Source organism: Anticarsia gemmatalis, chromosome 3 (assembly GCF_050436995.1).
Source record: "Anticarsia gemmatalis isolate Benzon Research Colony breed Stoneville strain chromosome 3, ilAntGemm2 primary, whole genome shotgun sequence".
Lineage (NCBI taxonomy): Eukaryota > Metazoa > Arthropoda > Insecta > Lepidoptera > Erebidae > Anticarsia > Anticarsia gemmatalis.
This window is the reverse complement of record NC_134747.1, coordinates 3,055,528-3,343,885: the sequence shown is the minus strand read 5'-3', so window position 1 is coordinate 3,343,885 and position 288,358 is coordinate 3,055,528. Positions and strand designations below refer to the sequence as shown.

General features: G+C 33.8%; 5 protein-coding genes and 8 non-coding genes across 13 annotated transcripts; 6 read left to right on the top strand and 7 right to left on the bottom strand.

The window, feature by feature from the left end:
- Window positions 1-103,421: 103,421 nt before the first annotated feature.
- LOC142986688 (uncharacterized) lies at window positions 103,422-106,021 on the top strand. Its single transcript, XM_076135275.1, has one exon. It carries the CDS (start codon window positions 103,567-103,569, stop codon window positions 105,583-105,585), a length of 2,019 nt encoding a protein of 672 aa, XP_075991390.1. The 5' UTR covers window positions 103,422-103,566; the 3' UTR covers window positions 105,586-106,021.
- Window positions 106,022-119,329: 13,308 nt separating this feature from the next.
- l(2)k09022 (HEAT repeat containing 1 homolog l(2)k09022) lies at window positions 119,330-126,831 on the bottom strand. Its single transcript, XM_076135834.1, has 5 exons — window positions 126,695-126,831; window positions 125,443-126,618; window positions 120,617-125,149; window positions 119,912-120,331; window positions 119,330-119,594 (listed from the first exon to the last, which is right to left on the bottom strand). The coding sequence occupies exons 2-5, from the start codon at window positions 126,603-126,605 to the stop codon at window positions 119,402-119,404; spliced, it is 6,309 nt and encodes a 2,102-aa protein (XP_075991949.1). The 5' UTR covers window positions 126,606-126,618; window positions 126,695-126,831; the 3' UTR covers window positions 119,330-119,401.
- A 411-nt stretch (window positions 126,832-127,242) lies between these two features.
- Window positions 127,243-136,292, top strand: Ppt2 (palmitoyl-protein thioesterase 2). The gene is made up of 6 exons (XM_076135833.1): window positions 127,243-127,625; window positions 129,552-129,693; window positions 130,267-130,374; window positions 130,634-130,805; window positions 132,095-132,196; window positions 132,595-136,292. Exons 1-6 carry the CDS (start codon window positions 127,491-127,493, stop codon window positions 132,791-132,793), a joined length of 858 nt encoding a protein of 285 aa, XP_075991948.1. The 5' UTR covers window positions 127,243-127,490; the 3' UTR covers window positions 132,794-136,292.
- Window positions 131,132-131,203, top strand: TRNAQ-CUG (transfer RNA glutamine (anticodon CUG)). Its single transcript has one exon. It is a non-coding gene; the product is annotated as a tRNA-Gln (tRNA).
- A 21,467-nt stretch (window positions 136,293-157,759) lies between the features above and the next one.
- pirk (poor Imd response upon knock-in) lies at window positions 157,760-158,392 on the top strand. Its single transcript, XM_076135832.1, has one exon. The coding sequence runs from the start codon at window positions 157,892-157,894 to the stop codon at window positions 158,261-158,263; it is 372 nt and encodes a 123-aa protein (XP_075991947.1). The 5' UTR covers window positions 157,760-157,891; the 3' UTR covers window positions 158,264-158,392.
- A 17,104-nt stretch (window positions 158,393-175,496) lies between these two features.
- Window positions 175,497-175,568, bottom strand: TRNAQ-CUG (transfer RNA glutamine (anticodon CUG)). Its single transcript has one exon. It is a non-coding gene; the product is annotated as a tRNA-Gln (tRNA).
- A 2,331-nt stretch (window positions 175,569-177,899) lies between these two features.
- TRNAQ-UUG (transfer RNA glutamine (anticodon UUG)) lies at window positions 177,900-177,971 on the top strand. Its single transcript has one exon. It is a non-coding gene; the product is annotated as a tRNA-Gln (tRNA).
- A 2,836-nt stretch (window positions 177,972-180,807) lies between these two features.
- TRNAQ-CUG (transfer RNA glutamine (anticodon CUG)) lies at window positions 180,808-180,879 on the bottom strand. Its single transcript has one exon. It is a non-coding gene; the product is annotated as a tRNA-Gln (tRNA).
- Window positions 180,880-181,465: 586 nt separating this feature from the next.
- Window positions 181,466-181,537, bottom strand: TRNAQ-CUG (transfer RNA glutamine (anticodon CUG)). Its single transcript has one exon. It is a non-coding gene; the product is annotated as a tRNA-Gln (tRNA).
- A 24,061-nt stretch (window positions 181,538-205,598) lies between these two features.
- Window positions 205,599-205,670, bottom strand: TRNAQ-UUG (transfer RNA glutamine (anticodon UUG)). The gene has a single exon. It is a non-coding gene; the product is annotated as a tRNA-Gln (tRNA).
- A 1,283-nt stretch (window positions 205,671-206,953) lies between these two features.
- Window positions 206,954-207,025, bottom strand: TRNAQ-UUG (transfer RNA glutamine (anticodon UUG)). Its single transcript has one exon. It is a non-coding gene; the product is annotated as a tRNA-Gln (tRNA).
- A 3,426-nt stretch (window positions 207,026-210,451) lies between these two features.
- On the top strand, window positions 210,452-210,523 carry TRNAQ-UUG (transfer RNA glutamine (anticodon UUG)). The gene has a single exon. It is a non-coding gene; the product is annotated as a tRNA-Gln (tRNA).
- Window positions 210,524-211,363: 840 nt separating this feature from the next.
- On the bottom strand, window positions 211,364-277,412 carry sens-2 (zinc finger transcription factor senseless-2). Its single transcript, XM_076135831.1, has 6 exons — window positions 277,085-277,412; window positions 253,839-253,961; window positions 239,869-240,511; window positions 239,342-239,523; window positions 213,701-213,964; window positions 211,364-213,344 (listed from the first exon to the last, which is right to left on the bottom strand). Exons 1-6 carry the CDS (start codon window positions 277,218-277,220, stop codon window positions 213,250-213,252), a joined length of 1,443 nt encoding a protein of 480 aa, XP_075991946.1. The 5' UTR covers window positions 277,221-277,412; the 3' UTR covers window positions 211,364-213,249.
- Window positions 277,413-288,358: the final 10,946 nt, after the last annotated feature.

Below are 288,358 nucleotides of genomic sequence, written 5' to 3'. Positions count from 1 at the left end.
CTGTTCCTATTACATGTACAGTTAACTAATAAAGCCTTGAGATTAATAATCATCTTTGTAGTTATATTGAACAAAAGATAAATTATTTTAACTCACAGCCACGAAAATTTAAAAGGTACTTATTTATTACTCGACATTTTGGCCAAGTCATACTTATTTTTGGATAATTGTAAATACACTGACTTCCAGACAATAAAATTGGGTTTCAATATAATTTTACGTGACGTGTGATGGTATATGAAAAAATATGATTATGAAACGACTTTAAATGCTTTTTTCAGTTGAAGCCTATCCTATACGAGTTATTATTATTGTTCAGTTGCCGCGCCGCTGTGTAGTAAAAAATCTGACTGAATTTAATTTAATTCTAAAAATATTAAAATAATTTATTATGTACGTGCATACAGCAGCCCAGATTTATATAAAATGTTTATATAGCATAATTAGAAGCATCGCAACGGGTCATTCAAACTCTACTAAAACAACGTAGCTTCGGACCGCGTCTACAAATCGACCAGCATTACTTGACCTCTCGTCAAACAAACTATATACCGACAATTGTACGGTCTTATTTAAATACAAACCTCGGGGCAGGTCAATTGATGTTTGCTGACGGAAAAGGTTGGAAAATATTTATTTTGTTCAGCCTGTTAGTATGTAGGTTACGAAGCTATGTTAGAGTGGATTGCTGGTTTTTAAATTCGATTATTATTATTGAGCTTTTTTTAAATAATTTACAAAAATAAATGGCTATTTTTTTACAACCTTTTGATACATGTATGTTACTATAGTGTCATACTATATTATTTTTTACATCACTTAACGTGTCAGTGTAGTTTTTAATTGTTGATTTTTTTATATGTTTATATTATTCAATTTTAACGTTCATTAAAATTTAATTTTGTAAGAAAAGCATTTGTTTACGAAATCTCTAATTATTGATACTTTTAAGTATCATATAACATTTTTCAAATTAAGTACCCAGCAAAATATATTTCGTAACTCCACGACGTCCTTCAGATCCAATATTTACATTGGCTCTACACATGTACTATTATTGTACCGAAACGAATTCATTCCGATTGATTGGTACCTGAAATTGACCCTCACACGAATGTCAAGCCTCTGTAAAGAGGAGGCCTTGATGTAAGTCCTCTCAGTACATTGAGGTAACGGGTATTTTACAAGGAAAATTGAAAAGTTATTCAGCATTTTTCTTTATACTAATATTTTGAAGAGTTTTGTTTGTAGAGGCCTATTTCAATATATGAAAGCTGTACGACTTTTTTGGGTATTAAAATAACCACGTTTTTTTTAGAAAACGATGCTTACAATGGCGTGACGTCATGAGTAGCACGTGTCTCACAATAAAATGTGTTATGTCGATATTATTTGAGCGTTATTACTAAACACACTGGCTATTTTAAGGGGGATTTTCTACCATCGGTAATATTGAATAACGACTGATTGACATTCAAAACGTTATGCAAAAATAGTTCCTACGACTTTCGCAAGAGGCGCTGATCAAATTTTTATACAATTTTTTTCAACTGCTAGCCAATAGTCGACATTCTTATAGAGTCGCGTCACTGGTTGGTCGATTCAGATATAGAAATTATACAGATGAAATCTAGGACGTTAAAACGACACAACATTTTCAGTTCCAATAATACATTTGGTTCTTACAATTCAAGACCCAAAACAGGGGCACCATGAGATTGGACTGACATTTGAGCATTCGACCCCAAAAGTTCCTTTTCAACAAAGCAAGCCCATTATAACTAAACCTACACACTTGCAAATAATTCCATACTTATCAGAAAGTATCGCACTACACCGGCCATCAAAGGCTTCGATTAACCGCTGGATAATAGCCACGTGTAACTGACAGAACCGGCCATTAATCACCAAGTTCGACGACAGCCTTTGTGCGTGTGCCTCAGAAAATATTAGTTGATACTTATCTCTTATTGTAACTTTCCTACTTCCGTGCAAGTGTGGTTTTGGGAAAGTTGTGAGTGCTGTCTAATGTGACTATATTACATATACTATACGAGTGTATATTATATAAATACATTTGGAGTTTAATGGGGCATGTTAAGTTAATGTTAATTTATATTCACGACGGCATTCGTGGCTCAGTGGTTAAGGTGATCGCCACGGTACTATCAGTGCGTCGAAAGGTCGCGAGTTCAATTTTCACATGACACTAGGTGTCGCAGTGTTGTAGTTTGACTTATTTGCTGATGAAAAAAATTTAAATTACACAATGTTAGGGTATCTTAGACTAGATTGTTCTTTCTTATATAGATGGATTATGACATTGATAGTGTAGATTGTACAGAACAAATTCGTGCTAAGCTGTACTGTACTGTAAGTAAGCTGTGTGTGTATCTGCACGACACGAATAATCCATATTTTAATTAGTATGATAACATAAAACAAGCCTTGAGCCCGAAAGATTCTATCCAACGTTTTCATAAGTCCTAAAACATTCTACCGTCCAAATAAAAAAGAATAATACAAAAAGGCGCTTCGCAAAATCATTTTAATCATCAAATTTTAAGGACACTTCACTGGCTTAAGTAAATTCTACTCCTAAGGGACCTGAGGTAAAATATATTCAATATTTTTCCTTTATTGCCGAGATCAACATGGAAATTCTCACAATGAGGCTCCTAAAACAACATTAGAAAATCCAAATAATTTCTTTAAGCGAAAAGGAAATATTAATTTTATCGGAAGCAAAGGAATATCGGGAAAAGAGGCTTATGAATGAAAAAATGTCGGGACTCTTCATCGCAAATGGCGAAGTTGAAAGTTCGATAGTACAATTTAATTATGGATGAAATTCTTTTTAGTCGATGGATAAGAAAAAGTGTCAGATATAGAATTTTGTTGGTGAACTTTTCAGCAGTTTCGTTAATATCGTTACGGACTTTAACGTTCGAGGCTCTAGAGATGTATATTTTTAGTAAAGTGATTAATCGTTAGCACATTTAATTCCAGTGTGGCCGATATCAACCTGTATCGACCGGGTCCCTGCGATTCTCCTCAAGTCATCTGTCTGTCTTGATATCTATGGGGGAGGCCTATGTTCAGCAGTGGACGTCCCATGGCTGATATGATGATGATGATGATGACATTTAATTTGTGATTTATATATATTTATTGTTGGCGGTGTTGACGGCCATTGCAGCGCAGTGGTTAAGGTGGTGTCGCCACGCCACACGTCTGGCTGTCGTTTGTTCGATTCGCACATGGGGCAATTATTTGTTGTTGCTAACCACAGATAGTTGTTTCGGGTCGGTGTACTTGGTTGTTTGTATGTTTGTAAAACTTCCGGCGACATAAGGGCAAATCTTAGTGCGGGGGTTAATCTTTTTCAAATGAATAAATACAATGTTTTAATTCTATACACAACATCAGTTTAGTCATTCTTAAACTAAATAATCTGTTATTTTTATCACAAAACCAACAAAGCACGAAACAAATATAAATATCATCAAATTATATTCGATTCGAATACAAACATTTATATTAAATACATTCTTATTTGCTAACCAAAAACATCCTTATTATACTAAATTATACGAAAACGAGCAACAGAAATACTCACACGGAATGTATGCAAAGCTCTCCCAATTACATCTGTTCATATATTCACAAAGAACCAAAGATACATTATATATAACACATATCGTATTTCTTAAGCAAATAAACGAATTATCGTTTGCTTACATTTTATTTTACATTACTTCCGCTGTGGAAGACGGGATAGACATCAAAAGAATGCGCTAAAATATGATTGCCCACCCTTCACTAGATGTAACCAACTTGTGGTGGGTTTGTTGGACATTTCTTAGAGTTGCCTCTATGACGTCAGTAGTGTATCCGAATGTACATATGTATGGGGTCTCGGTTTGGATTCCTGAGTCATGAAAGCACTATTGGTCTTTTTAGGGCGCTATACCCAAAGGGTAAAAACAGGAGCTTGTTTCTGAAAGTTTGCTATCTGTTTGTCACCTGTGTATCTCACAGACCGTGGTAGTGAGACAGTTGTTTTTTTCACAGATGACGTTCTTCGCTGGCCGCTAACGTAACGATAACAAGAAATAGAAAGGAAACAATAAAATAATAAATATTTACCAAAGCCAATACTGCAAACTGATTGATGGTATGGATACATATGGAAATACATATCGTTTAGCTACAAAAAAACGTTTGCAAACTGACTTCTAAAGCAAACTCTTCGGCCGCAACGATCTCATGTGTCCACAACTGAACAGCAAAGTAGGTGACCATCCTTCACGCTGATTAAACTAGCAATCCTTCATAATATTTTCCTTATAATTTCCTCGTATCCCTACAATCATGGGCGTATTACTCTCACCGCTTTGGCGACGCGATTATGTTCGGAAGAAGAATTTCCTTTGATGCTAACTCAAATCTTTTTATAAATGACAGAAGTCCCTCCATTCGAGTTTTTGGGCGCGTAAAAATTGGTCTTCTAGCGATAACGGGTCTGTGAGTGAATGCCCTGATTTTGGCTTCTTGAGTTTGCTAAGTAGATTGTATTGTAATGAGTGATAGCATTTGAATATTCTTCGTCGAGAATAATGAGGTGTATCTAAGTAGGTACTAGAGTTAGGCGACCCAAAAAGGTTTTAGAGTAGGACTAAGTGAAAAGGGTTTGGAAAGAATTTACTGTTTGATGACAATCAATTAATGTTTCTATAAGGTTAGTTTGACGGACTAAAGTTTTTGATACTTTCTAGGTTGAGGTGAAGACATTTTATGTGTGTGTGTGCTAATTAATTTAATAACTGATTGATTCCACCACAATCAACCGGTAATATTATATGTGATATTAAAATTTTCCGTATTTTTGGTAAATGGTAATTTTTAAATCTCATCTGACTTTTACGTCAAACCAAACGAATTGATTGTAAAAACATCACATTTATTATCCCTGTAAAGCTTCATAGAATTTTGCTTTACAGATACGAAATTCTTAGAATTTAAGATGATACCGTAAAGCTATTTCATGTAAGATATGACGTGCTGAGGGAATAGAAACATCTCAAAAATATGAGAATATAACGCGAGCTTCGATACATCTTTGAATGGGAGTAACTTTGACAGCTGTGTTGATAGATCATATTTTAGAATGAAAATTGAAATAAATATGTTCTCAAAAGTTCTTGGAAATAACTGTGACGAGATACCTGAGATGAGACAACGAGATTTTTTTTGTTTTTGTTTTTTTTATTTGTAAATTTAACTCCAAATCTCAGCCTCGGTAGTATGTAGATTAGTTATTGGACGAATCTTATGACATAAGTATAGGACTTCCTAGAACCTTTTATGACACGGCCTTGACATAATATTATTATTTGAAATTGTGTGCGACAAGTTATGTTCCTTAAGTCAAGTTACATAAAAGTGCATAACTTCAAATACATATACAACGTGTCCCAAAACTCAACGTCAAAACGAAAACCTGAGCTAGGCCGAGTTGTTGTAGCTCTCAAAATATAATTTAAAAAAATCTATCTCGTATAGTTTAAAAATGACAACCATTTTTGTAAAATTGCCACCCTCTGATGAGTTTAGTCTACTGTGGCAACAAATGACTTCTTTTCTAGTTCTTTTTTTATGTGGAGTATTCTTAAGTAACGCTCCTACAAAATTCAATTCATTATTTGCACACAACTTCATTGGAATATCAGAAAATATCCCTTTTATGGCGAATTATGCCTTGAAAATAATTCATCACTTAACTTTGACAGTCTGTCCTGAAAAATAATTGTACTACGCATTTTCGGCATGTACCTTCAAAAGTTGGCGCATTTAATAGGCTTTCGAAAATGGTATAACACTTACTAAATTATTTCATAGACGATGAGAAAATAAAAGAAATCTTAAGATAGTCGGTATTTAACGTATTATTAGTTCGTCATAAAACTTTCTCAAAATTATTCTAATGTCATCTAAGCGTTCTGTGAGGTGTAATTAAAGAGAAGTAATGTTTAATTATTGACGATTAAGAAAAGGTTAATTTAAGTAATCATTAATTTTTTAATAATAATTGATCTTTATTTAAACAATCCCAAATACAATAAATGTCACTAACACCATGAATGTAGAGTCACTATCCGTCCCACTCTTAAATTTCTTCGTCGCTTTATGCGACTGCCGCCCAAGAGGTATCGGGTTCGAATCCTGGGTCGAGCCAAAAAGTAATTTTAGAGATTTTCTGTTAAAAAAATTCTCAGAGATTGCCCGCAGGTAGGAAGTTGAGGTAAGGGACCTCCGTGCCTCGGAGAGCACGTAAAGCCGTCGGTCCTACGCCTGACCTCTCTCTGGTCGTGACGGTTTAGCCGATCCACCAGACTATGAGAGTGTACCTGTGTATTGTGCACACACTTGGCCACTATAAACAAATACCTGCACAGTTGGCTGGTTTCAATGAAACTGACCGCCGTATCCGAAATCTACCAGGACAACATCATCACAGAACGCTTAGATGACATTAGAATAATTTTGAGAAAGTTTTATGACGAACTAATAATACGTTAAATACCGACTATCTTAAGATTTCTTTTATTTTCTCATCGTCTATGAAATAATTTAGTAAGTGTTATACCATTTTCGAAAGCCTATTAAATGCGCCAACTTTTGAAGGTACATGCCGAAAATGCGTAGTACAATTATTTTTCAGGACAGACTGTCAAAGTTAAGTGATGAATTATTTTCACGGCATAATCCGCCATAAAAGGGATATTTTCTGATATTCCAATGAAGTTGTGTGCAAATTATGAATTGAATTTTGTAGGAGCGTTACTTAAGAATACTCCACATAAAAAAAGAACTAGAAAAGAAGTCATTTGTTGCCACAGTAGACTAAACTCATCAGAGGGTGGCAATTTTACAAAAATGGTTGTCATTTTTAAACTACACGAGATAGATTCGTGTAGTTTAGCTACAACAACTCGGCCTAGCTCAGGTTTTCGTTTTGACGTTGAGTTTTGGGACACGTTGTATATTCCTAAAGTAGCAACATAAAAGTATCAAAAAAATACGTTGAAATACATAAATTAAAATACACGACAAAACTTAAAACTTCGTCATATATCATCTGTCCTTAATTTCTTCACAATGAATTATTTTCATTGCACAATTTTTATTGAACATACATTATCAAAGAAATCCTTCAGCAAACAAACAAAATACATCCATTATATACAAGTGTAAATGCACAGTCACATTGAATTCTTCACATTCAATATGTTCATATTGACTGACAATACAAATAATATTCACGCCGGCGACTCCATTATATTTGCTCTGAACGAGTGAATGTATTGAATGTATTCCAATGTGTTCGTTCATTTGAATGTCAGGTGTTATATTTTAAAGGAATTGAAATGAGAATTGGATTTATGAAATGTTGTAATCCAATTTAAGTTGTATGGAACACTAGCTCTTGTATGCGACTACTTCTGCGTGAACTATACATATTATTATGTCTATTCACTGTGTGTTCTTTTAATGCATAAGGTACAACACTGCTAAGTTTCACCAAAATGTGATTGAGTAACAAAAATCCAAATATTAAAGTTTTTGCCCTTATCATATCAGGGGATTAAAAGACAGACACGTACAGACTAACTGTTAGATTAAGTAATGGGAAAATATATTGAAATCTCCTCTCATTTTGTTTTCACCGAAGTGCCACCTTGCTATCTCGTGCGTAGGCATTTCATAATTAATTACAGACAAATACTTTCAATTTATTTACTTTCAAATTCTAGAAAATTTCCAAAAAGTAGGTAAGTTTCTTAATTTCTTGTAACAGTATTTTTATTTATCATAAAATAATATTAAAATACTTTAATACGCCCCAAGGGGTTATTAACCTTATTCTTAAATCGCACCCTTAACGATGTGCTCCTATTCCGTTCACAAAACACCTACGCTTGAAATCCTACGTCTATTTTTATTTAGACACGATTAAATTACATATAAACAGGCTCTTCTAGGAATCAATTGATTATTATTATCGTGAAGATAATGTTCTGCTCCGTAAGGCTTCTACTTACAGCTGTTGATTACAAATAATCGTGTCTCAGTTACCAACTGGGTACTATGGCGCGAATCTCTACAATCTTTACTATCGAGTATCTAAAATTTGGCATTGAACATGTACTGCCAAAATAGTTCCTACGACGCCCGCTAGAGGCGCTGATCAGATTTTCACACAAAATTTCTCGAGAGTTAGCCGGTTCTCGGTAGTCGATAGTGGCAGAAAATCGACCTACTGTAGCGCCATTCTATACCATTATCAACTATCAACAATCTCCTGAGAAATGTTGTTTGTAAATCTGATTAGCGCAATTAGTGGACGCCATAGGTAATATTTTATAGTACGTTAGCTGTTTGTCGGAAGTCTATGGTGCATGGTGGTAGAAAATTGCAGTCGTCCGAAATTATTGACAAATAAATCAATGTGGCTAAGTACTAAGTACTATAATTTTATTTGTAACTAGCTGACCCGCGCAACTTCGCTTGCGTCACATAAGAGAGAATGGGTCAAAATTTTCCCCGTTTTTGTAACATTTTTTTATTGCTACTCTGCTCCTATTAGTCGCAGCGTGATGATATATAGCCTATAGCCTTCCTCGATAAATGGACTATCTAACACTGAAAGAATTTTTCAAATCGGACCAGTAGTTCCTGAGATTAGCGCGTTCAAACAAACAAACAATACTTGTAGGTGTAAAAAAGGAAAAGTAAATAGTGCCTTTGACAATCCGCCTTTATACAAAGTAAAGTTTCTAAATCAATAAATAAGTTTCATACTTGTCATATAAAACTTAAATATAATTAAATACTCTTCTATCACACGTTTCCCATAACATGTGCTATACATTTATATTTTAAGCCGGTTCCGAGAAGCGTCTCGTAGGTTTCGTTCACGAAATCTCGTCTCGCCGTCTTGAGTGTTGCTACGTGCTCTTATTGCAGGATGTTTATCGTTGCAACACAATTTACTAGGATTTTTAACAAGCTTGCTCTTTTCTGTAGTTTTATATGTTTTTATTTTATTTAATTCAATATATAAAGAAAAAAATGTATTTTTATTTGTTGAGAGTTTACGAAACCTCAACCTTGTCGTTTTTAATGATATTAAAATATGCATTGCACAGTCACAAGCATATTTAATGAGATATTCTATTTATTTTACGAGATTTTTATTTACGACTAACTGCCATTTATCTATTATTTTTTTATTATCACGGAATACATTATCATACATACTCATCGTCGTATCAAATACTACGTCAATAAAACGTGTCATGTGGTGAAATTTCCTTACTTGCTACTGCCAACTTTGCAATTAATAAATGACAATACTTGTCAAAATTAATTCCCACAATGTTCACTAGAGGCGCTGATCGTATTTATTTTTGCTATTGTGTAGCTGGTTTGATAGCGGTAGAAGATAGCCGTTTTGCATTCCAATTCACAGCGGGTTTTCATTCCAAACAGTTTATCTACACCACAGCTGGTGTGGTAAAAACAAAGTTGCACCCGTATTCCTATTTGTTGACTATCGGCTGTAGGTGCAAAAAGCCTTCGGGCTTGTCAGTTTGTTTGCGTTGGACGGGCGTTTCCGACGTTTTGGTGGCGTGCCGGATATTTAACCAAATAGCCCGTCGTGTGAAATAGTATTGAGCTGTTTTCGCTGTACAGGTATGTTTTGTTTAGGGAAATGAGACTGAGTAATGTTGAAATTACCGGATATTGTGTAGATTAGTTTCGTAGTCTAGCTTGAGCATTTAAAATTTGAAAGCTCCCTTGTAAGTCAAACAAAATGGAAAATATTGAAACATGCACATGAAGTACGTTTTGAATATAACTATCAATATTAAACTAATCGTTCAATAATCAAAGATTAGAATTTTTAACCTTCCTTCCTAATAAAATACCATAGAAGTTAAAACTCATTAAAAACTCCATTATTTCAAACGGTTGCGGTTACAATAAGATGTATATACAATAAAAATGTTTGTGAAAATACTTAATTGAATACTTTTAAATAATCTCTAACTTCCCCAGAGATATTAAAATAAATAGCTAAAACGTATTCTTAAAAACGTCCTTCCCAGCGTTATCCTCATCCATTTAAATAAAGCTTTGCTCAAAATAAACAAAGTGCAGGAAAAATACATATAATTTATAGTGAGCACTTCACTTAATGAACTAACGTTTACCCGCCGTTGCGTCTGCATTTACATATCTTTGCATAACTAATATTATTTGTATTGCAAATACAGGAAAATGAGGGAGGAATCACACTATGTTTATTCAAAATTATCCGATAGATATACGTACCAGTTACCGTGAGTGTGTATTTAAATTATAAGTTTACATTTTAAATGAGCCTTGATTTGAAAGAAAATATACTATAGACCTCAGAAAAATCTGGGAGAGACATGTAGAGTAATGTAAGGTGTTGTATTTGGTAGATACAAATGACGGGATGGCGATGTGCCTACCTTTCAAGTTATGACAATTTACGTACTTTGGTTAACTTCAGCTGTGTGCTAAGTTATTTCTTCTATCATTTATGTATTACGATTTCTGTACGAATACGAGCGATTGCGTGTCAGTTTTATTTTTTACTTTTCTTATATCGTCGTATTAGTAATTTTTTGGCAGTTTTGAAATTTGGATGTCACTGGCTAGAGAATCGAAAGACGAAGTTGAAGTGTCTCCTGTAGCTCAATTCTCTATTACTATCGACTACCGACAACCGACCTGTCATCGAGAAATTTTATATGAAAATCTGGTCAGCGCCTCTAACGGGCGTTGTAGAATTTTTTTTGGCAGTACATTCGAAACGTCAAAATTCGATAGCTAGCCGGTTGTCGGTAGTCGCCAGTGGTAGAGAATTGAGGTACTGAAAAGTTGCTAAAAATGACTTACGTGATGATAAAACTTAAACGACGATATCTATAATATTTACGACAAAATTTGGTATAACATTTTTTTGCAAAACTTGAACATAAGAATGCCGTATTTTTACGTAATAAAATATTTACAAAAACCTACATTATACAATAAATATCTAACTAATCTACTCATATAAAGTAACTAACAACCCAATCGTGAGTGGAAATAATTAAGACAACACGGTGTAATAAACGTGCAATAACGTTCCGTTCCACGTCCCGTCGGTAACATTAGCGCTGAGAAAAAATATATTATAATGACATTACTCGCTCCACATCTTTATATTACGTCGAGCGAAAAATTAAGGGGCTTACAATGAAACGATGTTATTTTATATTTAATATAATGGGTGTATTTTAGGCAGAATTTATTCAAGAAGATATTTTTGTATTGGTAATTAAATAATGTACAGGCTCGAGTTTATATATGTTTATGCTCTTACAGCTTTAATGCCCGATTTCTGAGGCATATTTAGCGGTAGTTTATCTATTCAAGCTGTAATTTTAATATAAGCTTAAATGCAATTGAAAAGATAAACTACCGCTAAATGTGGTAAACCGTGGTTCAATCAATTTGGAACAAAGTAACAAGAGTTTAAAAATGGTGGTACATGTATTGTAAGGTACTTGTAAAATGGCACATGCTTTAAAGTTTAATGCAAAACGAACTTTATTTTTTAAAATGAAACAACATATTTTTAAAATGGGGTCCCGTAGCCTTATAAAATAATATTGTTATATAATATCCTTAATCAAATATAAGGTCAATGACCTTCCGATTTATAAATCACTTGAACCCTCAGCCCTTCTGAAGAGCTCTTAATAATGAAGTTGATGATGATTCAATATGAAACAATTCTGATGGTATTAGAAATAACAGCCAAATACCTTTTGATCATATTATATTTTATCGTAATACGTCAAATACTTAAACTAATAATTGAATTGAATTAAAATCTCCCTTCTATCTGTGGAAATGATTTTCTTTGACTTAGTGTAATGACCTAAAGCCTAATTGCCACTGGAAAAAATCAAGGGCTCATCTGATACAAAATATCTATTATTAGGGCCAGTTTTACGGTTTAGAAATAAGTGTAAGATAGCCTGCTAGATATAGTGACAGCTAATGTATGAAAAAATTGTCAAAATTTCATCTGTCAAACTATTTGATAGCTATTCAAAAGTTGTGGAAGGTCTTACTGTTACGCACACGCTACTACTGTTACATTGTCCAACAACTTAGAAGAGATACTTGTATGTAAGGGTAGTGGCTAGCGAAAGTAAGACAAGCTGATACAACTGACGGTGGCCTGATTGTTATCATCTAGATAACTTTAAATCTTAAATCTGTATTAAAAAGTCGCTTAGTAATACTAAGTATTGAGGCGCTCATAGCCAGTTGCGCTCACCAGTTGGTAAACGATCTGTGGGTTAAACAACTGTTGGCGCGGTCATTCTATAGATGGGTGACCGCATAGTGGTATTTGAGCTGGGCGTCTCCGTACTTCGGAGGGTACGTAAAAAGTCGGTCCCGGTTGTTATCTAATAAGATAACAGTGGTTAAGCTATGTCAAAGGCCTTCGGGGGCTTGAACAACTTCGACACTAGGTTAACCACTAACCATACGACAAACAAACACTAAGTAGTGGGACCAAAGCGCCCCTTTTAACATTTTTTGTTTGCGGAACCCTAAAAAGCAGAAAGGAACTGTCCGGTTAGAGTTTTGTGTGAACGTCAAGCTTCTGACTTATGGCTCTTTAAAACAGCTTTATTTCAAATTCACGACTGACTTTATAAAATATTACTTTTAGAATAAAAAAACGTTAGTACGGTGTTGCCAGGGGACTTGTGTCGGGAATGTTGACAGATTAAAAATATATTTTTGCTTTTTAAAATGCACACTCGCGATTTGCTAGCGTTTATTTGTGTGGAGTTTAACGTTTAGTTTCAAGGCTTTAAGAGATAAAAATATTAATTTCGTGACTCTCTGCTTCTCATATCATATTTTGTTTTGTTAAACAACGTTATCTAAATTTTACTTAGCTTATCTATACTATATTAATATTATAAAGCTGAAGAGTTTGTTTGTATGTTTGTTTGTTGGTTTGAACGCGCTAATCTCGGGAACTACTGGTCCGATTTGAAAAATTCTTTCAGTGTTAGATAGCCCATTTATCGAGGAAGGCTATAGGCTATATATCATCACGCTACGACTAATAGGAGCAGAGTAACAGTGAAAAATGTTACAAAAACAGGGAAAATTATGATTATCTTAAGTGACGCAAGCGAAGTTGCGCGGGTCAGCTAGTAAAATAATATTTTTATCATGTCTGTTTTTGAAGAAAATTATATTACATCCTATCCTAATTCCTTCTACTATAATTAATGCGAAAATGTGTAAGTATGAATATATGTATGTTTCTTACTCTTTCACGAAAAACTACTGGACGGATTTTAATGAATTTTGGTAAATCGATAGCTTATATCCTGCATTAACACATATGCTACGTTTTACTCCGGAAAATCTTCCACGCGGACGAAGTCGCAGGCAGAAGTTAGTTATCCATATTATTATTCAAGTTATAAACGTTACACGTGTGGGAGTACCCGCTAATACCTGTCAAAACTACGGCGACACTGGTTATAAACGTGGGTGAAGCTTAGAACTTTTGACACTTGAGATTGAAAATAAATACCACCTATATTTGTTCCGAGTTCTATGTACGAAAACTTTGGATGAAATTAGTTTTGTGATTCCCTACTGAAAAATAAATGCTTTTATTAATCGTTTTCTTAAACGTCAATTCTACATTAACTTGTAATCAACGCTTTCGCAGCAATAATTTATTTATTTCCTATAAACAAGTGAATTGTATAATCGAATGATAAAATTAATAAAATACACTAAAGCCGATGAGATAATAAAGAGAAAAATATTAAATACTGCTTTCGAACTTCAATTTTGAGTTTATCGCAAACAGACAGACAAACGCGGCAAAGGGACTTTAATTTATAATAAGTTGTGATAACACCATGCCTCATTCCCTTCATAAACTTTTCTGGCCTTTAAATATCAACACTCTTTGCTTGTATAGGTTCCATTCCCAGAAGACAGGATTTCTTACTTTTATACCTAAATAACGAGATAAAAACTCACTTACACATCCGACCTTTATAATATAGCCCACGCTTAAAATAACTCGACCCGAATCCTAAATGCACAAGTTTTAATAAAACAGGCCATAAAATATGGGAGCGGATGACAACTCGAGTCAGACGTGTGCTGGAAATAACTGAGATTTTGAACCGAGATGTCGATCCGTTGTCAATCAAAGTCAAGCAGGTTCTGTATGGAAGCTTGTACAATTTAATAGCACTAAATACGTAAATGATCAGTGTTTAGGTTAGAATTGTATGTGTGTGCAAGTCCTCGACTAGTCCGTTGTACTATACAAAGACCTGCACATATGGGTAGGACCTGCCATCTATTAGCTGTACAAAATTATAATCAAATGAAAAATCTTCTATGATTAGATCAGCGCCCCTAGCGTATGCAAGAACTTTTTTCCTTTAAATAACTTTTAATGTCAAACGCTTAATAATGCATAGTCGTATAAGAAACCGCAAAGGTTTTGTGCACTACTACTACCTAGGAGTTTTTTTTTTAAATATGAATCCTATATTTCATATATTTTATCTTTATCCAATGTTTCTTGTATAATAATTTCCCGCAAATGTTACCTGCGTATAAAATTAAAGCACACAATCTAAACCACCTCTAAGACGGCAATTCTACTCGTATATTTATTTTATTCTTGAAGGAAACCTGCAAATAAGTGTCATACATATTAATTTGCTTGAAATGTTAATCTGAATCTTACTTAATGTAAGAAAACCAGGCGAGGCACGAGGCACCTCATAATTATTCCACTAGCTGTGCTTATTCATTGTCAAACCGTTTTATTTACGTGCCTTAGAAATAATAAAGCTTTGCGTGTGAATATATAAATCTCTGTTAAGACGTCTGTAGCAAAGAAATACTTTGTTATAGAAATCACTTTAAAATTTCTTGTGAATTTTGCAATGTGTTGCAACTTGTGGACTCGAATTGACAACTTTTCAATCTCAGATGGGGTAATATCCTAACTATTACCTTAAGGATTAATTTATTCAATTACTGCAGCGAGCAAAGCCAAATTGGCTTTTTACAAGCTGAGCCAGTAGTTTTGTGGTAATTGGTTGTGTTGTAGCAGTGTCGTAGCGTCGTTTAGTACCGTAGCAGTGTCGTAGCAGAGTCGTAGCGTCGTGTAGTGTCGTAGAAGTGTCGTAGCGTCGTGTAGAGTCGTAGAAGTGTCGTAGCGTCGTGTAGTGTCGTAGAAGTGTCGTAGCGTCGTGTAGTGTCGTAGAAGTGTCGAAGCGTCGTGTAGTGTCGTAGAAGTGTCGTAGCGTCGTGTAGTGTCGTAACGTCGTGAAGTCGTAGCTTCGCGTTTGACCACTTTCCCACATGGCTCTCAAAGACAAAAAGTTTGCTTCAAATACAAAATATTCCAAACAAAAAATATTTGCGGGTTCAAACAAAATGAAAACACTTGAGCCTTATTATATCAGTACGATCAAACACAGTAATGAAAGCGGTAACCCATTTTCACTGAAACCAATAACAGGTCTACGTATTTAGTACAAACATCCACTCCACCACAAAACACGTTCGTCTCATTTATGATGATTACAATCAACCCAATAACGACCGCAAATTAATAGCACAGCAACAGGCTTAAATTGCATTGGCGTTAATGAGACATACCGGGACATACATACATACAAACAAGATAATTGCCCTGTCATTTAAACGTTCAGTGTAGGCACAGCTAGAGCAACCGTTCATTAGTACCCGATTGTTTAAATAAACACCATTTGAATACATATCATGTTGCAGTTGTGAAAGAAATTCGGAGATTTCGAAGCCTTTCCAGAAACATTACAATGGTATTTTATTTTCGTCATAGTGATTCGTTTTTTGTTTAGTTCAACGGCGTTCTTGGCTTTTAGCTGTATTCCGCAAATAACACAGCATTCATTCATGTATTTTTACGTCGGAGTAATTCGAATGCTAAGCATTATTTTAAAGCAGAATCAACTGGTTTCTACACAACAGACGACATAACGTCCAAATCGCGAGAAGTCTTATGCAATTTTTCACTACTGGCTCAATTATAATCGCAACAATAATTCAATACTTTAACATCACGTGTCATAAAAAGCAAACCATACGCAGAACTCAGAATATTGCAAGTTCGTTTGAATTGAATTCTAAAATACTGTTTCAATATCGGAATTTGAGCTCAAAATGTTAAGTCAACAATACGTTCAATTTCAGAAAAAAACTCGTATGCTTTAAACTGAATCTATTGTACAAATCTAAATGAATTCCTAGGATTCCTAGTCCATTTCCTGTAATCAAAGAGTGTATTGAACGTTTGATCTTTGTTCGAATTCTGTACGTGACTTCAAAGCCGGCACGTGACACTTCAGAAAAAAATATACAGGTTTTTATTTTCTTTACCTTTTCCCGTTAACTGCTATTGAAAAGTGTCGAGTTAATAGAGTTCTTGTAAAACCAATAACTGCGTAAAAGAATGAAATGCTGCTTCTTGCTTTATAAACTAAATTTAATTAAGAATAACATTTATAAACTGAGCCACGTTATTTTAATTCTGTTAGTTGAAGTACCAAATACTAGTTTTTTGCGAAGATAAAAATTCAAAACTTTGTTACATGACTGGTCGCGAATTGAAAGGGATAATCAAATAATTTAATAATATTACTCTCATATCTTTCAATAAAAAACTTATTTTATTTTAATTTTGTACATTTTAGGAAACTCCCGAAAACGCTCTTCCGGAAAATGTCCAAAAATGCTGACATATTTCTAGACATTCTTATAAAACGCTGATAGAACTAATACTACTACAACATGTAATCTGTATGTATACCTAAACAGAGCACACAAAGCGAACTCCGTATTATTGTTGCTTCAATTTGTAAATCTGCCGTATGGTAATGAGATCGCTATAGTATCCATATTTCTGTACCAAAACGCAGGGCTTATCTGAATCCCTACGTTTAGATGAAACCATATTTTGGCTTTCAGTGCGAAAACAAAATTCGGCCTGGGTTTTATCCTTTTTATGGTGCGTTACATTTTGTACCTATCGAGATTTTGTTTGCTTTTTTTAATAACTATATTTTAGGTATTTTGTGGTTGGGGATTAAAAAAATGTTGGGGAGATAAAGTTAGTCAAATTTTTATCGGTGTTCAAGTTTCAAGGACTTTCTTTCTTCTACAATGAGTAGTGAGATTTGACGTAAGTAAAATGTATACAGTAGCTCGATTCTTTGCTAATATCGACTATCGACAACCGGCTAGCTATTGAGAAATTTCGTATGAGAATCTGATCAGCGCCTCTGGTGGGCGTCGAAGGAACTATTTTGGCGGTACATTTTAAATGTCAAACTTTTGATACTCGACGTTTTGACAGTACCGACTGTAGATAATCGTGTTACAGGTATAGAATGTAACAATTAAACAAAATAAAAAATTACTGAACAACAAATTACAATCGAGTTTCGAGCAAAAGCCTATATATCTTAGTAAAGCTTAACAAACCGCCTAGCCTAATTAATCTAGATAAAAATAGACTAACCTCGGGAGTCCTTCCTATTTAAAAGTTAGTCCCATAAGACAAACATAAATTGCAAAGAGCTAATGTTTCTGTTATTAAACCCTAGTTTCAAGTGAGTGAGTGGTTTAAATATTTAAGGGTTGTTTCTCATGTAAAAGGCCGGAATCATCCCTTACAGTGACCGGTGGGATATAATTACATATGCATGTAATCAGGATTAGTAGTCCTGAATTTTAGTTTCAGGCCTATTTTTAGATAGGGTTTGTGAGGTTTTGTATAAATATATAAAGGATTGCTATTAATATATTAGATATGAATGAATTAAAAATAAGTTATGAGTGTCAGGTTAATGCTGCGTTTATCTCTCAGTATAAATTAGATAAAGTAATCAAATGCATAGTTACTTAGGTAATTACTATTAATATGATATCTAAATGGTAAAGTTTATGGTTGATGATCAATTATAAACTTTCCCATTTTGTATCTTCCAAAAAAAAAACTTCTTTACTGATTTTATGAAATTTGGTACCTACACTGATAGCTTATAACATGGATTTACACATAAAATACCTATACTTTGGGATTTTTCTTCGTCAAAGTTGTGGGCAGAAGCTAGTATTCAACTCTCGTCTCTACATAAAGTCATAGTTCTTTTGTCAAAATAATTCATAGTAGTGAAATGTTTCGAATAAATCAAGTGACGGTGGTCTTGTGTTTTATTTGTACATAGAGGTGTGGATAATGTGAAGTGTCACGGCATTTCTGCTGAAATATCGCTTGCAGTGAAACTGTGAATCACTGGCAATAGACTGCTTTTTAGAATTAAGCTTATCGGGTGTTTAACAATAACAAAAAGGTAGGCTTAATTATTTTTGGAACCATACATGCGATTCTAATAGCGAAATGGATTTAACTCGGTTTGAAGAAAAATAAACTAATCCTTCATTGGAAAATTGTATAACAATGAGACTTTTGATATTACCGTATTGATAACCAATAGTGTTAAGATACTTACTAACTACTTTGTTTTTGCAGTGCAGAGACGCTATACTATTATCGTTACAAATGTCAGTTTTAGGTTTGTTGTTATTTTTACTACCTTGATAAATGGCTCGGTTTTCTGTCATATAATATTCATTAATACTATCTACACTTAAAATGATAATGGTATGAAAATTTCAACTTAAAAACAATATTGAACTTGCACTAAACAATTCTCTTGCATTCAAAACCCCAAAACAAATGATATTCGTAGTCACACACCACGAAACACTTTGTTTACCTCACAGAATAATCTAGTTTCAAAAATACTTCAGTCTAGGTTTAAAATAGTTTACATTGCATGTCTAGACTTTTCGTGATGTTTGGATGTTTTGTTCAAACGATGTGTCATGCGAACGTGCCATTTAATCTTGCAGAGAAAATAGAAACAGTACACGTAAATAAAGAAATGGAAGAAATAATGTTTATTTAGGGTTACTTTTAAAGCTGTATTTGCAATCAAAAATATTCAATACGATAGGATTGAAATTCGATATTTCAGTGCAGGTTTGGGTACTTGTCTATAGCTTTGATTTTAAACCTGCTCAGTATTTGAACGTACTATATATAAAGTTTAAATAGTTTTAAGAACACCTTTTTTTCTTCGCTATTCGACTTGTGGTGATCTAGTTCGAGTTCCTTATGCTTTGTTGCCATTTAACTCCATCTGTAACGTCATTTTTGAATATCACAGATACGATAAGATGTCTTCTTGAACTAAAGAACATACGAAGGCCTGCCTTTTTAGGCAAAAACAAACAATATTTTTTCACGTAGGTAGTTAAAACAATTAGTGAATTTAACGCCCACCCGGAAGAACAGATGAATAAAAATAGCTAGTAAGTAACTCTTACACTGAAAACTACTGGAAACTAATAGAAAATACTATAAAATCCTGAAGCTTCCGAATACACAAACAATACAAAATTCAAATAACTTTTTCACAACACAAATATTTTTATTGTTGCAGCGGACGCGGAAGTATGGAAACAATTGTGTGGAGTACAAAGGCTCGCCAGACGATATCGTTGCCTGTCAGGACCTGAAACAGGTCGTGTGTGAAACTACTTTCATTGGATTTTAAAGTCTGTTAATTGATAAGTAAATATTGTATGAATACACTTATTATTTATATTATCACTGTTTTTACTTTTGAAATTGATTGTTATTGGTTTATGGACAACTCCCGCGCTAAGAATTGCTCTTGGGGCAGGAAATTGCAAACATACAAAGCAACGGCCACAAATTACAACCAGACCCGAAACATTTATTTGTGGATCGCACAATTGTTCGACGTGGGAACTGAACTCACGTCCTCCTGAACCAATAGTAGCGGCGTGACGACCTTAATCATTGCGCTGCGGAGGCAGTCATAATGTGTCTGTTGTTGTGCAGTCGATCGAAAAGACGTTTTTTTATTTCTATTTTAAACAGCTCTATTGTAGTAAAAGCTTAGGAAGTGCAGCCATTAGAATTGTAATGCAATACTTCAGATAGATATAATAGTCACCGTAACTTGAGTCTCAGTTAAAGGACAACAAAAGTAACTCCGCATTTCTCTGAATGTATTCTTCCCATATTTTTACAGGGATTCTGTTTTTCAAACAGAACTATTGGCAGTAATAGCTCCCTGTTAACTACATTTATTCAATGCATTTAATACATTTCCTTATCAATATTATTCTATCGGTGATATACGTCCATTTCCAAACTAAACTGTTACTGCACCAGAAAAACCGAATAACAAATGGCTTTAGTTCGAACAAGTTTCAAAAGCTATCTTGATTATAATACTCGTAATTAAATTAAAATACTTTGCAGCGGGTATCCGTTACGTTTATTGGTACGTTAATGAACCTGATGTTAAGGCTTAATGATGGGGAGATCGATTCTGAAGATGGTGTTCGTTTAATGGTGTTTATAGGGAATTTGAGAGGAAAATCTTCAGGGGAAAGTTAGCCGTCGAATATATTTTGCTATTTAAGATGAGTGGGATCAAATGTTCCATTGAGAGTGAATTAAATTGGAATATGACGTGTCGTTTTACGTACTTCATAATTAAACATAGTGTCTGGAAATAACAGACAAATATTTTTTTTTGCTATTTTAGATGAGCGGGTTTAATTAATGTTCCTTTGAGAGTGAATAACTGCAGTTTAATGTGAGTCGTTTTAATGTACTTTATGATCAAACATAGCGTCACAAAAAAAAACACTTTATAAACAAATTTTTGTACCTAAATCAAATATTTGTAAGTAAATAACGATATATCAGAACAGCATAAACTAGAATAAAAGTTAAGTAATTTAAAAAAGTATTTACCATACTCTCTTCTCGCGCTAATAATAGGGACTTTATATATGTCTCAGAATAGCTATTAAGAACTCTCAGGATAAATAAAAACCCAGACATTTACAGTCTCTATTTAAACTTCAGACAAATTTAGTCTAAGACTTTAAAGCCTGGATTCAATGTCAATAATTCTTAATGATTCAGACGCTTAATATTTTAAAACGTATTTTTAATGAGACCTAAAAAGGCTATTAATCTTACATCGAAAGATAATTTATATGAGACTTGACGGTTCTATTTTCATATTTTAAGATCACTTTTATATTATTGTGAAAGATTAATGAAGAAGCTTTGAAAGCTATCCAAGATTAGATTTTTTAAATAAAAATGAAATACTTCTTATTCAAACCGTATCTTCGTTCTTAGTGAAAGTGTAATATAAAGGTACCGTGTATTATTAATCTTCTTCCCAATCTTTAATTATAAGTTATAAATAAATTATTCCAAACCTATTAAGTAACTTGTTCACGATTTATAAATTTGTTTAATACAATATTTGACCCTATACTGGCCTTCTGCTGGGCCTCAATTTTTTTCTTTCCCGGAAAGAAGGAAAAAAATAATTATTATATTTACTTCAAAATGGTATTTATTTTTAAAGTCAAATCAAAGTAGCCATATAAAAACTTTCCCACATTTTTCTATTCATCTTCATTATAATACACTACTTCCAAGGTTAAAGTCAAAATAAAGTAACAATAACAATATATTTTCATAAGTTCCTCAATTATGTTGAAATCGACCAATCTGTAATAATAACAGTGTAATCAGAATCCCTTAATCTTCAATTAAACGCGAATTAGAATGAATTGCCAAGTGAAATTAGAAAACGGAGCTTATAATTAATTCATATTGTTTCGTTACGGGCGGTCGACTGACTAATCTACCGGCACTTCGGAATCTACTAAGAGTTGCTTTTAAACGACGTTATTTGTATTGATTTTCTTTAATTTCATCTTTGTTCTTGTCAGTAATCCATTGCTAGACTTTATTAATTATGTTATACTTAGTGTTACTGTCAACCGTTTCTGGGCATGGGTTTTCTATCGTGATGCGAAGGAGCTAGGGCTTGAGTACTCCACGCTAGCCAATAGTTGGCTGAACACTTCGAAATCCGGAGGTTAAAAACCGTTTTTTTCTTTCATCGTTAGATAATTTATTATAATACACCCAAATTTTAATATATTTTCTTGATTAGGACACTTGCGTTAGTGGCGAATGCTTCGACCACATTTTATAAAGATGACAATATTCACTTGTTTTTTTTAATTTTACCAAACTTTTATTACTCTTATTTCAATCTCACTATCGTAATATTACATGAACACCAGCAAAAGTAAACAGTAATATACCGATACCCCTATAATGAAACCACATGAAACCTGCCTGTGGTAGAAATGTGGTGATTTCGTTGCGTACATAACACGTCATTTATACACACCTAGCATATTGTTAGCATGATTTTCTTTGAGCTAACTCATTGCCATATTTGATTGTAGACAAATGTAGTGCTAGAAGATACATAGGTGGAGTAGATTTCTGTGGACGAAACTTGGTGTCTGAAACCGACGAAGGTCTTTAATTAGTTAGAACAGTAATGATTTTTCGTAAACTTGGAAGAAGGCTAAAGTAATGGGTTTCAAAAAGCTATGCACGATGACGATGATGTTCAAAATAAACTCTAACAACATAAGCTAACGCAGGAATATATTATTATTCTTTTAGCTTGAACTTAGTTTGACACACTATTGCGTCGCTAGATAATCTCTAGAAAATTAAACAAATTTAAGTATTTCAAAAAACGCATCACACCTTACCCTCCTAACTACCTACTTAAGAACGCAAAATCTACTATCGATAAATGCACTGATAAAAGAACCTTAAGAAATGCAAAGTCACTAAAGGGGAAAGCCACCTCTCCTCATCATGACACGCACTTAAGTCGTTCATTCTCATAATAGCCGGTTCATATATATGCAAAGTACAAGATAAACCTCCTACACAATGTTGACCTAATATTTAGGGAATCAAATAAGTTTCCGGTAGTACCTCCGTCCATTGAACCGGTGACGAGGGTCAAAGTTACACTTTTTAATGTGGAGTCGCACTCCCAAATATGTGGGGATTTTGGGCTTTAAGAAGGTACGAGCGATGGCGAATAGCGTTTCGATAATAGCTTTGTAAGGCTGTTCAATAGTTCAATGTTTATTAATAAATAAAAATAAATAATAAAAAATAAGCTATTTGAATGAATTACGGGAAGTTTGTACGAATCGTAAAATGTGGTGGTCCCTGGTCTCTACCTATGGGAAAAATAGGCGTGATTTTATCTCCGTATAATATATATGTTTTTTAATTAATGGTTGTTCACTTATAACGATCATTATTGCCGCAAATATGCTTTCTCGATCTGTACTAAGCGAAAAGACGTAAATTGAATTAAATAAACTCAGCGTATTCTAGTTTCTTATTATTTAAGTCCAAAAATATAGAGTGAGAACTTCATTATCATCGTAAACACAAGCTTTTTCATTACAAGCGCTGTATTTAGAAAAATCTTTTGTCTCTCTCGACTCTCGTGTTTTATATTTGCACGAACAATGTCGTGTGCAATCCTTTTTGTTTGCAGAGTGATAGGCTGCGGTCTGTATGACGGTTTTAATGTATGAAGCGATGTGTGGAAAGTCATGTACGAGAGATGTTGGAATAAAGGTGAACTAGAGGAAATATTACAATAGGATTCTGGAGTTTAGTTTCTGGAGATTTATTGTTATTGCTAGATTTTTTTAACTGGTAGTAAGTATGCATGAAGAATTAAATTTTTATAACTTACAACTTTAAAAAGGCGTACTAAAACTATCGTTGCTGAATACACTAAATACGCTGAGCAATTTTTTCATACAAACATTCTCGATAGCTGCAGCAAACAGTGACAGTTGTTTATGAATAGTAATAAATTCGTATTCTAGCAACCGTCACGATTTATTAATAACTGAATCACGGCACAGAACGAGTATTTCGATAACCACAGATTATAATTTCAGGAATGTTGTTAATACTTTATACTTGTTTTAGTTAATGCATAACATGGTCTTCTACCGCGTTCATAAGAGCATAAGTAACTTCTTTTATCGAACAAAATCTATTTCTTTATATTGAATCCCCACGAAAACAACAGGAAGAAGAACGAGACGATTTTTACAATACCTCCGAGATTAAGACCAGATACAGCGGTTAAAAAACAATGACCGAAATAACAGTGACACGGATAGATCGAATTGTAACGTGTTTGATGCTCGATACCACGCCAGGGAATACACGACAGTAGTGTTTCTAACTTTTTGTGTTGTCTGCTGTTGAGGTTAGATTGAAATAACATGGCAACTTTGTGGTAAAGATAAAATAATGATAGATAATATAATTCTTAAAACAGGGTAACAGGTTTAACCCATTTTAGAGGGAAATGAGTTGGTTAAAATTTGGAAAATAAACTTAATTAGGACCGTCGGTTCTATTAATCATCGTGAAATTAAAATAAACAGTCAGTTTTTATTGTCTATTGATAAGTTTGGGTAATTTTGATGGTAAATTATCAGTAAATGTATGAAACCAAATGGCTTAATTCCATCTGATAATTTATCTAATACTTATCCAGTAGTAATAGAAATACGGTAAAGACCTTGAAGAAATTAATTATCAGCTAGCGAATAATACATACCTAGTTAAATCTTAGCTTTAATGAGGTAAATATTTGTAGTGCTTAATTATTTCGAGCCTTCGTTTACGCAGAATCGGCGTCGACTTTCATTAAATCTTAAAAGGTTATATTTTTACACAGGATTTGTTAAACAGTGAAGTAAAAAATACTGTGATTTGTCTTTATTAAGAGAACGAATTTACATTTATATTATAATATCATTCATGGCTGTATGATTTTGTAATGGATGACTTGTTGATAAGTAATGACAAATTTAGAGGCGTAGTTCAGGATTAGTGCTTTTCCAACCTACAATAATAATTGAAATGTATTTTTAGATATTTTTTTCTATATTCATTTACGGCTAAACTTCATCAAAAATAGTCAGAATGGTCCAGGAGAATAGCTTACTTCTAATTTTTTTTAAAACTTACTATTGCTTAAAAGCCGTGTCAGATTTTTGAGAATTACCTATAAATGAAAAACTAAAATAAACTTACAACTTACAAGCTATTATCGTCCATTTTATACTGCCAAATGAAGTAACAAACGGAAAAAAAACATACAGTCGAATTGAGAACCTCCTCCTTTTTTAAGTTAAAAATTACCAATACTAATACAAATATATCGCTAAATTCTCATCCCTTAAACGCAAGATCGTTAGAGTTAGCTTTTTAGAGGGTCTATGTAAAGATTTATACCCGGGTTTCAGATAGACGGTCGTCAGTTCCCTCCGATTATGTTTATTTAATCGACTCTCTATCTGCTGGGCCTATACCGACAAACACGTTCAACGGATAAAATGTACTGGGATTTATCTAAAGCGTTTGCTGTGAAGAATTTTGGTAGATTTTTAGGTGAATGTAATTTTGTACGTAGTTTATACGGGAGTATTCGTATGTTTGAGGTCAATGTTCAATTTATATTAGTCCCTAAGTTTATTTAATGTATAGATGATTGATTGATATTGATGTAACCTTATAAGAAGACTACAATAGTAGTGCGATTGTTACAGTCAATTGTATCGAGTATCGTAATTTTGAACTTAAAGAGGTACTTCAAAAAAATAGTTCCACGACCGCCTTCTACAGCCACTAATAAAATGTTCACACAAAATTGGCGACAGCTAGCCGGCTGTCGATAGTAGTAGGAAATCGCTCCTCTGTACGCTGTTTGTACTTTGTAGGACTCTTTATTTTCGTAAAAACTGTAGTCTGGGCTTCTAGCAATGGTGTTCAGATAAAACATTTACATTGCCGTTAGGTCAATCACAGTGGTTATATATGAATCATAATTGTAAATACAGCTTTATAAAACGCGAAATGCAAGTTCTCTAAGCTCATTCTATTGTATAAACTGTGTAGCCACACGATAAATTGAATAAAAAACAAAATACACGTTTATATCAAAAGTTGTATTAAGTTAAACGTCCGCAGTTATCCGTTTGTTTGGAAATGTTTCACATTTTTTCAACGTACCATTAAAGTTTGGATGAAACGCGAACGAAAACGGCGTGCATAATTAAAAGCGAGTACGTCATTTAAATTGCAGTAGATGATGTACAAACATAAATACTGGGTTGTCTCGTGTTAAATGAATACTGATGAATGCTAAAGAATAGTAGAGAAATGTTCGTTTTTAGTAATAGTAAAAGACTGGTAGGTATGTTGTTTTAATTAGAAACGGGTTGCATGATTTTAAGTGATGCTTGTTTATACAAGCATCACTTAAAATTAAGTTAAAAACTATTAAAGGTTTTTGTATTCTATGCTATTTTCAACTGTTCTAGCACTGAAAAGCGTATTATTAAATTATTTTAATTCGTGAGCATAGCAGATTCAATTAAAATTATCCCAAATGCCTGATACATTATGATGCTGTGATCAGCTTCCGAGTTATGACATCATTAAGATCCTGTGTAACTATATTTTTTAGAATATAAAATATTGTTGATCTAGAATGCTGTGTTTACCTGTCACATGTTGATTAGGACAGTTTTTATGAAAACAGTAGGCTTCTTTTAAAATAATATAAATTGTGTCTAGTTTTGGTGATCTAATGAATAAATAAATAGAAAATTCTAATATTCCGCATGAAATACTGTCCTAGATTATTTTATATAAGGTTTTAACTTCAATTGTAGACATTCTTATAGTGTGCGTGTAACAGTAGCAAAGGTATACAGCGACAAAATAGTGTTGAGCGATGGCTTTACATATCGTCGTAGTATTTCACTCAGAGCGCAAATGGCGTGAGTCGGCACGTATATCATTTATTGTGGGGTTGTGACGTGCGGGTCAATGACCCGTTTGTAGTGGTGGGAATATTAACTTGGTCTCTTGGCTGCATTATTACGTATTAGCGTTAATGAAGTGAGATATTGTATTCTAATATTAACAAGTGTCAAGTGTCAAGTAAAATCAACCAATAAATTGTGTATTTTAGAAGAAAAATCAAATAAAGCAATATTTACAATATTTCTTTTTTTTTTCCTGTATCAAACATGCATGCTTCTGTATGAAACAAGGGAAGTTTGTAAGGATCGTTACAAGTGTCTTTTTCTAGTATTTCCCTACCTGTCATAGTGACAAAAAGGCGTGATTTTATGTAGGTAAGTACGTATGTTTGTAAAATTTTCTTACCCAAATTGCATCTTCAAACATTTTTCTAAACCCCATACAACTCCAACTACAACAAACAAAAAAACAACAATCTGAAAGAGTGTTATAAATCAAATCAACCACAAAATAAATACACAATGTCACGTAAAATTATAAAAGTAATTCAATTCCAAAGTCATAATAATATTTCAGTCACAAAGAATTAGACACAATTCACTCACGAAAGTTATAAAAAAAGTAAATATTGAAAATCCAATAACAGTAACTACGAAGCGAATAAAATTCATTTTTCAACGACAAATCATAGTTATGAGAGGCGACTATTTCATTATAGATATTGGCAGCTTTTTTTATTTTACTTTCGCTGGGTATGACGTCACAGTCTGGTTTTTATAGACGTGTACCTATTTTTTTATAACAACTGCTATATTTGTAGGTTGGCAGAAATGTTTAGAATACACTTTTTCCCTATTCAGGGATGTTTCTCATTAGAGATTGCCAAACTTGAGGCCGCTATAAAAAGCTATATCCTGATTTTGAACTAATAATACCAAAAGTTGTAGTACTGTAGTTGTTAGTACTAATACATCGTCAAAATTCATAAACGTTCCCGCAGGCTAGATGTATTTATAGTTATAAATAACGCTTGTACGCAATTTCAGTCCCATCAATGTCAGCGTCAGATATTATTGACTAAGCAATCTAATATAACGCTAGATTTCAGCTGTTCACAATATTGCTTGTTCAATGTATTTATTTGAAGGACTAAGCGAGCCGCGTGGCTTTGCTCGTATGTCTGGGTAACAATAAAATAAAAAGTTTTTTCTATGGGTCATTCTGGTCACCAAACGAAAATACTGTTAAGTCTTATTTCAAACAATACAATATTTATTGCGAGAAAGATTAACAAACATCGCCGAAAACCTTAACATTTAGCATTAGCAGAAATTGTTAGAAGTGGGAGCAGTAGTATTTTTACTAGCTGACTCGCGTGGTTTCGCTCGCCTACAGAACTCCATCCCTTGTTCTAGCTACGGAATTTTTGGACAACCAAGTATATTGTTCTGGGACTATCCTTATACAAAATGTTATCTAAATTGTTTAAACAGTTTAAACTTGGAAGTATAACTTACTTAGCATACAAACAAACATTCTAATTGATGATAACAGTACAGTACATACAATATTTTGCTCTCAATCATTTTAATACAATCATATTAATAAAAAATCTTCGAAGTTATAATGTTCTAAAATCATGAATTCCTGCCTGATGTCTCTAAGCATCATAATCCTTCCCCTCCGTCGACTTTATAACAACCGTGGGAGCTCACAGCTGTACGAATCACAAATATAACTGTTTCGTAATTGATATTACGATTTATTTTATGTTATTGTCATTTGTGTAACGTAAAACATAATAAAAGACAAATAGCCTGCATGAAAGCGTAACAATAGTATTGACTTAATAACTTAAGAAAATAATGTACTCCTGGCCGATATTCTAGTTGACCAGTTTCACTGAAACCAGCCCACTGTGCAAGACTTTCGCCTTGATATTGTCCAAGTGTGTGCACAATACACAGATACACTATCGATATCCTTACTCTCACAGCCAGTCGGGATAGATTAACCGACACGACCAGTTAGAAGGCAGACGCAGGACCGACCGGTTTTTCGTGCATTGCGAGGCACGGAGGTCTACAACTTCAAATTCCAACTCCGGGCAATCTCTGAAAAATTCTTAATGTAATGTTCATGTGATGTCTGATTGTAACGAGCCTTCTGCCTAGTGACAGCAAATGAACAGGCGTGATATTATATAATTTAATAGTCATTTTCATATTTATTAGTCAAACAAAATATTACTACGATTTTGATGTTCCAGTTATCACGACACATCGCGTGATAGGGGGTAAGCATAACCCTTGCTTTACCGACTTAACTTTAATAAAATGATTGTCATATGTTTTGGATGTTTTTATTTCTATAGTCGATACTGTTAGAGAATCTCGATTCTGATTCGCTTATGTTTAAGACAAAAAAGAAAGTAAATGTTCAACTCATCATTGTATCATATCATATTATTACTTATTTTGTGCATAAAAAGGAAACAATCAATTTTTGTGCATAAAAAAGAAACAATATTTTTTTGTGTGCTGCTTCAATTGGCGTCTGAATTAATATTATTAATGAACCCTTAATTATAAAAAATCTACGCTCTATGAAACATAAAACTTAGTTTCGCTAACTCTAGTCTCCAAATACGATAACACGATCCGAGAGACAATAAAAAAAGAATACTTCAAAATACAAGTCTTAGACAAGTATTTCAATGAAAAACACATTTTCTAGTAAAAAGCCGTTGTCCACGATTGTGTAATTGGGGTAATATTTTTACCCATAGTGAAAGGGACACCATAACGCTGAAAGGCGGAGACAAAATTTAATTTCGCGGAGACTGACATTCCGGGTCGACGACTCTCGTTACTTCTTAGATATATTATAAACTAGCTGACCCGTGCAACTTCGCTTGCGTCGCATAAGAGAGAATGGGTCATAATTTTCCCCGTTTTTGTAACATTTTTCGTTGCTACTCCGCTCCTATTGGTCGTAGCGTGATGAAATATAGCCTATAGCCTTCCTCAATAAATGGACTATCTAACACTGAAAGATTTTTTCAAATCGGACCAGTAGTTCCAGAGATTAGCGCGTTCAAACAAACAAACAAACAAACAAACAAACAAACAAACAAACAAACAAACTCTTCAGCTTTATAATATTAGTATAGATAGGAAAGTTTGTGACGATATTTGTTACTCTTTCCCCTAACAATTTAATGGATTTGAAAGAAATTTAAAGCAAATAAATTGTTTATAATCTTAATATGGGGTGGTTCTTAAAACTGGAAGTTTTCTACGCGGATGAGGACACCGCCAGAAACTAGTTTGAAATAGGACAGAACATACCTGCGCTTAGATTTAAAAACATGCAAATCGCGGACTTAGTGATATATGACAAAATGACTGTATATCAAAAAAAAAGATCATGAATTCAGATGGGAAGAGTGACTTCCACTCATTACTATTATTATGGCCGCGTTGCGTCACCTTCAGGAAAGTCCAAGGTAACAAAAATTTTCAACATCATTACCTTTCAGGTACATTGTACCTCGATATCCGTATCTTAACCGATCGATACACGTGGCGATTCTGATAATGCAATAACACCTCCGGCATATTGATCCAGAAAAGTTTTTAAGTATACAAAATTTTGAATAAAATCCACGAAAATCGTATTAAAGCTTGATTTTCGTGTTTTTCTTTTATACCGTCGTAGAGCCTTTTGGTAGAGGCTTCCCACATCCGGCCATTCCATTTATCTTTATGTTCCAAAGTCTAAAAATACTTACTAGCTTCCGCCCGCGGTTTCGCCCGTAAAAAGTAACGTTATTAAATGTAATGAGAATGTTTAGCAGATTGTATCGTTTTTGCCTTTATTATTATTGTGTTTTCGTTGGTTTTTAACAGCTTATTACAAAATATAATAAGATTTTGAACAATTTATACATCCGAGGCACATTTTAAAACTTTCTAGAAATATTTTTAACTATCGTTTATTAGCAAACGTGGTTTCCTACAAACTAGAAATCGCTTCGATATTTCCTTTGTCGTTTTAATTCTACGTGACCTACCCCCGATTTCTGAGGTACCTATAGCTTTTTTTATATGAGCTTAAACGCTATTGCATAGATAAACTACCGTTAAATGTACTTACAAACCGGGCATTACCATTTATGAAAGCCAATTGTTTTGAGAAATTTTAGTATTTTTGTTCTTGTGGCCATCTATATTATGTTGGTTACGCACCTTTCTATATTATCTAAAATTCGTTTGAATTTATATTCAATGACGCAAATACTATCGTGTTAAGGATTACAACAGTTAAGTCTATCTACAGTTCTAAAACGTCTCATCTACCGCTATGACACTGTTCATAAAGTTGTTCGTGTATTATCGAACATCGTAACACGACTGCCATCAATCACGTTGTTTGATCGATGGTATTCTCCTCGCGGGGAAGGGTTGACATTGTATGGTCTAGCTTGATGTGTTACTTTAGCACTGAATACTTGTGAAATTATGTGTAAATCAATTTTATTTACTATCTTGACATTATACCGGTCATACCTGGAGTTTTAGGCAGAGGATTTTTTCTAGTACGAGAATACTTTTGCATCCAAAATATTGAGTTTATTTAAATTATCTTATGATGATCATGTCAAATGAATTCCTCAAGGTAATGAGATTTTCAGATCCGTGAATTGCATCCAAGACAACGTAATGATTTCTAGCAAGCCGTAAAGTAAAATTTGACATTATCAAGAATCAGTGTTTTGATTTTTAATGATTAACATAATAAAAGTAATTCTGATTCATGATCAACGTTAATTTATTATCACCGGCTAAGTGGGAAGCTCTATTTAAACGTTATTTATAAGGTATTGTAAAGGTAGGTACGGTATTTTTATAACAGAAAACTTTAGTCCTATCCGTATCCTGAAAAAGTTTAGTAATTTTAAAGCCACATTTTCGTTAACTGTGGCCGAGCAACGACAGCAATAAATCCCAAAAAAACCTAAAATAAAAAACTCAATTTCAACTTCAACAATCTAAGACAAACTCGGATTACTGCAAGCATGGTCGCCGCAAACATCAGCTCTTTGATGTAAAACTCTAGATTTAGCGTTAATTTAACTTTTGATAAACAACCCAGTAACTTTCACCGGTCTCCAAAAACTGAATTATGAATTTCATTTACAATGTTAAGGCTTTTTTTTTGGGAAGGACAAAGGAACTCGTGTAACTGGTTTGGTTTAAAGTTACACTGTAGTGTTGTTGACGTCGAGAAATGAGATCCGTGGCGGAATTTATTTATTGTCGTTGCTTTATGTTGAGATGTTTATGTAGACTTAGTCACCAGCTGTGTGCAGTTTTGTCAGCTATGTTGTAAAACTTTAATGAGAAATTACTACTTTTATGAGTATTTAGATGGTTGATTAGATAATTATAATGGCGGGCTAATAATAGTGGTCGTGCATTTGGTATTATAGTACATTCCTATCACTAGGCAGAACATATTAAGTAAGTAAAAAAAAACAAAAAGTCAATGATTTAGTTGAATAAATTAGGTAGAGAAATTTACTTAAAAGGACTGGTTTCTGTTAACAAAAACTAAATAACTCGCAATAAAGTTTTAACGAAAAAAAATGCATTTGGTACGCATGTTTTGTAAAGTAAAACTAATGAAACTAAAGTTACTCGTGTTTATCAAATTATAGTTTAAAATGCAAATTTATAGGTTTACGAAAAGAGATTTATATAGCATAGAAACAAAACAATACGAATACACCGAAATAGTCGATCCTAACAAAATATTAGAACAGTTCAACAAACTCTTTACGAACACATCAACTTGTATTAATTAATATAGAATTCCGGTAAGTTACAAAGTTCCTTTGATTCGAGCCTATTTGTTCCTCAGCCCTTTGCTTGAGGGTCATCTCTGGGAGGCTATTGTGAACCGCTTGTATCTACGTTATATTGTCGCTTTAGGATCAATTTTGTTGCTGAATATAATCAAGTTCTTGAATCTGTATGTGAAAAAAGATTCTGGTCTTTGAAAAATCTATATCTAATATATAAAATTCTCGCGTCACAGTTTTCGTTACCGTACTCCTTCGAAACGGCTTGACCGATTCTCATGAAATTTTGTCAGCATATTGAGTAGGTCTGAGAATCGACCAACATCTATTTTTCATGCCCCTAAGTGACGCTATTTTTTTTTATATGGCAAAACAACGTTTGCCGGGTCAGCTAGTAATGATACATATTTATACAAAACTAAGCTTATTATCGTTAAAATATAATTTTATTATACTAGAAACAACGCAAACAAGCATTTTACCTGTTATTGATTCTTGGGCGCAGCTTACATTAGCCTTGGTCGCAATATAATTAGTTGTAATATATTATTATTTGTAAATTTTAAAATATATATAAGTATAAACGGACACCTATTTTAAATTGATTATAATCTAGCAGACCTTTTGTAAGACTGACGAAATTGCACCAAAAATACCTATTTTTTATTTACAGCCATAACCAACTTATAAACAACCTTTTGCAGACATATTATGTAAGTTCTTCTACAAAAATCTACAATTCCAAGTAACTATATAAATACTTTCTATTCCATACAAAACTTTATTTTCAAAGGAACTAACTCCCACATATCTCTACATTTAATGTTCATACATATATCATTCATTCCTTATTTACTTGTACCATCATAACTTTGAGAACAGCTTGTGCGAAGATCGATTGACGGTAGAAAAACAAAATTTGTTACTACCTTCCATTCAATTTTCTACCTTAAAGTTTGGCACATAAGGTGTATTTTTAGCTGAAGTGGCTGTCGTGTCATACCTGTGTAACTGAATTCTCCAAGAAATTTGCAAACCAGATAAGTTTAAGAGGTCGGTAAACATCGACTACGAAGGTTATATTGCCAATTAATGCTAAGTTTTTGGTTTAAAAATGTTGTTTTTTTTTTGCTTGAAAACAAGACAAGTAAACAATTTTGATTTTAAAATGTAAACTTGGGAAAAGAGAATGCTATTGAGAAAATAACTTTTCTTGAAACAATAATTAGCATTCACCGGCCGTGTCACTCGCGATTGTCTCCTTTCTTGTAATATGGAAAATACTATAACTAAATACATGTCATAACTATATAATAAGTTAAGATAATGACATCTATGCAAATGTACCATTCTGCCACAATATCATCTAAATCAGTTAAGCGATTTATCAATGAAACTGTATCAAACAATCAGATAAAAGTTACTTTACTTCATAGATAATAAAAAAGATTCAACATAAATTCAACGAAAAAAAGTATACACCTATTAATCATATTTGTATTTTCCGCCACAAAATATAACACAGTTATCAAGATCAACCACAAAATATAGGTTATCTAGTCGCCATTTTTCACAAAATGACCTGAGGCCCCTGAAATATATAGTTTCGTGTTAATAGCCTCCATTTTCACAATTCAGCTATAACTTTCAGGCAGTTCCTTCATAAAATGGTTTATTGGGTCCGACCCTTGGATACATCCCTCTGTAGTTCTAAACTAATTTTCACCGCTTTGTGTCTATAAAAGAGACGAACTCCAAAACTACTGGACCGATTTTAATGTAGTTTTTGACAGCGGAAGTTCGGTAAGTAGTGCTGTTATGAAATTGTTTCGGACTGTATAGTGTATTGTTACAGGTAAATGACCTTTATGCCTTTTATTTATTCGTATTAATTCTGGTTAAATTGCGTAATAATATTAACTTAATTGTTTTTATGTTTCTTTGTAAATAAAGAAGAATGAAACTAAGTAGATAATTACAACGTACACAAATTAAAGGATCACATGTGAAAAAATAGACCACCATAATGTGACTTTTATGTAAAAAAGACGGTTAAAATATGCCATTAAAACGGACACTATTAGTAGTCTAGTAATAAATATTAATTGGATGTAAATTACGTAGTTTCACTTTGATCTTTTCCCTACTGCATATTCAATAACCTATGATGTCCCTTTGTTGTATGGGTTTCCACTTGTAAAGTGATGTCACTGACTAACATGTTTTAAGTGAAGATTTGTTCTAAATACGGCTTTATTTGAAGTGGGAACTTTGCCAAATATTTGTGTAACCAACAAATAGTAGTTTTGGTTCTGGCCATACTCTTTATTCTTTGACTATATGTTTGTAACTCCTGCGACGATAGACCAATTCCTAGTTCGAGAGATTTAATAATAAAAAACAATAAAACTTAATTTACTCTACTCAAACTGATCATGAAGTCAGAAAGTTTATAAAAGAGTATGTCTAGCAGGTAATAATGGTAATACACGTCTGACAAAAATATCGCAAATAGTAAAATGAGGCCTCCTTTTGCCCTTCTAAAGGAGTCAATAACTACAGCCATTAAGGCTATTATGGCCGCTTCATATCTATTTAAAAATAACTAACAGAATATTTTTCCAACAATATCACGTTCCTTCGTTAATAAAACATAAAACGCTTTATAAATTATGCTTTCGTTCCGCGGGGGTTCTGCCGGAAGTGACGTCACGTAATACAAATATTAATATTTCACGGTTAATGAGTTAGTCACCGTGGTTAACTGGGTGATATTGTGATTGAGTCGTGTGTGAGAAACGATACGCAAATGATTTTGTTAAGCATTTTTATTTAAAAAAATATCATTGTTTATTACTATGATAAAATAATAGTAGTATATATCAGTAAACTGCACAAAATTGACTATTTAAATCTACATATGTCAAGATGGCAAAATGAGATTTCAATCTTTAGTATAATCCACTTACGGGTAACTGTTTTCATTTCCAATGATTCAGAGTTAAAACATGCAAAAGACCGACACATCGACGCATCGACTGCGACCTATGAGTCACGATCTAAGGGTAGTTATAAAAGGGGTAGAAACTGTGACTCATGAGAAATATAAAGCCGAAGGGTGAGCTTATACTCGACAGACGGTAAAGAATGCAGATTGTGAGTCATTGTATTGCAAGCTCTTGCACTTTTATGTTTTCATTCTGAAGAGAAGACGTCGATAAAAATGAGTATAACTTCCCTTTAAAGCATTTTTTGGATTGACATACTTCCCGATTTTCAAAAATACCACTTACAACACTAAATAATGGTTACCTTCTTTGTAAAAAAAACCTCTTATTCATAAAAATATATGAAGTTATGAAAGGCTTATAAAGTGTTTTGTTTCTTTCATTCCTTAGCGAAATGAAAAAGAAAAAACACATTATAGTAGCTTTATAACTAAAATAGGTTTATAGTGTATTTATGAATAAGAGGGTAAGTTATTATACCAGTTGGGTATCGCATGAGCGATATTTTTCCCTTTTCACTACCGAGTGAAATCGTCCAAAAACCGTCTTATATTCACAACAAACAATAACAAAATCGTTGTACCGCACAAAATCTCAAGTACCTCAAATATCAGAACCACGTACTCTGTCCTTTATCAACGAACCGTATAATGTCAACATTACCCCCTCCCCCCACTTCATCCCTTCGACATTTCCACAAAAATCGATTAATTTTAACACAAAAAATTTATGAATAGTACTTTTCTCTACAGAATTAAACTTAAGCTTTTTAATCTTGGATAAAAGAAGAATATTTTAGTCGGGATTATTTTTGTTATTCTCGTGTTGTTTTTTGTCGTGTAAATGCCAAAAAAATTGGCTTGTTTTTAATTTTTTCGAAGGGTGGAAAATTGTATCGTTTTACCTCAGCGTAGGAGGGAATCAAGTGGATTCTTTTTTATGGTTTACCAGGAATCCAAAGCTTTACTGTATCTTACATCTTAAGGTATATACAGATTGTTAGACTGACGATCCATAAGAAACGAGTACCTGTAGCTCGATTCTCTATTGCTACCGACAACCGACCTGTCATCGATAAATTTTGTATGAAAATCTGATCAGCGCCTCTGACGGGTGTCGTAGGAAATATTTTGGCAGTACATTCTAAATGTCAAAATGTCGATAGCTAGCCGGTTGTCGGTAGTCGATAGTAGTAGAGAATCGAGGTACAGGCCTAGACTGCTGCCGCCACGTTTGCACCGATTATTATCATCAGATATTCATATTATTCTCTAGGTAAGTACAATTTCAATATAAAACAACATTTTATTTATATGCTCACCTCTCTATTGTAATTTCTTTAAATATCAGTCCAAATTAAAATGTATTTATGTTCAATAAATTTTGCTTTTTTCCTTTGTCGAAAGAGACATCATTGATTTTATAGTAAAAAAATTAAAATTTTTGTTCACCTAGAAACCTTTTTCCAGATAAAGATATTCTATAAACTCCGAAAATGAAACTCATTATTATATTATTTTTATTATTTATAGTAAAATTCATTGGCATTCACGTTATAACGTGAATACCTATTTGCCTTTCTAGAATTCTACAACGTAGACCGAGTACTAAATAAATACTGTTCTCAAACCTTTTGAATAGTAATAAAAACTTAAGTTCTTCGTTAGGTTACACAATGTCTGATCAAAATCTTATTTTATTTTCACGTTCAGTCACCCATAGTGTTATGATTAAGGTGGGCTCCTTAACGTATTTATTTGTATAATGTGTGTATCATTTTAAGCAGTGCGCCATAGACATACTACCCGTCACATAAAACCCTCTAAATAGTGAACTTTTATACCTAAATTGAGTACTTTTAACTTCTCAATATTTGATAACAATCTAGTATAATTTACTACAAACCGTAATAACTAAACCACGGTTTAATAAACCCGAGGTTTACTCCAACCGGGTGTTATAAACCTCTGACCTATATAGCCTAGTGCACAATTACCTGTGCGGCTAATTTCATTACCCGATAGCTACGAGTGGCTACGACCTACGACGCAATATGCTACGGTCTATGTACGCGTAGCCATTTGCTACGGCGTAGTATATCGTTAGGCTGGATGCGGCCGTGTATATTGGATTTTTCGCCCTCAATTTTTTAATATATGCGTCAGCTGCTGAATTTTTAGTTTCGAAGGGTATTTCAATCTAGATGATTGTATGGAATTCGTAGAAATCGAACAGGAAAAAAATATGTATAAAGTATTAAAGAGTAAAAAATGTTTATTTTATATTTACAAATTAATAATTTTCCTGGTCGTTAGGGCATTTGACAAATTAGAAATAATTCCGAGAAAACGTTTTTTATTTAAATGAAAGTTATTAATCCGTTAGTAACCGTATGATTGCCTTGTTCAATTGAGATCAAAAGAGTGTGGACTTGAAACATTTTCGTGGACGGACAAGCTTTAAGAAAAATAAACCTCCTAAGTCTTTAGTTACATACTTAACACAGAAAGTCAAGCCTCGGGTAATAAGTCTATTAGTAGGCCTCAACAAACCTTATAAATAAATTAATTTAACCTATTAACGTCCCACTGCTGGGCAAGGGTCGCCTCCCATAACGAGGGAGGGGTTAGGCCTTGAGTCCACCACGCTGACCAACTGCAGGTTGGAGACTTACTAACCCGTATGTATAAATAGAAAAACCAGAAATATCCCTTATATTTAAAACCAGCCAGCAAATATCAGTCAGTGTGTAAACAGCTTTACTCGTTTAGCTAATTAGAGAAATAAATTGAACTACACAAATGAACGTGTACAATAAATTATTTGTCAATTGATAAATGATAATTATCATTAAATTTCCAATGAATTCAATTTATATGAACGGGAGTGCTTTTAGATATAATTTAATTTACGATAATGTTTTCAATATTTCGTGGTACAGACGTTCAATTAATTGGCTTAGTTAGAGCTCTTTGTTATAGTATCGTGCAATAAAATGAGATTTGGATGCGAGTTTAATTTGAAATAACTATACAAATTATTTAAGACGCATTATTATGCTTTAAACTGTGTTATCAAATCTAAAACTAAGAATCTGAATTAAGTATACATTATTCGTTTTCCGTTTCAATGGTCGAAGACGAATTCAAAACCTAGAAAGCAAAGCACCAATGCATGGCGTTTTTAGAAAAACATAATGACGAAACTATTCACTTTTTTAAAAAAATATAAAAAACCGTGATAAAAATGTTTTGTAAATAACACACATATTTTCTGTAATATGCCAAAACAAAATATCTCCATATTCAAGTCATCCTCGTTTCATTTTACTTATGAACTAATATCACACGATTCAAACTTATTTATTTATCTACTAACAGTTGCACCCCTATATCCTCAAATAGGGTGCAATAAACGCCATATGCCTACCCTTTTTCCAAAAAACCTTATAAAAACAGTTTTGTATTATAAGGATAAGATCGCGGTACCGTTTTAAGTAAAGCGATTTACACACTGTACCGTAGTACGCTGCGTATCACGGAAATACGCGTTGCCTGAATGTATATCACTTTCGCATAAAAAAACCGCGTAGTGCAACATATAGATGGATTCACGAACAGTATTGCAGATCACGCAGAGAAAGAAGATTTGCGTTACGTCGTGTTCTAGGCCACCGGCGACGTACGATGTAGCGGTAGTACCTACGTCGGCTAGTCAGTTGCAAGTGCACCAAAGAAAGCTAATGGGATTTATGACCACTACATTTTCTCTAACTTTAACTTCCAAATGATTCATGGAACAATGTAATATTGTAATTGAATACCTTATTTTTATTCCCCTTATATATCTAACTGGAACGTTATAATTGTAGGACATTTTTACGTGTAATGAAATGTTCATGAGAGCAACGGCAAATCTGTACTATCGTAACTACGCGCATATATTCATAAGTACGCTTACGTATTCCGCAGCGTATAGCAGGACAGTGTAAAAATCTCCTTAAGTTGTTCAATAAATTATTCGTTGAGTGTAAGTAGAAAGCGTAATGTGTGGTGCGTAGGTTCATAGTAAGCTTTAAAAGCGAGATAGGGTTAGATAAATGGAAGTTGCGTTTAATATTGTGTTGTACTTTTTTGCTGTTCGTGTAAGATTTTGTTAAGATGTTATGGAAAATTGACCCGTTTTTTGGAAGTGTCTTAATGATTAGAAGTTAAGGAAACGATGAATTTCAAGAAACAATATCAAAAAGACGAAAACTTTAATATGGATAATTTTCACTCCTTTATATTCTTTCTGTATCACAAATTAGGAATTGCTGAGTAGCAATTTGAAATTTAAAAACAATATGTTCGGGTTTAAATATTGCCCTAAAATATAAAAAGCGATACATAAAAATCTAAACAAAAATTTAAAACGATGCCGAAATCTTAGTACAGCAGCCAAATAATATAACCTGATGCCAGCATAAATTCAAGTGTTTTCACTATCCAAGATAACGATGCTTCAACGTAAATAATAAACGCGTCTACGCTTCCACACTAACGAGAAAGGATTGCACTAATCTAATAAAATGTACACATTTATTTATCCAAACAAATTCTGTACTAGTATTAATATTAACACTTTATAAGCATTACTTGAAAAGGTGATGTTTGTGGACTGATTGATATAATTTTATTTATACCTAGTTTTTACGACTTCAAGAAAAGGAGGAGGTTCTCAATTCGACTGTATTTTTTTTTATTACTTCAAAATACGTTAATAAGGTTAAGTTATTAAGGTAATCATTTGTGCGATCCACAAATAATTGTTTCCGGTCAGGTTGTGCTTTGTGTCCGCTGTTTGTATGTTTGTAAAAGTCCCAAAGACACAAGAGTAATTCTTAGTGCGGGAGTTGTCTTTATAAAAGTAAACTAGAAGTATAGTAGATTAGCAATAGAATAATTTGAAAGTCAAACCGTAAATCAAAAGTATATAAAGACTGTCCACTTATAAAAGAAGCTCTGCGATGTCATAATGCCCAAAAAACTTGTAAGTACCGCCAAAAATTTTCACAAAACACAATATTTTATCACAGCCAGTGTAAAAAGCGCTGCTAATCTTGTTACGTGGCGTAATTTTTTTGAAATATTGCTACCATCTTGTCACGGGAGCATTCATTTTGTTGACTTACGGCGGCCATTTTGTGTTCACCACACAACAGAATATCAACCCTATAATTATCGACATAGAGTTGGTTTTTCTTTGGTGGATGTTTTGGTAGAATAGAGCTCTTATGTGCACGAAGTGACGGTCGTTACATGAAGTGCAATTGTGTTTAAATAAGTGAGAATTTCATCTGAGTAAAATAATAACATGTGCTTAGAGTGAGGGTGACGGATGTGGAAGGCTGCGTGTTAATTCTTATGAGAAGACTGTGGTGTTGAAATATAATACTTTGTACAAGGAAATGTTAGAGTTTAAGATTTTTAACTTAACATTGTTAAACTAAACTTTACAGTGTCCGTTTTATTATCAACTATTGTAACTTCAGGTTTAAAGTAGTAGTAGTGTTTTTGAGACTAGTAATTCGATTTATAACTTGGACAGTGTGTCTACGAAATTGTTAGCATAGGTGCTATTTCCAACTAAGCATTTCAATTTCTCTTGCATTTTTGACTGCGAATTAAAATGTTGCAAACACAAAAATACTTGGCTAATAGTTATGTTTTTAATAAATTAACTGTTACGTGCAATATTTGTAGTTTAGTTAGATAAAAAGATTTACCAAAACTTTCCCGGCATGGCGTATCACGGATCTTTGATGAGTGTGACCAATTAAATTTAGGTAATATTTGACCCCCATAACTGCTAAATTTAATACCTATATTTAATAGTTACATACAGTCATCCTTACATAGGGTAAGTGCTACTTGTACGATCATTACTCATAAACGACTAGACCTAATATGCCGTATGTAATCGTGTAATGTCTAATTTACTGCGTCATAATTCATGTTAAGTATTACCATGTTATGTCTTGATGTTACACAGTACATTGCAGTAGGCAATTACTTAGTCTCAAGTATATGATAGCGTGATCATGTGATACATAACTTTAGGGAGAGTAATATTTCCTTATAAATGTTAATACGAGAATATGAATGTATGAAGCTTAAGAAGTTTGTAGGGATCGTAGCAAGCGACACTATTTCGTATCTGCTGTACTCCACAGTAAGGGGAGGGGAAAGCGTGATTTTATATTAATATGACGTGATATTTAGGAATTGATAGCAATTATGCATCTGCATGCGTATTATGTATCTCTGTTGACAGTTAGACTCAATTTGATAGCCGCTTTAAAGAACTTTGTATTTTTGACATAACATCATTATTTTAGAAAAAAAAACAGAGCACGATTCTGTACACTCGGTACTTTTGAGTATCGAGAAATAGCTTTAGAAGTTTTAAACGTACTGCAACAATAGTTTCTACAACGCCCGCTAGAACCGATTGTCATACAATATTTTTCGATAGCTGGCCGGTTGCTGGTAGTCGATAGTGTTGGAGACCTGAAGTACCGAAGATAGGCTATCAAACGGTTGAAAACTGACAAACACAGTAGCTCCTCTGGTAGATTAACTGCCAAGCTTTTGTCCACAAATTTGATTGTGTAAATAAATCCCTTAATAGTTATATTTGTACAACAGATAACAAACATCCATATAATAAAAGTAGGAAGTAAGATGTACGATGCAACTCTTCATTGGGCAATGGGAATAAGTTTAGTTACGATACGAAACTTTACGTACCATATTTTAAGGGATTACATTCATAACAGTCGCTAAACAAAAACATCTTAGAGAAAACAAATGCCAACACATAATAATCCGAACAACAATCCAACAATATGTTCCTTGTATTTATTGCTAAAGGTGAAAACACATTAGACTAAAACATTCACACATAATAAAAGCATGGGCCGATGGACCGTAACGTGTGCTCTTGATCCAAACTTTTTTTTTTAACCTTTAACTATCCCACTGTTGGGCAAGAGTGACCTCCCAAACAAACATGAACTAAATTTATCCATAAATAGTGAAATACTGCCGTGAGACCATTTTTCGAAAAGAGTTATTAAAGAGATGTACGTCCAATAAATGGCACGACATCTCGTCAGTTGCAAAACAATATACAGTTTCGGGAATAACCACCATTGATATTTGTCTTTACCGCGCTTTTCAAAAATATGCTCAAATCTATACCGACCTTAAAACATCATCTATTTCACTCACTCCAAGTATTTGATCCATTGCCAACTGAGACGGAAATATTCTAAGCACGAGAACGACGCTAAAAGCTCCTTGCTAGCTCCATTTTTATGCGAGCATCTGTAAAATGCAAGTGCCTTGTAAACACGTGGTATTTCGAACTGAAAAATGTCTACGCTTTCCGTTGAAAAATCATACTGAATAGTGAAAATATTGAATATTTTTACTGAGAAAATGGACTCTGGAGCACAATGTTGTTTAACCTTATGTAAAGCGTGTAGAAGTCGGAAGCTAAGACAAGCTATTTTTATTATTTACTCCTTTTTAAATCCTTGTTTTAAAGCATTTCAATTCGAAATATTTGTTATTAAGAAACGAAACATCTTTAGGAACCTCAGTCTGCACGCTTATTTGAATTTCATGGGGCAAAAATTTATTTATAAACATTTTAAAATAAACCTGTGATTTGAATGAAGTATTTTAATGAATGATTGTCACAGAAAAGAAAATTACACCATAAGTCCGATGTTTTAAATTTATTTCCACTCAAAATATATATAATACGAAAAATCTATATGAATTCGAGCATAAAAACGTTTACAGGTACAAGGTCCATTATATTTGATTACTAAACAAATTGTATTTATTACTAGTTCGCAAGTAAACATCTTAGGAAAATAGCAACCTAAAAATATAGGCCTCTGAGGAGGTCAGACGTCAGTTTCTTGTCAGAATCGGATATTTTGACGTTATTCGGTCACTAGAACCTAACCTCGATAAAACTAAAAATAATAATATATTTTGCTTCAAGAAAAATAGACAAGGCCATAGCTCAATCTATGTCTAGGTTTATTTATAATTGTATCGAAAATAAGTAAAAATACTTTTAAACTCTCGCGTTGCATGTTTAATGTATAATAGAATACGGGAATTAACGCGAACACGCATTTTACCTTAAAATGCCTAACGTTTCGGCGCAGGTTGCACTCGCCTCTGGGACCACGGCGAGTGCAACCTGCGCCGAAACGTTAGGCATTTTAAGGTAAAATGCGTGTTCGCGTTAATTCCCGTATTCTATTATACATTAAGTAAAAATACAATGTAACTACCTAAAATATACTTGACACGCAATTTTAACTAAACCGTGTACAGATTTTTTTAAACTGGAACAGTCTATGTAATTCAATTAATTGCTTAGCACTCTTACGCACTAGCAGTTAACTGCGGGAACGGCTAGCCGCGCGGCTTATGTTTTTACAGTTTTATTTGTAACCGTCTGTGATTGTGCGCCAGTTGACCGCCATTAACTTTCAGGCGATTGCACATTCAACTTTAATCGCTAGTGTGTAAGGAGGTTGACGGCCCCAACTATGTCTTTGAAAATTAGGCAAAAAGGGATTAGCAATTTAGTCGTAAAAACTACCTACCACACAAAATCTAAAAACAAAGATGTTTTCCGATTTTAAATTTTTTTTAACTTTATTTCCTACCAAACAAATATTGTATCAAGAAAACACTGAACATATAACCGATAAACATGTACTAAAAGCTTATTGCTTTCATTTTTTACGTCAGAAATCTATTACGCGGCCTTACCACGGAAACACGAATGATTTTCACTCGAACGAGTTTCACGATTCAGTGAGTACGGAACGAAATTGCGGCGACATCTCGTATGAGTGTTGTTTTGTTATTAATTTATTGTTTTTGTATTAGTTCGGGATTTATTCCAAGTAATGCGGGTGTATTTCGATGTATTTACATTCGAATTGTACAATCGCATGAATGTAATTTGTATTTTAAGTAGCACGTGACATTTTTTGATCCGTAATCATCGCAAATTTTATTGATTTACATATTATTTCGTGATCATTCTATTTAAAGTTCTTATATCACGTTTCAAACTTTTAAAATCAGCAATATTATAATGCATTTTTATCACTGAATATAATTAAAACGATACTTAACAAGTACTTGCCTTAAGATTGAACGTTCTCAAAGGATATGCCATAAGCAAGGCACTTTCTTTGAGCTGCCGTATCCTGGCAGGTTGCTAATTAGTTGCAATAAAGTAATAAAAGTCTGGTAAAGAGTTGTGCCTTTAACATTTTAAAACCTACCATAATTAGTGATGAATTATGAAATCGTTTTAACCCCCTTTTCAATACATTTATTTAAAAAAGTTTGTTGTCAAAATATGTGGTAAATACTCAAACTAATAGTTTTAAGGACAGTATTTGTCAGGTTCAACAAAATATATGAGTCAGATAAAATTCTAAAAAAGTAAACAAGTCGAAATTAAATCACACCTAATTTTTCTATCCGATAGGTGACCATAGTAGGGGTGAACAATATTTACCAAATAAAGTTTGGTGCTAACTCAATCTTTTTCGTTCAGCCGCGAGTTAGGAAAAGGTGAAAACAAAATTAGTTTTGAATTCACCTGTCGGCAGTTCTAACGTTAGATAATTTTGTTTACTAACTTTGAAAATAGGTCTTAGGTATTTGTTAGAAATAGAATAATTTATAAGTCGGCTTGAATTCTAAGAAATCTCGAGTACTATAAAAGCGGCTTATTATATTTTCTCTACTAGTTTTTGGCGTCTACTATGTTCATGTGAAAATATTTCCCGTGGTAAAAAAAATTCTATGGATCAATCTAGGTAACTATCTACGAACCAAATTTCACCCAAACTGTTCGGTAGCTTTTCCGTAAAAGTTTAATAATCATCAAAACTTTTACATTTTAAATATAATTATACTTTTTTTTCTAATGTATGTTTTGTTTAATTGTAAATATTTTCTTTTTTGGTAATTAGTCATAGTTTAGTATAATACCTTATTAATGTAAAATTATGTACAGTGCTTTAAATAACTACTTATATATTTTTCTTTGTGAGACCAAGGCGTAGTAGCAACATGAGTTTGTAATCTAGGTTAATGTAATGTTATTAAGTTCTAAAAATAAAATACAATTACCTTCTCTTAAGTTGGACAAAATTATTAATATGACAAAGTTATTCCGGATGAAAAACATTATGCTTCGCTCATCAAAACATAATTGTCAAAAGTATTTATAGTCGTCAATTAATATATTTAGCTCTATACAAAAAATCACTAGGGTGCCTATTAATATTCAACGAAAACGAAACTTTGCAATCCATTTTGGTTGATTCTTATCATGATTTAATTCATTTTTGAGACTACTATTACAATTACCAAACCTACTCTAATTTTCCAAAATACAAACGTTATCGAACATTGTAAAGAGACTTCAGATTCACGAAACATAGTATCTACATTTATAATTAAATATCCCACGACATACAAATATCATACACAGTAACGTGTTATTACATATTATTAAATGCAAAGGAAACTCTACAACAAACAACTAATAAAATAACAGCGTAATGAACTCAACAATCTCACTATCTTCTCATCAAATATTCATACAGGCAACTTAATAATTACGCGATACACACATAAACCGCTAAAACTTCGCCTCCCTATACAACCACGTTATGTTATGTACTATACAACTTTGTATATAGTTTGATAATTAAGAGTGCGGCGACGCCGTGAATAAGGATTATAGTTTTAATAATGTTTTACAACTATGTGCTACGACGTTTCGTAGACTTGCTACGGCAAAGACGTAGTGAAGTAAAGTGCTACGCGTCTAAGATCAGTGCTTTGAGGTTGTGTCATTTGATAAAATTAGGAATAAGCGATACTAATTATAAAAATAAATACAGCCTTGAACGACTCTGTTCTTGTTTTGTCGATCGTATAAATAATGTAACGTAATATAAACGTATGTATTATATATGTAAAGAACCTGACGATATCATCGACACAAAATGTCTATTCACTAGTATCATCAAAACTTATGACAACTTGTTGCATTCATTTTTATTCAAAAATTTTCCATACATTCTCCTTATAATATGATATTATTAAAAACAAAGCACCACTAATACTTTTTCATGCTACGAATCTACAAAGCTATGCTACGCGTCCAAGTAGCTGTGCTACGATGCTACGCGTCTATGTAAAAATGTTACGTATTTAAGAATTTCAAATGGTATTGCTACTATTCTTGTGTTCATTATTACTTGAACAAGCACTTGTTTTACTAATCTCTTTGCTTTAATAAATGAAATATTTCAATTAATATTCCTGCTAGCTTTCTCCAGACAAGAGCAAATACAGACGGAATGCTAGTAACTTTGCCTTTAATATTTTAGTAAGAAATGCTTTTATTAACATTATATGAACAAAAGATTTCAGCATAATTTATTACTTTGTACATATATATGTACAAAGTAATAAGTTATGCTGAAATCTTAATGCTAAGTATATACTTAGAAATAGCTATTTCAAAAATCATAAAGCACTCTTAATATAAATGTAGTAAAAGCATATTTTGTAATAACACAAAATTAGGCACATGTAAGCAATACTTTATCATATTTTTTATATTGAAAAGTATTTTCTAACATTTGTATAGAAAACCCCTTTTAGCCAAACTTGAATTTCTCAAACGGAATCATTTGAGAAATTCAAGTTCAAGACACAACTCATCTAATACCACCAAATTTCATTTTAAAATTGGCACATACCCAAACCGATAAACCGATCTGTGAATAAAGGAAAACACGAAAACCGATAAAACCGCATGTTATCCCACAAAAAATTAATTACACCCGAGAATCCGGATTACCGGATCTTAGTTTGCGGATGTGCTACGGATGCACTCAGCCTTTAATCTCCTTTATTGAACACGAGCCTTAGGGTGAGGCTACACGAGACAAACATATTGTCGCTCAGTGTGTACAACGACTTAGTAGTAATGATTATTGGAAAACGGAGTACGCGTTTGGCGAAACGTTTGCTCTCTAATTTAGGTAGTTAGGCTTACAGTTTGCTTGTTGTAATTAAATGACCAATTAATGAAAATGTAGCGTGTTTGTGGAACGATTTGGTGAATCGAATTAGTAGGTTAGTAGAGTTTATAGACTTTACCAAGATAGCAGCTTTTAGCTAAAGTAAACAACGGATTTTATGTCGGCAGTGCAATAGTCTAATTTGAACTTAAGAATTCGTAGTCATGAATATAATGAGGCTTATCATCTTTGAGCACTTTACAAAATAAGCTAAAATATTCATGTAGAAGCAAATGTATAAGATTTAGCTCATGAGCTATGTTACACAAAAACATAATCTTTGGAGTCGTTTTACAATCAAAAAGCAGTTTTGTGGAATTTATCACATACTACTTTAATTAAACATTCTTAAATACCATCATCATTATTTGACAATGTAGAAATTCCCACCTTCTCGCTCTTTACAGTCTTCGAATATAGTTTCAAAACAAATTCACAGCTATATAAAGACCACCCTTATTCCTTATTTATTAAAAGCTCAACGATATTGGAGCTCTTAACTTTATCGCTTTATTAGTATTTAATGTTGATGTTTTGTAATCGTTCAAATGGACGAAAACTTTTGTTTCACTTCCAAGTCATTAACCTAAGCGTTCTATTGGAAACAATTATGCTGATACAAAGTTGATTGGTAAATAGTTCGGACAATAATCTGTTCAAGGAATTTCCTGATTTATTTTTAACTTATTTCACCCGTCGACTTTGTCTACGTAAAATAATATGCCATCAAAAACATTCTGTAAACCACCCCAAGTCTCGCTGCTCATTCTCTCTACCGTAAAAAGTTGTGAGATCTATGTAATACTGTAAGACTTGCGGGGCCACTGTCGTGCCCCCAGACTTATTGATTTTTGCTTATAATTAGATTATTCTTTTTCCTACTTAACTTTAAGGTATAGTATTAAATACGAGGTTATAATTTGATTTTTGATCGAGGTGATCAAAAGTTTTAATATTTTTTTAATAATTACGTGTTTAGATGTTTTGCGTGATTGAGTAACAAAAATTTAAACAGTGAAAGTACACATCACAACACAACTGTTTATTTATGTTAAGAATGAAAATATTTATAGAATTTAACTTTATCTCAGTAGCCTAATCGAGAGACCCATATTCGACTCTCATTTCTAACACTACTATTGCTAACTAAACATTCACAAAACCAGGGTTATTATTAAGACCTAAATATTTACTGCTATACTAAAACAAAGCTATTTGTATCTATCAAACACAGTAAAACTAAAATAAAGGTTTTCTAGAAGTTTCGTTACCTAACCAACTAGAATTAGCCATTCAGAACTAACACTATTCTAATAATTCTTCTTCCAATTTCCTATATGTTTTCATTCAATTTTCCACAAAACGTGTGATCATTGAACTAGTGTTAGATAACTGTTTGATGTACACACTATTTGTGTAGGTACGAACAATTTTAGCCGCTTGTTTATGTTTAATTATCGTTTCTTAGTTACCGTTCGACACCCCTACTACGTTTTGTTAATAAGCTATTGTAGTTATAGTTTAATAAATGATTTTTTTATATATTCGAATATTTTATACATGTAATGTATCGGATTAGACTAAATTTTAAAAAGGTAAGGCTTTTATATATACATATACATATGTATATTGTATAAGGGTATTTAAGGGAGTTACTATTGGGATCTCCCGTTTCTGCTGGAACAATCTTAATGGTAGCCCAAAATATCAATACAGTCACGGGATACTCAAGTGTCAGATTCCTGCTCTATCGCTTTTCAAAGTTACTGAAATTTAAAATACTTAGTCAGCTGTGGTCACAAATCGCGACCCATATTATGTCAAAGACATAGTCATGTTAGTTTCCGGCAAAATATTTGAATCGGTTACCTTCGTCATTTGAGCTAGAAGATACTAACTACAGTAAGAAGTACAGAAGTGACTCGTAGTAGGGGTACAAGAGTTAATACTGCGTAAACACACGATAACGGCTGTTTGTGTTTGTAAGACGTGTTTATTTATAATTTAATATCATTACCATCACTTACAATAGGATTGAGGCAACACTCTGCTTTGAGTGATACGAAAATAACAAGTAAGCAACGTCTGAAGTCTAGCGTCTCTAATTCAAAACTAGATGATTATGTTATTTATGTTTTATTCTCAGTTTTGGGCGTTTAAACCGTAGTACAAGAATATGTATACTTTAAGATTGCTAGAACAAAAGTTTTGATAATTGATTAAATCTAGTACACAAATATCGTATATCCTGGATTAAAACATAGGATAGGAACAGAAGGAAATCGCAGACAGAAAGTAATATCGTAAACTTATGATTTGAGTTCTTCAAGATTTTATTAGCATCGTTATAAATAGTAACGTTATAAAAAGCATTTTGAATATGCAAAAAATTATAATGTTTTTCCTAAAAATACTTCTAAGTACCAAACAACCCCTCCCCTTTAAATAAAACACGCGCTCTCAAAATTGACGTTGAATTTATGAATGTTGACGTGCATTGATGAAAAGTGGCTATAAGGCTATGTGGCTGTAGCTAGGGTGTGCCATGGTTTATGATGATTAAAGTACTCACGGGGAATGTAATTTAAACGATGAATTTGAGATGATGGAGTGTTTTTATACCTGTTTTATTTTAAAATACGAGTCATTATGATTGAAGACCAGCTTTTATATTTACAAAGTCTTTTAATTGGTATTTTTTATTTGAAGGTACTTAAGTAGCTAGCTGGCTGCCTACCGCAAACTGCGGACCTCTGGTAGTAGACCGCAAACTACAGATTGTAAGCTGCAGATCTCAAATACAGCTACAAAGCACGAACTGCAGTCATGTTATTAGTTTTAAGAATCAGTCATTTTTATGAATTTATGTGCATTTGCAGTTTGCAGTTTGCACGTGACATGTGCAGTTTGCAGTTGAACGTTGCTCTAAAGTTCTGCACACTTAAACAGTGTTATTAAGGCTTATGATAAGAGCCTTATACTAGTCTAGACTTTATAGTTATATAAACTCGACCACCTATTGGCACCATGTTTAAGGCATTATAAACACTATGCTTTCACTAACTCTTTACGAGTACTCTAAATATTGAATGCAAAAACAAAAGCCCCAACAAATAATCCATTTTGTATTAACATCGGTCGGGAAATCTAATTAAAATACAAAATAACGTTTCTATTCGTTTCAATGGAACGAGGCAATTTGTGAGGGCTGACAATAGACTGTAATCTAATTACATTGTCCACGAGCTAGCGACGCGCAACTACGAGCCTGGATTATATTCTATAGTGTTTTAAACTAGGTCGATTGTTTTAACCACTTGGGGTACTGTTTAGCTACGATTTTTGGAGCTTGATAATCCCTTTTAAGTTAACGTCTGAGAGGTATGTAATACTTCCGCGTTCATAACAAGATGTTTTCAAAATGTTACAAAAACGATATATATTTTGGATGCGAGTTTGTTTATCTGTTACGCTGTGACTGTTAAGCCGACGAGCTGATTTTGAAGAAATTCAACGTGGAATTTGTTAGTGAGACGGAGTCAAAAAGTAGCATTACTTTAAAAAAACAAATATGTCCTCAGTGTCTCTTCTACTTTCCCCAAAACAAGCTTTCCTACTAATGTTGTAAATGCATGTGTGTATGTTACTTTTCACACAAAATTACTAATCAATCATATTTTAATAATATTTTTTGCCTGGAGAATTTTTTTCACGCAGATGAAGAAGCAGGCAGAAACTAGGTGTGAATATAATTAGTTACGAGAAGCCTAGATTTTATCCTTAATTTGTAACAGTAATTAACACAGTGTAAACTATTGAACATTTACTGACCTTACATTAAAATATTCATGTCTGTTAATATTCAGTTTGTACGTCAAAGGCTTATTAATTAGGAGTGCTTCAAGGAGCTTTCAGTTAAACGTTCGTTACAGACCCGGTTAAGGTTTACTGTTTGATGAAACTGTGGTTTTCTTGCTGATGGAAGTTATTTGTTGCACTAGAAATTAGTTTACAAACATACATTTAAATATAACAAGGAAACAGTAGGGAACCTTATAAACCGAGTCAATTTTAAATCACAATAATATCTATTTATTTACAAACGTAAAAATTAAAGACGCAAAGGTTTTTGTAGCGAAATTCACACACTGCTTTTGTATGGTCTGCTTGCAAAATCAATCTTAAAAAGACCTGTATCTAACCATTATGAAAAATTCAATAAATTATAATGAATCTTTCCTTTCCAAAGCTCGGTGTGTGCTTAAACTAAAATATTTTTGAAAAAGCTTGATATATTTTTACACAAATATATTTATAGTTATATCGATATACATATATACGAGCTGTTCCCAATAAATGACTATCATGGTTTTATTTAAATTTTTCTTCTTAGTAAACTTTTCACTTTCAAATCACACAGTTTAAAGGCGACAATGAATCGAGAACTCATAGTGTTAAGGACAATCAGTCACGTCGTCACTTGCGTACGTGCGAAGACCGCTGTTTGCCGGCCGTCTTTCTAATACAATCACATACGCTACGTATTGTATCGTGCTACTCCCAATTATAGCCTAGTGCGCTTTCATTGATTTACGTGTGAAGTAGTTTCGAGTGGGCTTTAGATTTAGGATCGAGATTTTACTCGATTTGATCGAGGTTTAACGCCTTTGTGTGCTTGTGAATGTAATTTGGTCTAATCGTAGTAATTATCGAGACTGCATCGCGTCTCTAACAAGAATTCTGCAACTATTTTAGGAAAGTTGCAAATCCGTTCTTGTAGAAAAAAACCTTCTGTTATTTATTGAAAATCTTCGGCCTGGATTCTGTATACTAAAAAAATAGATGTTTCTATCAGGTCTTTATTAAAAGTCTCTACGTTTATTAAGTTATCAAAAATTCTTATGAAAACGTATCCTATCCTTCTAATAAAATAAATGCAATTTTTTGTGAGAACGGATGTACCTACATATGTCTGCTTTCTCTTCATGCAAAACCTACAAAATGTATTTTAATATATTTTGCAAATACAAAGATACCTAGACTAAATCATGGAGTAGGATACTTATAAGCCAAGGAAAAAGGCGGGCACTAACTAGTCTCAAAATGAAACAACTATTTCCGAAATCCACAAGTTTAAACTTATAGTTAGCTATAACTTCACTTACAATAATATGAGTATATAAACACATAGTTATATAAATAGACGTGATATCTTCATGCGTCATGAATTGTGACGTAATCAATATCAGACAGATTGGTGCTGAATATCAATAGCTATTCCGTGAGCCTTACTATTGTCACACGTCGTAGAACACGTCTCATTATTGCTGCCTTTCTACAGCCCGCTTCGTCCGCATGAAAAGATACCGCATGGTACAAAAAAATCCTTTAACTAAAGCCCCTTTCACCTTAAAATCTAGCTGATCGTTATTATTAAATGCAAAGATAATTTAAAAACCTTAGTAAACAATACTATGTTCAGTCGAAGTAAAATTGGTAATTTTGAGCTATCATATGTTTTCCTTCTCATAAAACTCCTGAGTGACAAGATATATAAGGATGTGAATGAATCAAAATAAATTTGTTAGGGTCGTACCGAGTGGTGTTATCTGCCTACCTCTATGCGAAAAAGGTGTGATTTTATATATCATAAAACTTAAATAAATATTTAAAAATAACTTGACACCACACGAGTTATTTCCGAAAACGATTTATCGATAATTTAGTTTTCGTTAACGAGTACGAAGAGAGAACGAATGGTAATACAAAATTTAATAACACTCGACGCTTCGCTCGCTGACTGTGCAATTCAAATCCAATATAATTTTGTCATGTGGAAATTAGTTCTGTTCACAAACCTAATATTAAACATCGCATGTTAAATTAGACGATATTCGATAATTCTACTTGTTCACCAGTTTATTATTATCAGCGTTGTTTGGTTATAAATAGACTTGTTAATTTAGAAGTAAATTCGTGTTTTGTTAATTTGATAAAATTTGTTCGAGTTAATTTTTTATTGTTATCAATTTATTTTTAATTTATATTGTTAAACATTTACGAATCTGTGTTTACTTTGCGATTTTTTATTAAAATGTTCTAAATTTTTTTAACATTAAACGAAAAAAAACGCAATCGCACCATGCTTGCATGACAGTTCTTTAAAGCAGTTCTCGAAGAAATGCAAAAAATTCAAGCCTGTCATGCCTCTCACTCATTCAAGGAGGAGACCTTTGCCCAGTGTCAATTTGTATTTTTTTAAAACCTAGCCTTTCTACCAAAAATGCTGGAGTCGGCCTCTAGTCTCTATGTCCGAATGCAGTTGGATACCAGTATTTTACATAGAGCGACTGTCTACCAGGCGTGGGTTATAACACGCTGCCCATCGAAAAAACTAGCTGTCAGACTTTCAATCTTCTGACTACTGTTAACGACCAACAAAGATCTTAGAAAATGTCAGCCGAGACCCACATATTATAAGATGGTCACCCATCTGCAGAACGACCTAAACAAACGTAACTTAACCTCAGAAATCGATCCGCGCAGCTGTTACCAGGGAAATTCCAAATTAAGGTAGAAAACTAGGAACTATTTCTCCCACTTACACACACACACACACACACACAAGCGAAATACGGCTGCAAGCATCTCTTTCGTCAATAAAAAAGATGCATTTTAAAACATACTACAGGTCAGAGATACATAAAATGTTTTCGTCGAATGTATTCAAAGCTACAACTTTAGGATGCCTCTTTTTCATCCGTATCATATTTTTGTACGTATTTTTAACATGGACATTTTGTAAACTTGAATTAGTTGCGGCATGTTGATGTTCTGAACTGGTGTTATGCGGTGTTATGTGAAAAGTTAAAGTATGGATACGAGTGTTTGTAAATGAGATGCTTACAGAATATTTTTGTGTGAGTACATTTTATGATGTAAAATTTTATGTAAATGATATTTCAGATGTAATATTTCTTACTTAATAACCCGCACTTGGCCAGCGTGGTGGACTCAAGGCCTAGCCCCTCCCTCATTACGGGAGGAGACCCTTGCCCAGCAGTGGGACAGTAATTGGTTAAATTTATTTATTTATTTATAATATTTCTTCCCTAAAATGAGTGCTCTAGCTCAATTCTCTATTACTAACGACTACCGACAACCGACCTGTCATCCAGAAATTTTGTATGAAAATCTGATCAGCGCCTCTGACGGGTGTCGCAGAATTTTTTTTGGCAGTACATGCTAAATGTCAAAATTTCGATAGCTAGCCGGTTGTCGGTAGTCGATAGTGGTAGAGAATCGAGGTACTATTCAAAGCTTGTTCAAATATGATATACTTAATCACAAAACTACAGTCTATAAGATTTAATTGATTTCTAACCTACTTACTCATACAATATCTTTGTATTGTATAAGAACTAGTTTTGAGCAATAAATTGAAAGTAGATGACAAAAGCATATTCAAGGCATATGATCACAGACACTTGATACATTAATGATGAAAACACCTACATACATACTTAAAATCACTTTGATCGCGGGTATTTTTCACTACGTTTCTTTCTGAAAAACTACGCATACAAACAATTTTAAAGATGATGATTATTGACAATAACTAGTATTAATTTTTAAGCTATTAAATTACAGATTTGTGATAACGAAAACCATATATTTGAAATCCAATGCCGAATAGATTGCAATACGTAAACAAGGGGCCAAAACACGCACCATTTGCCAAAATCCACACAAACATCTGAACACATTTAGGTAGAACACAGATCGTTTCGCCAGTATTTACTAGTATTTAGTAATCGTTGCACTGAACCATGTCGCTCCTTGAATACAAAAGGGCCACAAATCGAAATCTATAAATTTTACAGGAGAGCCAAAACAAATTTTTGAAACTGTTTTTTTATAATATTTCATATATTTATTTATTAAACATAAGATGTTAATATATCATTGGATGCGTATTTTTTAGCTCTATCTTTCTACAAAATAAACTTTGTAATAGCTGTTACCTATTAAGAGAAAAAAGCATATAAGTCCCTTTTGCATTCAAAATTTGAACCAATATTGTGAGAAATATGTCAAAAATTAAACACACTTTTACAAATAAAAATGGTTAATTGTACTTTTTTGGTAAAAAAACCGTATCAAAAAGTTTAATAATAATTACTAAGTAAAACCATAACTGAATAGACCAGGAAAACATTGTATTAAACAATCTAAATTAAAAAATCTGAACTTTTTATTAAGTAAGTAAAATTATTGAGATCAACTTTGTGCGTAACTTTCATTATTTAGTAAAACTAAACATCAATCATCATCATCAATCAATGGGTAACGTGACGAGTAGACTGAGTGCAGCAGGTGTATTAAAGAAATAAGATAATAGAAAAGGTTTTTGAGTTTTATAAGCCTTTATATTTAGCATTCGTGGATTATTCCAAAGCTCTTGACAGCATTACTCATTCCGCCATAGAATCATCACTCCATCCAAGTCCTACTTAAAGATACTATGTAGAATCGAACCTTCTTACATCAAACTCATCAAAGCAATAGACAACAATATCATTCCAAGCGTGAAACAGGGAGACCCGCTATCTCCCAAGTTATTTACCAGCACCCTCAGAGAAATTTTCAGGAGCCTGGCGGTGTTATGGCAATCAAAAGCATAGTTGTAAGTGGTAAACAGTTAACAAACCATTGTTTTGTAGATGACATAGTCCTCTTCTCTTTTTCGGCATCGGAACTCGAATCAATGCTCAAAGATCTGAGCACGGCAAACCTTCAGATTGGACTGAGTAAGAACCGTACAAAAACCCAGGTTATGACCAACAACACAAAACGTAGGGTCGAGGTAGACGGGCACGTCATAGACTATGTCGACGAGTACACTTGCTAGGGCCAGATAACCTCTTTTAACAACCGACGGGACAAAGAGTTGGACAAACGTGTCACAAGTGCCTGAAAGAGATCCTGGTCCAGGAAAGAGCTAATGAAGGGTAACCTTCCTCTGTCACTGAAGTGAAAGCTCGTCGACATGTTTATACCTACTACCCGTCCTTACCTACGCTGCCCAAACATGGTCCCTTACGGAAAACCAGAAAGAGCCAGAGAGCGATGGAGCATAGTATATTATGCATCAAAAGAACAGATCACGTCCGAAATTCTATACTGCGCTCCCAAACTCGCATAGCCGATGTAAGGGAGAAGACCGCTTGGCTGAAATGGAACTGAGCCGGCCACATTATCCATATGCATTCGGAAAGGTGGACCCGCATATCTACCAACTGGATGCCAGAAGATGGTCATAGCAGACGCGGGAGACTTAAATGGAGATGGCAGGATGACCTAGACGCATTTGAAAAGGACTGGTCGGATCTTGCCCCTGAAAGAGGAATTTGAAAGGAAAGGGTGCCTCTTTACTTTGCCTGCATCAAAATGTATTATTTTATTTTTAAAATTGTAACGAAAACTAAAATTATTATCATACCAAACGGTCATATTTCTGGCCTTCCCATTCTAGCACGCTAAAAATGATTATTTATTCCACAATAATTTAATGCAAAAGGGACGTATTTCAAAATATACCTACTGCTATATTACAAAATATAATAACAAATACTAGTGTTTGAATGCAAAACGGTCGTTTTCAGAAATATGGCACTTTTGTATTACAAAATATGGTAACAAATACTATAGTTAGAATGCAAAAAGGACGTTTTCCAAAATATGGCAGTTTTGTATTGTAAAATATAATCACATTAACTTGAAATTTTGCACCCAACACAGACATATTTTGGATTGTGGCACTTTTTCATGCAACTGACGAGCATTTGCGTTGAATCTCCGGGCGCAACTCGCAAAGTGGCTGTTTTGCACTGACATTACCTGTCAAAGTGAGCTAATGCAAAAAGGGCAGTAAGTCAGTGCAGCCATAATATGAGCAAAAATGATGGGGGGTTTTTTTTTACTATAAAATATAGTCGGTTCAGGTGTCATTTTTGCAATAAAACGATTTTCAATTTTTTTTGAGTTGTGGCCCTTTTGCATTGAAGGAGCGATGTCTCGACTCTCATTGTGAATTGTTCATACCTATTCGTAAATAGCGATGTAATTCTGTTACTGCAGGGCTGGCGAAAACTGTTTGTTTATATTATTCGGAGCAGAATGTGGATATGACATAATTTTCGATTTGAAAAGTTGTATGTAAATCACATTTGATTTTAATGAAATATTATCAGAGTACTTGAAACAAAAGTTTTTAACTATTTTGTACTTGTAGGTATTATTATAGTTAGACTCATTTTACGTCAAAAAAAGTTATTGAAGATATAATTTAGCCTTAATTTCTTAAAATACTTTTTCATTAGTGCAATAGTATTAGTTTTCGTATTACGATTCTAGTTAGGTTTATTTACTTCTAGTCTTTTAAAATTACTAACCAAAAGGTTTAAATCATTCCCTAAAAATTGCTTGTTAACCTTGATCAGAACCTTGAATTGGCTTGCTCGAATCCTCCCTAAAATGCAACATCGCAACGTCGCAACACATTTTGACGAATGTCAGGGTTCTTGTAAACAATGTTATCTTTCGTCCCATCTCCCCCCTTTTTTCCTGATTACAATCACAGCCATCTTTGTTACAAGGCTTTGCGTAAATCCTTTGGTTATGATAAATGTACTTCGTCACAACTTTTTCCCTACTTCACATTTATTGCCAGTGGATTCTCGGCAGAATACAGCCCTGGTAGGAGTTCTCGTGATTTTTTTGTAACGCAATATTTCTAAGTCCGACTCTGTTTTTTAAATGGCTGCAGGTTATTTCGCGTGAAAATTAAGCTTGTTATTTTGACTCGTTTTTCTTTGTTTTGAACCTACGACTTGACTGTAATAAGACCGTATTCACCATCGCTTTCCTTAAACTACCACCTTAGTCTAATTTTATCTAACCAGCTTCAACACTTTTCATTGCAGTGTCATCCCTAACCACGTGTAACAGATGGCTCTCGTCCACAAAGCTGCGCTCTCTCTTACAATGGACCCACGGCACACAGATCATGTTTTTCATAACATTATCCTGGTTAATGGAGGATGCTCTGTAAGATAACTCAACACATGAAGATAGAAGATTAGGAAATATATCTTTCCTACATGCGGTACTATGGAGTAACGGATGTTTCGCGATAAGAACTGAAGAATATAGTTCTTGCGGAATTCGCTAGGGGCGCTGATTAGTTTGTCATACAAAATTTAAACTGTGATAGAATATATATTGCCTCCCTGGATTTTTTTATGATAATATAGCTTACACTTTTAGTCTTTTAGCCTAAATCTTGAAAATATACTCATTTTTACCTGTAATGTAATTGTTGGTTTCCTTGTTTATACTTACGAAAAACAAACTTTTGACCAAAATTTAGCAGGATGTTAAAATAGGTCCTAGGAAATAAAGGTTAGTATCACATTAGTAACTAAGAAAAAACGAAACAATAAATCATTTTTGAATCCGGGATCTTATAAAAGACGGGCACGCAAAATTTGGTTTCAGAGCATCTTTATACAAAAAAATAAATTATAATGACCAATTCAACCCTTTAAATGCACACGTCCGCTTATAATATTATAGCTTTCTCTACAAGCAATCCCTGCGCTTATAGCAGTGACTCTCATTTTATGCAATGAGTCGACGCTTGCGTACGTACAATGGGAACTTTTGCTCGAAACGCTTTTTAGTTTTGATTTCTAAGCCTTCTTTTGTTGGTGAATATAATAGAATGTTCTCGAGTGTTATCCCACACTGTTTATTGGGAGAATGGTTCCATAAGTGGTTTTCCTTGATATTAAAGGATGTAGGGATCATTTGATTGTTCGTGGTTTCTTTATTGAATTGTTTGTTATTATTTTTAGATGTAATAAGTAGCTATAGATATTATTCTTGTACGTATTTTGAACGGGTATCAAGCAAGTATTATTTATAAAATACAATCTGTATGAACAAAGAATTTATTGGGCAACAGTAGCACACGATAGAATGTAAACCTCAAAAACCTTTTTATTTTATAAATGTTTTTAGGGTTCAAAAATGACTTTTAATCACCAGAGCTTTTATAAAACATTATATTTCTGTGGATTGTTATTAAAATAATAGGAAAATATTTTATAGGGCGTTGATTTTTTAACAAATATCATAACTAATTTAAAACTCGCGAATATAATATTTTGCATGTTTTATCCGAAGTTTAAAATCGTGTTATAAAATGCAATCTCCATATCCAATTTAACCCGTTCGCTGCTGTGAACTTTTTAATTATTTGAGCGAAAAATCTATCGCTTTTTTTACTAAAATATAAACTATTGTTCTCAATTTTTATGAATTTGCTTTCAATAAAACTATAATGGTAATAAAAGCTTTGTTATTTTACGGTGAATAGAGGCAACGTTACCAAAATTCAACATCATATTAGTGTAAAAAAATATCGAGAACGTTTTTTAAAGTTTTTATATTGTAACTGATGTCATGAATGACCAAATTAACAAAAAGTAATCTTATGTTGAAAGAATATTGCTCACACAGAAAACGTGTATTAATACTTAAGTTATTAATTAAATTAATTGGTTTTTGAAAAAACGCTTCACAAAATATCTGCTTCTACAAACAACAGACTTCATTAATTAAGTAAAACTTGATTTTGTTGCATTAAAATACGTTGCGGACGTCAAAATTTTGCTGTAAACATTGATTGAACTATGTAAAAAGACAGTAAGGTCCGTATTAAAAGTGACTGACTGCTTCCGTTGCAGTGGTTTAAGTCGCCACGCCACCATTGCGTCGGGAGGTCATGGGTTCGATTCCCACACGGGGCAATTATTTGTGCAATCCACATATAATTGTTTCGGGTCTGGTTGTACTTTGTGTCCGTTGTTTGTATGTTTGTAAAAGTCCCCGCGGTACAAGGGCAATTATTAGTGCGGGAGATTTCTTTAAAAAAAAAAACAAAAAAGAAGGTTAGTCAGTCATCAACTAAGCACGATTAATGTCAAATGGGTTCTCAAAGCCGTGCTTCTAAATTCATTCCAGTCTATAAATACAGAATAGGAGACCTACATCTGTACCAATAACCTATAGTATGCGAGTTCTGATTTGATTGTCATGTTTAAGCATGCACCTTAGATGATTAAACGGCCACAACATGGCCACAACAGCTCACTTAACATGATTGTAGCATATATTGTGAATTATGACCACAGGTATACTATGATACGTTAAAGCGATATAAGTTCTATTGTGGGAAAAGGATGGCATTAGAGAAGTATGGCGTTATCTCTTTCTAGAAGCTGGTCTTTAATCGCTTCAGTACCTTAATTTTATACACTCAGTACTACCGGATTCCTATTGGATACCAGTTGACTGCGTAGTTTGTGGCCTAACCTCTCTGGCCTTCTGGTCTGATTTGAAATAACAGAGAATTTAAAAAGTAGCCTATGTTCATCTTCAGTTTTAAAATTAAATATTTCTATGTTAAATTTCACAAAAACCGATACAACGGTTTAGCCGTGAAAGCGTAAGAGACGAAAAGGCAGTCCTTGGGATTTATAAAAACACGACTTCTTTTAAAATACTCTAAGACAGCTTTGATTATTATTATACTTTGGATTATATTTATATAAAATTTCTCTATATCTTCCCGAGAACCAGCTATCGAGTGCTCAATATCGCATTACAGCATACAGAATACGGTGGTAGTAAATTAATTAATTTACGTGTGCACCTGTGATCTACAGGTCACTTTGGCAACATGACTGTCGGTTTACCACCAGTAACATAATTCCCTTTATATGTACATACATAGAAGCTTAGTTTACTAACCGCACTAAGAGACCACTCTCAATAATAAGACTATATAATATAACATTATTAGTACAAGACCAATGAAATTTAATTTTAAAGCAAGAATTGGTCATTTTTTATGGACGTGATAATCAATCTCAATAGTTCGTCAATTGTGTTAAGTTCAGTAATCGAAAATAGTTAACTTGGTAGAGATATAATTGGCCATAGTTAAACGGAAACGATCCAACCCACACAGACGTAGTTTCGAGATATTTAACTTAATATAAGTTCAGATCGTATTCCGTCATTGATTCTCCACTTCAACGTTGGGGACTAACTCAGGACTATAACTTCATGGTGGGTTTGAATTAAAATTTTAACTTCAAGGAGTGTTTTGGTATACATAACTCATTTTACCCATAGTGTGGGTTGGATCCTTTCCGTTTAACTATGGCCAATTGCTTTCGGAAACTTAGAGACCTACGTCAAAAATTTTTAAAAGTTTCTACGTAAAGTTACGTAGTACAAAGTTATTAAGTACTTATTTTTTTCACTTTCATGAATCACACGTAACAAATGAGTCACACCAGCACATCAAAATATGACTATTAAACATACTGCATTTAATTTGTGTACTTATGCTGATAATAATAGTTTTTGTTTTATCAAAATCGGATCAAAATTACCGAAGTTACAGCGTTATAAAGTTTCACTGCTTTTTTAAATTTGCGTTGCTTCGCGCGCTATGCGCTGACGTCACGACGCTACAGACACGCTTGTTCGACTGCGGGTGATGCGGAGTTTTGATTTGAAAAGTGATTTGCATTTAATATTTAAAGAGTCTGAGTATGTGTATGTGTTATAAATTTAATCATCGTGTTTTTTGTAAAATAAGATATCCTCGATCTCGATCGCCACGCACACAATCATCAACTAGACCCAGGTAAAGAAAGTTGAACTCGTATACTAGTAATAATATTTTTGTGTGTAGTTAACAATAAAATTGAAAGTTTGTTAGAACTGGCATTACAAATAATGAGTGTTACGTACCTACCAAGTGTAAATTTGGAAAACATAGTTTTAAAATAATATTATAAAAAAAAAGTTGTCACCCCTGCCTCTGACTTTAGTCAGGTTGATGGCTATCATATGAACGCATGAATCTACTCTGTAGGTAGGTAGTCTTATAACTCTTATATGATTGGGTGTGTAATGAGAACTTTTAAACTAACATTTTAATTTTGATATTATTAGATTTAATAAACATGGGTTCTTTTTTCAAAACAAAAAACCAACGCCAACTCAACCGCCGCGCTCGGCTCGCCGCCGCCTATGAGGTCATTGAACTGCTTATTAAATAGTATCAACTGTTAGGTAGAAGTTCATTGCTAGGTATGTATGAACATGATATGGCATCTTCATCTTGAGGAAGTGTTCAAAAGGCAATAAACTTCTATTTAACATTTGCGCTTGACAGTATCAGAACCGGGCTTTAAGTTTTAGATTAGGTGTCTTTTGCAAAAATATAAAACAGTTTACATGGTACAGAAAAAAACAATTTTTAGGGTGTTTTTTCACTGGAGTTAGTACACATAGGAACAATACAATATTTTCTAACCATTTTGTTTGTCCCCTATAAGCAAAACAAATTATTTAAAGCAAAACCGCGAGAGCACAACGAGCCTATGTAGGTATCGGCAAGTACTGACGAAATAGCAGTGTCGTGAGATGACGTCACACGTCCGTGCGGCCGCTTCGCCGGAGTTTGGCGCGAAGGCCATACTTTGACGTTTAATATCTCGGTCATTTTTGAAGATACGAAAAAAATAAAAACAGATTTTTTATCCTTGAAGTACCTAGTTTTTAAATATACTCATAACAAAAATCATTGGTGTGACTCATTGTTAGACCCATTGCTTTGGTTGCCAATTGTTTTTATCTTTATAAAAGCACCAGGATTACAAAAAAAAGCACTTCTTTGTAAAAACATATGAATTAAATAAGAAAATATGATTGTATTTGCAACTGTTTTCAAATATATATGTCGTTATTATCTATGTTCTTGAAATGACACTAGTACCAAACGTTCTCACATCCGTTCGTCGAGAAGTACCCTCATTTGCGAGGCGTATAAAATAAGGAAGTGCTCACTACCTCCGGCCATAACGATGTGTTCAATGAGGATGCGATGGACCATAAACTGCGTAGTTAGCTTGAAATTGCGGAATTCGTTTGTTTACTAATATGGATGTAGATTTTTGTAACACTTACTTTCATGCTAGTTAAAGTAAAAATTGACATAATGTAATACGTATTATATGACATAAAATATTAGTCTAGCTCGATTCTCTACTACTATCGACTACCGACAACTGGCTAGCTATCGAAAAAAATGTATAAAAATCTAATCAGCGCCTCTAGCGGACATTGTAGAAACTATTTTAATAGATCATTTTAAATGTCAAACTCTCGATACTCGATAGTTCTAGTTGTCGTGAATCGCGTTACAGATGATCCTGTAGTTGTCGAAAGATATTTATCTTATGTCTTCCTTTTCCTTATTCTATTAACTTATTACCCAAGAAACTGCGTCGATATCCACTATACGGTGGAACTACAAATCGATGCTGGTAGCGTGACAAACGACTTGCGTGACGTGCGGCCGAGATACACCGCGGGACAAATCGTTCACGTCGCGGTATAGTGTTAACTGTCTAAACGCTTAGTGGTAATATATCCTGCTAATTTGTTATAGCCTTTTAATTAATTACTTGAAAATTTATTCGTAAGTGTTTGGTATACTAGCTTAGCTTCATAACAAATCACTAAAAACGTAGTAAAGTTCAGTTTTTTACTATATATTTTAATATAACTTGAAACCTATTTCGTTAGCGTGTTTGGAATGAGCCTTCAGCTGAAACTTACGATTGTAATAATCTACCAAGCTACTATGTCTACAAAGTAGGTTGCAGACATCAGTTAATGACCAAAGAATAAATGATAAACATCTCCGAATGTAACTTAGCAAGGAAAATTTAACCCAATTTTCTTTAAAAACATTAAAAGCAAACAAGAACTAATATTTAAAATTTCTGAACTAAAACATTTTTATATAAACAACAAAGAATTTCACCGTCAAAGGTAAGTTTACTGAAAAGAATTCTTGTTCTTTATTTTAACACTGCACTGCTGGCGGGGGTAAAAGAGACCTCAGTGAAAAATTATTATTAATTATTAAAACTGTAATTGGTACAACTCCGTCTGCGTTTCTAACCCTTTGACCGCCCACCGTATGCACATTAAGCCTTCAAACCAGGTGTAATATTTACCCCTAATTAGGGAATTCGTTAATTTATTTGCAACTTAATTATCGCGAGCGGGTTATTACATTTTGTGACGAATGTGGCAAAATATATTTGGGGTTTTCATTTCACGTGGGATAATTCATTGACTTCAATTTCTAACTACATACAAATGTAAAATTACGACTGTTATTTCAGAAGGTGTGGGCAGACTTGCAATATTCTCACGTTCCACAACGTTTTGTAATATTGAGCGACCTTAGAGCCATTTACCGGGTACATTATCCAACTCCAGATTACTTTGTAGTAATAATACTTTGCCCAACTCGGGAATAGAACCCAAGACCTTATAAACAGCAATTGGATACAGTACCAATCGTAGTACCTACAGAGGCACAAAAATAACTTTGAAATAAAATTAACTTTCTTTAATATCTTTATTTCAGCCTTGAAAATATTCTGCTTTAAGACGTACGTCTCTAATTTCTCGCTCAATTACTTTTAGACACAAGATAATAATATATTTTATAGGCAAAAATATAGTCTATCATTTTATAAAATATACACGTTTCTAATTAAAAATGGCTGACAACTAATTAAAATTAATTAATAATTTACCTTTTAAACGGTAACCTAACGCTTCTTAAACGTTAGAAACAGGTGTACTAGATTGAGACCTAGAGTGGAAAAATTGTGAAACAATATTTTCTTATATCTTAGAAATTAATTGAAATTCGTAATTTACACTCGCCTTAACGGAGAATAAAATAATTAGAAAATATATCTTTCGATAAGTTTAAAATTTAGTTTTTAATGTGTGTTTGCAATTGGTTTAACTGACCACGGGAATGAAAGTAAAAAATCAAAATCCTCCGTTTTGAAGCTTGGTCAAATGCCCCAAGGTCTTTGACAAGACTCAACCACTATTTATTTGGCTGAATGACTATAAAAACATAATCACATCGCCCCTAATTTTCCCACTGCTGGATAAGGCTCTCTACCAGAACACAGTAGAGATTAGGCATTGAGTCCACCACGCTGGCCAAGTTAGGAGCTTCACTCAAGAAATGTAACTAGCTATAATTTACATATTTCAAGCATACATACATGATGTAAACACAATGTCGTCATAGTCATTATGTTAACGTTTCCGTGTCCTATGATTACATCAAACGGTACGCCACGTACTACGTCCTGTCGAAATTAATGTCGTTCGCCATCATATTTGACAGGCTGCCGTATGGCATGAGCGATCGCGGGGTTAATATAATTTATTAGTTGATTTAATTATCTCTGACACTGCGAGAGGTGGATTGAAGTGTGTGCGGCAATAGTCATACAAATATAATCGTGACTATATATTTCGATACGTGTTTTTTGCATCTGATCGTATTTCACGATCGTAATTTGTGTATAGTATTTCGAATTATAGATGCGTCGTCCATACTTAGTTGAATGTTTGGTTATAAGCTAGCTGTATCTGGCATGCAATGAAACTAATTTATGAATGTTTGACTACGGGATTATAAAAAATATTAAATTATAGTAAAATTTTCGTATCAATTCAGTAAAAAAATATAATGTTCGCGACTTAACAAATGTTTTTTTCTGACATTATTTTCAATTATAATTTGGTATCAAGGATTTTACTTCGCATTATAAATTACGAATCATACAAACCGCTAGAGTTTTAACCCTTGTACTGCCACAAAAACAATCGAGCGGAACAAACAAACGAGTACTGACCCCAATTAAACCGCGATGACGGGCCAAAAACACGTGCGTCGCGGCACGTGCTACCCCTCACTCGCGTTTGAGGGTTAAGTCGTACAATTTAACATTATTGCGGATTTAAATTAAATACGCCCTCAATTATAACGTCGTGTGGCGGATTTGAAGGTTTTGTGCGACAAACGATTTAATTTTTTGGGTTCTCGTATTTTTAATGTAACAATGAGATTTTTTATTTTTTTTATTTGTCAGTAAGATAGAAACATTATTATTTTTTATATAATAATCTTTCTATAATATTTCAACATAATATTTTTTACAGAGTTCTCGTAAAAGACCAGCAATAGTCGAAGAGAAATAAGATCAAGTAATAATGCTCTGAGGCCTGAAACTATGAATCGTTTTTTTTTCAATTAGTCTGCGTGAATAAATAACATAAACCTGATGCAATTTTATATGTAAGTTCAGTTTCAACACTAAAGACATTTTCAAACTGTTGAAGTCTATGACTTGTAACCGTTCACTGTAGATGGTATGTAATGTACATTGCCCTCTATTACCTTACTACCTAGAAGTGTAACAATACAACGAAACACAGAGTTAATTAGAATTACTATTTACATCCGTAAATTATCGTAGGCATTTTAATTTGAACTAGTAAAAAGAAAAAGTTAATAAGTTACGTTAGTAGTTCAAAGTGTATAAGTCCAGTTTCATAAGCAAAAATAACTCGGCACAATCTTTGTTAAGTACAACCTATTACAAGGTATTCTTTAAGGCATTGGTGTGCTTGAACCAAAATCAATTTAAATCTCATAATTACTACATAGATTTTGAGCAGTAACAAACATTATCGAAGTAAACCCGTAAAACCAAATTCTGTAAGTTAACTGAAGGTTAACATTTCGAAATGTCCCAAATTGCTCAACACTTATTTGACAAATTGAGATTGAATTTGGACGATGTTCAAACATCCTTGATTAGCATAAAACGTCTCCCATCTGACCTTTCTGAATCAAACATGCAGTACTCTGTTTCATCATTTAACTTGTGAACCAATTTCGGTCGAATTTGCAAGAGATGTCAAAAGGGGTTGGGATATTGTTTTCTTATGTGTGCTATGTTTGAAACGTAACAATTCCAATTGCCAATTGAATAACATTAAATAAATTGCATATTGGAAGACCCAGTTCATTAGTTAAAAGGAAAAAAAACAATCAATTCGCCTTCTCAATATTGCAATATTAAAATAGTGATAATAATAAAATATCTTCTAAGTTATTAATGAATATCATCAAGAACTTACCCCATGTCGAGAAGATGCGGTAGAACATGTTCTCTTCGTCCATTCTAATAAACAAAACAAAAAACACAGTAAGTGTAATTGCAAAGTGATTTTTTTAATTATTAAGTTTTGATTATTACTATGCAATCAAAAAACTAGCTAATACCATAATATGCCGCCTAACTAGCGCCACCTACGTTACCCAAAGAGATTTAACAATAAAAAATAATATTGCGCCGTGATTTTTTTAACTATAAAGATTTGAATATTACTATGCTATTAAAGCCATCTAGCTTACACCATTTACCTGTCGTCTAACTAGCGCCACCTACATTACCTGAAGAGTACTAAAAATAAAAAATAAAAGTTGTATTTAAACAAAAATGTTTACAAAGGCATCGTGAGCCTGTATTGTCGTGCATTATTCAGTAATACTCTGAATTATACATGAAAGTGAAATTAGCCGGTATACGCACAACGCAAATGAGTTTCGTTTTACATTTTTATTGCGCTGACACTTTTCTTTTACATGAGATTAAGCAGCATTAGGTTTGTTTTGAGGTGTGAACACTCAAAAGAATTATTTTTATAACGTTGCTGAAAAGTAATCATACGAAAATGTGTTTTTTTGGAGTTCAACGCCTCGTTGATCCTCTTTTTATGTTAATTTTAACCAAATATAAATCTAAAATAGTACATAATGGTTCCAAATGTCGAATTGTTTTGTTTTAGAGCTGATCTTAACACGAACATGGTACCTAGTTGTATATTGAATTGACTTGAAAATGACTAAAGTAATATGGTTAATTTTTATATGGTTAATGTTAACAGATAAGTTACCGATTAGGTACAGAGTTTGGTTTAGTATCTAAAAATAAGTCGTCCACGCTTTGGCTAACAGAAGGGGGTACATATGCATATATTATGATGAGTTAAAGCTTGGTCAGAAATATCCGACAACTTCTGCCGCGTGGTTTAGGTGGTCACCACGCTGTTCTCTCGCTTGTTGTACTTTGTGTTCATTGTTTGTATGTTTGTATAAGTCCAGTCACAAAAAATTATAATACAAAGGTATTTTTTTGTACATATTTATATGAAAATTTGACTGCGGAGTTAATTTATCTTAAAGAAAATTGTTGGGGTGAATATTTGTTACTCATTCACGTCAAAATTACTGAACGCCAATCAAATTTGGAGTACGGATAGTTTATAACTTTGACCTCCCTTTTACCGTTTACCCCCGAAAAAAATCACGCAGTCATTCATATTAGTAAAGTATGCATTTTCTTATCTTACTTTTATTACTTATCTCAAACATATTCTATCATTATTTCACACCAAATAGCAAAAGATCAAAGAAGAGTAATAAAAAGTAGAAGAATCATTAAGTACTATTACCGGCACTTACGCGCGTAACAACCCTACTTTATTCTATGAGCTATAATCTCCTCCCATGATCGCGATAACACCTCCTTTTACCGTTATTAGGGCTGATACTTTTACTCTTTGTTTTTAAAGTACTATAACGTTTGATCTACGCCGCCATTGGATAGTAGATCGTAGCAGTTTTATTAACTTTCCTGTGGGAAATTTTGGGTGAAATGTTTGTACGTCTATGAGACTGTCCGATTTTGTGCTAATAGTATCAATTAAGTGAAAAACATCGAAAAATTACTAGCGAGTTCTCTAAACAGAAATGTAAAGTCTGAAAATTGAAATTACAAAGTGCAATCTGCACTAGGTAAGAGTAATGGACCGAAGGTCTGATCTAAAGTGATTACGTCGAGATTGTTTAGTGATTATGGACTCTATGGCTTCGGCAGTCCCTTGTCCAACAGATAAAGATTAGTAATGAAATGATTACTGATAATATCATACGATTCCTCATTGTCTAAAGTTTGTCAATAACAGAATACAGCTACTTAGCCAAGTTTTTTTTTGCTGCATGCTGGGACATGCGAAGTCCCCAACCTCTCCTTCGCTAGAAGGAAATCCTAGCCCAGCAGTGAGACAGACGTGGGTTAAAAAAGCCTATTGCGTTCTTGACCAAAACTATCCAGTTGCTTAGATACAAAACTAGACATTTGTATGATCCTCCCTTATAAAATATAGTAAGATCATAACGTCAAATTATCTCAAACTCAAATAAACATCATTCACGTACCAAGTATCAGAAACACGCACAATTTCCTTATTGTCTTACAGAAGAGCTTGCTATTTTCTCTCGCCGCAAACAAAAACACGTTACCGTAACGTTCCCTAATAATCTCGTATGTTTTGTCGCGCGACGTCGCGTCATGTATCGCATTATCGGAACATGAACAAACGTGAATCAATTTTTCATCTTATTGCTTAAGCGTGACATGTTCCAACGAATGGCGGGAACATGAGGCTATAAAAACAGCGAGAAACTGTCTTACAGAAGAATGCTACAGTGTCTCCTAATTTTACGTTTTGCTCGAAATGGTTTAATAGCTGGTTCAAGCGTTTAATAGAGTGTCACCAAAAATTAATCAAAAACGGTGTGAACGTCAGAGTTTCCCAAGTTATTCAAAGTTTAAAAAATCATTAAAGATACCAACCCAAAAATACTCGTGTCCATATTCGAACACAGATCGTTGGAAGTGGCGACTGATCCCTAGCGTTTATCCCTCATTGAAACTCTGTAAGGTATTTATTGGCTATAACAATTACTTAAAATAGTAGTTTTTATTTCTATAATAACAAGCTGACTGAAACCCGGGTTTCGGTCACGGAGCCCAGCCTAGCGCCTAAGTCTGGCAGATGGAACTAATTAAAAATACATAACACAATTACCAACCCGGTAATGAAAACCAGGAGTCCGTATGCGGTTGCATATTTACAAAATCAACCCTTACAAAAACTGTCTACAGAACTAATTTATCCCACGACCAATATTAGTTTAACATACATTTAGTACGCCTGTTATAACCAAAGGCTTAGATAGAAGTCTGAAATATACCCACGTCTTTGAATGGTCAACAGCTGGTTACACTACCGACCGCGCCACAGAGTAACCCTCTTATTGATAAAAATATATGAAGCAATGAAAGGCTTATAAAGAGTTTCGTTTCTTTCTCTCCTAAGCGAAATGAAAAAGAGAAAACATATTATAGTAGTTGTTTAACTAAAATAGGTTTATAGTGTGTTTATGAATAAGAGGGTTATAAATCATTTAAAAACCAAACCGCGTTCTTCGTTACCACTAAAAGTCACTCATGTTATATGCATAGCACCGTCTCCACACGGCGGCGAAGATCATACGTTTTGACACTTACACTATACTTTATTCGGTAACATACAATTCAATTTGTATGGAGCCTACTGAAGCATAACACCTAAAGCTTTGCGTGAAATTCAGTTGGAGTGCTTCTTAGAAGTGAGAATGAAATTTCATTGTTGGGATAGAAATTTGTAAAAGTCTCTTGTCACATCTGGAAAAGCGAATATAAGTTTATTTTATTTATCATTCTTGTTGCTACTGTGTCTGTGTGACTACTAAAGTATCAAGGTCGTTTATTCTTTCTAAATAAGTTTTGGTATACTTAGCACGGTGACACTATCGCATTAAAGTTTGGAAAGAGAATAAGAATGTTGATACTTTGCGATATGCTTGTTTCTACGATATTTTTACCAACTTTACGTTTAGAGTATATCCAAAAGATGTACTAGCTATGAGTAGAACTCACATTATGAACATACTGTAGGGTAATTCATTATGATTTTTACAAAGAACTGCAATCCTGAAATAAGAGGAACTTAACAGATAGACATTTGAAAGCATCGCATCAAAATCCAAAAATCAAATCTAAACTCATTTTTTTCAACTTCATCTTATCGTATGGTTAGTGGTCAACCTAGTGTCAAAGTTGTTCTAACCGCCCTTTGTTCAAGCAGAACTCCTATACTCTTACATGAAATCTACACAATTATAAGTACTGTTAAAACGATCACTGTTAAAAAAAAAACAGGACACAAACACAGTCCTAACATATAAAATTAAATACAAACAGGAAATACTTCAACAAATCCGATTAATCTTTCACCCGCGTCCCAATCTCGATGTACCTCGATTTACATCAACATAACAGAAATAACATAACACTAGCTGGACTACGCGACTTCGTCCGTTTGAAATATAATTTTGTTTTCGCCCACTATATCTTTTATTAAATTCTTTCAAGGATGTGGCTTTCTATATTGATGAAAAATATCACTATATCATCTGACTGGTTTTCCATGATCAATACATGCTTTTATAAAAAATACGCAAGCAAATCCGTCTGTTATGTAATAGCTACTAACTCAGCATTTCTCTCTGAATTTTTAAAGTGCGATACCTACTTTGGAAGAATTATAAGAGCTAATTAAAATACATGCAAACGGTCGAATCAGTACTACCGACTATCGAAAGATTGACATTTAAAATGTATCGCAAAAATAGTTCCCGTTGCGCCCGCTAAAAGCGCTGATCAGATTTTAGAGCCAGCTGGTAGTCGCTAGCCAACAATATAATGAAAGTGAAACATGCTACCGACCTGCGATTGCTAAAATATCGTTAACACATAAATAAATGTAGCTTTTTTAACTTAGCTGACCAATTTTTGAGATTATCCCCGTACAAACAAACATTTCCTCTTTATAATATTAGTAAACATAAATAACAATACAAAACTATTTCTAGAATGTTCTCCATCAAATTAGTTCGCAAGTGTTCTGACCGCGTGTAATGAACTTTGCTTAGTTACAGTTTATATACAAAGATGTTTCGTTCTGACCGTTTTGGGAAGAATTTTGTGTAGGCAGGTATGCGACAAAATTGTTTAAAGGACTTCAGGAATAGTTGACGTAGATGACATTTTAAATAAGTTACTATTATACATATGTATGCTTTGACGAAATATTGTTAGTAAAATGTTTATTCTTACAAGCTAATCCGCGCACTTTCTCTCACTTATAAGATTCAGAACCCTTTTGGCTTCAAAAGTTTATTTTTTTAAATTAATGTAGCAATCATTTAACCCGAAACTTCAAGACGCATGCCGCGTGCCATCAAAACCGAAATAATATGAAGCAAGGAAGAATGGATTCTAAACAATACCAATTTTTCTAAATATTCCATTACCAAACACTATAAACTCTAGTCAGTAATCGATTAACTTCTTATTTAAATAAACCAGTCGAGAGAGACGTTTCCTTTTCTCTATTGACTATCGAAAACCACTATTGACTATCGACAACCGACACATTTTGTATAAAAAAACTGTTCAACGCCCCTAGCGTATTTTCCAAGACCTATTTTCTTCAAGCAATATTAAATATCAAACACTTGCCTGTATTTGCAGACTGTAAGGCAATCGCGCTACAGAATTCAATTCTCTAGTCAATATTCCAGACTAATATCGTGTCTAACCAACGCGGGAATTACCGACCGCTGTGCGTGACCTAGGCAAACAGGCGTTTCATTAGACCTACGCATACAGACTTAATGCAGGGTTGATTACAAAATATGTTACAGAAGAAATTGTGTGTTTATTGGAACTGGGGTTGGGTCTGTTCATTTTAAGAAATATTTATAGTTGATTTTTCGGTTGTCAGAATACACAATGCTGTTATAAGTTTTCAAAAAACTAAGCTCATGAGCTGAATCGCATAGCCCCACTAGCAGGTCCTCTGAGGGAAAATATTTTGAAAAATACAACTATTCTCTATTTTCACCTCAACCGTTTAAATAATCTTCTTACTAAGTTAAATCAAAATGCTGTTCGGTTGCGTAGCATTAAAACCTCGGTACTTTGTTCAAACTCTGTATTTCTTGCCAATAAACTTAATAAACGGAAAGTTTAAGAGTAGTAGGTATACTCTTTCACGCAAAAAGTTATAAATATACAAAAAAATAAGCACCGGTTGTTTGTATACTGGTCTTATATAAAATTTTATACTCTATAGTAGGGCCGCTGAGTAATTACCGATTGACAGATTATTCTTTAAATTAATCGATATAACCTTGCACGAGCGTCACATTTGCGGAATGATTTAGAATACCTCTTTAATATAAAACTTTATGTCAAAATATCAGAATTAAGTAATTTTCCAATAAACACTGTTTCAAAACTTAAAATAGTTTGTAAATAATATGAAAACATTTATTTTTTGTTCTTTAGCGCGCTTGTATAAAGTTACATGGTGCGGATTCGTGCGTCTTGTTTTCATAGTGATGTGCTTAATAGTATTCGGTCCGAATTCATTGGAATAGGTATGATTTTTATTTCAAAGAATCTTGATGGAATATAGGAATAAGGGATACGGATATTTATTTTATTTAATCAAGGATACTCCACCTAATGAAGAACTTGTGTCTTTAACTATTATTGGTTTTGATTTTATTTAATTAATCTCTGTACTAGAATATTCAAAAACAAACTGTTCCAAAATGATATTAGAGTTACCTGTTCAGTCACTTCACTAGTATTGTCAATTTGTCATGTGTCAAATCGGTAATAATTCAGCGGCCCTACTATAAAAATCTTTCCACGCATGCAAAGTCACGGACAGAAGGTCGTATTAAATACCTTAATCAACCACGCCTAATAGGGGTCGCCCCGGTCGCTAGTACTACAGAACATTTATTTTGTGAGCTATAAATTGTGAAGTACTTTATTTAGGCTTCGGTATAATTTTGTCGAGATAAATGTGTGTTCAAGTTGGTATTAGTTGGTGTAAAGAGACCCGTGGCGGCCATTTTTTAAATAGAGCTATTACGTACCTTCAAATAAATTACGAGGTAATGTAGACAATATGGGTAAGGCGTGCGTTTTAATAGAGTATCTCGAATAAAAAGTACGTAGATAAAAAGTATGACGCTAGAGTATTAATTTTTAAAATTGTTTCTAATAGAAATCAATTAGAGTCGTCTTTGTATTTTTCTATGCCAATATGTATTGATTTCATAGAAGTGGTACTACTAGTATTTACTATGTACCCAATGTTTGACTAGTTAGGTTTAATGAAAATGTAACTGTCACCTGTAAATAAAATGTTCTATTGTGAAGCTGACAAATACCTCGATTCAGGAAGAGACCTACCGCGTATTTTACAATTTTATCGTCAAAATTAAGATGGATAAAGCAATAATGTAATTAAATGTACGCATTTTTGTCAACAACTGTATTTTGAATCAAAACATTCAATCAATGAACACGATATACAACATTGTACATAACATTAAGCTCCCTGATCAGTGCTCATGTTCAGTGCTTAGTGCTTAGTTAATAAGCTGTGAACGTTCCAACGTATCGATGTATCTGCAATACTGCTAATGCGATGAGTAGGGCAACTATCAATTTGTAGTCCCAAGATTATTTTACTGTTAGTTTTTTTATATACTATATCTTTTTTAGGATAGATACGGGTAATATTTTATTAGATCAGTCTGGCTGAAAGCAGGATAAGTCAAGAAAAACCTTTTCAATTCTAAAAATCTGATGACTCAGTAGTCTAAGCATTTGGCACCAATACGCAAGTGGTCGAGAGTTCGATCTTAAGGACTACACCCACTAGAATTAATTAAAAAAGACTAGCTTTTATTCTAGCAGTACAAAAACATGTTGATTGGAACCTTGCCTCCCTCAGAGTTCTTTAAAAAGCCACTCTTGCATGCTGAACCATAAAGCCGCCCCTTTGATATTCGATATTCAGTAAGGAGACCCTTGCTCAGCTATACGACAGTAGCAAAATGTGTCCGTGGCGCAGTGGTTTAGGTCACCACAACGCTACCATTGCGTCGGGAGGTCGTGGGTTCGATTCCCACACGGGACAATTTATTTGTGCGCTCCACAAATATTTGTTTCGGGTCTGGTTGTACTTTGTGTCCGTTATTTGTATGTTTGTAAAAGTCCCCGCGACACAAGAGCAATTCCTAGTGCGGGAGTTGTCTTTTTAAAAAAAAATAATAAAAAAAAAGTTTATCCTCAAAATCTCACAAAGATGGTCACTTCACAATCAACGAGTATCGCAGTACAAAAAGTCAAGTTGAAACACACAATATCGCTGACTGTTGACCGCTACCATCAGTACAATACGAGCGCATCAACTGCACTCTAAATGACTGCGACTACCGGTGGATAAACACTATTGTGTTGCTAGATACTGAAGATAGACGATAGATAAACTGTAGTTATATATACGCCGGCTTGGTTTATTTATTGGAAACGTCATTGTGATAAGTTTCTGTAATTTTTAAATTTCCTGTATAAGAACCTTTGGAGGTTATTCTTTCCAATTCCATTATTGACTAATCAGCTTTCAAAATTGCCACCAAAAAGGGAAATTCCCTACAACTCAAGCACAATCTATAACCAAGTAACTATTAAAGAAATATTCTCCTAATGAAAACTGAATTAGCGCCCCTAGTGTATTCAGTAAGAATCATTTTCTGGAAGTAGTTTTAAATGTTAAACGCTCGCTATGCGATGGTATCAAGTAAGTATAGAAACTGTAATTTTTAAATTGGCTTAGTACCTACTCAGGAAAGAAGCAGTTTTTATCCCTAATACTCCACAAAGACGGTCACTGCACAATCAATGAGTATCGCAGTACAAACAGTCAAGTTGAAACACACAATATCGCTGACTGTTGACCGCTACCATCAGTACAATACGAGCGCATCAACTGCACTCTAAATGACTGCAACTACCGGTGGATAAACACTATTGTGTCGGTAGATACTGTAGATAGAAGATAGATAAACTGTAGTAAGCGATATTTAAACTGAGACTGGCGTATGTGTATTCAAGGGTAGTCTTTTACTTTAAATTTAACACCCTCTTCAATTGCATATTATTATAATTTTGTTAGATAAGTAGTTATTATTAGTTAGATATTAATTTTGATTGACCTAATTTGTTTGATTTCAGACAAAACGAACTTTAAATTTAACTTGGAAAACGTAAAAGTATAATACTTTTTAATGTCAGTTTTGTTGCATTACTATTACGCTTTTGACGTAGAAAACAAAAATTCCATCCGAATTATATTACAAGGTATTTTCAAACCAAACATACGTAAGACTTGAGTGCGAAGAACCGAAAACCTTTTCGTAATTTTCAAGACTGTTAAAAGTGTAATAACTGTCTCCGTTTCTCTATAATTCTTTTAAAAAAATGGAGAAAAAAGATATTATACGATCCAATAGTCAATTATACTACTCTTACAGCTTCCTCCTAAACTCTTATAATAATGAAACCTAAGCCTTACCGTAGGCTGTAGTACTTTCTAACCACGGTAGAGTACGGTTGACTGTATTGTCTATCACAGTACGTAGGATGTAAAGAGAAAACTTTTGTTCGTACTTATTTATATTACAACTAGTGGACGCTGCGCCTGACAGCTTTTGTTTGATGTAAGCGGAACAAACGCATGTGTTATGTAAAAGTTTCGCGTGCAAATATTTTATTATGATATTGCTTTAGATTTCGACTGAAAGAGAGTTGGAAGGATAACAAAATTCGCAGAATAAACTGAAGTGATTGCTGGACTTTTTGATGAATGGTGATCGGTTAAAGTTTTAACCATTTTAATAGATAGTTTTAATTTCGATCGAATACTGGCCAGTGTATGGTAAATGTGCTAATGCGCCCGTTTAGTTTTATAGGGGTCCATTCTCGGGCCCGTCTCTTACATCACCTATTTTCATGTTTTACCATCGTGCAACGGTTTGTTGCTATGTTAAGACACACAAAGTTAATCGGCGCGTTCTATGAATCAAGACCGCGATTATCTCTTCAGCTCGGTTGCCTTTATTAAAGAGAAGATACACATACGTCTACCCAAAGCTGTTTCATCATTATTTCTCAGTGATTATTGTTAAAATTTCCCCTCCAGTTCTCTACTATATGCTCGTAAAGCGCTTTTACGCTCGATATAAAGCGCGTTTTGTACGACAAAGTCACAAACATTTCGTTTTAACAGGCCCGTATCATAACGAGGGGTGCGATAATAGACAGGCGTTAGATGTGTGGAAATAAGGTAGTCATTTTGATAAGACGTATGTTTTATACGTATGAGGAAGTATAAATAAAGATACTTGGTATGTACGCGCTATTTGGATTTGTGTGTCTGAATATAGCAGCAAGTCGCTGCAGGGAAGGTAAAAAGTAAAAACTAAACTTGGAGAGAGCAAGAATATAATGATGCCGTTCATGTTCCATTAGATCTTTAAATGCTTACGCTTCGAACCTATAAATATTTTGATTTATAGATATAAGAGAACACAATCAATCAATTCCTTATAGTTTATTTCAAATTTTTTGTCACATTGTGCGAGGCAATTATTTAAACAATACCTTCAAAAACCACGTCATATTATTATGCCTTCTCAACATCTTTATGTATGTATCTCCGGCGTCTCTCTCACCCATCATAATACAAAGACAAATTCAACTCAAAATCTATACTAATAAATTAAATAATTAAATAATAAATAATAAATAAATAAATAAATAAATAAATAAATAAATAAATAAATAAATCTATACTAATATTATAAAGCTGAAGAGTTTGTTTGATTGTTTGTTTGTTTGTTTGTTTGAACGCGCTAATCTCAGGAACTACTCACCCGATTTGAAAAATTCTTTCAGTGTTAGATAGCCCATTTATCGAGGAAGGCTATGGCTATATATCGTCACGCTACGACTAATAGGAGCAGAGTACGAGTAAAAAATGTTACAAAAACGGGGAAAATTTTCATTCATTCTCTCTTATGTGACGCAAGCGAAGTTGCGCGAGTCAGCTAGTATATAATAAAGCTGAAGAGTTTGTTTGTTTGTTTGAACGCGCTAATCTCAGGAACTACTGGTCCGATTTGAAAAATTCTTTCAGTGTTAGATAGCCCATTTATCGAGGAAGGCTATAGGCTATATAACATCACGCTACGGTCATTAGGAGCGGAGTAGCAACGAAAAATGTTACAAAAACGGGGAAAATTTTGACCCATTCTCTTGTGTGACGCAAGCGAAGTTGCGCGGGTCAGCTAGTCAGCAATAAAACCCCAACTCCACTGATAACACTCACAACTCAAATAAATTGTTTAATCGCACCCATAATTTTAGTACAACATTGCACCCGTCATGTCCCCAGTCCGGCCCTGTACTGTATCACGTAAACAGGTTTATTGCTCATCTATTCTCACAGATCTGTTGTAAAACGTTTTACTTCTGTGACGTCATATCCCGTTTAGCATTGGACTGTTAAAAATTCGTACTAAAATCATTTTAATGGATTTCCCGCTTTGATTTTGTTGATGGCAGGAATTTGAGAAAAAAAAAGTATTTAGCTCGTTTATGGGTTTTATACATTGTTAATGTATCTTTTGTACACTCCAAATAGATGAATAGATACGTCAAACCGCGCTTCTAATAGGAGCTTTCGTTGATCCTTCAAAGACAATTTATAGTTCAGGTAGGTCAAAAACTGTAACTAAAAATACTAAGTACAAATCTTAGGAACCAGATATCTATGGGAAAGAATGAATGATAGAGAAAGCAGAAAATGTTTAGAACAAAATGATTGAGACATTCAAATAATGATTTGCATAAGAAACCCCATTCTGTGTGTACCTCTGCCATACTGTGATACTACGAATTCCCCACTTTCATCAATAACCTACAATAACTTGAAGTAAGAACAGTAACACAGGGCTACCCTACTACAGGCTCCAAGTCTCTCAAAGGTTTATTTTCTATTGTGTATATTCATTGTAACACTAAAAAAAAAAGTAAAAGTAAAAAAAAAAATGTAAAAAATTGTACTTACCTTTGAAGAGAAATAAATATTTTTTTATTATTATTACTACTACTTACTCAGCTTCGAAAGCCTAAATAACAATTATCAAGAATGTGCCTAGAAATTCAAGTTTAATTTAACAGTTTAACCTAGCGAGCCTATCCTGTTACGACTTAATCAATTTTGACACGACCGGTCAGGAAATTGGATGAAGCCTACACACTACCTCTCATCGGGAATTACCTACATATGGCTAGGCTTAGCTCGAATATTCGAATCTCCGAAATTCATACTTTATTCATATTATAAATGCGAAAATCGGTCTGTATGTTTCATGACTAAACCGCTGTGATATTTAACATATGTAGAGATTCTTATAAAGTCGTACTTTTTTGCACCAAAACCGAAGCGACTGGAATAAAAGCTAAAGCTCTTTAGGCGTGCAAATCAAACAAACAAAAGAGATTATATAGTCTAAAATTATTTTGGCTTTAAACACCAAACCAACTCTATTCTCAGGTTATAGACTAAACAAAGCATCGTACTAAAAACAAACAAATTTTAAAACACGAACTCAATTACGCTCAGTATTTTTGCACATCGGTAAACGCGATACGATAAACGTTAATAGAAGATTAATCGAACGTCAGTCACCGTTGCATGCGCGGTCGGAATTATCGGTGAAACATGTAACTAGTGCTGCCATCTATCGACGTCACACGCTACTATTAGTTCGTGTAAGTTTTTGGCATGTTTTTCCCGGTTTGCCATGATTGATTGTAGTTTTGTGCAGTGTTTACTAAATTTATTGCTGCACTAGCTGACCCCTGCTGCTTCCCTCGTGAGAAAGGGATTACGTAATTTGTTATTGTTTTTTTTTAGTTGCCAATATCGTCTTACAGCTGAGCAAAAGCTCAGGCTTAACTGAAGCTGATCAAGCTTCTCACTGTCTGTCCTCTAGCTAGCTATTAGATAGATAAGTAATTTTAAGAAACTAGTTTGACCTAGTAGTTTCCCTGACTGGTAGGTTCAAAAAAACAATCTCTTGACCTTTCCAATATAAGCATGGCTATACATTTTCATTCTTCTAAAATACTGATTTTAAAAGTCATGCTTAAATGCTCTAAAATACTGACTTTAATAGTCAGTATTTTAGAGCATTTAAGCATAATTAATATAATAAAAACAATCACTACTCGTATTTACATAATGTGCAAACTTACTTAAACTTCAGATTTAGTCAAAGACTAAACACCTAACTTTCAGGAGTTAGAATCTGTTCATGATTTCAGTACAAGACGCTTATTTAACTGAACTAAAATGTGTTGCGTGTATGCTCCATACTGCTTTAAATAAAATAATTAGGTACTTAGATAAAAATAAACTAAATCACTTTTTAAGCATCATCATCATTTTCACAGAATGGGCAGCAGGATTGAAATATTTAAAAAAAACATTTTCTTATATTAATCTACCACATTTTTAAAGAATACTCTGAATATACGTACATACGCCATGAGTTTGTGTCTCTCCTTGAAATAAGGGAGAAGTTGGACCTTAACTTTAACTGCTAACCGCATTAATATTCTTTCTCTGCAAATTGCCAATGAAGAACTATATAGATGAAGTCACAAGTAAATAATATCAGCATACAACATAATAATATTCATTCGTATTTCACATAAATTTAGCAGCAGGTTATAATGAACCAAACATTAACGGCGCGTTCCCACTATGTCGTAACGATTTATTTATCGTTGGGCGACTGTCGTCTCTAGCTGTTCCCATTATACGATTGTTTGTCGTCAAAAAAAATTATCGTTTAGTGACTGTCGTATCTATCCGTCCCCACTGTCACGATAATCTGTCGTCACTGCAAAAAATGTCGTAGACGACAGTAAGTCGTGTCGTTCTATATGTGAACACCTCCATTTAAACATATAAGCCACGACACTTAAAACTACACGATTATCTGTTGTCACGACATAGTGGGAACGCGCCCTAAGACTAAACTCAAACTTAGAGTCTAACATCCGTGCGTGCACTCAATACAAGGTGCTTACAGCTACTTAATAACTTAGCTCGTGTAAGCTAGGTACAGGTATTACCTAGTATACGTATTTGTGGGAATATTTAGTAGAAGCATTACTGAGTTTGTTGAGTGAAATGTTTTGAAATGTTGCTGTTTAGTGCTTGGAATTAATTTGGATAATCAAGTTGAGAAGAGCTATGTTATTTAGTGCTATGGTAGTGTTTCATGGTTTTAACGTTTCGTGTTGTACATTGACAGGCAACAGACAGTCGCGGCCATGTCCGTTAAAATTTAAAACTTAGGTTTAAAGACATCTATTTCTCATAAAAACATAAAGTTCACTTAAAAACTTACTACTTATATTCCAATTGATAGGGAAGTTTAAGTTAATTATTAATGACGTTACGTTTACTACTAGTAACTTTTGTCCGAGTTTAGTAAAACTTGGTATTAAATTTATTGAGAAAACGAGCCACGCATGTCATGTAGTTCCTACTATACTCAGTCTACGCTCAAAACATATGTATTTCTTAACTACAACAAGCAAAAACATCAACGAAAACACTTCATAACTACCTTATTCCATATCACATAAGGTAAAAATACCAATACATGAAAAGGTGAGCTACTATATACTACTGTCATAATATATAAAGTAAATTAATTAAAGGTATAAACCTCTGGGCGTCATCTGCCATTAATTAATCGGTTTGATGGCTGAGAGTGTATTAATATGATTCGTTATACATTTATGTTATACACGTACAGTCAGCTCCAAAAGTAGTTGAACATTTTCAATCTTTTGAAATCCTATATATTGCATGCACATTATTCCACCAAGAAAACATTTGCCGTTGATTAAAATGTTCAACTATAACTCATTCTACCTGATTATATTCAGTATTTATTAAAGCTTAGTAACAAAAAGGTTTTAGAAATATGAAGTAGTTAAGCGACTTTTGGAGCTGACTGTACGTATTCGTTCGGGACGTTAAGTGGATTGCTTTTATGATATTTTTGCTGTTTCCCTTGCGTTTGGATAGATATGTAGTTTGTCAATGTTGGTTATTAATGGCGGCTAGGTTTTTGAAACTGGCCGACAGTGTATACTGTTGTATGATTTGCTTATGTCCAAGTGGGTGCTAATTTGAATGTAGTTTATTACCTAATGGCGGCCAGATTATTAAAACTGGCCGACAGTGTGTATAAATGTATGATTTGTTTATGTCTATGTGTGTGCTAATTAAAAATCCATTCCGAAGTTTATCGTGCAAAATGCCCCTAAACATTCGTATTTACAATATTAGTAGGTACGATTTAAGTAACTAGATAAAAACTGTAACATCTAGAACAACGTAAAGCTGTACCACGATCCGGTTCGATCGGTACTGTAGAGTCCCGAGAATTTGACACTTAAAATGAGCTTCAAAAATAGTTTCCATGGCACCCACTAGAGGCGCTGATCAAATTTTCGTACAAAATAATTCAACTTATTTGGTTGTAGTTAGTCGATAGTAGTAGAAAATCGCGGTACTGATTGGTGTAATTTAGTTAAATAAAAAAAAAACAGAAATATGTATTTTATCTTTAGTTTAAATCCTAGACAATATACAATGGTCAAAGTAAATCTAAAGACCTACATTATTGATCAAGACCTGTATGTTCCCAGCTTACATACAGACAGAATAGTCTATCAAGTCCAGGCGGCCATTATCAGACTCCGTGTTGTAAGTGTTATCAAAGGATTACCTCAACGAGAGATAACGTTAGAAACACTGCGTCTAACATCTTAGGCACAGACCACTTCAGACCAGACAGAAACATAGACGTTTCTCTACTTAGGTATATATTTTTAGAATAGGGATGACATATGACACTCGGTAATTTGATTCCAAACTAATCAGAGCTTATACTATGGTCTTCTTCTTATCGTATGGTTAATGGTCAACCTAGTGCCAAAGTTGTTCAGGCCGCCGGAAGGCCTCTGACATGGCTTAATGACTATTATCGTTGTAGATAACATCCGGGACCGACTATTAACGTGCCCTCCGAAGCACGGAGACGCCCAGTACAAATACCACTATACGATCACCCATCTATGGAGTGACCGCGCCAAGGGTTGCTTAACCCACAGATCGTTTACCGACCGGTGAGCGCAACTGGCTATACTATGGTAACCAAATAACTCATAAACATACTTATACACCCAAATACATTTACAACCAGGCTCAGAACAGATCAGATACTCGTGCTCAACACACAATATTTGACCCGGTTGGGATTCGAACCTGCCACACGCGGCGCTACGGTTATTGCGGCGAGGCGACCACGGTAACCACTGCGTCAAACGTGCAGTTATATTAAAACCTTAACCTGAAACATATTACTCTCTTATTTTCACAGTCATAAACATAATAAAATGACCACAACTTACTCAGATTTAACCGAAAGACATAAAATAAAACAGCGGCACACCGGCGCAACAAAAACAGGTAACTCATACAATATGCACTGTAAACCATAACCTTTTACACTGGCGTTGTCTGAATAATACAGGGCACTTAATTTTTCACAACATTCGTAAGGACGGGACACAATGCGAGTTATTATTTGGCCTTTATTTTGATAGTAAAAGGAGTGGAATCTAAGTGGTTTTCTGAAAGGTTTTTAAGATAACATTCACTATTTTTGGAAGAAAGTAAATAGAACCTTTTACTATTTTTATGTAGTTGCTACTACTACTCGCGTACTCTTGCACTCGTGTATAAAATATAATACTTCATTTTTCAGCGTCTTAGTAGTTGATTTTCAAAAATGCTTGTGTTTGGTTGTGTCTTCATTTATATCTATGACATGAGTTACAAAAATCGGTTAACCCTTTACCTTGACGCCATAACAGACAAGCAGACATACAGACAAACAAACAAACCGGTTTCCGCAATTATACTATTGAAATATTTCATTAGTAATCGAATTTGGCATTTGCGGGTCCATCGTGGCGGAGTATGGCACAAGACACACAGCATTGGAAGGCCTTTGCCCAGCAGTGGGACACATAAAAATATTAAAAATATCGAATTCTGGTTCATGACCAAGTGAAATGGCGCCATTACGTACGTTATATTCTAAGCCTAACACATCTCACGAATGTAAACGACGCTAAATGTTTCATCGCTTCGTGAAGCCCTTGATATGATTTATTCCTCACCATGCCGTATTCACAGAGCGCATGATTTTTATGTAAGTTTGCTGAATTGTTGCTCATTCATGTCATTTTTTTAAAAAGGAATCACTGCTTCAGTGACAATAGGGCTAAATTTTACAAATTACTAGCTGACCGGGCAAACGTTGTTATGCCATATAAATTAAAAAAATGTGTTATTGAAGGGTATGAAAAATAGATGTTGGCCGATTCTCAAATTTCATGGGAATCGATCAAGCTATTTCGGAGGAGTACGGTAACTAACATTGTGACATGGAAATTTTATAGAGGTATATAAGATTTTAAGTTAAAAAGGCAATCATGATAGTTGTTATATTAATCGAATAGTTACGAAAGGGCTGTATAGAGCATTATAGGAAAACTAGGACTGCTTGCAAAAAGTACGTATTATCTCAACCACCTTATAAGGCACCTAGTAGAAAAATATTAACTAAGTCGTTAAAAACAGCAATTAGTTCCAGCGCTCTTCTAACTTTTTAGCACTTTTACTTGTCAAGAAGTTTGTTCACATGAGAGTGACAGTCGATCGATTAAACAATATTTCAGACTAGGCACAATTTCGACGACCCTTAAAAACTAACTTTGGAACATAAAGCGAAGTTATAAAAAGGTTTTTTATGTAATTTTCTTTTTGTACTTTAAGTTTGGTCCTTCAAATATTTATAGAGTTACATGAGATATTTTTTTAACATCATGCCGGTTTGACCCCAAGGTATAGGTAGAAGCCAATAATGTACAGTCTCATTTCACTATTGACAATTTTTGTCTCATCTAATTGAAGGAGAGTCTATTAAATCCGGGTAAAGATATAGTCTGATATTTTCCTAAGTCTAAGCCCATATTACTCGTGTTATTCTTTTTTTTACGTTTTACAATTAAGCGGAATTCGGGACAGCAAGTTTCAAATATAGTAACAAATTATGCTTTCTAAACACGACTGTACAATTGAAGCGACCATAGCCAGTTGCGCTCATCGGTCGGTAAATGATCTGTGGGTTAAGCAACCGTTGCCGCGGTCATTCTAAAGATGGGTGACCGTATAGTGGTATTTGAGCTGGGCGTCTCCGTGCTTCGGAGGGCACGTTAAAAGTCGGTCCCGGCTGTTGTCTACTAAGATAACAGTGGTTAAGCCATGTCAAAGGCCTCTCGGGCGGCTTGAACAACTTTGACACTAGGTTGACCACTAACCATACGACAAACAAACATTGACTAATTTGTACGACTAGATGAGAGACAAGACATAAAATCACGAAAAGATATAATACATCTGTTTTCTATGAAAACACCTGTAAAACTTACTACAATATATTTAAAGGTAAAAAACACGTTTACAAAAATATTACAGGTTTATCGCATCTCGATATAATTTTGGTGTAGTAAAGAATCGATTAATAACCGGTGGGGGTCGTGAGGGATGAAACGTCAACTCGATTACAATAGGGCATTATTTAACAACCTTGTGGGTTATACGGACACTTATATTGGAAGGTAACGCTGCATTCATTTAACGCTGCAAATATTTATTTTTATCCTAATCCTGAACAAAGGTCTTGTCTCAAATGAGGCCTTGAGCCTACCAGGCTGTCCAAGGTGGGGTTAGAGACTGCATTCTCCTACGAGAGGTTGTAAAGAACTCTCCGATACGTGTAGTTTCTACATAAAGTTTTTTTTTACCGTTAGAACAAGTGATCAAATAATACTTTGTGGTGTTGCCTTGACCACTAGCGTGGAGGGCGCATGCTAATACCTTGGTAAGTTTCCTGAATAAAATTGTTTATTATTTCACTTTTAGTGTCTATTAGTAACTAGTACTAATCTCAATAGTACCAAATCTTGGTAACAGGCTCACCCTCTAATACTTTTAATGAGCAAAACTGCAGCTAAATGTAGGAGTACCCACAGGTTTAGACGAAGTCATATCTTGTAATACACCTCGCCTAAGGCGTAATACTTTTTAAACATTAACTATTCACTAGCGTTTTAAACCAAAATGTATTCCAGTATATTTAAAAACCTCAAGTTCCCAAGCGCGGTGAGCTCGATCCTTGTGATTTTACGACGCCATTCAGCACTTTCACAACTCAATTATTCTTTGTCCGATATTCTTTGATGCAACAGATTTTATTAGTGTTTTAAAATCCCTTTTTATTGGACCCTCTTTGTGGGTCACTTTGAGGTCTCGATTGATTGACTCTTGAGTCATTGCTCTATAGTAAGGTTATGATATTATTTTAAAGAAAACTTAAATTTTTGGAACCTGCCTTGTAAAGGAACAAGAGCTTTTGGGTTAATACAGTTTTTGTATATAGAAAATAGCAATTTGGTCTGGCGATGTCAGATTTATAATCGACATAAAAAATATGACTAAGAGTATACCTTTTTTAAGTTAATGCTTACTTATATAAAACCATGACTTCTTCCCATAGGGGCAGGCAGAGACCAGACGAGTTTTTTTTATATAAGATCAGCCCTTTATTTACAATTGTTTACGCAAAAAGAACATAATATGAAACAAACCTAATCAATATCGTACCCCAAAATTATGACGAAATAATTTAAAATAAAAAATATTGTTCCTAAAGACGAGATGATATAATCTTTTAATTTCACCGAACAAAAAAGGTTAGTATTCTCAAATATGTAAGCACATAAGTCTGTCCGACAGAGATCAGTCACGCTTAACGAATCCCGTCCAATATCGTGGATTACGCCTTACTTATCTGTTATTACCAAATTTTTCCCCAATATTATATGAGTGCTCGATTTTTGCCAACTCGAAGATTTGTGATGGAATTACTTTGATGTATGTTGTGTCGTATGTTTTACGTGTTAAAGGAGATTAGAAATACTATAGTTTTTGATTTATATATATCGTAGTAATATTTGTAAATAGATTTTTTTATTCCCTCGACAGTGCCACACCTGCGCAAGGCTCGGCGTCGAACGTTCGATTCAACGCGCTGGAGGTGTTACTTGAATCACAAAGAAGGAGTTTCATCCGTGTTCTGCGTAGGGCTGAACCCGTAGCAGCGAAAAGTTCGGCAGGTGTGTTACTACACTTGCGTAACTAAGTATATTCATCGCTATGACGGTTTCGAGTGTAAATTATGCCACAAATAATAATTATTGTAGCTGACAGAGTAATAAGATAAAAAAGCAATAATATATTAATTATTAATCTAATCACAACCAGACCGGAAGCAGGATCTTACAGATCCGAAACAATTATTTGTGGATCGCACAAGTTGCTCCGTGCTCGTAATTGCTCCGTGTTGGAATCGAACCCACGACCCCCGACGCAATGGTATTGGCGTGGCGACCTAAACCACTGCGCCACGGAGGCAGTTGCATGTTTAATCGAGATCGACTTTCGAGAGCTTTTATAAATCAACATATATCTTAGAAAGAGCATTCGCCTTTAACTATGATCCACGTAGACGGAGTCGCGGGCAAAAGCCAGCTTAAAATAAGGGCAAAATACAAGCCAAATGACAACCAAAAATATCAACAAAGCCATAAAAAAACTTAATAACAATTCCTGAAAATATTTTACAAACGCGCGCCGGTAGATAGCGCACCTGTCGCAGGCTGTACATAAAAATGCCTTTGCCTATCTAACCGACAATAACTTTGTTTTAATTAAAAAGCTAGTGAACTTTTCTTTTAGCCCACGATATAGTTTAGAGAATTTGCTGGTAAGTTTTTATTGAAAATCTTTTCATATCAGGCACAGTATGTTTGTATTATGTATTTTTTTGTTTAGCCTGTTGCTGTGTCCCACTGCTGAGCAATGGTCCCTCTCTTGTTATGTTAAATTTGAAAAAAAAATGACGCGATACACGTAGTTCCTTTTTTTGTAGTTTTTGCCAAAATATGATATCTAACTTTTTCTATGTATCTGAATATTTTATTGATGTAATTACAATTCTATAATACAGTTCTTGTCATCATTATTTTTCTTATTTGGTTTATTAAATATATAAGTTTTGACAAGGGTTGTTCTAGGAATACTACACAGTTAAACGTGGGAACGTTATTGTTTATTGTTGTCCAATTCATAACGTACTAATTAAATTTAGTTATTGCAATAGCTACTAACAAAACGCTAATTAACAACATTTTTACGCAAATACCAACACCTTAAATGATATTTATCTTATCTTCTACCAAAAATCCCTTCGCCTTACTTTTCGCAACCCCCATGACAATTTCGAACGCTTTAAAAAAAGACCACCTTTAAAAAAGTGTCGTAAAACAAAATTTTTTTTTCACGGTCACCAAACAGGGGTATTATTAATCAAATTTCTATGCGATGGTGAAGATTAAAGAAATTTAGCGTCACAAAGAAATTTTTGCTTTTTATAACGTTAATACCCGTTTGATTAACGTTTCGGTAGGACGAAGTAATTAAAATCTTTTAGATTCCCACCCTAGGAACATAATGCAGTGATTTATGGGAATTCAAGACGTTTTTTTGGTGGTATTCTGATATTGTGTTCTATTTTTGTCGTTTTAATTTCAGTAATTGTAGATTTCGGTGTTGATTTTTGTTGTAGGCGAGGTCGATGGCTGAAAGCCTTCTTTAACACAGTACTTACTAAGTATTTGTACTGGAGAAGGACCTAGAGAGATAGCCAAAACCAAGCAGACAGACGTTTTACGGCGCGATCGGAACGTGTGTAATATTAGCTCGGGGAAAAAGTCTTTTCGCATTTTCTTTTCATACATACTATAAGTATGTATGAACTTGTAATAAAATCTCTTTGGCTTTAAGAATCATAAATGAGTACACGGTTCATTAGGTTTCTTTCAGTGAGCTCGTGAGGTACCAAATATCGAGCTTTATTGTGTAGAGAAATGATTTTATTACAAGTTCATACATACTATAATGCGAAAAGACTTTTTCCCGACCTAATATTTTTGGACGTGCCAACTTATACCACTGGCAATTACTGCTGTTAAAATTATTAGATAAAATGATAATGTGAAATAACTTTTGCAATATCAACTGTAGTCAATGGTGATAACAAGAGATACGCCAGTTTTGCTTTAAACTAAAGCACGATTGCAATCGTTTATAAAGAAAAAGTCATAATACGAAAAAAATCGGGTAAGCAGGTTCTTATCAGCATCTTTGAAAATACATAATAATGTACTCAATAAAGTAGTGATAACGATAACATATTATTTACATAGGACATTAAAAAATCAATTCGAAGTAAAAAGATAATCCGTCGAAACGTAGGTACATTTTTTGTCTAACAAAGTTATTTGCATGAAACCCGGATTTCCTATTTTTCAAAGAAATCCTGTACTACCTACTAATCTTCTTACGCTTTCATGATTAAAACACTGAACTGATTTTCGTAATAAAAGCTAGTTTAAAAACTATATAGTGGAATTTTCGCAGAATTGAGCTATTATGTACGTTATTTCCTCTCTTTCTTCTTCTCTTAGCATCTAAATAAATAATTTTTCTATGAAGATATATCTATAAGTGGTTCTCAAACACAATAACCTGTAATGAATTTACTTAGTGGCTGCAGTGGACCATGAATACAATCCTCGAGAGTTTTATTAACCGCTCCATGGCTTCTGTAATGGATATCTATCTGTGTCTGTCCTGCTCACACTCATACGCTTAGAGAGACAGAGAATATACAATTTTTTGATTGAGTTTAAAACAGATTTATTGTGATATCGTTATTTAAGTTATTTGAATAACATTTTGTAGCTTATTTATACAAATACCGTCAATATTCTGTTGGAAAAATATGATCTAGACGCGGTGTAGAAGTGACACAGGGATTTTTTTGTAAAATATTTTTTTTTTTTCTTTTTTTTTTTTTTTTAATAATAACCCATATCTATCCCACTGCAGGGCAAGGGTCTCCTCCCAAACGAGGGGGAGGGGTTAGGCCTTGAGTCCACCACGCTGGCCAAGTGCGGGTTGGGGACTTTGCATACCCTCAATAAATGTATTAAACAAATTTTTAGGTATGCAAGGTTTCCTCACGATGTTTTCCTTCACCGTTGGAGCACGTGATTATTATTTCTAATACACACATAACTTCGAAAAGTCATTGGTGTGTTGCCTCGGATTCGAACCTGCGACCACTTGCGTGGGAGGTGCCAACTTAAACCACTCGGCTATCACTGCTCTATAATAAAATAAAAATAAATAAATATAAATATAAATATTATTGGACAACTCACACACGGTCATTTGATTCCAAACTAAGCAGAGCTTGTACTATGGTAACCAAATAACTGATAAACATACTTATATACTTCTAAATACATACTTATATAGATACATTAACATCCAGGCTCAGAACTGATACTCGTGCTCATCACACAAAGATTTGTCCCGGGTGGGATTCGAACCCACCACACGCGGCGCTACGGTTGTTGCGGCGAGGTGACCGCTTAAACCACTGCGCCAAACGTGTAAAGAACGTCTTTTTTTGTACTTGAAAGTATTCAAGTACAAAAAAGTCGTACGCAAATTTAACTCTGTGTATCTGAATACAGCTAGAGGCATAGAAGGTGATCGATAAAAACAAGACACTTAAGCCGTGAGTGTGTATGATAAAATGGAATGGTCTCCATTGCCCTGACTTGTCTTTTAAATCTCTTGTTTTTATTATTCTAACTAACTCCACGGCTTGCAGCGTTATTCTGACACGCAAAGTAATTTGACGCTTGCTTATACATACATCTGTAATCTGCACCTCTTAATTCAGTTTTTCTCATTTTCGCAGCAGTTGGTTGCTATATTCAGGCTTTTAGACGCACACAAAGATATATCGCGCTAACCCCGACTTGTTTTCGAAGGAACAAAGTTCTGTAACAATTTTTTTGCAGAAACTACTTCTTAGACAATAGGTACACCGTGTGAGTCGGTGACAATGCGTAGTCATCGAAGTATGAACGCAAGGCGCTTTGTGCCACATCTTTGTGTACGGGGCCTTTGCTCCAGACGCTAATGAGCACCGTCTTAATAACTACACGACTTCGACGCGTCGTTACTTGTATGTAGGGGTGACTACAGACCGATCTTATCATAGGAAAAGCAACGAAAACCTTTGTGAATCTGAACAACTCATATTTCTGACAAAGCATTTGATTTTTTTATTTATTTTTTAATCAATTTGTATATTAGTGTAAGTTTAGTTTATTGTTGCTGTAAATAATATAAAATATCATTGTAAATATTCACCTAAACTAACTATGTTTTCGACTTGTACCTTTTAGGTAATCAATGATTTTATTTTAGTAAATTAGTTACTGGATATTAAAGTTAACTAACTGTAGCGAGATTTTCTACAATTAGAACCAACAAGAATTTGATATTTAAAATGTAATGTAAATGATTAAATTGCCATACAAAATTTTGCGATAGTTTTGAAAGAGAAATCTCTAGATTTTGAAGCCAAAATACGAACAAATCAAAGCTTTTTTTATTAAGTTTAATAGAAAGTTGGCGTTGACGTTTGCTGTGATAACGTTCGTTTGAATGAAAGAGCTCGTAACTAATATTTTAGAAAACTGTCTGAACTAAGACGAATATGGAGGAACCCGACAGCCCTACCTGTATGCGTCTTGATAGCGAAGGGAAAAGAACAGTGATTATTTGGCAGGGCTTTCTCATTGTGCCTTTGTTTTTGTTAACACGGAATATTTCGTGGCAGGTATATTGAGGTCAGGTTCTAGGAATAACAGTGTAATTTCCATGTATCTAACGACTTGTTTCTATTTGGCCTATGTAATACGCGTGTGGAGTCGCGAGAATAACAGTTACACTAGCAACGGATTTTTAGGTATCAAACATTAGTGAAATATTCTCTTTTTCAAATATTTTACATGAGTAATATAAGGGCTGGGGAACCATCGTGAAGCTAGTAAGTATAAAAGTAATGATTACAAGCTATATCCGCGACTTAATTCGCGTGTTCGTCATAAAAATAAGTAGCCTAAGTCTTCAGCTTTTCATCTTCATCCAAATTTTCTTACAAATCGGTTCAGCGGTTTCCCTTTGAAAGCGTTATAAATAGAATTCTGTACCTCGATTCTCTACCACTATCGTCAACCGACAACCGGCTAGCTATCGAAATTTTGACATTTAGAATGTACTGCCAAAATATTTCCTACGACACCAGTCAGAGGCGCTGATCAGATTTTCATACAAAATTTCTCGATGACAGGTCGGTTGTCGGTAGTAGATAGTAGTAAAGAATCGAGCTACTGTTTTTATAACAAATAGTACGAATATTCCATATTTACACTCTACTGCAACATCTTTTCAAAACAAAACACGGAAACTTCAATATAACAAATAGCTTCATAAATAAACTATCTAAAACGAGTTTCAATACTTTACAACAGACAAACAAACAAACAGACAAATTGCCCCCTTACAAATGACAGGCTACGTTCCAATCTCGTCATCGTATTTGCATCTCAAGGGCCGTAGGATCGATTCCCGGTTGAATACAGAGTGGTTTCCGCATTTGGATGCATTGCTTTTGCTACTTTGTGAGGGTTTCTGCATCTGTATGGATCGGCTTTATTCTTGGTATGGCGTTTTATACGTCTCGACTTTCAATAGACAACTGAAAAATGATTTTTATGTATCTTTATCATCACATTTGTGATACCCTAAGGGGAAAGAGAGTGCACCCCTGCTGAAGGCTCTATTTTCGCCATTTACAATGATAAGATGCGAGCTTATTGTCATTTACCAAGCATGTTACCAAAGACCGGATTATTAATGAATTTTTTTCGGAAGAATTTAGAAAGTCCTTTTAGAACCTACTTTTCCCAGCTCAGAAACCGGACACTACGTTAATTGAATATAGTATTGCCTAGACCACAGAAGTAGTTAAAAAGAGCTTTCTACACTAAAAATGTTGAAAAAAAAGAATGCCTTCGAAAAGTTCAAGTCTAAAAATAAATAAATGGAACAAATATATTTTCTAAACGGCCATCTTGCTTTCATTTCTTTATTTACTCGTCACACACAAAGCTCATACATTTTCAATTACCAACTAACCTTTGTGTTTCCCTGTCATTCTTATAACGAAAGTAATTCATTCGAGAAAATAAATTGCACGGAGAACTGTCTTCTTTCAAGTTTCAAATAATAATAGATTGTTGTAACAATAAACAACTTTGAATACTCGTAGGAATTATAGACAGACTCGGTATACAGAATGACAAAAAATAGGCCATGGTAGATAACTACTTACTTCAAAAATGTTACATACCGATTCACTGAACGGAAACATGATTATATTTTAAAAATAAATATAACTACTTTTTTTTCATATAGTTTAAGCACATTGACCATGCAGTAGCTCGATTCTCTACTACTATCGACTACCGACAACCGACCTGTCATCGAGAAATGTTGTATGAAAATCTGATCAGCGCCTCTGACGGGTGTCGTAGGAAACATTTTGGCAGTACTTTCTAAATGTCAAAATTTTGATAGCTAGCCGGTTGTCGGTAGTCGATAGTGGTGAGAATCGAGGTACTGGAATACGCTAGAATATAAAAGAATAAAAACCATTAAATCTATTTAAAAATGATCATACCATTTTATCTATTCAATTTTACGTAATACACAGATTGCCTTCAACGTACAATAATTCATCTACACCGAAACTCAATACTATATTTATAAAGGGGAGAATTTATCGCGAACCATATAAGGTTACACGTGGTGTTTTTATAGAGTGTCCATGCCTTTATAGGGCTGTGGGTCAAGTGTGATTTATTGCTATATTAGTGTACACCGGGGTTTACTTACTTGTCAGCGTGTTGGCGTGCTATTTTTGTTTTTATATTTAGTTTCCCTGCGAATAGGAATGTGGAGTATTAAGTACGGTTAATTGGTTGTACGGTATTCTATAAATAAAAGGTGTTATGTTTATTATTTGAAAATATACGAAACTGAAAACTTATTTTTGTTTTGTAATCCATTTAATGGAAATTGCCTTTTTATTTTTATCTATAATATCAGTGGTTTAGACGGAATCCTTGTTATAATTTTTTTATACTACTCTATTTAGATTCAGTTAGGTTAATTTCGTTGTAATTTGATTTCATATTCTATCATTCCTTAATTGCAACTGCATGAAAAAGTATTAGTTCAAATCAATTCGTTTAAAACTTTATTCTTTTGAGAATAAATCTGTTGATCATTTGAAAAAAACAACAAATTGCACGACCAAGGAATCGAGCCCCAAACATTGTATTAAATTAAACATTAATAAGTCCCACACCTTAGACAACTAAGGGCCAGGTTTTTCATGCATATCTAAATTAACTGCTAAAGCCTTTGACTTTTACTTGACATATGTGTAGTAAAGGCACGTTTGGCGCAGTGGTTAAAGTGGTCACCTCGCCCCGCAACAACCATAGCGTCGCGTGTGGTGGGTTCGAATCCTACCCGGGATAATCTCTGTGTGATGAGCATTAGTATTTCTTTCTGAGCCTAGTTGTCAATTTATTTTTATAAGTACATATATTTAGAAGTATATAAGTATGTCTATCAGTTATTTGGTTACCATAGTACAAGCTTTGCTTAGTTTGGAATCAAATGATCGTGTGTGAGTTGTCCAATAAATATTTATATTTAAATCATTTTCTTTATATACCTATCAGTAAATTAGTGAAAAATTTATGTTAACTGCTATTTTTACTTTACCCCTATATTTTGACTGTTACTTCTGAAGAAGAGACTGGCCGTAAACCATCGATAACACTACACACTACTCATAAATGCATTACGTTCCTTCACATGATAGATGTGTTTCTCAATATCGCCACTAATGTAACGATACGTGTATCGTACGATAATGTCCGGTTTTTGTGCGTAACAGCCGGTCACAGTGGCTTCTTGCCGTGCTTAAGTGGTATTCAATGTCTTGGAGAAAATATATGCACGTTCTTTGGTATTGTCCGGTTATAGATAACTATAACACATAAGTGTTTGTTACAAGAAGTTAAACTTAAAAAAACACAACAAAAACGTTCGCATTTAAATAAATAACTTTTATTAATTGACTTTATATTGATTTTGACCCAAAATCAAACATAGGCTATATTCATTTCGCAAATTACGCAAGCGGAACTCGCTCTTTTCAGTTAGTATATAACAAACTAGCTGACCCGCGCAACTTCGCTTGCGTCACATAAGAGAGAATGGGTCAGAATTTTCCATGTTTTTGTAACACTTTTTACTGTTAGGTACTCTGCTCCTATTGGTCGTAGCGTGATGATATAAAATATGCTTTTTTTTCACGAAAAATATTCTCAAAATTATTTATATCTCTTAGTATAACGAAGTCGCGCTAAGGCATATCCGCCATTAAAACAGTTGCCATGGCAACGGAATTTTGTTAATTCAATGTCATTAAAATATTGATATTTCGCGACTTCGTTGAATTTTCTGAAATTTCCCGGGAAATGCGTCATTTTCCCGGGGTAAAAAGTAGCCTATGTCCTTTCTCGGGTATCAAAATATCTCCATGCCAAATTTCATGCAAATTGGTTCAGTAGTTTAGACGTGATTGAGTAGCAGACAGACAGACAGACAGACAGACAGACAGACAGAGTTACTTTCGCATTTATAATATTAGTATGGATTGGTTATATAGTATACACATGATATACCAAAATCGAAAGCCCCAATAAAAAAAAGCGACATCAAAATGTTTACCCCAAAATTACCCCATTCTCAAAGGATTGAACCTTATAAAAGATACAAGCGTATTCCACGAACAATGATTACGTTATCACGCCAGAAAGGACGTGGGAGGTTGCACTAGGGTGACAAAAACTTGGCAAATTGTCCGGACTAACGGGCCGCTAGGGTGACCATCATTCTTGTTTAGGACGCGACAGGTGGATCCGGAAAATAGAAACGTCCCTTTTCACGCTGCATTAATAGACGTGAGGGGATAATATTTTTTATTGTTACAGTTTTTTGTACAGAGATTTGAGTATTGTACGTCCTAAATGTGAGTTTGTGAGGATGGATTGATGTTTGTATGTATATATTTTACTGCATAACACAAAAACTACTGAACAGATTATGATGCCTTACATAGATAGTAAAAGAGAGCCAACCCACACTAGGCTAGCGTGGTGTACTCTAAACCTAACCCCTCCCTCATTCTGGAATTAGACCCTTGCCTAGCAGGTAAGATTGTAGGCAGGGTTCGATTTATTTATTCTTCAGCAGTGGGACATTGATAGGTTAAATTCATTATTATTTATTTACTACACAGATAGATTTTAACCCGAATATACACTTAAAATAAAAATGTACCCTGGAAAGTCCTCCTACGCGGACAAAACCGCTAGCAGCAGTTTTATTAATAAGTTTATGTAACCTAACTATTTAAATGTTTTCTGCGCTAGATAAACGCACTAACTACACAAGTATTTCGAGTTAACAAAAGCTTAAGTACCGAATATTTATTTGCTTTTTATTGAAAAACAGGTTTAATTTCAACTTGCCAATTCCAAATCCAATACACTTTGCAACTTTTAAGGCAATCTTTTAAACAAACCTTAATAATTTAAAGCCTCTTCAGGGTTCCATTGTAGAACAAAAATGAATACCCATTACCGTTCTGATACGTTATCTATACTAATATTATAAAACTGAAGAGTTTGTTTGTTTGTTTGTTTGAACGCGCCAATCTCAGGAACTACGGATCCGATTTAAAAATTATTTCAGTGTTAGATAGCCCATTTATCGAGGAAGGTTTTAAGCTATATAACTTCACGCTACGGCCATTAGGAGCAGGGTAGCAATGAAAAATGTTACAAAAACGGGGAAAATTTTCTCTTATGTGACGCAAGCGAAGTTGCGCGGGTCAGCTAGTAACTTATATGTGTGGATGTGAATGAGGCAAGGAAAGTTTGTAAAGATTGTACCAAGTGGCGTTCTTTTGACTCTGAAGACTACACGTCAATCTTGTAAACTAGTAAGGTACCCGCGGGTATTAAGGCCTAGCTAAGGGAGATTTGTAATAAAATGAAGAATATCCAATATAATCAACCAGTTTTTATAATAATTAGTCATGTACTTATATTACTACCGAGTTTAAACAAAAAATAGCTTCTAAAGCTTAAAACTAAAACATTATATCACTTTTAAAAAAACGCTGTCTTTAGGCCTTATTATAATAGGGTAGGGTAAAAAGGCCTATACTATAAACTATTCAAAAATCAACTTAAACTAAGTAAATTAGTATTCTTGACATCAGTAATCATTAACATAAGGCAATAGAAAGCATAGTAGTCTTAATAAATTAAAAAAATGTCCTTATTCGCATCCATCAGGACATTGAAAATCATCAGTATATTCTGCAGTCAAACCGACACATTCTTCGTGGTACCACTTAGAGCATCGCGAACATTACCTCATAGCATCATCCATTCTATCTTATTTGCAAGCATGACAGTACCGATCATTTTTTTTTGTGATTTATTTTTATCAGATCGCCTTCTGACCACAATGCTCGTTTGGGAGGCATCGTGACTGTAAGCACTAAAAACAATAATATATAAATTGAAAATATAAACTACGTATATACTACCACTAAAAAACATTTTAAAAACACGCTCCTACTTATATAGCAGTTAAAAAAATAGGAGTATAATAAGGCCTATTGTAAAATTTTATAGGCCTTAATATCCGCCAACCACCTATTTACAGAAAAGAATAATTATATAATTTTTATAACTACAAGTCTCTTAAAACGGTAATTTACGGACAAGCATACATTAATTAATAAGCGGACAGTCAATACAGGTTTGTAAATATGATATTTTCTAAACAACTTACGTTTTACTAGAGTCAATTTTTATAATTCGTGCTGCTGAACCGCACTTCTGAATGATTTCGACGATATTTGCGGGAGGAGAAGTGCAAGAGTGCGTCCGCCACTTTGCAGCGACTTGTATACGCTCTGAGCTTGTGTGACAGTAATCTTGATCGTCAACTACTGTATTTCGTACGTTTTTTGTGATTTAGGCCTTATTACCCGACAGGCCTTAATACCCGCAGGTACCTTAGACATTTATTTACAAAAGGTAAAATTTTGAATTAAATTCTTCAATTCGCGTAACCAATTTTTAACCGAAATTACATGCGCAAATAAGCCGGTTAATTATATTTTAGGCACAGAACCCTTTCTTTAAATATTCCTCCACTTAGCTCCATAATTCGCTCACCACTGCAAGAGCAAAACGTCCAGTAGATAATCCTGCCAATAAATATAGAAAGTAAACTGGAGTCCGGCTTAACAAAGGACGCAGATCGACTCTTTAAGAACTTGCTAAGGAATGAACCACGTTAAGCAAACAGTTTGCTGCAAAATATAAAAGACGCCATTGTTGTTGCCTCTCCGTCACTTGTAACACCTTGCCAATCTTTACTCCTTTTGTTGCGTTAGGTTCATATCCATAAATAAAATCAAATCATTCTTTTATTTAGGACAAATTACTTTTCAATTATAAGTTATGATAGTCAAATATTCAGTAAATTTAATTCTAAGGGCAATTTTATTTTATTTGTTATGTATGATATTCAAACATCGTATAAATTTAATGGTTCGTGTATAATACCTACGAAGTGAACGATATTCCTACTTTCTTAATGTGTAAATATAACAAATAAATAAACGTCATTGGACAACTCACACACGGTTATTTGAGACCAAAACTAAGGGGTAACCAATCAGACCTTGAACTATGATATTAACTACAATAAAATAAATGATAAAATATACTAAAACCTTCCAGAAATATACGTATAACAATTATATTATATTTACACCACACACGGCGCATGGCTGCGTGATAACCACGTTAACCTAACAATAAAATTAAAATAATCCATGCTAATATTATAAATGCGAAAGTAACGAAAAAAAACGGGGAAAAATTTCACCCATTCTCTCTTATTGGACGCAAGCGAAGTTGCGCGGGTCAGCTAGTTACATACATAAATCTCCCTTTATCTAAGAAAAAATACGCCGCAAACTAACAGCTTAACGAGGTCCTGCCCTTACAAGCGACGCTAACTAAGTAAAACACTGCTTAAGACTCGCAAGTTTTCTAGTTAAGGACGTTAAGCCTCTTTTTATAGATAATGGCCGCTTGATCTGTGTTCCCTCAGTTTTACTCGAGTTTAATAGAGTTTAGGATTCACTTACATGTTAGTTTATTTGATTTACTAGCTGACCCGCGCAACTTCGCTTGCGTCACATAAGAGAGAATGGGTCAAAAAATTCCCCGTTTTTGTAACCTTTTATTGCTACTCTGCTCCTATTGGTCGTAGCGTGATATATAGCCTATAGCCTACCTCAATAAATGGACTATCTAACACTGAAATAATTTTTCAAATCGGGCCCGTGGTTCCTGAGATTAGCGCGTTCAAACAAACAAACAAACTCTTCAGCTTTATAATATTAGTACAGATTACATCAATATCAGGGTAGCTTTTCTTCGTCGGATTCCAGTCTCATCGGATGCAGCTTGATACTAGTACTTTAAATGGAGCGACTGCCCATCGAACCTTCCCAACCCAGTTACTTGGGTTACCCCTCGATAAGACTGCTTGTCAGACTTTAAAGCTTCTGACTACTGGTAACTGTCTGAGATATTCGAAAATAACAGCCAAGATCTACAATTCAACGAGCTTAAGCGAAATGTATAAGATAGTCGAATAATCGCAGAATAATCGAAACTACGGTAACACATGTTTTAGTAATACTTATTTATCACTAGATCTAAAGTTACCATGAAACTTGGTTCTGGAGAATTCGTTATCAAGGGTTATGATATGCTCGACAAGTTGTATGGCAATCAAAGTTTGTAGAGATTACAGCAAATGACACTCTTTGGTATCTGCCTAATCTCTTTCGAAAGATAGTGATTGAACAAAAATCCGGGGAATACCCGCTTGTGACAATCAAAGACGATATCGATAACGCTCTTTTATTAATCGTTATTCAGTATTCCGGGACTCCCCGTATGTAATCGACCGGTAAAAAGTGTTACCATACTATAAAATTCAATGGTGCCTTGGGTTCGTATACCTGACCATATGCGTGGGATAGGAATGCTTATACTACTTAGCTATCATATTATTGGCTCCTAATTATAAATTTTCTGTCTATAAACTTTTCAAAATAACAACCCGTTGAACTTATAATGATGTCTTGTAATACAGTACTCGTATACAAGTTACCGTGTTGTGTTTCAAATTAGGAAACGACTCAAGTATAAGAGAATGTTTAACTTTTTTTTTACTTATTTGCAACATTGTTTTAAAGGCCAATTTTACAGGTTATGGATAACTGTCAGTTAATGTATCTAATTAATAAATTGACAGCAAGACTTCTGTGGCGCGGTTGGACTGGAAGTTTCTTGCCAGCTCTTCTCATAGGCCCTAACTTCCAATCTGGTGGTAAATTCACTTCCTATCTCTCTATAGTAAATTATATAGCTTGTTGCTATGTTAAGTGTCAGCATTTAAGTCCTAAATAAATAAATGATTTGATTTCGGGGTTTGATTCCGGGTCGTGCCAAAAAGTAGTTTTTGAGTTTTTCTGTTAAGAATTGGTCTGTGATTGCTCGTAGTTAGTAAGTTGAGGTCAAAGACCTTTGTGCCTCCGAGAGTACGTAAAGCCATCGGTTCTGCCTGACCTCTCACTGGTCGTATTGGTTGATGAAATAGAGAGTGTACCTGTGTATTGTGCACACACTTGGACACTAGATATAACAAAGTCCTGCACAGTTGGCTATCGGATAAGTCATAGCCGGATATTAGATAAGAGGACATTATTGTTATAAAACGGTTCATTACCGTGAGCTGATAAGAAAAACTCAAACGCCTCAACAGCCGGGGTTATCTCGGTCCTGCTCATTTCCATCTGAAAGAAAAGAGACCTAGATATTGCCTCGCGAGGCTGCTCGCTCAGACAGGACCCAGCTATTAACTACGATTTATATTCAATTTACGTAGTCATAAACTTACAGGTTACAATAATCATATAATTTTTGTATCGTATCTCAGCAACAAGCGAGAAGGATAAAAATGTAACATTATTGTAAGTTTTAATGAATCAATTATAAAAAAGGAAGCTAAAAATATGTGCAATTTTAGCAATTAGTAGTGCAGTTCAAATAGAATAGGGTTGCCAATACCTATTCACGAAATTCCCCAAATTCGGGGGAAAAACTCAATTACCCACACAAAAATTCGTGCAGTTTGTTTTTATTAAGGCTTTTGCCTATATCTTACAATTTAACATAATTTTAAAAGGTATAAATTTGACGATACCACCCTGTTTTTTTATTGCATTTTCTAATTAAGGAAACTATCGTGTCTGTGTGTAGTCTGTTTCTGTTTGCTGTTTTAATATTTTTTTAAGTCATTGAGCTTCTTCTCGACTGATACATTAGCGAATGGAAGCACGAGTAAAAACTGGATCACTATATTTTAATTGGGAAACAAATCTTGTCCTGCGATGTTTTTTAAGGAGAATACTTTTGCCCGATAGCATTCCGTATCATTGTCTGCATCAAACCCGTGCTCAGTGAAACCCAGCATAGCGTGAGCTAGCCATAGATCTATCATCTGAATTCTGTGCTGCTACAAATGTTTCCAGTACAGGAAATCGCTGAAGTACAGGCGTCAAAGATTTAATAGTAATTTTTTGGGCAACTGATGGATCTACGATTGATATTATTCTGAACAGGGAGTCTCTGAAATCGAATCTCTTGGAAATGTCCAATGTTAAGTCCATGAAATAATATTCCCCACGTTTTCCCCGCACAGTACCCATCTCCACACCGATCCCCGGTCGACTTGCCATTACCCGCTATTCGGGGAATTACCCACACATTGGTTGAAAAGAACGTTCGTACAAAACGTTAATCAGATGTTCCCATACTTTATCAACACTGAAACATTAATCATGCAAAGATAACACTATCAATGCCCATATAGCGTTCATACACTTAAAATTGCAATCAGTACTCATTTCGGTGCAAAACATTATTACGTTAACATATTCGCATTCATTTGTTATGTATTCCGCGTATTTGTACATACATAATATCACGACTCATATACCCGAAGTTTTTGGCTAAGTGTATGAAACACTCCCACGTTTCGCCAGTTATTGTTCCAGTGTGTTTGTTTGGTTTGTAAGATGGTTCTGGCAAATTTGCACCCTTTCAACGCTGATACTATGGAATGGTCGGCTTATATCAGCCGCTTCAAGCAGTTTGTTGTGCTTAATGGCATTGCAGACGATCTTTGTGTGCCGTTGTTGATCTCGACAGTCGGTGACCCCATATACGGATTGATGTATAACCTCTGTGCTCCCACGGATCCAGGTACCAAGACTCTCGAACAACTTGTACGTCTAATATCCAATTATCTACACCCGTGTTCAAACGAACTCGAAAACCGACACAAATTCCGTTCCCGTAAGCAAAAAGCTAGTGAATCTATTACCGATTATCTACACGAGCTGAAACAAATGGCAAATTCTTGCTACTTCAAATCAAAGATTATGGAAAACATTCGAGATCAGCTGGTCTCTGGCTTGATCGACAAAGAGATACAGAAACGAATTTTTGATAAAGGACTGAGGGTATATCAGGAAATACTCGATTTAGCTCTGATGCTAGAGGCTAAGAGCATAGCGCCAATAGAGAAGTTGTATGACAGCACTGAAGAGACATCTAATGAAGGTAAGGAATGCGACACGAGCGTGCTTGCCGACCCGCCTGACAGTCTCGTACCTGAGCATGAGAGCAGTATTCCGCCCGCAGAGAACATCACACTCAACATGTTCTTTCAACACGTCGATAATTTCCAACAATCCTCACTGCAGCAAAAAATGGATGCTTCAGATGTGAACTACGACCTTATTGGAGTCACTGAGTTAAAAAGTGAAAATACTCAAGAGTTAGAGCAAATAACCGAAAACTGGACGGTGTTTAGACGAATACATCGTGAACATAGAAATAGAACAGTGACACTTGCAGTTCGGCCCGGTGTCGACGTCACTCGCCGGACAGACCTCGAGTCTGATCACGGAGAAGACGTGTGGGTGTCGTTTACGTCAGGAGGTCGTCTCGTGTACGTAGGCCTTGTGTATGTAAGCTTTAACCATGACGATGAATGTGCAAAAAGATGGTGCGAAAATGTCCAAAATTTTATTGAAACACTTAAAGGCACTGTTATTATTTTAGGAAATATAATACAATTGACATATTCCAAGGAATGGGACTACTTTCTTAAATTCACAAAAGAATTTTGCTCGTTTCTACGTAGTTGTAACTTAAGTAATAGGATTAGTTCTAGTGAACATGATGTTCTTTTATTAAAGGAGGACGTTTTTGCATCAGTTTCGATTACGGAAGGTCTAAATGATTATCCATCATTACCGTTTAATATAAAGATTAAAATTCTTGAACTCCCTTCAACAGTGGAAGGCGGTGTCAAAGAATTAGATAAAAATGTAGAAGATCATAAAAATGTAGATGAACTTGAGAACCTTCCCGGTACCATGACAAGTCCTAGCCAGCCTGTAGAAGAAAAACGTACATTTAACATGTTCTTCCAGCACATTGAAGAGCTTCAGACATTAACATCGTTGATGGAAAATAATGACTTATCATTTTTGAATAATGATTTCATTGGATTAACGGGGCTACCACATAACCATTCACAGGATGTAGTGGAATACATAGAAAACTGGACAGTGATAAAGCGAGTACATGAGCAGTATCATTCTAAGGTGAAACTTGCCATTCGGACTGGTATAAATTTTACACGTAGAACAGATCTTGAGTCAAGCAATGGAGAAGACATCTGGGTGTCGTTTACGTCAGCCGGTCGTCACGTTTACGTGTGTGTTGTCAATTGTTTCTATAACAAAGATGTGGAAACATGGTGTAAAAAGCTTGAAAATTATATCGGTACTCTTAAAGACACGGTTATTGTATTAGGCAGTATGCCTTTAATAGCCGATGATGAAGGGACTATGGCTACTTATAATAAGTTTTTGAAAAATTGTGGTTTTATAGATGCTAATGGTTTTAGTCATTATAATATACTTTTGTTGCAAAATAACGTTTTTTCTACTGTTTGTGCCGTGGAAGATATTTTCAAACCCGTGGCGGAACTGCCTCCAATAAATGTTAAAGTATGGTTATAAAACAAATGGTAAAAAAACAAAGGTTGATTACCTACTACTGTCGACTACCGAAAACCAAACGGCAGTCAGACATTTTGTATGAGAAAATTACTCTGCACCCAGTGCACCCCTTTGTGGGCTCAGCAAGAAAAAATTTTTTCTAGTAAATTGAAACGTGAAACGCTGGCTACTGGATAGAACCGAGTGTAGAAAATCGCTCTAAAGAGTTTGTGTTAAATGTATTCTTTGAATTTGTTTATATTAAATTCTGTTTCATCATAATTTTGTTGTAAACAATTGATTGGAACTGAATAGTTCAGACAAGTTTGATTAAGTTAGGCGAGAAACACATAGAGACGAGTGTCCCTTTTTATGAGTCATTGTGAAGGAGACCATGAGTTTATGTTCACCACCATCTTGAGCAGATGTTTTTCGTTGTGAATGTGAGGAAAATAAATGATACATCTAATTTGTGCTTATTTATTACCTCACGCCTGATTCACTTGTATTTCTGGTAACTATTTATTGGGACAGTTAATTATAATCTAGTCAAATCATGTAAGGACTCTCTACTAACATGTCAAATTTAACAATACCATTGACGGAGCTTGCATTTGTGCAAACAAATAGAACTATCTATACTAATCTATTCTAATATTATAAAGCTGAAGAGTTTGTTTGTTTGAACGCGTTAATCTCAAGAACTACTGGTCCGATTTGAAATATTCTTTCACTGTTAGATAGCCCATTTATCGAGGTAGGCTATAGGCTATATATCATCACGCTACGACCAATAGGAGCAGAATACCAGTAAAAAATATTACAAAAACTGAAAGTTGCGCGGGTCACCTAGTGTGAAATAAAATAAGTCACATTATAGTATGGTACAAGCTTTGAAAACAACAAGATAAGACTTTCTCAATAAGCCGAGTGCATACATGATGAACGGGGACTGATACCAACGTTCACAACTTCGACCATTAAGAACTAATTACGAGAGTGGCGTCACATGCGGCCTCGTTTATCAATTGATCACTTGTTACTTGTACAGTGTGTATTCTGCCTTACTTTGTGTTCGATTTTAGGAAGTTGCAAACACCGATAAAAAAAGTCTTGTTAATATATTTATACATAGATCTATGTGGTATTGTAGCGTTGAGTTGTAGAGAGAGCAGAGCTTGTACCTCTAGAAACGACTAAATCAATGATTCGTAACTATAATTTATGAAAATCTTTATTCTCGGATTTTCTATTGATAATCTTTGATCAGACGTTTCAAGTCATTGTAACCTTCCTATCTTGCCTGGCAAATGGGTATTCCTTTTTTTCCTGTAGCCTTATTTTCTATTACTTTTCGGCTAGTTTTCATTCTCATTATTAAAAAGACAACTCCCGCACTAAGAATTGCTCTTGTGCCGCGGGGACTATTACAAACAGATAAACAACGGACAAAAAGTACAACCAGACCAGAAACAACTATACTATATCTTAAGCAAACATCTGTGTTTAAAAACAAATGTATTTTACCGAATTCCTATCTGAATGCCCCTTTTCTATTAAGTCGGGGAAAAAGTCTTTTCGCATTATAGTATGTATGAACTTGTAATAAAATCTCTTTGGCTTCAAGAATCACAAATGAGTATACGGTTCATTAAGTTTATTTCAGTGAGCTCGTGAGGTAGCCAAATATCGAGCTTTTGTGTGTAGAGAAAAGATTTTGTTACAAGTTCATACAAACTGTAATGCGAAAAGACTTTTTCCCCGACCTAATATTATGTTTTTTTTGGCTTTATTCCTCGGATCTGCCATAACATTTCATCAATCAGTCTTCAGTCGTCATGAGGCATGTCAGTGGCAGCGCTGGCAGCTTACATACAGTAATAAGGTGTTGTCACTTCAAAACGAAAAGCGAGTTCATCACGGAAGCTTGCCATAAAACGCTCCCTTTATATGAGACTAGCTTCTCCCCGTGACTTCATTTGGGTAAAATATTTCAAAGGTAAAAGTATCAATTAGTTGCTAAACGGGTTTTAAACGTGATGAAAATTTTAAGGTTAAGAAAGGCAACAAGATAAATAAATTATATTTCGTATATTGTATTACAATGACGCCAATTTATTTATCATACATTATTGCACCAACCTTATAACTAAGCAGAACTTACACAAGGTTTATTAGTAGCAAGTAGTGTGCAAAAATAAGTATCTCTATATTGTGAATATTGTACATTTAAGCGTTAGTCTTGGTCTATACGAAGCAGGAAACAGATATATATTCAGGAAATTGATAATACAAGTATGGGTATCATAACCACAACTTGCATTAACCGTATCCTGACTAGATTCGTTTTTGGAGTATTTTATTACTTAAATTCATACATACATAATACATATACCTTCCATTACTATTGAACATTATAAATTCAATTGGGACCCATATAAATTGAAAAAACGTATTCTTTTAAACAAATCACGTTACAGGATTCAAACATGCATAAAATATGACATAATGAATTTGGCGGGACAGACAGCAAATAATAAACGCCCGTCAAGCTTCGCGGATGTTATGAAAAATCCTTATTGTTACTTCTCTTTACTTGGTTCAAAAGGCCTCTACCCACTTTCCTGATTCGAATCAAAAGCCCTAACAGTAACGGAATCTGTAGCTATCAAATACCGACAACCGACCTGGCATCAAGAAATTTTGTATAAAAATCTGTACCTCGATTCTCTACCACTATCGACTACCGACAGCCGGCTAGTTATCGAAGTTTTGATATTTAGAATGTACTGCCAAAAAAGTTTCTGCGACGCCCGTCACAGGCGCTGATCAGATTTTCATACAAAATTTCTCGATGACAGGTCGGGTGTCGGTAGTCGATAGTAATAGAGAATTGAGCTATTGATCAGCGCCTCTGACGGGCGTCGTAGGAACTATTTTGGCAGTACATTCTAAATGTCAAACTTTCGATACTCGGCAGTACCGACTGCACAGAATCGCGCTACTGACAATCATGAAAATGTAGACTAAGTAGGTATGTGTCAATTAATTTGGTGTCTAAATATAGCGACAAGCCGTAGTGTGTAGAAAAGGAAATTGCATTAAGGTTTTTCTTAATTCTATTGGAATATTCACCAAAATAACTGGGAGTTTACCGTACTCCGAGTTACTATGGTATTCGAATTATCGCTTTGTTAAACATAGTTACTAACTAATGCTACATTTTATTCACAGCGATATTTTGTACCAAGAAGCGGAAAACTAAACTCGTCGCTAGCTTTTTATGCAAACTATTAGCAATTTATTATTACTTATTTTAATAACATTACCCCCAAATTTTCCCAGGGTACCCCATTGTACGGTACCTACTCAGTTGTCAGTACATAAAAAACTAAAGACTAAAAATTATGAGTCCGAAATCTTCAGCGCCTTATTGGTGTAGCTTAGAACAGTAAGGGTGCTCCCACACAACAGTAATGTAACGTTAGAAACTGATTCATACCATTTGTTTTTAAACAAATTTGTTTTAAAATTATATTAAAATTGTTTTATTATCGTGTTACATAATGTTGTATAACGTGTTGCTATGTGGGACCACCCTATCAATCTAACATCCTAGTGTATAAAGAGCCTAACATCCATCTCTCCCCTCGTACGTGACTTATTCGCGAGTAAATTCTGACTAGAAGGTGTTCATTTACGAGAAATGTTTGTAAGAGCTCGGCTATGAATACGGGACATTGTGATTCTCAGTCGCACTATGAATTCTGATAAAACGTGCGAAATATTGAAAAAAAATTCAATGATTTTAAAGAGTTCTCAACCCGCACTTGGCCAGCATGGTGGACTCAAGGCCTAACCCCTCCATTATTCCGGCAGGTCCCACTGCTGGGCAAGGGTCTCCTCCCATAATGAAGGAGGGGTTAGACCTTGAGTCCACCACGCTCACCAACTGCGGGTTGGAGACTTTTCATACCTACAAGAAATAATGTTCAGGCATGCTTCCTTCACCGTTGGAACCAGTGATAATTATTTCTAATACACACATAACTTCTAAAAATCATTGTTATGTGCCTCGAGTTCGAACCTGCAAGTACTTACATTGGAGGTACCTACTTATACCACTCGGCTATCACTGCTTTTCTTTTAGACAAACCGTATTAAAATATAGTCCAAGGTTTATTTTCGTTACTTGCGTATTTGCAAAAAACAAAAAGCCTACGTTTGACTCTTGCACGAATCTCTCTGACATCTTTAATGAGTACCTAACATCCTTGAGGACGAGGCAGAATTACATCAATATCGATTCAGCTGTTTAGCCGTGAAAGCGTGACAAACAAACAAATTTTGACACAAAAACTTACTTACTTTTCAATACAGGGGATACTTTAAAATGAAAAGAAATAAATATTCATAGCGATATTTAGTACCAAGAACCGGAAAACTAAACTCCTCATCGCCGGCTTTTTATGAGAGCTATTTACTTATTTCTTTGATCAAATTAAGCCCAAATTTTCCTCAATACATATATTATAAATCCTTTAAAAAATATATTTGACTGCGGACATTTTCAAAGTAATCTTACATTCATTTTCTATTCGAAAGTCTTCTCGTTAAATAAGGGGAATTCTAAACATCTACCCCACAATTTATTCACATGCGTCTAACATACAAGAGCGTGCTCCAAACGCCCTATCATTAAAACCATCCAAGGCACGCAATCTAAAAGCAAACATCAGTAAAACGAGATGAAACTTTGAATCAAAAGAAAATGCATAAACTGTAAACTGGTAGACGTACAGCGAAGTATTTTTAATTAAATTGAAACACGGCGCCTCTTGTAGGTACTAGATATTATATTTTTAGAGGCCCCTACTAAAGAAAACGGATCCCTAGTTATAAGATACTACCTATTTCCCGCGGCTTTGTATATCTGTAGCGTGATTATCTGCAGTTGGTACTATCAAGTATCAAGAGTTTGACATTTAAAACGTCCTGCAAAAATAGTTCCTATGGCATCCGCTAGAGGCGCTGATCAAATTTTATATAAAATTTTCGATAGGTAGCTGGTTGTTGAATAGCAAATATTATTTGAGTTAAAAAGAATTTTATTAGTTATATTAAATTATAAAGTTTACATCCTGCTAATCCTACTAATATTATAAATGCGAAAGTTTGTGAGTATGTATGTATAGATGTTTGTTACTCTTTCACGCAAATACTACTTAATCGATTACGATAAAATTTGGTATGTAGACAGTTGAAGACCCAGAATAACACATAGGCTACTTTTGATCCCGGAGTTCCCGAAGGATCGGGATTTACACGGGAAGAGTTTCCATGCCGACGAAGTCGCGGACGGCCTCTAATATTCCATTATGCTTAAAAGAGTAACAAACATACATCTTCACGATCTTTTGTGTTTATTTCAGTATGTGTTGAGGATGCAGTCATGAATAATACTTCAGAAAGTTAATTAGAAATGTGAGATGGAAGTCGTCTTGAACTCATTATATAAATATGTAAGAACACTTATATATGACTGTGTATTTATATGAAATAGAAGACTCATTAACGACTGTGTATGTAGTAATACATAACTTTATCAAAGAGAAATGATTTTCGTTGGTCAGAAATCCTTATGGTCAATTACATAGGCACATTTAAGTATAAGAAAGTTGCGGGTAGGATTTTTAATCTAAATAGTATTGAGGTAAATTCATTCTGCCTGTCTGTAATCAAATCTATTCAGTAAGGCTAAGGTGGTCAGTCGGGAGTCTCGGGAGATTATAAGTTTCCAGTTAAATCTATACTAATATTATAAAGCTGCGGAGTTTGTTTGTTTCAACTTGCTAATCTCAGGAACTACTGGTGCGAATTTAATAATTCTTTAACTGTTGGATAGCCTATTTATTGAGGAAGGCTATAGTCTGTATATCATCACGCTACGACCAATAGGAGCGGAGTACCAGTGAAAAATGTTACAATAACGGGGAGAATTATGACCTATTTTCTCTTATGGACGTAAGCAAAGTTGCGCGGATCAGCTAGTTTTCACACAAAACAAGTATTTAGCTCAACAGTTAGTCGTTACGGGTGCACCGTTCATAGCAAAACGTTTGTAATTCACGCCTCAACTGTAAAAATCGTCTGCAATCCGAGTTAACCTGTCTGAAAATAAACAGTGTTGATATTTTGAGGACGGTGGGGCATGTACTGTCACGGGAAAGTGTCACGAGACGAGATGGAGATACATTCGAGGGTTGAGAGTAACTATGTATAGGTTGTGGAATGTTTTGAAGCAAAATTGTGAAGTTTATGTTGGTTATTTTGGGTGGGAAAGCTGTATAAAGCTGTCTGCCTTAAATGCAGTCTTTTTAACTCTATATTCAGCTTTCATGTTAAAGCGACTAGACAGATTTTCAGGATATTTTGGACAGAGATTGTTAAAAGTCCGGAGTCAAACGTAATTCACTATTTTTGCATATCCAATCATCAGAAAACATGCAGGCCACAAAGCTTTGCCACAAAGTCTATTCGTTATATACAAAATGGGTATCATAGTGTATACGTAGGCAGATACGCATTGGTTAATATGAAAGCTAAAAGTAACATATTATTCCAACGTTTTCAACACATAAAAGCAGCTTACGTTATCGTTATAACGTTATTTTAAGCTTAATTTATATGATAATAAATAACGCTTAGCGCTCTTTCGTTACCCCTTGAATTCCTTGTAACAGTAATCCGGAACATATTTACATTCGGGATTGAATGCTTGAAAGAAATTAGGGAAAATAATATGATACAATACGCAAGTTTGTATTCGGAAAAAATATAAAATGTATGGTGGGTTCGAATCCCACCGAAGACAAGTTATCTGTTCTGAGCCTGGTTATTATATCTATCTTAAGTTCGTTCCTTCATCGTATGGTTAGTGGTCAACCTAGTGTCAAAGTTGTTCAAGCCGCCCGAAAGGCCTTTGACGTGGCTCAACGACTATTATCTTAGTGACAACAGCCGGGACCGACTTTTTACGTGCCCTCCAAAGCACGGAGACACCCAGCTCAAATACCACTGCGGTCACCCATCTATGGAATGACTGCGCCAGGGGTTGCTTAACCCATAGATCGTTTACCAACCGGTGAGCGCAACTAGCTATGGGCGCCTCAATGGGGGCTTCAGTATGACGGCAGAAGTCCAGACTAGATGCCTGTATCATTTGGACAACCGTGTGCCCAACACCCTGTATATCAAGCACCATTAAACGTATTGAAAAAAAAAACATTGTCCTGATAGTCATACTGTAGTATTATAAGCGTTTAATAAAATATTATGTGGTCCATAAAATGCATTGTCTCATCGTAGTCATCATCATCACAACACTATTTCGTATTCCTTATACCGCTGGAAGGATGTACTGGAGGCGGATCTGAGGGAGCTTCAAGCCGGTGATTGGCAAGAAGCGGCCAAAGATCGGGCAAAGTGGCGTTCTCTCGTGTCGGAGGCCAAGACACATTTTGGGTCGTTGAGCCAACGGAGTAAGTAAGTAAGTTATACTTGAACGACTAGAATGTGGAATGTGGATAGCTTATTTTTCTTCCTTGTACTACCAATAAACATAATAATTCAACCTGTTTAAAATCAAGGAGCACATTAATTCACAGTCTAACCCTAGCCCAAAATGCTCGACTCCAGCCTGCCTTCCTCATATTCCACAGGGGCGCGGTCCAATCCAATTGAACTAATGCATACGTCCGTCTCTTACGTAAACTACTCAAAACTTGACGATTTTATCTACGGAACCGTGATTTTATTGCAATTCTGGCAGCTTTTGGATACGAAACGTGATATTAAATTTTAAATTATCGTAAAAGATTGATTAAGAATTGTATTTATGATTAAAAAATGTATTAAGTATGAATGCATCCGTATTAAGTAGTAAAATTAGTTTTAAACAGATTCATAACCGTTTTACCTCATCTGTGAGCATAATGTTTTAACTAATAACCATTTTTTTTTATAAAAATAAAATTGAAAGAGTCATTGCTATGCACTACGTATTTTCGAGGCTTAATCCTACCCTCATTTTTGGAGACCTTTGCTCAGCAGTATGACAACAATAGCCTTATTATTTTTTTAAAACCACATTTAAGTAAACCAAAAAAAAACTCACCTACCCGCATGATCTCCATACGTTTTTTCTAAAACTTTACTACCACATTTTGTTTGTACTAAGTAAGAGCATTGTTCACATACAAAGGCTAATCTGCTTTAAAAATCTAGATCCACCTCAAGTCTCGTATTAAACTACCCACTACACAGTTATTCTGGTTTAGTACTTTTCACACACGGGCACAAAAGAACGGAGAGCAAAGTGTGTTGTTATTAACAAGAAAATGAAAGTTATTCAATATCGGTATGTATAAAGGTCTACGTTACTATTCCACTACTGAGCAAAGGGTTTTTGAATTGGCCTAAAAATCGTGGAACTTCACACACCATTTAACTTTGTGTCTGAATTCTGAATACTCTGAATATAGCAGCAATCCCAGCGAATCACTGGTGGGACGCCGTCGTACTACTTCTCAGTCGCCTGCACTCTGGCTTACGTCTCGTGTATTTATTTAAAACATCTTTAATACACATAAAATTAATATTGTATTTTATTTTATTTTATTATTGCAACCCCCAACCCGCACATGGCCAGCGTGGTGAACTCAAGGCCTAACCCCTCCCTCATTACGGGAGAAGACCCTTGCCCAGCAATGGGATATTAATGGGTTAAAATTATTATTATATTTATTAGAGTTAACATAAATAACTTACTACTCTCTCAGACAGTATGGAAACAATGTCAACTACACAGGATAATATAGCACAATTAATAAATCGCGTACTAACAGAAATTACTTTTAAATACCACTAGCATGTTATTGCTCCATTTTATCCGTGTATCATTCACATAAAAGGAATTTTCTCACTCGCCGTCATTCGCAAGCCTTTGAACAGAAATTGGATCCCTGCCAGCCTCAAATCTGATAACTACCGCGATGATGCCTTAACTAATTCTTCTGAAGAATTATGGAACATGCTCAAGACAGCTCCGTATTTCAGTAATACCTGAATTATCTTTAAGATTTTGTTGTTTTGACTCGGAAAATAATTACATAATTCATTGAAATATTAAATTATTTTAGGCTTTAGCCTGGGTTTTTCAGAGGACCAAATTTTTTTTTTATGTGTATTGGAGGGCCTAGAACCTAAGGTTTTAGTTTGTGGGGTCGCCACCCTTGTCCTCCGACTACAACCCTCTCCTTTAATGGACTAAATGTTAACTGCTGTGCTAAAGCGTCTACACGTCTTTTCCCGGAATGAGGAAGAGATCAAACTTTGAGTCCACCTCGCTAGTTACATTTACAGCCTTCTGTTGACTAAAATAAAACTGCCAAAAAGCTCTTAACTGCCACACGTGCTCGCACATAATAGTATGTAAGTACCTTAATATTATTATCTCTCATTTAATTAATTATTCATCGTAATTAATATCCTCGTTGAAAGCGGGCAAAGAAAGTCTTTTGGGAACTTCCTTAAGACAAATGTGTAATTATTTTATTTTATTACTTACTTAATTTATTCATTACTACAAGTCTCGGGAAATATGCGTGAATTTCGTATACTTATGAGGAAGAATTTCTTTGGTACTAATAGCGAGTATTGACCTTGGGTATTTCAGACCTTCTGGTAATTAAAAGACTAGCTTATTAAACGGCTACTAGGTATTTAGTAGCGGTAAATAATCAGCCAAGTTCAGCAAACCATTCTTACATACGTAATAGATTTTTACGCTATAATAATACGTCAAGATAGTTAAAGGTTTTGTACTGTAGAGGTTTAATACAAAACAACTGTTCAATGAATCGGTTTTCAAGCACACCTATTACTCTAAATATTACCTATTTTCATTGCTGGGAACTTAAAACTACAATTTTCTTTTACCGATTGATTATGACAGACAAGATCGTAAAATACTGACGTTAAGTTTAAACCACAGTGCCTCGATTCTCTACTACTATCGACTACCGACAACCGAACTGTCATCGAGAAATTTTGTATGAAAATCTGATCAGCGCCTCAGACGGGTGTCGTAGGAAACATTTTGGCAGTACATTCTAAATGTCAAATGTCGATAGCTAGCCGGTTGTCGGTAGTCGATAGTGGTAGAGAATCGAGGTACAGAATAAACAATATTGTCAAAGAGAGTAATACAGGCAACAGCCAATATTACTCTCATAATTTTTTAAACTTAACGTTCAACACTTAAAAACTTTGAAAAACACGTATAAAACAACAAACAAGTGGAATTCTTTACAATTTTTATGATAATCACCTTTTTACTGACGACATTAAGTGAAAGCACTTAGCACCTGGCAATGTTTACTCTTGAAAGTAATAAGCACTAATTAATTTGCGTACGCAGTAGTGCGAAAGCCAAGTGCTTTAAAAATTACTGAATATTTATTTTTGTAACAATACCTATAATAATATTATGTGAAAATAATAATATATTATATAATATGCCAATTTTATGCCATATTATAATTTAACTGAAATGTACTTGGAGTATTTTATATTTTCTGTCAGTAGCACTAATAAATAGGAACACAGTACATGTTCTTCAAGTAAGTGTGAATTAGACTTAATACCTATTATTGCCTATCTTAAAATACACAAAACAAAACTTAGTATTGTTTGGTGAATTTTTTAAGTAATTAATATTATCATTTCGGCTTTCGGCTGACATGATAATTCGAAACAATCTCTAGTTATTACATATAATAATATGTAAGTACTCTTCTACGTCCTAAAGAATTTATAAAATAAATACAAGTAAAGTTGTGAGAAACAGTACCTACCTAATATAAGTTTACAATTCAAAACTTGGCTGGTATTTACAAATCTAACTAAATGGAGTGTTTTAATTGGATTTACAAGTTCGGAAAAGTCTTAACATAGAAAAAGGTCTAATACGATTAGTTAAGACTTGTTTACATTTATTTTACTTATTCAAAATTACTGACTACCAACACTGAATAAAGCGACACGTCGTTTTTAAATACGGTTGTAAACTAGTACTATCATTTCCGTAAATAAATATAAGAAACTATCTAACCCCCTATCTGAGGTACATATAGCGGTAGTTTATCTATTCAATAGCGTATAAACTCAAAATATGCTATTGAATAGATAAACTACCGCTAAATCTACTCAGAAACCGGGGGTAAGTGCTTACTAGAATCAAGCCGTCACCACGTTCGATGCAATTCTATCGAAACGTCACCGTCGGGTAAACAAATAAGGTCGCGTTTAAGATCCTCTACATTATAATATTATACATATTGTTTGTGAAAACCTTATCATAATCTGTTGCCTTGTATAGAAAACATAGAGCTCAGGTGGACCGACACGGAAAGGAACTTTTAATTGTTCATATTATTATATACATACAAACAAAATAGCATGCCTGTTATACCCGTAGGTGTAGGCAGAAATACACACACATTTCAATGTTAGTCCTATATAATAAGGGTTGAAACGTACCAAACTCTGAGCTACTATTTGAAAATATTTTAAATTAAATAAGAAAATATCAAAAGCATTTTGTTCGACCCGGGAATGGAACCTGAGACCTCGTGACCAGCAGTTGGGTACACTGATCGTAGATGACAATCTTTATATCTACCTTTTTTTATAAGGAAACAGCCTCATTAAGAATTGCTCTTGTGTTGCGGGGACTTTTACAAACAACGGACACAAAGTACAACAAGACCCGAAACAATTATTTGTGGATCGTACAAATAATTGTTCCGTATGAGAATCGAACCGACGACCCATCGACGCAATGGTAGTGGTATGGTGACCTGAAACATTGCGCCACGGCGGCCGCCGAAACTTATTTTATTTGGATAACCTATAAAAAGAACTAAAGTTGTTCAAGCAATTTACGTTTCTCAGTATTTTTAATGCCTATATAAAAACTTAAGACAATTATGTAAAACGTAAAAGGTTAATAAATATACATTTAGAAAACACCGAAAGGGCGTAACATTGGATATAAAGTGCGTATTTAGTAACGTTTATTGTTTAAATCATTTATAAGTATCTAAGTTAATTCGTCGGCTGTAAATAAGGATTCTTTATAGCGTAATTTATCTAAGTTAAGCAATAGGCTTTTATTTTTATAAACGGTACTTCGATTAGATTTTGTAGGTACTTCTTTTTAAATTACGCAATAAAATTGGTGAGAGTCTTAAAATTCACTTTAACCTCAGATCTTTTTTATAACAATAGAGAAAGAAGAAAATGCACCTGATTTTAACTTAAACAAACACACAACTTTGTTTACCTCTCGAATCTCCTTGCATACGAAAAAGGAAATAAAACTTGTTTGATAGGCATACAATCCTAATTATCTACTTAAATTTTACATATCTACAGTAAGTTTTAAAAAAATAATTCAACATAACACTGTATGACTGTACCGCACGCTTACGCTTAATTTTAATACAAACTAAATACTAAAAGAATAGAAGATCAAATAAAAACAAAGAAACATAGGATTTGATTTCCACTTACCTCTCTCTCTTCCTGGCTATTCGTCCCATATGGTAGTGGGGTCAGCCTTCCTTACGCTCTTCCTCCACTTCGCCCTATCCTTGACGTCGTCTTCCTCAACTTCACATGCCTCAACCTACTTACTTATCCATCACACTTCGCTCACTAAAATCACAAACTACACAACACTTCCACAGTGACAGTACATAATAATATAACTTGCTTATAATTTACAAGCAACGCTACCAAATATAAAACTACCTTCAGATTAAAAAGTGAAATTATTTGCTACTACCCGCGACTTAGTCCGCTTGAAAAGATTGCCCGTGGTCAAAAATATCATATGTCTTAATCTAGGTTGAAAACTAAATTTGCATCAAATTTTATTAAAATTATTGCAGTAGTTTTTTTTTTGCCAAAGAGTAACAACATACTTTCTTAAAAACAAACTTTCGCATTTATAATATTAAAATAATATTTTCTTGTATGAAACGATGTATGGATAGGCAAAGGAAGTTTATAGATCGTACCAAAGGGCGTTCTCTGGTCTTTGCCTACTCCTATGGGGAATAGGAGTGATTTTTTGTATTTAAGTAAGAATATATTTTCAGCTTTGTTTATTCATTAATCTTGTAATTAGTAGGGTTTAAGGTCAGGTTTAATAGTATGCGGTATAGGTCTCGACTTAACTAATTACCAAGTCACGTGCTAGTAAAAGTTTTGACCAATTTGCGGTTTGTCCTCTCGTAATCTCGCCCGAAATACGGTGTTTGAGTTTTTGGCTCAATTTGTCGATGTCAAGGGCGGTGCAATGAAAAACGGGTTGATAAATGAAGAAGTATTTTGGTAGATACTTCGTTCCATTGTTTGTATGAATTCGACTGTAATTTATAATATGTTCTTTACATACTTTTCAATTGGCCCTTTTTTTTGCAAACAGGAACCAAAGCAATTTGTTTACATTTTAATCACATTTGTTTTAGCGCCATCTAGGTATTTTTGTACCAACTATGATAGATCACCAAATTACATCGTCCTTGGTACATTTTACATAGTACGAAAAGATGGCGCTAAAATCATTTTACTTGCACAGCTGGCACGATAGATGGCACATTTTATAACAGGTTTCAAAATTAAAGTAAAAAAACGATTAATTAACTATTTCGAACAATATATTTTGCAAAATAACAAGTACAACAGTACATTGCAATAAACTTAAAAACTAAAAGTATTTCTCTAATGGCTCTCCAAGTATCTGTTCAAGTTTTCTTATAGCATCCTTGGTGGAGGATTCTATTCTTGAGTCGCCATCTTCTAGAAGTTCGGCGAGGAACGGCACGCTTTCAGCCAGGAGTGGGAGCCAGCTGCTGCCGAGCTGCGTTGCCATGGCGACCAGGCAGTCTAGAGCTGTTAATCTGTAAACAATAACAAAACATATTTTTTAAAACCTATTGTACCCTAAATGGTAGGCAAAGTTGTGTCAAATAGATCCTCTTTTATCTTTTTGGTATACAATATAAGCTCTACGTAATAAGAGACGGCACTTTGGCACAAATCTCTGGGCTGGAAATTGAATCCAAGACCTCCAGATCTTTACAATTTCCAGATGTAAACAAAACCGGTCAGGGCAGGCAAATAGTACAGTTTGATGTCATAAGGTATATCATTTTTTTATTTACTATGTAAGCAAAGGACTTATAGAGATTGTAAAGAAAAAAAAACCTTGACTAACCTTATCTCCGCATCATTATGTCTAGTCTTCAACAAAATCTGGTAATTCAATAACTTCCAAAGCGAATCATCTGCTGTCGCCACCGCGAACTGAGACACGCAAGGAATTATATACTCTGTAGCCCTTGCCTTAAGGCTCACAATCCCTCCTAGGGTATTCTCGAGCTGGTCAACTACTGGCTGCATAAGAGTTTCAAACCTGTCTTTATTTAAAAAGCTCTGACTGTCGTATAAGAATACAATATGTAATGTTTTAATAATAAATTTGATGAGCATAAGACATTTTTCTTCTGAGTCGAAGTAGAGGTCTTCTGTTTTGCTGTTATTGCACGCGTCGAGTAAGTCTGATGCGTTTTTGATGAAATGTCCAGCGAAGAGTACGAATAGGCCCTTTAGTTTGTCCGCAATTGCACAGCTTAGTCTGAAAAAAGTGAAAAGTTTTTATAGGTAAGTAGGTATCTAGATTTTAAAGTTTTGCGTTTATTTTTGTAAACGATTGGAACATAAGTTCACATCAGCCTCATTGTAACTTTGGAGATATTAAAATGACGAATAAAACAACTGGCTATGTCTGGTTCATAATAGTATATCTTTGAATAAACGCTGTTTGTGCAAACTATAATGTAGACAGAAATTATTAGAAACTTTGCTACTAAACTTCAATATAATATCCATTTGAAATAAAAATGAACTATAGAAAACTTACCTATAGAAAGTAATAGCCCTGTCCTTCTGTCCTTCAACATTAGTCCTTATCGCCCAATCATAGATCTTAAAATAGAATGGCCTGAAACTAGTCTCTGATAACTTCAACACCAAAGAAACTAGCGCATTAACCACTTCATCTTCAGCGCGATCGATGACGTCACTTCCCACATCTTTGTCTACCGCATCGCTCCTCAATTGTAAAGCATTCAAGAAGAACGTTGTCAAATCTTGCTGCAAAGCATTAAAGTCTGCCGAAGTCACGTTAGCAAAACTATCAGCTAAGACAGACATCACAGGACCGACGGCATCAAAATCTTCTTTCTCCAAAAGCATTTGATGCGTCTCATTCACAACTGGTATCAAAACTCTAGGAGGTATCGATCCAGCTATCTTTTTCTTTATGTTCAGTAGCTTAGCGACAATCGCAGATACTTTATTGCACTCCTGATCCTGACTCTGCCATTTGGCCAACAATATAGAATATTCGTACAAGATTTTCTGTAGGTACGGACTTAGGAATAAAGGTAGGCTTTCAATTATCTTTGAAATCGCTGTCACTGTACTAAGTAGCACCAATTCCGGTGTTTCAGATTTTCTTTGCTTCTTTAATACTTTTATTAACGCCGGCATGAATTTTCGAAGACTGGCCAGCGCGTGTGCTTTGAGATTACTGCATAATTCCGCTAAACATAACACTACTGATGCCATGACGTTGCCAGCGATGTTCGAATTGCAAGTATACTCAGTCACCGTCTCAAGAACTGATTTGAATGGCTCAGGATTCTCCGACGCAAGCATTTTAGTCAACAATTTCAATGATAGCAAAGCTGTTTGTTGATTTAATTCTAATTCTTGGGCAGCAACCTCACTTAGAGTCTCATCTTTCGTTTCAATAGTCTTCACGATATCCAATAATGGTGGGAGTAAGGAAAACAGCAGTTCTTTATGAACACCTTCGAATAATTCCGGACTGAACTGTATTTTTGAGTTGAGTAGCTCCATTGATTTACGTCTCACAGTCTGTAAAGTATGTTTCATCAACCCTCTAACGACTGACAAGAACATAGTCGCCGAAAGCAAGTTATTTGTATGGTCTAGCAAATCGTAACTATGGTGCAACATGACTCTCCAATATTTCGCCGTTTTCTCATCAGTAACTTTAGAAATCGTCTGAATGAACGTCAAAATGTTAATAATAAAGGATTTGTAATGCGCTTCCATAGTTTTGACGTCGGTCGTTTGACTGCTATGCTGAATAAACCTAGAGGAAGCGAGGCAAGTGTTCATAAAAGTGATGATGACGTATTTGTAGTGACGTAACTGTATAGCCGTGTGTCCGTTCACGCTGAATATGTCGCCGGGGTCAACGTCCGTGTCCATAGAATCTTCGTCTTTTTGCAAAGGCAACGACTTAATATAAGAAACCAATTTTATGAAGTTTTCCAACGCAATTTCTGGGGGGAATTCTAGTAAGATACTCTGTCCAAAATCTAATCTGTTGATTGGTGATTCTTGTTCCGCTAAAGTCCTAGTCCTTTGTTGAGGTTTATCCTTCTTTTTGTTCTCGTTGAAATGTGCTACATGTGTCTCCAGTAACAGGGCGAGGAACACCCAAAGGAACTGACTTGGTCCAAGAGTCTCTATGAGTTTCTTGAACAACGGTAGCCGTCTATGTTCAGGCACGTGTAGAACGACATCAGCGAATATTCTTAACACGGGAACGACACGACTTTGTAGATGCTGTAGTTCTTTTTCGGTATACTCATCGATATCTTTGTCCAGTTTGACTAATATCGGTACTAAAGTTTCAATAATCTTGGTTATAATTTGGAAACTGTAGGCGTCATCGTGCCTGAGTACTGAGGAACCCATGAACGTGAATATTTCCATCGTATGATGTAAGACTTGTTCTGGCAACATGAACGCCGCGTGCGAAAGGAGAATCAAAGCATGGTGATGTGTTTGAGGGTTTTGAGTTCCTCTAATACATTGGACGACTAGTTCCACATCAAAAACGGACTTCAAAGATTTCATTTGTTCCTTGTCCTTTTCATCAACAAACTTCTTGCAGAAATACCACAGGGATGAGAGAATCAGTTGCTTGGTATACTCTACGTACGATTGTTCTTCAAACCGAAGGCATTTCTTCAATATTTGGAACAAAAGTGACACGAAAGAATTATCCAACTTCATTTTCTTTTTGCTCTGAACGAATTCGAGGAATGCAACTCCCAGCCTCCATTCATCGGTTTCAGTTAACTGGTAAGATATCATAGATACTGTAGTTTTTTTCTTCTTCGGAATATTGGCAGCTGGGTCAACAGCGTTTAACATTTTCTCCAAAATAGGTTTGAAATGACTGAACTTTAGGTGGATTTTCTTCATAACTTTCGAAGCAACGCTCGATATGGACGGATTATTGCTTACGGCACCAGCCGAAGCGATTAAATACACCATATCGTTTGATTTCTCTTCAGGCACTTTGTTGAAAACTTCCTCGTCGATTTGTTTCATAATAAGTACAGCTGGACTCACGAATGTTTGGTCTTCTTGCAATATACACTCTCTATATTCCTTCATGCCAGTTTCTATAGAGCTCCAGACATCACTTTTAGCGAAAGTAGAGACGGTTCCTTCATTGATATGACTATAGACTGTCTTGAACATATTAGATTCGTAGATATCAAAGGTAAATTTAGAATTCAGTTCATTCTGTTTTAGCGTCTTTTCTACAGATTTTAGAGCCTGTACAAAATACGGGAAAGTGGTTGCATTACTAACTTCGCTTAAAATTTTAAGGAAGCTCGATTTTATATGAGATGGGGTGTCAGAATTTAAAATGTTCGTCAGTTTTAAAAGACAGTTACGACTGAACACTTTCTTTTGGCTTTTTTGAGTCAGTATCGTGTTTAAGACCTGCTTTACTTGATTATGGTCTAAGAGCAACTCTTGTCTATGTATCATAATTTCTTCAAACAGTTGAACATATATGAGGCTTTTATCAGGCTCTTCCCGAAGTATTTTAGTAACAATATCTAAAGCACACTCTCGTATTGCTGTAATAGGATTATTCAAGCAGAACAGTACAGTTAAAACGACTACATCGGAATCATACAACCAATTCTGATTCTCTTGTACTGCAAGGAAGTTTGACAGCAATTTTAGGCTTCTTAACTGCAGTTCAGGGCCAATAACGTCCTTAGGATCAGTCGCATATAAAATATGTCCAGAAGCAAAATTCGCAATGAACTCGAATTTCTCACGAGCATTATTGAAGAATTTCTCCAACAATTTCTGTAGTAACGCGACATAATTTTCACCATAGCTCGGAATAGCACAACCAATAACACAGATTTCATATAAACGTCTTATTAGTATTGTTTCGGCGCTATTACACACGTTACACCACGGTTTAGTTATGTCTTTAATATTCATATTATCAATCACTTTTGAGAAAATGTATTCAATGATTTGGAACAACATGTTATTTTCTCTGGAAAGCTTGATGAATTCCGGCATGATCTGGCTTGAGAATACCTGGCCTTCGGAACTGTGGACTATAGACCGAGTCTCTACAGATTCTAGAAGCAAATTAAGTATAGCAGACACTTCTTCTACTGTAGTATCATTGAACGAACTGATTTTCAATAACATGTAAAAACATACATCTAGTGTGTTCTGCTTATTAAGCTGGTATTCCTCAAGCATTTCATCGAAAGCAATCGCTCTGTCTACGAATAACGCTTCGAAAATCACTTCACATAATTTCTCATGGTCTCCCTTGATTGCTGGTTTCAATTTCTTAGTTTTGTTTACAAGACCAAACTTTTTGCCCCAATCAGAGTTAAGTATATGCCAAGTAAGTTGGGCAGACTTTTGATCATGTGGGAAAAGGAAAGGCACTAATGCAAGCACAGTCTCTTGTTGCACCGGCAATATTTGCATGGAACAAAACTTTGTGACCGCTTTCCTTGAAATGTTCTTCCATTTTTTGTTTGTCTTAGAAACAATGTGAACAAAAACATTTGTAGCATCTTCTTCGTCAAATATCTGTTTTAAATGCTCATTTGGGATGTCCAAAGCTGCGTTCACAACATCCGGATTCTCATCATTGAATCGGTTAATGATAGACTCTTTGACAAAGTCTGCATTATCGTTCATGAGAGTCTCGAATTCTTTCGACATGTATTTGGTTGCTTCGATTCTTAGTTTGTGGTTTACGTGGTTTAGGTTTTCGAAAAGATATGTGCCGCCTACTTTATGAGCTATGGCGGGTTTGAAACCGAGTAACTTAGATAACTGGCTGCGTCGTTTCGATGAGTTTTTGCTGTTAGAACTCATTTCGTCTTTGACAACTTTGTCGAATGCTTCAGGGTACTGTGTTTCTAGAGTCTTCAAGAACTGAGCGTACCAACTGAAGCTTTTACTTGAGTAGTCCTCTTCTGCTTCATCTTCAATTATTTCTATATCACTGCCATCGTCATCTTCGATTTTACTGGAAGTTGTAGGGCGGAAATTGTCCAGGACGCATCTGAAAATATGGAAAGATTTCTTAACATTAAATTCAGTACTTAAAAGAATTTAACTTTATAACATTTTACAAATCTTTAAAGAAAGTAATTCAGTCGCAATTTTACCCAAAATAAGTCTTTTCAGCTTAACTTTCAGTCTAGATACACAGTCAGAAATATACCCACAATGATAAATGGAAAAGTAGCAAAGAAACTTTCACCCAAAAAATAGTCCAAACAATACTTCAAGTAACTTATTTCTTAAAAAAAATTTTTGAGCTAAAAAATGAATAATTTATAAACAGAAACTTACTTGATTACCAATTCAGGTTTTTGTTTCTTTAAATCCACTTCCCTGATCAGTATTTCAGGCAACTCCCAGTATCTCCAAAACTCTTCAGTCTGAGTCAATGGTAACACACTGGACAAGAACGCTAATACAAAAGCCCTTACATTGTTTCCTTTTCCAACTAGTTTCTTTACATGTCCACATAAAATATTCATTAGATCCACAGACATATCGTTGAGAATATCTTCAGACATCCGAGTCACATGTTTCTGGTATTCATACAGCATAGTTATCAAGATTGAAACGTCATAAGACAAATCAAATTCAGTAGTTAAGAGTTTATGAACGATTTCGTTCAGTGTGTCCTCTTTTAGACTTGTTTTAGTGAATAAGTAACCAAATACTATGTAAGCAGATGCTCGGAAGTCTGGAATCGGTGACTCTATCGCTTGGATTAATGTTGGCAATAAGGCATTAATGATTGCTTCAGTAACATTTTTACAAGTGTCTATAACACCTATAGCAGTCTGACAAAAGAAGGCAAACACGGTATTCAGTTGTGTTGCCCTATCACCAAATTCTTTTACATACTTCAAAGTCGTCTTCGCAATAAACTGCAAAGTACCAGAATTTGACACACATTGGTTGAATAAAACTTGATTGCCTAAAGCTATACCATGTTTATTGATAGGCTGCAGCCAATTCCATCTATTATTGTTTGATGAAATGTCCATTAACTGAACAAAGCGGACAAATATTTTTGTTCCATGGTACGGCATAATTAGAGCCATTATTGCATCTTGATTGTACTGGTGTATGTGGTATCTGTTGATCAGCCATTCTAGCGCTTTGTGAGACGATTGCAAAAGCAGGTATGGAGACAACTGCAGTAGAAACTTCTCTATAGTTTGATCAAGATTCTGATTTACCTCCTTGGACTGAACGGACCTTTCGAAATCTTTTGATGATAAGTTGTATAGCGTATCTTCGAATACACGAAACCCTTCGTACAATGCAATGAGTTCTTTGAGCCCAGAAAGACCGATTTCATAAAACGTGTCGCGGTCTTTCAAAGCCGCTTCTTTCGGGTCAAAAAGTAATGAAACTGTCTTCGTATCATCTTTGAATACTGCTGCTTGAGGTACAGTTAGCTTTTTTAGCTGTTCAGCTAAAGATGTAGCGGGCATTTTGTATTATTTTCTGAAATCAACAATGGTACATAAATACCTTGCCGGTTTAGGTTATGTTGTAGTGGTAAAATGGTTGCGGAACTTACTTGTTGTACATATGCGTTGAAGAACAAATGCACTTTTATTAATGACACTTATACTAATGTAACACTAGACAGAAATGTTGAATTTTTATTTTGGGGAGATATAAGACACGTGCTGATCCCAATGTTTACGATTTGCACATGACATTTATTGACACGCTGAATTTGACGTTTGATGTCATAGCAATTCGGAATAGTTGCGTTTAATTATTTTTATTGTATTATATTGGTATTTACTTGCTTGGGTTAATAAGATTTACTATAGCATGTATGATTTCTAAATAAACAATCTATCAACTGTACTTTGATATTATTTTTAAGATTTTCAACACATTAGATTATCGTTACTGCACCTAATCAACTTATAAAAACTCACTTAAATTATTATTGTGCTACATGCACACAATTTTATATAGCTTTAGAACTCCAAATCTCAACACGGTTAGAATAAAATCATGAATAAAATGATAAAGATACACCGATTTACTTTACTGCGTTGTTTTTTATTTCTGCGCTTACTATTTTGCGCAAGGAGACTAGCCAAAGTTGCCAACTTGCTAACACTATTTTTGTGTTTTTGACATAATCACGACCAGATGATTATTGTTTACAAAAGTCAAGGATTTTGCGTATAATTTACGTTAATAATGTTATTGAGTTTTATCAATAAATTATTAATTCAATGTGCGTTATGACGTACATAGACCGAGTGTAAGTTAGGCGCGTGTGAATTCCCGACGAGCGTTCAGTAATCGTTGAAACCTTTAAGTCATCATTATTCCTTTGTTCTCTCGCGAAAATGGCTTTGAAATTCGTAATATTTGCCGTTATTTTATTTGCGGTTCCTATTTTATCGTATAAGCCTGTGGTTTTAATTCATGGAGTAATGACTGGCAGTTCTAGTATGGAAATGATTAAATTGCGAATCGAGGAGGTAAGTTTCTTTTTAATTTAATGACAATGGATTTTAATCGAGACCTAAGGTCATGCGTTGATGAATGTTAAGACTTCAAGGCCTCTTACTATCCATTAAATTGTGTCGTAAACAGTACAATAAATTGATTTTTAAGCTCAGCTACAAATAGAAGTCAGTTCTAAATAGTAATATAAATTATAAAAAATATTTTTTATAAAATCTTCTTAGATATACCTATATACCTATTTACATTCTCATATTTCATAAATTATCTTAGAAAAGAAAGAAAAGAGTTTTTTTTAGTTGCATTAGAAGCCAATACCCAAGGTAGTGGTCCACATTAAAAAACTTTATTCTATTATAAGAAGAAATTTTTATTAATATTATTTATCATTATGTATTTCACCAGCATGTTTATATTTCATCAAACTAGTCAAACTGTCAAACTGTTACAAACAAATAGACTACTTACTATTGCATTTTATATATCCATACTAATATTATAAATGCGAAAGTAACTCTGTCTGTCTGTCTGTCTGTCTGTCTGTCTGTCTGTCTGTCTGTCTGTCTGTCTGTCTGCTACTCAATCACGCCTAAACTACTGAACCAATTTGCATGAAATTTGGTATGGAGATAGTTTAATACCCGAGAAAGGACATAGGCTACTTTTTACCCCGGGAAAATGACGCATTTCCCGGGAAAATTCAGGTTTCGCTACCGAAGTCGCGAATAATCAACATTATAATGACATTGAATTAACAAAATTCCGTTGTCATGGCAACAGTTTTAATGGCGGATATGCTTTAGCGCGAGTTATATGAGATATAAATAATTTTGAGAATATTTTTCGTGAAAAAAAGCATATTTTGTTGTTAAGGAATAATTAAGTTTTGTATTAGTAAAAAAAAATCATTCACGCGAGCGGAGCCGCACGGGTCAGCTAGTGTACTCATATTATGTACTAAATATTTTAAATTATCATTACAAGTCTGTAATAAGGTCATTCACCTGCATCGGTTGACCTGTACATGCACTTTTTAGATAAGAGGCGTGAGCCATAATACAAGGTTATCATTATTGCACTGAAATGTATGTGCAATGAAAGTGTTTGTTAATGTTTGCTTTCAACCTCTCATTAGTTATTTGTTATGATTTTTTTTTAAATAAGGCAAAGCCTGAAAGAAAACATTCCAGAATTTAATTTTAATCTGAAAAAAATCTGTTTCATTACATAGGCACAGTTAATAATTTGTGCCTAAATTCTAAATTTTAACTCCTCATAGAAAAGGTTCCACACCATTCTCCATACCTTCTATGTCTATTCTACCTTCCATTCTCCCTTTTATGTCTTCAGTGGCTTTCAGTAAAGACACCTTAATGAAAATGAAAGAATAAACTAGTTTTATAATCTTGTTATAAAATATAATATTTTAAACTTAATCTTGTGTCATTTGTTTTCTAAATATAGTCTTACTCAGATGATATAACTTAATACAATAAACAACAATGAACAATGGTTTCATATAAAATAACAGTACTGATATATCAGTACTAAATATAATGACAATAGACTCTTCTTATACGAAACACATCATCAACCGAAATAATATATCAAAGAATTTACATAAACATAATATTATTTTCAAGACAAACCATGCTATTTTGTGGTTACATTTATGCCTATTTCAACATATTTTGCCAACAAATTAATTCTGTTTTCTGTCACCTATTTGGTTTTACTAAAAGTACAGTCACCAGCCTCTATGCAGGAGTTTGTTTGTAGTGTCAATTGCAATACATATTCACAATCTGCATTCCATGCATATCCAGGGCTATTGGCATTACTCACTCACATATCTATCAAAACCAAATACCAATAAATAACTAGGTATCTATTCTCAAATGCAAAATGTAATACTTCAACATAAAATTATTAATTTTCAGCAACATCCAGGCACAATAGTGTACAATGTGAACAGATTCGAGAGCTGGTCCAGTTTGGAGTCCATGTGGCATCAAGTCCTGGAGATAGGAATGGACATCGCAAATATATCTGCCAGTCATCCTGAAGGCATCAATCTTATTGGTAAGATACGGTACAACTCTCTCCATTTCAGAACTATTCAGGGTGTGGAGGAAAGGCTTCTGAAAGTAAAAACTAGACTACGAGCAGACGACTAAAGAGCAGTGATAGCCGAGTAAAGAGCAGTGATAGCCGAGTGGTATAAGTTGACGCCTTCCACGCAAGTGGTCGCAGGTTCGAACCCGAGGCAACACACCAATGACTTTTCGAAGTTAAGTGTGTATTAGAAATAATTATCACACGCTCCAACGGTGAAGGAAAACATCGTGAGGAAACCTTGCATGCCTAAAATTTGTTTAATACATTAATTGAAGACATGCAAAGTCCCCAACCCGCACTTGGCCAGCGTGGTGGACTCAAGGCCTAACCCCTCTCTCATTACGGGAGGAGACCCTTGCCCAGCAGTGGGACATTAATGGGTTAAATTTTATTATTATGTCCTAAAAGTAAAATAATCATGTTGACAGATTAGGTACCTCTTTTACTATTTAATTTTATCATGCCTATTTTTGTTATTAAATCAATTAACCACCTAAGTATATATTGTATTTAAAGGGTGCCTTTTTTTCATTTCAGGATACTCTCAAGGTGGATTGATAGCGCGAGGAATAGTGGAGACCTTTCCCAATGTGTCTGTAAGCACATTCATATCATTAAGCTCACCTCAGGCTGGACAATATGGAGGTAAATATGATCACAATGTAATAATAGTTATTCAGTTTATAAAGTTATATATCGATTTATAACCCACATTATACATGTCTAAAAATAGATACCTAATTATGCCTTTCGATAAAAAAATATTACTCAATAAATTAAACAGTTTATTGTATTATCTTTGGTCTCTGCTACCCTTTTGGTAAAAAGGCGTGTGTCACCTTTTTAATGTGAGTCTTAGTTTACGTTTATGAAGTAAAATTATCTAAGTCTGTGTCATTTTCAGCTGGGTTCCTTCACCTGGTGTTCCCTGGTCTCGTCAAAGACACGGTATGGCAGCTCTTCTACTCGAAGGTTGGTCAGCACACGTCAGTCGGCAACTATTGGAACGACCCTTATCACCAGAAACTGTACGAAACTTACAGCGTGTACCTGCCATACATTAACAACGAATTACCGTAAGTATTATTTTACGAAAAATCTAACTTTTGTTCGTGACATTTAATTTTATGAGTCTGAATTAAGGAAGCTAGGAAGGTAAAAAAATATTTTTTGTTTGATGTCATCCACAAAGTTACCTGGCGCCTGTCATTTTCGCAATCAATTCGTATCTGCGTTCATAATATGGTACAGGAGCATATTTTATGATAAAAAAATGTAGCACTAATATCTAAAAATAAACTTCGTAGAGGCAGATTCGCAGGAATAACTTGTATTAGTATTTGTAATGGTCTTTTATAAAATTCTTAGATACTACTTTTTAATTTCACCGTTTCACTCAGACGGTTCCATGGTGTAATGGTTAGCACTCTGGACTCTGAATCCAGCGATCCGAGTTCAAATCTCGGTGGAACCTGTTCTTTTTGTTCGTTTGTTATAACTTTTTGATAATGTTTTACGTATTTTAGGTATATTTATCCTACAATTTTGATATAATTTCATTAATTCTGTTTAATTTTATATTTTTCACAATGTTTTTGGCTATAATCCAAGCAAACCTCGAAGTCCGAAGTTTGATTAAGAGTAATTTTGTTTCTTAAAATTAAGTTTACTTTTGCTCCATCTCATACACACATAACATTACACTATTATTGCAAAGAGGTAAGCAGAAACTAGAAACCCCAAAACAGACTTATTTAAAGTCAATTTATTTCCGAATAGTTGCTAATTTCATTTCTTCATCATAATAATTGATATACGATTTTTTATACCATCCGAAAGTTTTTTATATTGATTAATATTAAGTATATTAGTTTCAAGGAAGTGTGTGAACTGTCGTAGTTAATAATATATAATATAATGCGACGTAATTACTAATCGAGGTCAAGACTCGCACATGATAATAATGCTTATTAGCGTTTCATAATAATTGAGTGATATTGATTATAATACTGTATTGTTTTGTTCAAGATATTTTTTTGCAATGTTTTCTCATATTATACCTTTACTCGTATTTTGTAGAAAAAAATGCATATGTCAAAATTGCTGTTTGTGTCCCAAAATATTTGATTCAATATGTTGGTTTCTTTTTGTATTTATTTGTTTAGTTCCAACCAAGCTTATCAGTGGGTGGGACATTAAAGCGTTATTTTTTTTTATTTATTAGATCTGAGAATAGGTCATAGCCCATAGGATATTTTAAATATCTTTAAGTGATAAATTTGCCACTTTGGTCTAAAAAACCCAAATTACAAGTGTGAGGGAGCCACAGTTCTTATAAACTGATAATATACTTCCTATTTTCCAGTTCAGCGAAATCAGACGACTTCAAAGCGAACTTGCTTAAGTTAAAGAGACTGGTACTGATCGGTGGACCTGATGATCAAGTCATCACACCTTGGCAAAGCAGGTAACAGAAAATATTATTTACTCCAAATTCAAACTTGCAGTAATAATGAACAATATTTCTTTGCAAAAAAATAAATAGGTACTTGCAAAAGAAATAATGCTGAATATTTACGATTAAAACTTGCACTATATTACTAACGCCATCTAGCAGTGTGATCGCGAAATAGTTTTCCTAAGATATCAACTATATGTCATGTAGTTTTTTGTAGCCTTTTTACCTTAGCAATTTCCTCAAAAGATCTGATGCCACGATATGCGAAAAAAATATTACTATAAATATTAAATGACTTATTATAAACCAGCCATAATGTTGTACTATTCCAGTCAATTCGGAATAACATTTTAAAAATATTAAGTCAATTAACAAATAATAAAAAAGAAAATTTATTTCAATTCCAGTCAATTCGGCTACTACAACGGCAACGAGACAGTAATAGAGATGCGTGAACAAGACATATACAAGGAAGACAGGATAGGCCTCCGCACTTTGGACAAGAGCGGCAGACTACACATAGTGACTGTGCCAGGAGTTAATCACTTCAGCTGGCATATGAATGTGAGCATCGTTGACGACTGCTTGTTACCTTACTTAGATTAGAACTACATATTAAGAATATTTATAAGTGAAATCTGATGAATTATTTAGTACTGATCTAGGGAAAGATGTGTCCGAAAAGCTCGAACTGAATTAACTATTTATTTCTCTGTTGAATTAGTAGCGATCCAGGGAAAAAAGAGCTAGAATTCTGGAGCCAAATAAACCTTTAATTTCATTTATTCTACTCAATACTCAAGTCAAAGCTAGCTTTTCAAATTTCAAGTTTAACACGAAAGTCAATTTTCGTAACCTAATTTTGTACGGAAATAATGTGAAACTTAATTTTACTTAAGTGCCAAGGCACTTTAGTACTGCTAAGAAAATCTAAGCTAATTCCTGTTTTAAATTATAAATATGTAACGTGATAGTTTATTAGTACTGATACATTTTTTATAATTGGAGTAGTTTCACGCTCATATGAATGAACCATTGAGGATACGTTTTCACCAGAAATATGCGAAATTGCGAGATGCGCAAGAAAAAATCTTTCTAACAACCACCTCGCACATATTTGCTGAAAACGCAGCCCTACTATCACTTATTTATAATATTATAGACCGTAGTGTAACAATTTTCTATTACGAAAGTAAAATTAAATATGGCTATGAAAATGTGTGATCAAAATCATGAAAACTGTCTTATGTAAAACAAAATACTTTTGTTTATTTATCTTATGTTTTTAAGTAGAAGAATTTTACATATTATTATAATAATTTATTTTATACATTTGTACTAGCGATCAACTAACACAATACTTCTATCTTATACTATTTTATAAACCGAAAAATACTAGAAAATCTCTCGCTCAAAATCTCAATTATTTATACCTACATTAAGGAAACATTTTGTAGTTTAGTATAATCGAAGCCAAATAATGCTGAAATATTTATACAATATTTATCACATTTTTTGTTTAAGAGTAGAAATCTCACGCAATAGTGCAATAGATATGAACATATTAATTTTAAAAGAGCACTTGTCTTATGTATTTTAATGGCAGATGTGCTCTTTTGGAAATGTTATATTCAAGTAGAAACAGTGTACAAATAGTAATGTACAAAAACTAATGCTAAAAGGTCATATGTCTATATCTCTGTAATGTGATATATCTATGCCCTTTTAGAAAAAGCTAACAGCAGTGATCAATAGTAACGTACAAAAATTGCCTTTATTCCTATATTAATAAGTTATAATTTAGATTGTAAGTAACGAACGCTTTGCTTTAGTAAGTAATACGAATATTGTATCGACGCATATCTCTCTAAAACATTATTTGTAAGCTTTGATTGTTATAACATAATTTGTAAAACGACAGGACGAATTTTGATACTGGAAAAGTCAGAAACCAGTAAGAATTAAAACAAAATTAGTTTACTAAAGTCTCCAACCCGCACTTGGCCAGCGTGGTGGACTCAAGGCCTAGCCCTTCCCTCTTTCGGGAGAAGACCCAAAAAACAGTAATGCTATACAGCGTGCTGATACCAGGGCTTATTTCTGTCATCATAATGAGTAGGGTATTTTTATTAATAGGGCAGTTGACTAGGTCAACAAATATTAAACTTGTGCTTGTGAAAGATTCATATCAAATGATGCTACGTACCTACCTATATTTATAATGTAAACAATATTAAAATGATTACGGACTAAAACATCATATAAGGTACATAATTGATCACAACATAATTACGGAAGTGACGTCTATACCGTATTCCAAATTCCAATACTAAAATGTGTTTTTTTTGTCGACAATTCGTAAAGAGTAGCTGATTTGACTGGTAGTCAACTTCCTTGCGAATTATGAACTGATAATTTTATAAACAAATTTCAAATACGAAATCAACTTTAGCATAATGTTCGTTTACCGGGTTATATGAATTTCGAATCAATTAAACTAAATTAGAAAGAGCTACTACAATAAAGCCTCTTTTTACTAGCGACTGTGCTATTGGGCGGGCGGCGCACGCGTCGCGGCCGTATTGTTTGATGTACTTTGAACTATCCCGCCAGTGCCTCCCGAACCTGTGGCCTTGACACACTAACCGGTGCATTCCGCGTGCTTAAAACAAAAAAAAATGGTTAACCTTACGCAAAAAGGTCGCTTATTTATTTATGGTGTTTGTTTTAGTTTTTTTTTGTAATTAAATATCATTAGTAACTGTTTTGTGTGTAACAGACATTTCAATAATAAGATTTAAGTGCTTACCTACTATGATATGGACGCCATAATGTTATGATTGTTTATCATTTAGTAGTGTGTTCGTATTGTTTCCGCGGTGCATACAAACCGCTAAATTCCTTTGATTCGGCGGGAGATTTGTTATTATCAAAGGGTGCTCGCAAATATGCAACCGATTAGAACTGTGTAGGTTTCCGCCGAGATGGTGATCACGTTTTCACGTCAAAGGTTTTACATTGTGCATTGCTTTTCCAAAATAAGTGCTCGAAGTGATTAGTGATGATTAGTAAGCAACAAAACTTTAGTGATAATAACACGTAAGTAGGTAATGTTCCCACGAAGTGTCAGTGTCGTCACAGGATCGAGACGCGCCGGCGCCGATCTCGCTAGCCTTGCGAGATTGCCGCTGTTGCTCCAGCGTACTTACACGTAAGTAATCATTTGTAGTCATGGCGTGGTGATACGTACAAATGAATGGTTGTACAGAGTGATAATGATTCGTTTACATTATTTACAATACAACTATGTTTTTTTTCTGTTTTTCACTTAACAATTGACATCTAGCCAAGGGAGTAAGCCATGGTAGCGACACGTTTCATGTTCAACTCAAAGAACAGTCATTGATATATTTTTGATACAAAATTTCTCTACAACTAAACACTGGTAGTTAGTCGGTAATTTTAAAATCTGTTTTATATTATGGTGTCCTGTCATTTTACAAGATAAATAGGTATCATAACGACTATTTCTACTAACCTACGGCCAAATATCGTAGAAATAAAAACGAATTAGTTCTAAGGTTAACTAGAATTTCACTATTGTATCTCAGTGCAAAATACTAAAGCTAGTGATATTTTTATACAATTTAGTTAGTTTGTAAGCATAATAGTTTTAGGGCTAATAGCAATGGTATTCCATAAGTCCAATATTTCTGATTAATTCTGACCATATTTTTTTCTGTAAACTAGAAGCTAAGTTACTCCCTAATAATATTTAAAAAAAAATTGAACATTGTAATCATAAATAACAATCAGCTTTGCCATAGAAAATGTCTTATCTTTTTATCGTACAAACATGATTTAGTTCAACCAATAAAATGTAGATGTCGCCACTGGTTGTAGAAAATAAAATTGTATTTTACATAGGTACATAGGTACATAAGTAGTGTCCTAATTTAAATCAAATAATAATAAAAACACGGGCCTATGAAATACCCTGCACGATATTCTGTAGTACTTTTAATTATTATAAAAAGCATGCCTTTAAATAGGTAAGAAAACTTTTATACTTTTCGTAAAAAAAACTGTCTAATTTCACTTGATACACTATGATCTATAATCTATACCTATACATTTGTACGCTTACCTAATACCTACTTTGTGTTATAATTCATGATACATTTCCTATACCTACTATCAATAAAATCCAGACTTTTCTTTTTATAACGCTTTCTCAATTTTTGTTGTAGGTAGGTAGGTACTATAAAATGTAGTCCTCATTTTCAAAATACTCCATTTACTTGCACATAATAATTAATCAATAGATCGAATTTCGTGTAAAAGCCGCTTTGAATTTATTGTAGAATATCTAGTCGTGTGTCTTATGAAATAACAATTTTACACCCATAATACTTGTTTTATTTTCACTCTTTTTAACTGACTTAAAAAATGAGGAGGTTATCAACTTGATTGTATCTTTTAATATAAATATCACTGGTTAACACACACGGTAATTTGCTTCTAAACTAAGCTGAGTTGTAGAGCTTTTACTACGGTAACTAAACAACTAATTAACATACTTAAATACTTGTTAATAAATACTTAAGTAAGTAAATTAACAACCAGGCTCAGAACATGAGCCGAATGTGCATTTAAGTAAGTTATACTAGGTACCTCTGTGGCGCGGTCGCTGATTATGAAGTATAGTAGGGTTTGATTCCCGCGTCCGTCATAGTATTATTGTTAATGGCGAAATATATTAATGTACTAGCTGACCCGCGCAACTTCGCTTGCGTCACATAAGAGAGATAGGGTCAAAATTTTTCCCGTTTTTGTAACATTTTTTACTGCTGCTCTGCTCCTTTTGGTCGTAGTGTGATGATATATAGCCTATAGCCTTCCTCGATAAATGGGCTATATAACACTGAAAGATTTTTTCAAATCGGACCCGTAGTTCCTGAGATTAGCGCGTTCAAACAAACAAACAATCAAACAAACAAACTCTTCAGCTTTATAATATTAGTATAGATTTCATACACCTTTGCCTACACGATCGCGTATTACAGGAGTGACATAATGTTAACCTGTAATTCTTATTTAAACGCTTATAAAATTCGTTGCTAACTAGTTTTCGGGGAAACCCTTCATTCACGGTTCAGTAAGTCAAGGTACTTATTTTATATTTAATCTTTATTTTAAAATTTATTTTAGCGTATTCGCGTGCATAATTTTACATACATAATTACTTTGACAGTAAAAACAATTTCATGCATTATTACCTACGAGAATTAACCAGTAGTGTAGACTCACCACGACTATGTTTGGTTCGATTTCCAAATTGGGTAACGTTTTGATAACTGTTTAGTCTAAATTTAACATGCACACATGTGGTTGAAAGTTCGAACCCAAGGCAAAATACCAATGGCTTTTCGAAATTATGTGTATGATTTTAATGGTGAAATAAATCGTCCTGATGCATATTGTTACTCTGCTCCTTTTGGTCGTAGCATGATGTTATACAGCCTATAAGCACTCCTCAATAAATAGGCTATCCAACACTAAAAAAAAATTTCAATTCGCACCCGTAGTTTCTGAGATTAGCGCGTTCAACCAAGCAAACAAACTACAATTTAATAATATAGATTAATAAAGATATTGGAAAGTTTGAAGTAGTGATATTTGTCTAGCTATTTTTGTTCATGACTTCAGCCCATGACTGTACCTTAGGTACAATAAAGGTAATGATAGTTAAGGAATAGTACAAGATACATCCGAGATCCCGTATAAAGTTTCAGATGAGTCTTGTGGTCGTAAGGTAAAGTGACACATGACTAAAAATAACTGGCCATGTAATAACGAAATGAATAAGTCATTCAAAATATCAAAGGTCAATGTAACGTAAATAAATAGTTCGTAGACATTATTTATTTGTATATTTAAACAAAATGTTGTATATTTACATTATTAGCTGTATTATTGTTGCTTGCTTCCATGTTTCACTGTTCTCGGTTCTATGTATTGGGCGGCTTTTGCCAAATACGGGGTAGGATATCCAATTCCACGCGAATGTTTAGAATCCGATCCAAATCAATATAGTTCGAAACCTACTCTATCAATGGTTTACAACTGATGGAGGGATAAAAAATCTTAATTGGAACATCAGAGATAAGCAGTTAAAGGCTGCTGGCGGAGGCGTATTTAAAACAGTTTTCTGTTTTAATAATTCGCAGAGGTATTTATTATACTGTAATAAAACGTACAATCCCAGGCTCTCTAGTCTCTACTAAGTTTTCGAAATAAATTGACGAATCCGTTCGAAGCAGTGAGTACCACACAATCAGTCGTAGGCATTTTTTACAACATTTTCCATCTAGAGTTGTTTTCCTCATGTTTTCCTTCACCATTTATCAACTATCAACTTAATATCGAATTTATTGTTAAAAAATACAGTCATATTTTGTAAATTTTCACTCAAAATTTCACCACAAATGAATTACTCATTTACCTACCTGATGTGACGTAGACAACGTGGCGTTACAGATAAATGTTCTTACCTTATAAGGACATTTTAGTACAGGAAGCACCGTTTACTTTGGGCTATTATCATCATACATTACTCAACAAGTAGGAGGGCCAGACGTTCTGATAAATGCGGACAAATTCATGGCAATTCGTTTACCGTATAGTTCGATTGGTTAGTTGTGAGGAAAATGCATTACTGCATGTCCCACTCCAGAGAGGAAGCGGGGGTCAGTCGGGCTCTACCGCGGGCTAGGTGTTCCGGCTTTTAAAATTTGGGCATACCAACTAAAAACCTGACGGTGTTCCTTCACCAGTCACCATAAGGTGGCCAGGACGCGGTACCTCCAATTGTGTGAGCCTAGTGTGTTCACTGTTCAAGCCGTCTGAGAGTATTTCTTGAGGACATCTAGCGCATGCCACTGATACGCTCAGCTAAAACTACTACTAAAAGGCCGCCCAGCAATCTAAATTAGGCTGTGTGTGTAAAGTAAGTGTCCGACATTTGTTGGACTTTTTTTAATTTTACCAATTTTTATGTCTTTCATTTCTTGTTCCTGGCTGTCAATCGCGGCTGAATTTTAGGAAGATTGGCATGGACGGTAAGCTATAAAGATGAAGACAAAAAAAAAGTTGACGTTTTTACTTACCCAAAATGACGGCTACACCGGTCGGTTTGTCCGACTTTTCAGTTTAAAAACATGGTAACTAGAACTACAATAATTTAATACAGTCATTACTTTCATATCTTGTTCCGTCTGCAGTAAAGATATAGAATACTGTGTGACGTCATATTATTTATTATCAGTTATCTTCACAAACGCGTTATCAATGGAACGTAATGGAAGTAATGTGCAAGGCATTTCGGTAATCGTTCAAATATGTATGAGGTAATTCGGGATTTTGTGAAGTTAAATTATGTGAAATAATATCAGCTGATTTTACGTACTGCATATTGTATTAGGTTTTTATTTTCTTGCTGAGTAAGCCAAGAGCGACTCGTTGCAGTTATTATCTTTATCATTTGAAATTAAATGCAATAAGTACAATATTTTTCCATTAAGATACGCCTTGACTAATAAAAATAAATACTTACTCGCATATTATGGCTCATTCTTAAGGGCATACCAAGGCTCCGACCCTCACTTGGTCAACGTGGTGGACTTAATGCCTAGCCCTTCCTTCGATTCGGGAGGAGACCTCTGCCCAGCAGTCCAACAGCAAAGGGTAAATGAATAATTGCGATATTTTAAAAATATTCCATCTAAAGCAATTATAATATTTCATAAGCCAAGAATTCTTCTCAACGTTTTAAAAATACTTAGATAACTTCTGCAATGTATTGACGATGACCTCAGGTTTAAATCCTAGAACGCCTAAATGCTTTACAAAATAATCTCAATAAAGTATAATAATACGTCGAAAATTTGTTTGATAATAAAATGATAGCCGGGTTTTTCTTTGAAATTAACAAAATTACATTTTATGAATATACCTACCTACTATCAGGTGGTATACTGGTAAAACCCATACGATGAGCTTTTATGATTCAAATACTGATATCTATGCGAAGACAGTCGATTATCAATTTTCCCGATAGTTAATCAGTAATATTCTAATTCTCCTGATAGATTAGTTACGAAATCGTGTTTTAGTAAATGCTTTGTCATACCCAAACAAATACAAAGTACCTACGTAAGTAACAAGCGGATCTACATTAGAATTTTTGAAACATATGTATGACATAGATCGGACTTGGATAATAAACTAGCTGACCCGCGCAACTTTGCTTGCGTCACATAAGAGAGAATGGGTGACATTTTCCCCCGTTTTTTTGCATTTTTTACTGTTACTCTGCTCCTTTTGGTTATAGCGTGATGATATATAGCCTATAGCCTTCGTCGATAAATGGGTTATCTGTCACTGAAAGAATTTTTCAAATCGAACCCGTAGTTCCTGAGATTAGCGCGTTCAAACAAACAAACTCTTCAGCTTTATAATATTAGTATAGATTAGTATAGATTTACGCATTTACCTACTTACTACAAATTACTGAAAGTCGTTTGTTCGCGTTTACTGATCTATGATTGCTCCAAAGGGGATCTTCATTGTAGTTTTTACCGGAGGAAATCTTGCATCAAAATAACATGTCTTGTCATTGCGTCTATATTTTATTTAAAAGAAAGAGTCAATGACTTCTTTGAAAGTTAAAAATACTCTTCAAACAAACTTATTTCAATACGTTTTCCCAAAACTTTGGCATAGGGAAATCTGTTTGTAAACATTGATAATACACAGAATTACTTCTAAAAAAGTGGCAAATATCCAAAATGTCATGTTCACTTTTCCTTAAATAAGTTGGAAAGTTAATACAATATTTTGTTTCTGAAAATTATCTAATGTTGGCATCAAGCCATTTCATGGTAATTCTAAGGAATAAAAAAATATTCATACTAAGTACAGACTGGTCTACGTCCGTACTTTTATTGGCGTTAATTCCGGGAAGTAACCTATTATGAAACATGAGTGAAGAACTAGCAATCTAGTATATCCGAGTTTTATCCTACTGGGTAGATACAGCTGTGCTAGGCGTGAATAGAGCAATTTCGTTGAAGAAGAAGCGTTGAGGAATGACGAATTGACAACGGTAGCGCAATTACAAGCTCACAAAGTTATCTTTATCCAATCCACGTGTACCTATCTGTGTTAATTAAATTGTACTACTTACAATTTAACTTTATTATTTTGTAATCCTAGATTATAAAATAACTAACTAACTAAAGTCCAAGTTGTGGGATCCACAAATAGTTGTTTCGGGTCTGGTTGTACTTTGTGTCCGTTGTTTGTTTGTTTGTTTGTTTGTAAAAGTCTCCACGACACAAAAGCAATTCTTAGCGCGGGAGTCTGGTTGTACTTTGTGTCCGTTGTTTATATGTTTGCAAAAGTCTCTGCGACACAATAGTGCAGGAGTTGTCAATAAAAAGGAAAAAAAATGTAAGTGAAATTATCACGATATGAATTTTTATACGTGTAGACGTATAAAAATTCATATCATGTTTATTACCTAACAGAACAGTTCTAGACTCGTCCAATTAAAAACGCAGACGTGTTATATCATTATGTGAGTTTGACGTCACACAAAATTGGTTATAATGGCATTTTATAAATATCTGCCAGTTACATCACTTTTGTGTCCTATAAGTAAGTGTTGTGCCAATTGATGAAATGCAAGAGCAATGTTTTTTTATTGTGCAAATAAAGTAACACTCGGAAAATGTAGAGCCGAAAAGAAAGTAAGTCATTGTTAGCGTGAGATTGTAGAAATTCGGGAACAATATTATCTATGGGTGAAAGGGCAATTTCCATTCGTTTATTCTAATAAGTAATTTGACATTAAATTTCACCATAGAAAACTTTCAATAAAATATAAACCGACTTAGCAACCACTCCTTGACCCGATGACGTCATCACACAAAGTGTTTTGCTTCAAAACTTTTACTTTTTTGAATATTTTAAAGTCTTAGGCCTGTAGTGACTCATACCGTTCAACTCAGGAAGATATTTGTTCAACAAGACGTGGAATATTTTTTTAACCCATTGCTGTCCCACTGCTGGGCAAGGGTCTCCTCCCAAACGAGGGGAGGGGTTAGGCCTTGAATCCATCACGCTAGCCAAGTGCAGGTTGGGAACTTTGCATGCCTTCAATAAATGCATTAACTTATTTTTTAGACATTTAGTAACATGGAATATTGCTAAAGGTATTAAGTTAGTGATATTTTCATCTTGATGCTATTCTGTGTAAAATAACTCATTATTCTAGGTTTTCTGTATGATCTTGAACTTCGACTCTCCTTATTCCTTCAAACGAAGACTCATGAATATTTCTAGTTATGGAAGTTTTTGAGCAGTATGGCCTAGTAGATAATATAGATATACCATAACCACTAACCTTTTTAAAAATAATGCAAAACGGGTAAATCAATCTAGGAAGGAAAAAAATATCAAAAATGTTGTTGATCTGAATTCTTAGTGTAATATTTAAGGACTCGTATGTCTGTATGTCTGTGGCATCGGAGCTATTAAACAAATGAGCGGATTATGATGCGGTTTTTTGTGTCCATGTGAAGCAGTTACCAATCAGTGGTCCGCAGAAGTCGAAATGTGGTCCGCGAATGATTCAAAATTTTAAAATTTTCAGTATGATTATTACATTTTATTTTTAATATACTTTCATAGTGGTCCCTGCTAACAAGAATAATATAAAAGTTGTCCCGGACTAAGAAAAGGTTGGGTACCCCTAAGGCAATCAATGTCAATTATTTGAAGCGTCATTGAATAGGTTTCACTCGTTCCCACAAGGAATTATCAGAATAATCGTTCCTAAGTAAGATAAAACAATACCTAAACATTTCCTTTTCATTTATGTCACTTGGGCGCCTCGGATATTAAACTACCTAACACTCAAGATCGGTACTTTTCTTAACAACTTGATATCTATACGCCGCAGATTCTTAATCGCGGAAAATACTACCTGTTGTACAAAGTACTTAAACAGATAAATATCATTGCGCTTTGGGTTTGAACGTCACAATACAAAAAGTCCCTTGGCATCCACTCTTGAGATTGAAATCAAATTGATAACGTTATGACAAAAGATATCGATACATTTCCTTATTAGGTAATGTTTGCAGTAAAAGTGACCACTTGAATTCGAAGCGCATGAGGGGAACTACAATTGAAGTATGAATGCATTGTTTGGGTTTTTACGATGTGCGGATTGACAATGATTGAATGAGTGGAAAAAAATTAAATCGTCCTTTTATTTAAATTTGTTCGGTTTAGACTGGTTTAGACGAATTGTATGACAGTTATCTTGCGATCGTCGTTTGCTTTGGGTAGTTCCCAATAGTCTTACCAAGTAATCGTTTTGGGAACTTTTTTCACATACTTACATAGTATGGAATAATAATAAATAGCATGATCATTATTTTTCTTTTTTTTAACCCATTACTGTCCCACTGCAGGACAAGGGTCTCTTCCCAAACAAGCGGGAGGGGTTAGGCCTTGAGTCCACCACGCTGGCCAAGTGCGGGTTGGGGGACTTTATATATTACTATGTATGTAAAAAAAATACATTTTTTTTATAGCAGTAGGTAGTCACCTCTTGCTATGATCTATGTATATGTTACTGTAAAAGCCCGAACGGTGGTAAATCCTAAGATTTTCCGGTATAACCTAAGATTTACCAACTCGCAATGGTAAAAGTCCGAACAATTGTTTTATTTCGAACTTTTACCTATATTCACTTGATGATGTCGAGATGTCGCCGGAGCCCCGCTTCGCGGGGCTCCTCCTACTGGGTGGTTAAAAAAACTGACCTAACCTACCCATGTCGCTTTGCCCAAAACTCCTTCTTTATAACTATGTCACAGTATATAATTAATATAATTATACCATGAAATAGTTATAAACATAGTTATGAAGAAGGATTTTTTTATATACCGTAACATAGTTTTTAAACTCCGGCTTGTTCGGACTTTTACCATTGAGAGTTGGTAAATCTTAGGTTTTACCGGAAAATCTTAGGATTTGCCACAGTTCGGGCTTTTACAGTAACATATATATAAAGTTATTTTACTTTATTCACATTCGACAGCTTGTCTTACCTGAAAAGAATCACACATACAGGCCAAAACGGAGGAGGGAATTGCTTTCATAGATTCAGTCAAATATGACCACTAGTATATTGTACCACGTAAACCATTTTACAGAAATTATTCATGTGATGATAATCTGCGATATAGGAACATTAATTTTGGAAATGATTCCTATCACTATGAGGTAAATACACATCTTAATGGTGATGTCATTCTACGCGTCAAATCTAGCAAGAAAGTAGCAAAAAGCTTCAATTTGCTTGACAAAAAGTCCATACAATCAGCAACAGGAATTTTCAATCATTACTTTTAGTTTTGAACCAGTTTTCACTGGTAATACTTTTTATAATTCAGGTAAAAAGCTGCTCTAGAACATGCGGAGTCATGGTGTGAGGTGACTGACTTTCATATTGGCTATCACTGATGCTCATTATAAATGACATCATTGAGTACGTGCTCTGTTACACAAAAAATGCAAGGTTTTTGTCAACCAGTCCTTTTTTTAGTTGTAAGTAGCAAATATGCGAAATCACTTGGCAGTGATAGGACCGTGATAATATTCCAAACAAGAAACGTACGCCTGTCGTTCTAAGTACTTGTTCTAGTGCTAACTAGCTGACCCACGACACTTCGCTTGCGTCACACAAGAGAGAATGGGTCATAATGTTCCCCGTTTTGGAACATTTTTCGTTGCTACTCCGCTTCTAATGACTTAAACTCCTAGCGTGATGTTATAAAGCCTATAGCCTTTCTCGATAAGTGGGCTATTTAACACTGAAACAATTTTTCAAATCGGACCTGTAGATTCTGAGATTAGCGTGTTCAAACAAACAAACAAACTGTTCAGCTTTATAATACTTAGGTCACTACTTATATTTTGAGCCTTGACGAATCTGATTGTTTTAGACGTCAATTGGTGTTTTCATCGTAAAGTTTGACATTTTTGACTTCTACATTCCGAAGAACGTTTTGAAATCTGTGCTGAAAATATTTTCAATATCGTCGATCGAAAATTGTAAGTGTGCGGAAAAATGGCATTCGGATGTTAACATTTTCGTGCAAATATTTTTTACGACTTTCGACGTGACTTAAGGAAACAGTCGTGTCTATATCGACTTATTTATTATTTTGGCGATAAAGTCTGATCCTTTGAAAATTTAAAACGCAAATAAATAGAGTTCTATCATGATAATTTTTCCCTCACCAATGAAATTCCTGAAGGTCGTCCAAGGTCACCAGTTGTGTCCGGAAAAATTGATGCTGTGCGAAAATTAATTATGCATTTTCGTTTTCTGATGTATCAAAAGAATAACGAAATCCTAAACATTATTTCCACTCTTAGATATAAAATATTAGGTAACAACATTTCCCATAAGAAGATTTTTTCTAAATGAACTAATTTTTTTTTACAACAATTAGATAATGTCCTCGCGCCGATTAGCGCAAATAAATGCTTGAAAAATCTATCGTTTTGCTTTAAAATACATGTATCAAATCGTGATAGAACACGGATCTAGGATCTATGCGCATGAGCCGAAAAATAAACACCAGTCGACTTTATGGGTGCTATAAGATGAACCAAATCCAGAAAAAGTTATTCGCGCTCGAAGCATTTCGAAACAAACGGGCCCTTGATTTTTTATAAAAACTTTATCACTGCACAAAGTGCCTTCAGAAAAATTTAGAATGGTTAATTTTTATTGATTTACAACCAAAAATTTGCCTAAAGTCTGGTTGGAAATATGGAAAAACTACAAAATCCTACAGGTCGAGTTCTATAAAAACAATGTCAGCCTTAACGCATCTTGATAAACAACCAGCTAATATGTGGACAAAAAAAAACGAACGAATAAGTTTCTCGTCATACCGTTACAGTTTGACATCAAATGACTTTATTTTAATCAAAAACGTCAACAATAAATACCGTAAACATACATTTTTCATCGGCTCAAGTAACAGGTTATGCTTTTAAACACCCTGTTTTTGAGGGGTCTTCGGGAAAGAAAAAAAAATATTAAAAAAATATTTTGATCGGATAAAAATCTATCTAGATCATGCATAAGAATACCCGAGAACACGATAAAGTAGTTTTCACTCACATATTTACCGTTTTTCATAGTTAGGCTCAAAATATAAGTAGTGGCCCACGTATTAGTATAGATTAGTATAGATTTAAATAAGGGTTTTAGAGAACTTTAGGCCGCTTCGGAAACCTACGAATATGTTTGTTCACCACCTATAAATATTTACGTTTTCTCAGTAACATACTCAAATTCGTATAGTCATTGGTCGCCACGGGTTTGAATCTGCGACCAATTTTGCGGTAGTCAAATGCCTATACCTCCCGGCAGTATATGAGCATTATTTAACTACCTAAGTCATAATATTCAATGATATTTATTAATTTATTTACCGCAATTGCCCTACTTATTTTGTCCAATCATCAAAAGTCACAGGGTAAATTTCGTCATACATATTGCACACCCACGTCAAACGATTTTTTTAAGTCACGTACGGCTGATTGAAATCATTATGATTCAGGGGAAAAGGACTGCCGCAAAAAAACCCTGGTGCATAGGATTTTTTGGTAGATTTGATATATCTTGATTGATTCCAGTTGAAACCAGACGGTTTCAACACAAGTCGGTCAATTTATCATTAAGTGCAGCATTAAGATGAAGACCTGAGATCAAACATTTTTTTTCCTAAATCTATACCTTAAGAAGCTGTAACTGAGGATGGTAGGTAATTTCGGAGCGAGCGGAGCTACACCGTCATCTAGTACTTAATCATTAACACCTTGTGCGACTCAGGAATCAAACCTGATACCTCGCGTTATAGAATATATACTGCCAGGATCAAATTAAGGAAATGACACATTAAACCGAGGACTTACAGATAAGTCAAGACGTGGATTAGTATTACTATTTTTTTAACCTCAACAATAAACACCAAGGTAAAGGAGATGACATTATACATATTTAACCACAAAACGGAAATTATATCACAATACGCATACCAGTTTCCATAACTCACTGCAGTTAGTCGCTGCAATCTGATGACTAACATGACAGGAAAATCCAAAAAAAGTGCAATCTCAAATCTGTATTACTTGTCGAAAATTCTTTGAAGCTCACTTCCTATAAAATAGTAAATAAAATACAGTCATATGTTCATTAGTATGAGGAAAACGTAAGAAGGCGCGGTCTGATACATATACGTTTTGTTTTCTCGTAAACTCGTGCGCTTGGCAATGATTCATAGTGTTCTCACGGGGGCGTGCGCCGGCGACGTTCCTGACCAGCCTATGAATAAAACATGCAGATGCGACACTTAGTAAAATCTTTTGTAATCAAAATCAATTCATTAACCTCCGGTTTCTGAGTATATTTAACGATAGATTATCTATTCAATAGCGTTTTTTTATATGAGTTTAAACACTATTGCATAGATAAACTAGCGCTAAATGTATCTCAGAAACCGGGGGTTATTCAGTTAGGTCAAGCATTGACACTTATGAAAGTCGTTACAATTACTGAATCTGCCACTAGCTCGGAAAGGGGGTAAAGCCTTAAGAGAAGAGCTAGCGAGAAACTCACGGCCACTCTTTTCAATCGCAAAAGTTTTACAATGTGGTTGATACAATAATTGATCATGCGAGGCGCTGCCAACAATCAACGATAATGTAGTCTTCTACTACTAATCTTACTTGGGTCTAATTATGGTTTATAGATAAAGCACAGTTTCGCTTCTTTTAGATATGTTTTATCTTTCCTATAAATTAGCGAAAAACTACCAAACAGATTTTGTTAAAATTTGGTAGACGCTGATAGTTTATAACATGAATTTAGACAGGTTACTTTTTACACCGGAAAATCATTTAAATTAAACGAAGTCGTGGACAGTAAGTAGCTAGTTTAGTAGATACTGTTGGGATTAAAGCTTTGTGACTAATTTAAATAATACCTACTAATATTTAATTGCTAGAAATACCTATATGTTTTTATTATTGAGTTATTTTTAAACCACAATAACCTTGCGGTTAGTTATTAACGTTGAATGGTTAAGAAAACTACTCATTTCAATGAGCGCTAAGGACTACTTAGAAATAAGGTTTTACCAGTTGTACTCAGTTACGGATAACTCCATCTAATATTTTAAACAAGAAAAAAGAGAAAATCTCTGTCAAATATCTATCAATTTTACTTACTTAAAGTTTTTTGTTTTGGTGTAAAACTACTTTAACATACATAGTTCTATGTTGACGATATGTATTTTGTTTTTAACCCATGGATATCCCACTGCTGGGCAAGGGAAATGTCCTTAACGATGGAGGGGTAAGGCCTTAAGTTTATTTATGTAGTTTACCCATTACTCTCCCATTTTTTTTTAAATTATGGAGTCTCTCTGGTAACGTAACGACGCTGGTCTAGTAAAAATATGTACCATGTACATACATGCATAATATCACGCCTTTCTCCCACAGCTGTAGGCAGAGACAAAAAACTCCACTTGATACAAAGTTCCCCTGCATAATTCATGGAAAAAAATAGGAAATTAAACATAGTTGACCTCGAAGTTTATTTATATTTAAGAAAAACAACATCTATTTACGTCCTGATAAGATCGTTATCTTGTCAATAGCTATCAAGGTTATAAGACATTGATACATTAGTTCATCACACAAGTATGTGATAATCACGTCTCGTTTTACATGTTTGACAAATATTTTTAGCGTCTACTATCAAACGAAAGAGGAAAGAAAGTTCTTTTATTTTTTATAAATTTATATCTATCAACTTCGTCTTAGCTAGTATGTAAAAATATTGACATTTATTCTAGTTATTCCTACTATGTAGAATAAAGTTCATGCTTATTACCTGTATAATAGAGTAACAGAATTAGCACGAACATGCTTTTTACCTAGGAATTCCTGACGTTTCGGCACGTTTAAAACTAATCATGTTAGTTTTAAAAGCGCGAATTTCGGGTTTTACGTTTTAGGTTAGACAGCTATACTACTGCATAGACTAAATTTATTTTGATGCAGTAGTTTTACAACAGCAAACAAATTAAACAAATCAACAAAATGGGAAAATAATTCTTTATATTTTCATAATAAGACCTTTTAATTCTTCATCTCTCACATTTTTCGTAACTAAGTTAGGTATAATTTGTTAGTTGCGAAATGCCTGGTCCAAGTGTATTTGATTAAAAAGTTAAATAAGATATAAAAGTGAATAAAATACAAAATTAGATTTTAACAGCACATTCCACAACATTATATTTACATAATGCCAATTTTATTAGCAATTATATAAGTATGAGTCATCGTTTTAAATATGCGGAAACTGCACTACATTTATATATTTTTTTTTACATTAAAAACATAAATTTACATTAAATTTTACCTAAATATCTAGACATTTGCGTCATCTTCTACACAAATTATATTTTGTTACCAATAAATGTCAAATACATTTAAATATTTTAGTATTTTACTTTCACCGTCGCTTCTGTTCAATATTTATCGTTATCTATGCCCCAGACCGGTCGCCGACATATCTTATTAACAAAGAATGACTCACCGAACTCCTTACATCAATTTGGTAAGAACTTGCTCTATGAATCACCTGCGTACGAGTTTATATCCCCATCCTCGTCTAACACGAACAAAAGAACGAGACAGCTATATGTTTTGGATTATAATACTAACAATGCAGTATTATTATGATTCAATTTGCGATCAAATTAATCTATTGATTCATTTCGCTTTGTTTTACTTTAGTAGTTCATTTCAAAGAAATGTAATCTTTTGTGCGAATTATGATGATTGAAAGGTAAAAAGGAAGTCATGGATTGTATTACTGCATATTTTTTACTTTATTAATATAGGTACCAACTTATCGTAAGAAATTAACAATGTTAAACAGTTCCCTTATTTTATTTGATTTTTTGAGCTGTACAGTACCTACAATCTTTCGATCTTTTAAGCTGATTTGAAAGGATTGTCTGTGTGAGTTCCTAAAATTTAAATGTATAGGTACCTACCTAGGTTTCTTCTTTCAGAAACACTTGTTATTTCACAACTACCAAAACTTTCGTGAACATTTTTAAGAGACTAAAATGAGACTGTTTCTTTTCTCTATCTCGACTTATCAGTACCTATTTTTACCGGAGGAATCTAGAGTTAGGCTCATCGGAAAGATTTATGTCCTAAAATGCTATTTTCATTTGAGACTGTAAATACATTACTATCTACATTAGCATTTATGCATGTAAGGCAGTTGTAGTATAACTAGCACGTGACTCTGAAAGAGTTGTTGTCAAAACAATTTCCTTATACGTACGGTGCCGCGTTTGATATACCTACCTAATACTGTAGAGCCTCCTAGTCTATACTAATATTATAAAGCTGAAGAGTTTGTTTGTTTGAACGCGCTAATCTCAGGAATTTTTGATGCGAATTGAAAAATTATTTTACTGTTAGATAACCTATTTATTGGGGAAGGCTATATCAAATCACGCTACGACCAACAGGAGCAGAGTATCAGTAAAAAATGTTACTAAAACGGGGAAATACATATATGACCCATTCTCTCTTATGTGACGCAAGCGAAGTTGCGCGGGTCGGCTAGTCTAAAATAGTTGTTGTCAAAACAATTTCCTTGCGTGTGCAGCGTTTGATATACCTACCTAATACTGAAGAGCCTCCTAGTTAGTTATAAATTGTATGTAGTCACATGTTCATACATTTGAAAGATATATAGACTTCCCCCATTGTTTTGTAAGATAGGCAGGGGCCGAAACAGGTCAGTAAAGTCAGTAGAAGTCAGTATTTTTGGACCTGGTCAGTAAAAGTCAGTATTTTTAAAAATCGGTCAGTATTGTCAGTATTTTTCCAAACTCAATTTTTGTTTTGGTTTTCCTTTGCTGTTGGCCAATCATACATTCTCGATTTGTCCAGTACCTAATTATATCTGAGGGCTGCTTTGGATACTCTATATTATGTGGATGATCTACGTAAATATTGAAACACCACATGACTTCAAAAAATAGCAAACTAAAATTTACTATTTTTTTAAATCAGCATTTTTGAAGTGAAAACTTCTTTAGCGGTGTTGTGCACTTTTTTTTGGGATGGGTAAAAACTTCTCAACTCGCGTCAGGATTCAGGGACACGCGACCTGATCAAAAACTCGTAAGACCTGATCGAAAATTCGTAAGACCTGATCGAAAATTCGTAAACTCTGATCGAAAATTCGTAAGAACTGATCGAAAATTCGTAAAATCTGATCGAAAATTCGTAAGAACTGATCGAAAATCCGTAAGACCTGATCGAAAATTCGTAAAATCTGATCGAAAATTCGTAAGAGCTGATCGAAAATTCGTAAGACCTGATCGAAAATTCGTAAGACCTGATCGAAAATTCGTAAAATCTGATCGAAAATTCGTAAGAGCTGATCGAAAATTCGTAAGACCTGATCGAAAATTCGTAAAATCTGATCGAAAATTCGTAAGAGCTGATCGAAAATTCGTAAGACCTGATCGAAAATTCGTAAGACGGAAAGTTTATTAGAGTTTTTGGTGTTCAACGGAGTTTATTGGAGTCTATTGGACATTTAACACAATAAAAATGCGGTGCTGGTTGGCTATGGGGATGGTTTATATTTCATTGGCTTTATATTTCACACCATTCACCCAAAAAAACGGTTTGGAAATGGTCAGTATTTGGTCAGTATTTTTGAATTTTTGGTCAGTAAAATCAGTATTTTCGACCATGGAACTTGTTTCGGCCCCTGGATAGGTATTATTTGTACCGCATGATTTTTCTGTACATCCCGATCTTTGTGGAAGGCCTAAGGTTTTCAGATAATGTGCACATTGGTGAGGATTGAAAATGAATAAAATGACTGGAATGAGTGATTTTTCCAAATTTGTTAACTTTGGTCCTCATTTCAAAGGAGTCTATTATTAAATAAATTAAAAAAAAACAACCATTACTGTGTCTCTGATAGGCAAAGTATTCGTCCTCTCTTCATTAAGCCTTAAAAATCTTCTTGTAGTTTCAACAAGTATGTCATCTCTTTACCATAGAAACCAAAATATATACTACTATAGTATTTAATAATATATGCCAATTTCGATAACTAATTCCGGTTGAACACACATACATACATACAGAAAATCACGACTGTTTCCCACGTGGTTGATAAATAGATAATTGTATGTATATAATTTCTATGTAATATCGGTTTTATGGAAAATAATCTAGTTCATACCAAAAGGTTAAAGACCTAGTTATTAGTCATTATGACAACTGACCTATAAGTGCTTGATAGATTATACATTTAATGGGACACTAAACTACTCAAGATATCCGTTATCTATAGGAAGCGATTAGGAGGTGAATCCCTGACACTAAATAAATACAAATCTTATAAATCGTTAATACTATTAAATACCTACCTATATAATAACTACTTTATGATATGACTAAGGCATAGGTTAGTTAAATGGCCTAGCCTCCAGATGATCACACGTTAGTTTATAAAGAGGTTAATGGCTTTTGTTTTCAATTAGCTTCATTATCACATGTTCTATCATGTCAAAATGTCACCTAAAATAACTGGCAAGCAACTCCAGTTCTGATTTTCTTCTTCTAATGTATAAATAACTAGCTGACCCGCACAACTTCGCTTGCGTCACATAAGACAGAATGGGTCATAATTTTCCCGGTTTTTATAACATTTTTTACTGGTACTCTTGCTCCTTTTGGTCGGTGATGATATATAGCCTCTAGCCTTCGTCGATAGATGGGCTATCTAACACTGAAAGAATTTTTCAAATCCAGTAGTTCCTGAGATTAGCGCGTTCAAACAAATAAACAAACGAACAAACTCTTCAGCTTTATAATATTAGTATAGATGTATATTATGTCAAAATGTCAATAAAAAGAACTGGCAAGCAACTCCAGTTCTGATTTTCTTCTTCTAATGTATAAATAATAAATTAAAAATTAATCGTTTATCACTAGTTCTGGAGGTAAAGTCAGTAAAGAACTGACAAACTACAATAACTGCTTTCCTTTTAATTGCAGCACTTTTGTCGTAGATTTTAAGAAAAACACAGTCTTTCTTTTAGGTATATTCCGTTGCTTATATATTGCTTATACATTGATATTTTTTTTACGTATCAATTAAATCCGCCAAAAAAAACTGGTTTTAAAACACTATTAGAACCCCTAATATCACCTTGATAATCCGCCATTTAGACATTGGGACAAAAAACGACATGCAAAAAGAACCTAATGGTTCTATGACGTCATTGATTGGTACATAACCGGTTACGTTATCCGAAAGTAAATTAATGATCAGTATGATAATATAATAGCGGTTATAAATATATGCTTTGTGTATTTATTTTTTATCGTATAATCAGGTTTAAAACCTCTGTTAGGTAAATAAAGTGAGCGGGTTAAAGATCGTTTCTTTATTGACTCGCGTTTATCGATTTAAATTTAGAATACGTTAACTTGCATTTTGATTTTGTTTTTTTTTGTGCCAATGAATTGTTTTTTGTTTTTTTTTGTTTTTTTTTGTATTGTCGAAGAAGTGTCAAAGTCATTTGACGGGTTTGGCGGCTTGAATTTAGAACACGGTTTTTTTTGTGAATCTGCAAGACCTGGATTACTTTATGCTACCTGTATGCGTATTACCTAGCTCAGTTGACAACTAGTGAATGTCAGATTGATGGGCACTATTCCGTACATTGCTGTTTTGACGTAACGTGTTTTAATCACTATGATCTAAGGGAGACAGCAATGTAGAGCATACTGGTTTCCATATAGTTGTCAACTGAGTTACATAATATCCCCCTGATGTAACTTATATGAATGCTGACTACACAAGCAAAAGATATGACTAATTTCGTCTTAAGAGCTAATACGAACTAAGTTTCAGTTTTCAGTCATAGTATGTATTCTTGACTTCTAAAGAAACATAGCTATTATTTACTAGAAAGAGTACGTATATGATATTTTTATATGTTTGAGTAGAAGTTTAGTTGGCCGATTCCCAAAAGTCGGGACTTTTGGCGCCACGATCAAGAATTAATCATGTTAGTTAAATAGACTTCTTAAAATTGGGATGTGTCCTACAGTCACAGATTTCAGATTTGTGTATGAGTTTGTATGTGTGTAATATAAATCTGAAATCTCTACAAAAGACAATGAACCATACCTAAGTTCCACGAGACTTTAAAAAATACGTCACTTACTAATTACATACATAAATTTCCATCCATACACGTTACCATACAATTAACTAAACACAAGACACGTCTAATTAATCAAATACCACCTGTAACCCTTCGGGGAATTACAACCGTATTGTATTACAAAGAAACCTTCATACTACTCATTTACCTCATGTCCAAGGTCAGTGATACTACGTAAACAAACATGAAGGGCGTTTAGATAAACAGCCTTAAGACATTCATCTACCAGCTACCTAGATTATTGGTAGGTACTTTTTTGTTGGTAGAAGCATTAGTACTTATTATTCTGTGGTAGAAGCGGCTTAGAAATTGAATTATTGCGATTAATTAATATAATTTAATGACAAATTGGTATATCTAGTCACACGCTTCTATTATACGACAATTAAATCGGTTTTATTTTGTCCATATTATCCTCACTTGTCCCAATAAAATTAATTCAGCATTTTTCAGTCTGTAGAAAAATGATCATAAATGTTTAACCATCATTAAGATCATTTAAATTGAATTAAATCTGTAAAGTCAGTGTTCAGGCTATAAGAGAAGAAAATACGATTACGGTGAAATGTTAGTGACCCAAGTCGATGCGATAGAGTATGAGATTTAGATAAAATAGTGGTTTCAGCTTACCACAGTGTTCAGTCATAGTAAATCCATATTTCATTTCGGCTTTACCATTTCCCAGTGACGGCGTTACTCGACTAACGGCTTTAAGGTAAAGAATAAGTACTGTAATTATTGAGGAAATAATTGTATGTTTGTCATTATTTCCTGTTGTGTGAGAAACTATGGCGTTCGATAAATACATTGTGATATGTTTTCTGGGATTAACCTATAATGTACCTTCAGCCTTACCGAGGGGTATCAAATAATCCAGGTAACAGGGTTGGAGTCGGCTTTCAGTCTCACCGGATGCAGCTGAATACCAGTATTTTACAAGGAGCAATTGCCTGTCTGTCCCCCATAATTCAGTTACCTGAAGGTAACGCACACAAAGCGTAGTGCGTTACTGCATATAATTGCATAGCTTCTATTTTCACTGACTAAAAAGTGTGTCACGGATAGTCTGTCGTTTCCGCTGCACCGAATTATAACACAATACCCCTCGGTAAGACAGGTTGTCAGACTTTAAAGCATCTGACTACAGGTAACAACTGTCAAAGACCTTTCAAAATGACACCGTTAGTGTAATCATTCGTCAACGATTTTACTTCATAAGAGAGTTATTCAAATCATAAAAGCTATCTACGTAATAAGTCGATAATACTAGTACTAAAATAATAGATAATTTCATATAGTTTACATTGATTAATTAATAATAAAACGTACATAATAGACTCACGTCACGTTGTTACATAAATGAGATAAAGTCCCACGGACAAGTCTGAAGATTGTTTTATAAAAATAATGATTATGAAATTCAAACAATATGAACATTTATTTTAAAAGGTGAAAGAATATGTGTATTATAATAATATTACTACAAGACGATTTCAGGAAAGGATTTATTTGTAATTATTGAAAATTTCAATTCTGCAAATCTTGCCTGACCTCGGAATCGAAGCTGAGATATTTAGGTCAGTCGTCACACTACCGCGTGGATCAAAATAAATATCTAAATATAGAGTTCCAAGGAGTATTATATCACTAAAACTGGCTTTAGACATTAACGGTATATAATATATTCCTCTTGCTACTCTACAATGAAATCCAAACCTTTGTGATTTAAACACACTTATGTACGGCTGGTTTTCGAGACAAATATACGGTTTAAAAAAAATCTATTACCATTTTCAAAAGTGTATTGTTCTTAAAAGAGTTATTATGTATTATCGTAATATTAAGATTGTATAACATAGGTAAGATTGTATAAGTTCATACATACTATAATGCGAAAAGAAATTTTCTCCGTCCTAATATTAACATTCATTGTACTTACAAGCAAATTAGCAAACCCGCGAAACTCATATTTTTTCATCCAAACAAGTTCAATAACTTTTCTTAAATCAGCTCTATATATCATAAACATTCCAAAGCTTTATATAATCTAACAATAACGAGCATATTTTGTTTATACGTTCACAAAATTGGTGTGTCAATTATAAAAACATTTTGTTGTAGACAGGTAGTTAGTGCGGTTCTGCCCCGGAGATTTGATCTATTATGAATAAAAACTGTTGACCGTTTTGTATACAGATTACAGTGCGATGGACAAAGTCCAAACATAGTTTATGATAACATATAAGAGTGTTAAGATAACGTATTTATTAAAAATATTATTAGATATAGCTAATATCACTCTCTAGAAAACGATTAGTCAGCGAAGCATCCTTTAGCGTGGACATTTTATAGATGGGTTGCCGCTTAGTAGTATTGAACAGAACATCTCCGGCTTTCGATTGCACGTTAAAAGTTCCGTTCCGTTTCTGTTGTTTTCCTTAAAAACAACAGTCGTTACGTCGTTGCTGTCTGTTCTTTTTTTAACCAGTTTAAAATCATATCAATTTAAATATTAAGGAAGGTAAAATAGGAAAAACATTCGGATAGCCACATTTTTCTTGAGATTATTTTTAGCTATGAAATAAAACTAAATGTCACCCATAGGTCTGTGTCATAAAACTTACTGATTATAATAATTCAAGATTCTGAAGGTTAACCCCCCAAGAAAACCCGTTAATCTGTATCAAAAACAATTTAGATAACATGTATGTGATTTCTCCTTTGTCTGTATCTGATTTTATTATAAGCTTATTATTTTTATCTAGATCTATACTTGTTACTTATCTACAGTAGACAACAACTTAAGAAGTAAAAAAACTCGTAGTAATGTTATTATGTTATTTAATCAGAAGTTACTTACATTTTCATTTGAAGACTTTAACAGGAAAAAAAATCATAAACATTACTTTCCCGATTCCCGAAAGCCGTTCGAAAAAAAGTATTTACCATTCCTTGGGGGGAATAACTATACGAACAATACATAACGGTAAGGTGCCCGTGAAATAGAATAAACTGTCATTCAACGTTAACGTTCAATGAGTGACGCATAGGGGACTCCCTATCAACGGCTGTAGAGGCATGCGCCGGCGCATATAAAAGCCGAACGCTCAGCCGACTTACTCATTCGCACACAGCTAACACTGAGCTACAGACGCGAGTAAAACAACTCAAATTTTAATACATTCGTAATTCTAAAATCGTGAATTAAAATTCCTATTTCAATTTAAAAGAAAACAAAATTTCATCTACAATGAAGAAGTACTCGATCCTCGGAAACAAGAAGAAGGTGACTATGGAGGTCAACCCTACAGTGTTGAAAGTAGTCGGGAATAACTGCATCGTCAAGGTTTCCATCAATCAGGGAGAAATTGAGGTGATTGGGAACGACTGCCGGATTGAAGTGACAGAAAACCATGGAGTGATAAACTTAGTTGGGAGCAATGGGAACGTGACAGTTGTCAAGAGAGTCAAAGGCGATAGGGTTCAAATCGTTGGACCTAATTGCCGGCTAACAGTTGCTGGGAAGGAGAAGTCTACAGGAGGCTACGAAGCTCAACTATCGCCGTTCAGCAAAGACCTGGACGATGTGATCAACTCCATCTTTACCTTCGTGATGCGATGAAGGATAGTTTAAGTGCTAAATTGGACATAAGTGCTGTGAATTTCGCTTTTGTGACGTGTGACCCCTCCGAAACGGTACGTCAAGAAAAGAGTGAACATGTTTTGTACTAATAAACGCTTTGAAACGCTACATTATTTTTTATTCAAATTTTGTTAGTTATTCCCCGGTGATTGTTCTGTTTCATTCTAAACAGTTAAGAGTAAAAGAGATGACAATATTATCGTCATCGTCTTACAAAAACAGATGGATAGACTTGATCAATTCTATCGAAAGAAACAGTTATCTTAATGGTTTAAAAGTATTACAAATTATGAATACGCTTGATACTAGTTTTGGTGAATGTTTTTAAACACCTGTTCGTCTCATTAGAGACTGTTGATTGGTGAAATTGTTATTTATGAGTCAATAAATTGTAAAACATGATTATACTATAGGCATATATTATAGTCATTATCTTAGATATTTAATAATTAAAAATATCACCCAGCTGCCTTAGACTCAGGTAACATTTGATTTTTTTTGAAATTTTATTAAGTTTTCGGGATATTTAAAAAAGATTAAAACATATTAACATTACAGGCTCTTATCAATCGTTAATCATATTAATTTCGACTATCGGCGTATAATTTTGACACATACATAACACACTTTGCAGCTTAACATACAATTTTTCTATTGCATAACAATACACATTCCACACGTTATAAGTTTATAAGGTCAAGAAAGGTCTCTGACCTATTTATCTAGTCATTATCTAATAACTTACACTGATAATATATGACGTTTATCATCGTAATTGCATCACTTTCAATTTGATCAATATATAGGTAAATACTTTATTGCAAGGTTAGATAAAATTATAGTCAGTAACATCTGATGATAACTGTATTATGTACTAGCTGATCCGCGCAACTTCGCTTGCGTCACATAAGAGAGAATGGGTAATATTTTCCCCGTTTTTGTAACATTTTTTACTGTTTCTCTGCTCCTGTTGGTCGTAGTGTGATGTTGTATAGCTACCCAACAGTAAAATTATTTTTCAATTCACACCAGTAGTTCCTGAGATTAGCGCGTTCAAACAAACAAACTCTTCCGCTTTATAATATTAGTATAGATATATCTACATAACTACTTACATCTTATTATATTATTTTACATACCTGATTATACAGAGATGTTACAAACGAACAAGACGACGGCCAAAACTTTTTCTTCCATTTTCCATTTAAACACATTCCGCGGGGGTAATGTGGATATCGTATCCATGATTTAAATGACGTACAAATATAATGGGCATAGTAATTCACTTTAAGAGAGTTATTAACTTAATTTTAGTACTCTCGTCGTGCTTTCGTCGGCAAATGTGGGCAAAAATATAGCGTCGTGAGCACGTTCTGATTTGTCGAGTATATCCGACCGTGGCGGTCAAAGGGTTAAGTAAAATCGAACCTACGATACACGAAGTGATGGTAGAGATATAGTAGCCATTTTTGCATAACAATCTTCAAAGTTTGTATATCCTTGAATATACCTTGAATTTAGAAGTGTTAATAATCCTGCCGTAGATTTAGGTGTGAGTCACTATGATTAATTAAGGTAATCAAAATTCATGTCTGTATCTACCTAATATGGTTAAGACTAAAAATAGACTGACATAATGGCTTTAAATTCAGAGGCCCGCTATGTTAACTTAGATTCGTTCTTAGTATATGAGCCTAGCTTTTCTTCTAACTATGTTGGTAGTAATAATAATAATAAATTTAACCCATTAATGTCCCGCTGCTGGGCAAGGATCTCCTCCCGTAATGAGCCCTTAAGTCCACCACGCTGGCCAATTGCGGGTTGGGGACTTGGTAGTAGTTGTGGTAAAAATTGCCACGTCAATATTCTAAGTCTGTGCCATCAATTTGTTGTTATAAAGACGGCAGTACGATGAACAGAATTGTAGACTTGAAGCTGGCTAGAAATGAAACTAAAGAAAAAAAAGTACCCACAGGAAAATATATTATGTGTAACTAATGCCATCAAAAACATTCTGTAAAAACCTCAAGTCTCGCCGTAAAAAGTTGTGAGATCTATATAATACCAAGTCGATTAATCTATTTAGTCTCTACTTAAAGGACCTTCTGTCTTAACTTATTACGTATGTTATTATCATGCCAATTAAAAAAAATACCTTTAAAACAAATAGACCGACCTGGCCATTTTCCTATGGGAATGTTGTTCAGTTTCATGGGCTAAACACCCTTACCCACCCTATACCCCCTCCCGTTATGCCTCATATAGTAGGTACCTATTTACACCTATTTATTTTATTTTCTACAGTAATAATAATTCATTAACTGCAAATGTAACCTTGTAATCTTATACATTTATATGGGATTGCAAAGTTATTGTTGCAGTTGGTGTATTTAGAAAACTGGACCGAAATTAGAAAATATTAAATTTTTCCCATGATTAAGACACTAAACCCTATTTGTATTCTAAATTTTAAGCTTCTAAGTCTGCTAGAAGTACCTTAGACTTTTGATGATCGGTGAGTCAGTGAGTCAGTGAATCAGTGAGCGACAAAATTCAAAATTTTAACAAGTTGTCATTCTTAAACTACTGGTTCAAATTGACTGAAATTTTAAATATACCGTGTTTATACAATGACTAATTAGTTGCTGAAAATCCAGGCTTCTTGTTTTATCCACAACGAAATTATAGGGGTGTCAAAAATAGCCCGAATTGCTTCGAGAAAAGGATGTTACGGCCGTGCCGCTTTTTTTTTGCTCGACTTGCGGGGGCACTTCCGTGCCCCCAGATTTTTAACTCTATATGACGAATAATTTCTGAGTCAAATTCTAAAGTTTAGCGTATGAGATCACACCCACATTTTTTACGCGAAAGATAACTCGTGTATGTGTGAATGTTTATTTATTTTTACGTAGCAGACACAAAGTAGTGTTCCGGAATATGTGAGCTTTTATTACCAATTAAATAATGTTTCAAATCAGTTCGGTAACTTCATAGAACATTCTCTTTAATACATATGCCTTTTAATCAGCTGTACTTGCATTTATGGCACAATGGCCATTTCTGTCATGAAATTTCATCTCATAGTACAAGGTTCTATAAAAATAAACAACAGCTTTTTTCTATAGGTTAAGAAACCGTTGGTGTGGTCAATTTATAAGTTGGATGACGCATAGTGACATCTACTTAGACTGAGCGTCTCTGAGCTTGGGAGGGCATGCACTAGGTTAAGAACTAACCATACGATAAATTACCTATAAAAAAATGTTTTAAGCGAATCTTTTGTAAAGAGACACTTTCTTCTTTTTTTGTGGCTATCGTACAAAAAATATAAAAAAACATATTCGTCTAGGAGTTCCTGAGATCCGGTTACAATTCATTTGAAAGTGCGCAAGAACTAGCCTTATCTACTAAATATTAGTTATTAGAATATCTTATCAGGAGGCTCGGTACGGGATGGAACTCCTAAATAGGAACAAACAGAAGACAACCGGTTTAGATAACACTATCAATGATGATCTACATTTAAACTGAAATTTGTATGTGAACTGTCTATTTGTCTATTAGGCTGATAAGATTTGCGTTAAGACTTTTGTCGTCAATTACTGATACGACTAGAGGGTTCTATTAAAATATTGTTGTTCGTCTTTCCGATATTGAAGTAGTTGAAATCACAGAAACGACTTACCCTCGGTTTCTGAGTTCATTTAGCGGTAGTTTATCTATTCAATTGCGTCTTTTTATATGAGTTTTAACATTATTGAATAGATAAACTAACGCTAAATGTACTCAGAAACCGGGGCTATTCATCTTACCACTTATTACATCGCGTATTGCTAATAGTTTGGTAATGGGCAACATCTAAAATTGTCACAAACTACATTATTGAAATGTTTAATTGATTGATACATTTTACAAATAAACAGTTGCATACTTACGTAATATCTTTCCTGTTATACCCAAAGGTGTACAATGTAGGCAGGAGTGTATGTTATACACCCGCAATACGCGCTTACCAAATTAACAAAGACCAATAATACTTTGCTCAACCCGGGAATCAAACCCCAGACCTGATCAGTGATCAACTATAGGCTTCCGACCGTGCTACGGAGGCAGTCAAACATATTGAAGAATATAGTTATTCAAGCATAACCAACATTTTCAAAACTATCACCACAGTACCCCTCAAAAGCGAACTATCACGATACAACCGCCAATTACTCCATATTTACAAAATCATTTATACAAGTAGGTTTGTTTGTCCATCAGTATTAAGTCGTCACGTGACCGATGGCTATTCGCATAGTTAACACATTTACTGTAATTACTGTAAAGTTAACGGCACCCCGCATTTTTTAGGCGACCATAAAATTGTGGGTTACAGGATTTTCCTGATAGTTTTTATTAAAATTCTAGGTTATATGTTGGCGGCACCTTTATCTAAGTTGATTTTGTCCGCCCTAGGCATAAACCATATCAGTGATGGCTTGCAAAACGATCAACTGTAGTACCTACTCCTAACCAGGGTCTTGTATGACAAGGTGTATAGTTGTGAATCAAGCAAGGCTTAGGGTCGTTTATTAGGATCGTTGCCAGTGGCTTTCTTTAAACTCTGCATATTCCAATGGGGATTTTGTTTATGTATGTACTTATGTATAATCTACACTTCCGTCAAATGTTGTCTTAACCCCGGTTTCTGAGTACATTTACCGGTAGTTTATCTATTCAATATCATTTTTTATATGAGTTTTAACGCTATTGAATAGATAAACTACCGCTATATGTACCTCAGAAACCAGGGGTTAATCGTTTTTGCTATTTTGACGTTAAAAGTGCCAACCAAACACACATTTTCTTTTTAAAATTAACACACATATAGTATTAGCTGTATTAGTAAGACAGTATGGATTGTGTTCCCTCGTAACGCAATCTATGGTATTTCTTGATCAGATAAATGGTGTCTCACTATGGTCTATGGTGGTCGTTAAGCGATCAATGAAGCAAGGAATGTGCCCAGCAATCAACTAGACCATAGATGGGTCATCGTTTTTCCATGAATCGGTGCATCGGCCGTATAAAAGTTCATTGCTTTGAGCGTTCATGTGTCATTAGTCTCTTGACGGGTAGAAAATCTTGAACAATGACTATTAAAAAAAATGCGTGAATTTTCTATATAACGCGATTCTGTACAGCCAGTACTATCGAGTCCCGAGAGTTTGACATTAAAAATTTATTTCAAAAATTGATTCTATTGTACCCGCTGATCAAGTTTTCATACGAAATAATTCGATAGCTAGCCGGTTATCGGTAGTACCTAAATAGTGATAGAGAATCGCGGTACAATAAAAATTTATATTTTTGTTAGTTCCTTATTTATGTTTTTGGGAAGAATAGTGTGAGAGATGTGGATTCACAAAGCATAAATCGCTAATCTACGTTACTCCGTATTTTTTAATCTGGGAAAGACCGTATAGACACCGTGCCAATTTTTGGCGCTTATCACGAAATATGATAATATTTTGGGCCTTTTGAATGGATTCTTGGTAATTTTTATATTCGGGACATAAACATTTGATGTGTTTTCCTGAAAGATGTAGTAAAAAAATTACCAAGAGATTTTGTCGCGTAATAAATTATAGACGGCGTGCCAATTTTTTTTACTTGGCTTTGCTCCAACTCGAGTTTTTAATGAGAATTTTCAGTGGGAAAACCCTGAAGGGATTTCATGGGAAAGGCGTCTTGTATCAGTTTTTATGTATACTCTAATATCTTCTTAGAATTTTGACTGTTGTAGATAATAACTGGATTTTACGAACTAATCATTGGGGGCATGCCAAAATTATTGGCCTATTTTTTATGTGTATATCTTTACTAATATTATTAACTAGCTGACCCGCGCAACTTCGCTTGCGTCACATAAGAGAATCATAATTATCCCCGTTTTTGTAACATTTTTCACTGGTACTCTGCTCCTATTGGTCTTAGCGTGATGATATATAGCCTATAGCCTTCCTCGATAAATGGGCTATCTAACACTGAAAGATTTTGTCAAATCGGATCAGTAGTTCCCGAGATTAGCGCGTTCAAACAAACAAACAAACAAACAAACAAACTCTTCAGCTTTATAATATTGGTATAGATGTGACAGTAAGCCGATTTTCCAGGAAACCTATTAATAAAATTTAAATAGAGGTATATTGAACTGGAAGAGATTTATAATTGTGTCATGTTGAAGTAAACCGTTGACCAACGTGTTGGTCATTGACCAAATTAATAATTTCACATACTTTTCAACTAATTCAGTTCTATACACTGGCGAAAACCAAAAACCCATGTTCCACCGGCTTTTTAGGGCGAGAGACGTATGCTTAAACGTAACCTGAAGTAAGTTTGGACGTAAGTTTAAAGCACTGTTTAATGAGTTCTCAGGCATATAAGATTTCCTTACGATGTTTTCCTTGAGTACTACTAAATGTAGGCAAATATTTTTATACCATGTATTGTCATAAAACTCCTCGCACGAGTAGTCTCAATGTAAACAAACAATGACTCATATATCAATGACTTGATGATTTGAAGTCATTGGACGAGTATATTTATTTGAAATACTTTAGAGTATTGAATAACGATGGCAACAGAGAGCCTTAAGTAAAAGCTCAATAGATTCCCAATATAAGTAATCTTATTAAATGGAGTCTAGAATGGAGTTAATAAAAAAAGCAGCATATTTTATATCATCACACTACGACCAATAGGAGCAGAGTAGGTAACAGTAAAAAGTGTTACAAAAACATGGAATATTCTGACCCATTCTCTCTTATGTGACGCAAGCGAAGTTGCGCGGGTCAGCTAGTATAAAATAAGTCTTTTTTTTCACGAAAATTATTCTCAAAATTATTTATATCTCTTAATATAACGAAATCGTGCTAAGACATATCCGCCATTAAAACAGTTGCCATGACAACGGAATTTTGTTAATTCAGTGTCATTATAATATTGAATATTCGCGACTTCGTTCGCCACCTGAATTTTCCCGGGAAATACGTCATTTTCCCGGGGAAAAAAGTAGCCTATGTCCTTTCTCGGGTATCAAAATATCTCCATACCAAATTTCATGCAAATTGGTTCAGTAGTTTAGGCGTGATTGAGTAGCAGACAGACAGACAGACAGACAGACAGAGTTACTTTCGCATTTATAATATTAGTATGGATAATTATAGCGGATCCAAGATTTTTGATTTTTAAATATGTGTTTCGACTTACCGATTAGTTATAATTTTTAATTACTAACCAGCATGATTGCATTTAATTGTTATGAGGTTTTAGGTAGAAAATACACAGTCGCGCTTATGCCGCGCCATAAGGCCTACTTTTCTCTTCTTTTTCTTTTAGAAAAGCAATGATATTTCAAAGACACATGTACCACATAATTATGTAACATTATATGGTACTGTATTACGAAAAAAGACCAGAGTAAACAAACAATGACTAGTCAATGAATTATTTACTATTTGTAACAAGAAGTCATCATTGTACATACAGTACCAACAAACGTCGCGTGTGTAAGTGATTAGCGTTCAATCACTACTCCTATTAGATAGGGCACGCGGTAGTGTGTCAGCCAAGTTTGACATCATGACTAACGCCACCAATGAATAAAACACTTTTGTTATTACATATTTTACTCGACTTTTCATCATCCTTCAACCTCCTAAATTACTTTCTTATTGATCTTATTTGGGTATTGCATTAACATTGAATCTTCTTGCCGAAAAATATTTATAAACACATCGAGTCAGTACTTAATAACTTTAGTTTATAAAATAATATTGGTATTTGAATTAAGTATATTTTGTAATCAGAATGAAAGTTTCTTTCTTATGTACTTGAACAGTCTCGAAAATAATTTTAAAATAAGTTGTACTTATTTAAATTTGAAGTCTCATACAACTTGGCTTTATTTTCACATTGATGTTTTTGTTACAAAATACACAAACACACTAGGATATTATTTGTAGGGAATCCCCTGAACAAATAGATAGTATAGTAATAGTTGAACCAAGGTTTTGTTTTGAAATAGACAAAGATCCGGTTAACTGTTTAGTATGCCAGTGAGTGATTGTAACTGTAAATAAAAAATACTAGTCGTGTGATGATCGGTGTTTTTAGGCCTGATCAGATTATAAATATTTGATAATCTAATGTTAGAACATGATATGTATAGAGTTACAGGTATATAATACTTATAATATTTTTGTTGATAGCCTGCTAACAAAGAAACCTTTTATTTTTTGCGAGAATTAACACTACAATTAAATAATTTCTTTACATCAAATGTTTTCCTGTAAAATTATTTTACCAAAATATATTTAAACAATGCTTACACAAGTAATTTTTTAAACTTATGTAATTTTACGAGTTAATTATATAGTTATTACGCATGTGCTTAATTAAAGTAACAACAAAACTAATTGTATTTATTAAAACGTCTTTATTATCAAAAAACCTCATTCACTGTTATTTTTACAGTCGGTAGCAACATTCTTCACAAGGCTTTTGCTGTTTTTTCTTGTATCATCAATTTCTCAAAGAATGTTGTCACGTATTACCAAAATTGCATGTTACCCATCAACTTTCAAGTTTACACCTTTCACCACGGGTAAGTCCCGTGATTGCTTACATAATTTAACTTGAATAACTTTAGTTTGCGTTTACAATACCCGTTCCCGGTATTTCATTCTTAGGATTGTATTCAACCAAGTCTATATCAATAATATAAAGTAGGAATGAACTTTATTACTCAGTCTATTTATTTTTCAATAACAATTAAACGGCTGTACTCATTAAGATGTAGTTTGGCATCTATAATCATCATTCACGGCCGGATTCTACGCATTACAAGGTACGAGTATAAACGTCTTTTTTTCTATGCTACGCCAATTTAACGTTGCAAAAGTTGACTACATACCCGAAAACAGACAGACCCTTATTTCTAGATCCATGCCGGCTAACGATTTTAAACTGTAACTGATTTCAATCGCGATTAAGACCCGTTACGTTATAATATTATTATCCATGCCGACTGTTTTCATTCCTAGCAACTATTACGAATATATAATATAGTACTAGCTGACCCGCGCAACTTCGCTTGCCTCACAACATAAGAGAGAATGGGTGAAATTTTTCCCCGATTTTGTAACATTTTTTTACTGTTACTCTGCTCCTATTGGTCGTAGCGTGATGATATATGGCCCCTAGCCTTCCTCGATAAATGGGCTACCTAACACTGAAAAAAATTTTCAAATTGGACCAGTAGTTCCTGAGATTAGCGCGTTCAAACAAACAATCAAACAAACAAACTCTTCAGCTTTACAATATTAGTATAGATTTGATAAAACTTGCTAATAAGGATAAGTGGGGCGATTAGTTTTTCGGAACTTTGCCGATGAAACCCCTTCCTTCATACCATTGACGTCACAACCACCGGCAAATGGTGTCCGTCAAAATGGCGGGTGGAAAGTCATGAAATCGAATGAAACGTGCTCTATTATTTTGTAGTGTTTTGGTAGTATTTAGTAGCTAAGCAAAAATATTTAGTAGTATTACCAATACGATATGAAACGAAAAACAAAATCCGCCGCCAAGCTGATGTCTGGTTGGCGGGTGGTAATTGAACGGCGTGAAATGCTTTACATTTTTATATGTCAGATTTTAGTAGTCTATTGGTAGGTAAATAAAATAACATTAATCTTATCTACGTGCTAATAGTTTACAAATTAAAGGCATCACACACACTACATCGAGTACGCCTACGCATATTATCACAGCAATGTTTACTTAACAGGTTTATAAGAGATTTCAAATTTAAAGCTCGTTCATTCAATGTAGGTACTATTTTTTTTATTTAACATTATTATATAATTTAATGTATTCGTTTTTTATTAGTGTAAAACAACGGTAACATAAATTATAAAAAATACTCCTCCAGACTAATAACAATGACACTCGTAAGTAACATTGCTGTGATAATATGCGTAGGCGTACTCGATGTAGTGTGTGTGATGCCTTTAATTTGTAAACTATTAGCACGTAGATAAGATTAATGTTATTTTATTTACCTACCAATAGACTACTAAATTCTGACATATAAAAATGTAAAGCATTTCACGCCGTTCAATTACCACCCGCCAACCAGACATCAGCTTGGCGGCGGATTTTGTTTTTCGTTTCATATCGTATTGGTAATACTACTAAATATTTTTGCTTAGCTACTAAATACTACCAAAACACTACAAAATAATAGAGCACGTTTCATTCGATTTCATGACTTTCCACCCGCCATTTTGACGGACACCGGCAAATGTTATGTGAACGAGTTTCATAACATTAAACGTTCTTAAGTATTTTTATATGACGATATTACAGTACCTTGTGTTCCGGATATCCGATGGTCATTTAAAATGGAGGTTTTACCTTATCTTAGCCTTCACCTCTTTCTAGGGGATTTTTATTACTACCTATTGAGTAATTGGAACCAAGTTCTGAATAAAATGGTATGTTTATATGTAGGTATTTGTTAGAAAGTGTGTTTTTGTGTCACTATTTCGATGAAGCGTTTGGCCGTCAGTTTACCTAAGGTTTTTTAAAAGGAAGGTTAGATTAGGTTTTATCTATTCTATTTTGATCTATCGTATTGACAAACAAAATTGGGTCCTGGCTCAAATTGGCGAACTGCGTAGGTCTTTTGGCGATACTATATCTTTGTTTCATGCAGACTAGTTTCTGCAGACAGCAAACAGCTACCAGATGACCCATTGTATAAAATTTCATGCTATAAAAGCCCTTAATATAGAAGTCTTCACTAACATAGAGTTGATGAACTTATTAATGAAACAAAAATGTATAAAAACCACCGCTCTAATTACCGCCGGTGTCAATATACTTGAACGGACATGGTATTTCATTCAAGTCACGTATTACAAACCTTATAAGCCACATCCACGGGAAGTGCATTCAATGGCTTTTTATTGTAGATTCTTTGTTTTCTTTCATTATAATACTGGCTGATTAAGATCGTGTTTATTGGAACACACGGAAATAGATTTTAGAAGAAATTACCAAACAGGGGGGCAAACCTAACCTAACTTAAATCAGTTGACCACTTTTGAAAGCCACAATGCTGTACATTGTTTTCTCCCTTTAATTATAATGTGTAACACGTTACATCAAAACAGCAATGTATTTAATAATGATCGTCAATTTGACGTTCACTGAGACATATGGTAAGCCTGGCTAGGATCATTTGAGAAATGGAAGTTTGAAGATGTAGTTCGTGCTGTCGGAATTGAAGTTCGGAAGATGATTAAAAACAAAGATCTTATCAATGTGACTATCACAATGTTGGGTATGTGTCTCCTCTCGAACGAAGGAGCAGTTACGCCTCTACCACGCTGTCCAATATTTGTTTACCAGTATATTTTTTTATTGTTCTTCTTAGTTTCGATCATCGGTTCACCGAATCAATTATTATTTACGTGGTGTAATGTTTTGCAGTTATAGTTTTGTTACAACATTACATGAAAAGTCATTAAAAATGTTGCTGTCTAATAATCTGACTTATCCTAATGCTATTTCTATATTGATAACAAACTGATGTCATTTTTAATTAGGAATAATACAAAAAAACTATTTTAACTTTATGTTTACTATATTTTTTCCGCAAAGAACGAATTTAATATTTGTTTAAACTTTTTATAGTTTTAGCAATAGAATCCGGGTGGTAAAACCTCTTTATGAGATTAATTACTGGGGAAAAATGTTCTAAAACATGCGTTGATAGACCAATTATTAGATTTATTACTCGTATTTTGAAACTAAAAGTTCCTAACCTTTCCTCGTAGGGAATTATTTTTCTTGACTTTTCCTATAATTTGACTGCCGTTGTGAGGCCGTTGGTATAAACAACTGTTGATCATGAGGCTTAGGTCTGATTTTCGTCTTTTTAATAGTAATTTTGGTCTTTCCTAATTTAGAAATAGACTATTTCTCAGTATTAGCCTAAAGTTCAGTAACTTGCTCGTTAAATAACATAAGGTTCGCTCGTACTACAATTTTACTTCATACACCTTGGCTATACTTTCTAATACTATTATATAACAGGCGGTGAAATGTGGGTGAATTCACTTTTGGGTATAACAGGTGTGATATTATGTTTGTATGTTCCTATAATCTCAAGCATCCTAAGAATGCAAGCACATGATCTAAAATAGCTCATTTCATCGGTATTTTGTCACACCACATTATGCGTAATAGTTCAAACAAAAATATTCTCAGAATGTTACATTGAGTGTACTTATTGACACTACTGTAATACACACATTCCGCTATGTAAGATATACATTGCGTATTTTGTTCGGGGCATTAGTTGTAAAGTTGTTCAAAAGTAGCAATGGATGTGTGAGGTGTTTTAATTAAGTTGGTAGTTTATCTTATCTTAATTTGAGTGTTATCAGGTAGCAGTGACATTGACTTTTAATTTTTTAAGGTTATTGATACTATGGAATTGTATGAATAGTTTCATACATAATATCAAGCCTGTTATATCCGAAAATATAGTTAAGTTTATTCAGATAGAGTAAGACTAGATTGAGTCAGCTTGTAATTCACTGAGGAAAATTAATAGTAGGTAGGTAGTTAGGTACCTATTATTGTTAAGGTTTGTGCAATTTAAATTTTTCACCAAAAATTTCGTCATCGTCGTAGAACGAAGACGGTTTGGATTTTTTTTAACATTGCTTTTACTGTAAAATACGATATTTTAAGTAAATTCATGTAAAGGAAACAATTTCAAAAAGTTAAATCCGTATTTATTCTAAAACGATTAGTGGAAGAAAATTTTCACGTACCATGCAAGACTTGCCGTATTATCAAATTATGCAATTTAATGCAACCAATATGAAATTGATTTATCATATCGGCCAAATGAATAACCGATTAATCAAATAACTAATTTAAAGAGATTCATATCTTGAGGATATCATTATGAAAAAATTATATGCAATGATTGCACCTTGTTACATTATAATAATATTATATAATAATAATACCTAAAAATCAACCCGGAATAAGGATTTTAAAGTAAGTATACGAGTATATACCTGGCTATAATTCGTTTACAACTTTTAAGCTACGCTTGTTCTGTGGATGGGTGACCAATGTGACCATTTCATATATTCCGAATTCCTCCATGTTTCGGAAGGCACGTCAACTGTGGGTCACGTCTGTCATTTTTAAAATCTTTAACAATCGTTAATTGTAGTCACAAGCTAGGAAGTCTGACAACCTATTTTACCAAAGGGTATCCTGTTATAACCCAGGTAACTGGGTTGTAGAGGTCCGTTAGGCAGTCGTAATATATTTTGTACAAGCCAGTTATCGTCTATAAAATATTAGTAGTATACATTGTCAAATATTCTTATCAATTACCTATAAAACAGTCCAGGAATATCCTATGCGAAGTAAATTCCCGAACTTTCCTTGAAGATAAGTTTTCAAAAAATAACTCAAGTGTGGAAATTCCCATGTTTTGTTGTGAATTGGTCACCGTACAGCACTTGTTACGGTGGTTATTAGGTAAATGGGTATAAAACCACTCGGACACACACGATAACCCGTAACTACCCCGTACAGTCGGAATGATAAAGTTGTTAACTGGCTATTGTTTTCATTTTTTTTGGGAAAAAAAATTAAATTGTGGCAAAACAGATGATACAAGCCCTTACTAATTTACCTTATTATTCTTATATAACACTAGCTGACCCGGCAAACATTGCTTTCCCATATAAAAAAAAATTGTGTCACTTAGGTGTATGAAAAATAGATGTTGGCCAATTCTCAGACCTACTCAATATGCTCACGAAATTTCATGAGACCGATTCTCATGAATTTTTTTTAAGCCGTTTCGGAGGAGTACGGTAACGAAAACTGTGACGCGAGAATTTTATATATTAGATTATACTCGTTTGTCTTATGCCTTATACAAAATACTTTCATCAAGTCGTTTTTAAATAGATATTTAAAATCCTTTTTAAACGTTATACATTCATTCACTTTTTATTTAAAAATGTAGGTCAAGAGAGATTTCACAAAATTAGAAAAGGAATCAAATAACAACCAGACTCGTTTTCGTTTGTGTAAGAATCGAAAAAGTTTCTTTTTTATGCTAATTCAGCAATCACAGTACCAAATTACAAAGGCTGAATAACCTCTCAAGCGCCCGGCCACCGTGTCACGGTTGAATGTGCTACCCCCGTCAAGCGCCCCGCCACCGTGGTACGGCAAAACGATCTTACATTAAAAAAACGTAGTAATTAAATGCTAAAACTATGTTTATCCCTTTCAAACATATTTGACATTGAAGCTGATGAAACGAGATGACGATCTAATGCACACACTTGAATAAGTGGTTGATATAGGCCAGAGAGCACCTTAAACAACATCTGACCCAACGACATGTTCCTTTATGACCAATATTGTAAATACTTTTTTTAACTAATTTTAAAGATTTGAGTATATTTTACAGTTGGATTTTAATGTCATTATTCATTAACTACACGATAAGACCTTCCGTCATATTATTTTTTATGCCTAAAAATATTTTTTAGACTTTCTTCAAACACATGCCTAAAGCACACAATATTCAGATTAAACCGACTATTGTACCACCACTATCAAATATTATTTGTGGTTTATTTTTTTAATATATAGCAAATTTTATGTAGATTTCAAATATATAAGGTATGACTAGGGTGTTAGTATGAAAATATGACGGAATCGGCGCTTAAACGCCAACCGCCAATTCAATTTCGCGCGCCATTTTTGGCCTGGACGCTTAACGGTATATTTGAATTTTGACGTTGGGCGCTCGAGAGGATAAGAACATTAAAGGTATGGCTCAAAAAGACAATCCGCAAAATACGTCAAACATACTTCCTATTCTACATAATGAGCAATAGAGCTCATTACTACAATAGATAAGAAACCAAACAAAAACTATATCAAGACCTTACTTATACTAACTAATCCTACTGAAAACGCGTTCACTAATATTTTCTTCGCACTGGGAATTAAGTCCTAAACCCGCACTTGGCCAGCGTGGTGGACTCAAGGCCTAACCCCTCCCTCATTACGAGAGGAGACCCTTGCCCAGCAGTGGGACATTAATGGGTTAAATTTATTTATTTACTTTACTGGGAATTAACCAAGGTAGGTATAAAACGTATGAGTAGTGACGTGGCTCACGTCTTAATCATTGCATCACGAATATCGTCATCGTTGTGATGCGTTGCTGTATTTTGAACCATGACGCCATAGAGAAGTGACAGTGTATACGTGAGCCAAAGGCACACGCAAGTACATCGTTCTGTTTTCTTTTGGTTATTCTGCTATTTCCTTCCACTATAGGGTTTGATAAGCTTCTTAACTAAAACTTCAGTTCCACGGGCTAAGCTTAGCTATGATATTATAAATAAATTTAACCCATTAATGTCCCACTGGGCAAAGGCGAGGGGTTAGGCCTTGAGTTTATCACGCTGGCCATGTGCGGGTTGGGGACTTCGCATACCTTCAAGAACTGTTCTAAGGAACTCTTAGGTATGCAGGGTTGCATCACGAGGTTTTCCTTCACCGTAGGAACAAGTGATCATTATTTCTTACACACATAACCTCGAAAAGCCATTGGTGTGCTGCCTCGAATTCGAACCTGCAAGCACTTGCGTGAGAGGTACCAAATTATACCACTCGGCTATCACTGCTCTTTTAACTATGATATTAGTAACCCATAAATAGTTTTTTTTTTATATAGCACCTAACTGTAAATGAGACAACATATATCTCATTATATTAGTGGTCAAGTTTAGCCACAGTCTTACTATGATGAATCTCGATCAGTCGCTTTTTAGATATCTTTGACCACTCCTTATTGTTGATCTGCTTAGTTACTTTCCTAGAGTAACATATATGTATAAACATATTATTGTCTTAGTTAGCATTTAGAGAAAATGAGACCATTTTATATTTAGTTAAATTTAGCTCTGAACTCATAGCCAAGTGACACATAGTTGGGAAGAAAAAAAAGTAGTAAGGAAATAGTCTATTTTAATCACTAATAGAATTAAAGAAAGAAATCTTAGAAGAGAAGATGATATACAAATATACTTATTCAGTATTTTCTTTGAATACTATATAAATCGTTTCTTGAGAATATAGTACAGGTCATAGAATGATTCTTAGATAATATTATTTGCTGGCGCGACTCCAACTATGCGTAACTGTCGCGAAATTTTATATAGATATTTAAGGAATTTAGACGCTAGATGACGGGCATGAAAAATCAAAGGGAGATCTTGGTGCAATAAATAATAATTTCATACTAATTAATTGGATGCTACATAATATTAATACAAATGAGAGTGTCAGAAGGTCAGTCTGTGACACTTTCAAGGCTAAACTGTTGACCTGATTTTTGATGAAATTCAGAAAGATTTCATTGGATAGTTTGGGAGAGAGATACTGAGAAGGAATAGCAAGGAGTGTCTGAAGTTGAAGATAGGCTATTGTTCGTTCCAAAGTCATTACAAGCAAGTGAAGCCGCGCGATATAATATAGCAGCGGTGACAATAAGGAGGGAATTTATGCAGCCGACTGTACGTCTGGGTCGATACAAAATTGTCCATTTGGCATATGAATGTCATTTATCAGTTGTAACTGATAACTGAATGATTCAATCGCATTGTTTGGATGATAGATCATTACTTTGTAATCCATTTTGTTCTGAATGCGTGTGCAAATGTAAGACATTTAGGAATTTAAAAGGTTTCCTAGTAAATTTAAAATAAATGGTGTATCTACGGATTTTTATTGCTAAACGAAAATAAAATATTGATTATCTATTCAAGTTTTTATCTTAACCATAAAGTTCAAATCGATAAATTTGTAAAATGGTATTTTTTTTTTTTAAATATAAATTACCAGGTAACTTCTTATTTTTTGTGTATTTTCTTAAACAAAGCTCGTAATTATTGTGATTCAACACAATTAATCTGTCCAAAAAAATTCTAGAAAAAAAATCTGATACATTTTTGAATTACATTCACTGAAATAATAAACTACAGAATTAAAACAAATTTTGTTTGTGTTAATAATTTACCAAAAGATCAGGTTCCACCGAGATTTGAACTCGGATCGCTGGATTCAGAGTCCAGAGTGCTAACCGTTACACCATGGAACCGATGAAAACAACGTACGAAATTAGCCACCGGTCTTTATTCAACTATTTGTATTTAATTTTTTTTTTATTTTGTTGGCAATGAAAAAAAGTTTTATATATTATGTTCTACAAGTAACTGACTGATTTTAAACATTGTAATGTGCGCTGTCTCTTCAAAGGAACAAAAGTTAACAATATTATGTAGAGAAAAATATCAGAAACAAAAAATACTAATCCATTTTTTTACTGAAAAACTTCTACTTAATAGACATCAGATTATAATGTAAGATATTTTTGTAATAAAGAAGAAATAATCAAAGAGTTCTGTCAAAACAACCACGCGGGCGAAGTTTCAAGCCGAATTTAATTTCCCGGATTTAATCAGAACCTGCAAAAAGTGAATCCGGTTCAATATTAAGATTATTCCAACCATCAGATAATTTAATTCAATGAAAAAAAATTGTCTCACACAGATTTTCCTTATCATAATACACTATTATTCTTCTAAATACATATTCTTTAAAAAATAATGTTCCGAAAAGAATGAATAATTTTGACAGTTATCATGTGATTCTGATCAGACTGTGAATGACAGTCGATTATCAGTTTCTCAGAAAAATATGTTCCATCTTTAGTTTATCAGATCACATTTACTCCATCACTCAGCATTTAAAATCAGTCACTGAACATAAGATTTTCACGTGTTTCTGAAGAAAACCTATTATTATCTGTTCGACTGTACACATGAATATAATTTTGCGATAAAATGCGTATTTTTTTTGAACACGTTATACTAAAAATTACCTGAAAAAAATCTATTCGTTGATACAAAATGGGCGATAATAGTAAGACATTTTTTTCAAAGCGTGCAGGTACATAATAATGTTCGTAAATCCGTTAAAATTCAAAATTGTATACATTAAATAGCAAAAAACCTTCTTCATATAAGCATGAAGTACCTATAATTACTTTAAATTATGAATAACCTTATACCTAATTTTAAACAAAACTAAAACAAGCCATTTGCGTATCGTCATGAAAAAAGAACATAATCCATTCTCAATGACGCAAGGTCATTAACCACAGAAGAGCGACCCTAGTACCCTACTGACCACAAAACATACTCACGAGGTAAAAACCACATCCTGAACTAAATCCTCTTTTGAAGCTTGCAAAACTTTTGAAAAATGTGCTGTATTTCTATTGGATCGCTAAAACGCAACCAATAGAGAGCTTTGCTTTTTGGGTTAAGTTTTTTTCACTTCTTATTTGACCTTTACATAGTCACGCCTCTTTCCAATAAGAGTAGACTTGAAATAAAAACGTTTCATAAATATTCTAAGAAAAAACGATAATGTTACCAAAAAAAATATTCGACCCAAATTGCCCAACATTAACAAAATCACAACACATAAGTTTTACTTCACATTTACATAAATACCTCATCATTGGCACGTGCCAACACATTTGTGACTATTGTCACCTGTTCAAAACTACCAGCTAACTGTGACGTCAGCCAGAGCCTTTTGTAAGACAACACAATATTGGTCATACGTTGTTGTTTTGCAAGAACCGGATATTGGGATTTAGGCTGATCTTAAACCTATGGCCTTAGTAACCGGATTTTATTTTTGGGAAATTACGTGTCTTTTCATACTTATAAGCAACTTTGTACTGATGAAGGAGAATGCAAGTTACGCCTCTTGCTAAAAAGCATGATAAACAAACATTTTGATCACTTAAAACGCCTTTTTTCCCTTCAGGAATGCTCGCGGTGTATCGCTTTACATTAGGTACCTACAAAGGGATCCACCATTAGAATAAGTCCCAGGATGAGGCTCCCTTATAGTCGGGGAGCCAAAAAAATATTGGTACTTTGCTGCCTCCTAGCACAACTATATAAACAAAAAAAAAAGTCTCTATGCTGGTTTTACTTGAAGTTACTGATAAAAATTATTTTTATTTTGCAAATATGGTAAAACGTCATTGATTACACAGTTTTTCAGATTTCATGTTCTTCCTTTTTAGTTAAGTGACGCTCTATAAACACACTAATAATAATAATTTTAACGGTTAAGATTCAGCTCTTCCTTCCTTAAATGAGTTCGCAAATATTGTAAAGCGGCAAATTTTATAACGGGATCCCCGATATAATAAAAATAAACGTAGCCACAAAGTAACAAACAAACCATTTAAAGTTATTGCTCAATGTTCATACAGAAATGCGTAATTAATTTCTACTGATAATCTTATAATTATATGCAAAAATTATATCAGCGAGATAACTAGGTGGTAAGACTACTATCTATGCAATGTGAACGACAATTTCGACATACTGTTCTCATCCAATTCGGTTCCATGGTGTAATGGTTAGCACTCTGGACTTTGAATCCAGCGATCCGAGTTCAAATCTCGGTGGAACCTGGTATGTCTTTTTGTTATTCATTTAATGATTATTTTACTGCGGCATGCTTTGGAAATTGAATTGAAAGAAAAAGTTTGATATTTTAAGCTAATTTCATTTGTTTTATTGTTTTCAAAAAAACATTTTCAGTCACGTTCTTCGACTAAACAAAAAAAAAATCATGCTTCATTTACCTAAACGTTATTTGCCTTGAATTGAAATGCAAAAAACAATTTAATAAACAGTAAAAAACTCAATTAAAATAGGGAAAGGGACTATCCAGGGGATTTTTTAGGGGGAAGGGATTTTTTAGCAAATTTTTTTTTTCACAAAATCGACCTTTACAAAACCCATCAGTAGTACTAAGTATGCCATAATTCGTATAAATAAGTCCCCAGATTATTTCGGGCGTCGATCACACCCAAGTAACCTAGTCCCGCCCACGGCCTCATGGGCATCGTTTTACTTTAATGAAAAAGCATCAAATAATGTAATTGACGGTGTGACGGCGTGACGGCTTCAGAGTTGCCAGTTTTAAATGTGTTGGGGTTTTATTGGGAAATAATTCTGAGGAACTTATATTTTGCCTTGTATTTTCCTTAACAGCGAACTCTATCAACATAATGGTAGTTATTGTGAACAATATAGAGAAGAAACCATACATTTTATTATGTTATAGATACAATTTTTTGTAATAACTGAGTGAGCGTTCTAATTCTACTATGGGTTCTTCCTCTAAGAACTTCCTTATCGAAAAACTTAACAACTCCCTACTAACAAGGGATCAAACACTTGACCACAATCTACTTATAATTTGAATATTTTTTGTTAATTTTGGAGTGTTTGTTTTAGTTTTTCTTCAATATAAACTTTATCTTAATTAATACCCTTTTTGTTGATCTAAAATATCCGAAAATTCTCATAATTTATTGATACACTATATTCAAACAATCGCCTGTCAATAGTGTCTATTTGTAATATGTCCAAACCTTACCACAAATTACTTCTAATATTGCTAACAAAACTAAATGTTCCTATTTCCATTAACTAGCAACCCTATCGTGACAAGTTGTAAGGCGTGACGGAGTCCTCGCCGCGTCTCGAGGGACACACAATTTATTAATCAGAAATAATAATTCACTGGTAATGCGGCCTGCGCGTGAGTGTCCAGTGATAAACATCACTCGTAATCGGAAGGGTTAACTAGTTAGGGCTGGCACCTTAAACGTTTGGTTCCTGAAATATTAATTTTGTAAATAATTTTGGAGGATACTACCTATTAAGTTTACATCTAATTGCAGTAAATTAAATTGGTGATATAGGTTTTACATTTTAAAGTGTACCTTCTTACCTTGAGAGGAAAAACGAGTGAGATATGCTGATAAGAGGTATGCAAACCTTCAGCGATTGCAATTCGTTGAAGAAGAAATTGACACAATCTTATAATCCCTCATGGTGAGGTTAGTCGTACATTTATAGCTCATTAAGTTTCCCTTATTATGCCTTTGCTGGTTATTATTATTCCTGATGACATTATTAAATAAAGAGAAAGGATATTTCAACTCGAGTTAACGGGAAATTTCAATAGTTTGTATCCTAAAAGAAGCCTAATAATTATCAAAATAATAGTCATCTAAAATCAAAAATGTCTATATTGCATTCGTTATTTTCAAATCTATTGTCAAAGTTATAGTTAACCCTAAGCCTTCCACCTGTGCGGTACAGCCGACCCTAAATAGATTTTTAATCCGCATGCTTACGCTCTATACCAAGTCCCAGAGGTAGGTAGAGTAAAGAGTTCGTTTTTAATTAAAGCAATCAGTTAATTCGAAGGTGAGGCCGACGATATGACTAAATATATGGTAATTAGCAAGGGTTTTATATCGCTGGTTTAACATTTAAATTGATATGGTGAGCTCCACCCTTTTTTTGATTTTGGATTTTTGGATTTTGTGGCGGAATGCCATAATTTATTTAGATTGTTAACACACTTAAGTAATATATTGTATCAGAAAATTCAACCCTATATCAAATTCGGAATCATTCATTGTTTTTTCAAAATATATGAGATGTTTTGAAAAAATAATGAATTTATGAGAGTTTGTAATTTTGGGTTAATAGAAAGCTTTATTATTTAACATGGATTTTGCAAAATAACTAGGTATAGTATAATGAACGAAAGCATGCAAAATTCAGAATGAAAAATGAAACGAGAAATAAGCAATTTAAAATAATATGTACAATCTGTATTTCTATCGCAAATGCTACTTAAGTATAAATAACATTATCAACATATTATTTTAGTTGTCATGAACTTTGCTCTGCATCATCATCATATTTAATCACACGTGACTATTTCAACTAAATAGAAGAAAAATAACACGTAAGTAGTGAATTATGACGACATTGTGCATAATTGCAAAGATATGAATTCGATAGCTTTTTATTTACTAAACATTTATCTGACACTATAACAAAAACAGTTGAAAATTCAAGGAAAAAAGTAAAACAAGAACCTAGTTAATTTTTTTGTCGAATTAACCCTTTCACTGCTATAGGTACTATGTTTGAATTTAATTTGACCCGACAATTATGTCTAAATTATTGTAATTGTTTTTAAATATAAGCATTTGTATTTATCAAGAAGTTATCTGGCTAGCAATATATTTAGTTGATAGGCATAACATACTTTAGCAGGGTCAATAAACAAAGATAATTTCGATAAAAACGTACAAAAATATAACAACTAACCAAAACAATAAAATTAAAATCGAATAAATAGAACAACATACACGAAATTTACAAAAAACTTTTTAGTAAAAAAAGCGCCTAACAATTCCCGAATAGCAAAAGATCAGGTTCCACCGAGATTTGAACTCGGATCGCTGGATTCAGAGTCCAGAGTGCTAACCATTACACCATGGAACCGATGAGAGAGAAGCTAAAATAGAGAATTACATTCGACGCACTTTCACTGTATGAACTTTGATCTAACAATCGTGACCTAGATTCGACGGCAAAAATGAATGTGTGAATTTTTAACACGTTATTTTTTGTGTGGAGATGTGTATGTGTAATGTTATAGTGAATTTAACTGTTGGTAGAGTATTTACTTGGTTTAAATCGTTTTAAATGAAAATATTGAGCTTAGAGGTAATTAAAAGAGCTTTTTATTTAAAGGTAAAAGTAGTTTTTTTGGTAAAGACTTGCAGGCGTTAGACGAGTTTAATACGCCTCTACTATAGAAAAACTTAAAAAAGCAATAGTTTTTCACGTAATAAGTCAGAATAATTGAATGTAATAGTTTATGTTTGAAAAAAAAACTACGGTGAAGTAAATGTAACCTTTGTTTTAAAGATAAGCTAATTTAAGTCGTTTTAACAAAATATTGGTCGAGATAAAAAATCCGGTACTAAGTATATATAGAGTCCAATTCGATAGCCTTTCTTACTTTTTATACCCTTAATTATTAAATTTAAAGTTTTATCTAAAGTATACTTTAAAACAAAAGATCAGGTTCCACCGAGATTTGAACTCGGATCGCTGGATTCAGAGTCCAGAGTGCTAACCGTTACACCATGGAACCGATACGTATATTTCAATAATGTGACGCTTGTTTCTTCATACTTTCATAAAATGCAGTTTTAAAATGAGATGCTATTTTTGCTAATGAGTGTCTGTTCTAAAAAAACTGTTTTCTGTAACATGTAGAGTAAACCTGGATGTTTATCATTTCAATTTATTTTGTTATGTATAGGGTTAGGTCGTAATACGGGTTAGTCTAAGGTACGTATATCATAGCATAAAAGATAAAATTATGAAACGAGTTGAAAACTAGCTATTTAGCACATATTTTAAACTATAATAAATACCTTGTTGCCTTTACTATTTTTTTTTTACGATCACGAATCCAAGTCCCAACATTTTAACAACTTGGAAACAATTTTATTAATTTCTTAAACACTCACAACCATGTTTTCTATACAAAAAGTATGTATACATAGTTACCTACATAGTTACTTACTTTTTTTTGTCATGTATAAAAGTTATTGAACTAAATAAAATAGTCCAAAACTTTCTGTAAGAAGTTCTTAAATTGTTAAGGTTTCACAACAACTAGTTTTGTTTGAATCTCTATGGATTTTTTCGACTATCATTTTTCAAACGTGTCACACTGTGAGTAGTGGTAGGGTTAAGATTATTACGTGAAAGGAAAATGGGTTCTTTATGTATTAGAATTTACTTTTGAAATAAACGTAGTTTCATTAATATAGTAAAATTTTAAGATGTAGAAGTTAGAAGAAAAATGTGGTTAGATTCAAGGTAACAGAAACGAAAAGGATTTGTTAAAAAAATCTTTACTTAGTATATTTTTTAGTACATGTATTTGAAATTACGCATGTTGCAAATAACGACCATCTATACTAATCTATACTAATATTATAAAGCTGAAGAGTTTGTTTGTTTGTTTGTTTGAACGCGCTAATCTCAGGATCTACTGGTCCGATTTGAAAAATTCTTTCAGTGTTAGATAGTCCATTTATCGAAGAAGGTTATAGGCTATATATCATCACGCTACTACCAATAGGAGCAGAGTACCAGTGAAAAATGTTACAAAAACGGGGAAATTTTTAACGCTTATGTAACGCAAACGAAGTTGCGCCGGTCAGCTAGTCACTAATAATAGCGAAATCATTAGGACATTTTGCATGTCTGTACTATAGTTATTGAACAGTTTATAAGGGCTTGTAGTCTCGTAGACTCATGCCTAGCTTTCGTTGTAAACGCCTAGTAGCCTTTAACCATTAATGAGTCAGCAATAGGTTAATTTCATTTATATTGGTTACCAAGTAGTGCGTGTGGACATTTAATGTATTCTTATACATTTATTCAAAGCTCTATCAAATATTTATTCCATCATTAATTCCACATATTTTACCTCCTAATAGATTCTACTACCCTAAAGTACTGTCAATAAATTATTACACGAACTAACCCCAAAAATACTCGTGTCCATATTCGGACACAGATCGTTGGAAGTGGCGACTGATCCCTAGCGTTTATCCCTCATTGTAACTCTATAAGATATTTATTGGCGGGCTAAATTCCAAAATGGAATGGCTCCTTGGCGGCTACCGGTAACGGGCACGTCGTCCGCCATTTTACATTTTTATTTTGTCAATATTTAATGTGATGTGGATGGGTATACGAGAGATTGGTAGAGCGAAGATGATCTTAGGGATATTTTCTAAGATGTTATTTATCTTTTACTATGATTTTGTATTGAATTTGTAGTTAGTTCTTTGTTGTTTGTGTTTTAATGTGAAACTAAACTAATTATAGTTCTACATAGACTACTTAAGTAAGTTGCAAAAAAATGCAGTTTGATTAATTCGTTTCTAGATAGTTGCCGATAGTATGGTAGATACCAAGTAGTATTTTCCTACCTACTTTTTTATATTGAACTAAATAGCTTATTAGATATGGCCAATATAACAATGCTTTGTTCTACCGTTAACTTGAAGTTATAGTCAATAGTGATATTATTATAATTTGACTTTAAAACTAAATTGTTAATACAACTGCTATTGTTAATGAATACTTTTAAAATAGAATGGTAATAGAATGGTAAGGAATTTCATTGAATATTGTTCATTATAGTAAGTATAACTACTTACTCAAAGTTCTTTGACATTACTTAATAGTTCTTGTCAAAAATGATTTTATTTTTTAACCTTAAATCTTTTATCACAGTATACGTATATCACAGATTATGAAAAGGACTAACATCATCACCATTTCTGAGAATCATCATAACTCCTTTTCCTAAAATAAGAAGATATCTTCAGATGTATAATGTATAATAGAATACGGGAATTTAAGGTAAAATGCGTGTTCGCGTTAATTCCCGTATTCTATTACACATTAAACATGCAACGCGAGAGTTTAAAAGTTATGATCTTCAGATGTATCCTTAGAGCGTTATCTCGTGTAAGTCAGGTAGCGCGACGTCCACGGGCATACATTTGCGGAGTCGCTTAGCGACCGCTATAAAATATTGTTTTTTACCAATATTCCGAACGGGACTACATACACCGACTCTGTAGTTTAAGAGCTAGGGCGAAACATACCTACCTATTTTTATTAACATTTTTTGTTGGTAGATATATGCAGGTTTTTGACCTAGTCAGGGTCGAGTGTAAGACCCTGAACTTGGCGGATCAGCACTGAACGCGACAGGACGGCACTGAACTGTATTAATACTACTCGGACTTTTCACGAATCTTCATTTACAACTAGCGAAGAAGCGCCTCAATGGCTGTAGCACTCTATAGCGCCATTTCTTAATTGTCTGAGATAGCACTGAGATGTCGTTTTTTTACAATTTTACAATGCTAAACGCGTATGATAGAAGTAAAACTGTATAATGTGATCAACTTCGTCTACCGAAACGCCAATACAATTTTAAGAACAATGTGTTTGCTTGCAATTTATACATTTAATATATTATATTAAATGGTGCTGCATCCTTAATGTTTCTAGATATAAAATAAAACTGATTAATCTATACAAATACGACCACAATAACACACATCAACGACTGAAGAAACTGACAACAAAACATGACCATTCATCATCATCCTCATACAAGGTTAAAATGAAAAGAGATCCGTCTCCTTGACTACACAACTCGTAGGTGGCAATATGAAATATGAAAACATGTAGTATCGCAACCGGTGCCGCGGAGCACTCATATATTGATTGACGTGTGTGAATATTTTATCATAACCCATTTCTCTACACTTCGGACCCTGATCTTAGTTTCGTGGGAGTTCGACAGTTGATTTTTTGGCGTTTAACTTCAAATTGGGACTTGTTTTTTGATGAAAATGATCTTTAGAAATAATATTAAACATGTTTCTGTCATAGTTTTGGCAATAAGTCTCTTGTAGGAAAGAAATAGAGACAACGCCTTCTTTTGTCTTTCTTCTGCTCAACAAACTGGCTAAATATGAGATGGTTTACTTAAAGATTTGTTTAAAATAAGTATCAGAGTAGAAAGTTTCCATATCTAATTCCTGTCAATTAACTTTTTTTAAAGTGTCTTACGAATAAGAAGCATCGTATTAATTTAGATATCATAAGGCATTTCAATACACAATATATAGAAATATACATACTTCTAATTTACCGTTAACAGCCGATTTCCTAACATCAGAAACTTTATTTGAGAAATCATTACAAATAATGCATAGAAAATCTATGATAAATTTAAAGTTCCGACAAAGACCACCCTGAAAATTAAACCGTTTATGCATAACGAGATACACTGAAAATTGTATTAATACTACGTACTTACGAATCATATTCCTAACTCCTATTATCTTCTTAGCTTAGTCAACCCAAAATCTGTAACTAGCTGCACATAACAACAAATAAGTTTTACCCTTTAACACTGAACTAAGCAACATAATAATATAAGTCGAAATAACAACTCAATAAATTAATATTAACTAGTAACTACGTATCAACTACGTCACATTTGACTGAGGTAGTTATTTGTACAAGTGCACTGAAGAATGTGTTTACGTGTTATGTTAAATAGATTATGTACCGAGAAGTGTTTAAAACATCACTGTTTCAATGATAAGGGTAAGAGTTTAATTAAATGTTTAATTTGACGTCAATTAAGAAACAATACGGGTATTTTTAAAAAAGTAGTAAATGAAATAAGATTGCGTTTGAATTCTTTTATTTATTTTTTTGTATTGAACCTAATCCTAAATGAAAAAACTAATTTTAAATCACATTATGTAAATATTTACAATATATACTAAAAGGAGAGCGTCAATCATCGTGAGAGACTCAATTTTAGAATTATAAAGGATTAAAATTATTGATACCTATTTTTTATTAAGGTCTGAGTGATCAGCAAAAAGTAATCATTACTGAAGTAATTTACTATCGCAATTTGATAGAGTATAAATATTCCAAGATGTGACTTCAACCTATTCTTGAATGGGTTTCAAATATTATAATTTTGTATTCCTGTCCTTACTTATAGTATTTACTCCGCTGGCTGTTATATAAAAGAATAACTAGGCAACGAGCCGGTTAAAATACTCCATACATATAGATCAAATCTAAAATAAGTGGCTAAACATTTTAAAACACGTACCATGCAAAGTACCTCCACAATGACTAATCCTCTAGACAGCTAAAGGGTTTTTTTTCTCAAACAAAATCAGTCAAGGGCTTCACTTGGAAACGGTTGTCACAACGACAAGTATTTACGAGTGGGGGATGGAAAAAACTTTACAAAACACTTTTCACTTGAGACAATCTACGGACGACAAATGAGTTTCGGACATGACTACGTTTTCACTTCATTTTGTTGTTTTTTTTTTGCTTGTAGCTTTATTTTCTTGGGGAGGTGGTTTTGGTGTATATTTTTGGAAATTATGTAAGTTAGTTTTAGTGTTGTATGTGCTTGTTTTTATACGTTATTTACATGCCAATTAGAAACCTCAGCTCTTGAAGAATTAAGGAATCCTTGAAATCGCACTGAATCAGTTTTGTTAATAGATAGGGTGATTTTAATAGAATAGTGATAATATTTTAAGAAAGAGGATGGTTTATGTGAAACAGTTATTTAGTTTATTTTGTAAATGAGCTGTTTAAACCGGGCGTAGCCAGGGCGGACAACTAGTGGTTTAGGCATTATCTAAAATTTCATTATCAACTCTAAATTTGATTCTGAAAATAAATGAATAAATAATAATTGATTTTGTACAGTTCCGTACTCCACCGATTTTTACGAAAGTACAAATTGCATTCTTAAAAAACATCTCAAAAACAAAGCAACATTCCCAAAACTGCAATTTTCACCGAGAATCGAACATGAAGCAACCGTACAACCACACACCACACTTAAGGGTGCGACCGCACAGAACGATTTGTCGTGCGTCTAGCGCGCGATATTGCGCGACAAGACTGATGATGCACCGCACCGCCCTTTTAATAAAATATTTACTTTTAGTGATGAGAACAACTGTTTAGATAATAGTGACGGTAGAACGAAAAAAATACTTATTGGTGATATTTAAATTTCGAATTTATTTGGAGTGGTCTGATTGGTCAAGTATTTTGTTGAATGAACGAAATCACACTAGCGGGACTTGAATTCATTAATTAATATTTTTTAACTACCGCTTTCAGAAGGATGCCAGAGAGTCTTGTCCAGCATTGAAAAAGAATGAGTATGAGAGTTTGGAAATGTAAAAAAAACTTTAGTATTTCAACGATGCCTAACTGCTTTCAGGGCCACTGTAGTGTGCCGAAACATCAAGCTAGCCATTAAAATAAGGTGAGATGAACAATATTTTAATTAGCGTTATGTTCTAAGATATTTCTAAAAAGTAATAATAAGATAATTCATTCCAAAGGTAAGGTATAAGTGATGAAACTCAAAATCAAATCATTTATTCATTTAGGTCAAATATTGACACTTGTGATAGTCGTTACAATGACTGAATCTGCCACTCTTTCGTTTTATAGTTAAATAGTACTGCAACAGTCCCCTCCCTAACAAAACAGATTACCTAGAGACAATGTCGGCATGCGGTATCACAACTACAACTGTACTTGAGGTGTAACTTTTTCGATTTCTTCACAACTTTCTTTATTGTTACCTACTGAGTCTTTACTGACTGACTTTTTCGATTTGATAGTTTTATTGTTTTATTCAATGTAGTGGTAAGCTTAAGGCTTTTTTATAAGAACGACTGAACAGATTTTGATAATAAATTGATACCTGGTTTAAATGTGATTGAACCTTGTTTGAAACATTGTTACGTATTATTATTAGGATTAAATGTGACAGCCTGACTGCTTGTGTTTTTTGTGTGTTCCGACTAAACTACTGAATATTTTTTTATGAAATACGTAGATGGTATTTTTGTAGAGGAAATGTAGAAGTTTGTCTCTAACGCTTTCAGGGTAAACTACTGAATTATGAAAAAAAAAGAATCTTGGAAATAGCCCCTTGGAATCAAATATAATAGACGATCATCAATATACAATACGTCTTATTCAATTCATCAACATGATACTCATTTTTCTACATTTGTCTTACTTAACCCAGCACACGAAAGACAGACACAGAAAAAGCAATCATCGAAACTCATCACTTTCCAATTTTCCGCTATAAATATGTGAAGCATTCAAAAATAAAACTACAAGGCAACCCTTCAGCGAACCTCCCCATCCCTCCCTACGTCATTTCAATACGTAATAAGTTAAAACATCAGCGCCATCTCGCGGGAAATTCATACATCAATGGTGTGACGTCACTAGCGAGATGAACGCCAATACATCGGAGCCAGGAAATCTTAATCCAATAGCAAGCGACAGCAGAATGATTTATATAGAGGAGATGCGATGATCGGGAGCGGTAAAATGCTGCTGGATGTAAACATTTTGGAGTAGAAGCTGATGGTTACACGAAAAAAGGGTTTTGGATTTCATCGGGTCTGATAAGTTCTGTTTGTATCACAGGTCTCTATTATAATAGTTAGTTATTCATTACTGTGATGAATCAATTTATTATGAATTACCATCGACTCTCAAGTTATATTTTATGGAAATATTTTTTCTTGTCTGTGCAATTCTGGAGGCGTTCTGAACCAAGGAGCTCAAAAATTTTGAGAAAGTGTTTACGATTACATGCGGTAAGTTCAACGTAACGAAGAGTAATCTTTGATATCAGTAATAAAAAAAAAACATTTACAATGGTTTGAATGGCTTTGAGATCTCATTCATTATTATGTGATAGTTCAGCTATACATCGCTAGATGGCGTTAGTAGTTGTTTTATAAAGCTGCTGTTTCAATTACAACTATTATATTGATTTACAGAATTTAAATACTAGACCAATGGCTAAATCCCGAAGAGGAATAAATTTAATAAAAAGCAACGATATCGTAATGCTGAGCAAGGATCTCCTTTTGGAATAAGGGAGGGGTTAGCCTAAGAGTTCACCACAGTAGCCAAGTGCGAGTTGCAGACATTGCATCTCTACAAAAACTGTAATAAAGAAGAAGAATGCAAAGCACGGAAAAGAAATATAATAAAATTATGTAGAAAATTCGGTCAAAAAGCGTCATTTTAGCGCTGTCTCCCATTCCGCAATATACTCAGCGCGCGCACCTGAGCGCAATCACATTAGCTATCCTACACACTAGGATTTTTTACATACATACATACAAATATTACCTCCCACCTTGATCCATCTTACAAACCAACGATAAACGAATTTTTATAAGTATTTTATAATATAATGAAAGTATGTACATGATTTTTTGAAGAAGTGAAAGAAAATGGATATTTTTTAGAGAGAATTTTATTAGTATCTTAGTTTGTTCGTATTTTTTGTATTGAAAGTGATATCGTGATGTTAGAAACTTAGTTTTATGCAGTCTGTGCTAATCCAATGCTTAGGATGACACGTAAGTGATAAGTAGGAAAAGTAGAGCCATTTTTCAGTACTACTTCAATTATCGGTATTACAGTACAAATATATCTTAATTCAATGATTATACTTTTAGTTGAGTTTTATAAATGAAGGTGTATCAGATGCACATTAACTATTTATCTACTAAATAAAAGTAAACATATAGAAAAGATTGTCATCAACATGAGACACATAAATTCAAAGAAACAATTTTCCTCTAAACTCGTGACCTCAATTTTGCGATTACAATTATTACAAAAATCTACATTAATCTATTTTTCTCATAAGCATTCTCATATAGACATATCAAATCCCTACTAAATCATCCCATTACTATCAACACACGTTCCCACAAACGCCCAACTAATAAACACACACCATTAAAATTTATTAATAAATTGCATTTCACTCAATAACTAGCAAATTACAGTCAAATGCCACCACTCAGTTAATCCGCGATTAATCAATCGTTTAAAGCTATATTTTATAGCGTTCTATATTTGATATATCGCCGGCGGCAACCGGTTCAATTAACGGAGTACGGTTATTAATGGGACGTTCCCGGGCGTCCGATTATACTCAATCTCCTGTAATCCGTGGTGTGGTTGATTGTATCGTGTTTAGTTAGTGTTTAACTGTAGTTTATTTTGTGAGGTTTAATGAGGATTTGAGTTACGTGGTTTTAGTGTGTAGGCAAGAGATTAAAAAAAGAAGATTATTTAGGAGGTTTTGTTGTTTGTGTCTCCATAGTATGATTTTGGGGTTTAAGGATTTAAATTACTTGAATATCCTCAAATATTTTTCGGTTGACAAAAACGAAATCAGTAACGATAGTACTGGAAGATCTGCATGAATTCTTCGTAAATTCCGTTACTGGAACATCTAGGTATATTTACAAATATTCGGTAAATACCATAATATTTCAAACTTTTATTTCTTAGTGCCTACTTTAACTGCTGAGATCACTCTACAAAAATCGATTCCACACCTAGAGTTTTCAAATTATCCATCACGAACTCCCTTAACCTCCGTTTAACGCACCACCCCTAACTACAGTTAACACAGTCCAATCTGCCGTTAAGCCCGCTAGAGGCACGCACTAATTACCGGCGAGAATTCGATGCTATAAATCAGAGACATAATATAACAGCCCGGAGTCGCTCGTCGCGTTGGAATGCACGCCCAAATCCAACCCCGTTTCAATTTCTATATAAACAGTGTATATGCATTGTTTACGTTTTAACACCATCGCTGTAAAGGGGTAAGCAGAACTGTTTAACAAATACATAATGTAGAACAACGACCGATCTTTTCAATTGTTAAACTATTGAATAGCTAACGGTGTATCGAAATAGCTGTATACGATTATTTTTTTTTGGTATGGTTGGATTCAATATTCATGCAAAAATCATACAGTTATTATTTCCTTTATGTTAATTCTTAACTTAAATAAGGTTCCTACCTAAATCTTCCTATAAAAACAACAAAAACTATAACTGCCATTATAAAGGACTAGAAAAGCCGTGTTGTTGCAGTTTCAGCAGTCTGACTGCACCAAGACCGAAGATTTTATTAAAAAAGAAATACTGCTTACTTTATTATTTTTAATTATGTCAATGAAAGACATACCATCTATAAATGTATGCCTGGCCACATTCATGACTAAATTAAAAAGAGAAAAATCTTCATTCTAAATTCAAATAAACCACCATAGTGACGGGGCATTTGGTACATTTCCCGCGTTCCTCCCTACGGGTTATTTATGAACAGTCACTGAGCTATGTAATAATCTGAGGCGGGATTTAATTTGTCGGACTGATTTCACACTAGAGTGCGAAAGAGACAGATATACACTAAAACCTACGTGTTAGAAGAGCACAGACGATGGTACGTTCGAATCGTTAGCGGTTACAGTAGACAACCGTAATGGAAAATCGGATGTGAATTTATTCTCTGGATTCTTTTCCGAGGAGTAAATAAAAGGATTTTTGTGTGAGACCGTTAGATTTTTCTTTTTGTTCCGGAACCTTTTTGTTTGGTCGGTTAATTGAGGGTTTTGATTCAGGTCATCATTGGATTTCCTATTACAGCTCATAATATTGTGTACCAAATATACACAAAGAGAATAAATTAAAAAGATATTGCGCTGTCGATTGTTGTTCTTAGAGTTTTTTGTAATCACAATTACACATCATGGGCATCAGCATGTTTTATAATTAGAGATGTGACGGCTCAAAATGGGCTCTTAAAATTTCTCATTAATACTGTGTGTCGACTTTAATTCATAAATAGCAATTTTGTTTTTATAATTAAACGAAAATAAATGCAGTACAAATCCAAACTCACTGAAAGCTTGTTCCACGCGGAGTTACTATTTACCTTTTAATGATTAGGTACTAAGCATCTTCAAACACTAAATAGCCTCAAAATAAGTGGACATATTTTAAAAGTATAAAACATCTCACCTTTTGCAATTCTTATAGACACAGTATATATTTTAACAGTTCAAAACGACTCATCTTTCTTCAAATCTACTTAAACACGATTCTCCGAATCCTCTAACAAACAAGACACTTAATCATTCGCAAAACGTCTTCAAGTGTTGCTAGTTTCATTACAAGCCTTAATTGTCCCATTCTCATCGTCTAAGTAACATAAATCACCACCAATATACTTAGACCTATCAGTTACCCTTCAACAACTTGTAATAGTTACACAACTTCTTACTGATATTATAAATGCAAAGGTTTGAGGGGGTGGATGTATGTTTGTCTGTTACTTTTACACGCAAAAATACTGAAATTTGGTAAATACATAGTTTTTATTCAAGCCTAGACTACAATTTATTCCCAGATTTTGTTTACCCAGACGCAGGCACTAGACAGCCTGTAGTACCTATGACAATTGTGATAGATTTTACATGCATACAATACTGATAAGGATGTGACGAGATTTGGTATACAGATAGTTCAACACTTAGATTAACATACAGAAGTACTCTTTGCTACGGGAAACATTTTCAGGCGGACGCAGTCCTGCATAGAAGTTAAGTAGTATTATAAATGCGAAAGTTTCTGAGGATGGATGTAATTGGAGTTTGGTCTTTTGCACAAAAACTACTGAATGGATTTTGTAGATTTTGAAATTTTGTACACACTACACAGTTAGTTTACAACCTGGATTAACACATACCCTCTTATTCATAAAAAAATATTTGAAGTTATGAAACGAGTTTTGTTTCTTTCACTCCTTAGCGAAATGAAAAAGAGAAAACCTATTTTATTAGTGTTTTAACTAAAATAGGTTTATAGTGTGTTTATGAATAAGAGGGATATATAAAGGAGTTATACTTTTACCCTCGGAATTCTCTTCATGCACACCAAGTTGCAAGCAGAAGATAGTCGTTTAATATCTATACCTGTGGGAGATCAACGTAAACTGGTTACCCCCCCAGCGTCTGTTGACCTGTGTAATATTCTACAATCGTTTAACCGTTAGAACTTATTAGAGGTCTTCATAAACTGGTTCTGCATATGTTGTTGTTGGGTAATTAATCAGTCTAAATCGCCCTCGACGCCCGTGACAATGGGATTAAAAGATATCGTATTTGCTTTAATGTGGGAACAAGTGTTTGTTGAGTGTATCATTAGTGTTTAGGTATATCCAGGAAAGTTCGTATCATGGTTGCAGTTTAAGCATATCATAGCACAAAGTTAGTTATGTTCTTACTATTGCTGAATGTTTTGTAAAAGGACGGTTTAGTTTTATTTCTGTGGTTGTATTGTAAGCTTTTGAATAGTAATCTTAGCTGTGTCCTATTTATGTATTTGTAAGCTGTGTAACGTCTCCCAAAAGATTAATAACAAGGTTAGTTTTGAATGCTAAGATTGGAAAGCTAAGATTAGAAACTAAGACCTTGATTTTTTTATCTTAAAACATAGTATAAGTTTCATTTAAACGTTCTTAACACCGATATATCAGTGCTAATATGTGTACGTAGATCATAACTTTATTAAATACGGTTCAATACGCTCATTGCCCACATGTATATCGTCATCAGACGTGCATTTCGCATGTCTTTCTTTCAACAATTAGCAATCACACGTCAAGACCACAGTTTAATTCATTAAAATCACCACCTAAGGGATTTACAGAGTAATTAAGACTAAACTCCGATAACATTTTAACACCGGCCAATCTATTCAACAAATGGCCACAAAAAAGAATACAATTAGAAATTCGAACTCCCCATTAGTGACGCACTTGTTTCACCACTCGTTAGTCCGACTCCATTTGTTTGCCGCAACGCGACCTAATCCCGGGATTGTTCGCGGATAATCCGGGATCACGAATCATGACACTATTGTTGTAAGTGTGAAACCGACACAAATAGGCCTACGGCTTACGCGATCCCCTGATGTAAATACAACCAGGACTTTGTATAATGAAAATTCATCTTTATGCTGCTTGTAATAGAGTAGATTTTCAATTGTTTGGTTCAAGAGATGCGGTGACGTTGCAATAGTGAATTCTTTTTTGAAATCTTGTTACGTTCTACGATTAATGTTGTGTTCTATTCAACATGTAATATAGTTCAAATTGCAATGAGTCTTTGATATATTTATTGCGTTTCAAATCTAATACAAAAAGTGCGCAGTTCTTTTCTTGAGCATTTGTATTTAATAATGAGATTATTATTGTAATATTTGGGGTAACGTTTGTTCAAATATTGGTAGTGTTTGTCAAATGTACTGTGCAGTTTGTTCTTTATTCAACTTTCGAAACATTTGTTTGGATAAACGTTATGGTAGGAAGGGCTATTAATTGTTGTAGAGGGCGCCACTTGCAGCTAAGTCTTAAGTTTTGCTATTTTATTACACACTTGCTTATATTGATGGTGATTTCTTTGTCTTATGGATCCTTTTTAGAAAATATAGGGACGTTTTTCTATCTTAAGGTAACTTCCTTAATTATGTTAATTTAAATTTGGCTCAAGCAAGCAAAGTTTATAAGAATCATGCCATATCGCGTTCTTTGGTCTTTGTCTACGTCTATGGGAAAAATGATTTAATGTGTGTATGTAAGTAGAGTGCCATTTAACACTAAAGGGAGTGTGAAGCTTAAAAACAAACAAAATCCACTAGGCATTTTACTAAAATATACCTTACCATGCATACAAACTCACAAGACTCCTTAGAGAAATACAGTCATATAGTAGCTCTCAAATAAATGTAGCACATAAAGTTGTTTTGATAACTTAATATGCATTTGGGTGCAACGTGTATGCAAACGTTAATGTTATGGGCCATAACGTTGGCTACGTTTACTGCTAAGGCCTATGGGTTTCTAGAAATGTTTTAGATGTTACGACTTCTTAAAAGACTTATTTAATTGATCAGTCAGGTTTTCAGGTAAGGGACTTCTATAATGTGTAGGCATTTAGGTAGTCAGGACTTTTTGTGTATCAGTCGAAATCGCTTTAAAATTAATACTGAAACGTACTAAGACTTGTAGGTGTAGGTGTTAGGTATTTACATAAGGGACTTCTATAATGTGTAGGTACTTAGGTAGTCAGACTTTTTGTGTATCTATATCTGTCGGAATCGCTTTTAAATGAATACTGAGACGTACGACAGAGATGGCGTGCAAAATTATTGATCTTGCTATAATAATGCGTATAAAAGACAGATACCGCTTTAGTTTTGAGTGCTTTATGTGGAGATACTATGACAATGTAATTGCATTAAAATCTTTAAAAAACCCTTGACAAATCTATACCCATTCCAAGACGAACAAATGAATTAGATATGTATTGGTATTCTTGTAAACCATTTCCCTTTTGTTGAACTCTACAATGTCTTGTGTGATGTGTGACTTACCCTCGGTTTCTGAGTACATTAAGCGGTAGTTTATCTATTCAGTAGCCTTTTTTTATGTGAGTTTTAACGCTATTGAATACATAAACTACCGTTAAATCTACCTGAGAAACCGGGGGTTAATTGTTGCATTCATTTAACCAAAGTGAAACCTATGTCCTATGTACTGTGTTCCCGTGTCGTCGCCGTGTCGTGTCCTCTAAAACTCTCCTACCATCAACACACTAACCGTTCGATAATTATCGGCAATACGACATTTGACGACACCCACGGGCGTCGTACGACTGCCGCACGACATACGGTATACGATGTAAATTTATTTTTATTTGCGACCAAACATCGACGGCTGTTAAGAGAATTGCTTTCGATTTACTTAGAAATTTTTATGTTTGATCAATTGAAGTGATCGTGTATACTTAGTTGTAGAATATGTTTTTTTTGTGACGGTTAAAATAAGTAAATGGTTTTTTATAATTTCACGAATATTTTTTCTGCAATGGATCAAAGTTTCATTGTATCTCGCTACATTTTTTACCTATGTATGGTAGGCTATTATAGTCATGAAAACGATACGGTACGATTGTTACTCTTATACGGAAAAGTACAGAACGGATTTTAATGAAATTTGGTATACACATACCTTTGGATGAACATGAACACAATAAGATTCCTATTTTTTTCCTGAAATAATTTAACACTGAAAGAAACCTAATGAACCGTGTACTCATTTGTGATTCTTAAAACCAAAGAGATTTTATTAAAGACTTGATGATGATGCTTAAAGACTTTTTACCCGACCTAATATTATAGTTGTTACGATTTGATAAATCAATCCTTATGTTCTGTTGCGGACTTCTTAGCTTAAAGGCTTAAAATAAGCATTGTTTTTGCAACAAATACCTACAAAACCAACAAGTAATTATTTTTTCAATGTAATGGCATTTTAATTGGCAATAAAGCCAGCAGATGGCAGCAACAAATCAATGTTGGATGTAACATTGGTGAAATGTTGGGGCTCGGTGCAAATCTCCCGCACGCACTAAATCTTCGTTAGTTACCGGTAGATGGCAGTGAGCACGCGATACTATTGTACTACAGTTCTACACACTTTGTGCAATAAAGTTTTAGATATATTTTTGTTTTAAAACTGAAATTGAACTGTATTTTATTATTTAAATTGATCAGTAATTGTGTGAATGGCGTTTAAATTTTTTTCGTCAAAACATGCGCCTGAGTTAATTTTGTTAGCAATGCATCTTTAGAGGATTAATTGGTGTTTATTTAATTCTTTTATAGTTTGTAGCCTAAAATGATATGTTATACTTCAGTGTCTATTTATTATTATGATTAAGAATACCACGTGACTTTATGCGGTGGCCATTTTTGTTCTCTTTACACCAATCTCACGGAATTATCTCGCAAATACTGTTTTTGTTCAGGAATCGAACTCCCAACCGCAACGCCAGTGCCACTGCGATCAATATCACATTAATTACAAATAAGTAAAGTTTAATCTTCTCAATAAACTAGGCCTCAAATCCTTGCGTGTTGTACCACAATGAATGAAGCCCGGGAGTACACTGAATCAATTATTCCGTGTAACTGCTTCACCGTGCACTCTGTCTCTATCAGCACGTGATAATTACCGCAATCATATTAAACTTTCAATACATACAAAATGTAGTTAGGTATATCTATGTAGTTTGGCAGTACATCATTTACTTACTTCTTACATCTTTATATATATATGATTCTTCTGTAAGTGTGTATGTCACTGAAGTTCTCTTAAACGACTGGACCGATTTTGATGAAATTTTTTGTGTGTGTTCAAGGGGATCTGAGAATGGTTTAGATTCACAATTTTGTCCGCTGGACAATGTCTTTTTAATTAATTTTTAATTTATTAGACAGGACGACGTCTGTCGGGTCCGCTAGTATCTTTATAGTTTGGTATCATCAGAATGAATATTCTTTAGAAAATCGAACCGGACGAAGTAACAAATAAAATAGCTTTTCAGTCGAATTATATTTCCTAAATTAGAAAAAGAAAATCAATATATCTACTTAGTTTAGTACAATAAGGATGAACTTTCGTTAGTAAATAAAGCCATTTATAAAAATTAATAGAGAACGTGACCTGTGAGCCACTTTTCCAGTTATTTACAACTAGCTGACCCGCGCAACTTCGCTTGCGTCACATAAGAGAATCATAATTTTCCCCGCTTTTGTAACATTTTTCACTGGTACTCTGCTCCTATTGGTCGTAGCGTGATGATATAAAGCCTATAGCCTTCCTCGATAAATGGGCTATCTAACACTGAAAGAATTTTTCAAATCGAAAAAGTAGTTCCTGAGATTAGCGCGTTCAAACAAACAAACAAACAAACAAACAAACAAACAAACAAACAAACAAACAAACTCTTCAGCTTTATAATATTAGTATAGATGAACTAACAAATTGTAAAATACGTTGTATTTTGACCATCGTACATGTCAATGTTAAATTAAATTAATGATTCTGTTAATTGATAATTGTTAAGTTTTTTTTTATACTTTGGACAGTTCTCGTCAGGACTGCTAATTCACAGAAAGGCGACTGAGAAAACTTTAAATTATTATGATTTTAGTAGGTAATTAGGAAAGCCTAAAGCGTTGACTTAGAATTAAATATAGAAAATTTGGTCTGTCACACGCCAGATTTTTTAAAAATTTTCTTGCTTATAAGAAATTATTTGAGAGTGTACCTAAAATACAATATTTGTACTCATACAAAATCGCTTTACATAAAAGTTTTACATAAAAAAAGAGATTCTACAATCTAACATTATACAGAATATATCACTAACAAAATTGTACCTTCCTCCTAAAAAATACAACATATGAATATAAAACATCTGTAAGGTAGAATGATTGATTCTACATAACCGTCACGTAATGTCGCGTAAAATATTGATGTGTGTCGTAAAAAACATCCCTTAGCAAAACTCCCTCGGATGACCATAAAGGCTTTTTGCATAATTTTTTCGCGCACCTTGATTCGTAAGTGTGCGACGATCTGAGTGCTATTTTATTGATAGTTTATACGGTTTTATTTGTATTAGTTCTAAGGTATAGTATCAAGAATTTTTTCGGTAGTTTGGTCGTAGTATTTTTTTTGGGAGTTTGGTAAAGTGATGGGAAATGTGGTATAAAATAGTTTGTAGGCCGTTGGTTAAAATATAGAGACGTTATGTTTCTGACCTTATCATAAACTTGTATTAAACATAGTAAAAGGGTGTCCAGAATTATATTTTTCATACTTAATTTAAACTTAACATCATTTTTCTTTCCATTAGATAAATAATAACGATACAAATAATCTACTTCATAGTAAATTAACGATTTTCTATACATATAATAACATAGGTACTCTATTATAAAATTATACTAACTTAAAAAAATGTTAAGAATATTTTACCCGTTCAAAACAATCATGTAAAAACTCAGCTCTTATGAAAAGTGATTACCTTAGTAAAACATAACTGTCATATGGTTTTACGTACACATAAATATGACAAAGTAAACCTGTATATTTACGATAAGCAATAAGTCGCTAAGTGATAGATATATAAACGTTTAGGCCGGCCGCATACGTTCGATTTCAGAATTAGTAGCGCGATTCTGTACCTCGATTCTTTACCACTATCGACTAGCGACAACCGGCTAACTATCGAAATTTTGACATTTAGAATGTACGGCCAAAACACTTCCTACGACGTCCGTCAGAGGCGCTGATCAGATTTTAATACAAAATTTCTCGATGACAGGTCGGTTGTCGGTAGTCGATAGTAGTAGAGAATCGAGCTACTGTACAGTCGGTACTGTCGAGTATCGAAAGTTTGACATTTAGAATTTACTGCCAAAATATTTCCTACGACGCCCGTCAGAGGCGCTGACCAGATTCTCATACAAAATTTCTCGATGACGGGTCGGTTGTCGGTAGTCGATAGTAGAGAATCGAGCTATGGGTTTCCGGATTATGAATTCAGATTCGGAACTCCACAAGACGTAAACGTCCGGCTTTTTTATTCGAACGCATCCAACCGAACGTTAGGTTATTTTTCCGTATAGAAAAAACAAGAATTAAGTGAAAACATAGCATTCAGGTTTTTGAATCTGAATTCCTGATCTGGAAAGCTAATTCGGAAATCGAACGTATGCAGCCGGCTTTATTCTCGTCCCGATATTGACGTATTACGATATTATTATCGTATAATCGTAGAGTTGTTTGGGGTTAAGATTAAGGTTAAATTGACTCAGCGTGTGGTTCAATTGAGTTTGTTTTTATATAATCAGATAAATTAGGAATTGTTTTGTTGATGTATTTAGTATTTTGTGTCTACTTATAATAGTTTATTGAACAAAGTTAAGTGTTCATTGACTGAATTTAATTCAACTTCATGTCGATATAAAAAGTAGTTATAGTTTAGTTTTATTTTTGATCTCAAGGCCTGACCTCAAAGAAAAGATAGCAAAAGACCTACCACGCAGTTGCTGGCTTAAAAAAAAATATAATTTTCACCTGAAATCAAAGTATTACACAGTGGGATAAAGCATGTTTCAAAAACATGTAAGCATCCATCACAAGACTCTTATCCATACTGCCTCAAATTGTGTCCATTGCATTCAAATTAGCAACATTACAGCAAAAAATAAGTTCTAGATGCATACATAAATTGCATTTAGTACCTTCCTACCAGGATACCTACAAGACAAAAGACTCCCCAGCCTAATAAACTCCCTAGTTCCTTAAAACCTCATCCACGTTCATACATATTGGCTCACATAACGTCACACGCACATTCTTTAGAACACTTCTATCAACGCCGAAGTATTTGTACTACTAGTATCCCTAAGTAATTGATTCTTCTGCCAGGCTGGCCTGGCAGAAGAATCAATTACTTAGGTGGTGTGGTGGACTAAAGACCTCCAAGGAAACCCTTGACTAGTAGTTTATCATTGATAGTTTTGTATAAAAAAAAATGCAAAATACCTCATTTTAGTGTCCCGTTTTACGTAAAATTAAACTATTACGCAGATTCAACCTCTTTTCAAATACTTCAAAAGGGCGTAATGGTATTTTTTTCAAACATGCAACACCACATCAAATAGAGTCCATTGCATCCAAAGTAGCATCACTACTGCAAATATAAGTTCCACATGCATAATTATATAACATGCACTCAGTACCTTCCTACCAGGATACCTACATGACAAAAGACTCCCCAGCCTAATAAACTCCCTAGTTCCTTAAAACCTCATCCACGTTCATACATATTGGCTCACATAACGTCACACGCACATTCTTTAGAACACTTCTATCAACGCCGAAGTATTTGAATGCCTACAGCATCCCCAAGTAATTGATTCTTCGTGTGCCAGTTGAATTTCAATTTGGACGATTAAATTGTATAAGTGAGATGCGTATTGTGAGGGCTAAATCAAATCTTCGAGGCTTTAGGGTGTAATGCTCAATTTATTATTGAGAAAACGGTTTTAGTTCATTTTCAGTTTATTTCAGCAATTTTTTTTTATAAAATGATAATGATAATTACTTCGTAGGATACTGGTAATTTCGGTTCATAATTTTGAAAATATTTTCTTGAAAATGCAATATTATTCCCTGTAAAATTCATGAATCTTGATTTATATCTCGTCTTAAGTATGTGATTTTAGTCCCAAACATGAATATAAATGAGAGCATGCTCGGTATGTAATGCATAAAAGTTTTTCTGCATCGTTGAATGTAAGAGAATGTTAGGCGCAATGCTGATTCTTATTATAATGATTTAGTTACCTAAAATAAAGAAAAGTAAAACCTAAAACTTTTAAAGCCGTAACCATTTAATGACTTTTTCTTTGTATTCCGCTCGTCTGATATGTCCATTACATATCACATTATAGATTTTTATTAATTAATTATGGTCCCTACCTGTCGCTATGGCCGCTATAAAAATGCCTTAATTTTACTTATGTACTCATACGTGTTTTAGGTAAATTGAATGTGTAGAAACTATCATTCAGCGCGCCAATTGGATTGATCAGACCGACACATACTGACGGCTCTATAGTAGACAACAATGGTCGATACTTAATAGTTATGAGACTAGAAGCTATAGACATACAAAGACCGAACTAACTGACAGATACTACATACATACATAATATCACACCTTTTTCTCATAGGGGTAGACAAAGACCAAAGAACGCACTTGATGCAAACTTAGTGTTTGTACATCATATAATTCTATAATAGAACTACTAAGAGACTTGTCTAATATAATAGTCTGTGAGCTAGAGAAACAGACAATATTCCTACCACTATCATTACAATAAAAGAAAAATCGCATCTCATTTCAGACCTGCACTAACTTCACACCAATACATCGATACATTAGCAAGCCTGTCACGACAGTACCGTTCCAAAACAGTTTGCCGTTGACATTCAGTAAAACACCGATATCTCCGTACATTTTTATTCAAGAAGTATGCAGTAGCAATTGTCGTCGCCCGCAGACTCAACTTGGTGGAATTTACATAAAGAGTTCGAAGCATCAGAATCGAGTTAGGGGGATACTTTAAAACTGTCGCTTAGTTGAGACGTCGAATCCGTTTAGAGTTTTCGGGAGTTCCAAGATGGTTAGGGATGGGAAAGTAGGGGGTATCGATGGTTTAGTGTTTCAGACTATCGAATCTACTAAAAATATAAAATTGGGCACTTGAGATTTCCCGTTTCCGTTCTTCTATACAAAAGATTTTCAGCCCTTTTACCCCGGCGGGAATTTCCAAAAACCTTCTCTTTGAGCACCTCTACAATTCCTAAGGAATCTTCATACCTTCCTACTTCCTACGCTCAGTTGTTTCGGCTGTGCTTTTTCGTCAGTCCGTCACTCAGTATCGGAAGATTTTTATTAGTATGAACGCTGTCTTCACTGGCACCTTGAAAATAATTTAAGATTCTATAGCAGAATTATTTACTCTTTAATTAAACGGAACAGTACAAACAACATTACAAACAAACGTACGATAAGAACGAAGGCTTATTTCACAGCACAAATAACATTTCCTAGCATAACTTCAACAGTATTTAAAGATCACAAGTAAATTCCAAGCCTTATCGACAATACCTCATCCCTACGAGCCACTGGGGGCGTCCAAGTTGCGTATTGAGTTACGCGCCCTTACACCGGTCCAATCGCATCAGGCAGCCGCCGAGCCCATTATAATATCCTGTTCCGAGGAGCTGGTAATCTTCACATTTACATAATGGCACTCTTGCGTTGCCAATGCTCGTTTGTGTGACGGAACGCAAATATCTTGTTGGTGATTATGTGGACGTTGTTGGCTGGTCAACGGTGTGATAAAGGTCTACTGTACTCTATATTATTCTACAGGTATAGTTGTATGTTGCATGATATCAAGAATAGTTCGAAAAGTTTCTGTTACAGTATATTTTAAGCGGAAAAGTACATAGAGGTTGTATATTTCGCAGAAACTTGCTTAATTTGCACAGATTATGAATTATGTTTATGTTTTTTCCAGTCCATCTACTTTTCTTCTTCTTTGTCTATATGTTTTACTATTTATAACATCTAAAAAATTTGAAGACCAATAGATTCAGAAGATAATAACTAAAGAAAGAAGTATGGGAAATGTCTTTGCCCAACAACGGAACAGATCAGTTTTTTTTTTTCATTTTTATTAATTTTGAGAAAAGTAAACCCACAATACCTAATACTGTATACGAATTTGTACTAATTATCGTAACAAATAATGATGATTGATGATTATTATTCGTATAATTACGACACCGCACTTGATCCGATATTGTTTAGAAATAGCAAACAATAATTGATTCAAAACAATACCGATCATTAAGCATTAATATCATTATGATGTATTTATCAGGCGCTCTAAATTTTCCTTTCCAAATAATTTCCGTTTTTGTACGTATTTTCTATATGCAAAGTAATATTTTTTAAATTTTAATAGAGTAACAAAGAAAAACATGCGTGCCTCCGAGTCCTGTACAGTTTTTAAAAGAAATCATTATCCTCATTCCGAATATAGCGTGGTGGACTAGCTAGTCTAACCCATCTCTAAGGTCTCTTTCGAAGGAAAATCTAAACCAGTTATTGCACTTGTAGATGACATTACTATATATTTTGTTAGAACTAACGGTAACGGAATCAGTAAGGCAATGTACGTAGGTATAATATATGATTAATATTATTTGGAAACAATCTTAATGCGTTAATGAAAGAACTAGTGAATAAAACACTGAAAAGGCTTTTGTTGCATCCAAAGAGACACAAACAGCCCTTTAATTGCTATTTCCTTTAAATATAACTGTAGTCAAACAAATACATTTAACACTAGCAGGTACTATATGTCAAGCGTTTCATCGGTTAGCTTTTAACGCGTTGATACAAAAGACTGCAGACGTTTCAACGCGTTCCCATCCACTACATATTACATACAACGCTCACCCATCGCAAAACAAACCTTAACGCACACAAAACTAAATCGAAAATCCCCCAGCAACGTTCAGAAGGAACTAGTGAACCTCTGCTAAGAAGAAACGTATGTTATTTTGAGTGGAATAAGAATATCTATCCATATATTGCAATGTTCGAAATTGGTAGTACATATCTCATTGAATTGTGAACTTTATACCTGTATTACAGAGTAGATTTTTGCGTGTGTTTGGTATAAAGCAGGTACGGTACTACGCGGTTGCGACAAGGTACAATTTGAATAAATTTGATCGCGCACCCAGCTATTGTGGAAGGGTGGAATGATATCGGAAAGTGATATTTGTCGTGATGAAATTGGCTACGACTGCGGATTATAAGCCTTCCGTTTGAATTGACGTTATTTTACGAGTCACATGATGTGGGTTATGGGATTGGAAGGTGTTTTAAAGTGATCGCTTTTTTTAATGTGAGTTTTTGGTTACGATATTTGATATTTGAAAGGTTTTCTTATTACAGCCTGTTGTAATAGTAAAATTAAATCCTTCTTTGACATGATGTGACTGGCACAACACTATGCAATGTGTTACATATTATGTATTATGGTGTTCCATAAGCTTTTGTTTTTGTCTTTGGTATTATCTTTCAATAAAACACGTTCGTTAAACTTTCTGCTATTCTTTTAAATATTAGTTTTATCATGTTATGGGCCCAGACCCATGAAATTATTCCAAAATAAATAATCTAAAAATGAAATAAGTAAAAGTAACAATTAAAAACAATTATCATAGCCAGTAGTCACAGGGTACATATAAAAAAGCATCGAGAGTTTTAAAACTCTACTCGAGAGATTTTGGGTGGGATTTTAGTTATTCTGGTTTTATCATTTTCTACAGGATATCGTTATGTTTTACATGAATTATAGTTATGATATTTTATAAGTACCTACTATATAACTTTAAGATCTAGTGACTCCAGAGTGCATCCTTACAGTAAACTAGCTGACCCGGCAAACGTTGTTATGCCATATACCTAAATAAAAAAAGTGTCACCTAGGGGTATGAAAAATAGATGTTGGCCGATTCTCAGACCTACTCAATATGCTCACAAAATTTCAAGAGAATCAGTCAAGCCGTTTCGGAGGAGTATGGTAACGAAAACTGTGACTTTTGATCAGATTTTTTTTTTGCAGTTTTCAGTGACTGTAGTATGAAGTATGAATGGCACCTAACTGTACAAATGTTGCAAGTCTCTACAACTGTCTAGTTGGTTGAAGTGTTTGAACCCAAATCGTTTTAATGCGTTATGTAAAATCAGTACCATATAATGTTAAGCAGACACCTAAGGTAGAAATGTAATGTTTAAATTTTTAATTATCACTTAGTTACATTTATCATAATATTTGCTATTATCTTATCATAAGGACTTTGTCATGTCGAAGAATAAAAAAAAGCTGATATCTTCATTTTGGAGTTGGTTTATTTAAATGTAGGGTAAAATATTTTTGTACCTCTCTTGAATGTTACTTAGGTATAATAGAGAAATAATATTCAGTTGTGAATTAGCTTTTCTGTAGGAATAAAAACACTTATAATCGCAATCATTCATGCGAGCGCGAATCATTCATACCCACGCGAAACTAAAAGAAATCTTTCAAAACCGTTTTTTCCATCAATAATCAATTTTATTTCTCCGATAAATATTGATAACAATTTCAAATATATTTTCCTATTGATACAAAACAACAGGTTCCACCGAGATTTGAACTCGGATCGCTGGATTCAAAGTCCAGAGTGCTAACCATTACACCATGGAACCGCTTGATGGTAGATGCGAAATTGTTAGTCCCTTTCTCTTTAAGTGCTATCGTTGTGACGTCATCGCATCTAATGTTTAATGATTCATGTCAATATAGTTCTTATGTGTTAATAAATAACAGTACTATTGCCGAGAAAGTATTTTTGTTTAGTCGTGACTTGTGAAGCGATTGACCTGTGTGACCTTTATAAAATATGCGATGATACTTTGTATGCGTTATCGTTTGCTTTAAAATTAACACGTGGTATATAATTAGAGGCAAACAAAGTTGATATTTAAGATTTCAATATAATCATAATCATAGCACTCGGTAAAACGTAGGTATATTATATGTCATGTAGAAATAAGTCTGTCCGATGTATTACACTTGTTTGATTTAAAAGTAAAGAAACACTTCTATTTAAGCACTTCACATTAAATATTAATAGGTATTTATTCGATTTTCTAATTATAAAGAATAATATTCCTTTTCCCTTTATAATTTTAGAAAACCAACAAAGTTTTTTATCAAAACATTAGCTATCAGATAATTCGTAGCTTTCGCCGATCCATATTTAAAAATAATTCAGAATGCGACCATTTACTTTACATTTACTGTATGTAGAGTCTTTAGATACTGCAAGAACATCATGCCAACCAACAATTCACCAACACAAAAAAGACGCCATTTTTTTTTATTTCGAACAAATTCGCAACAAAATCCGTTTACGTTCTTATTTGAAATAATAACGACATAAATCCACCAGGGCCGGACTCTGGCGCGCAAATCTTCTCAATCTCGCGGGGCGAACAATCATCGGGCGCGCATCAATTATTCACTATACTGATTGCGTCCGAGACGCACGTGGATACTGATGAATTATATATAATGCTGACCTGGCAAGGGACGGACTGGACAGTGGATTTTGTATGTTTTTTGTTCAACGAACGAAAATAATAAAAAAGGAAATTTATCTTAATGTTATCTTTCTACGTATTAACAATGTTGGTATTTGAATGATTGGCTAATTAGTAGATACGAATATTTTAAATTTGATTGTATGAATCAAATTATCTATCTTATAATATTTAGTATTATAACATTTAAGATGGTATTGCTTGAGTTGTTAAAAAAAATTTATAAAAACAAGAACACATTGTATTTCTAATACGAAATTTACTGCAAAAATAACAGCAAATTAATTTCATGTTTTTTTTTATAGTGCGTCGCTATCTATACCATATTTTACCAGGAATCTATCTACAAAATCAGTATGTTAACTTAAAAACATTATTAAAACAACAGGTTCCACCGAGATTTGAACTCGGATCGCTGGATTCAAAGTCCAGAGTGCTAACCATTACACCATGGAACCGCTTAATGACGCTATCAAAATAAACGTCTATATACCAAACATAGTACCTATGTACATAAGTTATTAATTAAAGTATGAACAGATTTCTTAATTGTAGTTGAATGGAGTCATTAAGCCTGTTTACTTTCTGCGCATTTTTTTCTTCAAGGTAAACGATGGTTGTGATAGAATTTATTGTGTAATAGTAGTTATTTAATTTCGCCTTTAAAATGTACGTATTCATAAAATTACACCTACTACCAGTGACCGTTTCTTCGAGGAAGACTTTTTAGCAATAATACACACATTTTGAATAAGCGAAACAGCACTTTATATTTATCGTTCCCACTTAAATTATAATTTTCTCTCACTTTTTGCTAATTTGGTAAAGGTTACTGATGCATTTCTATACAATCAATCCATGAGCTGGGCATACGCAGCAAAAAACGCCCCTACAATCGGTCCCACAATCCTATAATATTTCTTGAAAGACACTATCTCTTAACATAACACAATGCCTTCAAGGCTTACCTTTATATTTATCATTACTTTCCTAAACAACCGTGGTCTCTTCAACAAAAGTCGTACAGATTTCTAAAAGACTTTGTCAGTAAAATCCGCATCTGTACAACAATAGCGTATCCTCATACGTCCCGGCAGTGCGTGATAACAGGCGTTTAGCGTCCAGCGCCGGCCCCCGGGACCGTCCCGCTTTACTACAAATCTAACTAGGGTTTCCTTATAATCAGATCAGTACAAGATCAAATATTTTTATATTACTATGTATGGAGTTCTTGTTTATTTTCTACTTGGCACAAAAATGTTTTTTTTTATTCATTTACAAAATGGTAAGCACAACAACTTCTGTCATATTTACTCACCAAGCTCATTCGCTTGTTGGCGAGATACGCTCTTATCTTATACTATACCCACCTCAACCCACAACACAACATATAATAATAAATAAGTGATTGTGTAAATTTGGGTTTCTTAGCTGATTTTTGTATGTATGGTCTCCATTGTGCAGAAAAACTAGACTAGACAGCAAAATAAATGATGTATGGACTTTACGTGCACCAATCTTTCTGAACTTTGTAAGTCACGGAAAAAGTATTGAACGGATTTGGATTTAGTACAGATAGTTTATAACCTAGATTAACATTACTACTAGTTATTTAATAATAAAATTGTTTATTTTTCTTCTAAATATGGGTAAAGGCGCTTATACATCTTTGTATAATTCAAACACTGACTCAATAGCAGAATAGAGTGCATTTCCCGAAAAAAAATTGCTCTTGAATTTCAGATGTTACACATATATTTATATTTTTGTTATGTTATACATATTTACATTTTGAGTTTGATTTTCATAACACAGTTTGTTATTAAACTCTATTAAACCTTACATAATTACAAACTCTTTTCCTACTAACTCGTCAGGATAAACATTAAAATATTGCCTTTTTTATAAAAATGGCGGAACAGGAAGCACACTGGTAATGTAATCACTAATAATAAAAAAGCATCGACACACATCCATTAGGTTAATGATCAATCGATCATGGCGTCGCAAACATCGATGTGTAAACAAATGCTGAATCCAACCCTGTTAATTGGATTAATTTAGGGTTTGTTTGGTAAAAACATTGTGGATAATTTTAACAATCGGTGAAGAACAGGTGTTCTTTTAACTTTTTAAGGTTGGTCCGAAACTATGCAAAGAGATTAGAGCTCGTTTTCCTATAATAACGGGATTTATCTGTGTGCTAGGAAATAGTGAGAATGTAAGTAGGTACGTAGCGAGTGAAGTCTGTTTCAAAGACAGTTTTGCCTTAGGTTATGTTTAGCAGTTAGTCGCGAAAGCGTTATAATCAGATGAATAAAATTCTTGCTTATGCAGAAGAGTTACAAAATGAAAGGATGAATAGGTATCTTCCGACAAGTTTGCATAATAAATAATTATTAAGTAGGTGTGTAAAGTACAGCACAGTTTTTACTTATTTCAGTCTTTTTAGCTTAGGATACGCGAATATTTCTTTAAAAATTATAACTCTAAATGTCTAAACAATTTTTCGAAAATATAAGTATTCTTATTGTATCTCTTTTCATCCATTAAACGATAGTAAAGCCACCTGTCAACAAAAGCCGTCTTCACAGAATGTTTCATCTTCAGTAACTCGATCCCACTCAATATTAAATCGTGTCCCCGTTAATGGTGAAACACAATTACGATCAACGTTACATCTCTTCGTCTATTTACATAATTATTCTGATAGGCTTTCGTTTTAGCCTATATTGTACTTAGTTTCAAGGTACTTTTACTTGTTTGAATGGGTCGAGGAGTTTTCTAGAGAGATTATAGAGCGGCAAATTTGTTGCAGATATTTACTTAAATATTATTTTTTGTTTTGATAATGGAGAATGTTAACAAATTTTGATAATTAGCACTCCATAAGCTATGTTAAAAATAAAAAATACTAGTGAAAGAATTACTTTGATACGTCAATTAGTTTCCGATTTATAAGTAAAACAAGTTGTAACCGCACGGTGACGTGTGACGTCATTGTACATTACGCTAAGTCTGGCTCACATAGTCCTTAATGATAATATTTTCTATTATTACACTATAAATGTAATAAGCAGACGAAAACACGACAAAATACTGCATAAACTATTACATCTACGGCTGGAGACTTGATATTAAGCGAGACGCGGCTCGCGCGGTGCGGTGTAATATTATGACGTCACGCTGTTAGCGGGACTCGATATTTTTCGAAACTTTGAATGCTTGTAAAATCAAAACTACTTGGTATTTTTGACTAAAACAAAAACTAGTTTGCATGTACGTGTACAGGCTTTACTGAGTCAAAATTTAAAGCGATTTGGCATACCTAGTAACATTCTCCATTGTTTATAGTATGAGTGAGTTGTAAAGCGGTGACGTTTGCTAACATACGAAGGTTAAAAAAGCAAATTACGAGACGATCTGAACTTATCTTACAAGTCTTAACTGTGTGAGAGGAGTTATTAATACTTTAACTTCCTATTTCAATGAAAATAGGTCCTTGAAACTATCAATGATGTTTTATAACAAGACGCGCACTTTTTCATGGTTATGAAGTAATGATAATTTGTTTATTGCCTACCTCTCTCTAACCTTACTTTTCGAACTGGTCGTAAATTCACAAACTGTGTCTTTGAAAATCATAGGGCTAAATATTTCACCTAAATCAAATAATTTTGTCAATTTTATTTATTTTCAGCGATAGATAAGTTTACTGTAATCACGGTTTTTGTAATTGTTATCATATTAACTTAACGATGTACTACTTAATGATTCTATTGAACCGAAATTAAAATGTGATTTTGTACAAACATTTGATCAAATGTTTGTGAAAAGTTGGCCAAGTTGTAAGGCCAATATAATTTACGAGCTGTTTTTCTATCGGTTCCATGGTGTAATGGTTAGCACTCTGGACTTTGAATCCAGCGATCCGAGTTCAAATCTCGGTGGAACCTGTTATTTTGTTAACTTAGCTGTAATGATTTTAAAAATCTATATTATAAATTTTCGGTAAATTGAACTAAATAGAATGCAAACTATATGAAAAGTTATGGTACGGTAAACATTTTTTTTTATAATACTAGTTTTTACCAGTCTAAAATTTACGTGTGTGAACCTATTACCTAGAAATATAGTTATGAATTCAAAGCAATATTCTGGCATAACTAAGTGCCATTTTTATCATAAAAATTATTAGAATAATTAAAATAATTATTATGGCTTATTTTGGGCCCCTCAATAAAAATTTTGTAGGTTTGTTGTCTAAAGTGATTTGACTATACGAAGACGAACTTACGCAAGTTGCTCTCAGTTCTGTAGTAGGCGTCAAATTTTATTATTAAAGGTCTGTGTAAATCTCGCAGCTATATAAAAATAAACTACTTTTTTCGTTCAAGACTGAAATGCTATGAAAGTTCATAGCGTGATTCATAGAATCTATATATACATAGAAGTTACTCCCGCGTTATTCTGACATTATTTTGAAATAATAGTTTACTAGTATATTAAACAGGTATATATTATTATTATACTTACACTCTGAAGTAAACTGTTGCGCAATTCTGTATAAACTGTACTGTCGAGTATCGAGAGTTTGACATTTAGAATGTTCTGCTAAACAGTTCCTACGACCCCCGTCAGAGGCGCTGATCAGATTTTTATACAAAATTTCTCGATGACAAGTCGGTTGTCGGTAGTCGATAGTAGTTATAGAGAATCGAGCTACTGGTTAGGTTTAAAGAAAGAATAAAAGACCAACATTTTTATACATCATCATATTTTATTGAAGTGACAGTTGCTTACATTAATAACTCGTAATTACGACCTTAGGATTGCACAATTTTCTTTGGGTACGTTAACATAATAATTAATTTTAAAATGTTTATACAATATTTACAAAGGTTTACAATACAATAACATACAATTTTAAAAATCTCGACGAGAAAGTTTAAAATACATTTCGAATTTTTTATTTACAATTATTAATTTAAACAGGAAAATAACATTTTTGTGAGTGACTTCGTAACAATTAAAAATTTAATTATGATTATTTGTGATGCTCAATTTAAAATACAAAACAATACTCGAATAATATATTAAAATGTTTAAAAATACAGGTGAAGTATAAATTTAAAATGTAAGTTACAGAACAACTAATATGAATTTTACTTTATACAATATTTTCTAAAAAATCTTTGGAAAACATTGACACATGAAATGGGATATTTGGTATAATTTATTCCTAGACGGTATAATTTTACAAATGTTTTATTCGATTTTGGCATTCTGAGTCAATTTTGTGGCCATTTAGCATTTAGGAAAACAAGATCTTAGTTTGTATTCTATTATAAAAGCGTTGGAATTTCCTGAGTGCCAAAGTCAATAAAATATTCTAATACAATGACGTGTTATACAGAGTAGCGTTATTTTAAACTAAAAATATTTCGAAATACAGTGAAAGTTACATACTTAGTGCATTACATAAGATTACAGCCATAAAAATAGACAACATTTTTTTGTACACTTTATTCTAAATACTTACTCTAAATCAGCTAGATATTTTACATAATTCGATTTCATTTAATTAAAAATTATAATAATATGAATATGATATTGATATGCGAGTATTTTTCTACTATAATTAAAATCTAATCGTTATTAAGACTTTAGTATAAATATGTATAAAGTCATCAAACAATCGTTTGGAATGACACTTTGGAATAATGATATTTTATATCTATTGAAGTTGCCATAAAATTAGTCGTAATTTTTCCAAACTAAAATTGGAATGTAAATAATATTCATTAGCAGGGTGTTTTGTCTTTTTTGGTAAATAGCACGGAATGGCTTTGGAATAATCGAAATTGGAATAAAGTCATTTCTTAAAAATAATTAAAAGTAAATTGGTAAAGTAACTTTGGAATGATTCCATCAGTCCATAAAATATTCTCTGACTTTATATGCCTAAAATTTGTCAAAATAAATTGTGCTCTTTGGATTACTTAACAAAATAAACGTTTGTGTTGAACTTTTGATATATTTTTCTTTATTAATTATTTCTGAAAGTCATTAAATTATTTCAAGCAACACAAACGAATAAAGCGTAGTCAACGATTTCGTGCTTTATCATGAGATCAAAAACTCACAAATACAAAGCGTTTACATTATATTTATAATCTAAATTCATAGTTATAATCAGCTCAGAGCTTTTTGGGTTCACATCTAACATTACACGGGATAGCTGTGTGTCCGCTACTTTAGGCATTATAAGGCTGCTGCGTCTGCCAGTGTATACCTGCCTTTTTTTACAACGATCTTTGGTGGTAATGCTCTTTATATTTTTGGTAACAATATTCTATGTTATTCGTGTACTTATTTTATTAGTTTGATTTAGCGATGTGGTCTTAAACTATGAGGAATAAATTTTAATTGTATCAGCTGCGTCAAAATAAGAACTAGGAAAGTAACATTTTCAATATTGGGTCAAAAACACGAAATTACAATGTAAAAAGTGCTTTAAAATGTTTCAATTTTTTAAAGTACCAAATTTTTAAAGCACGTGCTTTAAATTTAGACAATCGTAATGTAACTGTTTAGCTACCTATGTTAGTTTGGTACCACATCGCTTGTTCTTTGGTGTAGAGCCTTAACGCCAGGTTGCTGGCGCGAAGGCGGTCGCGGTTCAGGATGGTAGAGGCTGTAGGGGGGGGACAGCGGTGCTCATGTGCGCCCTGAAGTCTGGGTGCTGGCGAAGGTCTGGGTGAGCGGGACGGAGATCTATAACAAAGAGAGATAGCATTAGTAATGGTAACCTTATTGACCTACGTGTTTTAGCAGTTGTTTCGTGTGTTTGCATTCTGTTCGATTTTTACGATTATACTACGACTCTAGATTTTGGCTTAATGTTTTAAAAAAGCTAAGATTCTAAAGGTTCTTAAGTAGGTCTTAAGAGGTCCTAAAGTACTTTTAAATCTCATGTTCAGTCGTCCACAACATCAGAAAATTGTAAAAAGTTAGGAACGTATTTTGTAAAATACTTATAACTAATCATAATAGCATATTAACTCACTATCCTCGATATTCTTTCAAAATGTTCATAAAAATGCACTACATTGTCTTTAAAAGTAACTCACCTATTCTATGCTCAGCGACCGCATGCATATCAGTAGGATGCATAGCATGCACATCGGTATGCGGCTGCATATGCGGCTGAGGGGTCCTTATATCCGCATGCTGGGTCTCCTTATGCCGCCTCAAGTCTACTTTCCGTTGGAATGCGCGACCACACAGCTCACAAGCAAAGGGTTTGAACCCAGTGTGCTTGCGCGAATGCGTGATGAGGTTGGAGCTTTGGCTGAAGGCTTTACCGCAGACTTGGCATTTGTGGGGTTTCTCGCCTGTTGATAAAGAAAGAGGTTTTTAATATGTGCGACTCAAATAAGGATTGCTAATGGTCGTTTAAAAAAGGATCAGTTATATTCATAAGTATTGGCAGTGTCGATTTATACTTAAACGTGGATGCAACGGGCGCTTACTTAAGCCACGGAACACTAACTAGAAGTACCAAAAAAATTTCGTGTATATTGTGATGTCCTTGTGGTAGAGCTTTTTACATAAATTTATTTAATGTTCCACTGAAAACAGACGACCACTCGCATAATTTTTATTCACTTTGTATGCTCAATCAATGTGACTTTATAGATAAATACAAATACAGTTTTAACTCTCTATTATAATTAATGAATTTTAGTTTACTTCCACGTTATTTAGTATTAATCTATAATTTCCAATTAACAGTATTGATGAAATAAAAGTAGGTAATGGAGAAATGGTTCGAGCTGTGGACGTAATCCGCGCCACATCGCGCTATCGATCCGCTGTGACGCGCGACCCGGAGACCACAGGGTTGTCAACACAAGATAATTTATCTTTGTAATCGTAGGAAAGTGTATAAACGAAACTTGTTCTAAGGCTCGACTCATAATACACTTAAAATATTATATGAATGGTTTAAGTTTTTTGATAAAAACTAATTTTGATACAAAAATAAAATAATACAAATACATAATACAGCTACTTTAGGAGTCCCTTTTCAAGATAACATTTTTAACTGTGCCTGCAAATTGTCTAATGAGTTTGTTATATGTATTGCTTAAATAGCAATGTTATTACTCAACTAATGTTTCCGGTAAAATTACTTCTTACCATTTATCATATCAATAACATTTCAGATTCTAAAATTACTTCGCGATAGTACATAAGCAATTGATTCGTGGCACCCCTAACGCGTCCGTGTTAATAAACCTTTACGGAATCTGTTCGCAGTTTTCCCTCTGTCCGTATTACATATACGATTGATAGAGCTACTGTATTATCTGTACGGATGTGCGGATGTGAGGATGTGCGGATATACGGATGTACGGATGTTGCCCTACATTGTGTTGTATCTGACTCGCGTTATTGTATTTCTGCAATTATTGACACTGGTTAAATTATTGTAATTTTAAGTTCCGTTGAAAAGTGATACAGAATAGGTAGGTACTAATCCCAAAGATACATCTGGATGAAAAAATATGTATTAAAACTGTCGTTAGTAGACGAAAAAAATGTTGTGATACTGCTGCTAGTTCGGAAGGTATAGCCGCGGAAGTACGAAGGGCTTATTTTTTTACTTTGAAATATTATTTGACTGTCGTTTTATTAGTTATTGATTCTTTTGAGCTGTTATCAATACTCACATTATATGCACAAGTTACTTAATGTAAAAGATGATAAACATTTATGTTTCAATGTTTTGTAAGATCTTTTTGGCAACCCTATTGAAAGATATCTCAGTTTACTAGCGGCTCCAGTAATGTTCGTGGAATCTGTGCGTTTTCACAGCCTTATATTTTACTTAACGACACAATAATGTAGGTAGCGTTGAAACCCAACTAAATAAGGTTTAGGATAAAAAATTGTACAAGTGGCTTAAAATGTATTGAGTACTTTATTTATTAAAATCACATTGATGAGGTTCGTCAAGAAATGTCTGACTATATAAAATCGAAAAGTTGCATATGCTGAACCCAAGTCTTTAACTATCTGTATCCAAATTTTCATAAAATACGGTTTACTAGTTTAGCTGTAAAAGCTTAGGAGGTAGAAAGACCGGCACTTATTATAATAATTACTGACAAGAATTTAAAATATTATACACTGTACTCAATTGCCTTATATAGCAAAAGTTTCTGTTACATACATAAAATCACGTCTATTTCCCATGTGTGTAGGCAGAGAACAAAGAATACATGCTACAAATTCGTACAAACTTCTTTTGCGTCTTTCACATCCATACATCTTGTCATACGAAACCACGTCACTTCTAGTTATATAAATGAACTAGCATACATTTAGAGCATACATTTAATATGAATATGTATGTAGTAATCTGTGCGGCATCTGCCTCATTACGGATTCCTCTCGTGCCTCACATTGGATTACTGTTTGACTAGCACATAAGACTGTGATAAGTTCTACATGCTAATATGGACTGTAACACTGTTTAAATAGGGTTTTAAATACCTTGTTTATTGTTACGACATAGGTACCTTATTAAGTAACTTTTCTATGATGTAGCTTTTGGTATATTTTTATTAAATGTCTGGTTTTTAAGTAAGAATTAGTTGAGTTGACAAACATCTACTGTCTTTAATAGTGAGTATATAAGCAAAATTATTTCAGTGAGCTTATTTACTAATCGATTTTGTATTCAAAAGTAGGCTTGTATTGTTGTCTCGTTTTATCTTGGCTTAATTTGAATGCGGTGGAAAAGGACCGACGTATCTAAATCGTTGAGTAATGGTCCTCAGATTTGTAAGTACCTCTCTACAATTCTCACGTTTTCGTTTATAGAGATTTCTCTTTGAATGTTAGTATATAATATTATGTAGATATACTTTTAGAAAGGTCCGGTCTATAACCATCGTTCGTTTGTATGTAAAAGTCCGCAAGATAGAAGAGAAATTCTCATACAAACATAATATCACGCCTGTTACACTCAAAGGCATAAGCAGAGGAGTATAAAATACGTTAGCTTTTAGTTTTATAGCTATAAAGTCTAGGCCACATATAAGCTACAATTTGTTTTGAAGAATGGAAAATACCACCACGCGGACGAAGTCGCGGGCGTCCGCTAGTATATAACCTTTAAGCAATTCTAACTAAAGCAAGATTTAAATTTTTACTGAGTTAAAAAAAACGTAGTATGTAAGTAAATGGTCTTTTGCAATCTTATATGAGTCAAGACGTCTGAAACAGTGTGTTTGCAATGATTGGACGTAATCACACAACAGGTAGTTGTAATTGAAAGATTACAGTGTTTCAGCCAATCTCTTAGATTTAAGACGAGGCAGGAACTGGCAATCTGTATGCGACTTGATTTCGTAGCTCTGAGCTATTTTTTAAGCAAGTTTTTTGAGGTTTCTTTGAAGACTTTGTTGTTAGATTGTAGCTACATAACGTACGTTGTACGTTGTTTGTTTGTATGCATTATAACAGGCGTGTTACACCCAAAACTGTGGGCAGAGGTGTATAAAAATACACCTACGTTACGCCATTAACAATGTTAACCCCGAGTAATATGGAGCGAGCCTATTGCCATTTACCAGCCCCATTACCAAACTCCAAACTAAAATTGAGAATAACATTACATCAATATGAAAAAAACCAAGAGCTTTTTAACGCTTTTAAACTATAGCGTCTTGTACCCATAACACAATAGCACTTTATCCAACCTGGGAACCGAACCCAGCACCTCATGGTCAGTAGTTGCTTACACTAACGACAGTGCCAGAGGCAGTCTATAAAGTCCTTCTAATACTTCTCTACTCAATTTTCAAGCGTTTCTCTCTCAAAATACTAGGTAAGTATAAAATATCAATGTAGTACGTATCCCAAACGGTCCGTAATCAGTGCGGGTTCCGCATTACGGATTCGACACGTGCCTGCCTCAGGATTTATAGGCGTACATTCAGACTGGATGCTTCATATCTCTATATGGTGGGATCTCTTGTGTAATACTGGTGTAATAGTTTTGGGATTTTTTTCGAGATTTCGATTGAATTTGTTATAAAATGGGTGGTTTTTTGTTAAAGTTTTTAGACTTTATTTAATCCCGGGGCTGCCATACTAAATAAAATTCGTAATAAACGGTTCAACGGTTTAATATAGCTACATATAACTTATAGGCTCGTCTCGGTACTTTGATTCTCTCCATGCTCATGATAATTTGTTCAGCGGTTTAGGACTAAAAGCGTAACAGACAGATTTTGGCCTTTAGATATAATATTCGTGTTGTTTAATTTTGATGGTATGAGCATGTATGAGTCTACTGGACACATCTTGACGAAACTTAGCAGTGTTATAGCTACACGTTGAATGTTTGTATCAAAATATCACAGGCTTAAGAATTATACAGGAGGTTTTGGTCTTGATTTTGTCTATAATATGACGTATGCCTTAAAATTATTATAGTCTAAGCGGACGTAGTCGCGTGTAATAGTTAGTTAGAACGAAACAAGTCTTTTTTTTTAATTCCAGACTCATCCTAAACCTTTTTGTAGTATTGTAGTGATATTAAAGTTTATGTGTAGCGTGATTCCTACGCAGCAAGAATTTAATAAACCTATTGTGTTCTATCTCTTTTGTTAGATCAAATGCCTTCTTCGCTCTACTTATTAAAAGAAATAGACTAGTATTTTCGCGCGGCGTTGCCTTTTTATGGATGTAAAATAAAAGTGGATAATATCTTTAGTAAGTATCTTTTTTATAACATATTTAAAAAGAACTTGTTAAAAGAAGATAAAGATGAGTATTTTTTCGCGGTGTTGCTTACTTATAATTTTGTTTTTTTTCTAGGATATAAGAGGTCGAGTGAGAGAACATCTAGCTGAGCGACAAGTAAAGCTTGTAGATCTACTGTCATATAAAGGTATGTATAGCATGAATGTGTAGATTGCTTACTATTAATTGGGTTGGGGTTCAAACCCTAGGTTAGATGTATGCTAGATAGATATCATTTCAGTTTTAAATCGTATTTTATTTTAACTTTGATATTCAATCCAAAGTAAGTTTTAAGGGCTACCATGGCGCAGTGTTTAAGGTGGTGCCAGTGTGTCGGGAAGTCGTAGGTTCGATTCCCACAGGGAACATATGTGCGCATTGGATATAAAGTTTATCTCTTCATACAAAGTGAAATTTGGTTACCTATAATTAGATCTACTGAGTATTCGAATCTACAATTACTTTTGGTTTCTGCTGTTTTTTATTTTAGTACAGTTTCATACAAGTAATAATATAAATACACATAATATGAAAAGTGGTAACATAAGTAATTTAACCGGTACCTATATCCGGGAGATCGTTTAACCCTCTCGTTAAGCGAGAGTGAGGCGGTTACACCCGGATTTACCGTAACTTACATAAACCGGATAATGCTGTCATTCACACTTTTAGTGTTGCTAGTTGAAAAAAGTTATTAAGGTATAAATGTTTATTTGAGTAAGAAATTTTGATTTGTTATTTTTTATTATGACTGATTTGTGTTGAAATTTAAAGATAGTGGCACTTAGTACATTTTTCATATTAGATGGTGTTTAAATATAGACTGTTTAATTTTTTAAATAACTTTGAATTTACATCCAAAACATACAAATCAACTTGTTAATGTTTCTAATTATCGAAATATTATATAAAACATATTACACAACAATACGCAACATATAAATTGATATAACTACATAATAAACAGTAATCAGCATATAGTCCCGCTTATACACCACAAACAGGAAAACGCACACTGGCACACGCCACAATTACAACAAATCACGGCTCAGTATCGATACCTAACTCCTAGCACCGAAAAAGGGCCGCTAGACCGTCAATCAAGGGACTATTCGAACACCGGCGACTTCATTAGAGCGAGCGAGAACATCACCCATCTCTTTCCATCGCGAGTGTCGCGACGCCGGAGCAATTTATATCCGTCGTGCCATTGGGCCGTGATTTCAGCGGCTCCTCCCCACGTCGCGTAGCAACGGGAGGGGGAAAACCCCCCCCACAACCCCATTCAACCAACAACCCACACCCATCGCAATTTTCCTTTGAATTGGAAATCAGAGCGGCCGCCGCGAGACTACCTCGTTAGTTTCTCCATCTTTGCGATACTTCGCTTCTACAGATTTTTGTAGAAAGATGTTTCCTTTGAGCCGCTCGCAAATTGTGATGTTTTGGCCCCTTTTCTACAACCTATACGTTTTGTGAATAAATTTTCCGTTTGAATTGTTGCGTTGAGTTTTGCTTTTGATTGCGTGATTACGTTATTTAGGGGTGTTGCTGTACTGAGTTGTGGAATAGATGTAAATTGTTTTGTTATACATAGTATGGCGATAGATACTACATATTACTATAGTAGAATCATTATATTAATCATTTAAAAAACACAGATTAGTTAGGTCGCAAAACAAACTTATTTCTTTGAATGAAGACGTCCTTACTAAAGTAAAGTTATCATTAAAGGGTATAGTTATCAAATAGGTAACGTAATAAATAATGAAAAACCAAACACACCAAATACAAATTCTTAAAAAAAAAACATGGCCCATCATCTCACAATTTAAAACCCACGCAAACTTTTACCAAAAAATTAAAAAGTTACAGGCAAAGGCAACACCCCATTCAGGGCGAAACATTCCACATTACGCGAACTTATTACAAGCCGTAACACGCGGGTCCTAGAGTGCGTAAAATCTTCGCAAGCGGTAATTACCGCTCAATATTACCGTAGGGTGAGGCCTTACCGCCTCTTACCACCTCTTATACAGCCTCTTAATTGTTTCTGAAGCTTGAGGGAGACTGAATGAATTCAAAATACGATCGCCTATGAATTATTGATTCGCCCGATGAAGTTCGGATTGATTTATGACTGAAATGAGGTTTTCAATTTATTGGCGCGGTGATAATGGGAGGGGTGCGATCGATTGAGCGTTGAGTTTGCTCGTCGGATGTCTATAGAGATGTCGTGTGCGTAAATATGTCGATGACTTCTGTCGATATAACAGATATACAACAAGTCTGCGTTGGTTTATACGTTAACTAAGTTTCACGTACTTAAAACTATCGTATCACTGAAAAAAGTATAATTGTAGGGCAATTTTTGTTACGGTATATAATATAAAAGTGTGACAAGTAAGTACATCTTTCTCGACACATATAAGATCCTTTATTTTTCCAAATAGAAACGTGGCTTAGGTACTTAACTCTGAATACGATTTCAAGCCATTCAGTACGATTCAATGCGTCATTCGTTTTTCCTATTATCTTATGCAGTCAATACAAATGTTCCACGTGTATCTGAATAGTACCTAAATAGTACAGAGACGTGGACTTTCCACAGATAATAATGTTTTGACTGAAATATCAGTGACGGCGAATTAATAGTTTACAATCTTGAAATTGATGAAGATTGACAATCGTGATGTTAGGAAAATACGTAATATGTGCGACGTTGTTTTACGTGACTCGTTGTCATAGATTAAAGCCACCTTACTTTTGATATTGAACAGGGTGTTTGGGCTTTGAAATTCATAGAATACTTGGTATACTAAGATTTTTAAAGTTAGTTGTTTTTATCTACTTATTATCGTTATCGGAAAAGACGCCATTGAACTATGTGCTGACGAATGACCGATTCTCATGAAATTTTGTGAGCATATTAAGCAGGTCTGAGAATCGGCCATCTTTCATACCCCTAAGTGACACTACTTTTTTAAATTTACATCGCAAAACAACGTTTACCGGGTCAGTTAGTATTTTTATAAAAGTCAACCTTCTTATTATACACATTTCATTTCATTTATAAATATCTATATGAAGTAAACCTCTATTCGTCACCTATTTAAAAATAACTTTCCGGATACACATATATTTTTTATTTTGTGCTCCTGAATCTACAAACATACAAATAACTGTCGCAGAGTATAAACAGACACAATCACACAACTAATTCTTTTATCAGCCCTGCGAGTATTTCATCAAAGTCGTTTGGCTGAAACATTTAGGTTTATATCGTACTTGGCCCGTTATGGTAAATAAACTAGTAATAGCTACTGTTACGTTCACAGATTTTTATATTGAGATGTTGAATGTGGTACTTTTTTGTTGTTGAAGTAAAGACTTTTTTTGATAAGAAAGTCTTTCTTGAGGTTTTTAGTGATAAAAGGGTCTCTTTCTTGAGATAATTACTGCAGTTTTTGCGTTCCATGGTTGATTAATTAATACATGACATAGAAGTAACTCGTTTCTTTGATTTATATACCCCGATTTGTTTGACGTTTTGGCCAGTTAGCACTGGCCATTGTATCAAGTTTGCTGTTTTTGTAACAGAGACGAAATGTTTTGTAAAACTAAGAAGGTGACTAACCTACATGATAATATTAGATACTGGTAGTCAGCTGCATCAAGTGAGTTTGGAAGCAGAATACGTAGTTGGAGGAAAAGCTAGGCTTGTGATGATTTGTGTGATTTGCATGCAACTCTGACTATACTACCGATATTTTCCACCTAGCATGGAAACCAAAACGAAAATTCGATATTTCGAAAAATCTTTCGTACAAATCCCCCGTCCACATATCCGCCGGTACATATTTTCAAATCACGTTTAGCTAGATCAATAAAAATAAAATACATAAATAATTGAGTAGTAAAAACGTATGAGATCGCTACAGACGCGTTAAGCATTAAGTTCCCCGGTTGTGATTGAACGCATCCGGGTAAGCGATAACCGTAAATCCCGGATATACGGATCTTGGACCGGGTACAGGGATGTAGCTAGGTATGAAAACCTTTAGAAAAATGTTAGACTGCATTTGTGTTTAGTGATTTTTATCATTAATAGACTGCATTTTTATCATAAGTTCAATTTTGTACGTGCGGGCAAAATATTAGTAATAAGTGCATTATTATTTTCTAAAGTATAGGCAATCGATAGTTTGTTAATTTTTCTTGCTTAGTTTCACATGTCTATGGATTTTACTTGGCTATCGTGGCTTTCAAAATATTGACGTGCTATTTTGCTTTTGTTGGTCAACCTAGATGGTAAAACTGCTAAAGTGCAACAACAACTCAAGCATATAAAATAAACTAAATCCCCCAAAATAACAAATAAAATACAAAATCAAATTAACCAAATAAACTCGAATTACGACTAACGCCTCTAAATCACATTCCACCCTAATAAAACTGGATCGATAGAAACACGGGTCTCAGAAATCACAAAGCCATTATAGTAACGCAGATTCGCCATAAAACAAGGGAATACAATTAAAATGATTGCGAGTGCGGCCCTGTGGCGTCTCATCTGCACAGCATCAAGCAAGATTTTTATGGGAACGTACTTCAGCCGGTCGTGAATTAAATATACGATGCTACCAACTTAAAGTGCTTCCTTTAGAGAGATTTTACGAAATATCGCACCGCGGTTATAGTGGGGAGCTTTTTGGAAGATTTTTGACGCTTTTTTTGGGAGGAAATTTTTGAAAAAAAAAACATTTCTGAGCTGTTTTGGTCGCAATATTGCTACTTGGTTTTGGTGGCTAACTTTGTGAAAATCATTATCTAGTTAGTAATGTTTGAATTTGTGTCTCAGTATCCAAAACTGTAGCCAAAATGTATAAAAATAAGTAGAGCTATAGATTGCATTTAGGACAACGCATAATATTAGTGATTCTTTAACGCAAACACTTCAGATTTTGACAAAATTTGGCATACAGTTAGCATGCAACCTGCATTACCATGAACGTGACCCTAAAATTCTTACGTGGTCACAATTTTGTATAGATGATGATATATAGAATAATACGAAATTATTCTCACAAAAATATGTAATTTAATATAACATGTCACCAAGTTTGTTCTCGCATAACGTAATTCAAGTATAATACCGTGAACCTAGATTTAAAGTACGTTTCTCTTTTTCGTCGTTTGAGACGAGATTCACGTGTAAGCCCTAAGGACTTGGATTTTAGGAATAAAATATGTCAAGAAATATACAGTGACAGTAAGCTTTCTTTTGTATATAAGATACTAGAGAATTATTTGTTTTTTGAAGACAGTTTTGCTAATACTAGATGTCGTTGAGATGCCATAAAATTGAAACATGTTTAATTATTTTAATATGGATATTTTGAATCGATTTATTGTTAACCGATATGTGTTCCGAGCTTGATAAGCTGTAAAACAGAGAACCAAAATATATGAGGCCCAAAAATAATGAACATTGCACCACATAATTATTTATACAACTTACTTATTTTATTTACTAAATCACGACACTTAGCGCTAAAGTAAAGGCCGCCAGCCTAACACACTCTACAAAGCTTTATAAATAACTTTAAACCAAAACCCTAAGAAGGACCCTTTCTAAATTTCTAAGCGAACTTACGCCTAAGACGGTAACAATAACTTAAGAGACTACTTGTACTACTTTAATAATTCAGGCTTTTATAAAAAACGGAGCAAATTGAGGTGAGGGGGGGAGGTGGTTCATGAATTCAGCTTGCATTTACATTCTCATTGATAATTCACAGCTTACTCTTGGAGCGACACACGGGACACTGTGTCGATGGGAAGACGGGTTCTCGTGAGACGGGCGTTAAATATTGAGGTAGTTGGAAAACACCATTACGTCCAAGAAGGTATAATTAGTGTTTGGATTTTGTAACTACTTTGGAAGCTCGATAGGTATAGGTGATTCTTGTATCTGGAAAAATACAATTATTACCTTTTAAACCAGATCATCTGTTCACTATGATTTTTTTTTTGAGATACTAAGTTTTAAATAGCTGGACTAAGTCTATCGGATAGCTTAGCTCCCGAATTGTATTTTTTATCAAACGGACATGTATATGAAAAAACAGCTGATAGGGTAGCTACTTTCTCACTACTAAGGGCTGATATTCTGGTTTTTATTTACTTTCTGACTGCTATGGTATTTTTCTTATTAGTCCTCAACTCAGTATTCTAAAGGGCAACACTGTGTCTTAGTTGGAAAGCGTAGCAAAGGCTGCTTGTGTTAACGTTTAAACGCAGCCTGCACTTACCGAACCAGGTGCAGAATTAAAAGTACAGGCTTTAAGGAAACTAGCCGGAGTAAACACTGAAGCCGTTGTAAATTTAAGATTACTGTGTAAAGGGATGAGAGGAAGAGCAGCTAGATTTAAAAATACAGCCATTTTTTTGCAAAAGATATCTCATAAAAAAAACAACATTAGGCCAGTTTCAGTTTAAAAACGCATACACCCAGGTAGTTATAATAATGTTTACACTAGTTAAGTATACATTACAAAAAATCATTGCCTGGATGGATAATTCTTCACGTGAAAACTACTAATCAGATTTTGATGAAACTGGGCCGTGTTGTAGTATCATAAAAAAATGCTTTAGTACCAGAAAAAAAGCTTCAAAAGTACTAGTCTTTCCTTGAAGTTTTGACAGTGACATAACATGAACCATATATCTATAGCCAATGTAGACTGAGTCACGGAAGTACTTGTATAGGCGATGCGGATTGGGTTATGAGCAAGCAAAGCTATCTATAAAAATTAACGCTCGAAATGACAAGAACAGAAATTACAGCACACTTCTTTGTTATCCTTTGGAAATCGAAGTAATAAGATCCATTGCATCAGTAATGGCATGGCGACCTTCTTAATCGCTATGACCTTCCACGATTACAGAATGTACTTGTTGCTTATGATCACACTCCTTCATTATGATGACCTTAAATTAGTTCTGCATTGACGCATTAAATTGCAAGAATTATGTGTCAAAGGAGGAAGAACTTTATATCAAAAGTAATACTGACAATTGGAAGGCTTCATTTGTCATATTTAAGATGGCTTATTCACGTAAGTGAAATGTCAAAATAATGTACATTTGAAGGTTGGTTTCCAGAGTAAGTTTTAAGGCATTTTTTTGAGGGTTTTTTCTTGCATTGCTGGGCATGGTTTGTTTCTCCGTAAATTGTAATTCTTTAAAGGGTACCCACAATAAGTTCTTCAGTTGAGTTCCAGTTGAGGGCTTAATATTACACACACTTAACAGAAATGCAACTTTTTTTTGTTGCAATCTCATACTATAACTGACGGTCCAGTATAAAGCCTTTTAAAACTGTTCACCAAAAACTTCCAATCACAAGAGACAAAAATCTTACAACAAAAAAGCTGCGCAGAAAACGGCTGAAGCGTAACATTTGTGCTGATCCAGCTATACATAGCCGTCCATATACCGTTATATCTCAACAAATCCACACGGTCTGAGATGCCGGCGTGATTACCGAGGTCGCTACTGAAGTGCGGATTTTCTCCCGGAGAATCCCGGTTTACGAGCCACGTGCCACCCCAACCCCCCTTAGGAGGGATGACCGTATATACATGTTAGACGTTTTAACAGACAGAATTGATGGAGATAATGTTTTTATCGGACTATTTTGTTAGATAACGTGTGATATTGTTTTTGTAGATACCGCTTGGATTTAAGTGACTGTAGAAGTAAATCTTGATTGAAGATAAGTACTTTAAAGTACGTTCAGTGCAAATAAACTTAGTGTTTCCAAGAACTATGTTTGTATAAGTAACAATCTACAACCCGAAACGTACCTAACCACTTTGAGAATCCATCGAAGGAGCAATCTCCAGAATTTTGATTGAGCAAACAAACCTCTAGCCTCTAAAAACATGAGTAACAACGATTCAATCTCTCGACATTCTATCACAACACTAGATTCTCGCTTCTAATGGAAAATTGGCAACGGCACAATCTTGCCACAAGATCTCAGCAAACACCCGCCATCTTGTAAGGGCAAACAAAACTAAATTCACAACGGTTTTTGTTGAGGAAAACTGCTTTGTAATTGTTAGATAATAAATTGAGAGAGGAAAAAATGTTTTTTCAATACTTCGGGGGAGAAAAAATCAAATTGCTTTGGATCGTCGATTTTCGTAGTTGAGATGTTACAGAGAAAATCTTTTGGTAATACTAGAATGGATTCTTATACGATTTACTTCATTGAAGTTGAAGGTACTCGACTACAATATACGTAAGTACAAATAGGGATTGCTTTGGACATCATTCTTAAGTTACGATTGAAATTGTTTTCAGAATCTTAAGAATCTCTCTATCTAGAGTTCGATTTTAACTATCATATTATTTAATTATAATGAAATCATTCCCTACTCTTTGTATCTAGAACTTGAGTCCCTTAATCACAGCTCCATCCCACATCCTTAAAAGATTAATCCGAAATTCTTCGCGAACAATTTCGCATTATTCGGAGTTGTTCGAACAAAACTTAAACTGGGGGTCACATAACGGCACTGAACTAGACATTTACGGTTTGCCTCTTATTCCAAATATATGTGTTGTGTAAATGCCACTTACGAGTAAGATTTACTGTAGCGGCTAGCGGCCTCTTTGCTTACATAAGCAAGTTTTTACGTTTCATACGTGATGGGTTTTTACGTGCTATCATTTTGACGTTGTCTTGGCTTTTGAACTGTTTACGTCAAGCTTTATGGATTATGAATCATAGGATTTATGATTATTACTATCGTAGTCGTACAAGGTTCAGTAAATACACCATTTGAATAAATTAATTGCTGAATAAGACAAAGAGAAAAGTTCAGTCATTTTCGCACAAAAGAAAATTACACAAAAATATTTAGTTAGATCCTGTATACATGTAATATGGTGTATAAATAAATGTATTATTCAGCACAGTCAATATCATGTCTTACAAATTTCGTCTTCGACAAGACAGCTCAACATCTAAACTACCTCTACTTAACGTCTAAACCACCCCTCAAACTGTAAAGACAAATGGGCCGTTTTAATCACCCCCAATGAAACAAGTTACGGTATAATTGACATAGCTGGGTGAAAATCATCATGCCCCTAAGAAAAACTCATAAGGTCCTACGCTGACAGTTGACAAATTCGTTAATTCCACCCCTCTCCCCTCGCCGCTCGAGAGGGTGGCTACTCATGGGAAAATATAGAATGTTCCTCTCAATTTTGTTGGTTTTCGAAATGAAGAGGATTCTTGCTGATTCTTGATTATCACTGTTATTAAGTTCGTGATCTAAATTTCTTTATTCGTAATCGTATTCATAATCACTATTGATTATGCTTTGAGTGTAAATTTATACTGCTTATTACATTTATTATCGACAGTTGACTTACTGAACTGTTGAGTCACAGAATTTGATTTCAAAAGAAATTAGCACCATGTATTAAAAGGCTACATCCCAAATGAAATACAAGTAAAAGTGGAAAAAGCGGCGGAACTATCAGACAGACACTATTCACCATTTTTTTTCAGCAAATGTTATCATCCACATCGTCAAATTCCATTATTGTTGGGATTTCAACAGCAACAGGGACAAAGATTTTTTTGATTCTTTTTTTATTCCAAATTGTCAAATTCCGCTATTGTTAAAATTTTAACAGCAATAGAGACGAAATTTCTTCTATAAGAATGATCTACTTCATTCAAAGGCCAAAGACGCCAACAAAATCTATAATCACAAACAGCCTCCACAATGTCGGTCAGTTTCACGGGAATGCGGCAGATTGCCGGACCGGGCCGGATTGCCGGCCGGAATGCCGCTGTCACTACGTTTATTGCGACGTGTTTGACGCAGGAATTTTGGATTTTTAGGGTAAGACCTTGGAGATTGGCGGTCCAGTAGTGTATTGTCATTATGGAGTGAGCTTTGGATGAGAGTATAGATGTAGAGATCTTTTTTGGATATTTTTTTTAAGACGTGTCGTATTCGCCTAGGTTTGGTTTCAATTCAAACAACAACTATAAAATTTAGCCATTTGAAAGATACTAATCTTGACTGTCTTTAAGTTATATTATTATAATATTGTTATACGTCATGATTTTTTTACGAGCTTAATACCACGGATCAAATCTATTTTCATGTTAAGGAATTAAAGTACAAGTTGTACGCAACCTTTTCACATTTTTTATGACACTTGAAGTTAACCTTACTCTAGATTTCGTTTATATATGAGTCACAATAGAAAACCTCCTTATCATATTTACAATTTTTACTCTTACACCAGCACTAGACCACCGGCTACATTAAAATGCCGACAAATGGAGAACGTCTTCCACTTTTGCAGTAGGTTAAAAACTAAAATCACTTAGTGAACTCCAAAAATCGTTGTCAGTGTCCCCTTTTCGTAGTTCCGTGTGACGTAAGAATGTGAGAGTCACCGCGCTTATTGCTCGGTGACAATTGATGTTTGTCGGACTTTGTCTTTTGTTTTGGGGGCCGTATTCAATCTGAATGTACTGAGTATTCTTGGGTCTGTTAGAAGTGAAAAGAGGAGTTTATGCTTCTGAAAATTCTTTTAATGTGCTCGTAGTTACAATATTAAATGCTATTAAATTGTTTTGTAGTAGTAGAGGAAGCCGCTACAAGCTAATAAAATTATAGAAAGATTCGTATCATTTTTTTTCATGTTTTAGATCTTTAAGTACGATTTTTATAAAAAGTTTATAAAAAGAGACCTTTGAAATAAGTGTTTAGGTTAATAAATAACAAAACACAAAAATGTGGTTTAATAAGTTAAACAAAAACCTAAATTAATATTATAATATAATATATCACACAAAACTTAATTGAATACAAACTATAACACTACTCCTTTAGTTACCTAAAAATCACTATATACTACCTACTCTAGTAACCCATCCCTTAAAACTTACACTCACAATAATATTTTCGTAAACAATTAATAAATATTTATTTACCAAGTGGCGGACATAATGTAAAGGGCTCTTCAGCACTACCGAGTGCTTTGAAGTGCTCTTGAAGTAAGTGCTTGACAAGTGATCTAATTGTCAAGTGTAACAACCGTTTTTATTTACAGGAGATTAGATACTTATGTATGTAAAGTAATATTATGTTATTTACTTTGTAAGCAAATATATAAGTGTTGTAGTTTTTATTGGAGTATTTAATCAAAGTGTTATACATACATACATACATAAAATCACGCCTTCTACCGTTATTTTTATTAGTAGAATCGATAATAATCGATTTCTAAAGAAACATCGTCAGCGATGTAATTTTTAACGGTAATTTTGTCTCGTATTTGCTGTAAAATCTTATTTTATGATCATGCGACAATTATTTACTGCAGTGAACATTAGTTACAGTCATTATTTAAGTGCTCTAACTACAACTTAAAAAAATTAGTAGTGATACTTGGACGACCTTCTAATACCAAAAAATACAGCAGGAGAATAAGAAAATTAGACTCTGCGTTTATCACCATATTCCTATAAATTCGTTACTAGATACTTACGTGTCCATAACAATCCACCATTTACTTCAAAACAATAACCTCCAATGAACAACAAGGACCATAAATTTTATATTCATTGACATACCCATAATCCGCACATCAAATCCAATAATAAAAATATGGCCGACTACAATAAATTGACACTCAAGTGCAAGACAATAGTGATAGGGTTGGGCATCGTTTCGCCGGATAACGAGTATTAGTGCAGATCGAGTTATAGTGATGGGAATTTAAGTGCGAGTGTAAGATGGGATGTTGATTGAATGTTGTCGTGTGGTTTTTATAGAAAGTCGGTATAAATTAGTTGGATGTTATAAGTAGTTGTGAAAATGATGATAATACGGATATGACACGTGGATACTGCAGTAATTACCGGTAGAGAGAGAGTCATAGCAAATGTAACAATATAGGTTATACGAATTACAAAACTTGCAATAAATGTTTGAAAAATAGGTTTTTAATTATGCATTACATAAGTGAAAGTGCATTTTTGTTGTTATTTACCTTTTTTAGTTTTGACAAAGCTTAGCATATTAAGAAAGCTCTGTATCATACAACTAACTCATGAAAGCAACGTTATAATTTCAAGAAGTACTGAAAAATTAATTAAATTTACTATTGTTGCAACTTAAAAGCTTGTTCAACTACAAAAGTACTACTACCTACATACGTATATTAATTTTATCATCCCTAAGATTCAATTTATCAAAGACCATCGTCAATATAAATGCGTACGACTCTAAACCACTTCGATTCACACTATAAGGGTTTAATCGCGGTATTACATCTATAAATCTAATATGACAGTTATTGGGGATCGTGGCGGCAGGACAGATCACTGGCTTTGCATAATTCCTCTATAATACTCTATGATATTTGACGCCATGTGCACTCGCGTCATTAGTTCAAGATTATAGTGTAGTACCTGCTTTATTGTAAAATGATTTTTATGCGTTATTATTTTTTAATCCGTTTTCGTAAATGTATTGTAAGCTGTTTGTGAGATGCAAGATGGGAATTTAAAAGAATTACATTGATAAATTATATTTTTGCAAATTGATATGAATTTGTGCTTTGATAAATTTTAAGTCGAGAAGTCCCACTGCTGGGTAAGGATCCCCTCCCGTAATGAAGGTGTCCCGGAGTGAGGCGATGAGTCCACCACGCTGGCAAATTTCGGGTTAGGGATACTTTTTTTTCAGATACATTGTTTTTAAATAAGCTTATTAATTATTAATTAGTTCATATAAGTACAATTAACTATACAACCTTAACGTAAACGCCATATAAGCAAAATATTAGGTTCCCGGTGATCATTAAATTACCAATCAATGTCAATACAACCAAAATTCACTTGTGAAAAGAGTAAAAAAACAATCAACATTTTGACCTAACACGATTTTGTATTATTTCAACAAATGCATCACATTTGTCAGTATTATTTTAACACTCAAATTGCACTCGCTGCGCACAGCACATCACTACCCACGAGCAAACATCTAACTATGGCATTTTGAACCCTTGTAGTATGGAATAGAGTTTAATTTCCTGTAGCGTTGTTTTGTTTTCTTGGCAAGCGTAGGTTTGCTAAAACACTTGGACAACTGGCGCCATTGTCGCACCGGCAAATCAAAACACTCGGAAAGCGCGCGAAGCGAAGCGCTGGCCAATCAAAATACAGATAATTTGATTTTATACCCGCGGCTTGTTTGAAAATCGAATGGAACGTGAGTTTAATTTTTCGTTCTTGATATTTTAATGTTTTTGGAAGACACATGTCGATTATACATATATAGATTTGTGTGGGGGAAATGCAATCACTACGTATTCTTTTATAAAATAGGCTATGTCATGACCGACAGTCACTGAAACTAAATTTATATATTTTTAATTGTAATATTACGCCATACCAGAAGGTATACAAGTAATTATTTAAATATAGGTATTAAAGATATTGGGTATACCCACTTCCGACATATTGACTGCAATATCAATGGTACATTTCAATTTCGGGGACTCCCCGTTTACGGTAAAACGACCAACAAGTGAAAATGAGCCTTGACTATACCTAATACTAAATACATACATAATATCATGCCTTTTATTCTCGAAGGTGTAGGCAGAGGTGAAGGAAATACCCACGTTTTGCCATTAATAATGTTAGTTCCATGAAATAGAGGGCGAGCTTATTACCATATACTACGCTACCAGACTTCGATTAGGTATATTGTTAGGCTGCAAAACTGATATAACGCTGTACCTAAAGCACTTTATAGTGCCTAAAGCTCTTTATAGTGCCTAAAGTGCACTGAGTGCTAATAAGCGTACCTATTGCAACAGTGGCACGTATACGCACTTATGTAGAAACCGTTTATTGTACAAGGAAATTAAAATAATTGCATGACTTTTTGTGATTTATTTATGAACAATAGGAGCGATTTTTATTTACAGATATAAAAAACTATATTTTCTAAACACAATTCTATTAACTACTTATATATAAACACACAATTCTATAGTATAGTATACTATAATTAGAAATCTGATCATTAACCACTACCAAACGGTTTAATCTTGGTCTTATCTCATCATCCTTTGATCGGACAATATTTGAATTGAGCCAATTTTGAATACAATTTTACTTAACAAAATGGACAGTTTAACTTATTTTTAAAACATAAAAATATAACGACGAATCTGTACTAAATAAAATCATTATTATTTTTCCATTCTCTTTGCATTTTTATCAAAATAATCATGTCTTTTTTTCGTTAAAGAACCTCATATGGATGTCTATACAAACATCATCATCATCCCAGTGTAGGATCATGCATCGCAATTATATGTTCACAAACTCCATTAATAAGTAGTAATGGATTTACAACAGGATGTGTGGTGCGGGCGATAACTTTTTTATAAGCAGCCTTGTTAAATAACAATGAATTTAGTTGTGCTTTTAATGAGATATTGTTTTAGTATGGTTTTCATTGTAATGTGTTCGTGCATTAAATCGAATGCAATGGTAGGTTGAAATAATTTTGGATCATTCCGTTCATTTGTTTGGTCGGATTTTTATACAAACTGGTAGCTTTTTGAGGTTAATCATGTGTTGATAAATAGGTATTTTTACCAAGAACCATGTTGTATAAGTTCGTATGGGATTGTAAAGCAAGTTTCCGAGATTTTGGGAATAAAGATACTCCCACTGCAATGTGGAGTAGCGGTAGGATGTTTTATAAACAGGGGTCTGTGCTACAAGCGCATAAATCATGACCAAAACTGACCATTTTCATCTGCATCACTACAAATTAGAATAAAGAACTAATCATTAATATAGCCGAAATTACCCGACGAAATCTGTCGTCCCTTCGGGAGTACTTCGGGGGCGCTCGGGTCGTTCCGTGCGCCCTAGCGTAATCGTGATAATGTGTTTATTGAATTACAGGCGCGTGCGTCGGCCACGCGGCGATCGCTAGATCACTTAAGTGGTTCATCGTTATGAGTGATAGATGGAAGGTGCGGTTTGATTTTACTTGCGGGTAGTTTTAAATTTTAGTAATGGATTTGGTAAAATGTTTGTTGATGTGATTGGATTGGGATTACGTTTTTTGATTGTTTGTACGGTTGGAGTTAAGTTACAGTGGTAATGATGACTTTTGTATCCAACTGTATGAACTTTGAGCTATTGCGCTCAAATATCAAACAAACCAAGTTGCTATTTACAATCGTGTCTACTCCAATGTGATAATCGATATAAAGCGTGCAAGGCGGAAGTTCAAAGTATAAAGTTGTGTGTTTTCTGCTTAACATCTTGGTTTCAAAATTTCATAATGACACCAGTATAACTGAATTCATAAAAATAGGACGTAACAGACAGAAAACTCTCGAATCAATACGAACGAGATCTAAACATGATCTAGACCCAATCAAAACAAAAGGTCAAATCCTACAAAACCTAAAACTCGACTGGACGATTCTTTCTCACAAACAAAACAAGAAAATAAAAGTACAACGATCCTGAGTGAAAATAATGCAGGTGTCGGATTACTGGCTACGAAACGTGGGGCAAAAGAGGGCCGAGGACATTAATTTAATTATCCTCCTCTCTTGGGAGTGTCTAATATTATATGGGAGTGAGGCGACCTCCCGGCATACAAATTCAAGTGTCATTTTTTCGCGTGAGAAAAAAATCTCGCAACTGATTTTTTTTGCTGGCATCCCCTGTGAGATCGTGTTGCGTGTGGAAAAAATATATAATATAAATCTGGTTTGTGATGTCTGGAGTTGATGTTGAGAAGTGAACTTAGTTGTAAGATAAGATAGAATAATATAAGTATAGCAAAAGCTATATGCTCAAGCTCTGTCTTATAAGGTTATATTATAGAGGACTATAAAAGAAAAAGATGTAACTAACGATTTAAGTTTAAAACAGACTAAAGGATTTAAAGAAGTAGTGACATCATTTTCCTTGTTATTTAGTGAATGACATCTGTAGACAACAAATGACAATAATGATGTAATAAATATAATACATATTTGTATTGTATTTAATATTAGTAATTCAACATTACTCACTATTAACCGCAAAACAATTTACTCGTAAATTGAAAATCCCCAATTAATATTGCTATCACACAAACCCGAGTCCTCACATAATTCCATTTTAATAAAACGTTTTAAGGTATTAAAAGAAAACGCCACTAAAATCGAAGGATTCCAAGATCCAGATCCTTAATTAAATCCAAAGCACGTAGCACTCCTTGATTCAGTCCCCCCGGGCAGCGACACCATCCTCACCCTCGGACCCCCCCTTTCCTTATGGACCGCTTAGATTTCCTCCCCCCCAAGTTGTGTGGACGGAATACTTGAAGTCCTGAATCTTGTAAGAAGAATTGGTTTCGAGAGATTGGACAGTTACTTTTATGTTCAGTTTTTGTTTTGTTTCAAATTGTTTGACATTGACTGCGTTTGTGATAAAATTAAGGACTGTTATTTTAGTCGATGTTAATTAAATTATGCCAAAATATTTTAATTGCATCACGTGTTTTGTTTCCTGGTTGTTTTGTAAAACGTGATACGTACTACAACGTAATTAAGAGCACAAACATCTTTTTAACTCCGTTAGTTTAGTGTTTATAAAGAGTGAGTTAGTACTTTGCTATTACGTGTTCATTCATTTGTCGACTGAAGATTTATATTATTGATCTAAGAAAATTAATACAATTTTATTTGTTCACATTGTTCTATTTTTTCTGCTAAAACAGTCTTATTAAAATCGCTTAAAGCAAAAACAATTCTAACAATTATAAAGTCTTTATACAAAGAAAAATCAAGGGCGTTTTTTCTCATTTGCATTCTGCTACAATTTCGACATGAAATTGCTCCTTACGAATCCAATTACACGATAGCAAGCCTCTTTGGACTCTGACGATGTCTCTTTGCTATTTTTGAGTGCGAAAAGGCTTTAAAAAGTAATCAAAGGGGCTGTGAACAGAAGTTAAGAACATTTGGCTCGGCTGAAACAATTATGAAGTGTTTTATGCCTTTCATTTCGTTCTTTGAAATCTTTTTCTGAGAATCTTTTTTCGTTTTAACTGGTTTCTTTTTGTGTAGTCAAGGGTGTATTTTTTTACAAGTTCATCTAAGATTATGTCTATCTAAGATATCTTTTTCGTGAGGTTAATCATCTTGACAGTATTATTGCAATAATGTAAGTTTGTTCAGCACCAAACATACTTACAGGCAGGCATATGAAGTATTCTATTGCGAAAGTTAGGATGTAATACAATTTGAGAAACTTTAAAGGTCACTATTAGCGCAAAAGTTGCTTCCGCGTTCAATTCCGGGCTTTACATTTTAATTGCATTTTAAATGCTATCTCAAACCAAACTAATTTTGCAAATGCTTTTTAAATTCTTCACCGCAAACCGAGCCCGGGGTAGTAATGTAGGCTAAAAAAAGAAAATAAAAACAAAAGAGGCCAGGAAACAGCCGCTGTGTAATTATTTCGAGAGCTAATGTGCCGCTTGTTTATTCCCCGACTAATTAAGAGAAGGAAGAGTTTTAAAAAATACTTCAACTGAGCCTTTGAGTGAATCAAACATTCATGAGATGGAGTGATAGACGGCTAGGTAATTGTATTGCTATTTTTTTATTTTTGTTTTCTTAATCTCGGGAAATGGGTCCGTTATATTTTGATGAGAAAATTACTTTGTTAAGAATTGCATTGAAATGGTAATGGTGTTCCCCAGGGAGCTGCATTAGGTCCTTATTACTTTTACATTATTGTTATATTGTTTCAGTCCATTGTTACACTATGCAATGGAAGTCACATAGCTTAATGTATTCTAGTTCCATGAATAATCAACCTCAATTAATAGCCACTAACTTTAAACTATTAACTCCGAAACTGGCGCTAAATGCAGGTAAGGTTAAACTTCTGGGCCCAATTACAGTCAAATTCACCCAAGTTCTTGAGGTGACAAATCGCGAACCGGTCCTCGACGTTGACTAATCACCCATTTAATTTAGCTGGCGTAATTATAAATAAAATTTCGACGATAAATTGTGTTGGGCGTACATTAATCAAGAAGTTTGGAAGCCGGGACACTGATTAAAATGCCGTTCGGGCAACTATTTGCTAAGTTGATATCGTTAATAATTTATACGTTGAGGGTAGTAGGGTGGATCAGGTGTGAAACGTGGTTTAATTTATTTCAACTTGTGACTAGATGTATTATGCGGGTGATTGTTACATGGAAGGTTACAAGGAAACTTTGTTGATAGCACATCTTTTAGCGCCAGTAACACCAATTATAATAGGTAAGTACCGTATAACAGTTTAACATTTGCAAATAACACATTTTCTTTCAATTTGTCACTTTTATATTTGTAGTCGCAGGTTAAATATCAAAAGCCACTTTATGATATTTAATCTGTTGGCAAATTTTTGTAAAAGCAACTTAGGGCTCTAAATTGATCTTTAAGTTGCTGTGTTGTACTTTGAAAAAAAAGCGAATCTATTTTAAATTTTCACTGGAAAATTTCATATGAAAATTTATTCATCACTATCTGCAGACCACCCTATAGCAGAAACATGTGCCCAATAACTAACCCAACCCTTCTGCTGCATCCCTGTTACTCTTATTGTAAATTATATTGTTCTCTCCCTCGCACTCACTGTCAAAGCCATGAAAACGGCGAATCTATGCGTCTGAATCACAGACTACGGAACCCCCACCCTTATCTTAAATGAACTGGGGAGCACTGTAGGTACTCGCAAGGAGATGTCTTTTTAACTGTAAGGGAAGCTTTTCACTATGTACTTGTGAAACGTAGTGAATTTGAAACTGATCTTATCGTAACGTATCTTTTCTAGACTGAATACTTATTATTTTATGAAATCAATATTATTGTGAGGATGAAATTGTAACCTGCTGTGAGACAAGTGCTTTTTAATAACAGTTGTTGATACATGTTGATATTTTAACAAGCAAGAGAATTGAAGTATTGCTGTTTTTGACATAGACGTTTTCTTTCCTAGGGGTACATTTGAAAAACGCTTGCCAAAAATATTGATTTTAAATTCATAATAGCATGAAATTGAGTGAGGACTACGAAATTAAAAACAATAGAGATTTGTAAGTGTTTTGATCTCCTCAGCAAAGACTCTTGACAGCAAATAAGTCAAAATAAACCATAGAAAACAAGGGTTGGAACTCAACACAAATTAACCAAAATCCAATGACGATAATTCGTAGCAACACTTCCTCACTGACTTACATAATTCAAAGTGTTGTCAAAACATCTTAACAGCCCTTCGCATAATTAATGTAAGACAAGGCGAGAAGCTTGTTTTATAATAATCGCGTAATACTGTGGTTACATTATACCGCTATAGGGTTACACACGGGAGGGGACGACGGGATGTACTTTGCTAAGAATTCGATGTAAATTAGTATCAAAACTTTCAGGTGACTTGAATTACTTTGACGTGAATTTGATAAGTACTGCTCAAAGAAGAGAATTTGTTAAGTAGAATATTTATTGTTTAAAATCGTTTGAAATTTTTATAGTAAAATAAGAATCATGAATGTATCGGATAATCGAAATCAATAAAAAAAAAAATATTTTATATTGCCCAATCAAACAGTGCCTTACTTACTACTATTTACGATTTACGAAATATACAAAGTAATATTAATTAATTATATGAACCTGAAAGCAAACTTATTTCGTTGCTTTTTTAGTACAAAAAGCAATGAAAATGAACCTACTTCCTTATAATAAAAATTAATTTGTTACCTAACCCTGACGTAGCGTTTCATTAAGTTGTATTCATGTCCTTTCCTGTTACGATGCATTCCGAATTATTATAAAATTCCAAATGCATCGTATAACAGGAACAACAACAGGATTTTAATTATTAAAATAGTCGTGTTTATTCATTTTAATTTTGATTTTGTTTTTATATTTTGAGTTCATAATATCACGCCTTTTTCTTGTAGGGATAAGCAGAGACCAAACATTTTTTATATTTATTAGATTTTAATAAGTTTAACTCATTATGTGGTCGATGATCCCATGGGGTTGCACACAATAGAACAGACAAAAAATAATTTAGTTGACAAAATGCACACTTCTGATGAGTCTGTCTGATGATTAGTAGATGGTCTCTAGATAGAAGAATGGACATTACGCTGTACATACATTGTCATAAGTGTATGTACTCTGCCATGCAAATAAAACCTTCAAAACAAAAATCCAGAAATCTTGTTCAACAAAATCCCTCTCAAAATTCTCATCATGCCTAATGTCGTTCAGTTCGTCGACCTTAGCGTTTCAAAGTCTTTTCATGAATGTAAGATGGTGCGGTCTGTTTCCAGTCTCAAACATTTTACTCCGCGCATAAGATTCTCGGGTTTCCCCACAAGTGCTATAGCGATTTCACCTGACCGTTCTCACTTCTGCACTTGATTGTTATGTAAACAATAGTGTTACCTTAAATTAAATATTTACGTTTCAGTAAAGCATTTTATGCTTTGTTTGTGTTTTCGTAGACTGTTACTAGACTATGTATTTTCGGTTCATGATATTATTTGTATATTCTGGGATTTTAGCTGAAAGACGCATTTATTTCCAGTAATAGAGGTAGATACGTTTGAAACTCAGATAGCGGGATATATTCGAGACATTTTTTCAATTAAAATAATCTGTTTTGCTGTGCACACATGGCCATTCGTTAATAAAAAAGGAACTTGCTCTGAATCACTAAGTAAATAAAATAAAGTATTTAAGAGAGCATCGGACCATTCCCTCTTAAATCGTTGAATGTCAAACTTATTAGTAAAACTTACCAGTATGAATATAAGTATGTTTCTTCATGTCAGATTTCTGATGAAACCGTTTCCCACAGTACTGGCACGGGTAGGGTCTGGTGTCCGAATGGATGAGCAGGTGCGTGGAAAGGGTGCTCGACCGCTTGAAGGTCTTACCACATTGTTTGCATTCGAACACTTTTTCTACACTGTGGACAGCCCTAGAACAAAAAAGGAGCGCTGATCATGTATTTCACATTGCAAAACTTATAAATTATTATGCATAGAAAAGTTTAATCCAAATTCTTCTTAAGGCTCGAGACCAAAAGATTATTAATTTCAAACTCAGTTCTTAGTTTCTGGTTTGGTGTAGCTGTGTTTATTACCCAACTGGATATGTCCTATGTTAAAAAAGGTATTTGATTTACGAGTCGTTGCGTCATTTTCTGGCGCTAAGGCGAAATATTTACGATTGCAATTAGCTAATCAAGGTTTTGCAAACATCAATAGAAATCTTACAATCTTATCAAATTTTATAGACATCCATAAAGTATTATAGATCTTACCTATGTTGACTGAGACTGATCTCATGTCCAAAAGTCTTGCTGCATAGCTCACAAGCAAACGGCCGCTTGCCATTATGGGACCTTCTGGCATGTACTTCCAATCCATGAGGGGTACTGAACATTTTTTCACATTTTACACAAGAGTACACGTCTCCTATTGGTAACGGTCTTGGGAGAGGTCCAGGGGCACCGAGAACAGCTGCCCGAAGTCTCAACAGTTCAGGACCGGCAGCTTGTACAGCGTGAAGGTATAAGTTACTGTATCCAGGCCATACAGGGAGACCTAAGCTGCCAGCGTCTCGTAGAAACTCCGCGAAAGGTGAAGGGGGGTATAAGAAAGGTCTTTGTGGTTGAGCTCGTGGTGCATCAGGTCTCAGTAAAGCGCTGACGGAAAAAGCTTCTGATCTTTTAGGTGGGGGCGAAGTATCTGGGGGTCTTCTGGGAGACGATGGAGGAGAATCCACTTCGAGTTCAGGGGAAGAAGAACGAACAGATCTTGGGGATTGTGGTGATGGTGCCCAGCAGGGACTACCGCAGCGTGATGCTGGAGATACACCTTCAGGTCTTGGCTCTTGGTGGGGTTCTTCTTCTTCTTCTTCTGGTCTTTCGCTGACTAAACGGTTGATACCGAATTTGATTTCCTCTGTGGACAAACAGATCTTTATTTAATACGTTCACAAAAAGTTATCTTACTCTAGTTATTGTCTAATTCGTGACATCAGTTTGCATTTGAAAGCCACATCCTTAACTGTTATCAGTTAAAGTTTTATCGTTGGCAGATTTTTATGATGAAAGGAAAATTTTAAGTGCAAATAAAATCCTTCTTTATCCGTATCAGTTCATTCGCTCCTGAAATCATCTTACCTACTATATTGTGCAATACATCTTCCGTGAATTTAACAAAAATAAAGCCGTATCAACTCAAGCACCATGATAGTAGATAGTAATTTGAAGAGTTAGATTACCATAGATTGTTTAACTTTGCATTCAAATACGTCATCCCCAGTTATTCTATGATTTTAGATATAAAAAATGTCTATTCTCTGTGTTATAAATCAGCACTCCATATGTTAAAACAGCCCTTACTTTCCTCACACATTACGTCAATACAAATTTATTCAAAACCATTGCAGCGACAAAACGCAGCCTCATCGTCAACGCAAACAATACTCTATTCTAACCCTACAATTGTTTGGGTCATAAAGAGCCCTACGCGCAGGTGCCACACTTGTCGCTCGAACGAAATGGGCCGTATCATGTCCCTGTAGCAAATTGACTTTCATCTCTCCAACCCTCAAAGCCCAACCCCCGTAATTAACACGTCGGGTCGTTTCGACCCCAATCTTTTTTACAATTCACTAATCCGCGGGCGCGACTAAACGCAACTATTGTTGTTCAGTTTTGTTTGATGTATTGTTGCTGTTTGATTAAGGATTTGGAAGGTTATTCGGTGATGTTTAGTTTCGTTTAAATGTAGATCTTGAATAGTAACTAAAATGAATGATATCAGTACAATTAAGTTATTATTATTATGCTCCTATTATTCAATTCCTGCGTTAAAAATATCTTCAGGACAGCAGCCAAAAACTATCTTACAAACAACTTTGTTTATGACTTAGTATGAAGTGGAACTAGTTTAGGTACATTTAAGAAAAACAACAGTCCTGCAAGAGTTATTTTTTTCTGGATTATTTAAACGAAGTTGTGTCAGTGTTTGAAAAGAGCCTGTTTAGGGTCAATACACTCTACGACTAAAATTAGAAAGCGATCAAACTAAGATGTCTCCTTGACCTTTTAAACTCTAGTTATGATATATTTAGAACTAAAAATGGAAAAAGGGAAACTACAGATGTCCCACGAAATATACTTCATACATCATCAACTAGCCATCAACACTTCTGTCCAAAAACAAACATCCATCTCGAGACGAGACAAGCTTCGCTAATGAAGAGCGACCCCCATCTGAAACGCAGCAGCTGTCGGCATTTGGAGCGGAACCAATCGGGAAACATCGGGGCACATCGGCAAAATTCGCCGATGACTTGTCCCCTCGCACGCGCGGGTCTCTTTTCACAATACCCAGCGTTTAAGGGTTACTTTCGAACACTTGTTTGTTTGTTCCTTACCCTATAGTATTTATTACATATTAATGGTTATTTAGATTCATTGTTCGGGCACAGTATGCTCGAATTTATAGCGTCGCCAAATATTGAATGCGACCCTCTGAATTGTGAAGGCGTTGTATTGTTGTCCTCGTAATTATGTGATATAATTTCGGGCTTTGATTTATAATTGTAATAATCATTACGGTCATGCCTTTGTGCTTACTTACTGTTATTTTTATTTGTTTGATTTTTGTTGTTGTTATTATACAACTGTGAAAAATGAATGTCCAGTTTATTTTTTCTTTGATATCAATGTTGTTTAAAGAAGTTAAAAAGGTATGTGATTGCATATCTTATTTTATGGTGTGATAGGTACATTGAAATCTATTCCATTACTAAAAAATACCGCAAGAGTTAGTGCTAGAGATATTGACAAACAATTACGATAAATAGCTTAAGAAACTACCAATCCTGTACGTCAAACAAACAAAAATTGTTGTTAAAAATAACTCATCAAAAGTATCCAAAAAAAGGAAACCGAAAAACCTAGAGCTATCAACTTTACAAACCCACGAACGTCAAACTTATTAACCCTTTTTTGATCTTAAAACACAAGACAAATACAACGGCAATCGAGTTAGAACATTTTAAAAATTGGATTACAAGTCCGTCTGCTTTTTTTAAAGTCAAACAGTGCATTAGCATCATTAACGTCTGCCTATGCAGCCTTAATGCAATTTTAATTATAAAAGGCGCGGCCTGGCTAATTGCCGGCAATGCATTCTGATTGCCATTTTTCCAAGAGCTTTTAACAAATTAAAAATATTGCACGTGCGATTTATGTGGTTTTTGTAATTTTATTAGGTTTGATGGATTGTTGTGACAATGAAGTGGATTCTAATTAGAAGTGCTAATCTAGATTTTAAAATGTGTTATGTGTAGTTTTTTTTATAATAGTGGGTATAAAAATTAATAAAGGGTGTACTTTTTATAAAATTCTATTTAAGTGTCCTGTCATTAGATAAATAAAGTCCCCTTCTGTTACGTTTCCATTCAGTCAGTTTCCATACTGCTTTTTTTTACTGTAGGAACTTAATTTTTCTAAAAAATGGACCTTTTTTTATTTTCTATAGTTTACTCGCAATGTCTTTAAAACTTCTGCTTTCTTGTACTTTTCTATGCAACATTATATCGAATCATAAACCCACTTTGACGTCAAATGTCATTTTCTATTGTATTTCAAACTATTACTCAAATTTTCACAACGATACAGTTCAATATAAATTTTAAATGAGTGCATGTTAAATGCATAATTAAGTCCTTCTTATCAATAAATTGATTTTATTAATGAATCGTCAAGCATCCGCAATCACTGGCGTAACAGTGATATCATCACATTCATTAATTTCTAATTATATGTAATCCTTACAGAACAAGGATTAGCATTTCTATAACTATTGTAATCTTTTGTGCTATCTGATTATTATTAAGATTACTTTATATTGTAATCATTGTAAAATTTGCAAGAATTTGCAACCAAATAATATTAGCATTTGTCGGGTTTTTTAGCAATATTTTAGATGGACTTGATCAGCATGGGGACATTTGCCTATGAGTTATTCATAAACAGTTTAAATTAATTTTGAAAAAAACATTGATTATGGCGTATGTCCAGAATACCTTTAAAATTTATAAGAGATTCGTCATTTCATATTACTTAATGCCATTTTACCTATCAAAAATTAACTTTGGAAATAATTTCGAGTTCTTCACTTACATTTAATTTATCACAATTTAATATTCAACTAAAGTCATCTGGCCATATAATATCAGCCCTTAACAACCACAAATTATGTTCTAAACACATGGTAATTAAATACCAATTGATCTAAAAATGCAAGGTCACGATAGTATAATTAATCAAGATACAGACTCAATGAAACTAAATCATACGGGGAGCGTGGCGTATTTACAAATTTTAATACACTGCGGGCCGATTGGACCCCACGTGCGAATTCTAGGGTTGATTTATTGAAAAATATATTAAAATATAGCTTGAATAAGTACTTTTAATTAGATCTAGCTCTGTGGAGAAAGGTATTCAAGTTAGATGGAGAAGAGGACTTGATAATAACTATTTATTTATTTATTTTGTATTTTCCACAGTTGTTTCTACATATTTTTCTCAACGTAAAATGATGTTTTGGTGATAATTTCAAAATTATATTGAATAAGTATTTATCTACAAAAAATATTTAACTGCTCAGCGTTTAAACTTTAAAGAAAAGACAATAATGTCAAAATAATAAGATATGAATGAATAGGTTTTTTAGTCTTTAAAATTATTGCTTCTAAAGATTAAAGTTTTGTAAAAATCTGACTGGCACGCCAAATATACATTTTCCGCGGTTACAAGTAAGTCTGTACCTAGTAGTAACACTACTTAAGTAGTAATGCTACTAGAAATCACTAAAATGAGTCACGTGTGTACTAATCACCCAATCTTGGTCCAAACAGATAAATGACTATACCTTTATCTTGTTCTGATAACAGCGGCTGTTTGCCACACAATAAAATAATAAACACGTTATTTACAATACTTTTGATATTGATTTTGAATAGATTAAATGATTGACTTTGCTTGTAAAATTTGGTACCTAAAGCTTTGTGCTTATCTAGAAACTCCGTACGCGTAGCACAGACAAGGATGTTTAATACATTAATCGAAATGTCCCATTCATCAACTTCTAATAAACCGATCAATCAATCAGTCTTTCTTCCAACTATATTGGAGTCGGCTTCCAGAATCACCGGATGCAGCTGAATATCAGTATTTTACATGGAGCGACTGCCTATCGAACCTCCTCAACCTAGTTACCTGGGATATAACACTATACCCTTCGGTAAGACTGGTTGTCAGACTTTCAAGCTTCTGACTCTGGTCACGACTGTCAAAGATTTTTGGAATCACTGCCTTGACACACAATTTAACATACCTTTCGAAACACGGAAGTAATTGGTCTGTATAACTTGGCCACCGATCCACAGACCGATCTCGGCAAGCGTAGCTTAACTTGAGAGATCGATCCGTTTGTTTAAGCCACGAGTTCCAACACAATATTATTTATTACTCATTGAACATCAAAGCAATGATATCATTCATCAACGTCACCTCTATCCTGTGTAATCTGAAATCTATGCGTAATCCAATCATAAGAATTCCATATGCATTGGATCAGTTATGTGATCGCTTCTTATACATATGACGAACATAATACCTTGAATCTTTATAAATAACGTTTTATTATATTGCGTTCTGATGCTCAAAGATCTACACATACGATTATTTTATAAGCCGTTTAATTATTGGACGGCAAATTAATTGTGAATTTTAACAAATTTAATGATTTAAAGTCGTTTTCATAAATGTTAGGAAAACCGATCATGTCTAATTTCACATGATTATTAAATTATTTATTACACGAACGAATAGTTGACTTTAACGTGCTATCTCTGAAAGCATATTGGTTCAAATTAGAACAGTAAAATTCCTTTAACCTAGAGTACCATAGGCCACCTTTTTTATCTTGAGTTTTATGTGAATGAAATCGTGGGGGTTGGCAAATTAAATAAATTATTTCCTATCAATGAGTACCATTGACCTCTAAAGCACATTAAGCTATCAATCTGCTATTATTTATCAACATATAGTTCTTTAGTGAGCCAAAACACGTGCGAAGATTTTCCGTTACTTCATTCTACGACAAAATATGTATAAATCAAATGTTATCATTCCCTTTTAATACCTTTTATCAATCGTAATAATATGATTTTAATACCCTTTATCGATTTCGATAAAATAATCAATGATTTGGAACTCTTGAGTAATTATATTTTAGTTGGCGCAGTCAAGTTTTTGAAAGGTTTCATCATCGACAAAATAGTCTTTGATTAGACAAGACAATAAAGACTCGGACTAATCCAGTAATCCTAAATTCTAGTAAGAAAGCAAGCAATAAGCCTAATTGTGCTGAACCATATTTTATTGATTTATGTTAAAGATATTTATAGCTTCTTATTTCTTTTATTAGTTCGTATTTAAATAATGGCCCTGTATTAACAGCTACTGGGTATAACATGTCCAAAATACAGTAAATTACTGAAATGTCTTAACTATGTGATACAAAAATATAAATATGAAGCAAAACGGGCAATTTTAAAAAAGTCCGATGTAAAAAATGCAAATTTTCATACTTTTGAATCACGCTTTTCAGTATGTTCAAAGACAAAATCAATATGGTAACCTTCTGTATCACAAACAGCAGAAAAAGTCGATGTCAAATTGTATAATATATTATAGTCGCGATACCTTCAATAGTTTTCAACATCTAGTTTCCTTATAAAACTATTTATCACCCAAAAACCTCCGATCATGACGGAGGTATACGTAACATTAAAAAATCATTATTTTATCGCAAAACCTCGGGCCTAATCTTGTTGGATTTGTTGTAGTAATCCATTTCGGCGTGGATTACACTAATCAAAGTTATAACACGAAGGACTGATTACGTGTATAAAAAACTAGTTATTGCCCGCGACTCCGCCCGACTCGTCACCAACCTGCCTTATAGCTGTTTACGACAAAACCACTGGCGATAACTAGTTTTTCTATAACCTTATTTCTCTATAATATAGCTTTTCAGCCAATTCTCAGCTACGGCGATCAGTTCAATTGAAACAAGCCAACTACGCAGCATTTTGTTTATACTCGTAATGTAATACACCTGTACACTCTCTATTCCATCATTCTCATTGTCCGGTGGAAACGGTTAATTGACACAAACGGTGAGGGGAATTTTTTTTGATATCTGAGCTATAAGACTACCAAATTCCATCAAAAACCGTTCAGTAGTTTTGTCACAATTCTTAGGTAAACTGTCTATTACATTACAATAATAATTCAGCAGATAGCCGACTATTCAGTGAGAGGAAAATTTTATGATATCTAGGCTATAAGACTGCCAAGTTCCATCGATATCTGTCCAGTAGTTTTGGCGTTTAGTAGCGCGTAAGTTGTAACGAACACCCAAACTATCCCATTCATTTTAGTATAGATTATTTATTGATTCCAATTTTATCTTTACGGTTTTGTTTTTACGAATATATTTCAACCTTCGTTATAGCGCTTATATTGTCAATGTCAGTTACAAAGCTTGGTTTATTGATTGTTTATGTTACGTGTGTGATAATGAGATTTTTGTGGTGACGAATCGGTCGCGCGATTTTCTTCAATGAATGCGCCGCTTAAGTTTGTGTGTCTGAATGTAGCAACGAGCCCCAGAAGGCGAAGAAGTAACACAAGAATTTAGACAAGGTCTTTAGGAATGGAAGGACGGTGACATTGTTACGTCTCTATTATCCAAACTTCTTATTTTTATGAACATTGACTAGCACTCCTAGCATTTAAAAAAGCGTCTATTTCTAATTTTATTGCTGATTTTTCTCCCGAAATGAGAGAGGGGTTAGAAAGAGTCGACTGGAGCTAGAACACATATATATGTAGTTATTTTAAACATTTCATTATAATTTGTCCAGTCGAAGGTTATACGTAATAACGTATATATTGATTTCCTATAGGATTAATAAATCCTATAGGAAATCAATACAGAGAAGCTTATAATAATAAGACCTCCTACACACAATCAATTAAGCAGTATCTACTGCGTCCAATTTAATTCTACCAGGTGGCTAATCTGTAGGTATGTAGGATTAGACCATCGCAACAAACAGATATAAAGTTGTCTTTTTTCTTCCAGTCATCATGACAGTAACGAGGACAATAAATTATGTAACATGTGTAAGACATTTTAGAAAATAATCGTGACTAATCATAAATGGTGATCTTTGTTCCATGAATTCATTTTTCTATTTGCCTAGTAAAAGAGATTAGTGAAATAGTAATAAAATTTGTAAATATGATCAGTATTTTGCACATAAAATGAATATATAATATAAAGACCCGCGGGGCTTCTACCACGTTCAAAATTCTAAAACCTATTTTAACAACTTAGCAAAGCCTATACTTAATTTCGGGTGTTCGACTATCTCCATGATAGTTTTCGTTAAAAAGAGTTAAGTGATTTAGTTGTGAGAGCATAATAGACACACTTCCGCATTATAATAGTAGTAAGTATGCTATCTAAAAAAATATTTTGAACCCTATCATTTGGAACCCTACTTCCAAATTTTGCTAATCATCTGCATCTACAAAAATACTCAATCCCTTATTTACTTAAAGGTTTCCGAAAAAAATCCAAAATACACAGATAATATTTATCCACAGTGACGTATGATAACTTTGCAAAATGCCGGGCGTGGCTTAATCCTATACGATATAGTTCTTGTGATCGTTCCGCAACATCTGATTAGTCATTTTATCTTGGAGTCAGTTTTGACACGGCTTACGCTGTGACGTGGTGCCTACGTGTAATCTTGTGTTTTCTGGGCTATTTTTATGTAATGCCTATTTTACTACGCGTAGCTAAATAGAAAGACCTATGTTTTAACCACATTATGTACAAATAATTATAATATTTTTTAGGCAAATAATGTAAAAAATATTGACATCAATAAACCTTGTTGTATTCGAAGGTGAGGTGTATAAATGACACCAATTCTGATTTTCGAACGAAGCAGAAACAATATTTGACTTTTACTGTGGGCCTCATGCAATTTAGGGCCAGCCTATGGCCAGAATTCGGGCTACTGTTGAGGACTTTCGTAGAGAAAAAGTAAAATCCAATAACATTTCACCAAGATCAGATTTGACCCCGGGAATTACGATTTGTGTTAAACCACTTTATAAACTACCAGTATGTAAAATTTCATTATAATCCATTCAGTAAGTTTAGCGTGAGCGTGGTTAAGTAACAGACAAGCATTTAAACTTAGATAGGCATTCATAATAATTTTAGATTAATACAAAATACTATAAAAATTTTAGTACAAAATACAATTCACTGACTTTTTTAATTTTTGCACTCGTGAGTACACAAAATTGTGTTAAAAAAAGTTATAGCATTACAATTTTATCAATGGATTAATTGTTTCCGGCTTTATTTTGTTATATCATTCAGGTGTACCATTGAATAACATACGCACATTATGTTTTATAACAATATAATAACTACATATATAATGTGCCACGCAGTCTCTCTTGCGCTGATATTGGTAAATCTGCGTGATGGCTCCCGCAGGTGGTAGAAAAATTCTAGGTACCCTATACCCTTAGCCGTCGTCGTAAATGTAATCTAAAACATAAGTAAGCATATATTTAGACTTTGAGCCTTTGTACGATTCAATAAACAAATTTGCTATAGAATTTAAGTAGGCTTATGGATTATAAAATAGTAACGATTATGCCTAATCACTTGCTTACAAATATTCGACTGAATGATTAATTAGACAAATAGGCATAATATAAGCCACCTGCTATAAGAAGTTTTTGTACGTACAGTTCTTGATGTAAAACAGTGTCAACCAACTTTAGACAGCGTGATAGAATAAAAGCCTAATGGCCGACCAGTGCACGAGAAGTCTATAATTGTGCATTCTTGCTGATTATCCGTTACACTCATATTGCTATAACGCTAAACCGATTTTTTTAATATGATATTTAACAAAGTAAAAAACAAAATACTGTTGTAGACTCGAGATTTAAATTTATTTAATAGTCGAGTGATACTGATTTCAATACTATCTCTACAAGATATGTAAACAAAAAAGTAACATACAAAATGTCCATTGAAACAATTTCTGAGTACCATAATCAATTTCTATGTACACCTTCGCGGTTATCAGATTGACCCCGCTATCTGCGCGGTGCCTTTGTACGCGTTACGATTTCTCCTCTTTTCTACGAATTATTTGCTGAAACAATAGGACGTTTCATATTTGTGATGCATAACAACATCTAAGTGCAGTTAACACAACACAGAAATTTCAACTCTAGAGCGACTAATTTAAGGTGGAGTTTTGAATGTCGAAACTGGGTGTGTATGTTTATTTGTCTGTAAATGTTGACGAAATCTCAAAGACACCGCTTTTTTGAGATTAAACTGTCGTTTGATAATTGCCAGTCAACAAAGAAGAGATTTGTGATGTAGTGTCGAGTTTTTGGCCATGTGTGATTGAGGTTAGGTCTACAAACTTAATGCTGGTAGTAAAAGATGGTGAACAAATATCGCTAATTCGCCTTTTGAGGTTTATGCGGGCAAATAAACTGTTTGTTAATCTAGTCGTGTTTTAGAAATCTAGGTGTGTACTTGTACATTGAGGAATTTTGACCAGTTTAGGATCAGTTACATTTGTAAAAAGTCTGCAATTACAGTTGAAGAAGGAAATATTTGTAAAAATTAATGAAAAGAGCTAAATCGTATTGCAGTTGTATTTAGGCGAGCTTTGACAGCATAGTTGTAGTACTGTTAATGTTTTTCTTTATGATATAACATTTTAAAATGAAGAAAGCTGTCATGACAATAAAACGGTACTGTAGTGTCATAATTTCCACATTTTGTATGTTAAATTTTTTGTCAGTCTCGTGCTTAGAGAGGGATTATAAGGGAAGGTTCATATGTGACGGAAGATGCGTCGGGCGTAACTTAATTTGTATGGGCTTCGCACCGACGCATCATCGGTTGAGTGTGAACGGTCGAGTGTTTTTCTATACATTTGTCGCATGCACGACTAAATATAATTAAAATATTCATCAAGCTCTATACAACCCCCGCAATAACAAACAAGCGAATACCAAATCCTTATCCATTCAAAATCCAAATGACGCAAAAACCAAATAGACATAAACAATAACATTCAAAAGTCACGCCACAGAGGTTAAGACTTGGCCGGACTTGGCAAACACGGTGAATAATAGTGTAAACAATGGCCAAGCGGTGCCGTGACCAGGACTTGGCAAATATTGACGCGTATACCTGGCACGAATGTTACTCTTTGATTGATCGAGCATGTACTTAACTTGCCCTTTTTGTCATTTCAAATAGGGCTCTATGTTTTTAAACTGTAGAAGCGTAAACTAATCACAAATAAGTTATTTTTGTAGAAGAAGAGGGCTCTTTCAATTGTATTGCTTTCCTTTGAAGCACTGGTTTGATGCTAGGTTTAATCGGACTAAAGCAAAAGAGCTTTGAACGCAATATGCTAAGATATTACCTTAGCATATTGCGTTCAAAGCTCTTTTGCTTATTAAATAAACTCATCATTTATTTCATGGCATCCAAACTGCTGGATTTCTATCTTCCAACGATTTGTGTAGTTCCATCGCCACCTGTATAAATGATCTATCAATGCCTATACAAATGATACAACAGAAAGATGTTGCCTTCATTAAAGTTCTTTGTGAATAAAACTTTAAAATCAATGTTACTTTATATTATTTCATAAGCAAAATAAAGTTTTAATAGGTAAGCGTTCTGTGATGGATTGACAAAGAGATGGATTGATTATTTTTTTGACTGCAAAGGTCTACGCAAAATTGTTTGATGTTCTCATTTTTAGTCTTATACTTTTTGTGTAGTTTTAATACTTTTCCTCGAGCTTTTCATATCTCCTCTCTATAATAAACTACAAATCAAAGATAGTTCACCGACAGTGATACAATGAAATAAGTATTATATTGAATATTTAGACGGTCACATACAAATCGTTCGGTGTAACGTTATCTTGTTCAACATTAATGTTTGCCTACCACGGTACACATGTCCAAAACGGATTTACAACGCCGAGACAACTTGTACCGTCTGCAGATAATGTGTCAGTTATTTATTTATTTGCTTTAAAAAAGACATCTTCCCATCCCGGACACAAAGTATAACCAGACACGAAGCAACTATTTGTGGATCGCACAAATAATAATGGTCCCGTGTGGGCATCGAACCCACGACCCACCAACGCAAAGGTAGTGGCGGGGCGACTACCTAAATCATTGCTCCATGCAGGCTGTCGACATATTTTAAAATCTTATGAGGTCTATCCTATGAGGGGATGAGGTTCTTTTTCATTTTTTCTAACGACTAAGCCGTGGTGACAATACAACTACATATAAACACGATATAATTTGCAAAAACACATCCAAAATTCGATAGAGAAGTAACAAAATGTTTTGGAACCGTTAACCATCAATAAATCAACGATAACCGAAACAACCAATTTGCTATCCCTACCTTATCTACATCGAAATTTGTTCGACACAAAAATTACAACTATCATAACACAGCGTTTAAACTTGATAGACTATCGATAACTTATCATACCTTTGTGGTACCGCTAAAATCAGAGTCATAAAACAACGTAATTTTGCCAGTGATACGCGTTGACGGGAATGATAAGATATAGATATGTCGAGCCCCAAAATCTGAAGCCGTGGGATTTGGATGTATTGAAATTGTGTCCAATATTAAAAACGTGATATTAGGTTTTTTTATTTATGGTGGTGTGATATTGTTTTGGGATAATAAGGGACAACGGTCAGGCGCGTAAGTGAAACTTGGCGTTACTAAAGTTTATGTATTTCTCTAGCATTCCAAATGTATGGGTAAATCTTAAAACCTGTTCATTTCTGGGGAGTTTTCAGTGGATTATTAGGTATTGATTGCGATATGAAAATCTCAGGAGAATTGTGGTTTCCTTTTATTATATCGTGACGTGTGTAGTGACGCACTAAAGTCTTATCAAAGGCGTCCCAATATTATTTAGTACAATTATTTAATATTATCAGTTCTTACGGCTCCAAATTAAATATGGTTTTTACGTCACGACTTAGAAGTTAATTTCCTAATTTGTAAATACCGGTAAAATTACTCAAATATCCTGTAACATATCATATTAATTGCTGAGTGTGAAAAGTTTCCTTAAGGCTTGCTATGCACATATACGGCTTGGCATCGATCAGCCTAACCGGAGAACAGAACCGAATATCTGTGGAATGTTCGGGAAAAATGCCACTCCGTTTGAACCGAATTGTGACGATTAGACTCGAAGATACTTCAGTAATTGCTTTGATTCGGCCTTGTCGTTCGATAAATCGAACGTTACACACCTTCCAGAACATTTATAAAACAAAAAAAATCCGGAATACTTAACCTATAGGTTTCCAATAGAACTGCTATCTAATAAAACTGCTGGGATTCTTGCAAGTATCTTGAAGAATTCCAACAATTCCAGCGTTCATTACGTATCCACTAGGGTGCAAATAGTGGTATGCGAGATAGGTTATCTAACTACACTTGAGATCGAGATAATTTGGCGGCGACTCAAAGGGACTGGAGAGCTGATTTCGTAACTGGGATTACTGTTATGTGATATTTATACGTCACAGACTGATAAATGTTAGGACGATGTTTATGAATTTTAGACGATAATGTCTGCAAAAAAAGCATGCAGTTGTCTGATTTTGACTTCATACGAGACAATAGCGTGGAACAACAATGGTGTAGTCTAGAAGCCTTAAAAGTAAACTTTGATTGTTAATCTAACCAAATACCTAATTATTTTGTATTTTCCTTTAAACATAGACAATCACAAAAAGATATAAGATAAACCTGCTATAAGGACCAAAAAGAGAAAAAATGTGTGGGTGAAGAGCTGATTCTTGGACTCTCATCGAAATTAACTACGTAAAGAATTTAGTACTATAGATCTCTTGATATTTACTACAATTTATCGGAACAATAGATCCATTGGTTGTTCCTTTCCCTCGATGAAATGGATTATATAGTGTTTTTTTCTTTTTATTTGACAACGTTTCTGGAAATAGTCAAAATTTCTTCAGCTATTAAGACAAGGTCTTACCTCTGGCAGGGTATGTGGTCTCCAGGGTCTGTGGTGGAGAGACCCTGGGCTCAGGGCGGCTGGCAGACGCGCCCCACAGTGATTGACAGATACCATTGCGAAGAGCCTCACTTGCTGACACTCCTGAGAAAGAAGGAAGAATCATGGTCATAAAATGTCAGTAAAATTTTCAATATTTAAGTAAATTACCTATTACAATTTCACTGGAAAATAGTCTTTTCCTAGAATTAGATATATGATCAGTTGGTTTTGTCAACATTTGTAAAGATATCTACCAAGTGGCGTATAATGGGATATGCCTGCACCTGTATTTAAGTAGAAGTAGGTACATTATTCTAAAAATTCCGTCAATGGGTGATTACCTAACAAATATCACGTAAAACAATGATTAAAAAACCCAGTTAAAATTAAAATCTTCCATATATGCATATCAAGGGTAAACGCGTTCTGTTATAATTACTGGGACATTTCCTCATTAGTTCGTGTAATTATACGATGCAAGTGACTCACGCGCATCTGTGAGTGAATGAATGAGTGAATGAGCGATGTGGAGTGCTTGGAATGAGGATAATGATTTTTTGACTAATTATACTCGTAAATATTATTTTTGCTCCCTTAAGTGTATTGCACCCGAACAGAGTAAAGGTGTCATTGCGACATTTTGCGTTCGATTTCCGTGTCGACAAAAATTACAATTTCTTACATTTAGCTTATTTTTGTTCAGAAGAACGATTAAAAAAGTATTTTAACTCATTCCTGTACGATTGTCCAATTTTGACAAAATTGGCCACCCTGCCCTAATATTGGCCAGGATGGCTTTGATAACGTGGTGTATAACATATTACTAGAGATGATAGTCCGTATCTAGAATTGTGTTAAAGTCAAGATGTAGAGTTATAGAGCTGTTAACACGTCTATCTTAATAAATGTGCTAAATATAGAGGGACAAGTAGTAGCTTATAACGAAGTGTTGATCCAGTGCGAGTCAAAGTTGTGAGTGTGGTACTAAAATGACGCTTGTTTGAATGTTCAAATATTTTACTAAAAATCTTCTGGGCCAAATCGAAGGGCAGTATTAAACATAGCGGCCACTCTTTCTCTGTATTCTTATATATAGCGCGTCTAGGTAGTGGACTTTTGTTGCATATGTATCAAATATTGTGATGTGTGATTAACAAAATATTGTTTAGAGTCACCGTAACCCCGGATGAAGCATTTAACGCTGCAGTAGTTGATGTCACTGCGCTCCGATACTACCAAACGCTTACCCATCTCATTACCGAACGTCGCGAATATTGCTGTTTAAGCATTTTAAGTTATTATGTATTCATCTACCAACGAGTCCTCCTGGCTATATTACAGATTAATTATAAGACCTTAAGTACGCACTACATTAAAAGCGAAGCAACTGCTTATCGTCCCACTTAACATCCAACAATTGAATGTTTGCCTTATCAATGAAATGGTCAGTCATGATTTGCTGCCCCTAGCCCTGCAGTCACAAGACAATGTACGGCTCCATTACTTTCTTCAATCACGATGAAATTCTTCGTACAATCATGAGCACAGTTACATTTTCAAACATTGATTTGAGACTGAAACCATTACAATATTTGTTGCTATAAAGTTTTCTATGAGATTAGTCTATTCTAATATCATCAATGCGACAGATAGCCTTTCACCCTTTTACACCGTTGCATCGGTATTTATGAAATAACAAAGAAATAGTTGAAAATCGGGATCAAACACAGCCTATTCTTCTTCAGAAAACAAAACTTTTTTTTGTATCCTACCTAAATTACACGAGAGAATCGTGGATATTCGGCGGCATAGTTAAAAATAAATAAATCGCAGAAATTAGACCGTTTTAATTCATAAGGATGAGTTAGAAAACGCGACAGTGTGTACATATTTTTGATCGTGGCTGTACATTTTGTATTAATTCTTAGAAATGAATGAGGAGTAATGATGGTTTGATTAGAAAGTGGTGTCTGAGATTAAGTGGTGTGTCTGGTGAGATTATTGACTGCGAATTCTTGTTAGTCTTTGTTTGTGTCTCTTATTAATAAATGGAAGAAGGTTTTTTGATTTGTAAGAATTTTAGGCCCTGGAGTAGGACAATAATGGGTAAAAAAAAATAAAAACGATCGTCGTAAAAATTATCGTCGTTGTAAACTACAGTAATCTTTTCCCAAAAGGATTTTTTTTTATCGCATATGTTTCTTAGTCTATTTTCTTCTACTTTTTTAAAGCATTAGGCCATCAATGTTAGCAAAGGCTGCTTTAAAACCTAAACTTTACATCGGTTTATACATAATTGTTCACACAAACATTTTCCTGATTGTCTTTTTTTAATGCCCGTGTAGAAATCAAAGACGACCAATTAATTTCTAACCAAGTATTTTGATTTCTTTGGTTCTAAAACTGTCTCTATTATTCAAAGATCTATACTTAGAGCAACTTATTTCATCAACTAATATAAAATTTTGACGTGACAGAAATATTATAAGAACTATTACATAACATTCAGAAAACGTTCACAATACAATGACTTTAACGATTATATCAGAAACCATTCCGATGGGATTAACGATAACTATTATCACAACATGTATTTAGGTAATCACAGCCGTTGTTACAAGATATTAAAATTGTTGATTACATTTATTCCATGTAATTCTGATATTAACAAGATAAGGTAAATTGTAATTTTTTGCTTCGGCGCTTAGATTGTTAATTTTAAAGAATTTTGTACAGCATATTTTCTATACCATTCCTTTTATAAAGTTAGTAAACTTTTATGAAAATCTATTTAAAGCTGTAAAATGCTTTATCTTAAAGTGATCAATCTTTCTATGTCTTGCACTACTGAAAAATAATCATAATCTAGTGATTATGATTACTTTTCTCATCAAAAGCAGTGGTCACTTCTTTTTCTACTAACGCCAGAAGACCCTGGCCTGCGGGTCTTCTTACAATCCTTACAATGTCTTTGACTCATATAGCCACCTGCATTGCAAAACATGTATTAAGATGCATCATATTGTCATTCAAAAAGCCTTTCTAAGAAATTTTCCTCATTACGACAAATTCCCCGACCAGAGATTGGAAGCCATCAGTCTGAACTTTAGACACTAAAGTGTAATTAATGTATTACAAAATAACTTGCAAATTTCTTTTGCGATTGTTTTTCCTCATTGACCTATATGAATTTACTAGTTCAAGATCAACTTTTATAATAATCATGTTTCAAGTCTCAGTTCTATGAAGTCCTGATATAGCAACCTTGGCGACATAGATTTGATATTTTACGTAACACGTTATCGGTGTAATAAACAAATAAACTTTATTGTTATTGTAAATATGAAAACGATGTTTTTATACGCATTTTGAAAGTTAAGTATAAATTTTTCCTTTAGCAGATTATATTAAGTTTTTTTGGCAAATTTCACGCAATGACATGGAGAATCCGTCAAATACTTCAAAATTATTCCTTGATTATTTTGGGATAGGCGATAAAATATTTTGAGTCAACTTGATAGCTTAAGAATAAGTTTCGGATAGCCTATCTTAAAGATAAAATAATATAAGATATATACATATTTTTTCTTATATTCGTAAAAATCTGCTCAACTTTAAAGTGAGTATTATTTTTCGAGCGATAGCTTTAGCGAATCAGTTTTTGGTTTGCTTGCCCTTTGTACAGCCATTTGTAAAGGAGATTTAGATACTAAATCAATGGAAGGGATTAAATACTAAAGCTTGTTGGAAAGACCTGGATAGATTGGTGTTTAATGAACTAAAGATTGTTGGGATTAATTTTACCACACATAGGTAACGATAATTCGCATTATACTCGTAGATAACTCAATAATGATAACAATTCTGTAGATTCGTTAAAAAGATATTACTTCTTACACGGTAGCCTATAGGCGGAAACTTTACTTTGTTGAGATGTTTTAGTTTTTACGTATTACCTTGTTGGCTTTGACATTTGCGGTCTATAGTAATATTCTGTAAATTGCAAAACACGAAATCAATACTACTAGTAGGTCTAATTAGTCACCAAATCAAGGCTCTATCATCAGTTATGAGTAAAATATTGTAGATGCATCTAAAAAAATATAATTGGACAAAACACACACGGTCATTTGATGCCAAAACTAAGCAGAGCTGGTGATTTGGTTGATTACCATAGCCAAAATATATAAATAATACTTATATAGATAAATTAACAACCAGGCTGAGAACCGATATTCGTGCTCCTCACACAATTATTTGACCCGGTGGAATTCGAACCCACTGCACGCGGCGCTACAATAATTGCGTCGAGGAGAGCATGTTAGCCACTGCGCTTGAGAAATTGGCTGTGTACCTGCCAAAAAACCAGTATCAGAATCTAAGGATCAATCAGAAATATTCTTACTACCACAATTTTCACCATAGGAACTCGAGCCCTAAACAATCATAATCTTTCAATCTTCAATGTTTACAATATAATTTGGTTGGGCGAGGTGCGGATGAGCACAAGTAGAACAATCAGTGCTACAGGAAGATGGTTATTCTCTGGCGCCAACTAAACCGGTAATGGATTGTGTCAAGATCGTGAATGTCTTTTTGAATACTTTTGTAAAGAAGGTATACATAGACCTAGGATATTTTTATAACTGTAGATCATACCCTATGTAGTATTTAAATAATGTAGTCTGAACGTGTAAAAATAAGCACATATATACATATATATTACTATTAATACCCTACATTTCGTAAATCATGGTTTCAAATCACACATGGACATTAACATTGCCATATCGTAGGTACAAATATTATCTTCTTATGACGCTGGAATCAGATTTAGTCATTGTTTAGTCGTTTGAATATCTCTCAAATTTTAAGTTTTCCAGTAAACGCTGTACTTCTACTTGTTTGGGGTCTACTTAAACTTGATTGTGATAAGTTATTTAATATCAACTTTGTCTCTCAACATATTTCATACGCCTGTACATTACGATCACCCATGATTATAATGGACAGGATAAGTGCGGGCACATTTACAATCAGTGCAAAGGAAGAAACCTATTCCGTGGCGCCACCGCGCCAGACGGCGTTGAGTTCTTCAATCATAATTGTAGGGGACCAGACTCTGTTTCAAACTGATTTCATCATAAAATTGGCGACGAAATGGTAAGAACTTTTGTGCCGGTTCATGGCTAAAATAACTGAAACTTGACTTAAATTATTAACTTATATTGGGTACAATTTTTCGGGTAGCTTGATTATAAATGTGATTTTTTTGACAGAATTTTTGACCATTCGAACAGAATGATATTTTCTTCGTTGTCAATGCATTGAGGAAATGCTTTAATGCGTAAAGGCCTACTTAGTTTTAAAACAGTTATAGAAAAATATAAAAATAATTAAGATTAACTACTTTAAAAATGACCATACTCCGACTACGTCTAGATACTGATAGAAGACATCATCATTACCGCTGCGTTTGGCAACTAAAAATAATTATTTTGCACTTTTTGAAACACACTCTTATATAGAAGGTAATTTAGCAACTAAGAATAATCAGTTGCTACGTTCTTTTCGAAACACACTCTTACGTAGAAGTTTTCCAAGACGATTCACTACACTACTACAGGATAAGACACGGTCCAAGGACAATCAGTTCAGGAAGAGAGCGATTCGGTGGCGCCAGAGTGTTAAGGTCGGCTGCCGGTTACTCGAGCGCTTCCTCGGGTTATTTGTCTTCATAAACCTTTGTAGGGTTACTGTTGAAACTAGTGATACGTCGGTCGTTGAACTTAAGAGTTAGAATAGGTGTTTCTTGGGTAAATGGTGTAATAGTCAGATTGGATCTTAGCCTGAATGAGTGAAGTTCTTTATTATTGTTGTATTTCTCGAAAGTTGTTCAAGTAATTGTCAACTAAGTCATTCCATCTCCTTGATTGCTTTGAGATCAAGGGCAAAATAATGGGGAGCTTTTTGTTTTACAGTTAAAAACCACTTTGGCATCAATAAAATCAAATTATGCAATGTTCATTACCGCTAAAATTGCGATTCAATTAGTGCTATGTATAGGAGGCGTGCATCAAACGTCTTTAAATTCTTCCAAAAACTATTTCAGTCGTCCTGTCACTCATCGTCACTCCTATTTTATCTTTAAAACCTTAAACTAAACGACCTCAATGTCTTTGTTGAAATTTGGAGTCCATTGATCAATTACTATAAATAGAAATACTGCGTCAGTGTGAACGTGGATATCTATTTTTAAATGGTCTGTATGAATGAATCATGGAAACTGGTACATTTATTGTCTGGGATAGTTAAAACATATCAAGGGCATTAAAGTCGGATGGGGGAAGGTTTTAGTGGGAGATTTTGCTAGCTTGGATTCTTAAAACAGTTCGTTATTTAATAATTTGTCCATATTACTGGAAAATGATACTTTGATGGACATTTTAATGTAAATATTAACTGGGATATTGTATTACTGAACAACCTAAAGTTAATCTTTGCTGAAGCGAATGCACGGCTAGAAAACTTCCGAATTTTGTTAACCCATTACTGGGCCCTACTGCTGAGCAAAAGTCTCCTTAACAAGGGGGAGAGGTTAGGCCTTGAGTCCACCTGATTTTGTCATTAAATGTTTATTTTAATTCTATACCTTTACTGCCTTATTTTTCTTTTAATTAGATGGCTATTTTAACCGCTTTTGTAAGGACATGTTCTTTTCAATTGGAAATCAAACCAAATATTTCAAAAAGCAAAGTTATTGTTTGACCACAATCCATCAAAAGAAGACAAACATTTTCAAAAATCACGTGTTAATCTTTGATCACGAGAGACCCCCTCTAAAACAAAAGACGGGCCGAACGGCGCCAATGTTGCGAGAATCAATGACCGTCGTCCGGGCGCGGGCAGATCATTAAATTGACGCTCACCACGCCAATTGTGACATCGCTTCCTGTGTTAGACTGCGGTACAAGGGAAAAGGGACATGCTAGTTTTCGTCATAAGACAATCATGTTCTTCTTGATTTTGGTGCCTAGAATTAGCACCAAGAACAGCTGTCCTAGGCGTTAAATAACGATTTTATAGATACTGTGATAATATCAGTTCATTTGGTTGGTATTGCTTTAGTCTGTCTCACCACTTTATTTTGTAATAATTCTTATTACAGACTAAGATATCGTTAACCTAAGTTAAATTATGTCATACTTGAGCAATGTTTATCTTAGTCCCTGTCTGTCTAGAGCGTTTGTTGTTGTAGTTAATGCTTCGATTCCTTGCATTAAGTATCACAGCAGCTTTTAACACCCGTCTTTAATAATACAGTCCGCTGAACAAACTGTAGGCACGTGATAATCAAGTCATCTTTACCTTCTTCCGATAACCAAGATCTTCATATCCGTTTACTACCCTCATAATCCAAAACGCGGTCAGCTCCATAAAGACAATGTTTTTAACAAGTTGCGTGATTGTGTGTCAAGGATTGCAAATTCACGTGAAACCTTATCAGATTGATACGAAATCTTTACTATCTGATACTCTGTAGTATTAAGCCTGTCAAATATAAGCTTTTACGTTGTTCAAGTACGTTTCTAGTAAATGTAAGAATGAATAAGGAAAAAATTGACAACTAAAGGGTCTGTAATCTAAAATTGTCTAAATATGGTATTGAATTTATCAATATATTGCGAAGTTTTTTGTCGCTTTCTTTACATATTACATTTATAATACTTCTTTTAAATGATCGATAATCTCGATTTATTTTCCTTTGAACCATATTCTTATTCCTTTCTTATGATTTAGCCTTATTAGTAAAATAAAAGTACTATCTTTTTGATAATCATTAATATTGCCAAGGAACATCACAAAACATTTTGTGAGACAGGATAAGAATTGACCATTTACTTTAACTTGTACTCTAGCATAGATCACTACAATATATACATTTTTTGTCCTGAACAACAACTTTAACACTAGGTTGACTACTAACGATACGATAAGAAGAAGTTCTGTCTGGTAAAATACTCATAGGAACAAAAAAGCTTTTATCATCATCAATGGTTTCAAACCCTTTTATCGCTACCGCTTCTGCCATGTCCCCCTTAGTGTCGCGTGCTGATTCTTACTTGTCGAAATATAACAGGGATTTATCTACACACATTACTTTAATACAGCTCGGATCTTACATTAAGTGTTTGTTAGCTTTGTATCACTTTGATGCAATTTGCAATTGATACCGTCTGGAGAATACGGCCAAGTTTAAGGAGGATTTTTATGAGGGCTATCTGTAGTCCAATTTAAATCTTTTCTGTATTGTCACTTCATACAGTGACCTGTCTTCCAGTGCCTGTCTTCTAGTACCTGTCTTCCAGTGCCTGTCTTCTAGTGCCTGTCTTCTAGTACCTGTCTTCCAGTGTCTGTCTACCAGTGCCTGTCTACCAGTGTTTAAATCTGGTATACAGGCAGCCAGATATCTTCTGGTGGCCAGAAGCTTGTCATGTTCTTTGAAAAAGACCTGATTTAAAGCTTTCTAAAATTTTCTCATTCCGTCTTACTCCTCAAAATCTTATATATCGAATATCCAATATTAAATATTTCAGTACTTCATCCATATTTTTTTTACTGATATCACTTTCGTAAGCCCAGACCACACATTACTAAAAACGAAGAAAGTTAGGTAGTATATGATATGAAATCATGCTGACTGGCGCCTTGCTGCAGGCGCCTCAAATGCCAGCGTCCGGTTACCGAGTATCGCGTATCAGATTGAACAACTTGTAAAATGTTTGATAACTCACATAGTATATTCCTTATAGGACCTTATTTTTAAACGTATAATTATTTGCATTGGTTTCTTTTCAAATCAAGTAAAGGAAACTTTGTCCACCACTGTTATACCAACGGTAATACTCGATGCTGTAAGATCTGTCCTTAGAAAAACTATTATAAAAAGATGAAACAGTGCCTAAACCGATATTGTATGATTCGTTCCAATCATGGTTTTAAATATGCAAGATTAATGTTTTCTGAACATTGAATTCGACGTAAATATATTACAGACTACCTGACCCGCGCAACTTCGCTTGCGTCACTTAAGATAATCATAATTTTCCCCGTTTTTGTAACATTTTTCACTGTTACTCTGCTCCTGTTAGTCGTAGCGTGATGATATATAGTCTATAGCCTTCCTCGATAAATGGGCTATCTAACACTGAAAGAATTTTTCATATCGGACCAGTAGTTCCCGAGATTAGCGCGTTCAAACAAACAAACAAACAAATAAACAAACAAACAAACTCTTCACCTTTACAATATTAGTATAGATATATTCGTATAGATATACTAGCATGAAAAGATCTATTTCGTTATGTACGAGTATTTTATTGTCACTGGTTAAACTTTGTTTTCTCTACCAAAGTGGTATGCAAGTTTAAAAGGGCGTAGCTCTCTGTTCTTTGTAGGGTAAGATGTGCCCTTTTCGATATTCCATCATTTTATTCTTATATAACTTGACTATAGTTAAACTTATCAATAATAATAATGTAATCAGGGTTGGAGTCCGTAATAGCTCCCCCGCAGAGGCACGTGACGTTGTTTTTTTCTATATTTGTACCACATGGTAGAACATAATAAAAAAGTGTTAACATATACATATGTATGAGATCATATCGGCTTATAATATAATTACTTTTGATTTGAAAAACAATATGGGTGCCTATTTATAGCTTTAAATGTTTGCAAGACTTCAAGACAAGTTCAAAGTTACGGAGCTAAACCATTTTGTTATAGATCTAATTCTTGTTGAGATATAGGATCCAAATTTAACTGATGCATATTATTATGGTAGTGAATGCTAAAATATTAATTTTTTGTTGTGACAAAGTTCCCAACCGGCACTTATCCAGCACGAGGGAACCGAAATACAACCTCTGCCTCATTTTGGGAGTAGGTTCTTTTCCAGCATAGGATTATAAATTTAAAAAAAACTAATATTCTTCCCATTCACATAAAGTATCAAAATGTTTAATGACGTCACAATTCTACAGTCATCTTAAACTCAAGTATCAAGACAGTTCCGAGTGATGTCGTAAGTAGAATTATCACAGAAGCGGCCGCTCCATCAATTAGCGTCCGTCGAACAATCGCTCAATGGACGGACCGCCATTCATTCAAGTATTATTAGATACTAATGTACTTCAATCGGTACACGCTAGAGAAAACTATAGAGACGACATTTACAATTTTTAAAGCAAGAAATAATAATAGGCTCTGAATTCTGGTTGAAAGATTTATTTTATGAAGTAAGTAAATATCGTATATTAAAATAAATAGGTAGTTATTTTGATATTCCGGGAGTATGTTTTGAGGTTCTGGGAAAAGCCCTATTATCTATCTAGTTAATAAATAAGGTTTTTAAAATAAGCAAAATAAAGGTGACTTTATATAAAAGTTCTGATTTCTAATTTGAGGAGCTTGAATATATTTAAATATATTCAATTCAAGCTCCTTATTTTCATTGCTATAAAAATTATACATTGGTCCTAATCATTATTATAATATTTTATTAATTTCAAAAATATACACGACTTACTAACTAATACTACGAATACAAAACTTTTAACTTAAAGTTCTTGAAAATCTGTTTGACTGCGATGATCCTATGATTGGGCATTTTATTCCTTTTAGTTTAAATAATTTTGATTACAGATTCAAATGCAATCTTATAGCTGTATAAAAAAGCAGTAAACATATTCCGATGCACTCCAAAGACGTTTGTTCTAATCCGGGTGTTGTATTACCGTCCTGGGTGGGCGCATACAGTACATTATTATAATTGGCACACAACGATCCAGTATCTACAATCTAGAGAATTCTCGACGGAAACCGATCGATGTCATGATTATATATAACACTTTGATATCAATAACAACCTTGTGGTATTCCTCTGACGGACTTGTAAGAAAAATGTGACGGTTTTAGAAGAAGAAAGTCTTATGATTATATTTTTGTGAAGTTGCTTAAGACATTGTCCAATTGTGTTTCATTATGTGATAAAAAAATTGGGTCCTCGCGTCACTGATGAAAAAATATGGAAATTGATTCTTATTGAACTACTGTTAAGCTTTTGCAATTAAAATTTACGGGCAGCATATTTTTATTTGTTGCAATGTTAAACTTTTTTAAGGAGACCTAAAACATCAAGATAAATTTTAAGCCCTAAACTACTTGGTAAAAATGTAAACCTAACCTACTTAGCGATTAGCAGTGTTGGGTCAATCAACTAATTTTTTCAATCAATTGATTAGTCATGACTAATTTAGTCATGAATTATTTAGTCATGATTGAATTAATCATGAGTAAAAATAATAATCATAATCATGATTAAATAAATTAGTCATCAATCATTTAATGATTAAATGACTGATGACTAATTTATTGTATTTTTGTATGATGATTAAACTAAAAAAAATAATTCAGGTGACATAATTTTAGTTTAATTGAACACATCTATAAAACTATAACTGATCACCACCTTAAGTTGACTGAAAGAAGATAATTCCATTATTTATAAAATTTGATTTTCAAAACGCGTAGTTTTAAAAAGCTATTTAAATTATTTTAAACTAAATTAGCCCGAACTTATTTTTGCAAATGTGTACCTGTGTAAATTAAAAAAAAAATTAACTGATTCTGTTGTAAAACTAGCTTTAATTAAAAACCTGTGATTAACAAATCAACAGTCATGGAACGTAGACTTGAAAAGCTTAGTTTTATTTAACTATTGTTTTTAGTCATTAAAATTTTAGTCATGATTGAATAACTAACACTAACACTAATTAATCATCAATCACGACTCATGATTGAATTTTTTTAGTCATTATTCATTAGTCATGAATAAATAATTTAATCTTAATCATCAATCATCAATCAAACTAAATTTTGCCCAACACTGGCGATTAGTTACCAAGAACGCTTTCAAACAACGAAAAGAAAACAAAAGTCGATTCAAATAAAAAATTCTAGCAACCAATTACAAAATTTACAGAGAACATACTCGATCCTTTATACCATACCATAAAAGTGAGATAAACGGACATGTTATCAGGAGCCAGGCGGTCTAGCAAGATGGTAAAACAGAACTGTTGTATATACAACATAAAAGAATCATTCATTTTTAATAATAAAACATGTGGTCTTAAGGTCACTGAGGTCCCCGTTTCCTACCAGATTAATATTATAAAAACAGTTTTTGTGAACGATAACAAAGTTGCTAATTAGACTCGAACTAGGTAGGAAGTTATTTATTAAGCCCGTGTACTTAATTAGATATTTTTAAACTGATTGTATTTCGTTAACGAGAAAACTTTGAAATCGACTTTGATAATTGTTATCGTGCTTTTTGGGCTGTTGCTCGACCGAATTTTAACCTTTAATACTTATTTATTTGAATTACGTTTTAAATTTTTTATCGTTTGAAATTTTTACCAACCTTTGGGCCATGTGTCTGCTTATGACGTTGTTCTAAATATATTTCAGAACAGATCTTCTCTGAGTTTCCTCTAGTTTGAAAATTAACTTTAGCCTGTTCTATAATAATTAAATCTTATAATATTTTTGCTTATAATTCGCATTCTACTTCCCTCTGAACATCATCTGATCAAAATATTTTACCTACTTCATAATTTACTTCATAAATCTCATTCCCAACTTTCACATCCTCGTTTAGTCACATCTCTTGACCATCCTTCCTATTAGTCCCATCACTTCCATCGTTCCGTATGGCGCCTGTCCTAGATTACTCATGTCGTGACTACTCGTGACTCATTGTTGACTGCTCTTAGCTTTAGTTCCCACGTTGTTCGCCGCCCACCGTCTCTGGATGCAACGTCCGTGATATCCAATCAACGTTTCCTTACTTTGTTAAGGTCAACTGGATAGTTTTCTGGGTGTTTACAGCGAAAATGTATTTTTTGAACGGCTGTTGTAAATTGAGCTTTAATGCTTTTCTATTAAGGTCTATTATTAGTAAAACAAGTTTCGTTAGTCAATGTTCAATATCATATTTTGGATTTGATGAAAAGGAAGTAAGAGTCAAGAAGTTTTCCATTTTAGATTGAGATGTGTTATGCTTATAACCTATATTTCCACCTAATATAGAAGGTCAAAAAAGTATTTGTCTTCAAGTGACATCGTAAAACGATCGTGACGTATATTTTATAGTTTTAAATTGAGACATTACAATAAACATTTATGTTAAAGATTGAACTCTAAATATAATAAAGATCAAAAGTCGTAAATTCAAAATTCAATGAATAATTATAGTGAAACCACCCTAGTATAATTATTTGCTTATTTAGTTTGGAGGGGTCTTGCAACAAAACGTCAATTTAGGGCGAGGGCTACTGTAGCAATAAAAGATCAATGATAAAATTTGAACTACTGGTCATATGGCCTACATTCGGTGGGGCAAGATTTTATTAGTAATAGAAATAGTAATATTATAACAGTTAATACAAGATAGATGCAATTTACAATTCGATTGAGTGTTACAAATTAGTAATTATATAATTATCCATATACCCATATATACACACATTATAGCTTATTAGCTTTTGTTCAAAAGTCTTTAGTAATGGAATAATGTGAGTTACTAAGTTTGGTTGGTGATTAAAGATGTGCCGCAAGACACGGGCATAAAGGTGATAATATGATTTGTTGATTTAATGATAAAAAAAAAATATACTGTAAGTCTTACTAGGCAAGGGCTTTCCTCCGGAATATAGTACTTGGACCTCGAGTAAATTCGAGTACAGAGATAATTGATTGATAAAAAAATATACTACGTACAGGTACACAGGTATCCTACCTACAGGTAGAAACACTCATATAGAAAGATAAAAGAATACAACTTTTTCTTCCACAAGTAGTAGTTGTATCAAGTACTAGAACAATGTTATACCACAACTACCTGTATCTAAAACCAATCAACCAATAAAAAGTTTTTCATCAATCAAAATCAAATGTTTACGAGTGGTTTCCCACGAAGCCACGCCACCTACGCGTGCTCTTAGTCATGTCCAGTTGTCATCTGCCACTTTAATTGATCCAAAGACGTCTAGTCTTAAATTAAATCGTGGCCGTAATGGTTGAGTGTGTGAATATTTTTTTGTTAAGTATTCGCGATGGAAACGGCCTTGGTGCTGATGCAAACTTGTAGAGGAAGCTTCCTGAATCATCGTTTGACCTATGATAATTTTTGTTTTAATTGTAAGTTTATGTACTTTTTTGGAAAGTAAAAAAGTGTGTAAAAAAGTTTCCATGTCTAAAGTAATAAGGTAAAAAGTCATTGCATTGTATTTTTTCCCTATATTATAAATTAATCTTGTATCACTAAGTACTTTACTAACATAAATGCATGGACACTAATTAAGATCAGACCTCAATCAGTTTTTTTTGGATCAAGAAAAATTCTGTTTGTGACCTAGACTTAAATACTTACATTTTTTTGTCCTGAGCCACAACCACATCAAGAGTGCCTCAAATGTTAAATTCAAAATAGTACAGTTTTATGTTTCTAGAATAGACCCACCATTTTTTTATTATGTCCCAATTTGAAAACTTATTACTACCTAATTGTTCTTCGAGAAGTACTATAATTTCTTCCGTTTTAACCCGGAAACCGTAATTAAATTCATCTAGATCTATTGTTTCAAAGTCATCGATGTTTGTATCTAGCACAAGAGCTAGCTGCGATTAAATTGTACAATCTTCATCGTTTGATTGGCGTGCGAACAGCGGAATGGGTTAAGAGGTGTTAATTGTGCGAGATTGAATGTTTTCTCAGGGCAGAATTTCAATTGGACGCAATTGTGACTTGGTTGTTGCTACTTTTTTGTATGTTAATGTTTTTGTCTATTTTTGTTGTAATTTTATACTAGTTAATCGTTAAATCGGTTTTTTTTATGTTTATTCTATTAAGTTTAATTGTGTTATATTGAATTTCTATAATATCGAGACCCAAATTTTGAGACGATTCTTATTAATTCGATCACTTTTTAAGATGTTTAAAAAGATACTATAATGCTTTCCAAAAAACTTTTAATTAAAAAATGTTGTAATAAAACATAAACTTCAATTACGAAAATAGACTCAAACATTTAAAAGCTTAAACGTAAAGTATGATCGTAAATAGTTAATGGCAATTTTATAGAAACAAATGAAACTAAAATCGCGTCTGAAACACATACTCGTGAGACTGGTCCCAACTGAATTGAGGTCAAAGTCGCCGCTTGGATAATATTACACCGCAACTTGCATCGTTTTAGACCTTTGGAACTATGACAATAACGCTTTGAAAATATGCTGAAAGCTGAAAGATACCTGTATTTAGTATTATTAGTATTTGCATTAATAAATGTAATAGAAGTGTATTGCATCGACCTCAATTGCTTTGAAGTCGCTAACTAAGATGAGCACTGGAGAATGGTACCGATGAGTCTTTTTTTTAGTTGACGGTCGTTTTTTAATTAATCTGTGAGTTTAGTAATATTTCTCTGATCATACTTGTTTTAAAAGCTACGCCAATCCTTAATAGTCCGTTATATGAAACAAAAATATCAAAATTGATCTTTTTGTCACTCGTTTAGTTTACCAATACTAATCTAAAGTACACAAAAAATCCAAATATTAGTTTTCACCTCTATACTTTCAATCAAACTCCACCAGGTTTTCAACAAAAAACCTCAAAAAAAACAAATTCATCCAATCAACAAAATCTAAATTTAGTTCAATCAATCTAAACTGTTCTAGCAATTTGACTAAGCCCAGTAGTCGGCTTAATAAAAACGGCTTTCATCAAACCATGGTCTATGATTCATTGTCCACTCATTGGAGTCGGTCGGCTTGCGTTTGATCTCGGCCGGTCATTTCGCAACAATTGGACACAGGAAGATTCTAATAAGGTTAAGATTTAAAGCTTTAGGGTCAATGAGGAATGGAGTTTGAACTATGTGGACTATTTTATGGATGAATTTGCCGTGAGTTTTGATTTTTTATGTAAGAAGAGACAGTTACGCTTCTTTTTGAAACCTTATTTCGATGTATTATACGGCCGAATGCAATTTTCTGTGACGTTCAAAATTATTTCCGTCTCTACAATACACGTGAAAGTTTGATAAATTGAGTGTTACTTGAGCATAAGCATAATATTAGAATATCATAATAATTAAGTATATGGTTATATCAAAAATAAAGACGAGTTCTTTAAGAACGTCCTTAAGCCGAAGTTTTCTTTTCACAATTTTATTGTATCTTTTTCCAATTAATTAAATACCTCAATTAATAATGTTGTAACAAAAATTTACAGCAATTACAACTACCAGTCCCTAACATCATCACCAACAAACAACAACACTTGACCCGGGACACAAATCAAAAACGTCAAATACAAATTGGGCCAGATCTTTGGGCGTCTAAAAATCTCTCGCAATCAACTAATCATGTGCTTGTTGGTCCGACCGCATCAAAGGGGGCCATTAATAATTAATTTGGGCACTAAATCGCCTTCACACGAAGAAGGGATTTGGTGAATACGCCACGTGTACCCTATTAGGCTAATGGGACGCTGGAATCTTTATCGTATCGAGACGGACCGTTTACTGTGACCGGTGACTTTAGAAGTTTAGAGGTACGATTTTCGGTAGCGTTCTGGAACAATTTTTGTGTAAGGCAATCACTGTTTAGTAGTGCGTTATAAAGTTCATTTTAAATTATTCGATTTAGATTGCAGTAATGCACATTTTAGCATATGATAGCTACTTTTTTGGTAAGTAACAGATAGTCCGGTCACAAAACACTAAAATTAAAACTGCCTGACATAAAATGATGTATTAATAAATGCTTCGCCAAAGGCATACTAACTCCTTCATATTAATTTTGTTCCTGTATCTTTCACGTTATTATTACTAAAATAAGTGATAAGCTACCTAGTACTATAACTGCTTAACACATTTATTACATGCTAAATATTTCCCAAATAATAAAATTAAGCTGTGATTAAGTAAATAATCTTACTATATTACCATTCACTGAAAATCGAAGCACATCAGCCCGTCAAAGTACTTACACGATTTATATTACCGTAATGATTTAACGCGACTAAAATTAACTGTGAGAATCGGATGTCGGATGTACTCAAGGACGTGCGATTTTTATGTCGTTGTTTTGTCGCAAGTCGTTGTCGACATGTGTTGTCTGCTCTGCAATTGAAGCTGTAGTTTTTTCATTCATTAATTTTTGTAATAGACCGTTCTGTTTGCTATGATATTTGTTCGTTGTGTGGCTAATTGTAGTATTGTTTTATTGGTAAAGTAACGGTTTCCGGATTACGTTTATTAGGTGATTATTGTTATTTATTGGGTGTTAGTCATTACATGAAACAAAATTTTGTGAGTTTCATAAACCTCTTAACGTTTCTTTAGCGTTTTGATTGTATAGTCGACCGCACCCTAAATTATATTATTTTTATGCATAACTAGCTTACACCTCCGATTTCGTTTATATTAAATTCGAAATCGGTGCCAAAAGACGAATATAACGATTATCCAGTAAATAAAATGACTAAGGTGCCTGTTAAATTAACTAAACTTAGTATTCGCTAATTTTAAATCAAATTCAGCCGTTTTAATATCTTTGAAGACTAAATATCCAAAAACTGTTTTCAGTTTTATCAATTTCAGCTTCTTACAATCCAATTTTCCCCATTTCTCGTCCTAATTATTTTCTACCCTTTTCTCCTCTCCACCAAATCTTACCCAAAAAAAGCCTGTTTACCCCACAATGCCTATCACATATGACATTCGTAAAAATAAATCGTATAAGCCCGCAGAGCGACGACTGTAACTCATTTAGAGGGACGGTAGCCGGTTGGTGAATGGACCAAATTAGATTTACATTCTGAATGATGGATCGACGCTGTACTGCAGTTCCATGATCAGAAATCAGGTCTTTGTATCACGTTCAATGTGCGTGAGGCTTTTTTGTACAGGAAAATTTGTTATTTTTTGGATAGAAGTGAGAGGGTGTGTTGAGGGGATAGGAAAAATAATTACCGATTCTTTCTATGTATGATATTTTTCGTTGTGGATATCGTTTTATATTTGTGGAGTCTAACTGTAATTCAAGTGTAATTCAATTCTAAGTGTAACCGGAATTATTCTTTAGATTTGATGCATATAAGTCAAAAAGTGTACTCTTAAGTTGGATGGACTTTTTCGCGCCGCAATTTTTTATACGCGATTTCTTTTTGTATTCCCAATGATTTCATTTAAAAACTAGAATTATTTCAAGCATAAAATGTCATAGTATGAATAAAACCCTAAAATATCAAATCGTTAATATTCCATATTATAATACCTATTTAAGTATACAAATCGTGTGAGATTGCAAATAAGATAAAATCGTATCCTAACCGACGCAGTGTTACATCTGGCATGATCGAAACGAAATAAAAATACTGATTTTAATGTTTCATGTCAAGCCTCATTTAAATCTGCTGTAAAAATAAAGAATAACATGTTTTATGCGTCGTTCACAATGATATCTACCGACTCTTCGTGGAAGACATGAATTTCCTAACACTATCGACAATTAATTAGTTATCAGCCTGTTATGAAGGTGCTATTTTTTTTCAAATAAATGTCTAACCGCCAGTACTAATGCAATACCGTTATGAGAAAATCAAGAGCAGCCATTTTCTACGACTATCATTTTTGTAAGATCTTGGCGCTGAATTTTGCTGTAACGTGCTGTAACGCACTTAACAGTATAAAATTAGAATAGAAGAGAAATAGAGCTCCTAAGCCAACTAAAATATTACAAAATGATAATTATTAATATAAGTTACTGCTTGGTAAGACTCCTGAATTATTTAAACACATATATTATGTAGGCAAGCTATTTATGTACAAGCTAAAATAAGTATCACATGAAATCCAATTAAAATCAATGTCTAGTTGCGTCGAATAAAAGAATAATGGCAAACCCAATAAAGTCCGGTGTTCGATCAGCCAAATCCGATTATGTCTGGGATCAGATGTCTCGACAAGCAACGAAGAAATTATACTCAATCCGGATTATATCCTCTTTCATATTAATTGTTTTCTGTAATCTGTTTTTAGAGATTTCGATCTATTTTGTGATAGGTTATAAGTAATATTGATGGTAAATAAAAATACAAGGCTAAGCGTTATTTTTGGGTTGTGGATAAGTGTCTAGTAACGTATTTGATAGGTAAAATGACAGAAAATCATTTAATAACTGCAAATGCTAATGTAGTTAATTAACAAGTGAATTAAACCGTCGCATTGTACAGTTTTACACATATAATAATATGCAAAACGAAACAAATTTAATGGACATCATTATTTAAATATTATAATAATCTCTTCATATTTTAAACGCAATCTTTAATGCCCGGTTTCTGAGTACATTTAGCGGTAGTTTGGTTTTTAGTTTTTATTCATTAGCGATTTTTTATATGAGTTTAGACGCTGTTGAATAGATAAACTGCCGCTAAATGAACCTCAGAAACCAGGGTAATACCATTCCAATTAGTGCTAATTTTCAATTGTTCAGCATTTGGGTAAAATCAAAAACTATACTAAATTGTAAAACCCTTCTAACTAGCATTCTTCCTTTTTTAATCCCCAAAACATATTGATTAACAAAAGTTTAAGCACGCGTAAAACAATTACAATTTGGTAATCTTCTAAAACTGTGCGTAATTTAACAATTGAGAGACTTACAATTGGAAGGGTCGCGTGGCGGTCTTACCGACCGGCGGATTACACTCGCTTCTATTGTACGGTACTTTTTGCCCTTTCGTAGTGAGTGCAGGGTTAATTGGAGTGCCTGTTTTGAGGGCTCGTCGTTTTTTAATTTTGTATTATTTTTGTGTCGGGTGTGAAACGCTAAGAAGGGTTAGAAACATGCTGCTCGCATGTGTGATTTTCTTTTTTATTTTCAGTTGAAAAATATTAGTTTTTTGTTTTGTTGTTTTTTTTTGTTCTAGAAAATTGTTTTATGTATTGATTTGTTATGTATTAAGTAACTTTCTCTAGTCTTTACCTACTACCTAGGGGAAGAAGGCGCAATTTTATGTGAATACACATAGAATTGCGCCTTATTGAGAAACATATCGATTTTCATAAGTGTATGTGTGTAGTTTTCTTCTATAATATATGTTAATTCGGGCTATAAACTATCTGTGCATTAATTTGCATCAAAATCTGATCATTGGTTATATTGAGTGATAAACATTCGTAAAAAAAACACATTTATAATATAAGTAAGTTAATTTTGGAATATATTTCTTGATAAATTGGAACCAAAATATAACGTATTATTTGTTTTTTTAATTTAATATTTTATCAGAGTATTTTATCGTAGTATTTTACCTTGGTAACATTTCAGGTGGCGTTTTAAGGAAAATATTTAACAATTCAAGTAATATACGTTTCTGATTTGATAAAAACAAAAATGTTAATAGTTAAAATGCCATAATTGGCTAAAGGTAATAGTTTTATTTCTGTTATTTTCCTTAAACTGCATATTTTTATAAAATTCATAATGGTTACGAATTCATTTTATCACCTACATAAAAATTAAAGTGCCTCTGCCGTTAGTCTGTTTGGAATAAACTCAAAATCTACCCAACAGATTTTCATGCGGTTTTTACTAATGCATAGAGTGATTCTCAAGCACATTTTGTTAAGGCTAAACTTATGTTCACCGATCAAAGAATGTCGGAATCCGTAGTAATAGTTTCGAATGAATTTTGTCTTATGCCCTTTTCCTTAATCGCTTATAGAATATTTCAAAATATAAATATATACTAAATAAAGGAAATGATTAAAGTCGTATTTTAAATATATTATGTTCCCAGGTTTGTGGTCAGGTCATTAATGATTTGATATAAACTCGTATAAGGATACTATATAGTAACAAGAGTAGTAAACATAATAATTACATTGATTAAATCTTGTTTTTATTGTACTAATAACCGATATTATTATATGCACATGTTTCATACGCTATATTAAATTATTAAGGAATAATTTTACAAATAAGTCCTCAACCCGCACTTGGTCAACGTGGTGGACTCAAGGCCTAACCCCTCCCTCATTCCGGGATAACCTGCCTAACAGTGGGGCATTAATTGGTAAAATTTTGTACTTATTATAATAATTTTAAGTTTCAATAAAATCACTATATTTAAAATTTAAATGCCCTATTCCATATAAATTAAAAAAACATACAGTAAAATTGAGAATCTTCTCCTTTTTTTAAGTCGGTTAAAGAATAAGCTCTACATTCCATTATTAAAATTTCAAAATTTCCAAAATAAGAACAAGATGTGAATTTGGAATCCTGGAATAAAAGTGTTCGTATTTCAAAAGCAGAATGGAAATTGGAAATTAATATTTGGAATGCATCGAGTACAACGTCCGTTGGTTCCTTTGTGCTCCAGATACCCAGGTATCGTGTGAGAACTTTAATTTCCTTTGACCAATCACAATTAGAGTATCTGTCTGCGAACTAGAGCTTGTACTACAAAGTGTATTCTGTTTTGTTTTGGACATTTTACCTGTAATACTTTGATTAGTTACTTTGGAAGATCTTTTGTCTTGCTTTTTAATTGCTTGATCAAATTTTTGTCTTATTATTAGTAAAAGCTAGGATTTCACAAATATAAATAGCTTAAGATATAATTATGTACAGCATCGAATGTACAGTTTTAAAGTAAAACTAGTTGAGTATAGGTTACTAGTAACTAACATTTTAAATATCCACAGAAATTCTTGGGAAAGCTCAACTCATGTACGCTAGAAAAGGTATCCGTCAATAATGTTTTGCCTTTTTTATTGTAGAAAGAACTTATATTTTATTAAAATACATCCTCCAGTAAAAACAGTAATAAAAGTTTTCGCCTGTGTCGTTATACATTTTCTTAACACATTGCTCAAAAGTTTAACCCATACAAAACATTTTTAATCTTCTATATTTTATTCTATTTGCATTTGACAAGGAACTTAGATACTTGTATCTTATTATATGCAAAAAATAACCAGTGTAGAGCATTTTAATAGAAGGCAACATTTACAATAAAAAAATTCAAGATGAATAAAACAGCGCCATACTCAAAATAACACAAATGACTTAATTAAATGTATTGGTGCGCCCAATAACGCAATAATAATAGGTCTTCGACCGCCATGTCGGGGGTCGAGGGTGACAATTAGATTGCCTTTCACAATTATATTGATTATGTGATCAATTCCATTCCAGATAAATTATAAATTTTTTGATTTGATTTTAAAATTATGATCCAATTATAATTATTAAAATACAATTCGTGTCTCGTGATTAAATTTTTTTTCAAATTATAATTATTCAAAAACTTGTTGATAAAAATTTGGTGATATTTTGTTATTAACGTAGGTATATTTAAATAGTACTAAATAATCTGGTGATATTATTATAAGCACTTATATACTTGTCGAATATTTTTTATTTTGCATACATTAGGGTAGGAAAGTTTTGTCAGTATTCTAGTTTAAACGTTATTTGGCAACAGAAAAAATACAACTTTCATAATGATTTTCATATCACGGATTCAAAAATATCCTTCTTAATATGGAAGGATTTTTAAATTATCGGTTCACTTATAAAAAGTGAAAATTATATCTGACAAAAATACAGTATAAAGCGCTTAAATATAAAACGTAAAATATTGTGTAATAAACAGCAGGAATATTTGTAATAATGTGTCTTGAATGATGAAATGTAGGTAACGGAAAGTAAATACTACATGTTTTCCTGATTCCTGAAATCCAATTACGTTTAGAAACCTTTTAGTTATGGGATTTGATTAACATTGTATTTATCTATATTTCTAACTTTATTTTATGTAAGATTATTGTTTTAACTTAGACAAGACTGGATCAAAACTTATTTATAACATCATCTATTGCATTTTTTGATCGAAAATTGCTTCATTTCTACGCTTATTCATATGATTATAAATCTGATTACCAATACAACTAAATAAAGGCCATAAAGTATAGCAAATTTAAGCCAAAGGTTGACTCAAACAATCATCAAACAACATAAACAAAAAGGGACAAACAAAACAACAATTTTCACGGGTGTAAATAATGATCTCCTACCTTTTGGGGTGACAACTCTGAATGCGCTGTTGGACACGGGTCTCGGTGATCCCTCCCGAAGGGAACCTGGTGAACCACTTCCACTCCTAACCATCGAAAAGTCCAGAGGCATTGGCGGCATCGCACTTACTTCCATTGTCAAAAAAAATTACGACGTCCGACGCATAACACTAAAAAAACAAATTTAAAATTGTGTCTAAAAAAATCAACTTTGGAATTTAGAACGTATTTGGAAAATCCGAATTTAAAAATTCGTGCTCGAATTTGGAATGGCGAGCGTGCGACCGGCGCGGGTTGCGACTATGTTTTAAGGCAGACACACACTCGCGGTGCGCTCTCGCGGCTTTCTGTTCTGTAAAGCCGAAAATCTCTAGAATCTCCATAGTGATTTCGACCTTATCGCTTGAGCCGTTTTTCTGTGGGCGTGGTGTTCGAAGCCCCGCCTCGGGCGTCTCTGGCCGCCATGTGCCTCGAGTGACAATCACTTTGTATAGGTAACACAATAATATGATTCGTGATGGATTTTATTGTGCTACCGATGCATTTATTCGCGAGCAATTTTTGTTGGAAAAAATTGGCGCTCGCGTATGTGTGAATATTGATTACGGATTAAGATGTCTGAATACGTTTTGGACTTTTTGTTGTTATTTGAGGAGTATATTATTTAAGTTGTTAGTTTTAAATTAATTTTATAATATAAATCTGTTATAATATTTAATTGTCCATAAGTACTTTGGTTAGTTTGATAAAAAAGTAGATACGTTTTGTATGATTTAAAGAGGGCCATTTTATATTACCATAAATAATCATAATTAAATCCACAATCAAATGCACACTTTGAGTATGTAATTAATAATGTATTTAATTGCGTATGGGGCTCCGGGAGATTGATTCACGGAGTAATTATGAATTAAATTAAGTATTTGGTGAACAAAATAGGTTATATTTTCTTACGATATTATCAGGCTTTTGTATGACTACAGGTTTTTTAAATTGTATTATTGTTTTATTTCAAATGATTATAAATTGTACTATTAGACAGGAAGGTGATATATTATGCATGCATATATAATTATACAAGTATACAAGATTAAATTAGACAATTCGTTTGTCTTTCTAAATATTTTGTATTGTTTAACACTATATAAAAAAAATATTTTGAGAAGAGTAGGTTAAAAAAAAATATTATTGAAGACCTCACACGAACTTACAAAAACAAATAAGTATTGAAACTAAATGTACTTCAAAAGAAAGAAAGCGCAGTTTAAAACGCTTATCAGTTCCTTATCATTTGAAGATGGCGAGATGCTGAGAAAAATGGACCACTATGTAATAACAAATGATTGTTTTATGTAATCAGTCGTGTTTGCGGCTTCTTTGTGATGGATAAGGCTTACGGAGAAATACTTAGATTCGATTGATAGGTGATAATGTATTGTCTGTTTAAAATGTTATTATCGGACTAGATTTGTACAATATATTCGTCATGTGAGAAAAAGGAGGAAAATAAATTTTTAATGTAAACATTTTATATTTCCTATATTAAAAATAAATTATTAATGCAATTATTTTTTTCTTTAGATATAAATAGGCGACTACCGCACTAAGAATGCTCTTGTGTCGCGGTGACTTTTAGAAATGTACTACTTACATTATGATTATACTCGTTAAAATACTTAAATTGTCTTAATTTCCCGGCTTCTTTACTTCTGTATAAATATCAGATAAATTATGAGAAAAATAATTTTCAGTTTTCTTCACACGTTTCCACTTACTTTTTCTATCGGTTAGGGTAAATTATACTTATTATTCATAAGCCGTTAAAATAGTTTATGACAGATTCTTCCAAAATGTTACATGTTCTAACTTACGAAAATTAGATTAAAAAAACACATTACACAAAGCGCAACAGACATTTTTCATTCAAGGATTTAAAAAAACATTTGCCCCACAGAAATTGCCACTGAAAAAATAATTAGAAATCAACAACAACACCCAAATATTAATAAAGCAGTAGTCGGATTCGTCAAAAGATGATACAATCAGTCGTAAGCCGTCGAGTGAGCTTTGTCCGTCACGCACCGACATTTAAAACAATGTGCGCTTCAATTTTTCACAGCCAGTGTCCCGGATACGGGACTAATCCGTAAGCCTAAAGGGACATATTCTGTGCGGTTCGAAAGATGCAATTGAGATATTAAAGCCGATGTTACCTTGACGGCTTTTTTTAATGTACCATCGAAAAATGCACAGGGAATTTTTATTTTGGATTATAATTTCGATTATATTAAATAGAGATTTAATTAAATCGTTAGCAATTTTTTGCGTAGTAGCGTTTCTCTCTTCAATTTGAAATGTGTTTATTTTTTCATTTTTGTAATATCTATGTGTTTGAGTCGCCAACAGAGAACTTACACACCTATTAAAATTTAAAATTTTGTATGATTTTTGTAAGCATGGAAAATTATCTAAGCAAAAACACTTTGCAGACATAAATTTTAGGGAAAATATTCCTCGTTATTTAAATGTCTAAATTGTCAGGAGCCGAAAAGAAAAAAAGCTTCTGAAAAAAAGATAGCTTACTACACAAAATAGTAATACAAAATAAATAGGTGGAAAAATATATTGTTAGCGGACACAGAATAAGGACGCGAGGCTTGCTTTGCGAAAACTAATTACACCTCCACTTCGCAATGATAAAGCAAAGCCGTCGTATAGGATATTTTTATTCGGGACAAAATGAAATTCTCTACCACACAACACCAAAGCAATATAAACCCTAGCTCTAACAAAACAAGGTGCAAATTCAGTTGGCGGAACGTCTCGTTTCGTTGTACCAGTGGAAAAATTTTTACTACGTACTCAGTGCAAAATAATCCTGGCATAATCTCGCTGGTAAATCCCATTATTCGGATCTACCCTCGATTGTAGGGATAGGCGCGGAAAAACGAAATATGTAGAAAACGTAATCGTAATTCCAGCGCCGGACGTTTGATTGCCACGGATTTAGTAGTAAAGTTGAAATCAAAATTCTTTCTATGATTTTCTTTTGTACGGCTTTATTTTTTGTTTGATCATAGAGACTATATTTAATTTTACATATTTGATTACATACATATTTTAATTTTTTTTGCTTTACCTTTTAGAATTTTAGCTCTAACCGCTAGAAAAACTTCATACAAAAATAGAACACCGCAATAAAAAAGAGCAAGTAAAACATATTTGAATAAATACTTCATTACTGTTAAGCTAAAATAATTAAAACTGCTTAAAAGTAAAATCTACAATTACTTATACTAGCAAGTACAGGTCAACAATTATTACTTTATTTTTACAAATTAGAGGCCAATTTTTCTATTTTAATGAGACAATCAGCAAATACAGATCAGTACTGTCAGCTTAACCTTATTTTTAATTCCAGTCGCCCTTTATTCAATTAAAAAAACCCAACTCACAAAACAATAAAATATAATTACAAACATAAGATTTTTACGACTCACCCTTACTACCGCAATTCATAAACAGTTTCTCTCAATCTCCTCATTGTAATTCAAATTTTAAATATCAAAGGGTCGTTTACACAAATGGCCACTCTTGAAGCCAGTGTCTAACTCGGAGCCATTTTGTTCGAGGCTATAAAGACAGAATGCTTATTAACCCTACTGTTTTCAAGGGTGTTCTGTGTGCTTTCCAACTAGCTGTGTGCAGGTGTTCTGTGTCGAGTTCAGTGAGTTCTGTGTTCTCTTTCAGTAATACTTGATTGATGTATGATTGGTAAAAGAGTAGTATCACTTAATAATATCCATAATTTATAATCTCAATTGATTATTATTTAGTTTGAAAGAATAATCATAAATGCAAAAGAAAATAGCTTTAACAAATGACAAATTTACGATTTGGATATTTCTGAATCGTAAATTTGTAGCAAAATGTAAAATCGTAGCTATTTTAGGCTCAATACGGAGACTTAATTCCAGCTATTTCGAGGCAAAATACGGAATCTTATGAGATTAGAAAATAAATTTTGAGACGCATTTTATCTACTGAAGCACGGAGATACTAAGTTATTATTACTTGGTCTCTAATGTGTGGCAGTGTGTCCATAAACAGGTAAATATAATACTTTTATAATGAAAAATCTACGAATCTATTTTGTCTAAAACACCTTGAACTACTCCATGTCTAGTTAACATAACCTACTTCCCAATCCAGTTCTAAGTAAATCTCGCCACTACACAATATTACAATCATATAACCTCGTATAAAGCCTACCAGTTATATGTAATAACTTATGTACGGACCGCCCACTACACCCCTTAGATTTGCTAATCACATTGTGTACGCGAAACTACTGCAAGACTAATGTTATAACCGAACTAATTATGATTAAACTTCGAAACTTTGGACAACTACTTACATATACTTCAAACTTTAGTTTGTGAATTACTAAGGAGTTAATCTATTAAGTAGCTACGTCAGTGTGATGACTTCTTGTAATAAAAAGTATATACCTCTATGTCATTTTAGAGTATAAACTATCTATGTATCAAATTTCATTAAAATCCGTTTAGTAATGTTTTCAGTTTTTCACGAACTATCTCATTTATGATTGGTAGAAGTGGTAATAGTATTCTGCCTTGCATTCTTGGCATAAGCTGTTTGAAATTTTTGGGCTCGGTCCCCGAATGTAATACGAGAAGCCTAATACTAAGACTTCGCTGCCTGTCTGTCACCAGGCTGGCTCCGTGGCGCAGTGGTTTCGGGAGGTCGTGGGTACGATTCCCACACGGAGTTTCGGGTCTGGTTGTGCTCTGTGTCCGTTTTTTGTATGTCTGTAAAAACCCCGCGACACAAAAGCAATACTTAGGCGGGAGTTGTCTTTAAAAAAAAAGGAAAAAGGTTGTATCCCATGAACAGTGAAAGTTAGACAGTTGAAATTTTCACAGGATACAATAAATCTAAAAGGGGGCTCCGATACAACAACCATGTTTTTTTTTATTCCAATATACTGAATATGATAAGAACGGTATCCTTGCTTGATATAGGAAAGGAAATAGATGCCACGCAAGATAATAAATCGATACTTATATTAGCGTAATATGATATGTCAGCCTGTTCATATCTGTTTTAATCAAGGTCAAGATTTTTGTCGAATCCTATGCATGTGATCTTCTTTCCATGAAATATATACTATGACTAATGTACACGATAAGCTACGATTAGATAGTGTAACCGACATTCCTATTAAAACTCTATGTGGGAACCGAACTCGCGATGCCTTAGCAACTAAACAGGCTATGCCTTATTGTCATACGTGTTTAAGGCCCGTTGCACTACAATTTTAGCATATAGGTCTGTACATAGTATGGCTTTAGATACTAATTTAATCTTTATACAACTGTAAACTGTAAATAAATGTTTTTTCTACAAAATGTGGTAAACTATTATAGGCTTTATGATTTGTTTATTTCAAGTAACATTTTCCTACAATTTCTTAAAGAATTTCTTTGTAAAAATTACCTTTACAAGTAAAACGGACACAGTGTTCGTATCAAAAAACGTTGGAGAAGGCACCGGGCCAGTGTTGCGCACACCACTTTAATTATGCTGAGTTAATTAATACGAAACATTACGACTGGGGTTGTAAAAACTGCGGGGATGTAAGCTGTAGCGTGAGCGATTTAAACGATAGAGGAATCGGTTGTTACAAGCGAGTATAACATAGAAATAAACGTTGGTTGAGATGGGATGATTCAAGCAAGACTTTGACGATTTTGGTCTTAAATTTTAGTTCATCATTCATTTATTTACACCTTTATATTCATAACCTATAGAGGCTCTAACCTAAGGCTCTTTGCTTTTTGAAAACAAAATTTTAATTTGCTATTTTTTATAAATATTTTTCTTTTGATAAAAAAAATCCTGGTAGAAAACTATTTTTTTTGTAAAAAAAATTCCTTGAAGAAAATAAATGTGTATTAATTTTGCGAATGGTGATAAAGTCAGTAATTTCTTATTCTAATTTTATAATAGTTTCCAGAGTTTATTTTAATTAAAAGTAATTACAATGTCAGAAGGTGAATCGCGGTTTTCCTAGCCGATCATGAACCCCAAAAGCTTAACTACAAGCAGGTAGTTCGTTCAAAAATCATTTGCTCTTTGCCTACGAGAGGCGTTTCACAGAATTACGCTTCTAATGTTTACTTTTAATTCACAGTCAAAATTTTATTTCAACTGAGCTTGTTATATCAAGCGCTTTATGTTTAGCGCTTTTTGCTGTTTGAATTATATTTAAGTAATTGTTTTAATTTTAAGCGAGCGTTTTAGGGTTAGAATTTGGCAGGAGTTTGAAGGAATATAAGTTTTTATAGTTTCGGTTAAAGTAATTTTACAGTTGCGTTTTGGTAAGAACATTAAAATAAATAATCATACCTACATTGTCCTACATGTTGTTATTTTTGTAGATTTTTAACATGCGTGTATTAAAAATGAATTTCCATAAAACAGCATGATCGATTTCATAAAATTCGAATTGTACGGGTCAGGTTCACATTTTAATTACTGACAAATAACCTGTCAGCGAAATAAAGTGTCAGCAAATGAAAACAACTGTTTAAATTCCATCTGATAAACTATTTGATAGATATTATTTAAAAAGTGGTGCTTGAGTGTCATTTTAAAAAGCGTTTAATATAACACCTCTTTCTTTACGTTTTTAGCTTGAAGTTAGAATTTCCTCAGGTTTTTCAGGAACAGTAACTTAAAGTTCTTTGTTCAGGAGACTAAAGTTTTGTCGCAGTTAACTTCTTTCTAAGACATTAAATACTAATTGGAGCAAAGAAAGTCACTCCTTTACTTAACTTTTTAAGTTCTGAATGCTCTTTAGAAAATAGCTTTTCACCGTTGACTAATCAAAACATTTGAATTCGAAATTAAAATTTCAAATTATCTTTTTCTAAATATAACGATTGCATTTTTAAACCGTTCCAAATTCAACTTCATCCAACCAAAAAGTTAGTCTATTAAAAAAAACATTACATCATTATTAAACTCTCAACGACATTTGCAACAATTTAAAAAGAAAAAAGTAACTTGAACGTCACTTTAACCGGACTTTGATGAAGTAAAACCGTAAAACCGAAAATGGAAAAGTTGTGGAAGTTGGTAAAGCGGCGAAGCGGCTATCCGCCCTTGCGGTATTTACCACGGCAAATTAGAATTAAAATAAATACCCTCGGGCCGAAACAATTTGCATCTTTATGTGACATTAGTAGGAACAATTTTATCTTTTTGTGCTGTGTTTAGAACAAATTAGAGAGGCCAAAGTAGGTTTATTTTGGTATCGTTGTTTTAGGTCCGCATCGTGGGGGTGGGATTAATGAGTTGAATGTACGGATGTAGATGTGATGCAGTAATAATAATATACGTTATACGGTTTGATTAACATTTTGTTTGTAGTGTGTCCATTGCTATCCCGTTCAATATCACTAAAAGTCCAACCCGTAACAATTATTATTATTACTTAAAAATGAAATATAGTTTTTATCATGTATATAAAATTATCGTCACTTTAACTTAAAAATAAATAACTTAATAAAAAAAAATAACAACGCACTGTAAACGAAATTCAAAGTATTAATATTTGCCCAATACAATAATTTCCCTATTTTGCATTTTAGTAGGAAAAAACAATCATTTACAAACATAACAATATGTTTACTTTCCAAATTCACATTTTTTCAAAGCAATCATTCAAAATCATATCCACACTTTAATACTCAAAGCTAGAGTGACTAGAGTCGTCAAGTTGCAACAATTACAAGTCTAGATCTAAGTTCATTGACCTCGAGCACATGTGACAGCAGACTTCCTGTGCTTCATTATTTACATGTGCGAATAATTCTATTGCTTTTAATGGAATTAATCTCGGGAGAACGTCTTTACCATGTGTTCGAAGGGTTGCTTTTTGTGCTCTTTTTAAGGGCTGGTATTATTATTTGTGGACTAGCTAGTCGTACATATTGTTCAAAAGAGACTCTCTCTCTTCCTGGCAATTTGGCCCATGTGGTGGTAGGGCGAGCCTTTCTTTCACTCTTCCTCCACTTCGCCCTATCTTTGACGTCATCTTCCTCAAGTAAAAAAGGGCTATCGTGTGTTAATTCGGTAGGTTTTGGCTAATAGCAAAGATAGATTAGACCTTAGTGATGAAATTAATTCGTGTGGTCGCCGGTTTAAACTCATACAACACATCATATGATTTTTCGAAGTTATATGGGTATTGTTAAATAATTGCCATACACTGGTAAAGGAATGCCAGTTAAAAATAGTCCTTGAGCCTCTTCTCCATTGACTTGTCCTTACCCCAGGACCTTGGATGGTGCAAAAGATCAGACCCGTACTTGGCTAGTAGTTTGTACTCAAGTCCTATGTTCCGTCTCAATTCGAGAGGATGTTTTTTTGTACTTCCCCTACTGTTGAGCTACAAAACTTTGTTTGAATAAATAAATAGATAAATCAATAAATATGGTCTATTTTCTAATATTATACAGGAAGCAGACTGACATATCAGTTTTTGTTAACCAATGCCAGTGTAATATCGAGCAATATTTGAATTTCGCGTTAATACAGGATACATTTTTTTTTGAAAAGCTACAATTTTGCATAATACAAATACAAAATATCATAATAACACATACAAACATAGTTACATAAGAGATTCGCGCCCGTCTGTCTGTGGAAGTCGACACATGTTCCGCTAATGATCTGAAACTGCTACAAGTGTTCACAGTTTCACGCTTTATCTATAGACTTCTAAATTGTTAGACGTGCCGATTTATAGAAATTTAATAATTTATGAGAGAGTTTGTATTTGTATGTGCGCATTCTTTGTGTCATTACCTACTAAAGACTTTTAAAATAGTATTTGTTATGGATTCATAGATAGTGTATCTCATAGACATGTGACCATATTTAAAATTATCAAAATGTTAAGACGACGTAAATACTAACCTCTCCATAAAATCTATTATTGGTATTTTGAAAATTTTATTTCTAATATCGTATTAAAGCAGTGGATTCCTTGATTAAGTTAAAAACAACCTTGTACATACAACACGTACATATGTATAAAAAAAAAAAAAATAACCAATAAGAAAAAAATAACCAGAAAAGTTTCTTAAACCAACAACAAGCGTATTAAATGACTTACGCAAATTTTATAATCGTTGACCTGTCTATTCCATCGTAACCCAATACACTTGTGATTAAAAAGAAGCTTATGAATGAACGTCCAAACAGATACAAGTCGTTTTTCAAAGAACATACGATACACACACACACACACACACACACAATTATTTATTGTCAACACACACATAATATTACATTGTCTATTGCTGGCCACTAATAAATATGATTTTTTTGGTATCGCGTTGGGTGGTTTGAATAGAATTCTAGAATTTTTAATAGTTAAAGATATAAATGTTTATTGTGTATTTTTATTTGTACAGTTAATATCTTATTATGTATTTTTGTAATTTAAGGACAATATAAGGTTTCTCACAATATACCTATTTTGTTTTTAAAGCCACTTTTGGTTAAAAAAAACATAGATTAAAGTAGTAAGAAGTTGAAGTAAGAAACATAGATCTTTTGAAGTCCTACGAGCATTTTCTGCTCCAAATAATTTACACGGAATATTTTTTTTACTTCAAACGACCAAATCATAAATCTAGGCCTAATATTATGCGTTAGTCCTACTTATTTTTGTGTAATAGTATTAGTAGTAACAAATAGTAATATGTTCTATAACTTTTTAGTTTTTAAAAAACTCTATTCTAATGGCTACATTTTCTTTCTGATTTTCTTCCAAGCAGCCAAGCTAATCCAAGCTTACCGTACAAAGTTAGATCATAAATGGTCGTAGTTACACACACAATTAGTCTATTCATGGTTGACTCAACTACATTGTCAATTGAGCCGTTTACAGTCACGCTATGAAACAACACAGTTTTTTTCTGTCCATTTTAAGAGTTCAATTGCTACTTTGTGAACAAATTTGAGACGTTCATTTATGCCTCTATTCTATCATGTCCGCTTTTTCAGCAAAAGGAGAATAGAACATAGTCTTTTCAGTGTGATACCTTTTCAGTTCCATTAAATTAGAGTAAAGGTTAATAATGGAATCAAATCACTGACTGTACTGAAAATCCATTAGGATATTTTGAATTATAATGAATATTCTTAAAATTGCGATAATCTATTAAACAGCCGCTTCTCTATAAACTACAAACCTACAAACAACCAGCCAGTATCTTTTAATCGTTATAACTTGACAGTTATCTAACCAAAGAGTATAAAATATTAGAATTTCGTATAAATCATAGTGACGGATATGACGCAATAATGAAACGAACGGAAGCGTGTGACATGTGGTGCCGAGTCGTCTCATACGCATTGATATCAGTCCATTCAGACAGTTAATTGCGTGACTTGTATGAGCTGTGTTTGTTGATACCATTTATGTTGAAGTGTTTGTACACTTGAAACTCACACTTGATTTCTGCTTGAAAAATAATACTTATTTTACGATAGTTAACTATTCAATCCAGCCAGGATACAATTATAATAAGCAAATATTACATTTTTTGTTGTTATGAATGCGTATATATGTGATAGATGTGACCATAATAATATTTACTAAACACTACTTATCTGTAATTCTGCAATTATCAAACTAATATTAATTTCTGCTGTATTCAAGGCTGCCTTGAATGCAGCAGCGCTAATCGATTTTGACATTTACGATGTACTGAAAAAAATATGCCTACAGCAAAAAATTCTTGATAGCTAGCCGTTTGTCGATAGATGATAATGGTAGAGAATCGCGCTACAGTTGCCTTAATTAATTTCTAAACGATTCGCTACACCATAATCTGTATCAATCAGTTTGTAATTTATTTGAACTGAAAGACACGAAAAACATAATTTCATATACTTTTACCTTTTTTAAAAACTCTGTCAAAACCAAACCCTATGAATGCGACAGCTAAAAAAAACAAAAAAAACATTACCATATGTCATCGTGAACCCCAAACAATTCAAAATAAGAACGTTTCATTTAGTACGTTCAGAAACGAGCGAGGATTATAAAAATAGGAAAGGAAAGCCTTCAAAAATGGATTATTGTCGTAAAGAGACGTTGTGGTGCTGTTTTAACAATAAAGTTAGCGTTTATTGTGGTTTTTGAACGCATCGTCGAGTTCTGCGTTTATA

What these genes read in the sequence shown, in the direction of transcription:
- LOC142986688 (XM_076135275.1), top strand. Translation starts at nt 103,567, where the DNA reads ATGGTTCTGGCAAATTTGCACCCTTTCAACGCTGATACTATGGAATGG.
- Ppt2 (XM_076135833.1), top strand. Translation starts at nt 127,491, where the DNA reads ATGGCTTTGAAATTCGTAATATTTGCCGTTATTTTATTTGCGGTTCCT. An exon ending in TCAGGCTGGACAATATGGAG is followed by an intron (nt 130,375 to 130,633) that starts GTAAATATGATC and finishes TGTCATTTTCAG; the next exon opens with CTGGGTTCCTTCACCTGGTG. An exon ending in TACATTAACAACGAATTACC is followed by an intron (nt 130,806 to 132,094) that starts GTAAGTATTATT and finishes CCTATTTTCCAG; the next exon opens with TTCAGCGAAATCAGACGACT.
- pirk (XM_076135832.1), top strand. Translation starts at nt 157,892, where the DNA reads ATGAAGAAGTACTCGATCCTCGGAAACAAGAAGAAGGTGACTATGGAG.
- sens-2 (XM_076135831.1), bottom strand. Translation starts at nt 277,220, where the DNA reads ATGGAAGTAAGTGCGATGCCGCCAATGCCTCTGGACTTTTCGATGGTT. An exon ending in CAGAGTTGTCACCCCAAAAG is followed by an intron (nt 253,962 to 277,084) that starts GTAGGAGATCAT and finishes CTTCTTTCTCAG; the next exon opens with GAGTGTCAGCAAGTGAGGCT. An exon ending in GGTCGCTGAGCATAGAATAG is followed by an intron (nt 213,345 to 213,700) that starts GTGAGTTACTTT and finishes TCTTTGTTATAG; the next exon opens with ATCTCCGTCCCGCTCACCCA.